At 46.9% G+C, this 288,358-nt stretch overlaps 4 protein-coding genes, 1 long non-coding RNA gene and 1 other non-coding gene across 12 annotated transcripts in view; 4 read left to right on the top strand and 2 right to left on the bottom strand.

The window, feature by feature from the left end:
• The window catches only part of CACNG5 (calcium voltage-gated channel auxiliary subunit gamma 5), a 29,950-nt gene extending 29,622 nt beyond the window's left edge, over positions 1 to 328 (top strand). Inside the window, exon 6 of the mRNA XM_043442823.1 lies at positions 1 to 328. This exon is cut by the window's left edge and continues 2,579 nt beyond it. The gene's annotated coding sequence lies outside the window, so the exon portion shown is untranslated.
• Positions 329 to 41,545: 41,217 nt separating this feature from the next.
• Positions 41,546 to 53,725, bottom strand: LOC122424652. Its single transcript, XR_006264494.1, has 2 exons — positions 53,342 to 53,725; positions 41,546 to 42,442 (listed from the first exon to the last, which is right to left on the bottom strand). It is a non-coding gene; the product is annotated as an uncharacterized LOC122424652 (long non-coding RNA).
• Positions 43,382 to 95,142, top strand: CACNG4 (calcium voltage-gated channel auxiliary subunit gamma 4). Its single transcript, XM_043442611.1, has 4 exons — positions 43,382 to 43,723; positions 84,941 to 85,024; positions 88,901 to 89,041; positions 92,524 to 95,142. The coding sequence occupies exons 1-4, from the start codon at positions 43,504 to 43,506 to the stop codon at positions 93,042 to 93,044; spliced, it is 966 nt and encodes a 321-aa protein (XP_043298546.1). The 5' UTR covers positions 43,382 to 43,503; the 3' UTR covers positions 93,045 to 95,142.
• Positions 95,143 to 105,299: 10,157 nt separating this feature from the next.
• On the top strand, positions 105,300 to 112,754 carry CACNG1 (calcium voltage-gated channel auxiliary subunit gamma 1). The gene is made up of 4 exons (XM_043442475.1): positions 105,300 to 105,699; positions 110,809 to 110,883; positions 111,609 to 111,746; positions 112,100 to 112,754. Exons 1-4 carry the CDS (start codon positions 105,468 to 105,470, stop codon positions 112,324 to 112,326), a joined length of 672 nt encoding a protein of 223 aa, XP_043298410.1. The 5' UTR covers positions 105,300 to 105,467; the 3' UTR covers positions 112,327 to 112,754.
• Positions 112,755 to 125,920: 13,166 nt separating this feature from the next.
• On the bottom strand, positions 125,921 to 269,366 carry HELZ (helicase with zinc finger). Of its 7 annotated transcripts, none has more exons than XM_043442063.1 (34): positions 269,266 to 269,359; positions 267,961 to 268,016; positions 264,007 to 264,063; positions 263,646 to 263,741; positions 245,512 to 245,739; positions 242,697 to 242,733; positions 228,227 to 228,351; positions 226,566 to 226,622; positions 222,227 to 222,278; positions 220,795 to 220,870; positions 218,591 to 218,789; positions 218,017 to 218,124; positions 216,676 to 216,973; positions 211,584 to 211,851; positions 203,601 to 203,934; positions 202,624 to 202,754; positions 196,547 to 196,726; positions 195,913 to 196,017; positions 188,246 to 188,424; positions 185,241 to 185,359; positions 183,938 to 184,083; positions 182,194 to 182,341; positions 177,773 to 177,956; positions 176,388 to 176,616; positions 168,107 to 168,311; positions 162,140 to 162,191; positions 161,036 to 161,226; positions 158,959 to 159,166; positions 150,500 to 150,579; positions 147,924 to 148,473; positions 147,293 to 147,533; positions 145,989 to 146,505; positions 131,932 to 132,184; positions 125,921 to 127,322 (listed from the first exon to the last, which is right to left on the bottom strand). In XM_043442063.1, exons 5-34 carry the CDS (start codon positions 245,719 to 245,721, stop codon positions 126,988 to 126,990), a joined length of 5,817 nt encoding a protein of 1,938 aa, XP_043297998.1. In that variant the 5' UTR covers positions 245,722 to 245,739; positions 263,646 to 263,741; positions 264,007 to 264,063; positions 267,961 to 268,016; positions 269,266 to 269,359; the 3' UTR covers positions 125,921 to 126,987. The 7 variants fall into 7 exon arrangements, with proteins under 7 accessions (XP_043297998.1, XP_043298296.1, XP_043297813.1 ...); XM_043442361.1 differs by lacking the exon at positions 263,646 to 263,741 and having other exon boundaries at positions 131,932 to 132,019; positions 132,107 to 132,184; XM_043441878.1 differs by lacking the exon at positions 263,646 to 263,741.
• On the top strand, positions 159,791 to 159,862 carry TRNAC-GCA. The gene has a single exon. It is a non-coding gene; the product is annotated as a tRNA-Cys (tRNA).
• Positions 269,367 to 288,358: the final 18,992 nt, after the last annotated feature.

The raw sequence follows: 288,358 nt of genomic DNA, 5'->3' as shown, positions 1-288,358 counted from the left end.
CTTGTTTTTGTGCACATGGGGAAAGCAGAAGCCGCTCCTGAGCACACGCCGCAGGCTGACTGCTGGGTCCGATGGGCCTCTCAGCCTGGTCGCTGGGCCGCTGAGTCAGGCCGCTGTCACCCGGACGTGCAACTTCCACGGCTCTTCAGCACGGGTTCTGGGTCCTTGTCTCCCCTCCTGCAGGCTGGGTGAACCTTTCTTTTCTGTCTATAAATTAATCTCAGAACTGGGACCCTTGCAGCCCCTCCAGAATCACAGGATTTTTGTCAAACATTAAAGTGTATATAAACACAGCTCAGAAACCATAAATGATGGGGCCCTTCCCCAATACACTTTCTGACTGTTTGTTTCCTCAAGCACTTATTTAAAAAAGACATATGAGTTTTTACTTTTTCATCCTCAAAATATGGGAGGGGAAGACTAATACAACAAAGTCTGATTCATTATGGAATAAAATCACTCGGTGTTACCAGCCAGGGGTGGGGGACAGTTCTGACTTTTGTTCCTTTTCACATGGAACTCACCAGCGCCCCCCAAGTGCCCCTCACAGGCCCCAGAGATGACCTTCAGAGAAATAGTCTGTCATCAGGGCCACGCGGAGTTGAGGGGGGCTGCTGGGGGCAAGTCCACACGAGCTTCTCAGTGGTGTCCTGAGGACCGCGTGTCAGGGAGCCCCTCCTTCATGTTTGAGTAACTGTTTCCTTCCTAAATGAAAGTGGTGTGGCTAGGGTTCTCCAGAGACACACAGCCAATAGGTGCATACACGCGGGCTTAGTCTTGTGCGACCCAGGGACTGCAGCCCGTCAGACTCCTCAGCCCACGGATTGTCCAGGCAAGAAGACTGGAGTAGGTTGCCACTTCACGCTCCAGAGGTTCTTCCCGGCCCAGGGATTGAACCCGCATCTCAAGTCTCCTTCATTGCAGGCGGTTTCCTGCCCTGCGGGCGGACTCTTTACTGACTGGGCCACCAGGGAAGTGGCAGCATGACACCTGGAACCCGAGCACCCAGGTGGCGCGTGGGCGCAGACCTGGGTGAACGAGCAGGTTCTTCTGAGTTCCCCTGGCAGACAGGCCAGGGCCTGGGGCGTGCGCTCAGCCTGGTGGCTGCCTCCCACTGCCCCCTGCTCCCCCTGGGTCGAGGGTGGTGAGCGGTGGCCCAGCTGCAGCCGCTCCCTCCTGGCAAACATGGTCTCTGGAGCCCTGCACACCCCGCCCGGGGACTTGACTTTTGCTCTGTGACCTTGGGCAGGCCTCTCTCCCCAGAGCCCACCTGGGCTTCTCCTGCCTGGCTCTGCCTGACCCCCCTGTCCCTTCTGGAGCAGGGTCATCTGCCTGGGAAGCGTCTGCCCTACTACTTCCAGGGCAGCTACAGGCCCACCGTCCAGAAGCCTGAGTTACCCCAGACGCTGTTCCACCCTCTGTGTGCTGCCAGCAGCCTGGGGACCTCGGTTTTTTCATTCATACAATAATAGCATTGCATAAAATTGTCTTCATGCTCTGCCCCCAAGCTCCATCTTTGACTCTAAAGGCTTCAGGAGTTAGAGGCAAAACCCAACCAAGCCCACATGATTCCAGTATTCTTCCCCAGCCCCCACCTCCCGCCTGGGGAATGCAAGACAGTGCCCCCAAAGAGTGTGGGATTTTAAGAAATGGTGTGAATCTCAGCCTCTGCCTTGGATCAGCAGACGAGGCATGGCTGGTTCCCCCAGCAGGCTGAGGACTCTAGGGTCCCACCCAGGCTTCCTGCAGGCTGGGGCTGGGCTCCAAGCCTCCATGGCCCCCGCCGGTTCCTCTAGAGCAGCGGGTAGGCTGTGCTTTGGGCAAGAAGCCGAGGCCATGGTCTCAGACCCAGCCTCTGCTCCCTGGCCCTTTCCGGACGAGCTGGTGTTCGCAGAGCTGCAGCGAGAGCCTGCCCTTGAGAAAGAGGACGGCAGAGCCCAGCATTATGGGGGCGAGGCTGTGCATTCACCACACCGCTGTCCAGCCCAGTTGGGCTCCTGGCGCCGAGAAGGTCCAATGGATGCTCAGAAATGACCTTGCCATTTCAGGGCTCCTAGTGCAGAGTTTAAACTGATCTTCACCACTGGTCTTTGAATAATTAATTCCATGCTCAGCATTCATAAGAACAAGGCTCGAGGGCTTGGAGGTTTCTGATGAGGCAAGAAGGAGACCACATAGCTCAGTCTTCTCAGTAGACTGGACTTGGGTCAGTTTTTATTTAAATCCACCCACATTCACACACCAACCTCCCACTGCGTTTCCGATAGAATCCGCATGAAAGTGCTATGGAGTCTCTTTTGTATGTGTAAACCATTTAAACATGTATTTCTTTGTTCAGCACATCTCTGGAAGCACCGTGTGTGAGCCGTTGTCCTCCCGGCAGCTACACGAGGTGCAGAGCAGAAAAGCAGAGTGTGGGTGATCTCCCTTCACCGCCAGGCTTCAGTGCAACAAGCATCACCTGGGTTTCTCTAAATCAGGCCAAGTCAAACTTTGAGCCCCAACTCAGCTGGGTGGTGAGAAAGTCAAAGTGCCCCGGGGCGGCTCAGAAATCCAGTGGGCGGGGGTGCAGAGGTTGCCAGGTGGCTGCAAGTCCCGGCCCCATGCAGGGGAGGTGCCAGGTCCACACGCTCCATGCGGCCAGGGCGCTGTCTTCACGGTACTTCCTGGCTCATTTCCTCCCCAGGCAGGGGGCGCCCCAGAGCTCACTCTCCTCCCACCGTCCCCCACCCCATCATGTCTCCCTGAGCTCTCAAGGACTTCCTTCCAACCTGCCCCTGGGAAGACACTCCACATTCTGCCCCAGTGGGTCCTAAAGACACCATGGAAGATGTTTGCTTCTGTTCCTTCTATCAATACTTTCTGTAAATTGGCAGGAGGAGCCTGAGGTCTGACGGGATGCAGATCCAATAACTCTCCTCCAGGAGGCGTGAAGGGGCTTCCCAGGCGGCACTAGTGGTAACGAACCTGCCCGCAGTGCAGGAGACCTGGGTTTGATCCCTGGTCAGGAAGATCCCCTGGAGGAGGGCATAGCAACTCACTCCAGTCTTCTTGCCTGGAGAATCCCATGGACAGAGGAGCCTGGCGGGCTGCAGTCCATGGGGTGGCAGAGAGGCAGACACGACTGAAGGGACTTGGCACACACAGGAGGCGTGAAAACCCAGCTGTCCTCGTGAAGTTAGTGGTCGACAGCTGTCATGGCCCAGGTCCGTTACCACTATGTTGGTGGCAAAATGCTGACATGCTAACGTCACCCCTTCCTCGGTGATGAGCTGGAAGACAGCCATCCAGAGACACTCCCTCTCCCCCACGCACTGGTTTCCCCACGTCAGTCACCACCCTGCAGCTGCGTGTGCCCCGTTGTATGACACGCCCGTCCTCAGTGGGTGGACATCGAGACACTTCCAGCTGTGAGACCCACCGGCACTGCTTGCCAGCCCGCCCCCAGCAGCCACCCTGTGATCGTGCCAAGTCCCCCAGCCGAGAGCCGCAGCCTGTGCTTCTTCCAGGCCCTGCTCTCCCTCTGCTGCTGCTGCTTAGTCGCTCCGTCGTGTCCGACCCTTTGTGACCTCATAGACTGTAGCCCGCCAGGCTCCTCCGTCCTTCGGATTCTTCAGACTAGAATACTGGAGTGGTTGCCGTTTCCTCCTCCAGGGGACCTTCCTGACCCAGGGATCAAACCCGTGTCTGCTGCATTGGCAGGTGTGTTCTTACCACTGAGCCAGCTTCAAGGGCTTTAAACAACCACATATCCAGCTCTCCCTCTAAGAAGCCTGCCCTGGTTAAAGGGCTCAGGAATGGCCACCTCTTTGTCAGCTTTAGGAGACGCCCAGAGCAAGGAGGTAGGCAGGCGTCAAGGTCACATGTCACAGGATGTTGTCAGCCCCCCCGTCCTGCCACCCCCACCGCTCCCACCCCCGTGTGGAGAGGGGCCTTTCCCAGAGGCCCCTCCAGCTGTGAGTCACCAGCTCCCCAGCCCCGAACCCCACAGGAAAAGTGCAAATAGATTCTGGTGAATAGGGAGCTAACGCCACCTCTGTGTGGGAGAGGATGTTATAATATCAGGCTGTCGCCAAATTAACGTTATTAAACAAATGTGCAAAAAATAGCAGCCATAATTACTCCACACAGTAGCTCAATCTGGACCTCTCAGTGCGGTTGTGTGCCCCTAAACACAGGGCTGTCTCTATTCCCGCTCCTCTGGCCCTTCCTCCTTCCTTCTCGCCAAGATGCTGCAGAAGAAAGAGACCCCAAGCAGGCCCCCAGAACCTCTTTGTTTCCTTGAGAAATGAGAAAAGGATGGGAGCTAAGATTTGTTCAGCAACTACTGTGTGTCAGGCCCTTTTCCCATGGAACCCCGCTGGATTCTCACAACAGTCTAATGAAGGAAGCCCTGTTATCCCCATTGGACAGATCAGTAGACTGAGTCTGGTCATTGGACTTGTAGATATTAAAGCCTGGCTTTGATCAGCCCCCAAACCCATGCCTTTTGCTCTTTGTTTAATTATGAAAGTATGACAACACATAGGAGACTTGGGAAATACAGAACAAGGTGACATATAGTTCCACAGTATATCGGTGCCTGTTGCTCTTTGTCCTGACGCTCCAAACGTTCCTCTGAACCGTATCGCCCCAGCCTCCCCCACCCTTTCGACAGACGCCTCACAGCAAAGCACCTGCCGGGGGCAACGGCTCTCGGACTCGGCTGTGTCCCAGGCAGGCTGCGCTCCAGGCCTGTCTGCTGCTTCAGTTCAGCCCCAGGGCCAGGACCCGTCCCAGGAGAGCAAGGCGGGTGGGGGGGAACCTCAGGGTCACCTGCCCCAGCGCCACCTCCCCCGCTTCAGGTGTGAGGGAGGGACCCCCCCAAAAGGATCTGCCTGCCACGCAGGAGACGCAAGAGACTCCGGTTCCATCCCTGGGTCGGGAAGACCCCCTGGAGCAGGAAATGGAGACTGACTCCAGTGTTCTTGACTGGAGAATCCCAAGGACAGAGGAGCCTGGTGAGCCACAGTCCATGGGATCGCACAGAGTCGGACACTACTGAGCGCACCTGCTCCCCAGCCCCTTCTCCAGCCCCCGGCCCTGCCTCCCAGCCCCTGACCCCGCCTCCCCGCGCCCCCTCCAGTCCCCCTGGCCCCGTCCTCTCTCCAGCCCCGGGCCCGGCCTCCCCGCCCCTGGGTCTCAGGATGTCCTGGCTTCTGAGGAGCCCTCCCTCTGCGCCCCGCTCAGCAGAGGCGGCTCGGGGTGGACACTCAGGAGCCGATGCTCTGGGCTGCCTACGATTGTGTCCCGCCTCGAGTTACTGCAATCTGCTGGCTCCGCTCCGCCCTCGGGGATGCGCCAGACAAGCCTGCTTTGCTGAATTGCAGCAGAGAATAGTCTCTGGTCCTCAGTGACTGATCACCTCTTCTTCAGCAGGTGAACTAAGTCCCATCCCAGGCTGTAGGTGCCGTGGTTCTGGGTATTTCCTCATCCTGGTGACTACCCTCATAGACTCTCTAGGTTGCAATGTCTCTTTTAAATGTGATTTCTGCAATTGATCCAGACTCTGGCCATCATTGCTCTTGGGATGGGCCTTGTGCATTTGTTTGGCTTGTCAGGAAGATGACACAAACCGGCAACCTAAGGTGACTGCTAGGCCTTAAGCTGCGCTTTAGCAGCCTACACCTAGAGCGTCAGTTTTGGGGTTAAAAGTCTGAAACATTAATTACTAAACACTAACTTCTTCTTACAGAGAAACTAAAGAGGTTTTGGACTATTAATAAATATGCTCCGTGCCACCCTGAGATGTTCTCTATAAGAAAGCAAATGCTTTTAGAAATTATCACTGGTATTTATGTTCACCAATCTACAGAATGCTAATATAAAGGACAGTTCATGTTTGCTTAAGGAAAGTAGGATGTATGGCTTTAGTTAAAAAAAAAAAGTATGAGAAATGAAATTACATTTTATTAATAAAAAGAAAGTCAGTCTGATTTATAGGTGGCTGTTTCTAAATGAACAAAGTGATTAAAAGAGAAAAAATAAAAGGTCTATGGAAAGTGGACCCCAAGAAAAGAGTTTTGTGCATAATACAAGTTTTCTTGTGATGTTGAGCTGCCCTTGAAAATGGGTTTTAAGTTTCTTTATCTCTAAAGTGCTTTGCTGTGGCTCAGACAGTGAAGAATCCGCCTGCAGGGCAGGGGATGTGGGTTCGATCTCTGGATCGGAAAGAGGAGGGCATGGCTACCCCTTCAGTATTCTTGACTGGAGAATGCTGCGGACAGGAGCCTGGTGGTCTACAGTCCATGCAGTCGCAAACAGTCCGACATGACTGGGTGACTAACACTGGCACTTACCTCCTCCCGTATCAGATTATTCACTTGTCCATTCAACCTGGAACTTGCAGCCACAAAGAAGCAGTTGTTATGTTTTTGCAAATTTCAAGTGCTTCTTCTATAAGGAAAAAAGCGAACAATTCTGCCCTCTTATGGCCAATTCACTGATTCCCTTCTCTTTAGTATATCGCCCTGGGATAGAAAGGAGCAGGCAGAGTCCCTTCCTGGCCTTGACACTGCTGTACGTGCACGTTCTTCTAACATTCGTGCACTTGTGGAAACACAGACGGACCTGTGGACATTTGGGCTGATTCCAACAGAATCATCTACTGCCCGCCCTCCTCCATTTTCGTTTTCTTATCTTTGAACCTATCCTCATTCTCAAGACCTATGAATATCAATGTTGTGATTTTTCTGGCCCTGTGCTTTTCCTCTGCTCCAAGGGCAGTAAACAACCACGTCGCAAGCTTCCTCTGAGAAGCCTGCCCTGGTTAAATGGCTCAGGAATGGCCACCTCTTTATCAGCCTCGGAGACACCCAGAGCAAAGGCAGAAGGCCATTTCCAGGGAGGCGTCATTGCAGCAAGACAGATGCTGCTGTGTTTCCCTTAGAATCCTGTGGCACTCTGAGGGTGCCCAACCGGGGAGCCGTGGTCCCAGGCCAGCAAGTTGCTGACAATGGCCATCACACTTGAATTCTTGCTGTGCCTTCCCTCAGAGGGGACCCATCCCTGCTCGGCCCCGTGCCCTCACCACCACATGGCATTCTCAGCGACAATCACTACCACCCACCGTGGAAGCCAGTGCAAGGGGCCTCGGTGCACTAAGGGCAGAGTGGCCAGGAGGGTTGCTGGACTTAGGTGGGACCAGAAAGTAAAGAAGCGTGACCTCCAGACTAAGGATTTCGGACTTCCTTTTCGAGGCAATGGGGAACCAGAGATTTCAGGGAGGGATGAGTTAGGCTGGACTCATTTTCATTGAGGTATGACTAATGAAATGTTATATTAGTTTCAGGTGTGCAATGTTATGATTCGATGTTTGTATACATTGCAGATGACCTCCACAGTAAGTCCAGTGACCACCCATCACCACACACGGTTACAAACATGTTCTTTTCTTGAAATGAGAACGTTGAAGACCCACTCTCCTAGCTACTTCCAAATATGCAGGCAGCAGGGTGGACTCCCAGCCGTGGGGTGGGGAGCTGAGGGGCAGAAGATCCCAGAAGGGAGGCTGAGGTCCTGGACCTGGCACAGTGGTCAACAGATGCTTTGACTCGAGGGGCCAGGCTGAGAGGCAGAGCCGAGGGGCGGTGGCTGGACCAGGGGGTCCCAGACAGGAGGGGCAGGGGCGGGGGCGGGGTCCGAGAGGCTGGCAGGCTCTCCTGGGGGAGGAAGGGGCGGGGTGAGGCCGTCACAGCCTCCATCCACTCCAAGCACAGAAGGCCTGCTGGCTGACTCCTCGAGTCCGCAGAGGGGAAGGACTCACCGCCTGGGGTTCAGGCTCAGGGGAACCCACCCCTTAGGAGCCTGAGGGAGGGGGAAACAACAGTCCCAGTGAGATCTCAGCTCCCAGGAAGTCTGCGAGACAAAAAGGAAGCCAAGCCTACAGCCTCTCCTGCTACAATCTTTGGCACACATGCCTTGCAAGAAAAAAGACTTTCCTTTGGGACAGCAGTCCAGAGATGATTCAAAATTGTTTCTTTAAACGAAGCACCTAAAGTCCACCAGAGTTCAAATGCATTTACCTGAAGAGACAGACAAATTTTAGCAGGGAATAAAAGATAGCTGCCCGCCCCACCCCGCCCCCCCCCCCGCCCCCCTCCACACACACACAAAGTTGGAAGCTTCCCAAGGCAGAGCAGGTGTGTCCCCCTGGGAGAACTCTGCAATCAGGAGGCTGTTAATTAAGCTGCAAATATGTGCAGAGACACGTCTTTGGCCAGAGAACACTGCAGATTGCTCTGAAATCCCATCATCTCTAGAAAGAAGAAAAATACGAAGAATCTAGCAATTACCTCCAAAAGCTCACCAGGCGACGGGCTCTGAGAATGAGGAAGAGGGCAGGGCGGGGCAGGGCGGAGGCAGGGGCCAGAGAGGGCAGCCATGGGCGCAGGGCGGGTGTCAGAGGCGGTGGGAGGGGGCTGAGCGCGAGGGCTGCGGGCTGTCCCCGGGGGCTCACGACGGGCGGATCGGGGCGCCCCGCCCCTCCCGCAGTCCTGACTCTGAGAGGGAGTTTCTCAACAGCAGAGGTCCAGCCTTATGAATTCATAAACCACGACTTCACAGTAAGTCCCCTGCCTTCACTGAGGCACATCTGCGATTAACTCCGGGGCCCAATTAGAGAAACAAATGCTCCGCACCAGGGCCCCGCTGGTTGCCATGGAAACGCGGGTGCACAGATGTAGGTTCTGGCAGCATGACCAGCTTGCTGTTCTTTTTTTTTTTTTTTCAGCTTGCTGTTCTGATGCAGCCGTGGCGGTGCCGCAGACACTCGGACTGTGCAGAACCGACCACGTCAACTCTCAGACGCTGTCCACTAGCAAGTGATGGGCAACAGACAGTGGGAAAGCTGAACGTTGAGGAAGTAAATTCAGATTCCACAGCTGAGCCTAAAGAGGCAGCTGAATGAGTGGGGTCAGCTATCAGGGAAGGCTTCCCTGAAGAAAGCATTTTTAAGCCCAGTCCTGCTAAATAAGGGGCTTTGCTGATGGCTCAGTGGGTAAAGAACCTGCCGGCAGTGCAGGAGACACAGGAGACGTGGGTCGGGAAGATCTCTGGGAGGAGGAAAATGGCAACTCACTCCAGTATTCCTGCCTGAAAAATCCCATGGACAGAGGAGCCTGGTGGGCTACAGTCCATGGGGTCACAAAGAGTCGGACACGACTAAGCGACTGAGCCCAACCCTGGTGAATAAGAGTCCCTGGGGAAAGGCCAGGACAGATGCTTCCAGGCTGGACTGGCAGGTGCAAAGCTCTGAGGTGGGTTTGAGAAGCTGGAGGAAGCCCGGGACAGTGAGAAGGAGGGTGGGGGGTCTGAAGTGGAGGTTAGGGATGGAGCGAGGATCCAGGTGGGAGAAATTGGGCAAGTAACTTGGTATTTTTTGAGAGGAATTAAAAGCATTTTACAGAACCAATTTTCATAAAAATGGTCAAGTGAAAACTGCCCAAATCGGACAGACAAGTTCACAAAGGCCTGTGTCTGTCCTTCTCCACTGGGTGTTCTAAGTTAATTGTCTATCTCTGGACACCCTGCAAGGGAACTCAGCAGAGAACAGTGTTGTCACACTTGTAGTGTGAACTTTGGGCTTATTCTGAATCGTTTCCCCAGAAGAGGGTGGAGACTCACTCACGAGTAAGCGGTCAACCACCGGCCAGAGGCTGGAGGGGCCGCTTGAGGTATGTGGTCTCCAACCTCCCCCATCCATGGGGTTCTCCAGGCAGGAATACTGGAGTGGGCTGCCGTCATGCCCTCCTCCAGAGGATCTCCCCGACCCAGAGACAGCACCCTCACCTCCTGCGTGTTGTGCATCGGCAGACCGGTTCTTTACCACTAGTGCCACCTGGGAAGCCCAGTTAAGTTTTTACCGAATTGAAAAGATACTTATTGAGTGCCAGTGTGGATGTGATTGGTGATGGAAGTAAAGTCCAATGCAGCAAAGAGCAGTAATGCATAAAAACCTGGAATGTTAGGTCCATGAATCAAGGCAAATTGGAGTTGGTCAAACAGGAGATGGCAAGAGAGAACATCAACATTTTAGGAATCAGTGAACTAAGATGGACTGGAATGGGTGAATTTAACTACTGTGGGCAAGAATCCCTTAGAAGAAATGGAGTAGTCTACGGCCATACCACCCTGAACGCGCCCAATCTCATCTGATCTCGGAAGCTAAGCAGGGTCAGGCCTGGTTAATATTTAGATGGGAGAAGAAATGGAGTAGCCCTCATAGTCAACAAAAGAGTCTGAAATGCAGTACTTGGATGCAGTCTCAAAAACGACAGAATGATCTCTGTTCATTTCCAAGGCAAACCATTCAATATCACAGTAATCCAAGTCTATGTCCTGACCAGTAATGCTGAAGAAGCTGAAGTTGAACCGTTCTATGAAGAACTACTTCTAGAACTAACACCCAAAAAAGAGGTCTTTTTCATTATAGGTGACTGGAATGCAAAAGTAGGAAGTCAAGAGATATCTGGAGTAATAGACAAATTTGGCCTTGGAGTACAGAATGAAGCAGGGCAAAGGCTACTAGAGTTTTGCCAAGAGAACGCACTGGTCATAGCAAACACCCTCTTCCAACAACTCAAGACTTTACACATGGACATCACCAGATGGTCAATACCGAAATCAGATTGATTCTATTCTTTGCAGCCAAAGCTGGAGAAGCTCTATACAGTCAGCAAAACAAGACTGGGAGCTGACTGTGGCTCAGATCATGAACTCCTTATTGCCAAATTCAGGCTTAAATTGAAGAAAGTAGGGAAAACCACTAGATCATTCAGGTATGATCTAAATCAAATCCCTTACAATTATACAGTGGAAGTGACAAATAGATTCAAGGGATTAGATTTGATAGAGTGCCTGAAGAACTATGGATGGAGGTTCGTGACAGTGTACAGGAGGCAGTGATCAGGACTATCCCCAAGAAAAAGAAAAGCAAAACAGCAAAATGGCTGTCTGAGGAGGTCTTACAAATACCTGTGAAAAGAAGAGAAGTGAAAGGCAAAGGAGAAAATGAAAGATATTCCCATCTGAATGCAGAGTTCCAAAGAATAACAAGGAGAGATAAGAAAGCCTTCCTCAGTGATCAAAGCAAAGAAATAGAGGAAAACAATAGAATGGGAAAGACTAGAGATCTCTTCAAGAAAATTAGCGATACCAAGGGAATATTTCATGTAAAGATGGGCACAATAAAGGCCAGAAATGGTATGGACCTAACAGAAGCAGACGATATTAAGAAGAGATGGCAAGAATACACAGAAGAACTATACAAAAAATGTCTTCATGACCCAGATAACCGTGATGGTGTGATCACCCACCTAGAGCCAGACATCCTGGAACGCAAAGTCAAGGGGGCCTTAGGAAGCATCACTACAAACAAAGCTAGTGGAGGTGATGGAATTCCAGTTGAGCTAGTTCAAATCCTAAAAGATGATGCTGTGAAAGTGCCGCACTCAATATGCCACCAAATCTGGAAAACGCAGCAGTGGCCTCAGGACTGGAAAAGGTGAGTTTTCATTCCAATTCCAAAGAAAGGCAATGCCAAAGAATGCTCAAACTACTGCACAACTGCATTCATCTCACATGCTAATAAAGCAATGCTCAAAATTCTCCAAGCCAGGCTTCAACAGCAAGTGAACCGAGAACTTCCAGATATTCAAGCTGGATTTAGAAAAGGCAGAGGAACCAGAGATCAAATTGCCAACATCCCTTGGATCATCGAAAAAGCAAGCGAGTTCCAGAAAAACATCTACTGCTTTGTTGACCACGTTCCCAGAGGGCGGGGCTGGAGCCCGGAAACACACCTGAGGCAGGTTTAGGTCCGGGGAGGCCGCTGAAACAGGGGCCGGGCAGGAGAGCGGGGGCGGCCTGGCTGCGCTGAGCCTGAGCGGCCGGGACGTCCGTGGGATGGGATGTGTTAGCCCAAGCGGCTTGGGTGGAGTTCAGGAGGTGGAGCCCGGCCGCCCGCTCGGCACGGCGGCGGCGCCATCTGGTGTCCGGAGCCGGCACCTGCAGGCTCTGTTCACTCTGCGTCCGCAGGGGCAAGCCAGCCAGTGCTTCCCACGCCCCTGCCATTCCCAGGGCTCGGCAGGTATGCGCAACTCCTCAGTCAGTCAGGAAAGAACCCCCAAATAAGCAAATAGATAAATATCTCCCAGCCTCACGTGTATCTGTATGTGTGTGCACATGTTTTTTGCTACATCCCGGTACTTCTTGTAATATTAATATTTAATTTTTTTCCTGTAAATCAACTTCCTTATCTACTGAAGTGCATTTCATTTAAAACAAGAATCTTAGTCAACTTCACACAGTACATGGAAATCCAGTATCAGGCACAAAAGAAGTCGAAAGGTACGGCCAAGGTGAAGCCATGGAGCATGGAGCCTGTGGCTGAGTCTGGTCATGTCCAGCCGCCTCCTGAGGACTCTGGATGCCTAGCCTTTCTCTGCTAAGGGGGCAGGTTAGCAAGTGTGGCTGGGACGTCAGAGCTCCAGAAGCACATGCCTGTGTGTGTGCTTCTCCAGGCCTGGCATCTTCAGAACAAACACTGGAAACGGCTTTGGTGACCATAAACAAACCCCTGGCCTGAGGCCCTAGGAGGTCAATTGAGTGAAGCGGAACCAGAAACTAGATCTCCTTTTCTGCACCCGGGGATGCCAAGGGACAGAATCCTCCTTTAATACGACTGTTCCATCCACTGAAAGCAGCTTTAAAACATGTCCAAATGATATGTATGACTTTTTGGGTGCTTTTTACTAAATTTGTGCTTTATGATTTGGTGGTCAAGGGGAAAATAAAGGAGACTTTATGATCCCAGTATAATTTTTTGCATTTATACATTTTTCATTTCTTCTTAGTAGCAATTTTCTTAGAGCAGTTTAGGCTGACATATATAAATAAATTTCAAAGTAAAATTTTCAGGAACGTTGTCAAAAGCAGTTCTTTCGGATTCTTCTCTCATCCTCATTCCTGGTCAGTCTATAGTAGTAGAGTCTTTCTGATCCTCTTGGGGATTGTGGATAGGGTAGCTGGGTGAGGCTGCCAGGGTCAGATGTCGTCCTAACTAGTCACCAGCCAGCTCCCATTCCTGGCCCAGTTGCTCCATTTCCAAAAGCAAAGGATCTGCTCACTAAAGTCTGACTGGGAATAAGATCAGGAAACACTGACCCGGCCTACAAGGTCAGGAAGCTGAAGCTGAGATTCGGAAGGCTGAAGGAAGCCAGCGGTAACTTATCTGAGCTTGCATGGTGAGGGGTGCACATCCAGACCAAGACTGGCTCGTTCCACTTCCTCTGGGGTTCTCCACAGAGGACCACAGACCCTGTGATCTTCAGCCCGGAAACGAGATTTCTGTCCGCTCCTCTGTCTGCCCAACTCTGTTCTGAAAACACAGAATCTAAAAGGACTGTGGCCTTGACTTCTCGGTGGGGGAGGCGAGAATCAAGGTCTGCCTGTGTACAGACACTTGTTCTGTGAAATTGCGTAGATGCTGCTGTGATGAATCAGCCACAGGTATGTTCCAAAACACTGCAGAATTTGTAGTAAGTCTTGGTGGGTTCTGTGCATTCTCCATTGGCGTGAATTTCACAGAACAAGTGTCTGTACACAGGCAGACCTTGATTCGTTGCACTTCACTTTTTTGTGCTTCTCAGACATTCCGGGTTTTTGTTTTGTTTTGTTTTATACAAACTGAAGGTTTGTGGCAACGCTGCTTCGAGCAAGTCTATAGACAATTTTCCACCAGCGTTTGTTCACCTCGTGTCTCTGTGTCACATTTTGGTGAGTCTCCCCATGTTTCAAACATTTTCATTATTATTTTACTTGTTTTCTGTGAGCACTGATAATTGATGTTACCATTGCAAAAAGATTAATCTCTGCAGAAGGCTCAGATGATGGTTAGCATTTTTCGGCAACGAAGTATTTTTAAATTAAGGTATGCAAGTCTTTTTTAGACATAAAGCTATTGCACACTTAACAGACTACAGGATAATGAAGACACGACTTTTTTATGTATTGGGAAACCAAAGCCTCGTGTGAGTTGCTTTATTGTGATGTTTATCCTGCTGGTCTGGAACTGACCCATGGTTTGTCTCTGAACTCTGCCTGTTTGTGTGGACACGGCATTTCCTCTGCAGGGCTCGGTTCCCCAGGCTGTGCCCAGGCACACAAGCCCGGGTCTGGATGGGACATGGGCAAAGAGAGGAGCCGGCCCTGAGGCGCCCCTGCCCGTCTGGCTTCCTGCGCTGGTGCCCTCCCCCGACCCCAGTTAGTCCTCCCGGCCTCCCTGCCCCAGGGTCTTCTCTCCGGCTGCTTCCTCTCCGCACACTCTTCCCACCGGTGTCCACCAGGCTTACCCTGCTCTCTCCTCCTTCCAGCTCTCCTCACCCACTGGGCCAGCTGCTCTTCTGGCCCCTTCGAGCTCAGATGCCCTCCCCCCTGGTGGAATCTCCTCCATCCAACACCCCACACTCTGCTTCCTAACTTTCCATGTTGAGTGTCTCTGCACAAGGCTGGGTTTCCTCTGCTCTGCTCCCTAAAGACTCCCCAGGGCCTGGGGACATCTGTGTGTGTGGTTGATCGTTCAGTCGTGCCCGACTCTGCAACCCCATGGACTGCAGCCTGCCAGGCTCCTCTGTACATGGCAGGAGTACTCGAGTGGGTTGCTATTTCCTCCTCCAGGGAATCTTCCCTACCCAGGGATCAAACCCACGTCTCCTGTACTGCAGGTTGATTTTTTACCCACTGAGCCACCTGGGTGGACATCTAGTGCTCCAGAAACCCTCAGGGGATGAAGGAGTGAGTGGAACCATGGGCAGGTGACCCCACCCCTCTCTGTTTCCTGAGGCCAGCTGGGACAGTGCTTCACAACCCATCAGGAGTTAGAATACCCCTGGAGAGCTGGTAAGCAGACTGCTGGACCCCCACTGACTCTGATTCAGGAGGCAGGGAGGAGGCTTAGCAACCCCTTGGAAGCCCCCGGGTGTGGCTGGGCCAATATTTCACTACCTCCCATAAAGAAGGCTGAGTGCCAAAGAATGATGCTTTCAAACTGTGGTGCTGGAGAAGATGCTTGAGAGTCCCTTGAACTGCAAGGAGATCCAACCAGTCCATCCCAAAGGAAATCAACGCTGAGTATTCATTGGAAGGACTGATGCTGAAGGTGAAACTCCCAGACTTTGGCCACCTGATGCAAAGGGCTGACTCACTGGAAAAGACAGAATACTGGGAAAGATTGAGAGCAAAAAGGAAAGGGGGTGGGAGAGGATGAGATGGTCAGATAGCATCACAGACTCAATTGAGTCAATATATGTGAACTTGAGCAAACTCTGGGAGACAGTGGAGGACAGAGGAGCCTGGCATGCTACAGTCCACAGGGTCACAAAGAGTTAACAGTGCTGCTGGCGTGAGAGGTCAAAGAGCAGCCTGAGGTGGAAGCAGCGCTGGGAAGAGCCTTCTCCAAGCATCCTAGTTTCCAGTGCCCGGGGCTAAATGAGCCCTGGGAACCGGGGCAGGGGAGGGAGGCTGGCATAGAGCCCCCTTCTCCCTGCAGAGGCCATCTTCGCGGCCTTGACTCCGCTCTCTCCTGGGCTGGGAGAGGGAGCCTCTCCCCGTGCTGAGCTCCAGGAGATAGAGAAGCGGGAAGAATGGATGGGTGGGAGGAGGAGAGGGAGGAGCAGGAGGAGCGGGGAGGAGGAGCGGTAGGAGGAGCAGGGGGAGGAGCGGGAGGAGTAGGAGGGGCGGGAGGAGTGGGAGGAGCAAAGGGGCGGAGCGGAGGAGCAGGGGGAGGAGCGAGAGGAGTGGGAGGGGCGGGAGGAGCGGGAGGAGTGCGAGGAGGAGCGGGAGGAGGAGCGGGAGGGGCGGGAGCGGCGGCAGCGGCTGGAGGCCTCCAGGAGAGACTAGAACGATGCGTAGCCCGTCTCGCATCTCCGGGTCGCCGACTCCGGAAACTGCCCGGCAGCCAGACAGACTCCGCTCTGGAGAAGTGCCCTTTGTGCACAAATGGCTGGTCCAGGTAACCGATGAATTCACCTCTGGAAACAAGGTGCTCGCCCACATCCACACGTGACCCCTGAAACCTAGTGGGTCTCACGTTAGAAAGGTCACGGAGGTTCCCTACAGACGCCGAGTCACTGTGCAGGCCCAGCCCTCCGTAAGCCCCCGGTCCAGGGCGGGTGACGGGGGTGCCCTTCTGCGTGGAGAAGCTCTAACCCCGTTAGTGCACGTGGGCACATCGGAGATGCCGGGGCGGTTGGGTCGCAGAAGAGCAGACGCCTGGGCTGGACCAAAGAGAACGGGCAGCCACTTGGCCAGGCAGGCAGAGTGGCTGAGACGTCAGGCGGCAGAGAGAGGATGGAGAGCTAGGTGCAGCCCGGGTCGGGGCATGTGCAAAAGCCGTTCCCTAGCCCTCCCCCAAACACCCTGTGCCTCCCGTCCTTGCAGCGGGTCTTCCTCAGTTCAGTTCGCCAGAGTCATTTTTGTTGTCTCTCCTCACAGTACCTTCCGTTTAACTGTGAACCTGAAACTTTCTTTTAAAATGTCTTTAAAAACAAAACATCTCAAAAAAAAGAAAAGAATGAAAAATCTCTTGCCCACCTCCTCTCTGTCAATAGGACGTGCAGTTGCGAGCAAGATGAGAGCTCAAGAGTGCCTCCTGTCTATCTCCAGCCCCCGCGGTGCCCAGCTCAGGATGGGAGGAGGAAGACAGATTCCATGGCCCAGCTCCCGTGGAGAGGACATCAGCTGTGGGAGGAAGGTGAGTGCATTCGCATGGTCGAGGTGATGGACTCCACTCCCAGTTACAGTCAGCTCTTCCATGGTCAAGGGCCCCTGATGTTTGGCTGGACATGTGGCTGCCATGAATAAAGACATGTCCCAGCCACTCTTAAATGTTGGCTTAAAACTCAACATTCAAAAAACTAAGATCATGGTATCCAGTCCCATCACTTCATGGCAAAGAGATGGGGAAACAATGGAAACAGCGACAGACTTTATTTTCTTGGGCTCCAAAATCACTGTGGATGGTGACTGCAGCCCTGAAATTAAGAGAAGCTTGCTCCTTGGAAGAAAAGCTATGACAAGCCTGGACAGTGTATTAGAAAGCAAAGACTTTGCCAACAGATACTCGTGTAGTCAAAGCTATGGCTTTCACAGTAGTCATGTATGGATGTGAGAGTTGGACCATAAAAAAGGCTGAGAGCTGAAGAATTGATGCTTTCAAACTATGGTGTTGGAGAAGACTCTTGAGAGTCCCTTGGACAGCAAGGTGATCAAACCAGTCAATCCTAAAGGAAATCAACCCTGAATATTCATTGGAAGGACTGATGCTGAGGCTGAAGCTCCAATACTTTGGCTACCTGATGCAAAGAGCCAGCTCATTGGAAATGACCCTGATGCTGGGAAAGATTGAAGGCAGGAGGAGAAGGGAACAACAGAGGATGAGATGGTTGGATGACATGGATCTACGGATGAGCTGGACTTGAGGGACATGAGTTTGAGCAAACTCTGGGTGATGGTGAAGGACAGGGAAGACTGGCATGCTGCAGTCCATGGGATTGCAAAGAGTTGGACATGACTGAGTGAACAACAACAACCCAGCCTCTCTTGACAGCAAGGGAACACATGTGACTAAGCTCCACCTAAAACAGAAGTGGCATATGCAACTTTCACCTTCAGGAATTGTTCTTAAATGAACAACATGTGTTTCCTTTTCCCTTTCCCTTCTTCCTTCTAACTGGAATGTAGATGTGATGCCTGGAGCTCCAGCAGCCATCTTGGATCACAAGATGACTATGTGACTGGAAGCCATTATGGAAAAACAACTAACTAGATGGAGTCAGGTCCCTGACACCAAGAAAACTGCACTAGCCATACCTCCATATTTCTTGACTATGAAAGAGAAATATAATTTTACTTTGTTAAACTATTGTTCTGCCTATTTTCCCCCTTTGATCTTACAGTCAAATCTGATCCTATGATATTTCCATGGGTGCCTCTGAGCCTTTCTGTTTCTAGTTGTGTCCCATTCAGTCTTTTTTTCTTGACTCCATCAGTGTGAGCCCCTCATGACATACATCTAATGATGTCCAGTGGCTCTCCATCACCCTTAGGACAAGAAATAAACAGATTAGCCATTCAGAGTCTTGGCTTGGAGAAAGCCAGTTTAATTCCTCCTCCTTGCCTGATGCCTGGGCTGTGACATTTAAAAGAGATGTTGGTGAAGGTGGCAGGGCTGTGAACAGAGCCTGGGGGTGAAGGCCCCTAGCCAATCGGGGGAGGAAGATGGAAGATGAGCCCATGTGTAACCAGGGAGAAAGGTAAGTCCCGTGGATGACTCCTGGAACCTTGGCCCTGACAGGTAATATGGTGCAGAGGAAGCCCAGCCCATCGCTGGGGAGTTGGTGAGGACCTGCTTCCTTGTGCTGCAAGAAAGAATGGTTCCTAAACTGAGATGAAAATAACTGCTTGTTAGATTCCTGAGAAAGGAAATCACGTGACCCGTTCAGTCTCCATCTCCTTTACTCTGGCACTTTAATTGGCTATTTGTGTGTCTAGAATGAATACCTAGGAGATTGCAGCCACCACCCCAAGGGAGTGGACTTTCTGTGCTCATCCCTCATTCAGGGCGCTGGTTCTCCACCTGCCTGATGAAAGGGGCCCGGAGGACCACTGATCGTCCTCTGTTTCTCCATGGTCACTGCACAGAATGCCATCTGTTTCCAAAGGCAGCTTAACCAGTCTGGCTGAGGCAGAGATCCATTCTATTTACTGTCCCAGAAGCCACAGTGGAACCGATAAACATCTGATTAACAAGTCCGGCTTTTCACAAGTGGAGATGCAAGTTTGGAGGGAGGAGAAACCTTCTCCGCTAGCTTGCACAGAGCTGCTCTTTGGGAAGGAGGCTTGACCAAACGATCACTTCTCAAGGCTGGGGTTCCGAGAACAGGGGCCACACGGTGGGTTCCAGGGGCACTCTCTTCCCGGGTTCCACTAGGGGCGCTGTCTTCCCGGGTTCCACTAGGGGCGCTGTCTTCCCGGGTTCCACTAGGGGCGCTGTCTTCCCGGGTTCCTCTAGGGGCGCTCTCTTCCCGGGTTCCACTAGGGGCGCTGTCTTCCCGGGTTCCACTAGGGGCGCTGTCTTCCCGGGTTCCACTAGGGGCGCTGTCTTCCCGGGTTCCACTAGGGGCGCTGTCTTCCCGGGTTCCACTAGGGGAGCTGTCTTCCCGGGTTCCACTAGGGGCGCTGTCTTCCTGGGTTCCTCTAGGGGCGCTGTCTTCCTGGGTTCCACTAGGGGCGCTGTCTTCCTGGGTTCCACTAGGGGCGCTGTCTTCCTGGGTTCCACTAGGGGAGCCCTCTCCCCAGGTTCCGCTAGGGGTGCTCTCTTCCCGGGTTCCACGCCTGGGGGTGGCAGAGTGCTCACTCGGCATCGATCCCGTCATGGCGGCCCCACCCTGATTTCCACACCCAAATTTAATTACTTCCCAAAGGCCTCACCTGCACATTCTGTCACATCGGGGGTTAAGACTTCAACACATGAATTTTGAGGGGACACAAACATGCAGACAACAGCAAGGCTCTTTATTGAGCACTTGGTATGTGCTAACAGTTTAAATAATTATTATATGCTAAATATACAATTAAGAAGCCCCTGGTGGCTCAGACGGTAAAGAATCTGCCTTCAGTGCAGGAGATCCAGGTTCGATCCCTGGGGTGGGGAAGATCTCCTGGAGAAGGGCGTGGCAACCCACTCCTGTATTCTTGCCCAGAGAATCCCATAGACAGAGGAGCCTGGTGGACTACAGTCCATGGGGGCAACAAAGAGTCGGATCGGACATGACTGAGCCATAAAACAACAAAATTTACAATTATTATATGCTGAATAGACACAATCACCCTTTCCATTTGACCAATGAGGAACGGAGGCTGGCATGATGTAGTAACTTGCTTGAAGTTTACCCGGTGAGGAAGACGGAGAGCTTTTAGGGTCTCAGGACCACACACACTGGACCATGATCTGCCTGGTACCTAGTTGGCCTGCAACCCCTGAACTCTTCCCCACCAGCCTCCTCCTCCCTGTCTTGCAAGACACGCAGCGTGTCTGCACTCCTGGGCCACAAGAGGACCAGGACAGGGTGGGATCATCGCTGGGCGTCCCTCTGTGCATCCCAGAAGACACTGGGAGCTGTTCAGACAGAGGCAGGGTCCGGTTTCTGGGTGAAACAAACTGTGGTCTCGCCTCCACCAGCAGCCACCTCGAAGGCACAGGGCAGGGAGGCAGATGCAGACAGTGGGTCAGGGAGCAGCTGCTCCAAACATCTCTTCCCTGGAAAAGAGGAAGTCATCAATTTTTTAAAAATAAACACCCAAAGCAAACCAACATCTTCAGAGGCATTCTGTGTGCTTTTCTGTAAAGATTTGAAGCTTTCCACTTCTTTCCTCTCTCCCTCCCTCCCTCCCTCTCTCTCTTTCTCTCTCTCTCTCTCTCTCTCTCACACACACACACATTCCCCAGCCTCCTCCACTCTCTGAGTCCTGTTTGTGAATCTCAACCCAGCAAGCTGCCTTCTGGGTTGTCTAGAGTTGGTACTAGTGGCAATACCAAAGAAATGTATTCTTTCCCTATGCTTGTCTGCTTGTGTCTAAACCCAGAGTAATGATTCCTCCTAAATGAATAGGCGGTCACTTTTTTCTCTCCTGTATAAAGTGGAGCTGATGGCAGTCTCCTTGTCCTGGATTGGGCTGCACCCCCGACAACTCAGCATTCTGTTTGTTCATCTTAGAGGAAGCCCTTCTTTGCTTTCATGCGCGTCTGTGTTGGAATGGTTCACTTGTGCTGCGTGGCCTCTCACCTGGGGAGTAACAGCGAGGCTTCTTAGAGGCTTCTCAATGTCTTGGCAGGAGATGCCGAGGCTGAGCCCGTGCCCTCCCTCCTTCCACAAAGATTCCCTGAGCAGCTGCTGTGTGCTCAGCGCTCGGTAGGGTGAAGCTCTCCAGTGAAATGGGTGTCTCTCCCCACGGAAGGGCCATGCGCCCAGTACAGAGCATGGCAGATGGTAAACATGTGTCAGGTAAGTGACTGTTTGGCACTACTGCACGGCAGATCGCACGAAGCACAACGGCTGTCTGCAGCTCACTCATCACCAAGAGGCAAGGTCATCAGTCTCACTGCCCCTGGACCTGAGCTCAACTCGTCTTTCTTTGCCAATGGAATATGGTGAAGACGACATGCGATTTCCAGGCTTAAACTTCCAGAGGCCCAGCTCCAGCGAATCCTTCCATTCTTGCAACTGTGGAGCCCTAAGCCATCATGTGAAGGAGTCTAGACAAGCCCGCTGTGTGATGGGAGACACGTGCTACCTGTCGTCCCAACCAGATGCCAGCTGGCTTCCCAAGGGAGCACCCCCTCACTGCTCGGCAGTTCAGTGTGCGTGTGTGCCTGCTCAGTTGCTCAGTTGTGTCCAATTATATGTGACCCCATGGACTGTAGCCCACTTTCCATGGGATTCTCCAGGCAAGAATACCGGAGTGGGCTGCCGTGCCCTCCTGCAGGGGATCTTCCCGACCCAGGGCTCAAACCCGTGTCTCCTGCACTGATAGGTGGGTTCTTCCCCCTGAGCCACCTGGGAAGCCCTGGCAGCTCAGTAAAAACACCTGAATCAGCTCAGCCAACCTGACCAGACCAAGGCCAGCCACATCTGACCCAGCTGATTTGAGAACTGCTGAGATAAGCTGACTCTGTGGCCTAAAGAAATGATGATTGTTTTCTAATCTTTAATAACGTTTTTCTCCCAGCTTTTCAATTAAAAAAGCAGTACATGCTTTTATAGAACGCTTTGAAAATACATAACACTACTGTTGTCAGGTTGTATTCTTGAGACTTCCCTGGTGGTCAAGTGGTTAAGACTTTCCTTCCAATGCAGGGGTTGCAGGTTTGATCCCTGGGTAGGGAAATAAGATTCTTTGTAATTAACTGTATATGCTCTATTATATTGATGTAAGGGCTTCCCCAGTAACACAGACAGTAAAGACTCTGCCTGCAATGCAGGAGACTTGGGTTCGATCCCTGGGTTGGGATGATCCCAACCCAGAAGGAACGGCTATTCCTTCAGTGAAGAAGGGAATGGCTATTCACTCCAGTATTTGCGTTGATGTAATTTCCTGAAACAGTCCCCTGTGGATGGACATTTGTATTGTTTTACATTTTCCTATCTGAACTAGCATTGTGATGGATATACTTGCAGAAATAGTTTGAGATAGACTTCCTTAGGACAAATTATTTTAAAATGGAAATGCTGAATTAAAGGAAAGCTCTATTTTCAAGGCACTGGACCGCATTGTCTTCTGGTTACATCACAGTGTCTCCATTCATATTCTCAGCAAGTGAGCAAACGCCCACAGTGGTGAGGTCCCTCAGACACACAGCTGTCTGAGTCAGGCCAGTGCTGAGACAGGCCCCAGCGTCAGACACAACCTCACTGCCTTCAGGAAGCAGTCGTGTCTCAGGGAGGCCCTCTGGCTATGTGATCCAGCCCGTACTATGTGTGGGGCCACTCGGCCTCATCCCACAATCACTGAACGCACAGTCCCAGCCTCCTCCTCCAGGAAGCCCTCCTTCACCTGCTCAGCCTGCAGCCATCGCCTCACACCAGCTGCCCCTTTAACCAGCATTTACCGGCTCCGCGTGAGCTCAGTCATGCTTGACCTCGGAAACCAGAGACACTTGACATATTCACAGGTGCCAGGATGACTAGGAGAGGGACCTAGACAAGTGCATGAAGGCAGGACTGTGCTCTGCTCCCAAATGTCTGAAATCTCTCCCCAGAGGAGATGCTGTTGAGTTGGGATGTGAGGGATGGAGGGAGGTTCCTTGGCAGACAGAGAGAGCGGCCGCATAGGGCAGAGTGGGGACGGCCTTCAACCCCACGCTGCCCTCTGACCTTCAGGCAGACACCGTCCAGGGTGGGCATGTTTCTCCAGACCCCGGGGGTGTGGGTGCCCCCTCTACTCACGCCTGGGCTTTGTTCTGTTCCCCCAGCCTCTCCCCGCAAAACGCCCATGGGCTCCCTGACCTCTGCTCGTGTCCGCATGGAGACGATCCAGCTCTGGGCAAGGGGTGCGCTCCTTTCCTCCCCTTTCACGTAACACCTGTCACCACATTCCTGCAGCCCCAGTTGCTCTCTGGTGAAAATAATAGATAAATAAATAATTCTTCACAAAGCTAATTAGCAGAGAGGAAGATGCTAATGTGTTTTGCCAACTGTGTCTCCCCAGCTCGCTGCCGGCAGGCCTGGGGAGGGGGTGGGGGTGGAGGGGCTGGGCTGTCGGGGGGTGGGGTGGCCGTTCCCCCACCGGTCAGCCGCCCCCCTGCCGGCCACGTGGACTCTGCGTTCACAACGCACAACGCACGACACCTTCAGGGGGTGGGCAAGCCTTCGCTGGGACAGAGCCCAGGTCCTGGAGCCACAGACCTGGCGGGTTTCGGCCTCTGCTGTTTCCAGGCCAGGGGACTTCCGAGGCCTCAGTCTTCTCCTCTGCGAGATGGGGTTGCTGAGGATGCTAGTCTCCCCGGGCTGTGGCAAGGCCCGAGGGTGCCAGGTGGTGCGATCTCCATCTTACAGTTGAGAACCCCGAAGCTCATGGGGGTGAAGTGACCTGCCCATGGTCAGCATGCAGGGAGCTAGGATGCCTGGTCCAGTCTTCACAATCTCACGTCGAGCAGTCCTCCAGCCTGACGGGGAGCCACGGCCGCCCCTGCAATAGCCCAGAATCTCAGATCCCACCTCTGACGTGGGACAGCCGAGCCAAACCTCTCCCTCCAGGGCGGACCGCGCATCCTGACCGAGAGAGTTCTGCGTCCAGGAAGCCTATTTCGATCAGCACTGGGGTCTGACAGTGGGGCCCACCACCAGCATCGGGAGGTTCTGGGGGACCCCTGGGTGGGCGATCTTGGCAGGAGGGCGAGGTGGGCTGGTCCCGGCAAGTGGCCTGCAGACCACCATCAGCCTTTCTTCTCCGCCGCCAGGGTTTTATTATCTGGCCGGATGAGCTGGTTCCAGATGTTGCAGCAGGTTCCTAGAGATTTCCTTTGAACATCGTTGTGCACACCTGACACTTCAGTGACTGCTGTGGAATCAGGAATAGCCTGGTGTCTCACGCAGGACCAGGAGGAAACCAAGGCCCAGAGACACAGGCCCTCAATCTTTCACAGCATCAGGGTCTTCTCCAATGCGTCGGCTCTTCTCATCAAATGGCCAAAGTACTGGAACTTCAGCTTCAGTCCTTCCAAAGAATATTCAGGGTTGACCTCCTTTAGGACTGCCTGTTTTGATCTCCTTGCTGTCCAAGGGACTCTCAAGAGTCTTTTCTTGTGTTGAGGTTGCTTTTTTCCCACATCCCACTCCTCCCCAGGCATGGGGCTAAGCTGCCTTTTCCTCCAAAGCTTTTCATCTTGGTTGGTGACACTGCTAACTCAAGGCCTGTTCCCAGACCCTCTCTTTCTTACGTGCCTCCACTATTGGTGCCGGAAATTTAAAAACTCACTTTCCCAGTTTTCTTCAAGCTAAGGATGGCCATTGACTTATAGGTGGAATCTCTGGAAGCTTTGTTTTTCTTGATTTAAGGGAACAGATGTGGCTATGACCACCTCTTCTTCCTGCCATGAAAATGTCTGGAGCTACAGCAGCCATCTTGCAACCATGAAGTTAATGAGCAAATACATTGAGGATGGGGGAGCAAAAAGAAAGAAAGATCCTAGATCTTTAATGACACTCTTGAGATGTTAAACCAGCCCTAGATGGCTCACCTCCAGACTTATCAGGATGTGGGATAATTAAAAACTTTTTTTTATTGTTTAAGTCACTGTTAGGTTTCTACATCTTGCTGCTGAAAGTGTTCCTGAAACAGATAAGGGCAGCCTTTACCACTCCAGTTCCCCAGGCCACGGTCCTAGGAATAAAATCCACCCACTGCCTCACCCTCGACGTCTCACAATCCACCTGGGGATTCCACCTCCTCGATGTCTCTCCTTGTCCTCTCCAAGCTCACTGTTCACAGGTCAGGTTCTCATGCTGCCTGTCTCCTCTCCAGAGACTCGCCCCATGGCAGCCAGAGGGATTGTCCTAAAATGCAGACACTGCACAGAGACTAGTGTCCCTTTTGGCTTCAGAACTTGTCCTGGCTCCCCCTTGCCTCCAGAATAAAACCGAAACTGCTTAGCAAGGTGAACACAGCCCTCACGACTTGGCTCACAAAGTCAGCCATCCCTCACCTTGAGCTTCTTTTAACATTTCCCAAAAGTTACCATCTGGCCATGCACCCCAGGCTCAGCCTCCTCTTTTGTCCCGGCCACAGCCCAGAGACCGGCCCAGACCCGTGGGTCCTTCACACCCTCCACTGGGCCTGCTTCTTTGGCTGTTCACACCATTCTCTCTATTGCTCTTTTATTGACTTGCTTTTTCCTTCCTCCCTTACCAGAAACTCAGTTCCTTGACAACAGGGCTGCATGCTTGGTTCATCCTGTACCCTGGTGCCTGACACGCTGCAGGGCTGTGATAAATGTGTGTGGAGTAAGGAAGTGAATGAGTGAGTGAATGAATGGGGCCAGGCATTCAGGAATCTGGGGAGCTGGCTGCTGGGAGGAGCTGACGTCTGGGGTTTTTGCAGGGAGGAGAGAACAGCAATGACCTCAGACTTTGAAAACCTGCTTAATAACCCGGCTTCCTGGAACCCTGCCCGGTGGCTCTGGGGAGCGGAACACACTCCCACGTGCAGACAGAGCTGAGTCCTTCCTCCCGAAATAAACTGTCTCAAGACACCTGCCACTGGGGAACCATCTTGTCTGGGAATGCTGGAGGAGGTGGCCACCAGTTCGGAGTCCCTTCTGAGGTCCCTCCGAGGCATCCCGCCAGCTTTCTTTCCTCGGGAGGGGAGAACGTCTCAGGGGCTCCCAGGCTGGCACACCAGCCTCCCGTGGGGCGAGGGGGGGGTGTCTCGGTGACGCAAGGCTCTGTCCATCCTGCTGGTGAACACAAGGTGGTCGTGCGGGTTACACAGCCCTCTGTGACACAGCTGCTTGGCCCCCAAGGCTCCCGCGGCGTAAAGAAGGCAAAACAGGGAGTTATGAGACCTGGGGAAATGCAAATTGGAGTCAATTAGCTCTCTTCAGATGAGAGCTGCTCATAGAACATTAACTGTCCTAGCCCTGGCGTGTGTGTGTGTGTGTGTGTGTGAGAGAGAGAGAGAGAGAGAGAGAATGTGTGTGAGAATGTGCATAAGTGTGTGTGTGTGAGAGTATGTGTGTGAGCATGTGTGTGTGAGTTAGCTGTGTATGTGTGAATGTGTATAAGTGTGTGTGTGAGTGTGCGTGAGTGTGTGCACATTCTTGTGTGTATGCATATGCATGTGTGAGTGTATGTCAGTGTGTGTACATGTGTGTATGAGTTTGTGTATGTGTGCATGTGTATGCATGAGTGTGTGCATGAGCATGTGTGTGTGTGTGCATGTGTATGTGTGTGAGCATCTGTGTGTGAGTGTGCATGTGTATGTCAGTGTGTGTGCATGTGTGTATGAGTTTGTGTATGTGTGTGTGCATGTGTATGCATGAGCATGTGTGTGCATGAGCATGTGTGTGTGTGCATGTGTATGTGTGTGAGCATCTGTGTGTGAGTGTGCATGTGTATGCATGTGGTGTGGGTGTGTGCACACTCATGTGTATATGCACATGCATGTGAGTGTATGTCAGTGTGTGCATGTGTGTTTGAGTTTGTATATGTGAGAGTGTGTGAGTGTATGCGTGTGTGTGTGCATGAGCGTGTGTGTGCATGAGTGTTTATGTGCATGAGCATGTGAGTGTGTGTGTATATGTGTGTGTGTGTGTGTGTGTGTGTGTGTTGGGGGTACCTGCTTTCTTACAAGTGGCCGTCTCCCCGTCTAAACAGCCCCCTGGCAGCTCACTGCTTCCCCCTGGGTCCGCACCTCCCTGGGGAGGGGCAGGCCATACCGCATGGTGGGCATGGGAGGAACTCCAGCCATGGCCCAGCAAGCCCAGCACGGCCTCTGTGGGAGCATCGGCGGGGCTGGAGTCCTTCCAGCTGCAGCCGCAGAGGCAATGTGATTTTAGGTTTCATTCAGGAAGCCGCAGTTCCTGAGCTGATGTCTTCAATCAAGTAGATGCCAGTGGCCGCAGAGGCCACGCTGGCTTCCCAGGTGCTGGGCACAGGGACTGTGAGTCACACAAGTGTCAGGATGGTGCTGCCCCCTCGGCTCCCAGCAGCGGGTCCTGAGAGCTGGGGCTGGGCACGGCAGCAGACACGGTGCGTGTCCTGGCACCGGGCAGGACTGGGACGGGTCTGGGAGGTGAGTGGCTGCCATCCCGCTGCTGTTTCCTTCTCAGCTCCATTTATGGAGACCTCTGTCAAGGCCACCCCCACCCCGTCCGGCTCAGGTCTCTCCCCGCCTGCCTCGAGGCCCCTCCTGGCCTGAGCCAGCTCCCTCTCCTGCCCAGACACCAAGCCTCCCTCTTGGGGTCCCCTGACACCCTCTGCTCTCTGCTCCACACTGATGCTAGTCTCTGGAAGGTTTGTGCATGTCACTCGATTTCTAGCTTCTGAATTCTCTCAATGACATCCCACCATTTCAAGAAAAAAAGCCACATCCTTTGCGACCCAGCTCTTGGGTCCGTGCCAGCCTTGGCTCCTGCCCCTCCTGCCGGCCTGCCCCCCAGACCCCCAGACACTCCCGCTCCCATGGGTGGGCCTGTGCGCCCAGCCTGGAGGACTGTCCTGCACTCTTCTCACCATCTGTGACTTTGTGCAAATGTCCGCAGCTTCCTACGCCTCCACCCAGCCTGGACGTCCTCAGCCCGTCTTGCCTGAAGCAGCTCCTGGACGTAGAATCCACCCCACCCATCTGCTGCCTGGCTCCCCTCCTGGCTGGGAGCTTCCTAAAGGCAAACTCCAGCCTTTGGTATCTGTTGATCAGCTTAACTGCTGGAGTGTGCCTTTAGGAAGCACGCACGCGTGTGTGTGTGTGTGTGTGAGTGAGCGGCAAAGGACAGCCTGTGTCTCCCGGGCCCGGTGCTGGAGGCACGGGTGGGAGACAGTGTGGGCCGGGTGGGCAGGAGAGGAGGCCCCAGCATTGGACTGACAGCAGCACTCTCACCCGCGTTTTGCTGTTTGGTTCGGCAACTACACGATGACTTGGAAGTGGGTCTGGTTGGGAGAGGACCCAGCTCTGAAGGCAGCAGGAAACACCACTCTTGCAAGTGCTGGCTCCCCAAAGCGGCTGCCCCAAGCTGCAGAAGTGCCCCCTCTCCCGCCAGAGCAAGCCCGCCCTGGGGCCTGTCTAAGGGGGGCCCTCGGGGGTTGGGGTGGTAGAGGGTTGGGACAGTGGCCAGCGGCATGGAGGGGAGAGGCTGGCTCAGGAATTGACAGAGACCTGGGTGTGAATCCGGACTCCGCCACTAACAAGGTGTATGTAGGTGGAAAACCATGTAACCCTTTGAGCCTCAAGCTTCTGTGTAAAATCAGGCAACGCGGCCGGCGGGGGTTGAGGGATTTAAGGAGGTCAGGGCACAGAGCACCTGCCGTGACGGTCCCTGGGCTGTGGGGGGGTTCGAATCACACAGTGTTGTCACCATGGCGACCCAGGGACTGGACAAATTGGAAGAGGAACAAGAAGACAGGACCCCACTGTGGCAGAGCCACAGGGAAAGCAGGGACTGAGGGTCTCCAGGCTCAGTCACAGGAGGAGGGAATTCCAGTCCTCCTCGAAGCGCCCCCCGCGGGCCCCAGGGCTTCGGCCACGGACAAGAAACCGAGTCTGCACTTGACCCCAGCCTCCCAGGTCCTCCGCTGACCTCACTCTTGCCCTTCTGGCTGCCACGTGGGACCAGAGCCCAGCCCACCCCCCAAGCAGCTGGGGCTGCCACCCGCCCAGCCGGCAGAGGGCAGAGTCGGGCCCCCAGCAGCCCCCAGCCCGGGGGCATGCCCCCCCCCCCAGAGCCAGTGCAGCCTGGCGTGGCCCAAGGCAGCCCTCATGGGGACTGCTTTGTCAGCAGCTCCAGGAATGAATTGAATGCCTCTCTTCGTTCTGGCTGGCATCCATTTCAGTGTTCATCCCTGCTTTTTCATATTAGAAAATAATGGCAATTATGCCCTAAATAATCAATCGTTACAGTTTACGTTTAATTTATGGAGGGCTGGCAGGCCCAGCTCAGCCTGTAACCACAGCTCCATCTCCACCGCCTTCCTCCTCGGGGCCCTCGAGCAGAGGACCATGTGGGGAGGAGAGGGGAGCGGGCCACCCGAGGGGCTCCAGGACTCACCTGAGACGGGTCAGGGACCCAGGCCAGCTGGGAAGAGCAAGGGAGGCAGGGCCTTGCTCAGCCTCCCCCGCCTGCGAGCTGGACTGCCTGCTGGGCCCAGAACCTTGACGAGCTTTGTTTTTGATCCACTTTCTGATTTTGACTCGTTTTTGCTTCTGCCTGATTTCTCTGATCAGGTTCATCAAAACCCGTCCATTTCCCACTCAAAACCTTCCCAGACTCCCCTGCAGCTTCCGGGAGGAGACTCAAGCCTCTGTGCTGAGGTCACCGGGCCATCGCTACTGGGCCAGTGCATGTGTCCGGGGCCTCCCCAGCCCCCACCCTGCTGGCTCATCCCCTCCCAGGTCCGGGCTGCCAACCTCTCTCCCACCAGCCCGTCCTTCCGTCCACGCCCCCTCTGGACTGTGACTGGTGGGGAACATGCCTCCCTGGTCCCCAGAACCCAGTGCAGGCCTGGGCCTTAGCACACCTCAGGGCTGCTGTAAACAGATCACCATCTAAGGCTTGAAACAGCACGGATTTCCTGTCTTACAGTTGTGGGGGCTCCCTGGGCTAGAGTCAAGGTGTGGGCAGGACTGCGGTCCTCTCCAGACACCCTGGGCGGGTACCGCTCCTCACCCTTGCCAGCTTCTGGAGTCGCCTCCCCCGTGCTCACACCCCTTCCTTCATCTTCAGAGTCAGCGGCGGGTCCGCCCTTCACAGCACGTTGCTCTGACCTCCTCTCTGCCTCCCTCTTATGCTTTCAAGAACGCTTGTGATTGCATTGGGCCCCCCCCCAATAATCCAGGACCACCCCCTGCGTGAGGGTGTCTGTGGAGCAACCTTAATGCCACCTGCAGCCTTAACCCCCTCATGCAGTGAGGTGTGTGCTTACTTACAGTTCCAGAGATGAGGACGTGGGCTTTCCTTTCATATGGTAACCTGTGCATTTACTCACAGGTTGCAGAGACGAGGACGTGGGCTCCTCTGTGGAGCCTCTCACAGAGGGACTTCGACAAACGCACGTGGAGCAAAGACAGAGAGTGAAATGAACCTGCAAGCTTCATGGACCACCACCACCCACCGGCAGACGGAGCAGGAGCATGATCCGGGCCTGTTTGTCACTGAAAAGTGCTTCTTTGGGCTCACATGCTCAACAGGTGATCTGCTCAGAGGAGACCGCCGAGGCCGGCTGCCCACTCACAGGGACCGCTGCGCCCTGCCGTCTGCGCCCCAGCATCCACGCCCCAGCGTCTGCACCCCGCCGTCCGCGTGGCCACAGAGGGCGCCTGCCTGCCCGCTTCAGCCCCGCCGCCCACCGCTGCCCCTCCCCACGCACCCCGAACGCACGCGGAGAATCACCTCTCCACTCCCTTCTCTGACACTTTCGATGAACTCTCCCCGTGCAAGTGGGTGGATTCCACCCTGGGAAACCATATATAGACAAACCCGAATTCACCGGGAGAGCCTTCTAGAAGGTGATTACTCGTTGCCAAAGGGCCTGGCACAGGGTATCTTCAGAGAGTGGGTTTCAGGGAGCATTTTAATGCAGGAAGTGTGCTAAACTGCACCCCCCTGAGAGGGTCAGAAGCCGTGCCGGGCGGGCGCTGAACATTCTGCTGTCCACAGGAGCCAACCAGGGAAGCAAGGGGCCTGACGGGCCAGGCCGGGAAGGCGTGCAAACATCATTTTATGCTGGCGACACAAGACGCTTTGCAGCACAGTCCCCAGATCTGTTGGGATGGCTCCTTCTCTCAAGCTGAGACCAAAGTTAAGTTAGTTGACTCCCTGCCACCTCTACGTTTTTCTTCTGAGGGAGAACCCGGGACCTGTTGCTATAGCAACCAACTTATTTTCTGCAAGTGCATTTTAATTTTCATCCAATGTTCCATTGGACAGGAAGTTTCTCCTTCTGGGTGTCTGACTTCCGCAAGCTTGCTCTAAGCCCACAAACCCTTCTTCTCTTCTGCTGCCATAAGGGTTAATGCACATACTTACTCCACAAGGAAAATAGTTTAAAAACAAGGCTTTGGGAGGAGAGAAAAACAAAGTAATTCATTTCCAAGTCTGCTGTTGTGAGATAACAAACTCGTAGGGTTCCGGGAAAAGCTTGTCCGGTAACTGCGGGCTCCTTTTTGCTCCTCCCCTCCCCATATGGCTCAGGGAAGCTAGTCCTTTACCTTTTCTCTCAGTAAATAATCAGCTTTTCTCCTGTGTTTGTGGTGGAGAGTCAGATCTGAACAAAGGAAAGGTGGCCACATGCCACCTGGGGTTGGCTGTGTGTGTGTGTGTGCACGTGTGCACGTGTGGAAAGAACAGAGGTGAAGTGTCACTAGTGAGCTGGGGACAGGAGCCGAGAAGAAGATGCACAAGGAAGGAGAAAGTGCTCAATCGCAGGTGGAGGGTCTGGACAGGCGTTGCCGAGAAGCTGACCCCGAAGTTGAGACCAAGAGTCGATACCCACCAGGAGAAGAAAGAACTTTCTAGACAGAGGTCAAGCCAGGTGTGTGTCGGCGTTGAGCTGGACAAGAGCTTGCTGAGGCCGAGGCAGGAAGGAGACCTGGGCGAGACACAGGGCAGTGGGCAGGCCGTGGTGATGGGGGGGCCTGGCCGGTGTTAGCATCGACCCCAGGCTTGGAAACCTGGGCCTCGGTGTCCAGCAGAGGCACGAGGGCATTGGCAATGTCCAGACCCCTCTGGCTGCCCCACTGTCTGTCTCCCCCTGTCCTCCGGTAAGGACACTTGACTTGAACCAAGGCCTGCCCCTCTCTGGGACCGTCTCATCTCAGATCCTTGGTTGCATCTGCAAAGACCCCTTCTCCTCATAAGGTTGTTAGTTGCCCTCATGGGTCCTAGGGGTGAGAACACAGATGTGCCTTTTTGGGGGGTGGTCACCATTCAACCCACTGGGTCTGTCACCTGAGTCAAGGAGTTAGTACATCACGTTCACTCTGCTTAATCACTCATCTGATACCACCAGTCCAGGGCCAGACACCAGGAAGACCTGGGGAATGCAGTTGGCTGATAGAAGAACCAAGAACCAAAGCCTTTGCTTCTCAACCAGCCTCATTTTCAGTTGGCTTTTAATTCTCCGTCAGTTTCTCTAAAGCGATATTTTGAAACATGTGCAGAACCCAGCATTTCTGTCTGGTAGGACTGACTTGCAGTCAATACACCAGAGAGAATTTGACCAATCAGGGAGACTTCATGTTCACCCGGTTGTTGGAGCCACTCTTCCGCCAGCTCTGAGCCCAGCCTCCAGGCCTCCGGGTCCCACGTCCTTCAGGAAGTGGCTAATCCTTCCGATACCTGCAGTCTAAGGAAGAGACAGGCTGTGGTGGTGAGTTCTCTGCTTCACCTTGGCTGGGCCGAGAGACGGCGGGCCAGCTAGCTGGTGATGGTCTCGGGCTGTCTGGGAGGGCGTTTTCCCAGAGAGGAACGCTCTTGTCAGGAGGTGAGTGGAGACCCGAACTCGTCAGAGCGAGGGGCACCGTCCAATCCGCCGAGGGTCCGAGTAGAACAGGAGGTGGAAAAGGATGAGTCCTCTTTCTCTCTTCCTGATCTGGCACCGTCTCCCACCCTCAGACATCAGAGCTCCTGCTTCTTGGACCTTTGGGCTCAGACAGGTTTTCATCACCAGCTTTCCTGGTTCTCAGCTTCTGGAAGGTGCATGGTGGGTCTGTCTGGCCTCTGTGTTTGTGGGCCAGTTCCCACAGGGCATCTCCTCTGGGACGTATACACGTCTACATCCTCTGTACCCTGCCGCATATACACGTCTGCGTCCTCCGTATCTGCTGCGTATACACGTCTGCGTCCTCCATACCCTGCTGTGTATACATGTCTACGTCCTCCGTATCTGCCGCGTATACACGTCTACGTCCTCCGTATCTGCTGCATATTTATGTCTACGTCCTCGGCATCTGCCGCGTGTACACGTCTGCGTCCTCTGCATCTGCCGCGTATACACATCTACGTCCTCCGTACCTGCCACGTATACATGTCTACATCCTGGGGACAGACCTCTTGTCCCACCTGCCCTGTCCTCTGCAGCCTCCTCCCTCCTCTCCCGACATGCGCAAGGTCCTCACCTGTTGTGACGGCACCAACCATGAACTTAAAGAACATCAGCCACTATGGGGGGATAGTGTCTGCCCAGCCTCCAGGCAGAGGACCCCATGCACATCCAAGTTAATTACAGGCACCAACACTTAGACTTAGAGGATGAGATGGCTGGATGGCATCACCAAGTCAATGGAAATGAGTTTGAGCAAACTCCAGGAGATGGTGAAGGACAGGGAAGCCTGGCATGCTGCAACCCATGGAATCGCAAAAAGTTGGACATGACTGAGCAACTGAACAACACACTTACATTTAGGAACCCACCTGCTCCCAAGAACCTTCTCCCAGCATTTTGTCTTCCAGGGACCCTGCCCAGCCCGGTGGCCGCCCCCTCAGACCGTCCTTCCCTCCAGTGTGAAGAGTCCATCCCCTGTGATCTGAGACAAAGGGAGCCACGCCTCTGCAGTGGGCAAGCGACGCTGCCGGAGGGCAGCAAGAGGGCGTGCGAGGAGCCCAAGGACAAGCGGACCTGAGCAGCAGCTTCTGTTTCCAGGGGCACACGGGGCGGTGTGGCTGGAACCGGGGCGGTGCAGGAGTGAAGCCAAGGGGATCTCCAGACCCGGGAAGGGCCCCTGTCACTGGGGAGGCGTGGCCTGCGGAGGACGCTGCCCGCTCTGGTCCCTCAGCTGAGCCTTCCGGGCGGCGGAGCCCATCCCGGGGCCGCTCCGCCGTGCTGCCCCTCCTCTGCTCCGGCGCCAGCTCCGCCCTCAGTGCCTCGGTCCCCGGGGCCTCTCCACTCTCCTCCCAGGGGCGCCCCGAAGCCACTGCAGCCTGCGCTCCACCTGTAGCGAAGTCCCAAGGCTGAGTTTAGAGGCACGATTATGCGTTATGGAGACGTGGCAGCTTGGCGCTGCCTGTGTTCCGTGGCTTCTGCTGGTGACCCAGGCAGGCCTGGCCCCTCCCCGGAGCCGCAGCCCCGCGGTGCCCGCAGCCCGAACCAGGCCCGGCCCTGGCGGCTCCCGCTGGGGCCTCGGACAAGGTGAGGAATGTTGGTGACCTGCCTCCCCCATCTGTCTGTGGCCGGCACCAAGATGCCCCCAAGGCATCCCAGACAGTGAGTTCCTCTCTCCTTTTTCCCTTTTGCTTTTTTCCAAATATTTATGAAGAGATTTTCCATTTATCCTGACACATCTTCTCCACCGTGGGTGTCGGCTGGGAGGGCTCAGACAACAAACTCCAGAAGGTATTTTCCCCAAAGCAGCATCTGGCTCCATTGGCAAGTGCAGCGGGCAGCCTGCTGGGAACTGGCCTAGGCAGACGGAGGAGGAGCCCAGGGCAGGCGCGGTGGGGCCAGGCTCCTGAGAGCAGGGCCGTCCACTTCCTGATTCCCACAGCACTGAGCCCCCTGTGGGAGCGCCGAGGCATCGTGGGGTCCCCAGCCCCTGTGGGAGCACCCCCTCCTTCCTCTCACTCTTCAAGCCCTCTGCCTTCTGGCAGAGCCCCTCCTCTCTCCCAGGTAAACCATGCAGGTCGGGTGGGGACTGGCAGGATGCTGGAGGGGAGGGAGCTGGCTCGGTCCCCATGTCCCCAGGCCCTCCCATCGCAGGGCCTTCTGGAGTCAGAGCCACGGCTCCCTTGTTCTCCCACCTGCCAGGTGGAAAGGCAGGAAAAGGGCAGGGCAGCGTGACCCACCCCAGGCGAAGGACAGCCTCCTAGAATCTCTCAGATCACACCTGACTGACAGCTGCCTGCCCCGCTGACCCCAGGGCACAGCCGGCCCAGCTGATGACAGGACCGCCCCCCGCCCCCCTTAATTCCCTGTGAGTTACCAGAGACCGAGCCAGGCTGCAGGCGCCAGCGGCGAATTCAGCTGGGAATCAAGCGCTTTCCAGGAGGACTTGGGTCCAAAGCCATCCTGGCCCTGTGCCCTGATCCTTTGCCCGCCTGTGTATTAGGAATCCCTTGGTAGCTCAAAAAATAAGGTGCCCGGAGTGCATCCAGTGGGGTCAGGGCCTCTGGGAATGAGGCCTTCCTTTCTAAAGTCCCCCTAGGCCATTGTCAAGGGTGTTTAGAGCTGAAAAGTACTGCGCTGCAGGAAGAACAAGTTCCTTGGACAGCCAATCCTAGACCAGGACTCAGCTCTCCTATCTGCTAGCTTTGACCGTGAATAAGTTGCCTGAAGCCTCAGTTCATCTCTATAGAATGGGGATGACAATGTCTTTCCTATTACAAAGTGCCCGGCTCAGTAAGTGAGAGCTTGTGTTCACCCTGGCCCATCATGAACCCGCCTTGTGGGATAGAGACTGTTGAACACACAGAGGAGCCCAGCAAGGCAGCAGGTCAGGGGTGAGATGCACAGGGCATCTTCCTGCAGACCTGCCCTGGGCCCGAGGCCGTGAGTGGGCAACTCTGCCACCCGGCAGCACCGCCCCCAAGGTGACCCAGGTGATAGCACTCCCTGCAGGCACAGCACAAGCCCAAAGAAGATGTCTCCCTGAATTGTAAAAGCTCCAGAGCATTCAAAATAGCCCTTCTAGGAAGTCCACTCATTTTCCATCCTGTGTTTGTGTGGAAACGGTCTGGTATCAGATCCACTGGGTAAGGAGGCAGAAGAGAGCACCTGCGAATTCCATCTACTGCCAGGGCGGTTCGGAAGGGGTCCTGAGGGCACAACCCTCAAGCCAAGGAGCAGCTACTGCTGGGCAGACACACCCAAGACCCCAGAGAGTCTTCAGACCACTTCCAGAGGACCCCAGAGGCCTGGCAGCCTCGTGCACCCACACGACAAATGTTACTTCTTAGCTCATGTCATGTGCATCTAGCAGTGACTCTGCTGAGGTCATCCCTGCCCGGCCTGGGTAAGCGGGGCCCCTGACTCGTCTCTGGCGGCAGCTGCACGAGGAGGAGCCGCTCTGTCGCTCGGCAGCGGAGGAGCACTAACCCCGGGGCTGTTCCGGCACCAGCCCGGCACTCTGGCCATGAGATCTTGAAGGGTTCTGGCAAAGGACAGCAAGGACCGTTTTTGGCCGCACAACACAGCATTCCAGACCTCCCAGGACCAGGGATCAAACCCGTGTCCCCTGAATTAGGAGCACAGAGTCTTAACCACTGGACCACCAGGAAAGTCCAGGACAGCAGCGATTTTAACGATGTCTTTGTCACCAGGGAGATCCACGTGCAGAGGTTCCTATGGGGACAGAATCCACATTCAGAGGTTCCTGCAGAGTCCTGCTGAGGAACCCCCAGCATTTCTGGGTTGGGCACATTCACGGGTGATGGTCTACGCCACAAAGAGCATGTAAGTCTGGTGAGGTCTGCGATTGTTGATGCTGCTATGGAGGGACTTAAACCAGATTTTTAGGGAGTACTGACAAACATGATAAAGTCACCACCTAAAGTACATATTTGGGTCAAAATTATCAGTGCAGGTTTTGGAGCCTGACTGCAAGGGACAGCAAAGGGCTCCATCCTGCACAGCCCAGACAGGGTGATCTGCTCCTACGAACCTCTGTCACCGCTTTGGTGAGATGAGACCCACCACAACCTATTGCAAAGTGTTCTGGAGAAGGTCAGATGCATTAATACAAGCTAAGGGCCATGCCTGGTGCTTAGGAAGCTGAGGAATGCTTAGCCTCTGGCCGCATTGTGTCAATGCCGTGTTCTGGCTTCTTTAATCCGAGCAACAACTCCGCGAGGCAGAGGCCTGGTTCCCCATTTTACCAAGGCCCAGAGAGGGACGGCCACCAGCCCCAGGCCATGCAGCTGCAGATGGCAGAGCAGGACTGGAAACCTCCAGTGACCCAACTCCAACAACTTCCCCTTCCCTCTTCAGAGGAAAAGGCCTTGGAGAAAAAGACAGCAGAGACCCATAACAAAGAGAGTGAGAATCGCCAACAGGAGGCAGAGTGCAACATTCAATTGATTTCCATGATTCACAAAGACGTCTGCAGGATAAAACGAGCTCATCCACACGGCGGCAAGCGCAGCTCCAAGGGGGCCAAAGGCAGCCACAGCTCCCAGCCAGCGGGCAGCCTGGAGCTGCAGGGTGCAGGAAATGAAAGCGAGGTGGTGTCAGGAGCCGGAAGCAGCTTGACCGACTCTGAACCACAGTTTCCATTCCACTGCAGCGCTCGACAGCAAAGTTCTGCAGGGAAAGCTGCCTTTCCTTCAAGCTCCCGCACAAGGCTGTTATATTTTAGGAATTAAAAGCTCCACTTTGATAAAAGCACAAATGATCCATGTTCGAAGCAAAATTCACTGTCACTGACCATCTTCCCCACCCACACTGACAAAGGCTTCCGCCTCCTGCTCCTCCTCGCACACTCTCCTTGGAGCTCTTCTCAACCCTTTGAGCTTCGGCTCAGTTTCAGAGGCTGGCTGTGGACAAAGGAACCTCTCAGCCTGTTTGTCGAGTGTTTTGAAAAGAATGTTCTCAGAATAACTGGCTAACTGTCAGCGTGCTGGGCTGGAAGCTTTGGCCAAGTCAGCTTGTTAGTGTCGACGTGCTGACCCATGGGGCTGGTTCCCAAACAGATTCTGGTTGTTAGTGTCAACATGCTGGTCTATGGAGCTGGTTCCTGAACAGGTTCTGGTTGTTAGTATCAATATGCTGATCCATGGGGCTGGCTCCCGAATAGATTCTGGTGAGAAGAGACTGCCTGATGGTATCTAGTTTGAAGACACACAGGTTTGAATAAGCCTGAATGCCCAGGAGGGCAGCAGCCCAGCGCAGGAGCTGGCTCAGAGAAGCCACGGGCCCCACACCAGGGGTGGCCCCTGCCCTCCGCTCTGGCCAGCACCAGCAAGCGTTCGGTGCCGGGGGCAGCAGCGGGAAGGAAGGGGAGGACGGGGGGCCCCTGGGGCTGGTGGCTTCCATCACCTGCCGTCAGCCCAGCTCACCGCCCACCTTCCCGGGAACTGCGGAGTTGTCTTCGCCCCACCTGGGATGCAAGGGGCAGGCCTTTCTTCACCACTCCACGCTGTTGTGACTTTGAACTTGATTTCACCTGGATAACGACAGGAAGGAGGCGGGGAGGAAGCAGATGTACCTAGAGGGCTTTGGAGATCCCGGGGGCTGGGGTGCAGTAAGTAGCTGACAGAGCCTGGCCACACCCCAGGTGGAGCCGGTTCAAAGCGCAGCTGGTTTGCTGACTCTCTGCTTAGCTGGAGGCTTATCTTCTGCATAATTGGGTAAAGATCCGCCTTCCACAGTTGCTGTGATTAAGTGAACTGATGCTCGAATTGAACTGGCACATGGGGGGGAGGGGGCAGCTTCCCACCCTCTGCACTCCTGGGGCCAGCTAGTGTGGAGACAGCGACACGGCTACCTCTCCACTGCCAACCGGAGGCGTCCGGCTCCAGTCACCATGCCTGGGATGGACGCGATCAGCAGATGAAGTGGAATAAACCTAAATACATAAAGCCAAGTACCATTTTCTCCTCTGCCCTCTCTCTCAAAGGATCTTGCTGAAATACTGAAGAAAAAGAAAACGGCACTCTTGCCGAGCACCTAATCTGATGGTGGGGAGGCTGTGGGACACGGATCTGGAGGGATTCTTCTCTGATCCCAGCAGATTGGACGGGCTACCAATAAGCCTCCACACTGAGCCGAGCCCGGGAACCTTCTAAGACTCCTTCCCGACCCTTTGCTAAGAAAACACAAAACCACTCTTTATGTCTATTCATTCACGGTATCTCCCAGGCTCCCCACATCCCCCCATTAAGCTTTGGGAAATCAGCTGAACCATTGCTTGGGGCATGGAAATGAGATATTACAAAAAGCTGCCACACAAGGTCATTATTTCTGGAGGACAGAGGGGAGAACAAAGCTTTTAAGTAAGGCTTTCAGAGCCACTTCTGCAGACCAGCCAGCCGAGGGCACCTCCTTTCCTGCTGCCTGTCCCCTGCCTACAGCCTCCTCCAGCTTAGACGGGCACCTCACACGCAGGGAGCTGCCTACTACTGTATTATTCCTCTCCCAGGGCCGCTGGCTGGCTGCATCACCCTGGAGGTGGGGTTATCAGCCGGTTCTGAGCTCAGTAAAGCTTTGTCTTCATGGCCAAAGTACAGTGAAGAATTGTGTGGTTGTTTTTCAGTCGCTAAGTCATGTCCAACTCTTTGCGACCCCATGGACCACAGCACACCAGGCTTCCCTGTCCTTCGCCATCTCCCGGAGTTTATTCAAACTCATGTCCGTTGAGTTGGTGATGCCATCCAACTATCTCATCCTCTGTTGCCCCCTTCTCCTCCCACCTTCAGTCTTTCCCGGCATCAGGATCTTTTCCAATGAGTCAGTTCTTCTAGTCATGTGGCCAGAGTATTGGCGCTTCAGTTTCAGCATCAGTCCTTCCAATGAATATTAAGGGTTGATTTTCTGAAGACTTGAAGAATTGTGGGGACTACCCAAATGATCTGCTAAGGGGAAAGGCATCACTCTGTTGGAAAAGACAGCTTTGGAGTGGGGTCTACACACCCCTCCACCTGCTCAGCTGTCCAGAGAAGTCACGACGGGTATGATGACTTGTTCCCCCTCCCCCACAGGAAAAGGCATCCCACACAGCTCCGCTGGGAAGACACCAAGCACCCAGCCTCTCTAGAACAAGGTCGGTCCAGAGCCTCCTCCCCAGCAAGTGGAGGACATGCCCCCCTCAGATCTGGAAATGTCACTTGGGAGAAGCTCCAGGGACCGCAGGCAGGAGTTAAATACTGCCATTTAGAGCTCTCTAATCCGGCTGAGCAGAAATTTCCAGATTTAAATTGTGCTCACCCAGGCATGATGAACGGTCTCAGACAGTCTTGAGTTTGCTCCCGTTCCCTTTGCCGGCGGTCAAGTCCTTATTTGACTCCACAGTCTACACTCTTACAATCTCTGGACAAAGCAGGCTTGACAATTGGGTGTCCATGGATAGAAAGGCAAACTGCCAAGCCCCCGCTGGAGTCCACATCCCTCAAGTGAATTAACAGGTAAAAATAACAGTCAAGCAACTCTGGACAAGAACAAAGAGGCCACTTAATGTCCTTGGGAAACTCTGGCCTTGAGGCCATCAGGGTCTGAGCCGGATGTTCCAAGGCATGAACCTCGAGGAGGTCACCGTCTAGAGCTGCAGTTTACATTTGCTGTTATTCTTGCTATTATCCACCACATGGCACTGTGGGAATTTGAGACACAGAGGAGTTAGGTAATTTCCTTGGTGGTCACAAAGAAAGATAGAGAGGGGAACACCCACTACTCAGGCTGTGAGGGTCGCTAAGTGGATGCGATGTACGAGGCTCTTTATTTGACCCTAAAACAACTCTGAAAGGAGGACTGGAGACATGCCTTCCTCCCCCGTGGTTCCAGCTGGTCCAAGGTACCCAGCGAGTCCGTCGTGGAGCCAGGGCGACCTGGCGACAGTCTTGGCTCCTAGACCAGCGCTTTCTCATGTCTTCACACACTCCTCTGAGGGTGGCGGGGTAGGAGCTGGTGTGTCAGGGCTCCAGGGGACTAACCCAGAGGTCGCTGGGTTGGAGGAGGCCCCCATCCATCCCCCCACCTCTGACCTAGGGGGACACTGGGGGAAGCGACTCACCCCAGTCACCGCCCCCCACAGGTCAGATCCGTTTCTCTTTCATTCATTCCTCACGAAGTCCCCAGAGGAAGGCTGAAAGAAGAACGGAACACAGGGGCCGAAGCTGAGCGACCCAGCACATGACCAAGGGTGTCAGTTTCCACACCACGTTTCCTGGATGCCTGCATCCACAGGGCTGCTTTGGGGGCTGCAGGGGGCATGGGTGGGTCCCCCATTCAACCACAGCAATGCCAGCTCTTACCTACAGGGCTAACTGGTGGGAGAACTGGCTTGTTTACACTGGGATGGGCTTCCCTGATAGCTCAGCTGGTAATGAATCTGCCTGCAATGCAGGAGACCCCAGTTCAATTCCTGGGTTGCGAATATCCACTGGAGAAGGGATAGGCTACCCACTCCAGTATTCTTGGGTTTCCCTTGTGGCTCAAACAGTAAAGAATCCACCTGCAATGCGGGAGACCTGGGTTCGATCCTGGTTTGGGAAGATCCCCTGGAGAAGGAAACGGCTCCCCATTTCAGTCTTCTGGCCAGGAGAATTCCATGGACTGTATAGTCCGTGGGGTTGCAAAGAGTCAGACACAGCTGAGCGACTTTCACTTTCCTTTACTTTTCTGTTTTAAGATTTAATTTGAAGCAAAGATTTGCTGCTTTAAAAAAAAAAAAAAGAAGAAGAAGAGAAAGAAGAAGAAAAGAGAGTCTTGAGACCCACCTGTCTGGGAACTTCTGAGAAGAGAACCCAACATTTATCCTTGTGGGTATTAGGGACAGGTCAGTAACCCTCTTCTGGCCCAGAGCAAGTTGTCCCACACCTAGTGCACACCTTCAGACACAACCTAGGCACCAGGTGGTAGGTGGGTGAAAGTGAAATACACATGATGATTCTTGTCCTCTGAGACTTGGAAGAAGCAGAACAAACACCCAAAGGCAGAGAAAGGATCGACAAATGGTAATTAATGCAGTCAGTCTCATCTTGGAATTTCCCCCTATTATTTATACGCTCTATTTTCCCCTATCAGAATGTCATTTTCCAGGGGGCAGGAAATATTTCTTGATCAAACACGTCTCATGTACCTCAGACTGGGGAAAGGCTCCCAGTCTCACCGAAGAGAGACCAGTAATTCCAGCATGGGATAATTAATTTTCTTTGGGTCTTAGAGGTCACGGAAAGTGGAAAAAGAGGGTGAAATCTGCATCTTCCAGGAAGAGAGCTGCTCTCTGTAGACCTTCCTGGGGTCCAGGGCTGCTTCCCACAGGATGCTGGGTAGGGAGCGAAGAGAACCGCATGGGCTCTGGGAGGGAAGGGAGCAGAGGCAGGCTGGACATTCAGACGCTGGCCCCCAAGGGCCTCCTGGAGGAAAGAGTTCTGAGCTGGGTCTTAACGGAGGAGGAGCCTGGCGGGTCCTGGAGAAGGGAGCCTGTCCAGGTTGGAATTCTGCCGGCAGCTAAGGCAATTAAGTGAAGTCAGCAGGGCCCGAGGCAGAGTCTGGCAATGAAGGAAGGAGGTGAGGAAAGCCAGTTAAGCTCGAGTAGAGTGAAAGGGAAAAAGAAATAAAGGTATTGAAGGGGGGAGCTGGGGAGAGAGGGAGCCAGCGGTGGGTGGAGATGTTTGAATCTAGCACAAACGGGGCCCTCTGTCAGAAACTAACGTCCACCACGGCCGCCCCATCCGGCCTCAAACAGGGATCTGGTGTTCCTCTGGAAGGACCTCGGCTGCCACCTCCCTTCTGCCTCAGCCCCCGAGTCGGGTCCTCCAGGCCCTGCCCACTGGTGGATGCAGGAGCCAGCTTGGGGGGTGGGGGATGGGGCGGGAGGACTGGCCCGGGCCTGGCTTGGCGTCTCCCGGCCGCGACCCACGTCTGGTGCTTCTGGAAATCTGACCTGAACGCTCCCACTCCAGCGCTCACGCCTGCACATTCATCGCCAGGTAAAGGCGCGGATATGTGTACGCGAATCGAGGGGTACAGGCGCGCGCGCGCACACTCCCCACTATTAAAGAGTCCCCAGGGCCATTTAAGGAAGATGGGGTGTCCTGGGCTGGGAAAGCGGGGAGACTAGCAACGCCGGTTCCCCGCGCTCCTCCTAGGGACCGGACCGTGGCTCCCTTCGCTCTCGGGATGTGAATGAGCCGGGGAGAGAGGCCGGCGCGAGCGCGGAGAGGCGGGGAGGGGGGCGCGCAGAGCCGGGAGCGCACGCCCGGCGGGGCCGAGGCTCGAGGGGCGGCGCCGAGCGGCGGGGCGCGGGCCGGGAGCGCGGCGGCGGCGGCGGCGCGGAGGGCGCGGGGCGGAGGCGCGGGCCGCGCGGGGAGGGCGGGCCGAGAGGGAGGAGCCCCGGTCGCCGCCGCCAGCCCGCCCGGCGGCCCGCGCAGCCCGCACTCGCCGCCGCGCCTCGGAGTTTGAGCCCCGGCGCAGCCGGAGCGCGCGGCGCGGCGCCGCCCCCCGGGCCTCGGCCCCCAGCCCCGGCGCCCCCGGCGCGGCGCGCAGAGGGAGCAGGGCGGGCGGGCGCGGCGGGCCGGGCCGGCGGGCGGCGGGCTATGAGGCGCCCACCATGGTGCGATGCGACCGCGGGCTGCAGACGCTGCTGACCACGGCCGGAGCCTTCGCCGCCTTCTCGCTCATGGCCATCGCCATCGGCACGGACTACTGGCTCTACTCCAGCGCGCACATCTGCAACGGCACCAACCTGACCATGGACGACGGGCCCCCGCCCCGCCGCACCCGCGGCGACCTCACCCACTCGGGGCTGTGGCGCGTGTGCTGCATCGAAGGTACGGCCGGCCCGGCCCCCCCACCCCGCGCGCGCGCCCGGACACACGCGCGCACACACACACCCGGCTCCGGGCGCCGACCGGGAACGGGTGGGCGCGGCACTGGCTCCGCGAGAGACACAAAGGAGCCAGAGCGAGCGGGCGGGTCCCCTCGCGGCCACGGGGGACCCCCCAACACATGGATCCCACAAACTCTCCACCGGCACACGCACACCCCCTCGCACATTGACACAATGAAACACACAGAAACTCACGCGCGCGCGCGCGCAGCCCGAGACCAGAGCGATCCCGAGGGGCCGCGCCGGGGCCCCCAGGGGAGGTGGCGGCTGGCGAGGGGGCGGGAGGAGGCTGAGGCTGGGGGGAGCGGACGCGAGAGGAGGGGAAGGAGGAGGGGGAGAGGTTGCTTGGCAACCGGTGTCTGTGCGATTGCTATGGGAACTGGCCATCCTGGGGCGGGGCCGGCCGGGGGCGGGGAGCGCGAGGGCCGCTCCGAGATCGCTCCGGGCCCCGCCGAGGGGTGGGAGTGGGGGCTGGGCTCCGAGGGGGTCTGGGAGACCCGGGTCGCTCGAGCCTGATGCCTGCCGAGACCTTGCTCCGCCAAGTACTCTTCCTTGGACCGCTGGCCGCTCCTGCCCGCTCGGTGGGGAGGGGAGTGGAGGGGAGCGTCACCTAGCCCCCCGAGCAGGTCCCGAGGCAGGGGTCTGCAAGCACCCGCGCGGACCAGGGGCGGCCTGGAGGGGCGTGGCCGCCGGGCGGGGCCGGAGGGACGCTACGCTGCGCCCCCAGGAGCGCGGCGGGCAGACTAGTGGGTGTCGTAAGGATGGATGGCTCTGGGGGCCGGGGCTGAGTGCCCCCGGGCAGTGGGGACCGCTCCCTCCGGGGACCCCGCCAATGGCGACGTGCGCCGGAGCAGAGCGCCTCCCGCCGGCCCCGCTGCGGAACTTGCACTAACAGGTGGCCGTCGGGCGGCGGGGTCCCAGCCGGGTTGTGGACTGTCCCCGCTCGGTCTGGGCTTTCAGGTCGGAAAAGGGGTGAGGAGCTGGGGGAGGGTTCCTGCCCACGATCCTCGAACACTCTCCTCTTTCTTCCCCGTAACCTTCCCGTGTGTTCGCTCCGTCCTCGGGGGGTCGGGAAGTTCTCCCAAAGCCCGACTTCTGCCCGCGGACCCAGCCCCTCAGCCCCTGGCGCAGAGTCCCGCCTGGCTGGGTCTTCGCGGAGGAGGCGGAGCTCGGGAAGAGGTGGCCCTTCTGGCTTTGGGGTCGTGGTTGCGGAGGCCGTGTAGAGAAGGGTGGCCAGGTGAGGCGGCCTTGCGCCTCCGCATCCTGCCTGTTCTCTTCTGGAATCCCGCCCTCCTCTCCCGCTTCCTCTGCCCCCCACAGCCGCCCCCCGCCCCAACACACACACACCCTTCCAGCCCAGGCTGCTTTGCCCTTTGAGCCTGAAGCTTATTGCCAGGGCAGAGTGGAGTCTTCTGAGAGCCGGAATGTGCAATCAATAGTTTGGGAAACAGCCCCAGAAAAGCCCCGGAAGGATCTATGGGCTCACGATGACGCCCCCTCTTTTCTTTTGAAAAACATCATTCCTGGGGTGCAGTTGCTCAGATCGCAAACACCTACTCCTGTCATCTGGAGGACGCACCCACGTCACTCCCCGCCACAGCACCTGAGTTAGACACAGAAACAAGGCTGCCGGCCCCCGAGCTCTAACTCACAGGCTCTGCTGGGTGCCCTGTATGTACATGGTCCTGTTAAGTCATCCCCCTGTTGTCACCCACACCCACGCATTGACCCCAGGCCTTCCAGTTTCCCTGTTGAAAACTGGAACTTGCTTCTCCGCGCCGGCAAGCGTGGCCTCTGCAGACTGGCTCGCATGCCTCCTTTATTAATTTCTCATCCTAATTAGGATTGATGCTGCACTTAGCATCTTGCCAGCTGCCTTGAGCCGTTTGCACTCGATGTTCATCAAGAGAGCCCCAAGCTGATCTGGGCAGCTGGCTCCACTGGCAGAGGGAGGGTGGGGTGTTGCCATCTGGGGGACTTTACTGAAAGAGCGGGACTGCCTCTGTTACCTCCAGGAGCTCAGGGGTCCTGGGGGCCAAACCAGCCCACCCCCAAGGGCCAGGACATCCTTGGACCCACTCAGGGCTGGAAGGGCTCGCTCAGGATTCCTCCGTGCGCTCGAATCATCCTGACAGTCCGTCAGCCCTGGCGAAAACTGACAGCTTATCTTCTAAAAGCACTTTGTGGAGTCCAACATCCTCCGCCTCCTGTGACCTCCCCAACACCCTGCCAGTGAGCATTCAGGCTGAGACCCCGCCAGCACTCCCTGGGGACATGGTCTCCTCAATATTTGGCTTGTTTGGGTACACTGCATTATTTCCACCTGCTTTCTAGCAAAGTTCCCCAAAGCGTTACATGGGGAAAAATGAAAAGCTCAACGCTCTAAGCTGAAACTGAAGAATGGCTGCAGCAGGTAGCTAATAAAACACCAGTAGTGACTGTGGGGCCCTGAAGGGTTTGCTGCCACCTCCCAAGCAGCAGGTCAGCATCCTGGTTCTTTCCCAGGGAGCATGTTGTGGGCAGGAGAGCCCCGCCCCCCGTTCCTCAGGCATCCTCGCCGTCTGGCAGGACCACGTGCAGAACACTGCTACCCCCACCTCACCACGCAGACATCCCGTCTCCCGCCCCCTAAAGCCTGGGCTCCCCACGGCCCCGGTAGCAGACAAGCGTCACAGTCCTCTCGTGCACCACACAGCATGCTCATCGCTGCCCTGACGGTGCTCTCTGCAGCAGAGGCGAGCGCCCGCCCTGGGCACTGGGTCGTCTCACTGCAAAGCTCTTCCTACCGTGTCATCCTGCCCTTCTCCAAGCTTCTGCTGGGTTCCCATTAAAAACAGAACCAAGTACCTGCCAGGTGGCACAGTGGTAAAGAATCTGCCTGCCACTGCAGGAGTCATAGGAGATGAGGGTTTGATCCCTGGGTTGGGAAGATCCCCTGGAGAAGGAAATGGCAACCCACTCCAGTATTCTCGCCTGGGAAATGCCATGGGCAGAGGATCCTGGTGGGCTACAGTCCATGGGGTCGTGGAGAGTCAGACACGACTGAGCACACACTTACACTTGACTACCCAGTGGAGGAGCCCAGCTCTGAGACTGGCTTGTGGCAGCATGAAAACATTTGGAAGTGAGAATGTTCACTGATACACAAATTGGGTAACACACACATTGTCTCTTCTCTCTCTTCCCACCATGTTGGGGACCAGCCTGTTCCCTGCACAACCAGCCACCCACTCCCTCTGTCCCCTGGACCTCCACCCTCTTCCTTTTTTGTGTCTCTGCTGACTCTCAGCCCAGCGCTGGGGATGTGGGAAAGGAGTAACAAGTCTTTGGGGGCTTTTCCATAAAGCTACCAGCACCCCACATTTGTTCAGTCTCTAGTGCGTCCTACAATCAGACGAGGTGTAGAAGAGAAACAAGCGCTCTGGAGCGTGTGCGATGAGCTTGGGACAGGGGCAGGGGGGAGCCTCACGTAGACTCAGAGAAGAGGAGACTCTGGTTTCCGAGTGTAGCAGCTCATGTTGGCCAAGTGCCCGCGACCATGCTGAGCTGACGGATGCGGGAGGGACCTGGTCACTGTGGTGCCATCAGGGGAGCTCCGGGCCCAGAATAAAGGTTCCGGCAGAGTTCAGCCTCGGGAGCAGCCCCTGCGTCTGCCAGGTCCCTGTAGAAGGACTGCCCAGCACACCCACAGCACACCTCCAGACGGCAGCCTGGGTGCCTGCTTCGTGTCAGCCTGTCCCGGGCACCTGCTGGGGAGGTGGGGAGACCCTGGGCCCTGCACTCCTTCCCACCCCACCACAGGCAGCACCTCTCACACCAGGGACCCAGACCTCACTCAGGACGCACACCGAGGAAGAGGACGTGTCAGCACCACCCCAGGGCAGGGGCGGGGGTGGCCAGCCAGGGAGGACCACCCAGGGATGACTGCCCTGGGCCCACCACCCAGGCCCACTTCCCCAGAGATGCGCTTCTTGCGTCAGGAACCCTCTCTCGGCGCGTCAGCAGGAAGCCCTGCCTTACACCATGCTCCTGACACGGATCTGCTCAGGGAGGTTTGGATCTGAACACCGTCCTTTCCCCACCCTGCTCCAGGCCGGGAAGCGGCCTGGGTGCTTGTCTGGGTTTGTATCCGTCTTCTCTTGCACTGACTCACGGGCAGCCAGTACCGGGGGTGCGGGCAGAGAACAGGCCTGCCCACAGAGCCCAGCTCACCAGCCGGACCCTGGCCCACGGCGCCTCCTGGTCCCCTCAGGGTTGCTTCTAACAGCCATCACACCAGCCTCTGGGATCTGACATTAGTCTGTGTAACTCCCAGAAACTCTGCAGTGTAAGTCTTCAAGATCTGCCTTTGACGGGGCGGAAGAGAGGGTTAAGATGGCCCCAGCCCCTGGGTGTCAGGGTGCCTGCCCACGTACAGATACGGTTGGGGCTGAACAGGCGGGCCCAACTTTCTACCTGCCGGCGGGGCGGGGGGTGGTGGGGGGACCCTGTGCTTGACCCACACAGACGAGGCCGGCGCTGTTTGAGTCAGCTCGGCTGCTGTCACAGAGTGCGGTCAGCCAAACGGCTCAAACCGCAGGCGTTGTTTCTGGAGGCTGAAGCCCAAGACCACGGTGTGGGCAGTTCGGTTCCTGGTGAGAGCTGCTTCCTACCTCGCTAGCGGCCACCCCTTCCTGTGTCCTCAGGACGGGGAGAGCTCTCTGCTCTGCTCCCTTATCCCAAGGACACTGACCCCCTTGTGGGGACCCCACCCTCACGACCTCATGCATCAGCTCACCTCCCAGAGCCCTACCGCCAAGTTCCACTGAGGGCAGAGCGTCAGCATGGGTCTGGGGAGGACGCAGTCTCTGACGGTGTTCTCTCCTTCTCTGACGGTGTTCTTCCTTCTCTCCCTGCTATGTAGCTGGTTGTTCTTGTTCAGTCCTGTCTGACTGAAGTCAGGGCTCTTTGTGACCCCGTGGACTGCAGCACACCAGGCCTCCCTGTCCTTCACCATCTCCCGGAGCTTGCTCAAACTCATGTCCATTGAGTTGGTGATGCCATCCAACCATCTCGTTCTCCATCACCCTCTTCTCCTCCTACCCTCAGTCTTTCCCGGCATGAGGGTATATTCCAGTGAGTCGTCTCCTCCTGTCAGGTGCCTGTTCTCCAGTCACACAGGGGGCCCTGGCAGCCCTTCTCACATCTGCCTTCCCTTCATGCCCTTCTCTCCATCCTCCTCTGTCCTTCACTCCTTTCACTTTTCTGACAAGAAAAGCCCAGCTGGAACGGGCTGACTTAGAGAAGAGAAGCTGGGGTTCCTGGTGGACCCCAGCCTGGCTTAATGGTCTCACCACAGACCTGGCTTTGGAGGCGCTCCCTGACAGGGGCTTCTGAAAGGTTCAGGAGGAAATGAACCACCCTTTAAAATAAATCTCCAGTGTCCATCCGGATGGCCAGGACTCTGGGGGCTTCTAGGACATAGTAACAGAAGCCCAGAGTAGGAAGTGACCTCAGGTCATCAGATCCAGGGTGTCAGAGAGCCTGGCAGCCTCTGTCCCCTCATCTGGAAGTGGGACCTGATTGATCTGGAACATTCCTCCCACCTTTGGCCTTCTGCCACTCGAGCCCCAGAGAGCCCCGCCCACAGCCTGCAGGTGGAACCAGGCTCCGCATGGCCTAGACCTGAGCCCACAAGAAGCTGGTTCTCCAGGTGGAAAGCCTTCGAGATGACTTAGTTCAGTGGCTCTCAGCACACAGAGGCTTCCCTGGCAGCTCAGATGGTAAAGAAGCTGCCCACAGCGCGGGAGACCCAGGTTCTATCCCTGGGTCAGGAAGATGCCCTGGAAAAGGGCATGGCAGCCCACTCCAGTACTCGTGCCTGGAGAACCCCATGGACAGGGGAGCCTGGTGGGCTACAGTCCGTGGGGTCACAGAGAGTCGGACACGACTGAGCGACTGACACTTGCACTTTCACCACACCTAGAAGGGTGTGTCCCCAGCCTGCCGGGCACACCTGTGTCCAGGCCTTCGTCCGCTCACGCCACCCCTGCTCACAAAGCAGCTGCTGTCGGGAGTGGGAGCTGCCATTCTAACGGGCAGCTGACACTTCCAGGGACTGATGACTGTTTGATGTAAACAGTGTGTGTGCGGGGCTGCGTGCTGGAAGAGGCCGAGGAGGGTGGCCGTTGGTCAAGGGGATGGGAAGGAGCTGTCTGAGAAGGGTTGGAGGGGGCGTTTCCAGGAGGAGACGGGCAAGACTGGGGATGGAGGGGCTGGAGGATCCCCTGAGCCGGCTCATTCTTCGCTGTGAGGCCCTGTGAGTGTGGATGGCTCAGCAGCATCTCTGGCTTGACTGACTGGAAGCCACTTACAGCCCCCACCCACCAAGCGTGAGAACCAAACTGTCTGCAGACTTTGCCAGACGCCTCCTGGGTGCTGGGGAGAGGAGCAGGCAGAGCTGCCCCCCTGGAGACCTCTGCTCCAAGGGAGGCGTCATTTAGGTTCAGGGCAGGAGCATACCTGATGCCCAGTACCTGATAGGAACTCCATTATTTCTCTTCTTCGAGAAAACACTTGGAGTGTCAGTGGAGGGCAGAGAGCATCTCTGCGGGGGGACAGCCCAGCATCCGCTTTAGGTGACTGGAGGTGTGAATGGTACCCGGCCCCATTCCCTTTGATGAGTGATGAATTGCAGGTGGGCCAGTCAACTGCCTGGGGGCATGGCTGGTGTGGCCAGATCCCTCCACTCTGCAAGCAAAGGAGAGTGAGGCGGGAGAGGGAGGGGGCCTTGCTTGAGGCCACACAGCTCCTTAGTGACGGAGTGGGAGCAGAAGCAGGTGGGGGCTGCCTGGTCAGGGCTCTGTCTGCTTAGCCTCCCCCGATGGCTGGCCGGCACCTGGCTGGGCATCCAGCAGGATGAAGGGAACTCACTCCCTCTGGGCCTTTCTCTGCCGTCGTGCCCCTTGGCATCTCAAAGGCCCCTGAGGAGTCAGGATGGGGCTGGGGTCCACCTGACCCGGAGCTCCAGGGTCTTTGCAAAGCAGATGGTGTGTGTGTGTGCTCAGTTGTGTCCGACTCTTTACGACCCCATGGACTGTAGCCCCCCAGGCTCCTCTGTCCATGGGATCCTCCAGGAAAGAATACTGGAGTGGGTTGCCATTTCCTCCTCCAGGGGATCTTCCTGACCCAGGGATCGAACCCACATCTCCTGCGTCTCCTACGTGGGCAGGCAGATTCTTTACCACTGCACCACCTTGCCTTCCCCTTATTTCCTTATTTCCTCAAACTTGGAAGTTTTCCCAGAAAAAATAAGTCACCCAGCCTTTGCAGCTGAGCTGAGTTGCAACCTGGGGCCCCAGGTTGGCTCACTGGCCTCCAGGGTCTAGGAATGGAAGAAGCTGAGCATCCCTGGGATGTTCAGGCCCATGTAGAGTGTGGTGCTGTTTCATCCCCTCTCAGAGGCAGAACCACGCTGAATGGCTTCTGTGAACCATAAAATCAGAATCCAAGGGCCCTCAATTAAGAGCTGAAATAGGGTATAGCACCAAGGCCACACCCAGGGGGTGATGGCAGTTACCCAGGCCACATGTCCCCCCTCCTGTTTCCTGGCGGGCACCAAGGCTGCAGCTGGGAACTCCAGTATCATGCAGTAGGGCCTGGACAGAGAAGGACAGGGGACCGGGAGTGGAAACATCAGGGCAGGAGTCAGGAGACCTGCACCTGTTCCTAGTTCTGCCGGTAACATCTGGACAGGCTTATGTATCCTAACCCTAACTTCCTGGAGCCTCTGATAGCTGGGCTGTCAGGTTGGCAAATGATACCTTTCTTTCCCTCCATGCTCCCTCCATCCTGCCTCCATCCTCCCTCCCTCCTCCTCCCTCCCTCCTCCCCTCCATCCTCCCTCCCTCCTTCCCTCCATCCTCCCTCCCTCCCACCTCCATCCTCCTCCATCCTTCCCTCCATCCTCCATCCTCCCTCCATCCTCCTCCCTCCTCCCTTACTCCTCCCTCCCTCTTCCCCTCCATCCTCCCCATCCTCTCCTCCATCTAACCCTAACCCTCTCTCCCTCCCTCCTCCCCATCCTCACCTCCATCCTCGCCTCCATCCTCCTCTCTCCTCCCCTCCATCCTCCCTCCCTCCTCCCTCCTCCCCCTCCTCCCTCCCTCCTCCCCTCCCCTCTTCCATCCTCCTGCATCCTCCCCTCCATTCTCCATTATCCTCCCTCCCTCCTCCCCTCCCTCCCTCCTCCCCTCCATCCTCCTCCCTCCTCCCCTCCATCCTCCCTCCCTCCCTCCTCCTCCTCCTCCATCCTCCCTCCCCTCCTCCTCCTCCTCTCCTCCCTCCCTCGTCCCCTCCATCCTCCCCATCCTCTCCTCGATCTAACCCTAACCCTCCCTCCTCCCCTCCCTCCTCCCCATCCTCGCCTCCATCCTCCTCTCTCCTCCCCTCCCTCCTCCCCTCCAGCCTCCCCTCCATCCTCCCTCCCTCCTCCCCTCCCTCCTCCCTCCCTCCTCCCCCCCCTCTTCCATCCTCCATTATCCTCCCCTCCATTCTCCATTATCCTCCCTCCTCCTCCTTCCTCCCTCCCCTCCACTCCCTCCTCCCCCCCCTCCCCTCTCTCCATCCTCCCTCCATCCCATTATCCTCCCTCCTCCCCCTCCTCCCCTCCCTCCTCCTCCTCCCTCCATCCCCTCCATCCTCCTCTATCTTTCCCCATCCTCCCCTCCATCCTCCATTATCCTCCATCCTCCATTATCCTCCCTCCTCCTCTCCTCCTCCCCTCCCTCCTCCCTCCATCCCCCCTCCATCCTCCATCACCCTCCATCCTCCATTATCCTCCCTCCTCCTCCCTCCTCCCCCCTCCCCCTCCATCCTCCACTTCCTCCTCCCTCCATCCTCTCTCCTCCCTCCATCATCCCATCCTCCATCCTCCCCTCCATCATCCCATCCTCCCTCATCTCTCCCTCCCTCCATCCTCTCCTCCATTCTCCCTCCTCCCTCCATCCTCCCATCCTCCCCTCCCTCCTCCCCCATCTTCCCCTCCATCCTCCCCTCCATTTTTCCTCCATCATCCCTCCCCTACCTTCCCTCCTCTCTACCTCTGTCTCCCTCTTCCCTCCATTCTCCCTCTTTCCTCCCCCCTCCCTCCAACCTTTTCTTCCTCCTCTTCCTTCTATCCTCTCCTGTCCTCCCCTCCACCCCCCAGGTTGTGTGACTTTCCAATGAGAGGTCACTTGAGGACTGCTCTGCTCCACGGAGGCCCTGCAGAGGGTACAGGATTTCAGGCTCATTTTCCTGGAAACACTTGGCTTGGCCTCTTTTCACCCTGACACTCAGCGAGGACCTGCACGCTGGTGGCAGCCTTGCCCTCGGTTGCGCTCCTGCGTGTTCCCACCTCCAGAGTCAGCTGGCCCCTCTCCCACGCACTCAGCCACTGATTCTCAGGAAGCACTGGTGACCTGCTGTGTGCTCAGCCCAGGGCCGGCCACCGCAGAGACGAGGTCAGACCCCTTCCCTCCCACATTCCTGCCGGGTTCCTTACAGCCCCTAGCTGGCTCCCGCCTCTGTCATTTCTCACCTGGGTTCCCCAAGGAGAGTCCTGACCAGCTCGCCTGCCCCCGCACGAGCCCTTCTCCACACGCAGCCAGGAAGACCTTGTAAGAAAGTAAACCAGGTCACGTCACCCCCAGGTCGATGGCTGTCGATGGGACGACGTCAGGCTCGTTCCCCGCCTGCAAAGCCCCAGGCACCTGACAGGTCCCACAGGGGCTTCGCGGTCAGGAAGACTCAGGGCAGGGGTTGACCCAAGTCGGCGCGATGCCCGATAGGAAGGCTGGGGGTGCAGAGGGAGTCAGAGGGAGCTGCGCTGGCACCCTGCTCTGCCATTTCAGCTCTGTGGCCTTGGGCAAGTTGCTTGGCTTCCCTGAGCCTCCGTTTTCTCATCTGTAAAATGGAGTTACAGCAGTCGACACCCCCAGACAGTGGAGCCATTCCCTAAGATGCAGAACCAGGGAGGACTGCCCCGGGGTGGGGGACGGGAGGCTTCCGGTGGGCGGGTCAGAGGGCTGCCCCTCCCCCACCCCGGGCAGAGGGGCGGGGCCAGGGGGCGGGGCTTCCGCCATCCGTCGCCGCCGGGTGCGGCAGGGGCTGCCCTGTGACAGGACGTCAGGCCGTGACTGCGGACCCAGCGCCTCCGGTTCCGCCGTGGGACAGAGAGCAGTGGGATCTGTGTATTTTCTGAACCAAAGTTCTAGATAGAATAGCAGAGCACAGGCTTTCTCATGTGGTTTTATATGTGTGAGGCGGTATACGAAGTGTTCTTAGATCCTGAAACGCTGGCGCTCTTAGCTTAGGGCGGGCAGAGATGGTGGAGTGGGGGGGCATAGCCCAGAATATTTTACATCAAGACTGGCCTGGAAAGACCCCAAGCCCCAGTAACAGGTCGTCGCCAGCAGAACATTCTTGATCATTTTTGAAGAGGAGAACCCAGATTTTCACTTTGCGTTGGACGCCCCCTCCACCCCCGCCCCCCCAGATTACTGGTGGGAGAAGAGGGGACAGGGGAGCTGGGCTCTGAGGCTGCAGGGAGGCGGCGGCTGGCCTGCGGAGCAGGGGAGGCTGGAGCTGCCACTCGTGTTTCTCCCCTGGCCCCACGAATACGGGGCTGGCACTTCCTCAGAGAGTGAAGAGCGCACCCTGGGCCGTCGTGGGCCCCTGCTGAGGCCTGGACTTGTGCTGGGCTCGGTGGGTACCGCACGGCCCCGGGAGCTTGCTGTCTGGTCCTGGGGACCCGCAGGAGGAGAGGAAGCAGTGAGGACAGAGCGTCAGAACACGCCTGCGCTTCTGCAACGGCCTGTCTCAGGGTCGTCAGGAGGATAGATGGGAAACAGACGGGGCTCTGCACGCACCTGCCTCGCAGTGCAGAGATTTCTAGCATCTGGGTGGCTCCTTGGAAGACGTGCTGGTGGAGGTGAGGGGCGGGGCCCAGAGTGAGTCAGGGTTTGAATCCAACTCTGCCTCCCACTGGCAGTGAGCCCTGTGACCAGCCATTGCCTTCTCTCTGAGCCTCAGTTGCTTTCTCTGTAAAATGCGTACATTAATAACACCTACTGGGCAGATCTGCTGGCAGGAGCTGAGCAGAGGTGTTGGTGCTTGGGTGTGGCCCAACGGGGGGCCCCGTGAGGGTGGGTCTCGAGGAGGGAGCCCGGCTCACCTCCAGCCCCTAGACCACACGGCTAGCTGGGAGGAGACCATGGCTCCCCTGAGACTCCCCAGGGACATCTCAGGACACCCAGGCTTCCTTCCAGGGGCCGGGCAGTCCAGCCAAGGCCGTGTCACCAGCTCGTCTGGCCGTGCGGCAGGAGGGGGACACCCCATGCTTGCTTCCGGCCGATAACAAACCCACATTGAGGGCTGGCTCCCCGGGGCGAGTGTGCCGTCCCCGCTCTCATCCGAGCCCTCACCCGAGACATCCTCTCGCTTCAGCAGTTTGGCATGTCATACAAAGGGGCTCTGATTTTTCCTGATGTCCAACTCCTCTTGCATGAAAAATAGCTTTTGTTATCTTTCTGCCCACGGATTCCTGCCTGTGAGTCAAGGCCAGATGCCTGGGGCTGGAGAGTCCCCATGGGCTTAACCATTTGGAGGGTCTTCCCTCTCCCACCTTGGGGGCCCCTTGTCCCTGTGGCCGTGGCCCTGGTGGTCTGCTTCTTGGGGCGTTGCCTGCCCGGCCTGCCCCCCGCTGCCGGCCAGCACCCCCTCCCACTCGGCGTCCATCTGTGATGTGGCCCCAGGTCCTTGTTTGGGCTCCTTCACCCCCACTGTCCCCCCATCACCCCGTCCTCCAAACCCAGCTCCTTGGTTCCTGCCCATCTCCCAGCCCATCCTCCCCCACCCCCACCCGGTTCCCTTTCTTTCTTTCTAACTTGTATTTCTAATTATTTCTCCCTTTCCCTCTCTTGTCTGCCATATTTAAAGCTTACAAGCCCTCTCCCTCTTCCTGTTCAAGGCAGTCTTTTGAAAGTTCTTGAGACATTCACTAGATAAAAATGTATTCTTTTAACTCTGTGATTATTAGGAGGGCTATTAAACATGAGGAGAACTCTATTAAATAGCAAATTGAGTGAGTCAAAAACCCACAGATAGGAGGCCTCTAAAGGTCATCTGTGCAAATAGATGTGAGTGTGGCTCTTGCTGTTCTGTGAGGCCTGAAAAGAATCTTGGGAAAAAATTCATCAGAATTTTTTTTTAATGATGATCATGGAAACTCTGAGTGGTTTATCTTATCTCCTTCTGTCTTTTTCTGATTTTCTACCATGTTGGGAGTGAGGTACATAAACATGACACAATTTTACGAAGCCCCGGGCCAGTCTGCAGCCAGCGGGCAGGTGGACGCCCCGTGGGCTCCCAGACACCCAGGGCATCTGCTTTCTCTCTTCGGAAGTGCATCCAGGAACAGTCCCAGGCGGCGTGCCAGTCACCTTGTGTCAGTGTTTTATCCCAGGTGACCCCTGACTTATAACCAAATTGATTCCTGGATGAAAGCCTTTCTGAGCCATCTACCATCAAATCTTTATTTCCTATAAGCACAATTTGCACACTGGGTTTCCATTCCTAGAAATCCACCTCACATAATAAAAGTGCCCAAAGTGACCACAACAGTAAGTGAAAGGCAAGTAAACCCAGATGGATGCTCGTACAAACTTTTGTTGCATAGGTAAAACCAAGTCCTTAATATAAAACCTCTACCATGAAATCTTCCTTTGGAGGCACTTTCCTGCCTGAGCCAGACTGGCCAAAGTTTCTTTAAATATGAATCCAATGAAGTTTGAACAGAAGATGCTTGCTTTTTGTTTTTCTCCCTGAAAAATCACCCCGTGGCAAGTTTAAGCATGCTTCGTTGCACCAAAAAAAAAAAAAAATCCTCAAATGCTTTAAAATAAAAAATTCTTCTGTCTCAACTTTTTTCCATTGCCAATTCCATTAGTGTAAATTCTTTAGAAAAGGTCTTTGCCTGGGGGTCTTGCAGGGAAGGCGGAGTCCACTCTGACCTGTGCCGCCTCCATTCCACTCCCCCACACCCTGCTCTTTATGTCAGTGCGGCCACCGACCCACCAAATGCCAGTCGATGCTGGGGTATCAGCTTCCAGGGGCCCCCATTGCCAAGTTAATGATCCTCACTGCTCATTAACGGGAGAAGCAGATGGCAACCCACTCCAGTATTCTTACCTGCAGGATCCCATGGACAGAAGAACCTTGCGGCTACAGTCCATGGAATCACAAAGAGTCGGGCATGGAACACACTGCTCATTAACGCGGCTCTTAGCCATGAGCGGCCGTTGTGGTTAGGATAAAAATGCCAGTGGACAGTAGGCAGAGAGTGAGGTGCATGTCCAGCCATCTGCTGGCCGAGATGGCCAGTACTTGAGCTAGTTATTTCTCAAATCTCATCAGCATCTCTGGGCCTTTCATGATGATGCCTGTTCCTCCTTGTTCAGTCTTTCCTGGAGCTGAAAACAAAGCGCTCATCTTCAGTCTTAAAAGCCCTCATCCTCTCAGAAGGCGCGTGTAGGCCCGCCTTCTATCTCCGCATCCCTGGAGGATGGGGAAGGAAATCGACCTGGTTTTCTTGTGTCTTTAAATGGGGTGCTTTCTCTAGCTCATTTCTGGCTATCAATCAACAAGCCTTTGGAATGTGCCCGCCGGTGCAGAGTGCTCTGCGAGGTGCTGGGGCCCAAAGACACGTAGGAGACCCTCCCCTTATGGAGGTAGAATGCCGAGACGCCAGCGAGCAGGACGGCGGCCGGGCCAGCCCTGCTCAGTCCTAACAGCGCACTTGTGCCCCCCGCCCCCCGCGTGTCCATCCCACACCCTCCAGCTCGCTTCTCTGTGTAAGAGCCAAAGCACGAATACTTTCAGATAAGAGCAGAAACCTGCTGGGCACTCACGGTGCCCCGAGCATGCCATGTATCATCTCAAGGACTCTCCGTGTGTTATCTCAGCCTCATCACAGCCATGGTTTCATTCAACTAATTATTTGTCAAGCAGTTATAGCTTGAGCTATTACTTATGTGGCCTTTACTGTGTGCCAGGAACGGTCCCCAGCACGAGATGGACAGATGCACAGACTGGTGTAGTTAGTCCTCGGCACCCATGAGTGAGTTGCTGTCCCTGCTTCCATTGTACTCATGAGGAAACTGAGGAACAGAGAGGTTGAGCAACTGCGTTGAAGCCACAGAGCCAGCAGGTGTTGACATCAGGATTCAGGTCCTGCAGTTTAGCCCCAGGCTCCTCTCCTCATCACTGAGCTGTGACCTCCGATGTCTCTCATGTGTAGGTGGTTCGCGTGGTCCGTTTTGTCCATGTGGCCGCACTCAGATACAGCCCCTTGGGCAGGGGGGAGGCCGAGGTGGGCTTCCCAGGAGGGACACGGCCAGCGCGTGGAGCCCAGGCTCTGCTCCCACCCGTCCCCAGCTTCTTCTCCTGCCTGGAGCTCACAGCCCCATTGCCGCTGCACGTGGGGAGAGACTGCGGGGGGCTTGGGGTCTGGTAAAGACCCCAGACCTGCTGCAGCAACTCTGGGACGCAGGGCCCACGCTGACGCTGCTGGGGCCAGGGGGGTGACAGGTGGGGTGTGAAGGCGGAGTGAGACCATCCCCCCGGTGCAGCCCGTGAGTGCCGGCTGCTGGCTGTGGGCCAGGCTGGCACGGCGGGCTTCTCGGAAGAGGTGGGCACAGCATCGTGACAGAACAGAGCACGATGCTGGGCCCTGGGTCTGACTCATGCAGCCCGGAAAGGAATGATTCAGCTGTCAGACTGAGGGTGGCTCTTAAGATGGGGCGCTCTCCTCAAAGAAGGTGGAAATTGTTCTGCTCAAGACAGCTCCCCGGCGGAGGCAGTAACGTGCACTTCAAACCCTGGAACCCACGTGCGCGGTGGGGGCCTCCTGCCAGCCCGCGTTCACACCCGGATTGCGATGGTTGGCGTTCACGTGGTGACTCCCGGCTCACAAAAGGCAGATGGAGAAGCAGAGTCTGACCCCGTCTGCCTCATTCACGTCAAGATCACGTGCAGGAGAACTCACCCTGGGTGAGCCAGGTCGGCACATGGCTCCCTTTGTGGAGCTGACGGAGGCGGGGAGCCTCCAGGGTGTGGACACAGTCTGCACCTCGGGCTGGGGGTGGTCACACAGGTGTGGACATACACGCCCGTCAGGCTGCTCTTAGTGTTCCTCTCTGTGTTATCCTCAGTAAACACAGAAAGCAGACGGCTTCAGGTCTGGGGTGGCAGGGACCCTCAGGTCCTCACCCTCCCTCTCCTGCCTCCATCGCTCCCCATCTGCTGGCCTGTGTTTTCTTCAGTTCTTGTTCAGCCAGCAAACACTTGTTGGGAATGAGTGTGTTTACAGTGCTCAGCTCAAGGACACGAGGATTCATTCATTCATTCGGCTGTTATTTTGGCACCTGGCCTTGTGGGAATCTGCTCAACCTGCTAAGTGAAAACACCTTCCAATAGAGAGCCAGGTCCTCCCACTGTCCTGCCTGAGGGCACAGCCTCTCCCGGGACCCTCACACGGCTCGGGGACCTCCTCCCTCTCGCCGGCCGCTGTGCCTCTGAGAGGCTGTTTCGCCTCTGCCCGGGGGGCTCTGCCCGGGGGGCCCTACCGAGGTGGGCTCGTGCCTGGGGGTGGTCTGCCAGGGGGACTCTGCCCGAGGGGCTTGTGCCGCCAGCCCTTGTCCTGCCCATCTGCCCCCCGAAGCTCCACCGGTATGTTTTCAAGTTTCTATTCAAATCCAGCAAATGTTCATTGAGAATTGAAAAACCAGCCCCCCAGACTGAGTCATGGGCACACAGAGATTCATTTATTTATTCATTTAACAAACATTTATCGAGTGCCTGCCGCTGACCAGGCAGCCTTCGAGGTGGTGGGGAAACTTTCGTTCCCAGCAGTGAATAAATAAAACAGACAACAACTCACGCGGTGTTTGTACTGTCCCAGGGGAGACACACAGTCATCAGGAAAAACCCGGAGCATCAGGGTGAAGGCTGCGATGACAGTGGCTGCGGGGAGGCCTGGACAAGGCCAGGAGGCCAGTCTCGTGGAGGCCTCGGAGAGCATGTCAGGCAGAGGAAATAGCAGGTGTCAGCCCCTCGAGAGTCTGTCCGGGGCCTGACCGGCTGAGTGGGGAGTGGAAGATGAGGGTGAGAGAGGGGACTGTGGCCACTGGTGAGGACTTGGCCCTCTGCTCTGCGGGAGGAGCCCTGGGCGGCTTGGAGCTTTCACCAGGGTTCCAAAAATGTCCCTCTGGCTACCGTGTTGAAGAGGGCAGAGCCTGCCCTCAGACAGCTCCTAAGTGGGTGGGGCTCTTCTGGGACACCTCAGTTCAGTTCAGTTCAGTCGCTCAGTTGTGTCCAACTCTTTGCCACGCCATGGACTGCAGCACGCCAGGCATCCCTGTCCATCACCAAGTCCCAGAGCTTACTCAAACTCGTGTCCATTGAGTCGGTGATGCCATCCATCCATCTCACCCTCTGTCGTCCCCTTCTCCTCCCACCTTCAATCTTTCCCAGCATCAGGGTCTTTTCCAATGAGTCAGTTCTTCACATCAGGTGACCAAAGTATTGGAGTTTCAGCTTCAGCATCAGTCCCTCTAATGAATATTCAGGACTGATTTCCCTTAGGATTGACTGGTTAGATCTCCTTGCAGTCCAAGGGACTCTCAAGAGTCTTCTCTAACACCACAGTGGAAAAGCATCAATTCTTTGCTGTTCAGCTTTCTATAAAGAAAGCTCTCACATCCATACATGACTACTAGAAAAACTATAGCTTTGACTAGATGGACCTTTGCTGCCAAAAAAAAGTCTCTGCTTTTTAGTATGCTGTCTAGGTTGGTCATAACTTTTCTTCCAAGGAGCAAGTGTCTTTTAATTTCATGGCCACAGTCACCATCCATAGTAATTTTGGAGCCCCTAAAAATAAAGTCTCACTGTTTCCATTGTTTCCCCATCTATTTGCCGTGAAGTGATGGGACCAGAAGACATGATTTTAGTTTTCTGAATGTTGAGTTTTAAGCCAGCTTTTTCACTCTCCTCTTTCACTTTCATCAAGAGGCTCTTTAGTTCTTCTTTGCTTTCTGCCAAAAGGGTGGTGTCATCTGCATATCTGAGGTTATTGATATTTCTCCCAGCAATCTTGATTCCAGCTTGTGCTTCATCCAGCCCAGCATTTTTCATGATGTACTCTGCATAGAAGTTAAATAAGCAGGGTGACAATATACAGCCTTGATGTACTCCTTTCTCTATTTGGAACCAGTCTGTTGTTCCATGTCTAGTTCTAACTATTGCTTCCTGACCTGCATACAGATTTCTCAGGAGGCAGGTCAGGTGGTCTGGTATTCCCATCTCTTTACAAATATTCCACAGTTTGTTGTGATCCACACACTAGTTGACATAGTCAATAAAGCAGAAGTAGATGTTTTTCTGGAACTCTCAATGATCCAGCGAATGTTGGCAATTTGATCTCTGGTTCCTCTGCCTTTTCTAAATCCAACTTGAATATCTGGAAGTTCATGGTTCATGTACTGTTGAAGCCTGGCTTGGAGAATTTTGAGCATTACTTTGCTAGTGTGTGAGATGGGTACAATTGTGCGGTAGTGTGAGCATTCTTTGGCATTGCCTTTGTTTGGGATTGGAATGAAAACTGACCTTTTCCAGTCCTGTAGCCACTGCTGCATTTTCCAAATTTGCTGGCATATTGAGTACAGCACTTTCACAACATCATCTTTTAGGATTTGAAATAGCTCAACTGGAATTCCATCACCTCCACTAGCTTTGTTTGTAGTGATGCTTCCTAAGGCCCACTCAACTTTGAATTCTAGGATGTCTGGCTCTAGGTGAGTGATTACACCATTGTGATTATCCAGGTCGTGAAGATCTTTTTTGTATAGTTCTTCTGTGTATTCTTGCTACCTCTTCTTAATATCTTCTGCTTCTGTTAGGTCCATACCATTTCTGTCCTTTATTGAGCCCATCTTTGCATGAAATGTTCCCTTGGTATCTCTAGTTTCCTTGAAGAGATCTCTAGTCTTGCCCATTCTATTGTTTTCCTCTATTTCTTTGCATTGATCACCGAGGAAGGCTTTATCTCTCCTTGCTATTCTTTGGAACTCTGCATTCAAATGGAAATATCTTTCCTTTTCTCCTTTGCCTTTCACATCTCTTCTTTACACAGCTATTTGTAAGACCTCCTTACACAACCATTTTGCCTTTTTGCATTTCTTTTTCATGAGGATGATCTTGATCACTGCCTCCTGTACAATGTCATGAACCTCCTGTAGTTCTTCAGGCACTACAGATCTAATCAGTAGATCTATCAGATCTAATCCCCTGAATCTATTTGTCACTTCCTCTGTATAATCGTAAGGGATTTGATTTAGGCCATACCTGAATGGTCTAGTGGTTTTCCCTACTTTCTTCAATTTCAGTCTGAGTTTGGCAATAAGGAGTTCATGATCTGAGCCACAGTCAGCTCCCGGTCTTTTTTTTTTTTTTTGCTGACCGTATAGAGCTTCTCCGTCTTTGGCTGCAAAGAATAGAATCAATCTGATTTCGGTATTGACCATCTGGTGATGTCCATCACCAAGAAGACCAACAGTCTTCTTTTTTGTTGTTGGAAGAGGGTGTTTGCTATGACCAGTGCGTTCTCTTGGCAAAACTCTAGTAGCCTTTGCCCTGCTTCATTCTGTACTCCAAGCCCAAATTTGCCTATTACTCCAGGTATCTCTTGACTTCCTGTTTTTGCATTCCAGTCCCCTATAATGAAAAAGACATCTTTTTTGGGTGTTAGTTCTATAAGGTCTTATAGGTCTTCATAGAACCATTTAACTTCAGCTTCTTCAGCATTACTGATCGGGACATAGACTTGGATTACTGTGATATTGAATTGTTTGCCTTGGAAATGAACAGAGATCATTCTGTTGTTTTTAAGATTGCATCCAAGTACTGCATTTAAGACTCTTTTGTTGACTATGATGGCTACTCCACTTCTTCTAAAGGATTCTTGCCCCAGTAGTAGATATACTGCGATCCTTAGTTAAGAGAAACTTGTCATGGTGCTCTTGATTCCACAGAGAAGTCAGGGAAGGCTTCCCAGAGGTGGTGACATTTGCTTTGCATCTTGCAGAACATGCAGGTGTCTCCAGGCAGGGGGTTTGAACATGCAGAGTCACACGTCTTCATTCATTCACATGTTCATTCACTCATCTATTCATTTTTTACTCATTCAGAGGACATTGTATTAAGCACCGGGGTTAAAAAATAGAACCCAGCCCTGATCCTTGAAGAAGTCAGTGTCCAGCAAGGAGAAGGGAGACAGAAGGAAGCCAGATCCATGCCACTTCCCTCAGGAAACGCGACATATGCAGGGCCAAGGAGCTGCCGCTGCCAGGAGCCAGGAGCGGGGTGGGGGGGCCTCCCAGGCACAGGAGTCTTTCTAGACAACAGGTCAGCTGAGCCACTATTGACAGGTGAGCATGAGTCTTTTAAGAAACAGGAGGGAGAAGAGTTCTGGGCAGACAGGGGCCTGGGCACAGGTCTGCGGCCTTGTGCCTCCCACGCCCCTGGTCCCGAGTGGGCACCACGGAGGCACGTGACATAGCGAGTTCTGGAATGCCAAGACATTCGGGTCTGCTGGCACGGGAGGAGGCCCGGGAGCCACAGCGAGGGTCCTTCACACACGCAGGTCAGGGGCTGCACTCAGTCCTCAGCCAGAGTTCCTAGGGCAGGGTTTCACTGTGGGGGAGGCCAGATTCCGCGACTCTACAGCTGAGGACAGGGTGGAGGGAGCCAGGCCGGGGGCCGCAGACCCGTCAGGAAATGCAGGGAGAGGCTAGTCCAGGGGTGAGAAGTCCTGAAGGAGGATGGGGCAGCGGGGGGCAGGTGGGGCCAGGGTAGGGGCAGACAGACCCGTTAATAAACACGGGAAGAGTCCAGACCAGGAGAGCTGAGCCCTGAAGAGGATGGGGTGGAGGAGAGGGCGCAGGTGAGGCCCATCCTGGAGCTGGATGGACGGGGGGGGCCATCACAGGGTGACAGGTGGATGGTGTGTCGCCAAGTGAGAGGGACAGCGGGGCCTGTGAGCTGGACCTTAGGAGCGTGCAGCCTCTTGTACAAAACACCGGCACGTTCACAGAGACAGGAAACCACAGGTCAGTGGTTTCCAGCGGCTGGGAGCAGAGGGGAGTGGATGCGAGGTTTCTGTGCAGAGTGATGGACGTGTTCTGGAATTAGGAGCCAGAGGCTTGGAGAGAGTAGTAACATGCCTGCAGACAGAGCTGAAGTGGGTAAGATGAGATTTGCCCCAAAGCTTGTGTTGTTTCCATGTGGAGTTCACGTGGAGGTTTCTTTCAGACAAGTTATTTAAGATCTCTGAGCCTCATTTTCCTCATCTACAGAATGGACTCAATAATCAACCCCATCTCTACCCTTGTGAGAATTCATGTGACATGTACAAGGGTCGCTGGTACATTCTAAGTGCTTAATTGTCATCTTTCCTCTGCCGGTCACGGCCCAGAACAACAGAAACCACTGTGTCTTTAGAGGAAAAATAGCAGAGGGAGTTGATGTCAGGTGACAGAAGAGCCAAGGCACCAACGAGGACCCCTGGGACACCCCGGGGTGAGAAACTACAGAGAGGCCCAGCCACCCATGCGGTGGAGAGAAAGCCGGAGGGCATGGAGTCACCAGAGGCCAGGCAGAAGCAGACTGGCAACGCCTGAGGCGTGTGCCTCATGGGCGTACCTCCCTACTGTGTGCACGGGGCACTTGCAACTGCACACAGTAGGGCCACAGAGCCACAGGCCAGGCCCGACTGGACACAGCCTGACCATGTGAGTCCCTGCATCCCAGCATCTGGAGCCGTGGGTCAGCGTGTGGACGGCGTCTGCCTGCAGCCCGTCCCGGGCCCTCGCGGCAATGGAAGTGCCACCCTGGGTGCAGGCCCAGGGCTCAGAGCCGCCTTCACAGGCCTGTGACGTGGCCAGGCTGGTCATCTGAGCCGCTGGACGGGTGCGACCTGCTCCTGTGAACTGCCCTCTGGGCAAGAGGACGTGCAGCTGTGGAAAGGGGAGAAGGTGGCTAGAGCCTGCAGCCTGGTTTCCCTTTGAAGTGAGGAGGCAGTCTTTCTGTTTCCCTCAGAAGCCCAGCTCCCCCGGCAGAGATTCTGCCGCAGCCGCCTGTTGACTTCAAAGGTCAGCCGGGCCTCCTGCGAGCCCGCCGCTGGCCCCTGGCCTCCCATCACCGCTGCGACGGGCTCTTCCTCCTGCCGCAGGCAGTACAGGACCGCTCGCGGCCTCCACTGCTCTCCAGGTCCCCAGGGTGGGAGCGGGGGCCTCATGGGGATCTTCAGCTCTCAGGACAGAATGTTCTAGAAAGTCCTGGGTGGAGGCTTCCTGTTTCTGGCTCTGTCTCCTGGAAAGCACTGGCAAGGCAGGAGATGAGAAGAAAAGAGGACGACATTAAGGGATTCTTTTCCTCCCAACACCTGTCAGCCCCGGGCGTGAGATGAGCTAAATTTGTGTCCCCAAAAAATAGATGGAAAGCGTCCTAACCCTGGTACCTGTAGGTGAGTCCTTATTTAGAAATAGGGTCCTTTAAGATGTCATCAAGTTAAGATGAGGTCATAACTGGGATGGGCTTTAAGGTAACAGACTGGATTCTTAGAGGACGAGAAGAGACACACAGGGTGAAGACCGCGTGGTCGGAGGCTGTGGTTGGGGTGACACAGCTGACAGCCCAGGGGCAGAGCAGATTGCTGGCAAACACCGGACGCTACAGAAAGTCATGGAACAGCTTCTTCTCTGATCCTTCAGAGGGCAGGGCCCTGCCAACACTTTGATTTTGGACTTCTAGCTTGTTGTTCAGTCACTCAGTCATGTCCAACTCTTTTTGACCCCATGGACTGCAGCATGCCAGGCTTCCCTGTCCTTCACCATCTCCCGGAGATTGCTCAAACTCATGTCCTTCGAGTCAGTGATGCCATGCAACCATCTCATCCTCCGTTGCCCCCTTCTCCTCCCACCTTCAATTCTGGGCGGGCAGGAGAACACATGTCTGTTGTTTTAATCCCAGCCTGTGGTGCTTTGTTACGCAGCCCTAGGAAATCAACACAGGGAAGATCATGCAGCCCTGCAGATGGCAGATGGCTGTGATACGCTCCCTATGTACAGATGAGCTCCATCCCAAGAGCACGCTTGTAAGTCCAATTTGTTCGTTAGTCCAACAAAGTTTGCTTAGGTACCCAACTCACACAGTCGGCTATATAGTACTGTACTGTAATAGGCTTATAGTACTTCTCTACTACTTAAATAATACACACGTAAAAACAAACACACAAAATAAAAGCATCTCTAATCTTACACAGCACCTTGAGAAGTACAGTCGTGCAGTACGACAGCAGGCTTACAGGGGCTGGCATGCCCATCTGCATCTGTGAAAGTTCACGACTTGAACTTGAAGGTTAGTTTGTAGGGGACGTACGGTACCAAATTAACCAGCCTCCTGAAACGTTGCCCAAGTTACTCACCAAAAGTGGTAACCTCGAATAAAAGACGCAATTTGTTAGCAACTGTGTGTTGAGAGCTCGCCACGTGGGCTGTGGTGTCTCACGGAGCCTTCCACCAGCCCTGCAAGGATGGTACCAGCATGAACCCCATTTGAAACTGAGGAAACGAGTCTCAGGAAATGAGATAATTTCCCCAAGGTGACTGGACTACTGAAAGATGAGACATGTATTTGTCTTCTGTGTGCCAGCATGCATGTGTGCTAAGTCACTCCAGTTGTGTCCAACTCTTTATGACCCCAGGGACTATAGCCCGCCAGGCTCCTCTGTCCATGGGATTCTCCAGGCAAGAACACTGGAGTGGGTTGCTATGCCCTCCTCCAGGAGCTCTTCCCAACCCAGGGACTGAACCCACACCTCTTATCCACACCTCTTGTGTCTCCTGCATATGCAGGCAAGTTCTACCATTAGGGCCACCTGGGAAGCCCTTGTTTCCTCTGCTTCTTAACAAATTAGCATGAGTTCAGCGACTTAAAACAAGCGGACCATCTCACAGTGTCCCTGGACGGGGAGTCTGGCCCGCTCAGCGGGATCCTCCCCTCGGGTCTCCCAAGGTTGTGAGCCAGGTGTCTGCAGGCTGGATGCTTCCCTGGGGCGGGGTCCTCTCCCAGCTCACTGGTTGTTGGCAGAATTTGTGTCTGGCGGGTGTGTGACTGAGGCCGTTCTCTTGCGAGCCATCATCCAGAGACAGCCACCGTTCTTCACCACACAGCCCCATGGCGGCTCACAGGAGGCGGTCGGCTTTCTTCCAGGTCAGCAGGGGTGTCTCCCTGACTTCTCCCCCTCCACCCTGCCCTGGTGCAGTCTTATATAACACAACCCAGCCAGCCTGTTCTCAGGGGCCGCCCACATTCAAGGGGAGCACATCGAGGGTGGGACTCTGCTACCAAGTTCAGGTGAACTTGACTTGGAGACCAACGTGAACTTGGGCCTGGGCTCTGTTCCTGACACGGGGGCAACCGTGGGACATTTCCTCCTGCACCCTTTAAATCTGACCCTCCTCATTTATGATAGCAGGATGGTAATGCTAGACTCCAGGGGTGCTCTGAGGTTTAGATCTGTGGAATCGTCAAGCACACGCAGTTGCTAGGAGCTCGGTGAATGGCAGCTCCCTCCCCCCTCTTCGCCAGGGTGTCTCCTTCACACAGGAAAACACCGGGTTGGGGTGGGCAGAGCACGTGGAAGACTCCTAGCCTTGGAGCAGGAAGGCCCGGGTGTCGCTTGGGTCTGCTGCCCCTCCCCTGCTCCCAGGCCCTAAGACTCCCTCGCGTTTCCTGTGGAAAGAGAAGCTGAAATGAGACCCCAAAAGAAGCCGCCACCTTGGGAAGGCCTTGCTCTCTGCACAGTGTGAGGCCAGATCCCACGGGGATGGGCGTCGGTGGGGTCGGGGGCGGGGAGTGCGGAAGGGGGCGGGGCAGGCAGTGGGGGGCGGGGCAGGCAGTGGGAGGCGGGGCGGGCAGTGGGCGGGGCCGGGGAGGGCAGTGGGCGGGGCGGGCAGTGGGCGGGGCCGTGGAGGGCAGTGGGCGGTGCATGGGCGGGGGCGGGGCGGGCAGTGGGCGGGCACAGGCTGTGCATAAGCCTTTTCTCGTGTGGTCACTCCTGTGCCTTCGGCCCCATCCACGCGTTCTCTGTGCTGACCCCAGGAGAGTCCCATATGGACCAGGGATTTCCTGCCTGGACGGGGCACGGACCCCCCACCCCATGCACCCCCCGGGTATTAGCGCCACAGAGGGACTGGCAGCTCCTGCCCTCGTGTGCGGCGATGGCTCCCGGTAAGGCGTCCTGCCATCTGAGGGCCACAACCGCATCCGTTCGGGGCCCTGTCTGGCCTGAGGTGGACGCGAGGGGTCAGGGGTCAGAGGCGCCGAGGAGGTGCGGTCCCGTCTGCCCTGCGTATCCAGCCTCGCCTCCCTGGATGAGGGTCCTCGCGGGGGGTGGGGGGCGGGGTGGTGAGGACCTGCCGCCTGCCCACCCAGCTCCCTCCCTCCTCCAGACTCGCCTGGGAGCTGCCTCCCCTCCGTGCCTCAGCCCCGTTCGTTCATCCGTTCCTCCAGGCGTTGGACCCAGACTGACCCCCCAGGCACAGGGTCTGTCTCTAAAAAGAATGTCCTCCAGCTGCACGAGGGGCCCAGCACACGTCCACCTTCTCAGGAGCCGCCCTACCGTGGGTGGGCGGGGAGGGTCAGACGAGAAGAGCCTGTCTGCACCCTTTGGGGGCATCCCAAGGCTCCAGGAGCCTGACTTGGAGACCACCGGTCTGGCGGGGTTCCTGGGAGGGGCTGCAGTGTTTGCGCTGCTTTCTCCAGAGGAGATCAGCACGAGGTGGGCTTTTCCTGATGCTGAAGAAGCCCGAGGTTCGTGTGCTCCCTTGCACAGGTCCTTCCCAGGCCGGGATTCTAGCTGTGTGTTTGTAGTTTGTGTTCTTTCTCTTTAAGAGGGCCCATCCAATTGCCCAACAAAACCTGGATCTGTCCCAGGGGGCCGCAGATAGAAACGTGACCCAAGCAAATGAATGTCCTCTGGAAGGTGGAATCCCTGTCGGTGTTGGCGCCAGGGGGCCCCTCTGGGAGTGCCCACTCTCCTCTGGAAGGTCTCCCCAAATCAAGCTACATGGGGGAAGGGAAAGGGGCCTCTGACCCTGTAACCTCACTCCCCCGAAACCCCAGACCACAAGCAGATGTCTCCTCACGTGGATTGTGTGTCCTCCCTCTCCGTTGTCTGGCTGACCTTTCCAACGGCTGCTCTGTCCCCATCAGCAGACAGATAGTCCTCTGAACCTGTCGGCCCCCGCCATCCCCAGGGAAGCCCCCGAGGGGACGCCCACCACCATGAGCATCAGCCCCACGTGTCCACAGCTGGCCGGGGATCGCCAGCCCGGGCTTGCCCTGGTCCAGAGAGCTCTCTGCCTGCCTCACAGCCCGGAGGCTGCCTGGCCTGGCTCATGGGGGCCGCACAGCACGTTTCAGGCTCGACATTTGCTGAGCAGTTTCCATCATTTATTAATGAGCGTTGGCAACAGCCCTGTGAATTAGGGCTCAGCGGGAGAGGCTCTGCGAGGTTGGGCAGGCCTGGCCCCTGGCTTCCGGGGCTCAGCATCTGCTCTGTGCTGCTCCTGCCGGCGGGTCACCCCAAACGCCTCTGCACCCAGAGCGAAGTGCGTGCATTTGGGGGCAGAAGGCAGCTTCTCATACCCACCCCCGGGGCTGGGCTGGGCAGGGCTGGGCAGGGCAGGGGCACACCTGTCCATCCCCCTCCCTATCGCCACCCACACACAGGCAGCTGGGCATGTCCTGTCATTCAAGTACAAAAGCCTTTCGTGGTCGGGGCCTGCATGACAAAGTGCCTCTCCTCTTAGAGCAGGCAGTCGTGGAGAAGGCATGCCAGGCCCTTGCCAAGGTCCTCGCCGCTTCCCCTCATCCTCGCCCTTGGAGGGGGCTGGGGTTATCCTGTCTGTTGGGAGCGGAAAACAAGGCACTGAGGGGAAAGCACCTGGCTGAGTATGAACGGTAACAGACTCAGCCGACTGCCAAGTAGGCGACCTGGTGGCCGGGTCATGGTGACTGTGAGCTGGGTGTCGTGTCAGTAAAAAGTGTCAACTTTGGGGCCGCACGTTTGAGTTGAGGTCCTGGCTCCCTCCTCTTGCTCTTCACAGTGCTTCCGGGAGCCTCAGTTTCCTCCTCTGTGAAATGGGAACAAGTAACAAATAAAACAGCGGGGCAGCTGGCCCTCACACCCCACACTTGGCTCCCCTCCCTGCCTTCCTTCTCAGAGCCCCAGGGACAGAGAGTGAGGGAAAGGGTGCTATTTCAGGAAGGGGCTGCTGACGGACCGGGAGGCAGGGCGTTGATATGTGGAGGGCTGGGACATTCTCCCCGGGTTATCCAGAGATTCACAGCCTCGTGAGCGCTGGCAGTGAGGGCTGCTTGGGCAAGCATCTGAGACTGCATCTAACATCTTTATTTCTCTTTAACAAATGTCCCCTGGGGCCGATTTCAAATCAAGTTTATTCTGGTATCTAAAGGTATAAAGCCCATAACTCAGAGGCATTAGATGTAAAATATTCAGGCCTCCCCGGACAAGGCGCTGGCCGCCGGCCACAGCTGTACTGCTGCCCTGGGTCCCGGCACCTGAACAAGCTTTGTTCTCTGGCTATTACTTGAGGCTGGAGGTGGGTGGCCCGGCTCTGTCCCCAGACGGAGGCGCCAGGGACGTGGTGATCCTGTGTCGGGATCCGGGTCTCACGGGGAGGGATGGCTGAGTGCGTGACCGCAGCCCTGCCACCCGCGGTGTCAGCTGAGAAGTGGGGGCTCTGAGCCCCTGTGCTGGGACCCTGGAGTCCATATCTCTCTGTGGGGGCTGGTGTTGCTTCTGAAACATCGGGACTCTGGCATTTAGGACAGCTGTTGTATGTCGAACGTGGGATCCAGACAGACCTGGGGGGGTTTCCTTTCTCCTGCGGCTCTCACTTCAACCTTTGGTTTTGGAGAGGATTAAAATGGAGCTGGTCTGGCAGCCGGTCACACCGGATCCCAGCCGTGGTTCTCAGAGGGCGGATCTCCAGGCGATTCTCCGCAAGCACAGTTGTATTCATCTCGTTACCTCACGATTCCTGGGGTGACGTGCTGACCATGGGGGTCGGTGACACCAGCGCTGTCACCAACGTCTCGTGAGCAGAGGCCGCGCATGTCCTCTCGGCCTTGTTGTGGGGGTTCTGGGGTCATCGCTGGAGGGGAGGGTGGAGGGCAGTGCAGCCTGGACGCTCTGCCCACCTTCCCTGTGGGCCTGGAACCAGGGGCCAGGAGAGAGCAGTGCCTCCGACCCCCCAACCCCCCAGAAACCCCTCTGGAGACAGAAGTTCATGCAGTCTCACCAACCTGGATCATGGGAGCTGCAGATTAAAAGACAGACAACCCTCAGACCCTCTCTGACTCAGGGACACACAATTAAATACAGGACAGGAAGCCGCACAGGGCATCATGGGTCCTCATGAGGAATGGGAAGCTGGTCCGGGAGGCTTCTTGGAAGGGGTGGCACTGGCCCTGACGATGGGGGGCTCCCTGAAAGCTCCAGGCCGGGGAGGGGCGGGAAGCAGAACATGGTTCGGAAGAGCAGGATGGGAGCCAGGAGCCCAGCTCAGCTCAGCGTCGTTGGGGGACAGCCAGGGTGCAGGGTCTACGGGAAGAGCCCACGGTGGCTGCCAGGCCCAGACCTGGTCCCCGGGGAGGTTGGAAGCCCCATGGCACCCTGGTCAGGGTCCGGAGTCACCAGGTCACCTTCAGGGGAGGCAGCAACAAGGGTGCCAGTTAAGAGAAAGGTCAGATGGGTGCAGAGGGGAGGGTCTGAAGCTCCCTAGGAGGTGAAACTGCTGCAGATCAGCTGACGGAGGAATTACCGGCAGGATGGGGAGGCCAGGAGAGCAGGAACACAGGACAGGCTGGGGGGGGCCGGCGGAGGGGGGTGGAGGGGGGCCCCCGCGGGAGGAGGGCGGGTCCCTGTGGACAGCGGTGTCCACTGCAGCCACAGGCTCAGTCTGCAGTGGAGAAGCTGTGGACCGGCAGTGCTGAGAACCTGGGGAGAGGAGCGCCACCGGGGGCGTTCAGACAGGAAGCGGGACAGCAGTGCCAGTCCCTCCAAGGAGGAGGGGCCCAAGGGAGGGCCCGCAGGGACCGTCTGGGGGTTAGGAACAGGCGGGGCAGGGGAGGCGCAGAAACCAGGAGGACACCACGCGGGGGTGGGGCCACCTCCCTCCACAGTCAGGGCCCAGCGCGCTCCCAGCCGCCCTGCACACAGAGCCACTGCTGGGGACGTCTGTGGGGGCCCCGGGGCGGGGAGTCCTCCCAGCAGGTCTCAGGTGCACCCTCGGGTGCTTTCCTGAGCCCGATGGGCTCTGGGTGTGCGCCCCCACCCCCGCCCCCCAGGCAGCAGCCCGGGGCTGAGCTCACCAGGGGCCAGGCCTGGGGACCCGTCCAGTCCCCTCCCTGCCTCCACTCCGTTTCCAGTTCCTTTCCCTCTCGGGGCTCTGCCTCCCCCACCCCTCCAGAGCCCTCTGCACATGTTTCCAAGAGACACCCCCATCTCCCCCACTTGGGTGCCTGGTCTGGAACAGGCCGGGGAGAAGCAGGTGCTCCTGGAGGCACATCGTTGCCGGGCTGGGCCCCATAGCCCTTGCCTGGGCAGCTGGTTCCTGAGCGTTCGTGTCGTGCAGAGTGTGACGGACGGGGAAGGCTGAGTGGGTTCCGGCTTCGAGAGACGACTGCCAGCTCTGGGCAGCCCTGGGCAAGTCACTAACCACTCAGGGCCTCAGTTTTTCCATCTGTAAAATGGAGCTGACGATAATAGAGCCCCCGCAGGAGAGGGTTTGTAGTGAGGACCAAGTGATAAGTGTTAAGTGATAAGTATTAGCGCTGGTGAGAGCCGCAGTTATCCTGTAACAGGGGCGGTCAGTGTGGGAGCGGCTGCTCATCGACCCTCGAGGGTCACCTCGGCAGACTTTCATCCTTTGGTGTCTCCAAAGTCTGGCAAGAAAGGGGAGCATCTGCAGACTGTCAGGAAGGAGGAGGCTGTGGTTCGAGGCAGTCCAGGGGCGCCCTCCAGGGAGCAGGCTTCAAACAGCTGATCTAGGAAGGGGCTGGTTCCTCCCCTACTCTCAGTGGGCCTGAGACGGAGTGTCGGTGAGAGACTGGAGCCTCCGAGACGAGAGAAGGCTGGGTGATGTCCAGACACTGGCCGCTTCCTCATCAGGTGATGACCAGGGCCGCTTGCCAGCCTCACCCAGCCCCTTGGAGCAGAGTCGCGCTGCGTCCCAGTCTCCAGCCTCTTCTCCTGCTTTGTGTCTCTGCTTCCTGGGGAGGAGCTGCGCTGTGGCTTCCCGGTAACTGTCATCCTCCCCATAAATGGCCTGCTTGGCTCACAAGGAGCACTGCTCCTCTCCGCTCCGTTCCTGGGCTGAGGCTGCAGCATCCCAGCCCACCAAGGCCCCCTTCGCCCCTGCTCCAGCCAGCCCTGCTATGCCCTGGAGGGAGGGAAGCTGGCTTTTACATTTTGTTTTCTTTTTTCTTTTGTATTAAAGCAAAAGCCCTAGGCCTCACTCCAGCCTCCAGGAGGACAGGAAGGGAAGATGAACTGTGCCTGGAATTAAAGGGCCTGGAGCCAGGGAAGGGCATCTGTCCTGGAGCCCAGCTGAGAACAGAGCCGGGCGTGGGCCTAGCCTGTGGAACCAACTGAGGGGACACGGGAGGGCCGCTGAGGGCTAGTGGGCAGGTCCTTGGGGAGTCTGGGCACAGGCCGCCCAGGAAGGCGGCCTGGAGCGGCACATGCGTCCCTAAACCAAGGCTGCTTTCTTGGGGGGGAGGGCTGCAGTCAGTCTGGAGATGGATAAGGTACCCGTGCTCCCCGCGTCACACCAGCATGTGCCCCCAAGTGAGGCTTTCATCCCGGAGCCTAGATTCCAACTGCATCCTGCCCCACTCCAGGGAGGGTCAGCCCTTCCAAAAGCCCATCTGGTGGCTGGCCCAACCCCTCAAGTTCCCCTGACTTGGCGGCCCCACCTCCTGTCTCCTCCCTGCCCTCCACCTCCAGCCACTGCCTGGCGTCGCTGCGCCCCCTGCCCTCTTGCCTCCGAGCCTCCGCTGTGCCATCCGCTCTGCTGGTTCCAGGCTGTGCTCACAACCAACTCCTGCTCATCCTTCGGGGCTCAGCTCGAGTGCCAGCTCCTCGGGCAACTTTCCTGAACAGGTTACAGGCTCCCCCGCACTCGGGTGCCCCGGCAGAGATGCTGGCCCGCTCCCCACCGCAGCCCAGCGCCCGCTGGCCCTCACAGGCCCTCAGAGTGGGGATGCCGCTAGAAGCGAGGGGGCTGGATGGCTGTGGGTCCGGAGATGCTCTGCCAGCACCAGGGCGGGGGTGGGGAGGCTCCTGGGGGTGGGGACTGGTGCTCTCTGGTTCCAAACAGAAAGGAAGTTAACAAAAGTCGAGAAGCTTTTCCTGGAAAGTTGCTGACGTGGACGGGGCACAGGCTGGCCCCGGTGCTCCGGGGGCTGGGGACAGAGGGACAGGGCGCTGCTTAGCCGGGGGCTCAGCATCCCATCTGTGAGCAGCAAATCTACAACTTGGTGTCTCCTGAGTGAGCGCCCTGCCAGCCCCAATTCCAGCAGATGTGGGGGAATTGGAACCTGGAGCTTCATACTACAGGGGCGGGTCTTGAAAACTGAGTTTGAACGCAGTTTCTGGCTGCTGGGAAGAGCTGGTCCCAGCCTGAGGAGACTCAGGGGGTGGACACGCACCCCCTTGGTGTCAGGAGGCCCTGGGGGCCTCCCAGACGCAGGCTGCTCTGCCTCTCTCATCTCCCGTCTCAGAACCGGGAGCGGGCTGGCCCCGAGGGTGGAGCTCTGCTTCTGAGTTGGATCAGACAGGAGCAGGTGGGTGTTCAGTCTTGGGAGCTTACCTGCCTTCTCGAGCCTCAGCTGCCTTGCGTGTAAAATAGGGGCTCCTATTTCAAAGGATAGTTTGAGGTGTAAATGAGACAATGGGGAAGCTTAGCACCGGCTTTGCAGGGAGCCAGCGCCCAGTGGCAGCCAGCCCTTGCCTGTCGGTCCGTCGGTCACGGGACTGAGGGCAGCAGTCATCTGGCCGGGCCTTCTGAGAGTCGGGGCCTTGCGCATTCCAAGCTGCAACGTCGCGGGCACAGGAGGACACAGCGGAGTCCGAGGCCGAGTCCAAGGCCGTCCTGGGAGGGCACGAAGCTGGCCTCCGCCTTCTGATGGGTGGCTGCCAGCACCACAGTTGATTATCGAATCAGCTCACAGGCCACCCCGGGCTCTGGGATGTTTACAGCTGGCATTGCCTCGTGGGAGCCCCTGAACAGCCCTCTGAAGGTTTCCCAGTCACAATCCCCATCCCACAGATGGGGCAAAGGAAGCTCATTGATTACCCAGGACCTGAGACGACGCAGTGAGCGGTGACCTCAGAGCCAGACTCGGCCAGCAGGGTGACTTCAGAGCCTCCCGTCTCTGCGGTGTCTGGCCTCGGGATGATCGAAAGGTCTGGTCTTGACTCATAGCCTCTGTGTGGAGGGCTGCGCTGAGAGGACTTTAGATCGTGATGGGGAGAAAAGCCCGGCGATAGATTCGCAATGTCTGCCGCGGGCTTGGGGGGGGAGGGTTCGGGCACTGTTCACAGCTGGGGTGGTGTCACTGTTGGGGGGATGCTGTCCTCTGTACTGTTTAGCAGCACCCCTGGCCTCCCCCTGCTGCTTGCCAGCAGCACAAGACCCCCTCCCCACCGAGTTCTGACAGGCGAAGCTGTCTCCAGAAAGGCAAACCCTCTCCCGGTTGTGAATGAGCCCCGGAGCGGGCCGCAGGGATGGCCAAACAGCCCTGAACTCGGAGTCCAGAGGCCAGCCGGCCTGTCCCTGCAGAGAGGGGCATCGGGTTCTTCGTGTGGGAAGTTAGCACGAGGTATGGATGGTCCCAAGGGCTCCTCTGGAGGTCGTGACCCTGCCCCCTCACCCCAGCCTTCATTCCCGAGGTCCGTGGAGCCAGACCAACAGGAAAGCCTGGGCTCTGCAGAGAGCCATTTCGCCTCTGGAGTTCCATGTTTGCTCATTAAAGGAAAGAAAGAAACAAAGAAGAAGAGAGCCCTGAAGCCTGGTATGGAGATTTCATCCGAGCAGAGCCATCAGGCAGATTCAAGTGGAGAACTCACAGAGACAATAACTACACGCCTGCTTCCCTGTGCGGAGACCAGCGATGCTCCGTTCAATTATGAATCTCAGCAGGAAGCCTGGAAAACCTGCGCTCTGGAGCCAGGGGCTGGAGGAGGCCAAGGCTGGGGCTGGGTCCCCGGGGCACTTGCCTAAAGAGACAAGGGCGGCGGGTGGCGAGAGTGTGACGCGGGGGTCCCACCCGCACCTGCACCAAGAAGCTGGGCGTGAGGTAGCCGGGCCTCGGGGAGCGGGTGAGCAGGGGCAGCCCTGGGGTCCTGGCTGCTCAGCAGGTCTTCCTTCCAGTGTGTGGGGGGAGCACGAGGTGGGAGGGGACTGGGCCTCGGAAGTCAGAGGGCGCTGTGTGGTGGGGACGGAGGAGCGCCTCCAACAACAGGAACCTTCTCGCTGCGGGGGTCCCCACCTTACAGACGGGAACCGGCCCAGTGAGGGCTTCCCCAGCTGACCGAGACCTCAAGAGGCTGAAGTTCATGGGCCACACAGCTTCCACGCCGGAGCCTTGGGGCTGACGCTCCATGTTCCCGTCCCCAGATATCATGCCTCCTATCCCCCCAGGTCCCGTGGTCTCCCGGGAACCTGCACTCACCTCTATGTCTCAGAAAAGCGTTGCACACCTACCCTGAGGAATGACACGTGACCCAGGCCCCCGAGAGCTGGGTTGGAATCTCTGATGAAGGTGTGGCCGGTTGGGGCAAGAAACCAAATTCTGACTTGACCCCAAAGGAAGATGTTATTGGAAGGATGTGGAGGCTTCCGTGGAATTAAGAGTTTAGCAGCCAAGACCAGGATGGGGAGAGCCCACAGCTTCTGAGGCTGGCCTCCCGAACCCCCGAGAACACTCCATGCTCGAGCTCCCCAAAGTCAGTCGCTTCGCCCTTGGGTGCCCTCTGCTTCTGATCCATAATCCGGACTCTGGAGGGAGCATCTGAGCACCTGCAGGAAGTGGTCCAGCTCGGACCAGACGTGCACCCAGCATCCCTGGCCAGGGCTGTTGAGTCGCTCAGTTGTGCCCGACTCTTTGCGACCCCATGGACTGCAGTATGCCAGGTTTCCCTGTCCTTCACCATCTCCCCGCATTTGCTCAAACTCATGTCCATTGAGTCAATGATGCCATCCAATCATCCCATCCTCTGTTGCCCCCATCCTTGTTCTTGATCTTTCCCTGCATCAGGGTCTTGTCTAATGAGTCATCTCTTCACATCAGGTGGCCAAAGTATTGGAGTTTTAGCTTCAGCATCAGTCCTTCCAATGAATATTCAGGATTGATTTCCTTTAGGATCGAGTGGCTTGATCTCCTTCCTGTCCAAGGAACTCTCAAGAGTCTTCTCCAGCATCACAGTTCAAAAACATCAATTCTTTGACGCTCAGCCTTCCTTATGGTCCAACTCTCACATCAGTACATGATTACTGGGAAAACCATAGATTATTTGACTATACAGAGCTTTATTGGCAAAATGACGTCTCTGCTCTTTAATACACTCCCCTAGCCTGCTGGGGCAGACAAGAAGAATCTCTCAGAGGCTTGTCCACCACCCGCTTACAGGCCAGAGCCGAGGGAGGTCCGGGTGCCAGTAGAACCCATTCTTCTCTTTTGGATCTGAAATGGTTCAAGTTGAGGACCATCCCTGCTCAAGACACTCTCTGCTCATGACTGCCCATGAGCAATGGCTGAGGCCAACTGATCTGCAGTCCCCCAACCTCTCCCCATGCTGCTGACCACCATGGATACTGAGGCTGCGATGGTTGGTCGGTCTGGCAGCTGCAGGAAGCTGCCGACTCTAAGCGCCTCCCTCCTCACAGGGTGCTGCAGCTTGAGGGGAGTGATGAAGGGAGAGCTTGTTAATCCCGGGGGAGCCGTCTCCTGGGCAGCTGGTCTCCTCGGGGACTAAAATAAGATGCCCAAGAGGCCCTGGGGTGAGGCCCTCTCATGTAACAGGTCGAATCTCCACTGAGCCAGGCTGGGAATAGAATCAGTGACACGCCCGGCCATTAGGAGCGAGAAGTCCCTGCATTCATGGGGACATTTCTCCAGCGTTAGAGTCACGGAGGCACCTCGGAGCAGACTGCCTTGAATCCAGGCCACCCTGTGGCGGCTGCATCACCCACTTCTGTCAGCCTAAGTTGTCCATCCTGCCGCCTGCCCTCCTCACACAGCTCTCCTCCAGAGGTGCACCCCAGCCGTGACTCTGGGGCCCCCACCATCACTGCTCAGCTCTGCTGGGCCGCAGCCCTCCCCGAGATGCCCGGCACCGTCCAGCGCTCAGCCCTCATGCCTGACACACCCCGCCGCCGCCGCCTCCCTGGAGCATGAAGTACCCCGACTCCCAGTTCCACGGCAATGTGGACACTCCCCTCCCCAGCTAGTGGTGGGCTCTTGCCAGCTGAACTGAGGCTCTGGACTCCACAGGGCCCAGCATCAACAGATAAACTCTGAACTAAAGGAAAGAGTGGGCAAAGGGCTGAGTGGATAAGCCACTCAACATCAAGGAAGACCGACCCCAAACAGGTCAGGCGCTTCAGTGACCTAAAGGCCTGGGTTGGGAAGAGACAAGATCACGAGGGAATCTTCTTCCGGGCTCGGGCGCCCAGGCTCTGCATCCCAAGCACTAGGCTGTGGGGAAGACATGGAGGGCTCCTCCCCAGACCCCAGTTGGAGCACAGGCTGGGCCGAGGCCGTCTCCAGGAAGTGAGTTTAAAATTACTGATTCACCTTCCACGTCACCAGGGTTGATCCTCTTCAAAATGCTCCGACCACAAGGGCTCCTCAGGCTCCACTTCAGCTCTGAAAGTCTGTAAAGACATTTCCCATCTTCCAGTCAAGGAGAAGCCGTCTGACCTCTGCTCTGTAGCCTCAGATCACATGCTCTTGGAAACTCTGGGCTCCCCGCTCAGACCCCCGTCCTAGTCGTCACTGGATGACTGTGAACCTGGACAGCTCCAGGTCAGCAGAGACCGTGCCTGACTTATTGATTATTGCTGCAACCAAAACACACCAATGAGGACTTACTGCCCACGAGGCAAACGGGGCAGTCCTCTGCGAGGTGGCCTCCTCCACAAGGGATCAGGGATCCAGGCTGGCCCGTCCTGTGGCTCTACCATTCTCTGGGCTGACTGGAGGGGGGAGGAGGCTGTCTGGGGGAGGGTTGCAGCACCTGCCCAGAGCCCTCTCCAGAAGGACGCCCGTCACTCCTGCTCACGTCCTGCTGGAGTGGCCACACGGCCCATCTGACCTGACGCAGAGGTAGCCACGAGGCCCCGAGCAGCCATGAGCCAGGAAGCAGACAGTGAGCTTCCAGGGTTGGTCCTGGGTGGGTCCGCTGCACCCAGCACATGGCAGGGGCTCAGACACGGACGCTGGATGCAAGCGCTGCAGGTCAGAGTGGTTCAACGGGGCCTCATGGAGTCACTCGCGAGCCAGCGAGCTGAGGCTCCCCAGGAAGGTCCAGCCCAGCCATGCCGCCTCTCAAGCTGCTCTGTAGGAGCCAGGTCTGCCCTGTAGGAGCTGGGCCGTGGTTTTCAACAGCCTGCCTCCTCAAGGCTGGAGAGGGGAGGGCCCGCCTGCGCCGACAGGGAGGTCACAGTTACAGGAGGGCGGCCGCTCTGCAAGGATGCCTAGGCCTCTTCTCCAGGACGAGCAAAGACTTTCCTTCTCTCCCAGAGCAGCACTTCCACACTCAGCCCAGAGTCGGGCCCCTGCCCCAGGGCTCGGGAGATCAGGGCTTCCACATCTCTAAGCCTCCTCTTTGCATCCTCAAAGACGTGTTTTTAAAAAGATGAGAAGGGCTGAAGGGCTGGTTTCCATCTAAGCCTGAGCCAGGGCCCGCCTGCAGGTGGAGTGTCCTGGGTGGAAGGGGGGCAGCGGGGTGAAACCCAGGTCAGGGCCCAAAGCGGTATGAGGGGCGGGCCTGAGCTGCCTGCCGCTGGTTTGGTCCTGCAGGGACCCGCCCCCAGAAGCAGGCAAAAGGGGCGCCGAGGGTGGAGGATGGGAACGTCTCCCCAGAGGCTCCCACCGTCCTGCTCAGAGGTCCCCCCAGAGGTGGGGGTCTTGATCCCCAAGCCTCTAGCTCTGCAAGCATGGGACGTATGTGCAGTCCCCCGGGTGACCTTCCCAGGGCCACAGGCCAAAGGCAAGAGCAACAGGTGACACTGTGCAGGGCTGGGGGCCGCTCCGAGGAGCAAAGCGGGCGGAGAGACGAGCGTGGGCATTTGGGCGTCCGCGAGGAGCGCGGGGGTAGCGACCGTGAAGACGCTCCGCAGGCTGAGAGGTCATCACACCGCCTGATGCTCTTTTCTCCAGGGCTCCCCCAGGTACCGCTGACCCCCCGGAGGCTGGTTGTGGAGTGACTCACAAGGTGACCAGCTCTCCCGGCTTTCCCGCAGCGCCCCCAGGCTTAGTGCTGAGTCCTGGGGGCCGGTCACCCACCGTCCACCAGGGCACAGCCGCAGGGTGGGACTGTGACTGCCCAGGGGGAGGAACCGGGAGACGCACCCACACTCGTGACCGCTCCGGGCACAGCCCTTCCAGCCTCCACAGCTGGCCGCCCTGAGGTCAGTGCAGACACAGAGCCCCGCTTTCCTTAGAGTCAAAGACCTGGTTTCCTTTCTCTCTCTCAAGAAACCTCACTGGTTCATTTTCAGACATTGTAGAAAATTTACAAAATACAAACAAAATGTAAAGAGGAAAATCTGAATTCACTCAGAAACAGAACAATGGGCACGTTTTAGGATATTTCTTTCCAGACGTTTCCTGTGCCTGGAGAAATACCTGGGACTTGATGGACGTAGAGAAAGGGTACGTGAGCCGCTGCAGGCATTCTTGAACCTTTTCTCCACAAAATCCTCTTGGAGTCTCAGGGCAGGAGGGCTCCCCAAGACCCGAGTCCTGAGTTTTACCAGATGAAGGAATAACTCATCACAGGCCATATGTCCCACGAGGTCGCTTCACATGCGGGTCTCCTGACCCCCAGAAGGAGAGAACCACTTGTCTCCAGGAGCAGAGACCACGACCCTGGGAGGGCCTTGGTATTCCTGCGGCCTGGCCAATCTAGGACCCCCAAATTAACCTCTGCCCTATGCACCACTTGTAGCCAAGGGGCACACAGACTCTGCAGTGTGACTGTGACTCTGTGACCCCGTGGACTGTAGCCCACCAGGCTCCTCTGTCCATGGGATTTCCCAGGCAAGAATACTGCGGTGGGCGGCCATTTCTTCTAGGGGATCTTTCTGATTCAGGGATCGAACCTGTGTTTCTGATGTCTCCTGCCTTAGCAGGCAGACTCTACCACTGGCGCCACCTGGGAAGCCCACGTCTTAATAGATAACACAGCAAACAGCCTGATTACCGAGAGAGGACACACATGAGGGGAGTCGGGCTGGCATTCTCTCTTCTCACGTCAGCCATTAATTTTCTCCCTGTTAAGTGCCTTGGGGCCGACGCTAACAAAATTGGATCCGACAGGGATAAATGTGAAATCCTTTGGACTAAACACTCCACAGAAACAGGTTGGGGGCAGGGAGGCTGAGAGCCTGAGTCTCAGGGACAGCAGGTCCCAGAGCAGAAGCTCGGCACCCAGAGACGGGCGGGGCAGGGCCCTGGGCTCTGGGTGTCAGACCCAGCCCCGGCGGGGGCTGCTGCGGGGGCTGTGCTTCTGGGTAACCCAGAGCCGGGAGCGAGGCTGGAGACGGGCTGGAACCATTGACAGAGAAACAGCTGAAGGAAATGGGGAGATACGACCTAGGGCACATCCACTAAGGGAAGTGCCCAGGTTCTCGCCTTGGGGGCCTGGGGGCGATCTTGTCAGGCTCCCTGCGTGCTCTCTGCAGCGCCCACTTCTTAGGGCTGGGGTGGGGGGAGTGGGCTGGTGGGAGTGCAGTCGGGCTGCCAGCCTGTGATAAGGTCAAGCTGGGGGACGAGTCTGGTCCCAACTGTGGCAGCTTGCCAACCACTTCCCGTGCATCCTCAAGCCTTGGTCCTTACTTTTCTGCAAATCCCGGATGGCTGGAAAAACAGCTGGTCCTTTGTCCTGTCGGACACAGTTCCTTTCTTTGATGACTTGAAGGGTTGACACATGATAGATGATGGATTCTTTTATTCCCAGAGGTTACATGTAATTCCCACGGATGGAGTTTCACGGAGGCAAGTGACCTCTCGGGAATTTGAAGTTAAAGCTGTTTGGACACAGAATGCCTTGGGAGGGGAGAGGTGCCCGTCACTGGCTGGGGGATCAGGGTTGGGGGGGGCTCCGTGCCAGGGGTTCTGGAAGCCTGAGAGTTTGGGTGTCTCGCCGCATGCCCAGCAGGAAGACCCTTCTGCAGGTGCAGTACATGTGGATCCCTGGACATCGCTCGGGGGCCCCGCAGCTGGCAGAGGAGCAGGAAGGCCCACACGTCTGTCCACCTTCTTGCAAGGCTGGCCTCCGACAGGCGAACCAGGAGTGTTGCACTTCCTCTTACACGGCCACTCACCTATGTTGGTCCCAGGGCTGCCATGATGAACAAAGGGACACTGTCATCTCACAGTCTGGAGCCCCAGGGCCCTGCGCCTCCAAGGTCTGCGTAGGCCCCCTCCCAGCCCCACCCTTGCTGGCGGCGCTGCCCCTCCGTCCCCCCCACCCTTCAGGCTGGATGATGAACCGTAACCACACGTGGTGACACAGACACCTAAGATAATGTGTGAAAAAGTGTGTTAATATGTTGGACAGTGTGATTCCTATTTAAAATTTCTATCAAATAGAAAATAGTACCCTAAATGCAGAGTGGAGGTTAGCGAAATGCACTGGAAAGGCCTCTGGCGCTAACGTGTCTGTACACAAGCTAATGTTTCGAGCCTATTTCCTTTTCAGGTTTATATACATTACATTGAAAATGTAAACATACAGTTTTCTCATTTCTGCCAAAAACAGTGTTAGCATGATCAGTGTGGGAGCAAGTGTCAGTCCTCTAGTCCCTTTGCTGTTTCCTAAGATTTTCAGCAACTTTTGGATTAGTATCAGTTTATTATTTTTTATTAAAAAAAAACCAAGTTTTTAAAAAGTTAAATCTATAGGTATTGACCTTGAGAGGTGTGTCATATGTTATTACATGAAAAGAGTAGGTGACAGAGTGAAGTGTGTTGTATTATCCCTTTTTCAAAATAGGGGACACAGCCATTCTGGAAGCCAGCATGGCGGTCTCTAACAACAAACATGCAGCATCACGCCCCCTGGCGGCTGCACTCCCAGGCATCTAGCCCAGAGAAGGGTGACTTTGATTCACCTCCAAACCTGTTCATAGCAGCGTTAGTAGAAACAGCTGGAAACCACAGGTGTGCTAGTTGGAAATTATCCGGTGTCACAAAGTGTGGTACAGCTATGCCATGGAATCTTGCTCTGCAGTCAGAAGGAGCAAGATGATGATACCACAACTGGTGGATCTCGAATTATGCTGAATGCAAGGGCCAGTCCCCACAGGTTATAGACTGTCTGACTCCGTTTCTAGAAACGGAGGTCATCTCGGTGGTTGCCCTGGGCCAGGGTCAGAGGCTGGGGACAGGGGAGTGGATGTGGCTGTGGGCGGCATGAGGGGTCCTCAGGGTGGTGGGTGTCCCTGACGAGTGTGTCAGGACCCAGGTTGTGACATCATCACTGGAGGAAACTCAGTAACAGGGACACGGAGTCTCCCTGCGTTATTTCTTACAACTGCATGTAAATGTAAATTCCCTCCAAGTAAAAAGATCAATGTTTTAAAAGCAGGGAATCCTCACAGACATGTGCACGGGCTGGGATGCAACACAGAGAATGAGGTGGGAAAATGTATGGCTGACCGCTGACCTCTGCAGAACAGCTGTGAAGGGAGATTGTTGTCAATCTCTTAGTGTTTGACTGTGCTGACAAGCATGGGGGACTTTGTGAATTTTGTTTAGACCCATAAAGTAGACAATGAGTTGGTTGGATGACATCACCGACTCAAAGGACATGAGTTTGAGCAAACTCCTGGTAACAGTGAAGGGCAGGGAAGCCTGGCATGCTATAGTCATGGGGTCACAAAGAGTTGGACACGGCTTAGCGACTGAACAACAACAAAAATAAAGTAGCCCAAAAAATGTGCATGGGAAGGAGGTAAGGGCAGAGAGCGCCACCTCGCCCACCATGCCTGGGAAACACTGGCACGGTATCCCCCCCAGTGTCTGGAACCGGGTGTGGCCCCCTCTGGCCTCCACAGCCCCCACTCTGGCCACCCTGACACCACCTGCCTGGTGCTGTCACAAATGCTCAAGGCTCACCCCCAGCTCAGCCTCTCACCACAGAGGGAGACCCGCAGAGTGGAGGGGGTGATGTCTGGGACCATAGCCGCACTCTCCGCTGAGCCATCGCTGTGGGCCAGGAGGCATCTGCAGGCCTTTCAATGTCAGCTCAGATCCCCAGGAGGAGGCAAGTGGTTGTCCCCATTCTACAGAAGCGATGAGGCAGGTAATTAAGTCGTTCGCACCTGAGTTACACAGAGCGTGCCATCGAACCGTGCCCCACTTAGGGTGCCATCCCTGACACCCTTAGCTGTCCCCCACTGTCCTGACCAAGGCCAGCCTGCCCCACAGGGGCCCTGGAGACCAGCACCCCAGCTCTGAAGGCAGCAGCTCAGGACCCAGTGGAGGGATATGGCCAGCCATGGGCACATTCCCTGCTGAGTGATCCTCCTCTGTGCGCCGACCCCCTTGCTGACCCCCCTGTCATGCCTGGGCTGCCCTTCTGCTCCCCCATGCCCAGGGCCTGCCCAGAGCCGGGCACACACAGCACGCAAGTCTGGGTGAACGGAGGTGGGGGCCCTCGGGACACTCACACGGCTCTTTTCCTCTGCTCCTCCAGGGATCTATAAAGGACACTGCTTTCGGATCAACCATTTCCCAGAGGACAACGATTATGACCATGACAGCTCAGAGTACCTCCTCCGTGAGTGTCAGGACCCTGCCTCCCCGTGTGTGGGATGGGGGACAGTAGGCAGGCAGGCACTGGAGAAAGGATGGGCCCCGTGGGTGCAGAGGGGCCAGCCTCTGGGTGCTCCCGACACTCCCCTCTGACTCAGGATTCTGCGTTCAGGGATGGGGTGCGGTTAGGCCTGCTGCAGCACACCAGTCGCCCCTGTGCAGTTACTGGCTGGGAGGAAACACCAGGCTGGGGCTGGCGTGAGGGGAGGAGGGCGGGGCATCCCGCTGCCTGGGGCTGCTACTGGTGGCTGTCTTCAAAGGAGTTGATCACAACAGCTGGTCCTGAGGCAAGGAGGTTAGAGATGTTGGCTTGCCCAGGCCCAGCATCCCTGGGGGGCTGAGACACCCCAAGGATACTGCCCAGCCAGCACTGGACCTGCCCACCCCTCCCCACCCCCACCCAGCAATCTATTCTTGACAAGTCAGATTAAATCGCACACTGAGACAGCTGGTGGGTGCCAGGCAGCCTGTGGGACCAGCCTCGGGTCCATGGGCTTCAAGTCTCTCCAGCACCAACTGGTGGAGCCCCCAGCTCTACCCCGAGCCCCCTTCCCAGGTCCTGAGACAGCGCTGGCCCCCAAACTGGAACCAGAAGTCAGAGGACAAACCCAGCCCCATGCCCCAAATCCAGATCTCATCCCTGGGCTGTGGCTACCTCCCTGGGAGGAAGGATGGAGCCTCAGCCAGGGGAGGAACCTGGAAACGGAAAAACAGCAAGATTTTGATGTCGTTTTCCCCTTCCACATCAGCCCAGACACACGCAGAGCTGCTCCCATATGCTCCCCCGGGACCTGGGCTGGCTTCATTTATGGAGAATCGATACCAGCGTCCACAGAGGGAACACAATTCACTCTGCACCTGCTTATGGATCGTTTTTTCTAAGAGAAAGGACTCTGGTTCTGAGTCTTCTCGTGAAGCAGAACAGCATGTGGTTCCCATGGAGTCCAGGGCCAGAACCGGAAACAATGTCGCCGGATCTGCCTCCTATCCCTCCCCCTCCCCTTCTCCTCTTCTTCCCGCCTGTCTTCTGTTTCTGCTTTCTGGGGGTCAGTATTGAACTGAGCACATGCTATTCCATGGGGCTGCCACAGATGGTTGTGCAGGTTGCACACTGCACAACTAGGGGACATCACTGGCATAGACTGTGGCATGAATAACACCATGAGCTGCACAGCCATCTGGGGTGGCCACTGGTGCTCAGCCCTGTCTCAGAACCCACCAGGGCAGGCAGACAGTGCTCAAGGCTCTGGGGGCAGATCTGCTGCACTGCCGGGCCTTGGGACTGTGGGGAAGGGAAGCATCCGATCTTGGGACCAGAGAAGCATCTGATCCTTCCCACTTCCCGCTTGAACTTGCCTGAGGGCAACTGGCACTGGCTCTTCCCCTTTACTCCCTGCCCTGCCCCTACCCTGGTCCCTAGAGGGCTGGGGTCTCTGGATGGGCCCCATGACACGTCAGCCCAGACGTCAGACGTGTGGCTTCCTGGGGTCCCCACCAGAAGCAGAGGAGATGCTCAGACAGGAGGAAGGAAGGGCGTTTAGTGAAGGACTAATTACAAAGATGTGCAGGGATGGGGGAGGGGTGGTGAGCACACAGGCAGTAGCAGCAGAAGGACCCCTGGCCCTTGGCCTGAGCGGGCGACTGAGGCAGCTGCGGGTGCCTGGACCAGAGGAGCTGTGAGGCCCGGGCCACCAGGCAGGGTGGCTTGACAGAGGAACACAGCCACCTCACCCCCGTCCTCATCCTCAGGAGGAAGCCAGGGCAGTAACGTCTCCAAAGTGGAGTGAAGGGACCCCAGTGATCTGGTCCCTGGTGTCAGCTGCCCAAGGCCCAGAGCAGGAGGGAGAGAGGTGGCCGAGGACCAGGAGGGGCAAACAGAGCCTGTGCCACCCACTCACTCCCCACTCACTCCCCACTCACTCCCCACTCACTCCCTGGCCTCAGGCTCACTGCCCGCAAGACCCTCGGGGTGCTGGAGCCAGGCTCCCTGCCTGCAAGCCCCTCGGGGTGCTGGAGCCAGGCTCCCTGCCCCCAAGCCCCTTGGGGTGCCCGGGGCCAGGCTCACTGCCCGCAAGGCCCCCAGGGTGCCTGGGGCCAGGCTCACTGCCCGCAAGCCCCTTGGGGTGCCCAGGGCCAGGCTCCCTGCCCGCAAGCCCCTCGGGGTGCTGGAGCCAGGCTCCCTGCCCGCAAGCCCCTCGGGGTGCCTGGGGCCAGGCTCACTGCCCGCAAGCCCCTTGGGGTGCCCGGGCCAGTGATGGAAGCTGACCTGACAAGGAAGTGCTTCCCCCATCATGCGCTGTGGGGTGACGGGCGGGCTCATTAAGGAGCCTGAGGAAGAAAAGGGTGCTGGCTCCAGGACTGTGACTTCGAGTGTTGGTGAAGTGGGGAGGGCAGAGCTGATCTCCATCAAGGGGCTGGTGTTCCCCTCAAAGGCTGCAGAAACAGCGAGAACTGGCCCTGAAGTTGAGCTCCAGAGAGCAGGTACCCGTGAGCTTAGGAAGTAGGCTAAGGAAGAACTAGGCAGAGGAAGTAGGTAATATTCCAGGACAGGCCAAGGTCCTGGGCACTGCAGCCAGCCGATCTGTGTCCCTGTTCCCCTGCCATGTCTCTCCTGACAGCCCCACTGGCCTCTGGAGTCCCTGTCCCCCTTGCCTTTGGCCTGGCCCCCCTTTTCCCAGGTTCCGCATTTCAGGCTCGGTGGGTGGTTTCTGTGCTAACCTCCAAGAGCTGGTGTCAGGGCTGCCGGAGCCCACGGTGTGCCTTTGGCCAGACGCAGATCCTCGCCAGGGCCGGATGTGGCCAGGAGTGGGCTGGACATCAGCGCTGCTCTGTGCAAGACCCAGCCTGCACCTCAGCTGGCACCTGCATGTCCAGCACTCCAGATGAGCCCATGTGGTGAGGGATGGCCCTCACATGACAGGCGGGCGGGGTGCACGACGGCTCTGGGCCCGGCCAACCTCGGCGACATTAGAGGCGCCAGGCTTCCCCGCCTCCAGCCCCTCGGACCCACCGCAGCACCAAGGCCTCAAAAGGGCCCCAGCCGCCGTGCTGGCCAGCGCACAGCAGAGGAGCGTTTCAGAAGCCTGCAGGAAACCTCCCCCAGGGAGAGGGAGTGGGGGCGGTGGCAGAGAGAAGAGCCTCATTTGATGCCCCACACAAACCACTCTCTGTGCCACAGGGCACACACTGATGGGCTTACAAACAGGGAGACAAGCGCTGCCTTCAGAGGCTGAAAGCAGCAAACCCACTCAGCTGGCTTGCGAGGGGCGCCTGCCAGCGCTCCAGTCCCATGGGCCGGCCTTTCCAGGGGGCTGGGAGGCGAGCTCAGGGCTCCTTTTCCCCCACCCCTGCCCTTCCTCCCAGCCAGGCGCTCCAAGAGCGGACGTATCCCCTGGGGCCCTACTAAGTGCTGTGTATCTTATTCCACAGATTCTCACACAACCTTGGCAAGGCAGCGTGTTCTTTTCCTAAGGCCACCATAATAAACTGCCGCTAACGAGGAGGCTGTGAGGGGTAGCTCCACAGCGTTCCCTGTGGCCTCCCTGGGGGCGCTGAGGGGCTCTCCTCCTGTCTGGCTGGCAGAAGTGTGACCCACACCCAGGGAGAGGCTAAGAGACCCAGGCAGAGGTGACTCCAGGCCACTTGGCATGCAGAGGAGTGACCGCAGGCCAGGGCCATCACTTGCTGGTCCAGCCTGCCACCCACCAGTCACTCCCTCCCTACTTTGGGTCTATGGGGCTGGAGGGGAAACTTCAAGGTCAGGGGGCTCCCACGCATCCCCCGGGTGGGCCCGTGAGGAGGGCCAGTCTCATGGCCTCTCTGCTCTGTCTCTGCCGGCCAGGCATCGTGCGTGCCTCCAGCGTCTTCCCCATCCTGAGCACCATCCTGCTCCTGCTCGGCGGGCTCTGCATTGGCGCCGGCAGGTTCTACAGCCGCAAGAACAACATCGTGCTCAGCGCCGGCATCCTCTTCGTGGCCGCAGGTGAGCCGTCTGCTCGGGTCCCCACTGCACACTGCACTCACCCGGGGCTGGGGGGGCAGACAGGCCGATGGTAAAATCCCTGGGGGTAACTCACATCAGCAGTCCAAGAGGCGGGCAGGGAGTGGGGAGCAGAAGCCCAGTGGGTATCAGGCCTCCTTCTGGAGTGATAAAATGATCAGGAACTACATACAGGTGCTGGTTGTACTAAATGACGTTGAAGTGTGCCCTTTAAAGGGTGAGTTTTATGTTCTATGAACTCCACCTCAATTAGAAATAATAATAGCAAGTCCAGGTATGCAAAATGCCACAAAGGGGTGCCTTACAAGCCTGTCTCAGGGGAGCCTGGCTGAGGCGGGGGTCAGGGAGGGACTCAGAGGGACTCTCAGAAGCCAAGCCCTGAAGGAGCTGCCCACGTAAAGACAGGTGAGGGGCACACGGCCAGGGTGGGTGCAGAAGCAGAGAAGCCTAGGGCAGGGTGAGCGAGGAGGCGAGGGGTTAGGGTTAGGGATGAAGCCTCCCCCACCTATCCTGACTGCCTGCATCTCCTGGCCAAGGGACACCACTCCCTTCCCGGCGGCTCCAAAATGGCTTTACACTCGCTCGTCTGAGCCCAGCTGCAGACAGCACACTGCAGTCCTCGCCGCTGCAGACGCGGAGAAGACCCTGTCCAGTGGAGACGGCGGTGGGCCTGAGGCACTGGTGTGGGCGGGGGGGGGGGGCATCTGAGGCGCTCAGCTCGGCCATGACCTCCTCCGGACCCCAAGCGGCCCCCAGGAGTGAGGAGAATGGTCCAGCCAAGGTCCCAGGGCTGCTTGTTGGAACAGGACACCTGATTTCTTGGCCTCGTTCCAGTAGATCGATGCCAGAAATGTAAGGAACTGCGGCAACTCTTCCCTCAATTGTCATCGCAGCTCCCAGCATTGTCCTAACAGTGGTGTTTTCCTCTCAAAGAGCCTTTTCTATTAAAGCAGCCTGGTGATGAGGAGCCGCACAAGGGAGACGTGAGCGCGAGGCCCGGCTCGCCCAGGCCCGTCCGCTCCCTGCACCCGGTCTCTGAACCCTAAGCCAGCCCGGGGTGCCCTGAGGCAGACAGTGAGAACCGGTCACCGGGGCCATGCCTCCCTCACTGCGCACACGGGGCCTTGCCAGGTGCCTGGCCCACACAGGGCCCAGTGGTCATCCTCACCCCCATCTCCTCTCATGGCTTTTCTTGGAGACAGAAGGTGACTTTCGCGTTTTTCATAGAGCTGGGGCCACAGCAGCTCAGGGTCGGGCTCAGAACCTCTTGGCCAGGGCTCCCGGCTGCCATCTCATGCTCTTCCTGCTCCCTACTTCAGGCTCTGTCTCTTTCCAGGGCAGGAAATACGCATGTGTGTATCTGAGTGTGTGTGTGTGTGTGTGTGTGTGTGTCTGAGGGGGAATATGTGTGTGTGTATCTGAGTGTGTGTGTGTGTGTGTCTGAGGGGGAATATGTGTGTGTGTGTGTGTGTGTGTGTGTATCTGAGCAGAGATGTGTATGTGGAGTGTGTGTATGTGTGTTTATTTCTGAGGGGGATGTGTATGTGGGAAGCATGTATATGTGTGTGTGTGTGTATGTGTGTGTCTGAGGGAGAATGTGTGTGTGGGAAGCAAGTGTGTGTGTGTGTGTGTCTGAGGGGAGGTGTGTGTGTGTGTCTGTGTGTGTGTGTCTGAGGGCGGATGTTTGTGTGTGTGTGTCTGAGGGTGTGTGTGTGTGTATCTGAGTGGGGATGTGTGTGTGTGGAGCGTGTGTACGTGTGTTTATTTCTGAGGGGGAATGTGTGTGTGAGAACTGTGTGTGTGTGTGTATCTGAGCAGAGATGTGTGTGTGCGAAGCATGTGTGTGTATCTGAGGAGGAATGTGTGTGTGTGAGGAGTGTGTGTGTGTGTGTATCTGAGCAGGGATGTGTGTGTGTGGAGCATGTCTGTGTGTGTCTGAGGAGGAATATGTGTGTGTGAGGAGCATGTGTATGTATGTGTGTCTGAGGGGGGATGTGTGTGTGTATATGGGTGAGTGTATGAATGTGTGTGTGTGAGAGGAGCATATGTGTGTGTGTATCTGAGTGGGGGGTGTGTGTGGAGCATGTGTATGTGTGTGTATGGGTGCACGTCAGTGTTGGGAAGCAGAGCCTGTGTTTAGGGCCTCCTTAGAAGTCGGCCCCTCCTTCTCCTCACCATGGCCCAGGACAGGGAGGAGGGCATGCACATTCTCTCTCCTCTTTGAAGCAGTCAGGTTTCTCAAAGTGTGGACCCCTAAAGAAGTCCCTGCTGTGCCATTTGAATACTGTCCCCTTTCCTTCGCCGAGGAGTGAAGGAAAGACTTCCACTAACACCAGTGCCAGGTGCTCTGTAGGCCAGCCCATCATCCCAGCTCCTGAGGAGGCAGGTAGGTGGCCAGGTGGCTTTCCTGAAGTCAAACGCTGCCAAAGTCATGGCTGAGCCCAGGGCTGTCGGCCTCAAAAGCAAGGTGCCCTCGACAGCTGCCTGTGCCCCCGGGAGGAACCACTTCAGAGGCATCTCCAGATGCTGCGAGTCACCAGAGGGGCCACAGAGACCGAGTCCCAAGACACTCAGCTGAAAACACAGGTCCTGCCAGAGTGGAGAGGACAGGCAGCCACAAAGAACAAGGGCCATGGCAGGCAAGAAAGGGATTCTCGCCCATTCCCGTTTATTCCCAGGATCATGGGCTCTGACTGTGGGCGCAGAGTCACATGCAGGGGCCAGCAGTGAGGTGAGACAGTCCCATGAATAATTCCAGGTGGACAATGATCCTCAGGACAAGCACGGTCCAAAGGCTGGGAGAGTGAGAAGAGGACTGTCCTGTCAGGGCCCCGCCTCCTGGGTGGACTGTTCAGTGAAAAGGCAAGGGGCCAAAGAGTATTCTGCAAAGAAAAAAATGGAAGAGAGAGACAGAGAGGGAAGAAGGACTGACTGTGGATATAGAAAGGACAGAAGAAACAAGACAATAGCTGCCTTCAGGGGAGGAACTGGGTAGCTCAGAGCCTATGTTTTATTTTATTATTCACCAAAACTCTGTACTTTATTACTCATTCAAAATTAACTACTTTTACTTAAAAGTTAGCAACCAGAACAAAGACATATCACACAGGGGAGCGGCCACCTATGCCCTGCTCCGCCCACCAGACCCTGCTCCGCTCACTAGCCCTTACCCCGCCCACCAGCCCCTGCCCCGCCCACCTATCCCTGCTCCACCCACCTATCCCTGCCCCGCCCACCAGCCCTTACCCCGCCCACCTATCCCTGCTCCGCCCACCAACCCCTGCCCGGCCCACAAGTCCCTGCCCCGCCCACCTCCCTGCCCCGCCCGCCTGACCTGCTCCGCCCACCAGTCCCTTCCCCACCCACCTCCCTGCTCTGCCCACTAGCCCCGCCCTCTTCCCTCACCCCGCCCCCGTTGAGGGTCTAAACTCTCCCTCCCGCCCCCTTTCCGGATCCGCTTTCAGGCCTCAGTAATATCATCGGCATCATCGTCTACATTTCCAGCAACACGGGCGACCCCAGTGACAAGCGCGACGAAGACAAAAAAAACCATTACAACTATGGCTGGTCTTTTTACTTCGGAGCCCTGTCGTTCATTGTGGCCGAGACGGTGGGTGTCTTGGCGGTAAACATTTACATTGAGAAGAACAAGGAGCTGCGGTTTAAGACCAGACGTGAGTTCCTCAAGGCCCCCTCCTCGTCGCCCTACGCCAGGATGCCAAGCTACCGGTACCGGCGCCGACGATCGCGGTCCAGCTCCAGGTCAACCGAGGCCTCGCCTTCCAGGGACGCGTCGCCGGTGGGGCTGAAGATCACTGGGGCCATCCCCATGGGCGAGCTGTCCATGTACACACTGTCCAGGGAGCCCCTCAAGGTGACCACGGCCGCCAGCTACAGCCCGGACCAGGACGCTGGCTTCCTGCAGGTGCACGGCTTCTTCCAGCAGGACCTCAGCATGCTGAGCCGGAGGACCACGCCCGTGTGACCCCGCCCGGCCTGTCCGCGCCAGCCTCTCCCCAGATCGGCTGCCTGGACCCCACGGGGCCTCTGACCCCTAGGATGGACTGAGGACAGACTAAAGCCAAACCCCACCCTCCCAGGTCCCCAAATGCGAGGAGGGCTGGCTTGGAGCGAAGCCCGGGGGAGACAGGAACTGGAAGCGAGATGGCTGACTTTATCCCCAAATGTGGCTTTTGATGCTGGGGGGGCGGTCCCGAAAGCTCCCAGGAGGCCCCAGAGCCCTCCGGAGGCAGCATGGCCTGACCCATCTGGGAAACAAAACCGAGCCATTATCTCCTCTTGGGAACAAATCCTGCCTGAAGAGCAGCGTTCCAGGGACCCCTCCCTGCCTGGCTTCCTGGGCCCCTGGAGCCTTTGGTCGCTGGTCAGCTGCTTTTGGACACGAGGTTCCCGTGTCTGTGAGCCAGAGGCCAGGAAGCCGAGGCTCGTCCCTGCCTCTCTGTGTGTCTGTCTGTCTGTCCTGTCTGGCAGCGCCGGTTGCTGAGATGGCTGCGACCAGGAGGACAGAGCCTGTGACCACCTGGTGCTCTCGCTCTTGTGCCGTCCTGGGCCGCTGCCCTCGGCCTGGGGTCACCAAGGCCTGTGGCGGTATCTGAAGGTGGGGGCTGGGCGTAAGTCAAAGGCTTTCCTCTTCACTTCTGGAAGTTTCTGCTCACAGAAAGGGCAGAATACACTGACTGATTCTACGGTCAGAGGAAAGGTGGCCGAGTGGCCTCTTACTGTGTCCCTTCCACCCCTGCCCACTGGCCTGAGGAGCAGCACTGTCCCTCCTGGGGGTTCATGGGGATAGACCCTCCTCCCAGAGGGTGGCAACAGGAGCCTGGACTTTGTGCAAGAAAGGGAGACCCAAGGGTGAACAGCGAGGAAAAGCCCCATTTCCCGGGTGGTCACTCATCAGAAAAGCCAGGACGCTCGTTCCCTCTTGAAAAGCAGCGCCAGCCCCTGCCCCGCCCCAGTGGCTGTCGTCTATGCTGCCACCACCCAAGAGCAGCAGCTGAGTGGGCGTCCCAGCCCCGGGGAGGGAGGCCTCAGCTTCCACAGGTGGTGTTTTTCTGGCTGTTTCTGCCCCAGAAGCGAGCAGAGAAACTGGAAGCCTGTCGGTCTCAGAGGATCGCTTTCTGGAGCCGACCCTCTTTTATATAAATGCGGGCTTTCTAACGACAAACCCTTTCTTACTTTTTGAAACTTGGCGATGGCTCTAGAGCAGTTGTCTGTGATCCCAGTAGCTGTCATACTTAGAAGTGACAAGCAAACTCTTACCTCAGCCACCTGCTCACGGACCCCCCGGGGCGGACTTGGCCCCAGGAGGTCAGTCCGGTCATGGTCACTGCTCTCCTCCGCCGCCCCCAGAGGGTGCCCCTGCCTGTCCCGCCCCGGTGACTGTGTGCCCCGGTGACCGCGTGCCAGGGCCCTTCTGCTTGCTCGAAACCCTTCCCCCCGTCGAGGTTGGCTTTGTGTGCTCCGTCCAAGCATGTGCAGCCACGAGTGCTGGAGCGTCCAGGCGCGGCCCGCCCCCGCCCTGTCCCCCTTCCCTCTCCAGGCCCTGACGCCACCTCACCAGGCTGGAAGGACGGGGCGAGATCTGGGGGCCCATCCCCCAGCAAGGTCACCTCGAAAAGCAGGCAGCCTTGTCCTTCCTTCCATGTCGGCCACTTCCTCCTGCCTCCCCGGGAGCGTCTCTCGTCTCATGGAGAAAGCTGTGTTCCAATGAATCCTACCTCTCGCCCAGTCCCAGCAGAGAATGCGGGGCCCACTCTCGGGACCAGGAAAGGGATGGGAGGGACGGAGAGCAGGGAGCAGAACACCTCAGCGCCTCTGGTCGTCACAGCCTTTCTCTCCCACCCCCCTGCCTGGGCGCCAGTCGCCCCCTGTCGAAGCCCGCCCGTCCCTGCACCCCAGGGGCACTGGGAGGCCCGTGCCTGTCCCCCCCACGCCCCCATGCCCTCCACCCTTCCATCCTGCCCTTGTGTCTCGCCAGTTACACACCTGTGACTCCTGTACTTACTACTGGTTTGGGGTTGTTAGTTCCGTCTTTTTTTTAATTAAATAAAAACATTTTTAAAGCATTCTCCTCTTGATGTTGGGCAGGGAGGGGGAGAGCTCCCTTCAAGTCCTTGTGGGCAGTCCGTGTCCTTGGGTCCGGGAGACCCCTGAGAAGAAGGGGAGAGGAGGGTGGATCCTGTACTGGCCAAGGCCGGTTCTCTGCTTCTTGTCTGGGCCACTGGCTGCCTCCCTGTCCCCACCAGCTGGGTTTAGGCTCCTCGGTGGGTCCACAGAGCTGCCTGTTCACAGAAGAGGGGCAGGCCACCCCTGTGTGGTGCGGACATCTGAGCAAGCCAGGTCTGTCTTCAGAACCTGCAGGATGCGTCCGGCCAGACAGAGCCACAGGCTCAGGGGTGCTAAGCTGCCCGGTGGGCTTCTGACAAGTCCAGTAACCAGCCTCCTTCTCCTCCAGATTCCTGAATGAATGAGAAATAGAGGATTCCTGTCCCCAGGTGTGAGATTTATGCCTGGAGGAGCTGGACGGGAGGATGTGGCTCCAACCACAGGCCAAATGGGAAGAGGGACCCCGCAGCAGCACCTCCCCCCACCACCACCGGAGCCCTGGTGCCCCTGCTTCCAGTCACACCCCCCTTTCTGGACGGATTCTATGAGTCTCCCTCCCAGGAGCCCTGGACTTCTCTGGTCTCTCGGAGCAGAGATGCACAAGCCTCTCAAGCCCCCTTCACGAGAAGGCTGGTGGTGTGACTCCCGCAGGGAGGCTGGGGGCCCGGCGTCCCCGCATCCCAGCCCATACGGCCACAGGAACCTCCCCTGGCCTGTCTGAACGTTCGGCCCTGGCCTTTTAACCCTCCTTCCTCCCGCCTGAGGCGGGCCACCGGAGAAACTGATGTTCCCAGATGCGCGGAGCCGCTGGGTCCTGGGGCGGGAGACCCACCCCTCCACTGACCCCGGCTGAGCTCCGGACTCGCGGCTCCACGCGGGAGCCAAGCCACCCCGCGTCAGCGCCAGGTGCCGACAGTTCTGTTTATTCTTAGCCCCGAGGAAGCTCTGGCTCAGCACAAGCTCTGCGGCCGCCCTGGGCAGATGCCCGTGCAGTCTGCATTTAGTGATACGCTATGGCCTCCGTCCAATGTGGGGCTCTCACGGTCATGTGTTTCTGTTCAGCTACAAATTCTGCCTCAATAACCTGCAGGGTAAAATCTGAGGGAACTGACTAGAGGCGGATGTTCTAGGGCCCCAATCAAGAACCCCCAGACCCCTCCTCCAGCCCCACCTCACCCTGCACCCATATCACTCAGACAGATGACACAGCCAGCCACCCCGAATGCAGAATGGCTTAATCAATGCAAGTGTATCTCTCACTCGTGAAGTCCCATCAGTGGGGTGGGTGGGAGATGCTCTGCTCCCCATGGTCAATCACAGGTTCAGAGCCCCACGCCGTGCAGGCTCTGCCGTCTTCCAACACAAGCGTCTAAGTTCCCTTGGCATTGACCGCCAGTGGGCAGATGAAGGGAAAGAGCAGGTGAGCTTGAGTAGAGGGTGTTGTGAGAAGTTTTAATGGACCAGGAAGCTGTGGCTCCACCTTCCACCCACGTGCCACTGCCCACAGCTCAGGGCCACGGTCACACCTGACAGCCAGAGCAGAGGGGATGTGCAGTCTAGCCCCAGCGGGAAGGAATGTCGTTTGGGGCACGGCTGGTCACTCTCAGCTCTGGGTCTGTGTCTGGGCACCTCCCTCTTTTGCCTCCCCCTCCCCAATCTTCCTAGGAGTGCCTGCTTGGAGCCGACCCCTTTGCTGGGACTGCATTCACCGCTGTGTGTCCTGAGCCCCTCCCTCAGCTCCAGAGTTGAAGTCTGGCCTCTGCTCTGCTCTGGATGTCACATCTGTAAAATGGGTCCAGCAACCTTCTATCTGGGTTAGAGGAACAGGCTCAAGCTCAAGTCTTGACCCGAACAAGAACCGCAGAATTAGTGGATGCCAGGACCAGCATGTGAAAGTGAAAGTCACTCAGTCGTGTCCGACACTTTGCAACCCCATGAATTATGGCCTGCCAGGCTCCTCTGTCCATGGGATTCTCCAGGCAAGAATACTAGAGAGGGTTGCCATTCCCTTTTCCAGGGGATCGTCCCAACTCAGGGGTCCAATCCAGGTCTCCCACTTTGCAGGTAGATTCTTCACCATCTGAGCCACCAGGGAAGCCCAAGGATACTGGAGTGGGTAGCTTATCCCTTCTCCAGGGGATCCTCTCGACCCAGGGATGGAACTGGGGTCTCCTGCATTGCGGTGGACTCTTTACCAAGTTGAGCCACCAGGGAAGCCCAGGACTAGCATGGGCGGCAGGTACTCAAGAGTTCCTTCATCCAGTGTCTCGTCACAGAAGAGAAATCAAGTCCAAAGAAGGAGGTGAGGGTGGTGGAAGGGATAATGAAAGGAAAGAAGGGATGTTTTTGAGGATTTTCATAACAAAACCCAAAAGTAGACAGCACTCGCCTGGCAGTTCTCGAGTGGGGCGTCTTTACTTCTGGGACAAGTGTCTGGAGACATTCCTAGTTGTCAGGACTGGGAAGATGTGCTGCTGGCATCTGCTGCTGGGGAGACGGGCAGAGGCCAAGGATGGTTCAGTCGCTCAGTCGTGTCCGACTCTTGCAACCCCATGGACTAGAGCCTGCCAGGCTTCTCTGTGGGATTTCCCAGGCAAGAATACTGCAGTGGGTTGCCATTTCCCTTCTCCAGGCTAAGGATGCTGCTGCTAAATATCCTACAGGGCACAGCCCCTCCCCTACTCCCAAGAATGATCTGGTCCAAAATGTCAGTGATTCCCAGGCTGGGTTTTTCAGGGAGGGAAACTGAGACCCAGAAAGTGTGAAGATCACACAGAGGATTTTGGTACTTGCAAATAGGCTGTGGGCGTACTAGGAACCTCACTCATTTATTCTTAGTGTTTCCTTCCCTGCAGCGAGTCAACAGTTTTGAAAACAGAAGTCAGGGGATTGAAGAAGGAAATGGAAAAAGGCCTACCCTGGGGCGGGGTAGGTGTGCCTGATCCCTGAGTTTGGGGACAAAGGGCTGATGGAATCGAACCCAATGGCAGTGGGAGAACAAGCCCGGAATCCTGGCCCAGCTGGACGCCCGGCCTCCCAGCTCTGCAGTGAGCTCCCCCACCCACACCCCGCTACAGCAAGAGTTAGAAGGCCTGGGGTCACATCCTCCAGGCAGCCTCAGGCATTCACCCCGCTCTCCCAGAGCCCAGTTCCTCCCGGATCAGGGGAGGAAGGAAAGGCTTCCCTCTGGGGCTGTTGGGAGAAGGGACAGATTTGACCTTCTGCAAACATCCGTAAAGTCCCCCTTGAAGGGAGCTTTCAGGAGTGTCTGTTGACTAAGGAAACAACACTCAAGGAATTCCCCAGAAGGAACTGGTCCATGAGAGTTCTGGGAGGCAATGCTCTGACAGCCCGGCCACAGCGGGTCTCTGTCCAGCACACTCTGGTTTGGGAGAAACCTGTCATCCGGCCCATGCAGGCGCCGGGTGCGCCCCCAGAAGAGGGCTGCCCTCCCACCAGCTTCTCCAGCTGGTGCCGTCTCCCCTGCCTCAGTGGTCCCTGGGAAGATGTTCTCTCTGCAGACCCTGTGACCCGCCAGCCCCATGAGGACTTCCCAGTTCCACACAGGTGATAACTGCAAGGGAAGTGACCCCCCAGCCCCACGAGGACGTCCCAGTTCCACACAGGTGATAACTGCAAGGGAAGAAGGGTCCTGGGCTGGGTCCCCAGCATGGAGTTGGAAAGAAGGCAGGCCTGTGGAAAGGAGACGCTGGGGGCAGGGGTGGGGCCTCCCTGCAGGGAACTCAGAACCCCTGTGCCACGTGACCCCCTGTGCTGGTTCCCAATATAGCACAGGCCACCTGCCTGGCCATCCGCCCCGCCCTGGAGCTGGGTGGGGGAGCAGGGACTGAGGAGGCCTCTGAAGCCAGAGCGGGAGAGGGGCAGATACACCTGATACAGATATTTTTAAACTTGCAGCTTCCAATAAAACTGCCTCAGGAGCAGAGGTCTGCAATCAAAGAGGGTGATGGACCCACCTGCTCACACTCACAACTGCAAGAGACTGGGGCTGGAGGGACCTGGGGTCCTGACCTTTGTCCCTTGACAAGAGTCCGCAGAGATACATTAACCCCCATGAGATCTCCCCTGATGCCGGGAAAGATTGAAGGCTGGAGGAAAAGGGAATGACGGCAGATGAGATGGTTGGATGGTGTCACTGGCTCAGTGGACATGAATTTGAGTAAACTCCGGGAGATACTGAAGGACAGGGGGACCCTGGTGTGCTGCAGTCTGGGGGGCCACAAAGAACCAGACACGACTGAGCAACTGAACAACAACAAGGAGATCTCCAGAATCCATTCATTAAATTGCAAATAATCAGGTGCTTTTTAAAACAAACAATACTTATATTTTTCTCATTCTAGGAGTATTATACTTTACCTTTTAAAAATCTGCAAAACACAGAAAAGTTAAAAAAGGAAACAGTACCAACCAAAAGCCCGCCACCTGAGAGGTCAGCACTGAGGGGTCAGCACGGAGGGGTCACACTGAGAGGTCAGCACTGGGAGGTCAGCACTGAGGGGTCAGCACGGAGGGGTCAGCACTGGGGTCAGCACTGAGGGGTCACACTGAGGGGTCAGCACTGGGAGGTCAGCACGGAGGGGTCAGCACTGGGACGTCAGCACCACTGTGAGGTCGCTGCCCCCCAGTGTGTGTGGGTTGGTTCCCCGTTCACTGTCGCCATGAGCATCTTCCCACATCTTTAATTTAGATTATTCCTCGAAAACATAACCTCTCATGGCCAAATCACCCAGACATCCCACCTCTTCCCTAACTGATGCCGGATTCGGTCCCTGAATCCTGAACAGCATCTGGATGGAAGCGAAGTGCTGGGATGGTCAGGCTGCCTTTGGTTAGGATCTGGTGGCTTCTCTGGAATTCCCCGAGCAGGAAGGAAAGCGGGGGTCCCGGAGGTAGCAGAGTATCACCCCCACAGCTCTTCAGGCACCCAGCTGGAAGCCTGCCTGAGGTCAAGGGGAGAGGAGGCTGATTGAACTTACTTGTTGATGGGGGACGACTGGTCCCGGAGGCCGAGGGGGCAGGATCAGGCTGTGGCATCTGGGGAAGACACTGTGGCCCCGGCCTCTCCAGGACGACCCCCCCGCCACCGCTTCCAGCCTTCATCACCCACCAGCCCCCTCCCATCCTCCGTCTCCGCTGAGCCCTCTGGAACTACCTACATCTTGAAAGCTCCTCATTGAGGTCTCTGTCCACCTCCTCAGGCAGATGGAACCTTCTCCTCCCCCAAGGACTCCCGTTTCCCCAGCCCTCCTGGTAGGAGTCGTCCATCTTCCTGCTGGGGTCCCTGCCAGACTGCCCGGCCCCTCCTCAGTCCCAGGAGATGTGGGGCTAGAAAGGGTGAGAGGGGGCCTGACGGGCTTCAGGGTCCAGAGGAAGCCAGGGCAGAGATACCTGATTCAGCTGTTTTAAAGTTTGCAGCTCCTGACAAAACCCAGGAGCAGAAGCGACCAGAGGCGGTTCTGCACTCATGTCCCTGGACCCGTGACCGCAGGAGGGCGGCGGTGACTCCCCACTCCCCGCCCTCCTGGGGAAGAGCCTTTTCCGAGGCCTGGGGAGGCCCTCCTGAGCCCTTCCTCAGCACTGACACCCCCTGAAAGCCCTCCTGCACACCCCTTCATGCCGTCCGAGGCTTCTCCTCGGGCGAGAAGCCCTCCTCCACACCCCAAGTCCTGCCAGGTCAGCATCCACGGCCGACCATAGACTCCTGGTCTCACGGCTCCCCTGCAGTGACCTTCTCATGTCCAAGCACCTCCCCTCCGTCACGGCTGACTGTCCACCGCCGTGGTCTTCAGAGCCATCTGCCTCTCTGGGCACAGCTTCCAGGGCCCCCAGTGCCTCCCCCTCCCCTCAGAATGCCTGCCCGGCAACCTCATCCAGCCCTCCAGGGCCGTGACCTCATCATCGTGACCTTGCTGTGTCCCAGGGCGACCCAAACCATGAGCTAGCTGCCCCAAGCAGCCCAGACCCGCACACCGTCCGCTCTTGCCCTCAGCCCCTCGGCCTCGACCTTCCAGTTTCCCTCTTTCCATCTCACACGCATCCCCACACGCGAACTGCTAGGTGAAGCCAGAGAAAATCAAATTCCAAGTCAGGGCCTGCAGCGGGCAGAACAGTGGCCCCATAGACATCCAAGCCTAACGCCCAGAGCCTGAGACTCTCACTGTTCGTGGCAAAAGGGACCATGCAGTGTGATTAAATCGCAGATCATGAGATGGGGAGATGGTCCTGGAGGATCTGGGCGGACCCACTGTAACCACAAGGGTCTACTTAAGGGCAAGAGGGCAGCAGGAGAGTCAGAGAAGAGGGGCAGGCTGATGGAAACAGGTCAGGTGACGGGCTCTCTGCCTGAAGTGGGGGACACCAGGGCCTCTGGACGGAGGGAGGCCATCTGTGACTCCCAGGCTGGACCGGGGACAGCATGCCCGCGGCTGCAGAAGGTCCTGGCCGCACGGTGCAGGGAGGCAAAGGACGCAGCAAAAAGAGGTTGAGACCAGCTGGGCGACACACACCTAAGGCCATCTCTCGGCCTGATTAAGACTTAGCTCAAAATCAGATCGACACGTTTCTGAGGAAGGTTCGCTTGGCCCCACATAGGAGTTCCTCAGCCCCGGCTCCACACAAGGCCCTCCTCCCAGAGGCGTCTTCCTTGCTGTAACTAGTCTGGTTCTTCTTGGGACAAGTGGATGCTGGTTCATTTGGACGCTGGTTCATGTGGACGAGTCAAACATGGACAACTCCTGGTGAGCTGAGCAGGGCATCTCCACCTTGAAGACTGTAGAAAATGTCGGTCTTCCTTGTGGACTATATCACAGAGGTGGTGATGGTGCCTCCCTCCCTCCTGGGGAACCCCTCAGCACCTGGAAGCAAGTTAGCTGCCGGCCCAAGCCGTGCAGGGCCTGCCCGTGTCCTCTGGAGCGTCTAGTGGAGTCAGTTATTTGAGTTCTGGCCCCTTCTTTCAGTCCATCTGTCCATCCGCTCAGCCATCCATCCTTTAGCAAACATTTATTATGGAGCCCAACTCTGAGCTCCACTCAGGGAGTTCTCTGAGGGAGCCCAGAGTGAGCACAGAAGACGGTTCTATATCTCTACCCTCTAGAAGCTCACGGTTCATCAGAGAAAGCTGACCCACCGGCACTCTGCAGATGATGACAATAACAAAACCGTCCTGAACCCGGTGTCTAATGTCGACATATTCGCTCGGGCTGCCATGAGAGAAAGGGCTTCCCTCGTGGCTCAGACAGTAAGGAATCTGCCTACAATGCAGGAGACCTGGATTCAATCCCTGGGTCGGGAAGAAAGACCACAGACAGGGTAACTTGAACAACAGCGTGTCTTCTCTCACAGTTCTGGGGGCCGGAAGCCTAGATCACAGTGCCAGCACGGTGTGTTCTGAGATGCGCTCTCCTTCTCATCGTTTCGTAATGTCCTCCCGTGGCCGAGAGGAAGGCAGAGGAAGCTCTCCGTCTCTCCTGGTAACTGAACCTACTCAGCTCCTGAGGCCCGGCTCTGAACGCGGTCACGGCAGGGGTCGGGCCTCATCACCGGCATTTAAGGGGACCTAATTTGGTCCATAGCACCTCCCTCGGGCTGAGCTGGTGAAGTGCGTTATCTCAAACCCTAGAGGAGAGGCAGTCAGAGAGGTCAACCTGCTGGACACCACGCAGCTGCAGGCAGGGCTCCCAGCGGTCCCAGGAGGGGCAGGGCTGAGCGGAGGACGGCAGCCCTGGCTCCACGGGCAGAGCGGACCGCCGGGCACGGCCCCCAGAGCAGAGGTGGTCTGTCTGAAGGAACATTTAGAAAACGGAGGAGAGAAAGTAGATCTGCCTGCTGCCCTGGGTGGCCAGCCTCAAGCCAGAGGATACAAAGACCTCTGTCTCCAGGCTGCAATTCCCTTAACCAGTCGGAGGGGCTCAGCACACTCTGGCTCAGGGTACGGTAGCTTGGCATGCTGCATATTTTAAGTTGAAGGGATCTGAGACACAGCTCACCCAGAAAGGCCTCTCTGCCGCTCCCATGAAGCAGGTCCCAGGACGCTCACGTGCGACCTGCTCTTCTTGTCCTAGAAGGAAGGAGCAAACGCCCCACAGATGCAGACAGCACCTGAATGAACAGACCTTGCTTCCCCTGGTTTCCTGCCCTTCACTTGGACCCTTCCGACCTGTCGTGTTTTCCACTCTTCATCACACACAGCGACTCTAGAATACTCAGGTGTAAACTGTGAAGACCGTTTCTCTCTGGATAAGGAAGGGGATATTACATACAAAAAGAGCAGAAAGTCACGTTCTTTCTCCATATACATGTATGTGGTTGCATTTGTTATAACGAACATGCTTTCATTTAGGAAAAAAATTAAATTATTACAATAAACTATTTAAAAAAAGACTCAAATTTGTTTCTTTGGGTCTTCATCTTTTTATGAAGGCTCCGGTGCCATATAAAACTTATATTAATCTCTATGCTTTTCTTTTGTCAACTTGTCTGCTCTTAGAGGAGCCTCAGATGAGAACTTAAAGTGAAAGTGCAAGTCGCTCAGTTGTGTCCGACTCTTTGAGACCTCATGTTCTATACAGTCCATGGAATTCTCTAGGCCAGAATATTGCAGTGGGTAGCCTTTCCCTTCTCTAGGGGATCATCCCAACCCAGGAATTGAACCCAGGTCTCCCACATTGCAGGCAGATTCTTTACCAGCTGAGCCACCGGGGAAGCCGAAGAATACTGGAGTGGGCAGCCTGTCCCTTCTCCAGGGGATCTTCCTGACCCAGGAATCAAACTGGAGTCTCCTGTATTGTGGGCAGATTCTTTACCAACTGACTTATCAGGGAAGCCAGAGAACTTAAAAGGTAGCAGACAAATATATGTTTCCTCCTCACAGTGACCTTGAGAGCTCTTCCCAGCTCCAACCGTTGATCAGGAGTCAAGGTCCTGAAACCTGGTGTCCTTATCTGCACTGGTACACAGAGGCTTCCTTAGCACAGTGCCTGGTAGAGAGCAAGTGCGCACTGCGGCTGAGCTATCACCACGGTCAGCATCATAATTAACTGTCCGAATTCCACGGCTAGATGCCCAAATCACTCTCCTCATGCAGAGTCTTTTGTAAGCCGTGTCAGCCTGAGGCCAGGATTTCAGAAGTCAAACCCCTACCCGGCTCAGGGGTCTCCTCCTGGCCATGCATCAGCCCCTTGACTACACCCCAAAATAGGCTCCTGGTGACTTGAGGAAGGAGACACAGACCCGGGAGGGTGTAGGGGTTCCAGCCTGGAGGACCAGCCTACGGCCAGGGGATGGGGTGGGTGGACATGAAGTGGGACTCAGGACCCTCGCTTGGCAGTCCCAAACCCCACGTGTCCTCTGCTGAATCCATACACCTAGCAGCCACTTAATAGTCACCTGTAAATCAATCTACTTTTGTTCTTCTTCACTGAAGTATAGTTACTTTGTGAAGGACAATATAACTGGAAAATCCTTATTACCTGCCATTAATAGAAGGTAAACCTAAAACTAAAAGCCTGGTGTTCCACAGTCCTTGGGGTCACAAAGAGTTGGACATGACTTGGCGACAAACAGCAACAAAACTAAAACGACAGTGACACGGCGCCACAGTCGAGTCCAGTGGGTTTTTGTTCTCCCTACACTATTCTCAGAAATGTGTGAAAGACTGACTATCCCCAAAAGAGCTTTTCTTCTGGACCCAGCTGGAGGGAAGGAAAGAGAACTGACAAGGCAATAGTGCAGGAGCGACCTGGGGTGGTTGGGGTGTGGGGGTTCAGGTCTAGAGTGCGCTCCCCTAGGCCGTGGGTCCCCCAGGCCCCAGGACGGAGCTCCACTCACCTGGTCCCAGGCGAGGACACAAGCCTCCCCCGACAGCTCACTCCTCCTTCAGCCCCAGCAGGAAGAGGCCCCTCTGCCTGCTCAGGCCCTCTGAGCCGGCTCTAAGGGTGGCAAGTCTGCAGCCCGCCTGAGCCTTCCTTCCTGCCTCACCCTGCTGTGCTCCTGGCCCTAGGGAGGGGAGCCAGCCCTGAAACCCAAGGAGCAGCCGTCCTCGGCGAGGCGCCGGGGTGCGCATTAATAGAAGCTTCCTCAGGCCTCTGACACGCCTGGGCAGCTGCTGAGCCCGTCCAGTGGCCTCGCCCACGGCCAGCCCACCCTGGCTCAGCCCAGCACACTAAACTTAGCTTCCATCCCCGGCGGGAGTCACTGCCGCCGCCCCAGCCCGGAAGGACACGGCCGCCGGCCCCCAGGCGCCCACTGCCCCGGGACCACCATGTCCCCGACCAAAACCCTGAAGGTCCGAGTGGCCCTCCTCTGCATCCTGGTGGGCACTGTGCTGGCCCTGGTGGGCGTGGTGACGGACCACTGGGCCGTGCTGAGCCCCCACGTGGAGCACCACAACACCACCTGCGAGGCGGCCCACTTCGGCCTCTGGCGGATCTGCACGAAGCGGATCTTCGTGGGCGACAAGGAGAGGAGCTGCGGCCCCATCACCCTGCCCGGGGGTAACGTACCCGCCCCGCCCGGCCCTGTGGGAGGACGGGGCTCCCCAGACCGGATCAGAGCTGCACCGGCTGGTGGGCCAGCCGCGCGCCTGGGCGGGGGCGGTGGGCCGGCCGCGGTGGGGCTGGCGGAGGCGGAGCCGGCCTGCGAGGCGCAGGCGCTCGTCTCCAGCTATTCCCGCGCTGGGGCTCAGGGCTGGTCAGGGGCAGGGGTCTGGGTGGGCGGACAGACCGCGGGTCAGGAAAGAGAACGCGGATCTACAGACTCAGCCTGGACGCACCCCCCAGCCAAACGCAGCCCTCAGGTGGAAGGGCCGCCTCGGTGGGAGTCCATTCCAGGCTGAAGTGGGGACACACTCCTAAAGGGTTACTGGGCCCTGGGCAAAAGGAGAATGCAGGACTCCTCCTCGTGATTATCAGGAGTCTGAAGGCGGCAGCAGGAAACCCAGTGGGCGTCCCTCCTGGGTGCCGGCCCTGAGCGCCCACACAGGTGACTTGCCTGTGAGGCAGGACTGCTTTGTGCGAGGACTGTGTGTCCTGCGCCCCCTCCTGGACCCAGCCCCCCTCAGACTTAGGAAATGCTTCCTCTTGCTGCGATTTAAAAGCCTGCCTCACTCTCCTAGTGGTGAGCGAGCCACACTTGAAGGAGCTCTTTGTGGAGCACACCCGGTGTGAGGATGGCCAGGCTGCTCTGCAGGCGTGGAGCCCGCCACATTCTCAGTGGACGGAGCACCTGCTGCGGAAAGAGCCTGCTGGCGGCACTGGAGTCTGAGCTCTGTGCAGGCCCTACCCACCACCCCCTAGAGGGCCGGGCGAGACTCCACGTCTTCCTTTAACACACGGGCTCAGGTCCAGCAACCCAAAGTCCCCTCCAGCGTTCCTTCCAATGTCACCCCAAGGTGGCCGGCGACCAGGGTGAGTGCAGGCTCCCACCTGGTTTTCAGAATTAGTCTGTTATCAGGCTGGGTGTTCCTTGAACCCTGCCCTTCAAGAAAGGCACTGCTAAGTCCCCAAAGACCCTGCGGTCTCTGGGGGGGATGAAGGAGTCCAAACCCCACCCCTCCACTCCTCGCCTTCCTTGCCCTTCCCCCCGCTGACCCCAGGAAAGCCCTGCCCTGCTCACTCCCATCAGACACCTGGAAGACACAGCAAGTCCCAAGCCTGAGGGCTCTCACAGGCACGGACATGTGCTCGAAGGGTATCATGTAGCCCAGATGCCCACGCCCCGCGGCCACTGCCGAGCACACCCATAAACAGATGCACCATCCCGCCAGCCCTCCTGGGCAGGGCAGATTCTCCAGGGGCCGTGCATGGGAACGCACTGTTATGGCCCACCTGTCCTTGGCCCTTTAAAGCCTGGTGAATTTACACAGCAGATGGGCAGGGTGGTGAGGGGAGTCTATGCAAGGAGAGACAACTGGTGGGATGTGCCCAGACCGGCCACAGGGGACGAGCCGACTTGGCCTGGCCGCAAGCCTGAGTCGAGTCGACCTCTAGGCCGTCTTCTCCTGGTCCAGAGTGAATCGCACCTTCTGAGCCTGTGAGCACTGCCTTGGCCTGATGAGCTGTCCAAGTGCACTCCTGCCTTCTCCTCTCTCCTTTCTCTGCAAGGGGACGTCGTTTTCCTTCCCCACCCATCCTGCCTGTGCTCTGCTGGATCACTGTTTCTTGGAGGAATAGAGTTCATATGCCTTCTCTCATTAGTTAACAACAACATCTACAAATACAAGTATAGCACTGTCTGCCAAACATATATATTACATATGTTAGCTTTGGATGACATCAGAAAAAATGACAGGGTAAGAACCTCCAAAAATTCTTTTCTCCATAAAAACAATAAGAAAGTTGGCTAACACGATCGGAATAAACTTTTTCAGAACTCTAGAAGTTAATCAGTCTTGCAGCAATAAGCAAGTGCTTATTCAAGAAAGAGGGGTGAATCTCAGTAGGAACAATGAGGTTTGTGGTATCTTAAGCTGCTATTCCAGTTCTTTCCTCCCTGACTCTGTCACAGCCTCAAAAACCAACAGCCTGCCATCAGAGTGAAGCCAGCTGCCTAGAAGTCACCAGAAAGGACAGACTAGGGCTGGATCCCTTTCAAGGCCTCATTCCCAGAGTGCTGTCATTATCTGATCTGTCTGGTGGTTCCCTAGAAGTCCCCACTTGCAACGCTGTCTTTATTTGACCTGACTCTGAGCTCATCCAGTGGAAAAAGTCTTTTACCCAGGAGGCATTTGTCAAAAACAATTAGAGACAGTTGTTTAATACCATAACTGCCTAAGGGAGCAGATAACAGAGCAAACAATAGGCTAACCAGAAAACTGGAGAATAAGATGGGTGGCTTTGAAAAGCTCCAACATATTCCTGGGAATTTAGGAGGTCACGTGGGTCCACAGTGCAACAAGTATGCACAGGAAAGATCTGAGAAGGCCATAAGCTCTCACCTCTGGCTTATGTGGAGCTTCGTGAAGAAAGAGAGAGAAAGAAAGAGAGGAGGGAGAGAGTACGAGGAAGGGAGAAAGAGAGACGGAGAAGGAAAGGGAGAGAGCAATCACGGAGCAGGGGAGGGAGGGGAAAGAGAAAGGGAGAAAAAGGCGAAGGCAGAAACGTAGGCTACTTCGCTGAGTGCTTGGCTGTCTGCTAGCACAGAGCTCCTCAGCAAAGCCTGGGAGAGGCATGGCTTCCAAGCGTTCTAGGAAATCTCTGTGAGCTGACCACCAAACTAACTGAGCAGAAATTTCAGTGGCCATACATGAACAGACTTCACATATTTAATTCAGAGATGTAATTTGACAAGCAACAATAACAAACAGCCACAGAAACAAACCCTGGGGAAGAGTGGACATCTAACTTCCAAAGTTATAGTTTAAAATGTCAAGTTTTAAATTTTAAATCAAAAAAGGTTACAAGACACAAAGGGGCTGTGGTCTCCGATGGGCATCCACAGGGCCCCCTGCAGCGGAGCTTCTGGTTCAGCACAGGGGACACTGGTCATCCTCAAGTACTGAGTCAGGAGGGGACGGGCGGGCAGGCCCATCCGCTCACCGGAAGACCTGCCACGGAGGAAGGGAGCCGGGACCTCCAGACGCCCTCTGGAAGCGCTTAGTGGGGTGGGGGGTTGCCTGGACTTGTCCTCACACAATCTGCAGCACCAGACTTCCCCAGAGCCTGGTGCTGGTCTGGGGGTGCTGACACCCCAACTGCCACCTGAGCAGGAGGACCTTTGGCAACGTGGACGTGCCTGCCTTGGCCGGGTCCTCGATGGGCCTTATGTCCAGGCCACTCGTGCTGAAGGCTTCTAACTCAGGGTCTGCAAATTGTCATGGAGGCAGCCAATTGTGAAACACGCTGGAATTCAGTCAATTCCCTTCAGAGGGTTTTCAATGGGAACAAAAATTGGCCCTTAAAGAATGAGACAGAAATTATTCCTCTGTCCAGAGGGAGACCCTGGGGGACCGGTCACCTCTCACGAGCCGTTAGAGCAGGGCTGCTAGAGAGTCTACAGCTGATAACCTGATACACGCGCGAGAGCTCCATTAAGCCTGAAAATAGCACCAGAAGCGCCTGACATCACCAGCGGCAGCCACACACCCCAGGTAACTCAGCTCAAAGGAGAGTGATTTAAATATAGAAGCTCAAAGAAAAGGCTGTTTACTTCACGGAACATTTGCTGCTGCTAAACCAGGCTCTATATCCCGGGGTCATTCTCTTCCTCCACCGCGGAGCAGCAGTAACCCTGACATTGGGGGGTCAGGGGGCCAGAGGTTTCAGTGGGAGATGATACATCTCAGGCAGACGGAAGCCTGGACCCCAGTGAAAGCTATGACTGGAAGGTTTTTTCCCCAAAAGCAACGAGGCACCAACACCTGGTGGTCATTAAACTGTGGCCTGAAGATAAAAAGAAAAGGAAAGCACAAAGCAGATGCTTCTGAACCAGGAGCAGAGTTTCCTACTGAGGTTCAAGGACACACAGGAAAACAGTTAAGTGCAGCGCCTCACACAAATAAAAAGCAACATAATTCAGTTTTTTAAGAAACAAAATAGTGTAAAATAACCCATTCATCTACTTCCTAAATCAGCAGTAAAGAACATTAAGCCATGCAATAAGCAATAGTCTTTTAATTTTACAGTATATTTAGTTGTAAGAGAGATTAAAAGAGAAAAATGGAGGAGAAATTATATTGAAAATCAGTGTGAATTTCTTTGTTCTGAGTTCCTCCTCTGCCCCCTACCAAATCCAGATTTTTGGCCTTGTGGCCAATACACATCTTCCATGGCTTTCCCAGCGCTAATCAAGTGGGCCGAGCAGCTCACCCGGGAGGTCTCAGCTGCGCTGCCTCTGTGCTCACAGGCATGGAGGGCCTAATGCTTGAGATGATGGTCACCCGTGGCCCTTCATTCAAGTCCACACAATGGCCCACTCAGCAAAGCCCTTCAGGCGGCATTTTAAGGGGCTTGGAGCCAGGTTTCTAAACCTGGCTGAACATCAGAATCTCTGGGAAAGTTCTTGAAAAAGACTTTGTTTCCCAGGTCACACCCAAGGCCTCAGGATGGGCCTGGATGCTGATTGGAAACCAGTGCTGGGTTGTGTGTGACCCAGGGTCTGGCAACCCCAGCGCCTCTGGCATCTGAGGGCTGCTAGTTCTGTGCCCTGCAGGCTGTCCAGCACATCCCAGGCCACCTCCCGCCAGGTGCCAGTAGCCGTCTGCCCAGCGGGGACACAGAGATGTCTCCAGACACTGCCTGGGGTCCCCTGGGGACAGAAGCAGCCCCAGCTGAGAACCACTGTCTGGCCCTGATTGACCATGTGTCCTGCAGTTCCAAACAGACTTGAACTCTAGGCTTCAGTTACCTCATCTGCCAAATGGGCTCAGTACCCAGTGCTCTGTGCCTGGACTGAGTCAGCCTCAGCTCCCTGAAGATCCTCAGGCTCTTATACAGCCCCTTTCCCACCAAACTTTTGGTCTAAGGGTGGAAGAAAGATGCTTGTTTCAGCCCAGAGTCAGGGTTTAGAGAGCAAGCCAGAAGCCCCAGGAGGACTGGCCCGCCCCCTCCTTGCCAGCTCCCACCCCAGCTGCAGCCCTTTCTCTCAACTGTCTCCCTCCTTTGCAGAGAAAAACTGTTCCTACTTCAGGCATTTTAACCCAGGCGAGAGCTCGGAGATCTTCGAAGTCACTACTCAGAAAGGTGAGCCTGGGTGGAGGGTAGGGAGGGGGAGGAAAAGTGGATTCCACTACTCCCTGCTGAGCTGGAAAATCCCTGGCATGAAAGCCCCAGGCTCCTGCTTGATGACAAGCAGCCCCTCCTGAAGTCTGTCAGCGGCAGCCTGGCCAACCTCTGTGCCCAGAGACGGCAGCTCCCACCTCCAGGCGTCTCAGGTCTCTCCATCAGAGCTCCCACGCACACATACGCATGCCCAGGTACACACATGCACACAAATGCACACCCTGGCACACACTGGCACACACACACAGATCCTCTCCGGCACTGAGCTCTGTAACAAGCCGCACTCTGTCATCCTTCCAGAGGCTGCTTGTCAGTCCCAGGACAGACCACCCTGAGCCTGGGTGTCACCTTCAGCCCTGACTCTGGGAGGGAGGTTTCTGCTTCAGGCAGGTCTCCAGCCACAAATCTCCGACCACCTTCCGAGGCCTCTGCCCCTGGAAGGAGGACCTTCATTTTGGTGCATGGACGACCTGGAGAAGGAATTAGGTCTTGTGGACATCCTGGCCCCATCCTTTACTCATGTGCCACTCGGAAGGAATGATTTCTTCTCTGGCCCTCAGTGTTCTCACCTGGGAAACAGGGACGGCAGAATGCAGAGCAGTCGCTAACCTGGGGGCAGGAACAATAGGTGAGGGGACGCCGAGCCCCTCCTGAGGCCCCGGCGTCCCTGCGCTCGTGTGCCGCAGAGTATAGCATCTCGGCCGCCGCCATCGCCATCTTCAGCCTGGGCTTCATCATCGTGGGCACCCTCTGTGCACTCCTGTCCTTCCGGAAGAAGCGGGACTACCTGCTGAGGCCGGCCTCCATGTTCTACATCTTCGCAGGTAGGATGGGGCTCCCGTGGGTGCGGGGCCGAGGGATGCTCTCGCCTCCCTCCCCAGCCCGCTGGGGTGGGGGCTGGGTTTGGACAAGGCCCGGCTCCACACCCCTGCTCCCCATGCCCCCGTGACCCCGCCCCCCGTGACCCCCCCCCTCCGCTCCCCCACCTGAACCCGCCCTCACCTTCCCCTCCGGACCCCCGCACCCCCCCGCCCCGGCTGTGCCCGCAGGCCTCTGACTCCCGGCCCCCACCCCCTGCCCCCATTCCCGGACCCCCGCCCCCCACCTGCCCCCCAGCGCCGCCCCGCCCCGGGCCTGCCCCTCGAGGCCTGCGGCTTGAGCCCGGCTGTGCCCGCAGGCCTCTGCCTCTCCGTGTCGGCGGAGGTCACGCGGCAGTCGGTGCAGCGCATGGTAGACAGCGAGCACACGGCCTGGATCGCGCACTCGCTCGCCTGGTCCTTCGTCTGCGCCTGCGTCGCCGCAGCCCTGCTCCTGGTCGGCGGCCTCGCGCTGCTGCTCCTCGCGCTGCCGCGGATGCCCCGCGACCCCTGGGAGTCCTGCATGGACGCCGAGCCCGAGCACTAGCCCTGGGCCCGGGCGCGGGGCCCGCCTCGGGAGGCCGAGCCCAGGACAGGCTGGAGGCGGCAGCGTGACTTCTCCGCGTCCCCACTGGGCGCACGCGGCGCGTCGCTTCTCCCGGGCCAGCCAGTGACACGCAGCACTTCTCCGCGGCCGGCCAGTGGACACTTGGCGCGGCCCGCCTGGCCAGTGGACTCGGCCCGGCCGGCCAGGAGGGGCGGGGCGGCCGGTGCGGGGGTCCTCGGGGGTCCTCGACCTGCCTCCCCGAGGTTCCTCCGCGGCTCGCCAGACGCCCTGGGTGCTCAGCTGTACGAGGCGCCAGCGCCTCTCTGCTTCCTGGTCACCCGACATCCCCTCCTTGGCTTCTGGGAGACCCGACAAGCACTTTTTAACTGGTCTGACTGCAATTTGAAATAAAAACTCTTTGAAACTTGTCTTTCCTTGGCCTTGCGTAGAGATCACTTGGGTTCCTGACCACACAGCCTAAGGGCCCCCTTGACCCAGAGGAGAAATGAAGGCATAGGCCACGGATGGTGAGGACTTCTGTGGGGACACGGGGACAGAGGGTCTGTTTACCGGTGAGATTTAGAGGCTCTGAATTCCAACTTCTAACTCTGGGCCCTGGGTTGTCTTCAGCAGAAACCAGAGGCCATCTGAATTGGCAAGCGCGTGAAAAACAAGGAGTGTTATTTCCAGAGCTCCCAGTGCCAGAGGCATCCCAGCGCTGACACAGGGCTCCAGCCGCCCTGCCACGAGGGTCTGGTTTCAGACGCTGGATTTTTGTGGCAGAGAACATTAGGTAGCGGGCTTAGCACCTAGACACGAAGGGCCACCTGGAGAGTCACAATTTACACTCTTTTGCCTTTGAATCCCCTGCATTCAGCTAGTCCTTGGGGATGGAAAGCCAGACTCTTGAGCAGAAAGGACCCTGTGCCCCTTACCTTGATCTGTTCCAGAGGCCGTGGCCAACCCCCTCTTGCAGGGATGGGTCTCTTGCTAAGAATGGTTTTTATACTTTTAAATGGTAAAGAAACATCAAAGAGGAAAAAGATTTCATGATGTGAAAATTTCATAAAATTCAGATTTCAGTGTCCATAAATAAAGTTTTATCAGAACTGCCAGAGATAAACAAAGCCACAGGTATCCTGGTCAGAACAGATTTTAATCAGTAACTCACTATCACAGCAGGAACAGAACTCCACTGTATGCCCAGAGGAGATCAGGTTTCTAGGGTGGGTAGGCTCTGTAGAGTTAGAGAAGCAAAGGGCTGCCCAGCGGTGGAAGGGGGTGGGCCTGGGAACCCGTCTGGGTTGGCTAACAGGAGGTGATCCAGTTAGGTGCCAACCCTTACACAGAGGCTGGGAGACCAGGGCCTGTGGCAGGTTTTGGCTGGACAAACAGCAGTCTTTAGGCAGCCTTGAATTTTCTCAGGCAGACAGTTTAAGAGGGGCTGGGGTCATCCTCAGGATGTGGCCTTGAGCGGTTAGAAACTATGTTAGTGTTTGTTTGCATCTTTCGAGGCCAACGGTGAGTGCAGAGAGGGCTGGGGGCGCCAGGCTGGAGTCTGGTCCCTGTGGCTCTAGTTCCTACTGGACTGGTGTGAACTGAACGGTCGTCAAACCATAACGTGTTCACTTTCTTAACTTTTTAAAATTCGTCAGATCGCACGAGGTAAGGGAGGTGGCAGAGCCAGGACTAGCAACCCAGTTAGATAAATAACATTTAAGTATGAGATCTTTTAAAAAATGTGGTAAAATATACACAGCATGAAATTTACCACCTTTATTTCTACGTGTCCAGCTCCGCCATGTTACCCACTGTCCATGGCGCTTTTCATCTTGCCAAACAGAAGCTCTGCCCTCTTTAAAAGACTCCCCGCCCCCCACCCCTCCAACCATACACTTTCTGTCTCTGTGAACTTGACTGTTCAGGTGCCTCATACGAGTGAGAGCAAACAGTATTTGCTCCTCTATGTCTGCCTCACTTCACATAGCGCTAGTTTGTCTTCTTGGGGCTTTGCTCCTGACAAGTTTCTGGCCTGAATGTGAAAGCCCAGCCTCCTGGAGATACTTGCCGATTCGGCTTTAAGCCTGCCTCTGTCTTCGCCCACAGAGCAGTCCTGGTAGAACCAGGGAGAAACAGGTGGTGGCGGGGCGGGGCGGGGTGGGGGGGGCGGTGTTTGCAGCCACAGTCTGAGGTCTTCAGCTCTGAGCTTGAGGAGCTCACACCACCACCCAACTCACTGATGCAAACAGCCCCGCCCCGCGCCCCGCGCCCCGCCCCGCCCCGCGCCAGTCGGAAGCCCATCCATGCTGCGTGTACAACAAAGGGGCGACCCAGCATGTGCCTCATGGGCCGAAGGACGTCCGGAAAAACAGGGATACAGTCCGGATACGTCCCAGAGGCAGGGAGGTGGCAATGTACAACCCGCTCCACCTAATGGGAAGGAAAATGAGAAAAGGAGCCGACGCCAAGGCCGCCCCCACCTCAGCGAGAGGCTGCCCCCAGTCACTGAGGCCAGGAGGTCCTACCTGCCAGCTCCAGAAATCCAGGTGTGAGCCCTTAGCAGAGAGACCGATTCCCGGAACAGAGAGCCATGCTCTGTGGGTATCGCAGAAGTGAAGTGCTCTCTGCAGAGGACCGGACCGCCTGGCTGGAAGAAGCGTCGTTTTCCTCCCACCTTCTCCAAGGATTTGGACGGTGTCTCAAGCCCGAAGCGGTGGCCTTCGGGGTGCGCACAGACTCGCTCCAGCCCGTGGCCCCAGGACGGCACGGGCTCAGGGGGACATTCTTCGGTCTGGTCCTTTCTTCTTCCTGGGCCCACTTCCAGCCCCCCGGCGGAAAGCCTTAAAATGACATTTCCGTTGCTTTTCTTACGGATGGCCAGGAAAGGTTTGAGAGAGGAAGCGGTGTATGATGAAGGTAAACAAACGAGCTGCAGAGGAGAGGAGATGCCGTGCTCCCTAACCCGTCTCTGCTTGCGGCCTCATAGCTCCCTCGTGGAAGGACCTCTGCTCACCAGACCATCCAAGCTAAGCGCCACCGCTTCCCGGCCCCCTCCGCCGCCAAGGCCCTTGGCTCAGTCACGTGTTCAGCGTCCCTTTTTCATACAAAGTATGGTTCCCCCGGTCAGGATGTGGACGTCTTTGGGGACCATTGTCCTGTCTCATCCCCTGACTACAGCATATGTGCTGAGCCAGGACAGGACCTGCTTCTGGACAAAACCAGGGATGGGTAGTGGACCTGCCCCTCACGACCTAGAGTTAAATATAGTCAGTGACTTTAAAATAAAGCTAAGTGCCATGCGATTTAGGTTCCTTGGCCGCGGGTGGCCTGCCCCCTTTCAGAAGCTGCTGGAGTCCTCCTGACTCCCCAGGGCCCAGCGTGGACATGCCTTTAACCCCTCTGTGCAAAATCCATGCTTTCTTCCTTGTGTGCCCTTGACACTGGGCTCATATTCCCAGTTTCTACCCCGTTCTGCATGGTTCCCTGCACCTGCCTTGCTGGGTGATGTTTTTCTGAGTCACCCTGGCAGCTAGAACCTTCCCCACCCAGTCAGACACTCCACACGGTGCCCCCGGGGGGCACTGGCACATCAGACAGGTGTGTGAGCTAGAAGAGGGCAGGGGTGCTCCAGAGAAGCAGCAGGACGCACAGGGAGAGGACCACCAGAGCTCACTGGGGACCTGGGTCATGCCCTCAGGGGCCCACAGCCCTGTGGCTCGCCCTGCGCTGGGCCTGGGCCCCTGCCTCCACCTCAGCGGAGCTCACAGCTGCGGGTCCAGATAAGATGGGTTTTCTCAGCTGGAACACGTCAGCCGGCAATCTTTAAGAACAGAGAGGTTTCTGCTGAACACCTGAAACTAACACAGCTTCAATTAAAAGAAAAAAAGTAACAGATAGGTTTCTACAAGGCCTTTGCTGGATGATTCAAAACTATCTTTAATGACACTAGAGCACACTTTTTTTTTTTTCCAAATGCTGTCTCTTCCACTCTTTAGCACAACCAGCAGGAATGATCTAGGTCTTAGAAGGCCTATAGCAGGGTCCCCAACCTCGGAGACCTAGTGCCTGATGATCTGAGATGGAGTGGGTGTAATAATAATAAAGTGCACAATAAATCTGATGCACTTGAATCATCCAGAAGCCACCCCCCCACCCAGTCCTTGGAGGCCAAAAAGGTCCATGGTGCCCAAAAGGTTGGGAGCTGCTGGCCTGCAGGGTCACAGGGAGGAGAGTTGATCTGTCTGGTAAAGCCTGATTGCTTACACAGCTGTTACTTTGGTCCCAGGTCACACTGCTCGCTTTATGCCCAATCGCCAAGTTAAAAGAGGACTGACTCCTCAAAACTTTGAATAGGAGACTCAGCCAAGAGTGTCCACTTCTGCTCAGTTTGTAGAAACCCGTGCCTCTTTAGATACCAAGCCGACAGAAGACCTAACAGCAGGTGCGTTTGAAGAGCAGGCCCAGAGACAAGCCACCTACCACCGGACTTCAGGCCCATCCCTTTTGGCTTCTGTTCATGTCTAGAGGGCTTGTCAGAGATGCCTCAGATTACATTTCTGTCCAACCCGTGGGCAAAACAGCATCAAACCCATTCTCCTCTAGTTTGTTTGCAGGGGAGCCCAGAGGGCAAGCCACGTGACCAGCCAGCCGAGACCACCTTCCAGAACCTTGGCTGGTTCACCCCATTGTCACACTAGTGTCCTCTCTTCTCAGGAATTAGCCCCATGGTCTCCCAAAACAATGGTTTAAATCAATTTGCAGAGCATCCGCTTTAATGAGCTAAGAGCGGGCTAACACCACATTCTGCAAGCTGCAGCTCCCATTCTATTTAATCACCTCCCTCTGTGGATTTAAAATCCACCAGAGCTTCAGAGCAATGGGAATTTCATCACTTTCCCAAAAGCCTGTATGGTAAGTTTATGCCTACAGACCAGGAGATGCTAAGGTAGGCAGCGTCCATCAAAGTTGACGTAACCATGGTGAAGCTGTTAAATCAAGGGTTCCCACAGTGACACCTGGGAAGACACAAAAGGTGACTGTTAAAGCTAAGTGAGCGGGGATGTGGCTGCACCCGGGCCATCACTGCCAGCAGCAGTCGGCATCTGGCAGAATCTCACTGGCAAAGGGCATCTGTGGGGAGGGGAGAGGGTCCTTAAGCTCTTCTCTGAATCCACCCCTCTGAGCTGCTTCCGCCGGCATTTCAGGGTGTGCTCTGTAGAAGGTGCAGAGCCTATGCTGTAGGTCTGGGGCCTCGGGACCAGATCTCTGTCACCGAGAAGCTCACCAGCTCCCAACTCAAACACAAAAACTGTGGTAACGCGAGTATAAGGCCCTTAGAGGAGAAGGGAGCTAATTCCAACTGGGGAGTGTGGGAGGTGAATTTACAGAATCCTGAGTGATAAGCAGCACTCGCCAGAGCAGGCCTGGGTGTCCTGGTGCTGAAGGGTGAGCTGAGAAGCCAGGAAGGGCGAGGGTTCATCTAGGGAAGGAAGGGGAAGCAGTCTGACTTAGGGCACTGTGTGCAGCGCTCCAGAGTCCAGCTAAGAAGTTGAAGGTGCGACAGGAAACCACGGAGGGCTTCCCGGCAAGAGTGGCACCATCAGATCCACTTCAGAAAGGTAAGTCAGCCGCAGTCGGTAGGGTGAACGGGAACTGAGGCCATGCGATCAGGATGGGTCCTCACATCTGAAGAGAGGGTCTCCATCCTTGTGGGAAGTGGTTTGTTAGGACAACACCGCTGTGTGCATCGGGCGTCAGAGCCCATTACAGACCCTGCCTCAGCTCCAAGGCACAGGGACGTGGGCGTGTTCCAGTTTAGCCAAGCTCCATTTCAGCGCTCCCCAAGGCGACTCTCCATTCTCCAGCTCAACCCATGCTCCATACAGAATGATCCCGCCTTGCAGTTTTGATGAAATCACATTCTTCTACTTTCATTCTCAGAAAAGTGCTTCAAAGAGCACCAGTAATGCACTGGAATTAACACCTGTGAGTCTTATTTGTATGTTTTCCATTGAAAATTGGTCTTGGTTACGTCCTCTAGAGCAGATAGCAGCCCAAGGGCTTCTCCACAGCCGTTTGATTTATATGTAAAGAAGTGTGTTTCTTTGCAAAACCCAGAGATGATTTATGTCGGATCAGATCAACTCAAAGAAAGCAGGATACCCATCTTGAATATGATTCACTGCGCTAAGAATTGTAACTTGTCCTTAAGAAAGGCCGACTGTCCCATCTCCCCACATTTGCAAACCTGAAGCACAGCATACTCGTTTGATTCATGGTGCCACATTAATGGGAGGTTAAAATAAGACCGCCACGGCACACAAAGCCTCTGTGACCGGCTAATGCTTCTTGAAGTCATATCATGGCACATGCGAAGAATTATTTCCCCAACAAAAATGAGACCCTGACTCAGGCCAATTTTGTGCCCAGCCAGCATTTGGAGGGGAGGGGAGGCAGTGTGATTAAATGCTTGGCACACCCCCTAATATGTTGATGTTGATGTCAACTAGGTTTACAATGTCTGAAATAAATTCTGGGTTGCACAAGCCCGGCATTAATAAGGGACTTGTTAAGAGCAATTCATGATTGTCTCTTCTCTGTCAGCTCAGTCGTGTCTCTTTTCGACTCTTTGGATTGCATCCTACCAGGCTCCCCTGTCCATGGGATTCTCTAGGCAAGAAAAGTGGAGTGGGTTGCCATTTCCTCCTCCAGGGGATCTTCCTGACCCAGGGATCAAACTCACGTCTCCTGCATTGGCAGGAGAATTCTTTACCAGTGAGCCATCTGGCTTACTTTTTTAATTTGAAAAGGGCTGATGATCTTTAAACTTTTAGGTAACTAACACCCGAAGCCTTCAGGCCTTTACTACCGCTGAAGTTTAGAGATTTAAGTTGCAAATTTCTGAAAACTAGAGTCACAATTTTACAAATTAATATTTAGTTCTGTTACTTTAGCTGGTTTTACTGATTAATATCATGAATAAAATCAAAGTACTGTGCTTAACTTCTGTCAGACCTTGGATCTTGAAAGGAAGCAGAGGATAGTGTTTCACAGATAATAAACAGATCTCCAAATTATTAAAAAGGCATTTTATTATAAATACATTTTAGTTGTAGCAGTAAAATACATTTTGTGTTACCATGAATCTTTTAAAACAAAAGAATTTCACTGAGACAATGATCACAATGTAGGAATTGTAGAACTCCGAACTGAAACCTTGTTCTAAGGAACCAATGTGGCCAAAGTAATTCCAAAACTAAGTTTTAAAAGAAAATGACAAAAAAGAGAAGGAAATAAAAACCCTAGAGAGTGGCTTTGGGGTTATTTTATGGTACAAAGTCATTTTTACTTTTAAGGATAAACTCTTTAGGCATTAGAATTCTCAGATGAGGTATCATTAACCACAAAGAAAAAAATAATAATTTTGCCAAAAATTATGATTATTAGATAGATGGCTGTACAGCTGGTACTCTTTGAAGAGATGGAAACGGATCAAATCAGTTTTATGTAACCTCCCTTGGGAAGGCTTGCCAAACTAAGACCCTGTATGAATTTGCAACTGTATGAAGTTAGCTGAATAAGTTTAGGTAAGAACTGTATTCCTGAAGCATTTTAAAAAAACACTGTGTCACTAATGAAGCCTTCAATAAAATGCAAAACCCATTACCTTTATAATTTAGAGGAGAGGTATTTTATTCACCCTATTTACCTAGGATACAACTACCACATTTAACCAGTACCTTCATGGGTTTCAAAGAATCAGACTGGATGACTGGCACAGAAAGCGGATACAGTACTTGTCATACACACGGGTTATGAGAAGCTGGCATGGTCTGGATACATAAAAACCTGACTCGTCCTCTGTGGGGGGTGGGGGCTGAGAAACATTCTCAGGTGTAGCTGACCTGTCAGGACTTCAACCTGGACAGAGCCCCCCGACCAGCTGGACGACAGAGCAAGGTCTCTGCATCCAAGGCATCGTGCAAGGCAAAGGGCAAATAAACTGAAGCTCCCTGTGAGCTGCAACTGAATACAGTGACCTGTGCCGAACATACAAGCAGTCCCACCAAAGATTATCAAGGCTTTCAAGGAGGAAGTACTGTGTTTTAAGAATTCCAAAGCTGTGTGTTCTAGGTTGCTTATCATATGGTCTACGTCTAAGTCATTCTATAATCTACTACCTTAAAAATAATTTTTTCTCTCTTTCTAGTCTCAGTAAATTCAAAGCCAAACAAAAAACCAGAGGCAGAGACCAATACCTCTCAAGCTGCACTCCAGGGGAAATATTAACGACAATAACACACAAATTTTAAAATATCCATAGACCTGTAGGTTTATTATATTGTAGGCAGTTTCTCTCAAAAATAACTTGCTCATACATGTGCACCTATAGTTTATGAATAACTCATGCTGTGTAGGTGGAAGATTCCTCTAGACTGTTTCTTGCAAACATATATAAATTTTTTTAAAGGTAGTAAAGAAAAAAAAAAAAAGGTAGCAAAGAAATCAGAGACAATTGTCAATTTTCTTCCCTAAACAATACTGCAGGCTCCCCTAACACCTATTGGCAAAGAATCCAAAATAAGTTTAACCTGAGAAACACATAATTTGAAAAGCAAATCCTTTGCCCTCACCTCTCTCATCCCCCAAAACATGAAAACCACAAAGACATCATTTGGGGATTATCTATCATTTTCCACGCTCAATGTCACTGCCGTCTTAGTCTGGGGCTTCTGACACCGAGGGCCTCCATAAACTCAAAGGGCATTCCCGTGCCAGTCCGATGGCTTCCTACCACAATGCTCATCTCTGTGTGCGGAGCATCAAGACTGACTCGAAGCTCTCCAAACAAATGCTCAGCTTCTAGACAAAAGCCCAGGCTGCAGTGTACAGGAAGCCAAACTCACGCTAGAAGTGACAGCACTCCTACCCTGACTTGGAAGAGCAGCCCAGACCTCAGAGGGTGAATGCTGGAGGCGAGAGGTGGCGGCCCCCACCCAGAGGGCTCTTTGCTCCCGCGGTCTTTCTCTGTGAACGTCCCGAATTATAACAGTGTCTCAAGAGATCAGTTCTGCACACTGAATAAATACATGCATGATTAAAAAGACCCTCGGACTTTCTCTAGACCAGTGGTTCTCAAGGTGTGTTGCCTGGACAGCAGCCTGAGCCTCGTCTGAATCTTTTTGGAAATGCAGACGACGAGGCTCCAGCCTGGAGTCAGAGATGGCGGGAGTGGGTCCAGCAGCCTGTACTTGACAAGGCTCCCGGGCAATTCTGACGCAGGCGCTCTACTCTGAGACCCACTGCTCTGTCCTACTCAGACAGGACAGACGTGTAAACAGATACTCCTTCTATTCTGTGTGGAAACCTATGGAATTCACCCCTTCCCCTCCACTGCTCAGACATAAAAAAAAAAAAAAAAGCTAATGACAAAATTTATTTCAAAAAATCAAAAAAAATTTAATATTGGTTTCCCCTCCTATACATAGTTCTAAGGCAGGCAGTCACATGCTAGTATGCAAAATAAAATACAAAAGACACCTCATATGAGGTGTAGAAACAGCTAAAAGACTCCCAAAGAATATAATGAAAAGTCCATAATATTGTTTAATGAACTTATAGAATTATATAAAACTTACTATGCATTATGCTTAATATTCGTATCAAAATAAAATCTCTGTTGAACAAATTGCAAATAAAGTCTGGTCTAATACATTACTGGAACTATATGAATGTCTCTGGGTTTTCTCAACACTCCAGTTTTAGAAGCTTTAGGCTAACACTGTAAAACTGAGTTTAGGATTTAACCACGGTTCACGTTACTAAGTCTAGATTCTTCTGTTAGGTGCCTCCTTTCAAAGAAATTTAGAAACTCCTGTGACTATTTCCTTAACGTTTATTCCAAAGTAGATGATTTTCAAACATTTCAAAAAATTTAAATACATTAAAAATTTTGTAATTCTGTTTAATCTGATATTCTAATTTAAAGGAATAACAATGCCATTTCTTGAATGTGTTTTATAAAAATGTTAGTAAGATTCATTCCTTGTAACAATGGTCTTGAAATTGCTTATTAAATAGGTATGAAAGTAGTTAAGTGTGAATTTAGCAGCTTGACAGTGAAATCTCACCACATAAATATCCAACCTCAAGTAGAGGGAGAATATGAGAAACCTAATACAAGGAGTACTTTGAAGACTGAAATGCCGCTTACTATTTCCTGATGTCTTTATAATACGTGACGGACATCACTAAGTGATATTCTGAACAAGAAATCATAAGTAGAACATTATCCACTATTTCTAAGTGCTAAATAGTTGTGGATCAGGTGGCAAAGAGTGGAGCAAACCATCAGATCCACTCAAACATTTACTTTGAGATTTAGGAACACATAGGGTCATGCTAGAAATTGAGGGTTCTCCTACTTTAAAGGGATGGTTAGCAAGAAACATGTCTGGTAAATCTTACAAAAGACAAATTACTACCTTTGTGGAGCTACAAGAAAAACCACATAGCCTAAGTAACATTTAAGGTAGCAATTTGTATCTTTCAATATATTTAAAGTTTTAATCTTGTATTTTTATAGGCTTTTTCTGGATTCTCTTTTTAAAAACAACTCCAGTTTGAAAAAATGGTATCTAAGGATAACAGGTGTCTCTTCTTAAAATGGTGATTTCAGTAAATCTAATCTTCTTCATAACAGTAGTTGAAATCTAAAATTGATCTTGAAATTGGTTTTCACACCCTGGCTCTTTTTAGGCAAAGTGGCTCTCTCTAGTCAAGATGGCTGGAGATAAATTCTTACATGTTTATAGCTTTGCTCTCAGATGTGTACACATGGAAAATATGAAACATGTAAAATCGACTACATGAGAGCAAGATAACACTATATATTAATTATTTCAATTTAGGAAATTAGGTTAACTTTCTCAGCAATTTCAATGCCTCCATAAACATGGAAACTATTTTCACAAATAGGTCTTGGAGACTGCTATGTTTAATTAGGTAATGCTTATTCAGTGGGAATTCTGCTTGTTTTACTTATTCTGAAATTCTTTGAACTGAAAAGACCAATTGATGTTTACATCAAACCCAAACTTATTCTACAATCTTTGATGAATAAACCACACAAGGCAGTTTGTTATTTCATACATACAAAATGACCCGGATAGAAAGAAAGCCTGCCTGTCTCTGAGGAAAGGAAAATGAAGGTTATGTTGTTTAAACGGTCAATAATTAACTGCTGGTTAATCAAAAACAAAGCTCTGCTACAACAATCTGGCAAAGCACAAGCCAAAATGCCAAAATAGCAACCAAAACCCCCTTTAAAACACACCAGAAATATCCATGTTACATTGAATGAAGCTCTTCAAATCTTAATAGAAATTCATTTTTAGATCAGGAAAAAAAAATTAGCATGAAAACTCTACAAATTCTATCACCCAAAAGAACTTTAATGTAAAAAACAAAATCTCAGTAGCACTGAAATTAAAAAGTAAAATGAATAAAAAATAGTTCTGGCAAAAAAAAAAAGGAAACTTCAGAGTGATACAGAGAACAAAGAAGCAGAAAGACATCATGTGAACAATTGACTTCACTTGGAAGAAATCTGTATTGCAAGAAAAGGAAGTTGGTAACACTTGGCATTATCCCAGAGGTAATATCAAGCTTTAAAAATAAGGACGTTCCATCTGAACTAAGGTTGAACCTTTATATAAGGTCATCCCTTGGTATCTGCAGGGGCTGGAGTTCAAGTCCCTTCTATAAAATGACACAGTATTTGCATGTAACTCACACACTCTCCCATATACTTTAAATCATTCTCTAGATTACTTTTAATACCTGATGCAATATAAATGCTATGTAAATGGTTGCCAGTGCATGGCAAATTCAAGTTCTCCTTTCTGGAACATTCTGGAATCTTTTTTAGTATCTCTGATCTGCACTCGGTTGACTCTGTGACCATGGCCCCTGCAGACAAGGGAGCCGACCATCAACTGCTACATCAGTCTGATCCGTGGGCGCCTGCTCATGCTGCCCAAGTCAGATCCAGGAGCAGGAATGGTACTCTGAAGCCACGCTTCACTGCAATTGAAACTTGCAATGATTCTTGCAGTTACGATTTCCTCAAAACTGTCACAAGATATTACGCATACATAATACTCAAAGCACAGCTGGAAATATGGCATTAAGGAAAGCTGAGGACCAAGCCTGGAGGTTGGAGTACACGTTTGAAACCGAATCTAAGAGCGTACTGATGGGAACAACATTATGATTCCGAATGACTGGCTACAGGAACAACAAAGAAATGAGGATCACTCAGACATGCTCAGCACAGCAGTGGACTAGGAAGTAGCTATTATTTTTAGTTATTCAGAAATAACTGCTTAGAACATTGAAGTCACAACGACCCAACAGCTTCCTTATGCGAAGCTTCCATCATCAACATACTTATATAAGGTGGTGGGGTGGGCACATTTAAATAATTTTAAAACTAGTATTTCTTAAAGGTTCAGGTACGGAAAACAGGTAATTAGGCAATTACTTCATGACACAGGCTTAGTTGACAGGCCTGAGGTGACAGTTCAGTCTTCACCAACATACTTTCGGCCGTTCACCTAGCTGTGTCGTAGTCCTGGATGTGGGGGGGAGGAGGGTCCTCACTGACAAGAACGCTATTTTTCACAGACACCCTCACATCAGGGGGATCTCATTTTCATTTGGGCTCTATCTTGAGTTTTGTCACCAAGTTGGAAATACGCAGCTATATAGCAAAATTTTTTCTTCTTTTTTCATGACTAAAGTTATGTTGAGTAAAATCCAACACCGCTGAATGTGGTGATCTGATATCGTACAGAGAAACCAAGGTGCTGTGCAATTGCTGGCTCCGTTTTCCAACTGTGACTTGTACTAACCGTGACCACATGTGCAGTCGACACATCGACACCTGCCGCTGCACACAGCACCCGGCCTCGGCGGTGCAGCCACCTGCCAGCCGGCTGCACTCGGGACAGAAGGGGCTCTCCCCGTGCGCCCTGCGGCTCGGCCGCCTCCAACCAGAGGCCCTCCCCTCTCTTCTCCCGAGCCCCCAGGGCTGCAGGGGGCTGCTGCTGCAGCCAGGCTCCTGCTGTCCAAGTTTTCCTTTATCCCTCGCTTTTCAACTGTTTTAAAGTGGACTGCAAATATATGATGGCCTACTCAAAAGGAGTCTTCCAAAAAGCTATTTCTGAACGGATCATCAGGATCCATTCAGGATTTGCAATGTTTCCCAACCTTATCCTATTATTTTTTAAAAAAGGTTATATTGTAGTTTCAAGACACCTCTGAAATATAAAAGTAGTACTACTAGGTCAGGAAAACAATACGGACATGCTTTGCTTCAAAAGTGTCACAAGACCACACGTTTGAAGAGGGTCAATGCTTTTCTTTGGATTTTACCAAAGTTCACTCAAAACAATGTCTAGACTGTAGAATATTTAGGAGAGCTGTTTAAATTTATATTTTTGTACAAGTTCAGTGGGGTTCTTTCAGAAGAATCGAAAGACGAAAAACAAGGGTAGTTTTTGCCCCAGATTTTGATGAATTTTGATACATCTTTGATAAACATTATATTTCTTCTTTAATGATATTCCTTAAACAAAACAGTTAGCAAAATATTTGAATTTGCCATGTATAATGTCACATTTTAATGTAAACATCAAAAAAGGTACCAAAATTTTTACTGGAGGGAAAAGAAACCTTAAAGCGGCACAATTCTTTATACCACTGGAGAGAGGGGAAGCCAGATTACAAACATTTACACATGCATAGTGAGGAAAAAAAGATTTTTACTAAATTCACGCATTTTTAAAATAGTTATCAAGTCTACTAAGCACCAACAATCCTAAAAATTTTTCAGCTTCATGATTTGTTTAAAAAAAACCACACTATCAAATTAACATTAAAAACAAGCTTGAAGAGTAGCTTGTTCAAAAAATAACTAAGTATGCCCATGTTTTTTTCAGGTTACAAAAAACAGTGGCATAGGAAATACACCTGCAAAGAATGCCTTTAACTCTGTCCTACAGTGGATGGAGAGGACAACAGCACATCATACAGCCTAAAACTATAAAAGTTTTAGAGAGCAGCATCTTGCCACCAAAAAAAGCTGATGAAACTTAAAAGTGTTCAGAAGATGCTGCCCCTTTATTTTAAAAAATTTTCAATGAATTTAAGCAAAAATAACATACATTTGTACATCAACTGGCCATTTCTGGTACAGAAACCCAGCATATGGTAATATTATTGAATAAATGTAAATGCTACTTACAATTTTTTTTCTCTTTAAATACATTTTAGACAAATTTTTTTCTTTTTTTTTTTTAATAGTTGCACAATTAACTTCTTAGCTGCTAGCTTGATGCAAACATATATAACAATACACAAATTTAAAAATATTTTTTTTATTCCACATAAAAGCTGTCAAAATTCTGACTCACGTCAAAAATGCAAATAATGGAATATACTTTTAAAAAATTAGTTGCAAGTCTAGCAGCAAAGCAATTAAGTGAGAACATATTTAACATGAAAACAAAGCAAACTGTGCAGCTATAGGTGAAGGCTGGCTACCTTAGTTCTACTGATACAGAAATTAGAACATTCTCCCTGGAGGAAAAAAAGTGATTATTTAAAATAGGAGTAAAAGCCATTGCTGCCGGCTGAGCTCCCCAGGCTGAGTTCTTGAAACAGAGACAGAGGGTCGCTGCTCTTCTTGGCCTGCTCAGGTGGGGGCCTGGGCTTGGGAGGGGCCCGCAGCGCGCTGGCGTAGGACATGGCAGGCTTGCCGGCCCCGGAGCTCTGCGGGCTGCTGCTGCTGGCCGACTCGGCGATCTGCTTGTTGGGCATGAGCGGGGGGAACTGGCCGAGATGCTGCAGCACGCTGTAGTTGAAGGAACTGGACCCCTCAAGGCTCTCAGGCTTCAGATGTTCCTCGGGGGCTTTGACGGTCTTGGGCGGAGCTAGAAGCAGAGAACAGTAACACTGATTTAAGGGCAAGCCCAGCAACACCCAGGCACCTCATTAATATTCCGCGTCTCTACTGGTTTTCATCTCCAGGAACTCAGGGACAGACGGCTTCTGCCACAGAACCCTGAAATCACAACATATCTAACCAAACTTCTCCATCTCAGAAACACTTGAAAAAAAAATTAACTATGTGAGCTGCAATAACTAGACATATTAAAAACTGAAGGTCAAATCCGAAGGTCTGCTTCAAAAAACTAATTTGTTTAATTGTACACTTTGATATTTATTAACTACTCATAGTCTGAAAATGGGAGCAAATATGTTCTTTCTTAAATAAAAATGAGCTCTTCAACCAGTTGTCTGGTTAAGATAGCTTCTATTATTAACCGAAGAACAGTAGCATCAGATTCTGTTTCTTAAAAACGCTACCTTTTCTTGTAATATGTAAGTAAAAATGGAATAAAGTGAGAGAAGAACAGTAAACTTCACTTCACACTTCCTGTAATCTGCCTGATTTTAATATTGACTCCATTCTTCCTAACTCATTTCATGGCCCACTACATCATAACTTGCTTTAAACACTGATTTTGTTTCCAATGTTTTAAAATTTAAACATTATACTGAGTGATAATCATAATACATATTCATTGAGGATAACTTGAAACTACACAAAAGCCAAAGAAGAAAATAAGCCATTCAGATTTCCAAATACCAGAGCTAAGCCTTAACCTGTTGGTGCATTTTCCCTAAGGACGTCAAACAATGCAGACATTTCGTAAATTTTTAAAGGAACCTCTCATTTTTAGAAATCTGGATAGCAGTCAATTTTTCACTTTTCAAATGTTATAAAAGATAAAGTTTCCTAAATATTCATCACGTTTCCTTGAGATAAATTCCTAAAAGTACCATACAGTGCATGTGTGTGTGAACATTGCTCGGTCGTGTCCGACTCTTTGTGACAGTCCATAGGATTCTCCAGGCCAGAATACTGGAGTGGGTTGCCATTCCCTTCTCCAGGGGGTCTTCCCAACCCTTGGATCCAACCCGGATCTCCTGCACTGCAGGCAGACACTCTACCAGCTGGGCCACCAGGGAAGCCACATCTATTGAGACCCCACTGAGCAGTCATCAGAACGGCCCACATCAGGACACTGACGTCGCCAAGTGCTGGCGAAACCTGGAGCCACAGGAACTCTTGTTCTCTGCTGGTGGGAAGGCAGAATGGTGCACAAGTTTGCTGGTTTCTTACAAAGCTAAACATACCCTAACCATCAGAGTGAAAGTTAAAGTCACTCTGCCATGTCCAACTCTGCGGCCCCAGGGACTGTATATTCCCTGGAATTGTCCAGGCCAGAATACTGGAGTGGGTAGCTGTTCCATCCCCAGGGGATCTTTCCAAACAAGGGATCAAACTCAGGTCTCCTGCGTTGCAGGCGGATTCTCCACCTGCCAGCTGAGCCACGAGGGATCCACAGGGCTAACTATGGTAACTGTGGCCAAACCACCCCGTGGGAAAACACTGCCCGATTGCACTCCGGCAACAAACGTGCCCGTTTCTGTACTATATCACAACACTCACGTTACTACTTAACTTTAGCCTATTTTATAAGTAAACAATTGTCTTACAGTTCTACTTTGCATGTCTTTGATTACTGATATTTATGGACATTTCCCCCTATGTTTATTACCTATTCATGGATTGGAAAGTTTAGTTTTAGTATTTCATTGACTCAGTATGCTAATTTCATATTACTATTTTAAAACTTTAAAAAATTCACAAATTTTTCAAAATTATTTTAAGCCATTTAACAGCTTTCTGGAACATTTATCACCTTTCCTGTCTAAACGTCATTTTGTGAATGAAAACAATTGCTTTTAAGAGCATTAGTTTAACAAACATTTCAATATAAAAGGGTCTTGCACTGCCTAATACACAAAATAAGTATTTTATTGGTTGTTCAAAACTATTTTTATTTACCAAGTCTTCTTACTTAACCATGCTCTCATTTTCATGACAATTAAGAGTTTAGAATGTTTTTAATTAAATAATACATACAAAATAATATTTTAGAGGCAGTTTAACCTAATGCCTACATGCTTATCTACCCATGAAAGTAAAGATCTCTGTCAATCTGATTTACCACATATACTCCAGATAAGACAAATTATTCTTTAAAACTGAATTTTACTAATCTGGCAGCCAATGCTTTTTTTCAAAATACATTTTTCTACCTAATCTTTAATTTTCACCTGTTTATGAAAAGAAGATGCTTGGTAAGGCATGCTTTGCCACCAGGACGAGGGACAGAGCTGGGACACCCGGGCTCGGGGGTGAGCCCCACCCTCACTGTCGGCGCCGCCGGCACCAGGCCCCACACTGAGACCGGTCACCCCTCCATCGCACGGGATCTGTTTCCATGCTCTCCTCACTCAGCGGTCACGCGTTCACCAAGAGCTGGAAGTGTGACCAGTGCCAAAACGGGAATCCAAAGCTCAAAAAGGCCAGAAACATGACCTTTGCTCTCAGGCTTGCAAATGTAGAGAAATACAGCCATGTCATGACCGCCTTTAAATTCCAAACCAATATAATACAAACAGTTTCCTTCAACTCAAGAAGTAAGTCTCAAACTTTAGAAAGAACTTTCCCAAGTGGTGATAATTTTCCTTCTGAGTTACTACTGGCAATTGCTACATTCCTCTACAAGTAAAATAAGACAAAATAAAATGAATACATATACACATATATACACACACATACAAACTGTGAGACTAGCAGGTGTGCTTCAGGATATTGGTGACTTCTGAATTCGTTTTTAAACATTTAGCTAAGTGGTGTGTGTGTGTGTGCCCTGTCATGTCTGACTCTGTGTGGCCCCGTGGACTGTAGCCCACCAGGCTCCTCTGTCCATGGGATTCTCCATGGGAGAATACTGGCGTGGGTAGCCATGTCCTTCTCCAGGTGATCTTCCTGACCCAGGTTTTGAAACTCCATCTCTTGTGTCTCCTGCACTGGCAGGCAAATTCTTTACCACTAGTGCCACCTGGGAATCCCTTAGTTAAGTGTTTACTATTTGTCTTCTAGCAATGAGGAAAACTGGCTTCCCCAGTGGCTCAGTTGTTAATGCAGGAGACCCAGGTTTGATCCCTGGGTCAGGAAGATCCCCTGGAGAAGGACACGGCAACTCACTCCAGTGTTCCTGCTGAGGAAATCTCATGGACATAGGAGCCTGGCGGGCTATAAGTCCCTGGGATCACAAACAGTAAGACACGACTTACTGACTAAACAACACATGACTTAGTGACTAAATAGCACAATGAGAAAAATAACAATTTTATATTTGTGGAAAAGACACCATAAATGACATATGTGTTGGGCACTTATTCAGGAAATTTCTACCTTATCAATTTTTTATTGATTTTGGCCAAAAGCTATCTTAAAGTTTAGGTTGGAAAAAAAATGAGAAATGATGTTGTCTTTAAAATAAATTATCATAAACAAAACAACTAAAAAGGAACAAATTTTCACCACTTATTTGTAATTTATATGTTTCTCAGGAAATCCAAATATGATGAGTGTGTTTTTGCTAGACCTCTAAAATGACAAAGCAATCCCAGGTGAAATACAGCAGCTTACACACAGAAGGTACTAATGAGTGTTTAAAGATTAAACACTCTTGCTGGGAATGAAACTAATACCTATTTAATGCTTTCTGATCTACCATGTCTCTTGTTCTAAAAATACGCTTGTATGCATATTCTCCAAAATGGGTCAGTTACAGAAACAATGGATTCACATTCTAACGAGGAATAAAATAAACAAAATACAAAGGTTGATGCTACCAAGGCAGAAATTCACCAACGATTATAGACTTGTTCACAAAGATCAACATCTACAGCCTACAAAGAGAAGGCTATAGATCGGAGAATCAAATAGTATCATTGTTTACATTTAACGTTTCTTTACAGTCAACATAAAAAAATAAGGAGACAAAGGACAGACAATGGTTGTTAGGCTGGAGGGGAGACGTCAGACTTCTCACCACACGAGTGCAAAGCTGTGTCCGTTCCAGCGCCTTCCTATGTCTTCTTTTTCTCTTTTTCTTCTTTGGACTTGGATTTCTTACTTCATCAGAATACAAGAAATAAACTCTGGATTTCTAAATCTCAAAATATTAGACCCTATTGGTTTTTCTTATGGTCAAACTCTACTGTGTAGGTGTCTGTCACAACTTGATTGACAATAAAGCTACTGAAAACTGAAATTGACCTAACCAATTCCCACCCTTAACTGGAAAAAAAAAAAAAAAGAGAGACAAAAATCCCGAAAGCAAGCTCTTCCCAAGAAAAGGTGATTCTATTTAGAAATGTATTTTAGTTTCCCTTACTTCTTTTACCCATTCACAGGTTACAATCATCAAAATAATCAGTTCCTAAATACTGACAGATTACTTACCTTCCTGAGGCACAGCTGTGAGCAGTGACCATTAACTACTGTTCAAAGACAATCATGCAAACGGAAGAAATGGGAGCAGGAAAACCCCATAAACAGCGGGAGCTGACCAGTGAGCACTGAAGCTGTGACCACCACCAGCCCGGTCTTACCTGCCAACTCTCTGGGCTGGGCTGGCCTGCTGGATCCATTGCACGGAATGTTCTGATAGGGGGTGGATGAGGTGGCGTTTACCCAGGACTCCGGGGAGGAAAAGGTGAAAGAAGACTGGTTATTATGGTCCTGAAGCTCTTTACACTGAGCAAGACTGTCTTGAGGAGTGCTTACTTCTTCAGAACAAGGCTGCACTGAGCTAGATGAGATTCTTCTTTGGTACAAGGGCCGACCAGGTCCTCTGGGTTCATACTACACGAAGAAAAAGGACATTTCATAAATCTGTGACATTTACATCCTACTCTCTTATGGACACAGCAATCTCACTGATTAAGCAGAAATTCTCCACACCACTCTCTTCTGTGACTGTGAAACACCCCACAGCAGCCTGAGTGGTGGGCAGGGGGTCTGGAGACCTGGATTCAAACGCAGCTCTGGCCCTGGGCAGGCAGGCCTAGCACACGACGCATCTGATTTCTGACTCTGCTTTCTTGTTTGTAAGTTATGGACTGAACCACCTGTCTTCAGTTCTGAAGTTCCATCAATGTTTTAGGTAACATTAAATTAAGCATGAAGAAACATATCTGCTCAAAATTAAAAGGGGATATTACAGTCACAATCAATTGAACCACAATGTCTTGAACACACTTATCCATTTGAGGCTCGTCTGTGGGCCCTTCACAACCTCCCGGTTTATTATTCCTTAGACGTGATGGCAAGACAGGGTTCCCCACCCCCAACAGAAGTGCACCTGATTGGCCCCACTGCAGTCTTCCTTTAAATTGTCTTCAACTAAAACGGAACATTCATTATTCTTCATCCAATCCTTTGTATGTTTGAAACTCAATTATTTTTCTCCTCCCTAACTTGCACCAAAATTTCTTTAGCCCTCTGTCAGGACGTATTTGCCAGAAATTCCTTAAGTGCCCTCCAAGTTTCCTGGCCTGACTTTTATGACCATGGCTCAATCTCAGTCCTAACAGCAAGGCAGGATGTAGCAGAGTGAGTTGTCCAGCCCCGGTCTATGGCCAGACTCTCTGGGTAGACTTCAGGCTGCTTTTACTGGGAACATCACCCTGGGCAACTGACTTCACCTCTTGGGAACTTCAACCGTACATGTATCTTCATAACCCACAGTACGCAGCTCTTAGAACTGTGAGAATCGAATGAGTTCAGCACACAACCGTTAGAACACAGGAAGGGTCTGCTGTTAACCTAACAGAAAAGATAAACTTCCATGCTAGATCTTAAATGACAGGATGGGACTGGCTTTTTATTTCCCCCTCTCCCTCTCCCAGTAATAACAGACTTGCTATTCAGTTTCCAATCATTATTGTTAGGGGAAGCACACTGATTGAAACTGCCCACCCTGGCCAGGCACCATAGCAACCACTTGCGTGAGCTGTTTTATGACAGGAGGGCCTGGTACAGAACACGGAACTAATAAGCCACCATCAACTGGAAGAGTTCAGGAAGTCAAAAAGAGACTCCGCACGTCCGACCACCTCCCAGAATCCTCCTCACAGGCATCCATCTTGGCTGAACAAGGCGTGCACCACCAGGAAGGACTGAGTCAGAATGACTGGCTAAAGACAACCCGGAAACTAATCCCATCACCATAAAAGCCGAGACTGGGAGCCACTGGCAGAGCTGTTCTCCTGGGTTCCCTTACCCTCCTGCTCTCCACCCGGGTGCCCTTCCCAATAAATCTCTTGCTTTGCCAGCACATGTGTCCCCCCAGACAATTCATTTCCGAGAATTAGACAAGAGCCCAGTTTCGGCCCTGGAAGGGAATCCCCCTTCCTGCAACAATTATGACTGGGAGAGAACTTCCTTTTACCTTTTTTGTTACAAATAACTGGAAATCAGGAACTGGAGGTTAGATTACAAAGAAGAGAGAGAGATAAATGGGCACAGAAATAGCAGGATTTGGGGGGGATAAAATATAAGATAGCACAAGCAGATGTTGTCAGGTCAATCAAATGGGGAAAACTGTAGGGTCAGCATGTGAGAGTGATCACCACAGATGGAACCACAAGGATATCAACTGGGGAAGGGAATGGGCCTGGACTGGCTGCCCTTGAAGCAGAAAGGATGGGAGGAGAGGGAGGCGAGACTCTCACTGTCAAATGAGGAATGTCCGGGTCACTTCTGCATTTCCAAAGTTTTAGCTACTGGATGAGTAAAGTGACAACACTTCTGTCTCATCAATTCCTTTCTCATATATTTTTACTATTCTTTTGTCTTTATGTATAGTATCTAAATTCACTTTAGTTTTACTCTGCTTTAAAGGTATTTTTCTCCCAGTGGTTAAGATCATTCTGAATTTCCTATTTTCTAGAATATTAACCATTCTAACTACTGTCAACTGTGAATTTAATCAGTACATTCAAAATTTCTTTGTTGAAATGATTACTTTATGGCATTGGGTAGAACAACCCACCTTCTAAACTGCTCTCCTCTCTTTGGCCAGGCAGTGCATAAATGAATGGTCACAGCAGCTTGTCCAGTGTGGCTTTCTTACCGAGGTTTGTTAACAAGAAGATTAGCTCTCAGAATCAAAACGAAGTGCTTCTTTTCATTACCATGCCCTGAGTGTTCAGCACAATCAAAAACTGTAGGGGATCACATTCTAAAGGCTTTATGTGTGAACGGTGGTGGCTGTTCTACTCAAGTACAAAACTAATGTCTGTTAGTTTTGTACTTAGAAGAAAGAGGTAGAATAAATGATCTTCAAGGCCTCGGCTAATTCCAGTGTTCTAGTTTTACTTTAAAGTCTTCAATAAATCAAAGTCCTAATCAATGACAATATATTTAAACTTTTTATTATTAAAATATCCAAACATAATCCATCAACTTTAACAATCATCAACAATTTGATGTATCTGCTAAAATAAAGTGTTATGCCATCAAAAGCCTATTTAAGTTACTTAAATTTGAAAAAAAAAACAAACAAACTATTGAGAGCATGCTAATTGATTACAATTGTTGGGCAGTTAGAATAGGAACAAGGAGTCCAAAAGGCAGTGGCTAAAAGACAAAGGGAAAAGTCCGCGAGAAGGGAACAAAGGAAAAATATACGGACCTGAATGAGAACCTCAAGTGAAACAAACATGCCCCCTTCCAGGCTAGCCCTAATTTGCACAGGGCAGGCTCTGGGGAAGAGACAAAACCTATAAAAAGAGAAAGCAAGCCAACCTCTCCTTTGGGGTTGCTGGCCCTCACGCCTCAAGGGTGCACCATCCTTTGCTTGCCAAATAGAACTCTGAGGTAGAACCGCACTGGTCCCCTGGTCCCCCGTTGCAAGACAGAACTGAGGAAATTACACTCTCCCAACACAAGGAAATCCATTACGTGCAATGAGTTCAAAATTTCAGATGTTTTCCCCCCAGAGAGAAATTCCTATGAAGTACATTGAAAAAGGAGGGCCCACTAACAAAAATTTGAGAAAAAGATCCCTTACCTATAAAAAATTTATGTATTTTTGACAGAGAATGTTCTTTTATTTCCACCTACACTTAGGACCCTTAGGTTGTTTAAATATATATATATATAAGCTCTACTTTCCATTGTTTATTTCATTTCTTCTTTTATTTCCTGACCATTTTTTGCTTCCTGTTGTTTTTGCCCAGCTCTCATTTTTTCCCCAAAGAGACTCCTCTTTCTACGTACATCTCCTGCCAATCTGAAAATTCGGTTACTTATAGATGGCAACTCTACCAATGACTGGCATGCAGATTTAACTTTAGAGTCTTCAGGTCTGAAATAATTTCACTGTTACTCCTTAAAGTCTTATTTTCCTGTCAGAGATCCTTACACCTGGGTTCAGTATCAGCTTCACACATATTGTGTGTTTACAAACATTTTTCGTGTTTAAACTGTGATTCGTTATGTTGCTAAACATATGATCATTATTTTCTAAGTCTACTGCTAATATTTCCTTCTAAAAATCAAAGTATAATGCTAAAGTTCCAAAAGCTGTTTAAGAAGAAAAAGCTGAATGACTAACTTCATGTATGAGTTTCTATTTTTAAAGACTGCTGTCAGTTTAAGTAAAAATTCATAGTCTGCTTACCACTGTCTTAAAAGGTCCATCTCTAACATACCAGGTTAGCAGGCCATTTCACATATATATGCATAAATAAAAACTGGGGGAGAGGTTAGCAACTTAATGAATCAGGGCTCTACTTACAATTATACTGTCAAAGCTGATCATTAAGGAAGAGCTAAATGCTCTGGTGGAAATTCCAAGTCTCATTAACTATGGTGCCAGAAACCTTAATTAAAATAGAACATCTCATTTAAATGATTAGCTTTGATAATTTAAGTATGAATAGAGGTCTAATTTATTAATTTGTCCATCACTGTCTCTGTTATACACATCAGATGTTTGAGAGACCATGCAGTGACGGTCTCTCTGAGAAGACAGCACCACCTGGTTACGCAACATCAGTCACGCGCTCTCGTCATCCACCTTTGAAGTCAGGACAGGCAGAATACGTCAATCAGCCAAGAATACAACCTTCCAGCTCCGTCTGTACAGTAACACCATGTTCCACAGAAGGAGACCTGGCTGGACAGCTGGGGTAGGGGGATGGGAGGGTGAGCAGACACCAGTACTGAAATCGAGTACTGAAGGACAAGTACTTCCTGAAAACAGTACTGCCAACTAAGCTCAACACTAGAGCTGATTCAAAGAAAAAATGAAAATAAACAGATAGGTCAAAAAGTGTCTTTGTTCAAAAGCCTACATATAGGACAGAATTATTTCAAAGCAAATAACGTCATACAGACTTACACGTCATCTCTAAGATGGTGTAAGTAAATGTTGATTTATAGGAAGCTGATCAAAATTGGCGACTTACAAGAATTCTGTTTTCTTTAGCAGGCCACTACAATACCACCACTGCAGCGTGAACATGTGCAGCTGCATAAACATTTGGAGACTTCTATAATGACATTTTAAAAAGAATTTTCCACTTATTACTAATTGAGCACTTTTAATCAAACTGTCTCACGGTAAAGCACACCTTAAATGACGAGACCGTGGCCCTGCACCAGCGTCTGCAGTGGGGCTCTGTGTCAGACAGGAGTCCTCACCTGACAGAACTGTCTCCACTTAAGGAGAGTGAGGGTTTGTCTCTCAAGATAAAATGACTAGAAAGTATAACGGGGGAAAAAGGTCCTATTCATAACAAACAGCAAGAAAAAACCAATCTAAGGATAAATTCAACCAGAAATGAAAATATTACAGAATTTTACAGAGGAACACTCAGAAAACAAAGAAAAAAGGAAGGAGGGAAGGAAGAAGGAAAAAAGAATTAAAATATTGAAGACTGTACCAGTTCCTAAATCAGAGGTTTAAAATATTTTTAAAGACAAAATTTCCTCCAATGTAAGCTACCCAACTCAATGTAACTAAAATTAAAACCTCAGAAAGGTTTTTGTTTCTGTCTCAGGGGGAGGCGTTCATACAGGTATTCTAAGTTTCTAGTACAAAAACCAGAGAATAACCTCCTCTGTCCCGCACCCTTGAATAGTGACTGAAAGAAAAAAAAGAAGTAATAAGGGAGACACTTCACACCATCCAATCAGAAGACCAGAAAGCCTCAAAAATTAAAACAGTGTAATTCTGGTACAGAAACACATAGACAGATAAGGCAAAAAGCTAAAGTCCAGAAACACTGCGGTATATACTGAAGAATTACATCTCAGAGATTAGCCTCTAAAGTTATCATGCAAAGTGAAAACCTCACTCGGATCAAAATCACCCCTGAAAAAATCCTGAGTCACACCAAAATACCAGAAACTGAATCCTTGGAAGCTTAGAAGTCAGAGTTAACTTCTATTGTTTCTCTTTGCATTTCAGTACTGTTATAAAGAATTTAGTATTTGACAAGAAAGCTACTATTCTATTCAGTGAAAAGCAATAATTTAATAAAGAACATGAAAACAACTGGCTAAATATTTGGAGAAAACGGAATCATAACCTCAAGCTTGCACTGAAATTTGAAATCAAACTGGAGCCAATCAAGAATGGTCTGTAACCTGGGCCAGGTAAGGAAGACCTGTTGCCCTTTGTTCTCCTCACTCCATCACAGTGGCAAAGAATTAGACGTGGGAGAGGGTGCACACACCTCTGCCAGACCCAGGGCCCCAGCCTCATCCAGGCAGCTGAGGACCCGGTAAAGCAGGTAAGGGAAGCCCATGGAGTAAAGCTTTAAGCACCTAGAAATACTAAATGTTCTATCAGTTTTTTTAAGTTGCAAAGAGTGTCACAGAACAGGATAAAGGTCGCCTTTAGGGATCTTGACCTGGTGGGGAGAAAGGTCTGACGGGGTGACGTAACTGAGCAGAGTAGCCAGGGGAAAAGCTTGTCTCCAACAAGCAATCCCCCTCCACTCATCAGCGGTGCGCTCTCACCTGTGAGCGCTAGGAATACCACCTGTCACTGCAGGGGAACAAAACTGGCCGCCCCAAAACCGTCTCTCTGGCCTGAGGATTCATTTAGGCTGATTGTCTGTAAGGCCTGAAAGACTCAGGAAGAACCTCCCTCCCCCTTAACCGTCTAAGAGAATGCAGCTAGAGGACCTGAGACAAATACAGTGCAAACTAGGGGTCCAGCCAGGGAAGAAGCCAGCAAAGCCTGTCTGTTAAGATTCCTCCCTAGTTCCCCTGCCTCGGCCCTGTGGGCAAACACCACACCACACCTGTGCTTTTTCCTTCTCCATGTCAGTTGCCTCCCTCCATTCTGAACACCCAGCCACTACCCCACATCCTTTAGTCTTCAGTTGAAGACGGTACTTAAGGCAAGGGCTTCAACCATTTTGGTGAGTTACTCAGTTTTCTTGGATCTCACCCATGTATAGACAGTAATTAAACCTGGTTTGATGTTTCTCCTATTCATCTGTTTCATCATGTCAATTTAATTCTTAGGCCAGCCGGAAGAACCTAGAAGGGCAGAGGAAATTTCCTCCTTCCTGGCATTACAGTAGCTATCTTGGTATGACAAAATTAGGAATAATTGCTCTAGCTTCCACACTTTCCATGCTGAATAGGTGCATCTTTTGTCAAAACAAAATCAAAATTATTATCAAAAAGAAAAAACAAATGAAACACAGTATGAAAAACCATCTGCTCAAGTTAACTGTTCACATCTAGATATTTTCATCCTGTTTAAGTTTAATCTCTCAAGGCTTCTAGCAGTAAAGGGATTCACAGTGGGTAAGGAAGTAAAATGTTTTTCTGTTGTTAATGTTAAATAAATTATTTTAAAAGGTTAGAAATAAACAACAAACACACAAACCATTCATTCTGTGAGATGATTCATGCAAAATCACCTTTACAACACAACGCACACAAGTTATCCTAGTGTACTGAAAACATCGAAACCTGCAAATGTGGTAAAAATAATATTTTTCTTTGTCAAGGTATTTTCTTCAGTGTTGCAAGTTAGTCATCATTCGTGAATCTCATGCATCAAAATACAGATGACCAAATGTTTTTGCAAAAGTAATTTCACTCTGAGAACCCGATGACAACTGAAAGCGCTTATTCACACCCTCACAGCTGGACAGTGAGAACAAGCGTCAGGGGCTTGAAGGTGTGAAGAGCTTTAATTCCAAAACTGAGAAACATTTAAATAGATCAATGATTATAAGTACACTATTCAGTATTCAGCATTATTTACCAAAGTATGACACTTCATAAAACCTTATAAAAACTTTGGCATGTTACTTCCCCCACACATTATGAATTCATTTGATTAGTTAAAGTATCACAAGTGTTATCAGTAAAAATGGTGGAATAAGGAACACCATAAAAGCAATGAAAAAAACTGACAAAACCTGTCACAATCAACTTTCTTGGAATTCAGAAAATTAAAGCTTGAAGCAACCAGGGGAGCACTTACTCAAGAAAAACCAGGAAAACTTAGTAAGAACAGCAAGATTTGTGGCACTTTAACTTACCCTAGTCCCATTCTCCTGGTAGCCTTAAAAATAAGACCCTCCGTTTTCCAGCACCAGTATCAGAGCAGAAGGGCCTCACTGTCACAGAGCTGTAATTATTTATTTCGGCCTTTCTGGTACAAAACAACACTTGCTTTATCTTATCTCCCCTGGAACCCAGCCAGTGCCGAAGGGGCCGTATTGAAAATACTGACAAGGCAAATGCTTTAGCTGCTGCTGCCTGAAGCAACGGGCTGCGGCTGGACTGAAAGCTGGGCTCCAAAGCCAGAAAGCTTGAGAGGAAAGGCCGAGGTGTAAGATACTTCCGGGAAGAAAGACCTTGACAAGCTCTGACCTATTCCTTCCTGGGAATGCAGAAGACCACAAACACGCTGTGCCCGCGCTAGGACAGGCCTGAAGAGTCCTCCCCTCCGGCTGAGCCAGAGCCTGGAGAGGCAGGAAGTGAAAGCTAAAGCAGACACGTGAGCTGCCGGCTCAGTGAGGAAAGTGCACATGTGTGCGCACACACACACACACACCCCTCTGCAAAACTGGACAATGTCTTTGGTCCTGAGCCTTTAAGCAGATCTCTTGGCAATGACTATAGTCAATTACTCAGCCCTTCGAAGGAAAACATCAAGAGGCCACACAAAACAATTACAGGCTTTAAAAAATTACTTCAAAATTTAAAATAAAAAAATTAGTTCAGAAATGTTGCTAGACAAACAAATGACAACAAAATAAAAAAACAAAAAGATGAAAAAAAGACATTCCATGCAAACAATAACCAAAAGTGAGCTGGAGTGGCCATACAAATGTCAGAAAAAAGCACACTCAGAGACAAAAACTGTTATGAGAGACAAAGGACACCATATAATGATGAAAGGCCAACCTATCAAGATGATACAACAACTGTAAATATATGAAAGCTAAGGACAGAACTCCAAAATAACATGATGAAGCATAAACTGACAGAATTAAAAGGAGAAATAGACAATTCAACAATAACAGCTGGAGACTCCAACATTCTCCTTTCGATAATAGATATAAGACCTGAACAACAGACCCAAGGGAAAGAGAAATTGTGAACAATTTTAACCAAAAAGACCTAACAAGTTCACAGAACCCTCCATCCAACAAGAGCAAGTACACATTCTTCTCCAGTGCACCAGTGTTTCAGGCGCATCAAACAAGTCTCAACAATTTTTTAAATAATAGAATTATACAAAGTATGTTCTCCAACCACACGGGATTAAATCAGAAGAAATCAATAACAGCAGGGAATCTGGGAAACAGACCCCAGCAATATCTGTTTTCTCTAATTTTGCCAAATATATACCTTAGACATTAAACTAGAAGTTCTGGCCAGGGAAATTAAGCAAGCAAAAGAAATAAAAAAAATCTACGTTAGACAGAAAGAACAAAATTATATTTGTAGATGACATTATCTTCTATACAAAAAATCCAAATTATCCACAAAAAAATCTATTAGAGCTGACAAAGAGTTCTGCAAATCTGAAGATGCACAACCAACACACAGTCAACAGTATTTCTAAACTAGTAGTGAACAACCAAAAAAATGAAACTAAGAAAACATTTACAATAGCACAAAAAATATACTTGGAATAAATTTAACAAAAGAAGTATAAGAAATAATTGGAAAATTACAAAACACTACTGAAAGAAATTTTCAAAGACATCTCATGTTCAGGTACCAGAAGACTTTATATTGTTAAGATGTCAATACTTCCCAAGTTAATCTACAAATTTAAAGCAATCCCTTTTAAAATCCCAGCTCACTCTTTTTTTTGCAGAAACTGACAAACTAACCCTAAGTTCCATATGGTAATTCAAAGAACCCAGAATAGCCAAAACTATCTTGAAACAGAAGAACAAAGTACAAAGACTCATACTTCCAAACAGGAAACTCAGGACAAAGCTACAGTATACAAGCCAGTGGTCAGCATAAGGACATAACAGATCCAGGAACAGAACTTAAGAGTCAAGATGTAAACCCAAAGGTCTATGGTCAATTGATTTTTGACAAGGTTGCTAAGACCATAAACTGGAGAAAGAACAGTCTTTCCAACAAATGGTGCAAATAAAACTCAACGACCACATGCAAAATAATGAATTAAGACACCTACCTCACAAAATGCACAAAAATTATTTCAGAATGGATCAGAGAATTAAACGTAAGAACTAAAACTATAAAACTAGGGAAGGTAGATGTAATTCTCTGTGACCTTGGCCTATGCAATCGTTTCTTAGACATGACACCAGAAGCATGATGAACAAAGAAAAACCAGACGAATTGGACCTTATCTAAATTAAAGCCTTTGCTGCATCAAAGGATACTCTCAAGAGGGTGAAAAGACAGTCCACAAAATGGGAGAAAATACTGCAAATTATATGTGATAAGAACCTATATCCAAGATATACACAAAAACTCTTATGGCTCCACAACACAAAGACAATTGTTTTTCAAAGCAAAGGATCTGCATAGACATTTCTCCAAAGAAGATGTACGAATGGCCAACACACATATTAGAAGACGCCCAGCATCATTAGTTTAGGGAAATGCAAATCAAAATGAAATACTGTTTCACACCCACTAGGATGGCTATAATTTTTTTTAAAAAAGGACAAATTAGAATATAAATGATGCAAGACACTGTGGAAAACGGTTCGGCTGCCTCTCAAAAACAGTTACCATATGACCCAAGAATTTCAGGTACAAGAGAACTGAAAATATACTTTCACACAAAATTTGTTCATGAATGCACATAGACACATTATTCATAATAGCAAAAGAAAAAAAAGAAACAACCCAAATGTCCATCAAATGATGAACATATAAACAAATGGCAGTATATCCATACAACAGAATATCACTCAGCCATGAAAAATTATGAGGTATTGATACACGCTACAAAGTGGATGAGCTTCAAAAGCATGATGCTAAATGAAAGAAGACACGAAAGACCACATGAATGATTCCATTTATACCAAAAGTCTCTACAGGGACAGAAAACAGATTATTAGTTGTTGGGGACTAGAGGCAGGGAAGGCTGGGGAGTAACTGCTCAATGGTGATGGTGTTTCTCTGAGGGTGGCAAAAATGTTCTAACATTAGACAGTGGTGGTTGCTGCATGATATTGTGCATATACGAAAATCCATTAAATTTTACTCTAAAACGGACACTTTCAAATGGATAAAATAGTGAATTGCAACAAATTACCTCCAAAACAGACAAATAAGATATATAGAAATGTCCCTATGAAACTTAACTTTTTAATCAGCATCTATAGCAGAATATTTGCAAAATATGAATTATTTCTAAAGCCTTTAGAAATCACTAAGGAACCACCAAAATGAAGTCAAAAAAATATTTTTCACATCCCAAAAGTCTAAATGTTTACCCTGTTTTAAGACATTTGGGATTGATAATGATCACACAAACTTTACACATTCTTATTTCTAATAGCTGAGCTTAAAAGGAATAGCTAGACAACATTTCTATAGTCCAAACAGTATCATTTTTGAAGTTTTTTTTTTTTTTGAAGTTTTATAATCTAGAATTACTATGATCTTTAATCAGTGAAGGTCCATAAAGATGCTCTTTGGCAACACCAATATATTTTAAGAAAAATTCCATTTACCTTAAAATGCTTAGCTTAGCATTGCCATTTCTACGTTAAGCACTGCGCATTCTGACGTCTGGGAGTCAGATGTTAACTGCCCCAGGCTAAGAAAGCAGGGATGGGTGAGAGGAGAAACCACGGCTGGCTGAGAAAGCCAGCACTGGTCACGGAGTCTAATGAACAAACTTGTAATCAACAAAAATAAAGTAAGTAAAAAGATGAGACACTAAAATCCATTTCCCCAGATTAGACAGGACAAAGCTTCTTAAGTGAATAGCCTCCTCAAGTCAGTCAGATGTTAAATGCTCTAAAACAGTTACAATAAAAGGCTCTGACAGGCTTCATGTTTTAACACTGACCCTTCTACAAGGTCTGAAATATGAAATAGCACAGTAACAGGGGAAAAATGAAAATAAATTCCAAGAACATGCAGGTAAATCAATGAAATTAGAACACTCCCTCATCTCACATAAAAAATATACTGGATAGTTTAAAGACCTAAATATAAGACATGACAACAAAAAGCTTCTAGAAGAGAACACAGCCAACATTTATGGACGTAACGCACGGCAGTATTTTCTTACGTCAGTCTCTCATGGCAAAAGAAACAGAAGCAAAAATAAACACAGGGGACCTAACCAAACTTAAAAGCTTTTGCATAGCAAAGGAAACCATCAACAAAATGAAAAGACAACCTAAGGAATGGAAAAAAATATTTGTAAATGACCTCACCATCAAAGGGTTAATTTCCAAAGTACACAAATAACTCATACAACTCAAGGTCAAGAAAGCAAACAACCCAATCAAAAAATGGGCAGGAGACCTAACAGACATTTCTCCAAAGACATACAGATGGCCAAAAAGCACATGAAAAGATGCTCAACATCGCTAATTATTAGAGAAATACAAATTAAAACCACAATAAGGTACCACCTCACACTGGTCAGACTGGCTATCATTAAAACGTCTACAAATAATGAAAGCTAAAGAGGGTGTGCAGAAAAGGGCACCCTCCTGCACTGTCTGGGGGAAGCAAGTGGCGCCGCCGCCGCCGTGGGAAATGGCGTGGAGGCTCTGTAACAGCTAAAACCAGAGCCACCATGCGACTTGGCAATTTCACTCCTGGGCACACATCTGGAAAAGACAAAAATTCTACCTTGAAAAGATACATGTGCCCCACTGTTCATAGCAGCACTGTTTAGAATAGCCAAGACATGGAAAACAAACTCAGTGTCCATCGACAGATGAATGGATAAAGAAAATGTGTGTGTATATATATGCATGGGCTTTCCTGATGGCGCAGATAGTAAAGAATCTGCCCACAATGCAGAAGACCCAGGTTCGATTCCTGGGTTGGGAAGATCCCCTGGAGAAGGAAATGGCAAAACACTCCAGTACTCTTACCTGGGAAATCCCATGGACAGAGGCGCCTGGTGGGCTACAGTCTGTGGGGTCATAAAGTGTTGGACATGACTGAGCAACTAACACACACACACACACACACACACACACACAGTGGAATATATTTATATGTATGTGTGTGTGTGTGTATGTTTGTGTGTGTGTATGTATGTGTGTGTGTGTATAAAACAGAATACTACTCAGCTACAAAAAAAATGAATTTTGCCATTTGCAGCAACATGGATGGGCCTGGAGATTATCACACCAAGTGAAGTCAAAGTATTATATGATACCATTTATATGCAGAATCTGTAAAATAACACAAATGAATCTATATACAAAACAGAAAGAGGCACACAGACATAGAAAACTCATGGCTATTAACTTATGGCTATCAAAAGTGGGGGAAGGGGGTGAACTGGGAGTACGGGATGAACGAACACAAACTGCTGTGAATTAAGCAGACGGGCAACACAGATTGCTGTGTGACACAGGGGACAGTGCTCAGTACCTCACAACAGCCCGCCGTGGGAAACAGAGTGATACATACGTGTGTATGCATATGACTAGACCGCTGTGCCCGCCGTGGGAGACAGAGTGATACATATGTGTGTATGCATATGACTAGACCGCTTTGCCCGCCGTGGGAACAGAGTGATACACACGCATGTATGCATGTGACTAGACCGCTTTGCCCGCCGTGGGAGACAGAGTGATACACACGCATGTATGCATGTGACTAGACCGCTTTGCCCGCCGTGGGAACAGAGTGATACACACGCATGTATGCATATGACTAGACCGCTTTGCTGTACAGCTGAAACTAACACAATACTGTAAAGCAGCTATGCTTCAATAAAAAAACAGAGCTTTAAAATGAAGCTGAAAAACAAGTTGCAAGAAAAGATTGTCTTTACTTAAGATCATCTTTTCAGTTGCAAGAATTTAAGACTATTAAATTCAATAAGATCTGTCCACTAACATTATCAAACCAATAAACATTGATTTTTTTCACAATCAACTGATGGCTGAAAGGAGAAATGGAGAAGACAGAAACGTACCTCTTCTAAGCTGGGGAGCGAAGAGGACGACACCGTCCGGGAGGACAGCGGGTGGAGCGGCTCCTGACCGACAGCCGGCGGGTGGCTCTGCATTTGCACAAAAGGGGTCTGCGGGGGCCTGTGCGGCAGTGGAGGTAGGCCGTAGGGAAAGCCCGGCCCCATCAGGTGGTTCTGCTGTAAGTTAGCGAAAGTCCACGCTCCATCAGGGGCCAGGTACTTCAGAGGAGGAGGGGTGAGGTGCTCCGACGGCAACGAGAAAGGAGAGCTGAACATCGGGGGTGGCAGGCGCTGTGGGAACGCAGGGCTGTTGGCCGCCTCAAGGTCTCTGCTGCTGTCAGTGAAGTTCGGAAAGTGGGTGCTGTGGTCTGCGCCGGACGGGGGCGAGGAGGCTGCTGGTGGGCTCCTAGTCTGAATTTGTCTATACTGCAAAAGTCTTGATTGAGGTGGTGGCATTTCAGCTAGTTCCCGTGTTTCACTTTGCTCACGATTAGACAGTTCTCTGAGTAAGTCTTGAAACCTATGTAAGGATGATGAAATACGAGGAGAGCTTAGTCAACTACATGTGTAATTTTTACAAACAAAAGCATAATAACTAGAACTAACATTAATTCATCTCAAAAGCAAGCATTAATGCTCACAGATGTTGAACTGAAGACACTAACTATACCCAAGTATCTGACTTCTTTCTTCCCCTTTTGGATTTAAAAGCAACTGTCCTTGTCTTTCCATGCCTTTGGTAGCTGGCAGTTACAGAAGGTCACCGTAACAGTGGATCTTACTCAGAAGGGATTGGGAAATGCTTCACTGCAGTCAAATGACACACCATAAAAACAAATTTAGAATGAGCACTGAAGACTCAAACATCTGACTTAAAAGAGGGTAGAATTTTGTGCAAAAAATATATTGGTAGTAAATGCATAATTTTTAACTTTTAACCTCTAATTTAATTCTGTTCTCTTTGCATTCTTTGCATTATGACTGAATACGGAAAAAACACCCACAGTGATGGTACATGTCTCTTTCACAAGAGACTGCAAAGCTAGAGGCCACATAAATGCACGGTCCACAGCAGACCTTCCACACCTAGGTTTTCACAAGTTACTTCTAAAAAGATGTTCTACATTTTAGAGTCAATCGACAGAACTGCATAGCAGTTGCCTAGAAGGCTGGCATCCAGTTTCTTTGGGGCAGTGTTCCAGTATGAGGCTAACAGGACAACATTCAAGAAAGAAAACAGTACGGAGGCCACGTCTCAGGGGCCCTGTTCAGTCTGCTGAAACGAGTGTGAGGCAGTTGTTTCTGACCGTGAGTCAGTCGTTTCTGCTTCATCTTCGGCACTGCTGGGGAGCTTCCAGTCTGCTCTCACTGGGGGCTGATGCAATCCAACGGGCGGCTGGGGAAGGTGCTGGAGGTGCGGGTGAGGGTGGTGATGGTGCGGGTACGGGAGGCTGCCCTGACTGAGATAGGCGTGGTGCTCGCTCCACTGCTGTAGCCGCACATGCTGCTGCCTCAGGGTTTCCAGAGCTACACTCCCATGCATACGATCTGTAATCACATTTGTAGCAAGTTTAAGTTATCAGCGTTTAGGGTTTCAAGTTAATGTCTTCAAGAATTTTTACAATCAGATATTCTCCACAAAGACACGGCTACCATATGAGTTTGGAGAGAGCAGGACTTCTAATTTCCCAGTAACTAAATCACGGTAATGATGGGGATTCCTCCTCACCTACAGCATGACGTAACCTGACACCAACTGTACGCTTAGTTCTATATAGCATTTGGAACTAGATTCTGATTATTACACTAAGTTTTTTTTTGGCCAGCGTTATGTGAAGAAATGAATCAATCCTGATTCAAATGAATACTGTATAGCACACGTCACTCAAGTAAACACTCCCAGACGCTGTCCCGTCCTGCAGCGACAGGAGAACTCACCCAAAGCCTCCCCCATCGGCAGGCCCGGGGGGCTCTCGTCCGGGAAGCTGTTCAGAGGTGAAGGCAGGATGGGGCCGGGCTGCGTGAGGGCCCGCAGGGGACTGTGGCCCTCCTGCAGCACGGGTGGAGGCTGCTGCTCGGGAACCACAGCCTCCGCGGGCGGGGACTGTGGTCGGTGGGGAACCGTGTTACTGAAAAAAGCACTGCCGGGGCCGGCCGGGTAGGCAGGGGAGAGCTGAGGCGGCGGCGGGCCCAGCTGAGGGGCCACCTGACTGGGCTGGGTTGGCACCGGGCTCGGCTGTTCAGGCAAGTTACTCTGCTGCTGATTCAGCAAGGCGTGCTGCTGCGGAATTGGGAAGGGTGGTCTCGGGAGCTGGGGAAGGGGATGAAAATGACGACCGGGGATGGCATACTGTGCATGGGGGGCAGGGAGAGGAAGGTTTATGTGTCTTGGGGTGAGATTATCTTTGCGATGAAATTTGGGATTGGGATAAACAATGCCAGGACGTGATTCAGGACTTCTGTTCTGCGGGTTTGATTCCAAATCAATCTAAAAAAAAAAAAAAAGGAGAAATATTTTTTAGCTGCAGAAGATCTAAGTCCTGTGGCTTCCCACCTTTCCTCCCCTCAGCAATTCTAAAGGATATGATCCACTCTTATCAGTAGGAGCAAGAGCATTGCGTGCCTAGTAAATCACTTTCTGACAATCAAGTAAAAGAATATTCTTTAAATCAGGAAACATGAAACAGAAAAAACAGCATATTAAATCTGAGTCATAAGGAGAGATACTACTATTTTAATAGCATATCCATTTTAAAAACATTATTATTTTTTTTTTTACATTTCCTTCTTGGAAAGATAACCAATTATTTCCTTCTGATATAAATCACTGAAATGTGTTCTTTCTTTCTGATTTTATTGCTTTTATACATCTCTTCCCTCAAACATATCTACATTAAAAAACTTGTCTCAACTTAAATAACTCTGAAGTGAACAAAAAAATAAGTACTATATCATCTCTGAATAATCTGTTTGGCTGTCAATTTTTGCCATCATTCCTTCAACAAACACTTATTGAGGGCGTATCAAGGACACTGTGCCTGATGTGAGAGATTAAAGGCACAATAAGACTGCATCTGTACCATCAAGACTGCAGAGCGAGGGCTGGCAAAGCCTGGCCCCCAGGCCATTTCCAGTCCACTATATTTTTGTCCACGAAGTTTTACTGGAACACAGCCACACTCATTCATTTACATGCTGTGTCTCTTTTCTCACAACGATGGCAGAGGTGAGCAGTTGCAACAGAAGCCACATGGCCCACAAAGTCTGAGAATTTACTATCTTACAGAAAGTTTTCTAAAATCTGGCTCAGAGTCCAGTAGAGGACATCACACATAAACGTAAAATTAGAGGTGTTTTAAGAGGGTGTGACATGAGATCCCACAGCCTGAGAAAATCAAGGGTGACTTCACAGAGATGATGACACTTGGGCTGAATCTTTACAAGAGGTTGGAGTTTTGCAGTGAGGGAAAGACATACTAGAAAAAGGTAGCAGCTTACACACCGAGAGAGGAGAGCAGACGAAAAGCACGGTGGCTACGAGGGGATGAGAAGTTTTGTGTACACAGAGCTACAACTAGGCTTGCATGCTAATTTCCTCCTCCTTGACATCAAATAAAACTTCAACAGCCCAATTACACAAGACCCTGAATGATTCAATTCTGAATGTAAACATTTTCCTTTTAATCTCAAAGACTGTGGTAAGCTACTGAAGGTTTTTAAGCTACAGCATGCTGTCTTCCTTCTGAAACACAAGAAGGGAAGGGACTGGAAGAGGACAGATTAGTTTTCACGGAAACTCCCTCTGAGGCTGGTGATGAAGAAGTAAGGGTGTCTGAGGACAAAAAGTGTCAAGTCCAAAGTTGTCAGCTAGCAGGGTGGAATCCTGAGTGTTTAATCTCTAAGGCGAGGTCATCCTCTGATCATGAGAATAATGGCGGAAGGTACCCAGTCATCCAAAGAGCCGCTGAGTAAACGGGCAAAGGGAGCCTGGTACACAGAGGAAACACAGGCAGGTGCCCCACGGGTGCCCTGAGGCCAGAAAACATGGGTCTCCAGTAACACTAATCCAACCAACGATTTGATTTTTGCCTAACTGGCTCATGAGTACAGACGCAGATGAACAAATGGGTTAAGAGTTAAGGATGGGTACAGCAGGCGTGATGAGAGAGGGCTTGAGAATGTGAAGTCTTCCTTCTTCACTGTAACAGCTCTTCCCAATCTGAGATAATGTTGAATGACACAACTATAGCTGTGTCTTCACTTACTACTTTATCATAAGAAGTCTCTAAATTTAAGTCTATCACTGAATAACATAATTTGAGAAAGTACTCTGAAAAATAAAATAATGTAGCAAAGAAACAGCAGAGGGAGAGAGTGCAATGTGCCCACTAGATCCTCATCAAACAACAAAACGTAAAAGGGGAGATAATTTTCTATAAAACACCAGGATTCTAAGATGATCAATTAAACTAAATCCATGAGAACAATGCATTCACTAAAGGTAAATAACCTACCTGCTTTGCTTCTGTAGGTTTTTTCTCTGGTGTTCGAATCTTATTAATTTCAGGTCCAGGATTATTCGTATCACTTTTACCTAAGGAAATATTTTAAAGTTATCATACACTGTCTCCAGTAGATGTCACAAATTCCAATGACTATTCAATATTAGACAAAAAGTAGGATATTTTAAACATTTTTTCACCCATTATTGATTATTACTACTTTGGTTTTGTTCTTAAAATTTTGTAGTTGCAATTTCTCTGCAAGAAAGAAAATTGATAAATGAAGCAAATTTCTTTGACAAGACAAAAACTCAGTAAGGGATAACCTTAAAACAGCAAATAATTTGAAAGATAACTGCCCATTCCCCAGGAGTTTACAGTCTCATTTTTGTAGACTAGACAAAAAAAAAAGGCCTTGGTGTTCCTGGCTATGTATGGCTTAATATTTTGGCCACTTACAAATGCAATTAAGGAAAAATCCAAATAATCTGTCAATTTTATTTAGTAAAGGAATCTAAGATCCCCTGGAGGAAGGCATGCCAACCCACTCCAGTATTCTTGCCTGGAGAATCCCATGCAGAGAGGAGCCTGGCAGGGTACAGTCCATGCGGTCGCAAAGAGTTGGAAATGACTGAAACAACTCAGCACACACGCACACAAAGGAATCTAAACTAAATAAAGATATTCTGAAAAGAATGCAGTTATATTTTCAAAAGTACTAGATATCAAACTAAATATAAGTGGATGATAAATAATAAAGGAAGCAGTATTAAGGTTAAAAAATCACAATTATAACAGACAAATAATGCCAGTTCATGCATGTGAAAGGCTTTTAATCTATAAGAACTAACTACTGGATGTTCTAAATCTCTTCAAAGAATCCTTAATTTGAGTTCTTCCTTGAAAACAATCTTTTAAGAATGCCACTGGGACTCTGTGCCAAAACAGCCTTACCACCAAACCTCAGAAACGAAAACTACAACGCCCAAGATGAAAAATACAGTTAGCAGAGTAGACACTGCAGAAGAAAAACAGTGAACCTGAAGGCATTAGCAGCAGAAACAATGCTTGATGAAACACAAAAAGAAAAAAAGAATTTTTTTTAAAAATGAAAAGGGCATGCACGAACTGTGGGAAAATTTTAGTTCAGTTCAGTCACTCAGTCATGTCCGACTCTTTGCAACCCCATGAACCTCAGCACACCAGGCCTCCCTGTCCATCACCAACTCCCGGAGTTTACCCAAACTCACGTCCATCAGTCAGTGATGCCATCCAACCATCTCATCCTCTGTCGTCCCCTTCTCCTCCTGCCCTCAATCTTTCCCAGCATCAGGGTCTTTTCAAATGAGTCAGCTCTTTGCATCAGGTGGCCAAAGTATTGGAGTTTCAGCTTCAACATCAGTTCTTCAAGAAGCCTAATAAATCTATGCCCCGACCAGTAATGCTGAAGAAGCTGAGGTTGAATGGTTCTATGAAGACCTATAAGACCTTCTAGAACTAAAACCCCAAAAAAAAGATGTCCTTTTCATTATAGGTGACTGGAATGCAAAAGTAGGAAGTCAAGAAATACCTGGAGTAACAGGCAAATTGGCCTTGGAGTACAGAATGAAGCAGGGCAAAGATTAACAGAGTTTTGCTAAGAGAACACAACGGTCATAGCAAATACACTCTTCCAACAAACACAAGAGAAGACTCCACACATGGACATCACCAGATGGTCAATACCGAAATCAGATTGATTGTATTCTTTGCAGCCAAAGATGGAGAAGCTTTATACAGTCAGAAAAAGCAAGACCGGGAGCTGACTGTGGCTCAGATCATGAACTCCTTACTGCCAAATTCAGGCTTAAATTGAAGAAAGTAGGGAAAACCACTAGACCATTCCAAATCAAATCCCTTATGATTAGTACAGCAGAAGTGACGAACAGATTCAAAGGATTAGATCTGACAGAGTGCTTGAAGAACTATGGATGGAAGTTCATGATATTGTACAGGGGGCAGGGATCAAGACCATCCCCAGGAAAAAGAAATGCAAGAAGGCAAAATGGTTGTCTGAGGAGGCCTTAGAAATAGCTATGAAAAGAAGATATGTGAAAGGCAAAGGAGAAAAGGAAAGACATACCCATTTGAATGCAGAGTTTCAAAGAATAGCAAGGAGAGATAAAAAAGCCTTCCTCAGCGATCAATGCAAAGAAATAGAGGAAAACAATAGAATGGGAAAGACTAGAGATCTCTTCATGAAAATCAGGGATACCAAGGGAACATTCACGCAAAGATGGGCTCAATAAAGGACAGAAATGGTATGGACCTAACAGAAGATATTAAGATGAGGTGGCAAGAATACACAGAAGAACTATACAAAAAACCCAGATAATCACAATGGTGTGATCACTCACCTAGAGCCAGACATCCTGGAATGCGAAGTCAAGTGGGCCTTAGGAAGCATCACTAAGAACAAAGCTAATGCAGGTGATGGAATTCCAGTTGAGCTATTTCAAATCCTGAAAGATGATGCTGTGAAAGTCCTGCACTCAATATGCCAGCAAATTTGGAAAACTCAGCAGTGGTCACTAGACTGGAAAAGGTCAGTTTTCATTCCAATCCCAAAGAAAGGAATTGCCAAAGAATGCTCAAACTACCTCACAATTGCACTCATCTCACACACTAGCAAAGTAATGCTCAAAATTCTCCAAGCCAGGTTTTAACAGTACATGAACCATGAACTTCCAGATGTTCAAGCTGGTTTTAGAAAAGGCAGAGGAACCAGAGATCAAACTGCCAACATCCGTTGGATCATCAAAAAACCAAGAGAGTTCCAGAAAAACATCTACTTCTGCTTTACTGACTATGCCAAAGTCTTTAACTGTGTGGATCACAACAAACTGTAGAAAATTATTTAAGAGATGCGAATACCAGACCACCTGACCTGCCTCCTGAGAAGTGTGTATGCAGGACAAGAAGCAACAGTTAGAACTGGACATGGAACAACACACTGGTTCCAAATCGGGAAAGGAGTACGTCAAGGCTGTATATTGTCACCCTGCTTATTTAACTTATATGCGGAGTACATCATGAGAAATGCTGGGCTGGAGGAAGCACAAGCTGGAATCAAGATTGCCGGGAGAAATATCAATAACCTCAGATATGCAGATGACACCACCCTTATGGCAGAAAGCAAAGAAGAACTAAAGAGCCTCTTGATGAAAGTGAAAGAGGAGAGTGAAAAAGTTGGCTTCAAGCTCAACATTCAGAAAACTAAGACCATGGCATCCGGTCCCATCACTTCATGGCAAATAGATGTGGAAACAGTGGAAACAGTAACAGACTTCATTTTGGGGGGCTCCAAAATCACTGCAGATGGTGACTGCAGGCATGAAATAAAAAGCCACTTACTCCTTGGAAGAAAAGTTATGACCAACCCAGACAGCACATTACTTTGCCAACAAAGGTCCGACTAAGTCAAGGCTGTGGTTTTTCCAGTAGTCATGTATGGATGTGAGAATTGGACTATAAAGAAAGCTGAGCGTCAAAGAATTGATGCTTTTGAACTGTGGTGTTGGAGAAGACTCTTGAGAGTCCCCTGGACTGCAAGGATCTCCAACCAGTCCATCCTAAAGGAGATCAGTCCTGGGTGTTCATTGGAAGGACTGATGTTGAAGCTGAGACTCCAATACTTTGGCCACCTGATGCGAAGAGCTGACTTATTTGAAAAGACCCTGATACTGGGATTGATTGAAGAAGGGGATGACAGATGATGACATGGTTGGATGGCATCACTGACTCAATGGACATGAGTTGGAGTAAACTCCAGGAGTTGGTGATGGACAGGGAGGCCTGGCGTGCTGCAGTCTATGGGGTCGCAGAGAGTCGGACATGACTGATTGACTGAACTGAACTGAAATGGGTAGCTGAAACTCCAGAAGAGAAAAAGAGGTGAGGCAGAAACAAATTCTAACAAAATAGAAGTCAAAGGTTTCCTTATTTGATGAAAACTGTAAACCCACATATCCAAGAAGCTCAACAAACCCCAAACCCAAGAAGCATGAATAAAACTACTCCAAGGAATATTATCATAATCAAACTACTAAAACTAGTATAAAAAGAAACTCTTAAAAGTAGCTAGAGAAAAAAAGACATGTTATATACAGAAAAACAAAGATAAAGATGACATCAGATTTCTCACTGGAAACAATGTAAGCAAGAAAACTAAAAGATAAAGACTATCAACCAAGATTCTATACCCTGTAAAAAATCTTTCAAAATTGCTAGTGAAATAAAAAATTTTCAGACATATAAATGCTGAAAGAATTCATCACCAACAGGCTCGTAGTACAAGGTGTGTTAAAAGAAGTCCTTCAGGCAGAAGAAAACTTATTCAAATAGAAACATGAATATCAAGACTATCAGAAATACTAACTACATGGAGATACAAAAGGTTATTTGTCTTATTATTTAAAACACTTTAAAAAGATACTTGGCTATTTCAATGAAAATAATAACAATGTTTGGGGCTTATAACATAGGTAACAGTAAAATGCATGATAACAACACTTAAAGGCCAGAAGAGGAAAAACTGAAATATTGTAATGTTCTTTTGCTATACCTGATACCTGAAGTGATAAAACATAAAATGGAAAGTAAACTGTGGTAAATTAAGGATGAATGCTATTAACCTTAAAGCAAATACTAAAATAATAAAAAGAGCTACAGCTAATAATCCAGCAAAGGAGATAAAATGGAAGCATAAAAAATATGCATCTAATTCAAAAGAAGGCAGAATCAAAGGAAAAAGGGAACGAAACCAGACTGGACAAATTTGAAACAGATAGGAAGATGATAAAATAACTCTATCAATAATCACATCAAGTATAAATGTTCTAGACCTCCCAACTAAATGGCAGAGATTGTCACATTAGATTTTTTGTAAACTAAAAGAAATACAGTTTAAGTATAAAGACAAAACAGATTAAAAATAGAAGTTAAAACAAATACTGTGCTATCACTTGCCAAAAGAAAGGTGAAGTGTCTGCACTGAAGTTCAACAAAGTAGAGCACAGAGCAAAGAATATCATCAGAGATAAAGAAGTTCATTCCATAATGAAAAATGAGCTACTTAATCAAGAGTTGTTGTTGTTCAGTCACTAAGTCGTGTCTGACTCTTTGCGACCCCATGAACTGTGGCACGCCAGGCTTTCCTGTCCTTCACTATCTCCCTGAGTTTGCTTAAACTTATGTCCAAGAGTTATAATCCTAAATGTTTATGTACCTAACATCAGAAACTTCAAAAATCATCAAGCAAAAGTCAAAGGAAAAATAGATAAACACCAATGATATTTGGAGAATTCAATATTCCTTTCTCAATATTCATTTTTTAAAAGGTAGACAGAAAATCAGCAAAGACAAAGCAGACTTGAACAGTCCTATCAAGCAACCCGACCTGCAGCCACTGGAGTGCTCCACTCTTATTCAATGTGCATGGAGCATGAGAAAGACAGACCACATCCTGAGCCGTAAAACAAATCTCAATAAGTTCAAAGGATTCAAGTCATGCAAAGTGTGTTCCCTTATCACAACTGAATTAAAACTAGAAAGCAGTAAGAGAAAAATACTTAGAAAATCTCTAATAACTCACCTAAATTCACCTTTGTAAATAATCCATGGGTCTAATTTTAAGAGAAATCAGAAAGTGTACTGGACTGAATGAAATAAAAATATAATACTGGGATTCTGTGGGATGCACTACTGGGGAGATACCTATATCAACCTAGGCCTTCAACCTTAACAAAATACGTGCAAGACCTGTAGTTTGAAAAAAAAATTTTTAAGGCAGAAAGTGAAGACCTTAAAGAAGGGACACTCTGTTCATATATCAGAAAATTAAATATTAAGATGTCAGTTCTCCCCCAAAACTGACCCACAGATTCAGCACAATTCTAATCAAAATCCCAGCAGGCTTTTTTGTAGAAACTGACAAGCTGATTCTAAAATGTAGGTGAAAATGCAAAGGACCTGGAATAGAATCTTCTGAAAAAGAAGAATAAAGTTGGAGGACTCATACTACCTGATTTCACAATTTTCATAAAGCTACTGTGCTCAAGACAGCATGCTAGGCAAAAATAAGCACACGCACCAGCAGAAAACAACACGGCCTTCACACACGTGGCAAACGATGTTCACAGAGGCACCAGGTGATTTTAACAGAGGAAAGGAGGCTGTTTTCAAAAAATGGTGTTAGCCTTTTACAACAGCCAGGACATGGAAGCAACCTAGATGTCCATCAGCAGATGAATGGATAAGAAAGCTGTGGTACATATACACAATCGAATATTACTCAGTTATTAAAAATAATGCATTTGAATCAGTTCTAATGAGGTGGATGAAGCTGGAGCCTATCATACAGAGTGAAGTAAGTCAGAAAGAAAAACACCAATACAGTATATTAAGGCATATATATGGAATTTAGAAAGATGGTAACAATGACCCTATATACAAGACAGCAAAAGAGACACAGATGTAAAGAACAGACTTTTGGACTCTGTGGGAGAAGGCGAGGGTGGGATGATTTGAGAGAATAGCACTGAAACATGTATATTATCATTTGTGAAACAGATCGCCAGTCCAAGTTCGATGCATGAGACAGGGTGCTCAGGGCTGGTGCACTGGGATGACCCAGAGGGATGGGATGGGGAGGGAGGTGGGAGGGGGGTTCAGGATGGGGAACACATGTACACCCATGGTGGATTCATGTGAATGTATGGCAGAAACCACTACAATATTGTAAAGTGATTAGCCCCCACTTAAAATAAATTAATTAAAAATAAATAAATAACAAAAATGGTATTAGAACAACTGAGCATACATATATGCAAAAACAAAACAAAATGATCATAAAGAAAATTTTCAATTCTTACCTCATACCATATATAAAAATTAACTCAAAGGAGACCCTAATATAAAAGCTGAAACTATTAAACTTCTAGAAAAAAAACACAGAAGGCAAAAAAACTTAAGATATTATGCCAAAAGCATGACACATAGAAGAAAAATAAATAAACTGGACTTCATCAAAAATGAAAACTTCTATTCTTTGAAAGATACTGTTAAGAAAATTAAAAGGCAAGAGACAACCTAGAAGAAAATATTTTCAAAATGCACATCTAATTAAAGATTTTTATCCAGAATGTATAAAGAATTCATAACTTAGTAAGACAAGCCATAAAAAAGTGGACAAAAGATACGAATAGACACTGCATCAAAGATGTATACATAACAAACAAACCCAACGAAAAGGTACTCAGCATCATTGGTCACCAGGAACATGCAAAACAATACAGTAAGTGGATATTATCAGATATCCATGAGCAAGGGGGAAACTTAAAAGGCTGATGGCACCAAGAACTAATGAAAGCTACGGAGCAACTAAAAATCTCACACAGTAGAAATTAAAAACGGTTTTGGTCACTTTGGAGAACAGTATGGCAGTTTCTTACAAAGCTAACAAAAGTGCCAACATAACAGCTCAGTCCTGGGTATTTACCCAAGAGAAACGAAAATATGTTTGACACATGTTCATAGCAGCTTTACCCATGACAGCCAAAAATCAGAAATAATTAAGGACAGATAAAAACAATTAATGGATAAAGACAGTGTAGTACATCCATGCAAGGGACTACTAATCAACAGCAGAAAGGAACAAACAACTGATACAGACAACACAAATTAATCTCGAAAGTTTAAAATAAGCTAAGTGAACGAGCCCAGACACTATGACTTCATCTACGTGACAGACTAAAGATAAAAGTACACGGACGTAAGCCAGAGGAGCAGGCGCCAGAGGAGCTGGAGGAGGAGACTGACTGCAAGGGAATATGAGGGTGTCTCTAGGGTAATGTAAAAACTCTGAAGCTCGATACTGGTGGTGGTGAACACCTCTCTGTATGCGTCAAGACACATCAAACTACATTTTAAAAGGCTGAACTTCACCATGTATAAATTATACCCCAATAAACTAGACTGTAAAAAATATAGAGGGTAATTTTTCCTTATTTATAAATTCTAGTAGACAAGAGACTAGGATTTGCACAAGAAATAACTACTTTAAATCAATTATTGCCAGAGTAGCATTCATGTTTAGTATGCTACACAAATATTTTGCATCAACAAAAATGTTTAACGGGAGAGGGCTTGCTGTCTCAGTTTTAAATGATTCTCATTTAAAATAATCTAAATACTAACATTTTTTCAGGAAATGGATAGTATCAATCATAAGTGACAGGCTGCATGCAAATTATGTATATCTGTGCACTTATCTGTGTCTTCTGGAGAGAGGACCCAGGGTTTTTACATCGGATTCTTTCTCAAAGAGGTCTTCTATGAACGAGTTAACAATCATCCAGCTGGAGGAACTTTACATGGTGATACCACTTGGCATGTCATCCACTTACGAGCGTGAGAACAGCAAAGCAGCTCACCGTTTCGACTCTGCTCGTGCGGCTCCTTCTCCGGGTGCTGACTCTGCGGCTGCCCCAGGCTGGCGGGGGCGTGGTGCCCGAGGCCGTAAGGGACGGGGGACCCGCGTCCGTGCGTCTGCAGGAGGTTCATGTTGTAGGCCACGGCGGCCTGGTGCGTGATGATGCGAGGATCGACCGCAAACCGGCCCTGGTATCCTGTCCACGGCACCTAGGTTATTACAAGAAACAGAATAATTGCTTTAAGGACACTGTGGCAGTCAAACTGCTACAGTGCTATCAATTAGGAAAGAGCAAACACACAGAGATGTTAATTCTACTAAACTGAATAACTACAAAATGAATGCTGGTAGTAACAATTGGTAGAATGATGGTTATATCTTAATTGGCTCTTTGAATCTTTAGTGTGGAAGGGAAAATTGATCATTTCCTGTACACACTAGGTTAGGAAGAAATCAACAACTTAAAATAGGTATTAACAATTATTTTTTGAGGCATCAAATCATTTTATAGACTTGAATCATCTTCCTTCAATATGAATGTACATATGTAACAGGTTACCATGAAAATTGCCTTTTAAAGTCATAACTGTATATATATATGGTTTAATAAACTTGAATAAAAGAACAGGGAAAAACTTTAAGAAAGAATTCAGTCTAAAGAGTCTCAACTCAAAAAAATATGTATTACTACTCTTTTATATGAATAATCAAATCATTTAAGGTTCATTTACTGTCAGCAAAATTCAAACAGGTCACTAATTTAACTAATGCTTCTGATTAATTAAACTACAGAAACAGAAAATTTCTTTCAAATTTTCGAATATCGAGGGACTTCCCTGGTGGCTCAGATGGTAAAGCGTCTGTCTGCAATGCAGAAGACCCGGGTTCGATCCCTGGGTTGGGAAGATCCCCTGGAGAAGGAAATGGCAGCCCACTCCAGTATTCTTGCCTAATGCTTCTGATTAATTAAACTAAAGAAACAGAAAATTTCTTTAGGTGTGTCTAAATATATAATTGCTGCATATTAATGTATAAGGAATAAATACAATTACATCTGAGCTACCATCTCTATTATTTTAATATAACTGTTAAATGCAGACTCTTAGAAATCTTATATAATAAAAGCCTCTGTGACCTAGTGAAATGAAATCTAGATCCTAAGCGACTTACTATTTAAAGCAGATGATGTATAATGTTGCCAGGCTGTCTGGGAAGAAACAACTCAGCTAAAATTGAAAGTCTATGGGGAGTTGACATAAATGAGATACTTCTTATTGACAGTTATCCTCACTGGCTGCCGTGATTGTGAACTATCATGACCAATATGGCTGAAAAAATGTCAGCAGATATGCATTTTTGCATTTTGGGCATGTGGACAGGGGTGTCCAAGATACTTGACAATGATCATCTCTATCTGAAATTGTAGTACTTGTCTTAAATGAAAGAAATATTTTCCAGGCTAAAAACTCCTGATTTGGAAATATTTGTATAACAGTAAATTTTTCACTTACCAAAATATTCAAAAATCTTAAAGAAAATAAAAATGAGTTTTACATAAGATGGAAGCCCTCTAAAAATCTAGGCAGTCTTAGAAATGATTTAATAATGTTTTTAAGTAGAGGCAGGATTTCAGAAGGAAGGCGTGGAATTCCTCAGATATGTTTAGATCCAAGGGAGCTAGGCTACTCTACGCCTTTCTGTCTCCTTCTTAGGAAGCGTTAGTAAATTATATAAGAATGAAAAAGCAAAAGATAAAATAAAAACATCACTTTACAAAACAAGAGTCCAATTTACTAGCTCTTGTTAACTTTTAGCCCAACTTTTCCCAGTAAAAATATTTAAAACAATACAAAGGCTTCTCAAAACATCCAATCTACAGATTTCTTGACAGCCACTGACAATCCAATAACAATCTGTATGCAACAATTCACATTTTTGGGGTCATAAGGGCTGTTTTTAAAGAAGTTTACAGGCATTGAAGAGCCGAAAAAAAAGACTGGTAGGACACTATTTGGGTAGTAATTTAGTGAAGCCTATTTTATCTCATTCGACAGAGAGTATCTTAAACAGCTACTTACAGGTAAAGGCACGGACATAACGACATTCCCTCCATAGACAGCAGGTACATAAAGAATACTCGTCCCAGTGTGAGGATCGATTCTTTGAACAGGGCTTGGAGATTTCCCCAAATTTGGGTGAGGTCCAAGAGGAGGTGGAGGAGTATATGCTCTGATAGGATTGCCAATAAGCACAGAGGGATTGGGCTGAACTGAAAAACAAATAGAAAAAGGACATAATAGCTCTACATATTCACATAGACAAAAATAATTAAAGTCATCCCACAGCAAAATACATTTCCCAGGTTTGCCATAAGGTATCTTATAATCAAAGAGTTATCAGTGTGGAAGAGTAAAGCATATTAAAAAAAATAATCATTTTACCACATTCACTGAAATTATTTGACTTGAGAGGTACAATGTATCCCTTTTATAAACTTCCCCACAAGGGAAGCCCAAGAACACTGGAGTGGATAGCCTAACCCTTCTCCAGCGGATCTTCCAGACCCAGGAATCCAACCGGGGTCTCCTGCATTGCAGGTGGATTCTTTACCAACTGATCTATCAGGGAAGCCCTTTTATAAACTAGCATAATTTTAAATGTCTTGCAGGGAGCTGGAGATGTGGCTTTCAAGAGGGACAACCATACATACAACACATAAACATGCATATACAGTAAACATTCTTCTAAGAGTAGAACACATACACAATTCTTCAGAATAAAGTTCTGACCTGCAACTGTTACACAGTCACATACAAAATGGTTAAGCAATATTGTTTTAAAAGCATAATTCTGCAATATTTTGAATCAAATAAACTTTATCTTAAAATGTATAAACAAACACTTGTAAGATATCAATGATATATCAATATTATATCCAAAACCTTATACTGCACAGGAGGCTTAAATGTTCATCCTCACAATTTCTATATTATGTACACTGGTGCCCATAAAACCACCCCTTGACAGAAACGACACATCAGAGCATTCACAAGAACAGTTGTGTTGAATAAAGCTGGCTGAGTTCCAAAGTGTCTGTGTGTGTGTCCCTCTCCCCATGAAATCTGGGATAAATGTCTTGCATCACAAAAACAAGTTTTCATAGGACTAATTCTTCCACTTACCAATTCCATCATTCTGGAAATGATCATTCTGGGTATGATGGAGGCTTTTCCCCTTTATAGAAAAACACAAATAATAATTTAAACATACCTAATATGAAAGAACAATAACCATTTTCCTAGTCCCATGCAAATGAAATGTATATAACAACAATTAGAATTTAAATATTGTGAGTCTGTAATTAATAACCATTAGATGCCTCTGAGCTGAGTTTCTGTTTTAAACACTAAGTCATGGTGCTAGGCCTCAAGTTTCCTCAATTCAAATTAATACTTAAGTATTAATTAATTAATTAAATACTCAATTTAATACTTAAAATTCCTTTTTCTTTTTAAATGAATTTTTATGTTAAAAGAAATATTCACCAACATGACTGATACTTAAATTCTATTCCTTTGCAGCTTCTCTATCAATTCTCTATGAATTAGATGATGATGTAAAAGCTCTTTTCAAGGGAAACATATCAGTCTTCAACTCTTGAAGATAAGAACCTTTAAAATAATGACATGGACGTAAACATGCTTTGGGTGTACGATATTTTGAGTATGATTCATGTGGTCTTACACTGTAAAATTTACTGAGTGAACAGGAAAATACACAGTTATAATCTGCTTAAGATAATGTACAAATTTTCTAGAATGCAATGTGGCAGTGAACGTCAAAAGCACCAGAAATGTACATACACTTTAACACAGTAATCACACTTGTAGGGATCTAAATGTCCACCAATAGAAAATTTATTAAAATAAGCAATGGCAGATTCATACAGTGGCATTAAAAATGACTCTGGGGCAGAAGTAACATTTGAAGAAACAATGGCTGTGCATGTCTAGACTTTAAAACATTTTTTTTTCTCTTTTCATGGGCTGAACTGAAGACACTAAGCCACCGTATAGCACAAGTGAGCACACTACACAACTCACCCTTCAGCCACACGAATTTTTTGTTTCGTGCATTACACCTGAAAACTCAAGTAGGGGTAATGTCTGCAGCAAGAAGAAAAGTTCATTCTTGACCAGAGCAAAGGTCAGTGATGCCTCATTTATCTCCCTATCAGTCAGCATTTTAAATACCCGGATCATCCAGCTGGTTAGAGATGGGTATGCAAGGGCAGCTCAGCTCTAACTCTTAAAAAGTTAAAAGAAAACAGTCCAGGAAGAATCATAGTTGGTTCATTAACCAGAGAAGGTTCACAGTGACTGTCATTAGCTATTAAAAAAAAAAAGGAGCTTCTGAGGAAGAGAGAAGTGAAAAGAAAAGCAGGCAGAAGAAAGGAGAGAAAGTAAGAAGGAGCGCTCGGCAGAGACAGCAGTACAGCAGGAAGATGAGAAGCACAAGCAGTTAGAATTGATAACAGGAGCAGCCGCAGGCAGACGCTCAGCAGAAGAAAGGACAGCCAGTGGCACAGAGATAACGTCAGTCCAAGAGGTTAACAAACTGTTCAGATTTCTTAGCCGGTAAACCCATCAACCAGGGGCAACTGTGTAGCACGTGGAGAAAACACAGCAGTGTAGTCAGTGTCGGAGGCAGAACAGCCCCCCCCCCCAGAGACATGTCCACCCCAATCCCTGGCCACATGTTATGGGGCAAAGGGGACTCTGCAGATCTAACTAAAGACAATACAGGAAGATTATCCTGGATTATCTGGGTGGATCCAATCTAATCACATGAGCCCTAAAACCAGAGCAATCTCTCCAGCTGGAGTCAGAGATACAGTAGAAAAGGCAGCAAGGGATGTGGCAGAAGGGGAAGCCAGAGACGCCAAGATACAGAAGGTTGCATGCACCGCTGACAGCTCTGAGACGTGGGGCCACAGGGGGAACTGGAGAGAAGTCAGCAGAGGCTAAAAACGGCTCCCAGGTGACAGCCAGCAAGGAGACTGGAACCCCAGTCCTTACAGCCACAAAGACTGGGTTCTGCCAACAGCCTGCATGACCCGAGATAAGAGCCCAGCTGACCAACACCTTGATCCTGGCCTCCTGAGACGCAGAGCCAAGAGACCAACCAAAACAGCCTGGACATCTGACTCAAAGAAACATGAGATAGTAGATGTGTACTGTTTGAAGTCACTTAGTGTGTGCTAACTTGTTACAGCAGCAATAGGAAACCAATACAGAGAGTAATCACAGTCTACAGGAGACAATATACCTCAGCACTGTGGGTGCTACGTTCATCACCCGAGTGAAAAAGAAACTTGGAAAGATAACATCCACATCTCAGTGCTGTTGTGATGACTCTGTTGATGGAGACGACGCATGTCAAGTATGAAAGGACCTAACGATCTGGGGCTTCATCTGTTTATGTCCTAATGGTTCCCTGAACCTACAACATCTCCTGGCCCAATGAATATTGCTGAATAAATGAGGGAAAAAAGCAACCTGGGGACTCTCACATTAAAAGACAGTATACTATCTTCAAGCGCAACCAGCACCGGTATGGTTCATTGCGGTTCAATGTGGTTCAGTGCAGGAAAACTCATCCAGTGTATTTAGACCTAGTGTGCAATGGCAGGGCAGTAAGTGTGCGTGGTCTATGCAAAATACACACTGTTTGGTAACATGCGAACAAAACAATGATGCAGCAGTAAGCTGGGACTAACTGTAAAAGTCATTCCATGATGATAATTCCAAACTTTTGCCAATAAATCTCAGAAAGTACGCATACCTTTGGTAGAAAGCTCATAAGTAAATGCAGTCCACATCATCTATTTTTTGAGGATTTTTTTTAACTCAACCATTTATTCCTTCAATCAATTATTTTTTATTCACTCGTTCTTTCATCACTTTCTGTTTATTCATTCAACAAATGTCTGTGAGGGCCCACGACATGTTCACCCTGGCTAGGCTGAGGCTAATGTAAGACTAAGACACACCACCAGTGGAAACAGTGAGGAATGACCCACAGACTACAATCCAGAAAACAATGCTACAGTCTTCTCAAAAGATCCATTTCTGAATACTATCTATCCTCTGAATACCTTTCAGAGGGGTACAAATGAACCCTTTCCATTTTAGCAGCTTCTCAACACTGCTCCAGCATGGAGCCTAGGAGTAAGCAGACAGAATACAGGCAAATCACGTCCTCCATACGCACTCTGCAGGCACCTATGAAACAGATGCTTTCCAATAAATACATGATGCCGGGAGACAGTGAGCCAACGAAAGCTTAGCTAGGACTGCCCGCTGCTCCTCGTGTCTGTAATATTTTGCACCTTCACTAAACCACAGGACCGACATCTCAGTGAGGAGAAGAAAGCTGCTTGATTGATAAACAGCTAGAGGCATGCTTTGCTGCCAAACATGGTCCTGAGGAAGCAGGTCCCAGAGCATGTTCAAGCATCACCCAGCCCTGGATGACTTTATCTACATTACATCTTGCTGTGACTTTAAGTCTTAGCCCAACATTAACAACACTAAACTTTAACATTTCTTATGCACAGAATTGTATTAAAGGTTAAACATTAAGGAAACTTAGGGGGGAAATAACATGGCTTAATGTCATGTTTTCAGAAATAGCATTTTTATTGCAATGAAGTAAATTCCCCTTCATCAAAAGATTCTAGCATATGAAATAAATTATCCAAAATTTGTTTCAAAATTCTCCAATGTGTATATGCGGTGGTAGTAGAGTGAGAGAACTGGGCTGTAGGTGAAACAAAATTAAAGATAAATTGATAGTTAAATGAAGCCAAATGATCGGGACTTCCTTATACTATTCTACTTATGTATACATTTGAAATTTTCTACAATAGAAAGCTATATTTAAAAAAATGATTCCAGTACAAATTCAATCCTCAAAACAATTTAACAGAAATAAAATAAAGTACTGGGGAGTGCAGGGAGAGATGGTGACAAAAATAACCTTTGGCTCACTGCACCTTAGTTATCTAAAGTCACCATGGTTACACGTGAGCAAATAATGACGTTAAACAGCCAGGTGTGCAAGCAACTTAGTGAACCGCTCTGTTAGTGACAGCAAAATAACAGATGGCATCCACTGGGTCAATGAAGAACATTTCCCAAAAAGTTAAAAAGAAAAAACTCGGAAAACAGCTACTGTGGCCTTTAATTACACAATCTTCCTGTTGAAAGTAGAAAGCCACATGGCACTCTCCTGGACGCATCACAATCTTTATTTACTTATCAGATCCTTACTGAGCACCCACTCTGTGCAGAGAAGGGCGAGGCGCTAGGGGCCATAAGGAGTACACAGACCAGGATTTTTGGCTTCAGGGAGCTTATAGTTTTAGAAAAGCAAGTGGATTCAATACATATTTTCTTCACCTTTAAGATAAAAACAAAAGCAAACTTCAGGATCTTGCTTAGGGTCAGTACACATCTAGTATCATGGCTTAAATATAGCTACATCTATCATACATCGATTAATGCTAACACTGGTCAATTAAAAGAGTTTATTGTAGTTATGGTATTTTAAGAATGTGCAAAAGGTATAATGTCTTTGTAACATTTTAAATAAAAAACAATAAAGTCTAAGAGTTTGTAACTGGGTTCCCACTCTTCACACACTTTAAGCTACTTGCGGCTCCCTGAGAGTGCGCTCTCTCTCATGACTCTTGCTTTTTGCCTAAGCTCCTTACTGGGCATCACTCACTCATCTTCTAAGCACCTATGATAAGCCAGACGCTGTTCTGGGCACAGAGGCTGGAGCAGGAACTAATACAGGCAAAAACTTCTGCCCCAAGGGAGCTTCTACTCTAAGCTTCTGACACACCTCCTCACTCTTACCCTCACTCCATTCACTTGGGGCTCTCCTAAGCAGTATCTCCATAGTGGAAACCACCTTAAACTTCCACAGTTGCGGACTGTACTTCCGCTGACCAGCATCCCTCCAACATCTACCGCAACAAGACTGGAGCTAATTTGCTTCTCTAGCACACACTGTAATGGCTGTCACATAGAAGAAACTTAGCTATTTGATAAATAAGTTGATTATTAATTTGTTCATAGTTTAAACTTTAGAAATCTAGAGGATTCAGTTATGCAAAATGCTTAATCTCCTAGTAATCCCAAATCACTGAAGCATTACTGCACATCAGGTCCATTTCTATTAAACTCAGACAACAGTATATTAACACAGGAAAATCCGTTCTCATCTCAGTTTAATACCTACTCAGCTAAAAGATTCAAGATATTAAACCAGTAATTACTTCTTACACCTTATGTTTCACGTTTTTAAAATGAAGCCAAAAACTGGCATACTCTCTCAATTCATGTCAGTAAGTTTAATATCATGCTGATGACTATAAATACACCCCAACAACCAGAGTAAATACTAAACAGGCCACTCTCATAGCTTTCTTTTCTAGATGGTAAATGCAAGCATTTCTTTTTTTTCAGGCAATCTAGCAAATAAACAGCTGTTTCTGCCCAAAATAACTATAGTTCAAAAGTAGAAATGGCCTTGATTCCCCCACATCCAATCCCAGTGCCTGGACTATTTCTTACAACAAATACTTAACAACAAACAACTCAAGTTATCTTCAGGAAGTTGGCCAATTTCCTCACTGTGTCAAATATCACTTGAAACTAGCTGGTCATCAACAAGAGATGAGAACTATTTCCTTTATACAAATATTGTTATAATAATATTATTTCTTGTAAAAATAATAGGCTGTGAAAGCATGGTTTTAATGCGTGTGACGGTCTTTTAAGCTGCTTTGTTTTATTCATGTCTTGCTAAAGTACGTCCATCAGTAGAGAGGACTGGGAGATTACATTAAACAAAGGACCCAGTCAGGTCCTTGAAAACGTTTTGAGGATGATAATGCCATCAAGTAGCATGGCTGAACAACACACCGTATTTTCACTTACATGCCCACACTGGACAAGCTCCTTGCAGAAACTGCGGGTCGTCAACCCCAATACTTAAAGCAGCTTGAGGCTCAGAACAGCTCTGACGCCTCAGCGCGCTCTCGCTTTGACCTCTTCAGTTTCACTAAAGGGCTTTACCTTGGGGGGCGACTGCTGCGGTTTGTTGGTGTTTGCTGTGTGCTGTACTCTCAGAGCCCGGGGTATAAATTCAGGTGCCAGTGGATTCAACACGTACGTCTTCTTTAGTTCTAAAGCCTCTAGCTGAGCTTTGATCTGTTCAAAAGTGATTCCATGCAGGCTATTATTTTCATGACACAGGGCAATAAACCGCTCCCAAAATTTCCTACAGAAAAGATTTAGAAGATCAGTTTGCAGTTAAAGTGGACAAGATCACAGAAATGACTGAAAGCAACTAAAGATAATCCCCTCTCCCACTCCAACCCCGAACCCTTAGGTCCAATATTCATCTATGATTCAGGTATAATCTTCCCACCAGATCACAGGACTTTGGAAGTGTGGTTCTGAAGCTCAGTCACGTCTAGTACTGTGGGACACACAAATTCTCAATTCATCCTCATTGACCACACAGTCAGTGCTCGACTATGCATACAAAAAGGTTTGTTATCCACACAATAAGCAAGGATTTCAGAACTGATAAGAAGTAACTAGTTACTACCATACTTTTCTTTTAATTAACTGATGCCTGTCACAGCACAGCTTATAACATTAATTGACTAAGACAGGTAAATTATGAAAAAATACAGGAAGTTGGAATGCTAATTTTAATGATTATGTCCTAATCAAATTAAAAAATACTAATGGAAACAAATACATTCAAAATTGTTCCAGTCGTACACTGTTGTTCCTAAAGTTTTGAAAACTGATCTCCAAATAGTAAACATATTACACATCTATTATAAAAGACAACATATAAAAAGTTTAAAGATTTTAAATGATTATTATAAATATGCATCAGTTCAATTCAGTTCAGTCACTCAGTTGTGTCTGACTCTTTGTGACCCCATGGACTGCAGCACGCCAGGCCTCCCTGTCCATCACTAACTCCGGGGATTTACTCAAACTCATGCCCATTGAGTCGGTGATGCCATCCAACCATTTCATCCTCTGTTGTCCCCTTCTCCTCCTGCCTTCAATCTTTCCCAGCATCAGGGTCCTTTCAAGTGAGTCAGCTCTTCGCATCAGGTGGCCAAAGTACTAGAGTTTCAGCTTCAACATCAGTCCTTCCAATGAACATTCAGGACTGATTTCCTTTAGGATGGACTGGTTGGATCTCCTTGCAGTCCAAGGGACTCTCAAGAGTCTTCTCCAACATCACAGTTCAAAAGCATCAATGCTTTGGTGCTCAGCTTTCTTTAAATATGCATACCTATCTTTAACATGAGGTTCAAATAATGTTTTATTATGTTATAAAAGCTATGTGATATGATTTCTTCCCAAGTTGGTATCCATGTGTCCAGGTGGACAGCAAGTAATCAAAATGGCTTCAAGAAGCATAAATACAAAGCTGTATGTTACAAAAGTCAGTATACGAATAGGAATGGAGTTAAAGTATTTATAAAACTGCAGATATTAATTTCAAACTATGTTTCTCTTACGTATGCTTTCTACCATCTTTTCTAGTTTTTTAAAGATGAGTTTAAGAAATAAGTACAGAAAAAAATTCAGGCCTCCATGTCAACAGGAAAAGTAAAAATGCTACAAGATAATAAATACGTTGAAGAAAACTCTTGAGAACCCTTGGACTGCAAGATCAAACCAGTTGATCCTAAAGGAAATCAGTCCTGAATAGTCATTGGAAGGACTGATGATGAAGCTCCAATACTTTGGCCACCTGATGCGAAGAACTTACTCATTAGAAAAGACCCTGATGCTGGGAAAGATTGAGGGCGGGAGGAGACGGGAACGACAGAAGATGAGATGGTTGGATGGCATCACCATCCGACCACTGACGGACATGAGCTTCAGCAAACTCCGGGATTTGGTGACAGACAGGAAAGCCTGGTATGCTGCTGTCCACAGGGTCACAAAGAGTTGAACACAACTGAGCAACTGAACTGAACTGAGTAAATGTGCATTTCTGACAATAAGACACAAAGGCTAACAAGTGTGTGTCACTAAGAAATGCTCTTTTATTCTTAAGAACCTTTCCACAGGAATCAATTTTTAATCTTCATAGTCTGATAGCTAAGGAAAGACAGTTGTCAACACAGCACTCAGGATCTAAAAATCCATAAACTCTCTACCCTTTTGATAAAACCCCATAATGTTCAACTGCATTAACATTTATCAACATATTCTACTACATGTTGTATTAAAAAGGAAGTTCTTTTGGTCTAATTGATAAAGTAACAATTTCATAGAGTGACATTTCATATTCATGTGAACCTAAAGACACAGCAAAACAAGGAGAGAGTGGACTGACTTTACTATAGCCCAGGTTTTAATATTAAATTCTTGTAGTGTATTTCATTCCCAGCTTACATAGCCAAAATGCTAGAACTTGCTCTATTTCAAGCTCCTTTATAAACTCCATAGCCTGCCCCTATACCCCTCTCACCGACCTCAATGCACTGAGTAATGTCAAGTGGAGCAGAACTGTGAACCAGCCTCACGCGTCACAGGAAGCTGGTAGCTTGCCGACAAGGCTCCGTCTGTAACAGAGGTTCCCAACCTTTTGGGCACCAAGGGCCAGTTTCATGGAAGACAAATTTTCCACTGACAGAGACGGGGGAAGGGGATGGTTGAGGGATGATTCAAGCCCAGGGCTGAGCTCCTTTGAGAATCCAAAGCTGCTGCTGATCTGACAGCATGCAGCGCTCAGAGGGTAACGTGAGCACAGGGAAGGCTGTCCCCAGGCACGAAGCTTGCCCGCCTTGCTCTCCTCCTGGGGTGCCGCCTGCTCTGTGGCCCGGGGGCTGAGAAACCCTGGTCTATACGACCCCAGGGATCTCAAGGAACAGACTTCAAGTTAAAGGACACCATTTCAGAAGTAACAGTGACCACTGGCTATAAGCTCATCAAGCTAAAACAACTCCAAAAGTAGCCTGGAATCTCCCTCTTAAGTACAAGGACTCCAGATCTAGGCTGCCCGGGCCTCAGTCAAGGCTCAGTCAGCCGGGCAAGTTATTTAACCTCTCCTCCTACCTCAGTCCCATCAGGTGGGAAACAGGGCACCAACAGTATTATTATTATACTTTATCACTTAACAAAAATGCTTTATTCCTCCACTTTTAAACCTTGAGAGAAATGTAATTTTTCCTTCAAAAGTTCTTACAGCCAGAAAGATTCCTCTCTCTCTGTGAAGGCTCTTTCAGACTATTTCACGCTGTTCTTGAACTCAGAACTTTAATGAAATACTACACATGGTATCATGAGGCATTTCAGAACACTTAATTGGAAGACCACTTGAGAATTTCAACACTCAGACTGAAAAATTTACCACTAAGGTTATTTAAATGCTTCACCAATTCTCAGCTGCTCCCTAAACTGTTAACATGTTATGTAATGCTGGTTAGAGAACACAAGTGTGTCTCTATGTGGTAATGGAAGTATTACTTTGAGAAAACAAAACGTTACTTTCACCCAGTACATGAACAGAAAGTCTGGTTTTATTTTCATGCCAACCTTGCTTCTAGGATCACGGATAAAACACTGAAAATTCATTTGGTGTCCTTATTTCACACAGAGAGAGGGTATGTGTGCACATACACATATACACACATCTCCGCATCTGTGAAATATGTTTATACCTTATAGAGGAGATAGAATTCACTAATAAATTCACTTCAAAAGAAGATCTTTTCCAAACATGCTTGTTTGGAGAAAATGTATGATTCCCCCCATCCCACCCCTGCCCACTCCCTCCCCACAACTGCCTCCTCCGCCTCTCCCTCTTCAGGGCTTATTTATTCACACATGCACCACTCCCTGGGAGAGGCAAGGTAACTCAGCAAGAAGAGTGTGGGTTTTGAAGTCAATGTGACATCTGTTTGAATGAGTCTCTTAATAGCTAGGTGGCCCTGGGTAGAAATTGAAGCTCTACTTCAGGCTGCCCATTTAAAATGCAAATAAAACCCCCACATCGCAGGGTTATTGGTCTGACTGAACAGGCTGAGTGTGCAAAGCACCTGACCCAGCACTGAACAGCAGTTACGACATCAATACTCACTGGTTTGGTGAGGAGGAGAAGGGAAAGTTCCCCATGTTCATTTAGAGTTAACAGGAAAATTCTCTTTAAAAGTACTTTACAACAAAAAAAGATTATATAACTGGCTGCCTTCCAAACGGATATACCATACACAGTAATTATTCCTAAAAGCGTGGTCAGCATTTGGAGGATCACATTAGTTTTGTATAAATATCGCATGAGGGACGAGTGACACAGCCTGACCACCTCAGACCACAGAGAGCCCACACCCTCATCACGGCAGCACCCGGAACCACGCTCGGTCCTTCAGGGTCGTCTGGATTCCGAGATTAACCTAATTCCTACTGAAGCTGGTAAGAGTGAAGCGTAAGTATCCATACGCCTCAACCATCAGCACTCGGGTTACACAGCTCATTAAACGCTCAAATAACACAGACAACCAGCACTCCCGTTCAGCTACAGGGCGTGTCATTTTCTCTCCCTACACAGTGTACTGACTTCTTTGAAAATATTTCAGCCAGCTTATAAATTAATGCGAGGTCCTTGACACACTGCAACTGAGTAGTAAGAAATAAAACAACCAGTAGACCTGGCTCCAAGTTAAAAATGAGCCTGACAGCATGGCCTCAGAAAGAATTCCTCCACCTCTCTGCTCAGAGAAGGGGTGAACAATGCTAATCCCACATAATTCACAGTATAGTGTGACTCTATGGGAAGGGTAATGGTTTTAAAAAAATATGCATGTTGGTAAATGTCTGGGGTTATTTATAAAGAACATCCAAAGGTAATGTCACTCAAGACCACTGTTATACCTATTTATTCCCACAAAAGTTTTCAGTTGATTTTTAATGTATGTCAACTGGTTTTTTTTTTGTTTGTTTTAATCTATTAAATTCTAATCCAATTGTATGTGTTCTCTCATTTATCAAATGATAAATATAAACAAAAATGGAAAACTATCACAGCAATATTCTAACCAAATATATTTTCAATGAACAGTAAAATAACCAAAGTAAACATCTCAGAGGGAAGCCAAATTAATACACTTAACTTTATTCAGTTGTATCTTATAATTAACATATTCCCTTCCCCACTTTTTGTCATTAGTGGCTAAAAATTAATGGAAATTATTTTTTAAATGTGAAATTTAACATATTTTACAACAGAACTGTTTAGCTATATAAAACAATCCGTGGACCATTCAAATTTTATTTCGTTAAAAATAAAAGGTCATTGTTCACAATGTAACCATAAATTAAACTCTACCTGACTCCACTGTTAATGGCTTTCCCCTATAAAGTATGTTAACTTCTTTTGGAGTCTAATATACACAGCTTACTCTTAAATTAAAGGTCCCAACTGTCTCCCTTCCCAAAGAATACTTTTTTCCTGCTGAGACAGGAAAGCAGATAATAAACTGCTGCTCCATCTGTCCTCCAACAGAAGACTTGGTCTAAAAGAGCCACTTGCTAACAGCTTTGTCTACTCCAACATATTAAGAAGTAACTACCCAAGGTGCATTTGAGGTCATTCTACTTTTCTGAACTCACTTTGACAGGTATTAGAATACTTTAAAAATTCTAAGTAATCTCTAGTACATTTTGTTCTTTTTCATCAAGAGTCGTCTAAATTTCTGTTCAATTTTTTTTTTTTTTTTTGCTAACACAGTCTTTCAACACTGCATAGGCAAAGTCTCACATTACTGGCTTCATAGAGTTAAAATTCCTATTACCTAGTATAAAACATAAGTGTACAAAGAGAAAGTTTTTATCAGTTCAGTTCAGTCGCTCAGTCATGTCCAACTCTTTGCGACCCCAGGGACTGCAGCACGCCAGGCCTCCCTGTCCATCACCAACTCCCGGAATTCACCCAAACTCATGTCCATTGAGTCGGTGATGCCATCCAACCATCTCATCCTCTGTCGTGCCCTTCTCCTCTCACCTTCAATCTTTCCCAGCATCAGGGTCTTTTCAAATAAGTCAGCTCTTCACATCAGGTGGCCAAAGTATTGGAGTCTCAGCTTCAACATCAGTCCTTCCAATGAACATTCAGGACTGATCTCCTTTAGGATGGACTGGTTGGATCTCCGTGCAGTCCAAGGGACTCTCAAAAGTCTTCTCCAACACCACAGTTCAAAAGCATCAATTCTTTGACGCTCAGCTTTCTTTATAGTCCAACTCTCACATCCATACATGACTACTGGAAAAACCACAGCCTTGACTTAGTCGGACCTTTGTTGGCAAAGTAATGTGCTGTCTGGGTTGGTCATAACTTTTCTTCCAAGGAGTAAGTGGCTTTTTATTTCATGCCTGCAGTCACCATCTGCAGTGATTTTGGAGCCCCCCAAAATGAAGTCTGTTACTGTTTCCACTGTTTCCACATCTATTTGCCATGAAGTGATGGGACCGGATGCCATGATCTTAGTTTTCTGAATGTTGAGCTCGAAGCCAACTTTTTCACTCTCCTCTTTCACTTTCATCAAGAGGCTCTTTAGTTCCTCTTCACTTTCTGCCATAAGGGTGGTGTCATCTGCATATCTGAGGTTATTGATATTTCTCCCAGCAATCTTGATTCCAGCTTGTGCTTCCTCCAGCCCAGCATTTCTCATGATGTACTCCGCATATAAGTTAAATAAGCAGGGTGACAATATACAGCCTTGACGTACTCCTTTTCCTATTTGGAGACAGTCTGTTTTTCCACGTCCAGTTCTAACTGTTGTTTCCTGACCTTCAAACAGATTTCTCAAGAGGCAGGTCAGGTGGTCTGGTATTCCCATCTCTCTCAGAATTTTCCACAGTTTATTGTGATCCACACAGTCAAAGGCTTTGGCATAGTCAATAAAGCAGAAATAAATGTTTTTCTGGAACTCTCTTGCTTTTCTGAGGATCCAGCAGATGTTAGCAATTTGATCTCTGGTTCCTCTGCCTTTTCTAAAACCAGCTTGAACATCTGGAAGTTCATGGTTCACGTACTGTTGAAGTCTGGCTTAGAGAATTTTGAGCATTACTTTGCTAGCATGTGAGATGAGTGCAATTGTGCAGTAGTTTGAGCATTCTTTGGGATTGCCTTTCTTAGGGATTGGAATGAAAACTGACCTTTTCCAGTCCTGTGGCCACTGCTGAGTTTTCCAAATTTTCTGGCATATTGAATCACAGCATCATCTTGTAGGATCTGACATAATTCAACAGTAATTCCATCACCTCCACTAGCTTTGTTCGTAGTGATGCTTCCTAAGGCCCACTCGACTTCACATTCCAGGATATGTCTGGCTCTAGGTGAGTGATCACACCATCGTGATTATCTGGGTTGTGAACATCTTTTCTGTACAGTTCTTCTGTGTATTCTTGCCACCTCTTCTTAACATCTTCTGCTTCTGTTAGGTCCATACCATTTCTGTTCTTTATTGACCCCATCTTTGTATATATGCTGATATTTTAACATTCCTTATGACTACAATCTAAGGAATATTATCAGTTTTTCCTAAAGCCAAGTAAAAACTCTTCTTAACCCCCTAATTTTAAGGTTCTCTGAATTAACCAGACACAAAGAATTATTTACACTGTGAAGCCTTGAGAAAAAATGAGAAGGAAATTCATCAAAAACAAGCTAAAGCAATACTGAAGGAGAACAAAGGGAACTAAGTGTACAAAATTCAGTCTCCATCAAAGATAATGCGTGTCCACAAAGCCACCTTCAGGACCCCACTGGGTGCCCACTTGTTCCACAGCACGTTCACCCCAGACACCTGCAAAGCACACACCCCACCTCCAAGGTGAACTTCTCCAAGAGGCGACTCCAACCGCACAGAACAATCACAGGCTGGTCCACCTACCCTAGCCCTTTTAATCCCTTCACGTTCTATTTCTCTTCCACTGAACTTATCACAGAAAATGTTACAAAGTGTTTTTACTTTCTTTATTGTTGGTATTCCTTTCCTCCCCAATAAAATGTTAAGCCCCCAAAAGGCAGAGATTTTTGTCTGTTTGTTCACTGATACATCCTCAGTGGCTAGAAGAGTGCTTGGAACATAGCAAGCACTCAGAAAATATCGAATGAATGACGATGAACAATGAGTACACAAGTGTATATATACAATGAACACACTCAAAGCAATATATTTTTGTGTTCCCACTGGATATCAGGTAAGACTAAAGTTTAATTAGCGAAGAGGTCATGTAAATAAACATGTACACAGGGATACAGATCACTACATTTCTCCATTCAGTGTCTCCAACACTAACACATAATTACCTGCATCTTCCAATGGAGCACAGAGCAATGGGATCGCCCACCACGGCAACCAGGGATTGTGCTCTTGTGATGGCAGTGTTGAGAAGCTTGTAGTTAGACAAAAAACCATAATCCAAGTCCTCTGTGGAATCTTCTAGCAGCTGCTCTTTCTTTTTAATTGGTGTCTGTTTATGTTTACAAGTATGCCTTGTACGTACTGTGCTAAGAAACAAAACTCTGAACTGCTTTCCTACAACAAAATAAAAGAGGATTGTTATTCAAACCAGTGATCTAATAAGAGAATTTCATTTTTAAAATGTTACTGCTAAATAACAGGTGTCATTAAGGATGTGGAGAAATTGGAACTCTTGTTCACCGTAGGTAGAAATGTAAAATGGAATGTAAAGAGGTGCAGAGAACAGTACGGCAGTTTCTGAAAATTAAACCTAGAATTAACACGTGATGCAGAAATTCTGCTTCTGGAAATAATTTCCAAAATAACGGAAAGAACTGACATCAGGAGGAAGCCTTGAGAGCCCAGTTTATACACTTTACCCCAGATTCTTTCTTACATTAACATATCTATCCCTCATTCTGTGACAAGCCTCCACATATCTGAGTACAGTTTTAGTGTCAATTCTTAGTCCTCTCTTCTCCAGGCCAAGCAGTCATTGTTCTTTCAAGCATTTCTGCTTGAACCACATGCAGGCTCCAGACCACTAACTGTGCTAGGTCTTCCCTGGATGCTTCCTGGTTTACTAGCAGTAGTCTTCCTAAAACGCACACCCGAATTCTGCATGATCTGAATGCACAGTACAGTGGAGCTATTCCCCCCATCCCCACCATAATTTAGAAATTATTATTGGATATTCCCATGGAACCTCACACTGTACTTGGCTTCTCTGGCCCTCACACTATAGTGCTGCTTTACTTACTTAAATGCACAAATTTTGTAGCAACTAATCACATGAAAATTTTTAAAAGTTGCTTTATTCACTTAGGAATTTAGATAAAGAACAAACTATGCCTTTAATAAGCTATGCCTATTCCTGGCTTGACAGGTGCAAGTTAAAAATCTTTATGAAGAGATAAAATCTTTAGTTCTTGGATACATTATAATGACAATAAGTGTTGGATGCCACTGTGACCGTAACTACAGCACACACATTCACACAGTTATAGTCATAGAAGAAGTCAATTTGTTCATACTTCTTTTATTCGGATACAAAAAATTAATAAGCATGTAAATGAGCTCAACATTTAATTGCCAATGTCGGCGTTAAAGAACTTGATGTGAAACGAATACACAAATGCTTGTTCAGAAATCTTGAATTCTAAATATCAGAAGTGCACATACTTTGAAATTTAAGCATTTGAATAACCAATTCATTTCAATTCATAGTTACCTTGAACATTGAGCACCCTTTCTACGTTAACATCAGATAACCTCTTTTTCCGAAGTTCGGCACGTATCCTGAACACCTGGTCTGCGTAAGGAGTCACCACACCAATACTGCCGTCATCCAGTTTGCCCCACGCTACCGGCCACTTCCTTCTCAGCTCCTCCACACGCTCCACCACTTCAAATACCTTTAAATAAGCACACACGTAGACATATTAAAGGCATCAGAAAAATTTATGGTAACTGAAATAGATGTACAAATGATCCCATATTAGCAAATGTCAGTTTAAAACAACCTCTAGATAGGAGTACTGCTTTGCTGATATGAACACAGAGAGAATAAAAAATTTTTATTTACATTTCAAGCAGTAAATTTCTACAGTAGTGCACCCAGTGAAAACATGGGAATCAGAGAAAATGTAACTGGCAGTTGGCCCCCACCCTCTGCCTCACCTCCATTCCTACATGAGGACAGGTTTGAGTTCCTACCTGGAGAAAAGGGCATGAAGCTGGCAACCCCACTGGGGAAACAGGGAAGCAGGTTCCCACATCACCAGCATTTCTCAGTCCATCTCCGCAGAGCAAGCCAATGAAACCACGAGACTCCCAGAGTCAGGGCCTCCCATCAGGTCTCGGCAGTACAAGGGCTAACGCCACCTCCATCCCCACTGACAGCTCAACAGAGCAGCCGAGAGCCGGGGCTGCCAAACCGCAGCTGGGACGAGCGCACACCTGGGCTCCACGGAGGGGCTGGCGTGCGGCGGTCAGTGCCTTCCAGCAGCTCAACTCCACCCAGGCCACTGCAGGACCCGCACAACCAAGCCACACCACATTTCACCCAGCTGAACTCTTCGGACCCCACTTACTAAATCATAACATGGTTTTTAGTGTAGTTCAATCTACTTTAACTCAATGAATTGATCAGTTTCAATGCTTGGCACAGTAGGTGATAAAATGGTTAATAAAACAGGTTCCTTGTCTGCTAAAAGATTACTGTATATTTAGAAAATAGTGTCCTAATTTAAAATGGATATATAAGACAAGCTCAATGGAGGGTCAGGCAAGAGCCTAAGGGCAGAGAGAGGAAGGAGACAATTTTTAATATATTTAAAATACATTATTTATTCACTATTTGTCAGTAATATCTATTCAAATTTATAACAGTGACTATACAAAAATTTATAGTTTTATTCCTTTTAAGAACTTGAGGATTACTGGCCAGGATGCAGCTCCCACTTGCAGATATAAATTCAAATGAATGACAAAGGAATAGACTCCAGTTGTCCTATTGTTATAATAAAATAGCAGCAAGTGAAACAAAGACTGTCTAAGGACTCTGGTGAGCCCACTGGATTGGAAACAGTGTACTCTCAACATAAGCATGAGAAAGGCAGGTCTGAGTCTCCACAACAAGGAACAGGGCAAGCTCTCTCGCCCACTGCATTAGATGTGGTGGTGTGTGAACAGCAGGGCCACATCTCTGCTGCCCACCTCTACACACTGTCCTTCCACTAAGCCACACAACCACTTCCCCACTTCGTCTCTCCCCTGCCCTTTACATCGTAAGCAGCAGAAAACTAGTCAAAATACACAGACTTGGAATGCTCTGAGGAGTTCGGGGAGCCTCTCTCCTAGACAAACTCTACCGAGCTCGTCAAGCTTAACAGATAATCATCCAAAGTCTCTGGAGATTAATCAAAGCGTTTGCGAGAAACTGAGAAGCACTGCTTCAACAAAACCTACACAAGTCAGAGCACAAAGTGGAAGGCTGGGCACTCAGGCCCGGGACTGCACCCACTCTCCACAGCAGAGTCTCAAGGACCACATCAGTGGCTGAGGGGCAGCCCCCATCTACTCGCGCTCCCTGGGGTGCAAAAGCTACTCCAGGTGGTTTTGGCAGCAGCTGAACATCAGAGATCTCCTTTTCCCAGCAACATGCGGCAGAAGGCCCGTGAGCAGTCGGCAGCACTTGGGCAGCACCTCCCCTTCCCGAGTCCTGGTCTGCAGCGAGGACCTGAGTGGACGCTGGGCGAGGCTGGCGGCCTTCTCTGCTCAGACAGGGTGTGCCACAGGAGAGCCGATCAGGTGAGCCCGGCAGCCAGGTGGCAGCTGCCACCTCCCACAGCTTCCGAGGACAGAAGACCCACTCTGTAGATTCAGCAGCCAGTGGACAATAGCAGACCTCGCCTCCCAGCTCTGGGCTGCAGAGGGTCCACTCTCTGGGGTACAGCAGCTTCTGGACAGCAGCACAGATTCTACACACTTGACATTCAAGGCTCCTTCTGCAGGACAGTGCAGTGAGACAGCCGGTGAAGAGCAAGTCCACACCCTTCTGCAGCAACTGTGCCCTGAGTTCTGCCCTGGAGATCAGAGCAAACTTCACAAGGCGGCACCCCTCTGTTCCTGCCAAGGGCCCAACTTCAGCTGGACTGCACCGTGGAGTGATTGATGCCGCGGGGAAATGAAAAGTGAACTAGTGGAGATGAAAAGTTCACCAGAGGGCCCCAACAACAGATCTGAGCTGGTAGAAAAACAAACTAGCAAACAAAAATATTCAGATAGAGATCACGTGATTTGAAGACGGAGCGGGGATGGAAAAAAAGACAAAATCCTCAGAGAAACATGGAACACCATTAAGCCCACCAACATACTGGGAGACCCAGAAGAGATAGAAAAGAGCAGAAAAAAAATTCAAATAAATAATCGCTAAAATTTTTCCAAATTTGATGAAAAACTATAATCAACACATCAAGTTCAGTGAACTTCAAGTAAGATAAATGCAAAGAGATCCACACCCAGACATACCATCGTCAACATGGTGGAAGTCACAGACAAAAACAAGTCCTTGAAAACAGCAACAAAAAAACAACTCATCATCTACAAAGAACACCAACAAGATTAACAGAAGACTTCTCATCAGAAACAATGCTGGCAATAAAGCAGTAGGAAAGCATATTTCAGTGTGCTGAAAGAACTCAAACTATAATCTAATATCCAACAAAACTACTTTCCAAAGTGAAGTGAAGTCGCTCAGTCGTGTCTGACTCTTTGCGACCCCATGGACTGTAGCCCACTAGGCTCCTCGGTCCATGGAATTCTCCAGACAAGAATACTGGAGTGGGTTGCCATTTCCTTCTCCAGGGGATCTTCCCGACACAGGGATTGAACCTGGGTCTCCTGCATTGTAGGCAGACGCTTTACTATCTGACCTACCAGGGAAGCCCACTTTCCAAAAATGAAGGCAAAATAAAGACATTCCCAGAAAAACAAAAACTGAAAGATTTCCTTACTAGCAGACGTGCCCTAAAAGAAATACTAAAATTTCTTCAGGCTGAAAGCAAGTGACTCTAGACAGTAATTCGAATCAACACAAACAAAGCATACTGCTAAACACAATTACATGGTTAATTATAAAAGATGGTAAAACAGCATATTTATTCTCCTTTCTCATCTTAACTGACTTTCCAGCCAGCATTTTCCAACCTGAGTGCAAAAGTAATAAAGGAAACCCTTAGAGTTATCTGTCAATATTTCAAATGTAAAGAAAAGTTTACCTTTTCCTAAAATTAACTGGCACAGACAAATTAAAATGCCAAGTTGCTTTGCTTCTGGCTAGGATTTTACCAAATGGGTACCGTCAATTTTCTTGTACTGACTTCTAACTCCAGGCCTCTGATCAATTTTAAAAGGGGAAGATGAATTATTGTTACATAATAAAAGCCATTTCTTTGTAAATAAAATGAGTAAAGCATGGGACTCAAGGGAGGAGAGGGAGACAGATACCACAGATCAAGAATCATTCCCCTAATGACCAACCAGGCACACCGCCTCCCCTGGGCTTCCTGAAGTCCAGAACTCCACTCCCACGTGACAGCCAGAAACAAACCTCAGGGTCTCTGGTCTGAGACCCTGAAGACACAGAGGTTTTTGTCTGCTGCCTGATCTGACCCCTCACACTATCCACATTTTCTCTAAACTTAAAAAGTCAGAAACTGTAAGAGAACCATACAAGTTGTAGCACATAATGGACTAGCAACGTCGTCATCCATGTGACCTCTTGGAGGACAGGACTCTTGTCAAGTCTTACACGTTTAAAGCTGACACCTGATTCAAGCATGCACTATAAAATGTGATCATAGTCCTTTTAAGATGGCTAACAATAATAACCTATATGAAAACACCGACTTTTAAATTAAGCTCTGTACTTTGGCATAAGACAGAATGTAAACCAAAATTTTTGTTTCCCACGGGAGATTTATCTTAACAAATCAATGTTACACAAAAAAGAATAAACCTTCATACCATTTTTATGTAAATCAAGTCAACACATGACAAAATATCAACCCAAATTTTAAATAAAAGCTTAATAAGACCAGACTTTCTGACTGCAAAAATGTTGACAATTTGCAAGAAGAACTAAGGTACCTCTGCATTATTATAAAAAGCGGTGCTGTTTTTCTCCTGCACATCCTCCCCTCGTGCTGTAAAGAAGGTCAGTGGGTAGAACTCCTTGTGTGCTGGCTGCTTTCCACTGGCCATCAGCTTGCCCTCATAGAAGAGCTCAGAGGTGTAACTGCAGAAAAAGACCAAAATACATAAATAAATAAGTAAAAAGTAACTGAGCTCCAAAATTAATTTTACCCATGAGAAACAAAAATTACCCGTCAAATCTAAAGTTGCTGTATGCCCATGATTAATTTTAATCCAAACATCTAATATCCATGCTGCCAAGATCTCCTCCAAAATTAACCACAGCAATACAAACACTGCAGGGCCCTGGCACACCTCTGCTACATGAACTGACCCGGGGAAGGTGTGGAGCCGGAACACAGAAAGCAAAGGGAGAAACAGTGATGCTCAATTCTAAATGAGAATCCTGCTCTATAAGGAAATTTGCTAGCTGTTATGGTTCTCTACACTAAAATTATTTTAAATGTGTATTTTGATTTACATAGATCATATACTTTTGCAAACAAAGATCTATAGACATTGAAACAACACACATAACTGAGGGTCATTCCAGTCTTCAACTGTAAAATGATTACTCTTCACTAAGGAAGATACTACCTAGTACTCCATTCATCACTGACTGCAGAAAATGACTGGCAACAATAAAAGGAACCACATGTTGAGATAATGATAAAAGCCATAGTTAAATCTAAATTTACTTTTCTCTCTCCTGTTGCTTTCACAGAAACCTAAAAATGATTTTCCCACAACTGCCATAATCAATATTATTAAATTACACTAAATTTGAAAAAGTCTTAAGTTTTGGTGGTGATAGTGACTGAACGCAGCACACAGGGCTCCCCGGGGTTGGTCTGGATGAGGCTGAAGGGTACTCTGGCCTGTGGCTCTTCAGTGAGCTACTGCTCAAGATACTTTCAATGATGCGCACTCTATTTAATAGAAACCTTTTAAAACTTTTATTACTAAATTTCATGGTTTTCCTTCCTTCCTTCCTCCCATCCTTCCTTTCTTCAAAACAGATTCCTTGTGTAACACAACCAGACACATATTCATAAACCGTTATGCAATTTGTCAATATATTTGCTTATTTTATATATATATGTCAATATATTTGCTTATTATATATATATATATATCACGTAGTTTTACAGACACATTATGTATTCGGTCACAGAAAAAGGTGTTATAGCTAGTAGAAACTGAAGATTTGTCTGCAGAACGGCCCTGCTATAGAAAATTACAGCTAATTCTTGCTGCTGCTGCTGCTAAGTTGATTCAGTCGTGTCCGACTCTGTGCGACCTCACAGACGGCAGCCCACCAGTCTCCGCCATCCCTGGGATTCTCCAGGCAAGAACACTGGAGTGGGTTGCCATCCCTTCTCCAATGCATGAAAGTGAAAAGTGAAAGTGAAGTCGCTCAGTCGTGTCCGACTCTTCGAGACCCCATGGGCTGCGGCCTACCAGGCTCCTCCGACCATGGGATTTTCCAGGCAAGAGTACTGGAGTGGGTTGCCATTGCCTTCTCCGCACTAACTCTTGAGGTGTAACTTTTACAGACATAAAATTTAATATAATTTGCGACACTAGGGACACCGTGTAACTCTGCGGGGAATAATCTGTCCCTAGGATCAGTGGTGTGCTCAGTCCCCTCCCCCAGACCACAGATGACAGCGTGGCAGAGCGGGCAGCTCACACCTACTTGATGATAGCTTCGTGGGAGCGGTAGTTCTCGCACAGGAGGATCCTACAGGGAAACTCGGCAGGGTAGTGCTCATAGAGCCGGTCAAGTAACGACACGTGGAGGTTCCTCTCCCTGGCAAACTCGCTGTAAACAAAAGGACTGAGCTGTAACAGACAAACACACAGGGGAAAATTTAACTAAATATACAAATAGTATTCTTATTAACATACTTATAAAAAAAAATCCACCATGCTGGAACTTCTGATATACTAAATCTCAGCATGCTGAATGTTGCAATAAGCAGAGTCAAACATATATTCTAGGAAAAACTTCACTACTATAAAGCTTTTTACTACTATAAAGTTTTAGCTAAGTTTTCCAACTTTTCCTTTCAGTATGTCAACACTAACCTAGAGTGTCTGTATCCAGGTTAATAAAGGACTTCTCTGACTTAATAATAAATAGCTACTACCTTAGTAATTTTAGGAATGTGACCCACTGTATCACTGGTGGAGTCAATCTACTGTTTCACTAAAATTAATCAACTATTTCAAATGGTAAGCTGGCAACATATACAACCTATGACTAAAAAACTTCTTTTTAATAATTAGCACAAAGCCATATTTATCTCGTAAAGTGTAACAAACCATTCTTGACTATAACTTAGACACTAAGAACAAAAACTAAACTACTTCTGGCAAAGCAATAAAAATAGAATTTGTTCCTCTACATTCAACTCTTTCCTAAAGGTCTGGACAACTACAATACTCTATACGTTCAATCAGTCAACGGTGACAAAAGAGAAAGAACCTTAATTTGCAGCTCTGTAAAACTGATATTTTATTAGAAAAACTGTAATTCTCTTTCATACATAGGTATTAATAAGATCAGACAAGTTCCTTGAGATTTTGACTCATTTTTTATTTTAACTTCCCACGATGGTGAAAAATTTAATGCTTCAGGAAAACAAATGTTGGGGACAGGAACTGAGGAATCATAGGGAGGATAATTTAAATTTATTCAATAAAGAAAAGAATCAAATATTCCTACTGTAGAGAACTGAACTTCAAATTAACAAACATGAAAATGGTAACACTGATAACTTTATTCATTCTGCTCTCTATCCAAAGGAAATAAAGTGGTAGGGTAGCAATTTTCCTTCAGAAATACCAACATTTTTCACTATTAGTACAGAAACATTTAAAGTACTTGAACTGAAATGCATGGCACAATTTCACAGGGCGCTTTAGGAAACAAACCGACACTAAACATCAAAACATAACACAAGCTCCTTTCGACAGGCTGACTCGAGGGCACCTACCTGCATGTGGTCACCGGCTAGGACAACCCGCGTGTGTTTAGTTGCTAGCGCCAGAGGCATGATGGTTTCACACTCCATGGCCTGGGCAGCCTCGTCTAACAAAATGTGAGTGAAAAACCCTACAAGGCACGGGGCAAACACAGGACAGTACATTACAGCAGTGATAAAGGGAGGAAGTCCTCTCTTCTCTGTTAAGGAAAGAATTCAGAGGCCTAACTTAAAGACTTCTGAGTGCTTTAATACCAATCCTCAATTTAGAAAACCGCATGTACATTTCAGTCATTATTTAGAAAACAGAAGTTGAAATGAATAACTATTTTACTCAATAATAGACAATAAATGGCACCTGGACCTCCCAGTCCCCAGACTAACAAGTTCCATCCGTGCATGCGAAAGAGACTTTAAAGTTCAAGATAGCAGCTCTCACCACAAAGAAAAGCTGGCAATGAAACAGTGATAGGCCCAAAGTCCTTTCACTGTTTATTTGCTAAAACACCAAAAACAAAACAATGGTAGTTCATGAGTAACTTTAGCTTAAACATACATATTAGACATTAAGATAAAGAATATCATACCCAAAATCTAATATAAAAGAGAAAGTTATAATCCATCTTTGACCAAAAACAAAGGTTATCTATTAGCAAATTCACTAATTTGATTATTTAGGTTTATTTTGTGTGTGTGTGTGTGTGCGCGCGCGCGCATGTGAGTGTGTGTATAGACAGATTATATATAATTTTTTACTCTAAGAACCTATCCTGGTTGAAAAAAAAAATCACCAGTCTGAAAAAAAAAGATACAACAAGCATCAAAAATGTACATTATCAAATATTCCTCAGATGCAAACATCCCATGTCTGGCTCACTGCTGTTGCTCACACTGAGCACAGAAATCTGTGGACAGGATGAAGAGCCCGCGCCCTTTCCTGAGGGGGAACAGAGCGGGAATCTCCCTGCTGTCTCGACACGCAGGAGTAAATGCTGCCCCCACCACCAGCTCCCTGAGTGGGGGGTGGGGGGGCCTGCTTTCACGCCACAGCAGAGAACACAGTTTCTTAACAGAACGGCTAGCTATAAACCCTCTAGGTTATTCAGCCTCCTGTGAGTTGACCCAAGAACCTAACCTCTATTTCTCTGAATGGCAACGAGTTCCAAATAGTCTGTTTATACAGCTTTCTAATGCAACCTGTTTCTAGGTTGGAGACTTTCTAAATCTTACTGACTGACAGGAATAACCACCACCACTACCTTCATCATGGTCCATTCAAATAAACGGCTGTGCTGACAGTACAAGTATCAGTAACCGTTGTCTGTTTGATGACAGTGGCCCAAGCATGATGTGGACACGTGCAATTTTCTCCCTGTTTAGGAGAACTTGTGCTTTTTATTCTACAAGAATAATTAAAAGATGACTATATAATTACAGGGTCGAATTGGAAAAACTGAAACTAGTGGAAAAAAAATGTACTGTTTCTGTTAGATAACATTTTAATTAAATACAGTTAGGTTTAAATCAGGAATTGAATAAATCCTGAAATTGTTAGACTACAGCTTAAGCTAGTAAAAGAAACCTAAATTAGTCAAACTGATTTAGCCTGAGCCTTGGTTGTCTAGCCTGTAAAATAACCCTCCATGAGATGACATGAGAATTAAAGTATAAACAATGCCAAAAATGAAGCAGGTAGCTGACTTCCATAAGTCATTTCAGTCTTATAAATGTACTACTCTCTTGCTCTTCAAAGCCATTCTTTGCTCTTCCTCACAAAACTATACTGTTTAGGAGGTTTGGGTATTTAATTTACGTGGCAAATATGCAGAGTATAATCATAAAGTAATGAGACTGATTGTTAAATAAACATACCAAAATTTACATTGCAAATAAGTGCTGTTCCATCAAAGAAGTCAGTTGAGAGGAAATATAACTCATTCCAAAGGATGCAGCCACTGTTCAAAACATTTTTGAAACTCTGCTTTTGTAACTGCCCTCACCAGCCAGCTATGAGCTGCGTGCACAAGAAAAATAAGTCTCATTACATGAGAGGCACGTCTCTCTTTTTTTTCAATGCCCCTAATGGTATCACTCAGTTTGATAACCTACCTTATTTACCAGACATGTCTCCGAAAGATTTTGAAGCTTTTCTAAAATTAAATCTACCTTCAAAAAAGAAAGTTTGGCCATTGTTCATTTTTTAAGATAAACAGAGGTTTATCAAGGGCCTCCAGGTGTCTATGCCCTGGGCCAGGTGCCAGGAATACAAGGTGAAGGGAACTGTCTCTACCTTTCAGAAATGGGAAAGAACTTGGTACTGGCTCTGAAAGCAATTCCAAAAGGAGAGAGCAAAAATGCGTTGAGCAATGTCAACAATTGTAATATAAGAACAATAAATGAATGTCCTTCCAAAGCAACTACCTTAAAGTGACACCACATTTTGATGGTTAAGCTTTGCCATATTTATCAGAACTTTTTGTTACCTTATATCTGTACTTTCTATATTTGATTTTACATAGTTCCTATAATTAAATATAATAATAGTATGTCAAAAAAACTATAATTGTTGTCTCTACACTGTATTAATGCACAAGTATTTTAAAATTATATACTTGAGAAAACTGTAAAAAAAAAAAACAACAAAACTGTCCAATTTGAATTTCTCACATGATCAATATTAAGTAAACACCATCTGATCAATCAGAGAACAAGACAGAGTAACAGTCACTAAAATGTCTAAACTAGGGATAGATAATTTTTTCTGTGTGAAGGGCCAAACAGTGACATTCTAGGTTTTTTTCTAGCCACGCAATCTGTTGAAACTACTCAACTCAGCTGCTGTAGCACAAAAGCATCCATAGAGAATATAGGGAGTAAACGGGCATGACTGTGTTCCATCCAATAAAACTTTATTTACAAAGACAGTTGGCCGGATATGGCCCACAGGCCAACGCCTGGTCTAAACTGAACGTAGAAGCCCTGTGCATTCACTTTTTCTGTGTCTTGAGTCAGCATACCAGGTTCAAGGTCCAACTGACAGAGGTACTGGGAAGTGTTCAATGTAACAACCACCACTCTGTGTTTAAGAATATCTTCTTTCTGTGGCATCTGAAAGGTGGAATGTGCGCTTGAGATCAAACAGTACTGATGCACAACTGGGTGGACAGTCTTCACCCAGCGGTTTCTGAAATATACCCTATAAAAGAAGACAACATGTCCTGTTTATACTTATTAACATCTTATTGTATCTGATTATCAAAACACTGACAGTATAATTTTAAGACTACAATACCTGGAATTTAACAAATAAATTTGATAACTGTTAACAGTCTACTGGATTAGAATATAACATACAATGTTGACTTCCCCCAGAATCAAGCAGAAAGTACATACACTATGATAAGAAAAATATCAAATTATTTTAAGTGTTCAGATTAATTTTACAACAGAATGACACAAAGGGTTTTATGAGCATTGGTTTTCTTTTTAATTGAAAACATTTCCAATTACTTTTTTCCCTGGAATATCTTACAAAAATAACATTTTAATTATCTATGCTAATAAAAAACAATGAATTGCATACTTACAAGAGATTTCAAAAGTTACTTGCATTTTCACTTTAGAATACAGTCTTACACCTATATTTAAGCAGATCTTTATCTAAAGTTCTGGAGATTTAAAAATAAATTTAAATTCTGGACAACCAGAAAATCTTAAACGCATCTCTTCTATTAATTGCAAAAGAAAAATATAAATAGGACTCATGCAACAGATTACTAAGATGGTATACAAACATGTCATCCACCTTCCTCCCATCTCCAACTCACCCCATCACAAAGATCCACTGGGTACCTATCCACTACAGCCCAGTACAGAGGCAAATCACAGGGCTTGCAGGCTGTCATAAAGACTTTGGGTTTACTGTGATTTTAACAGAGAGCCATCGGAGAGTTGTAACAAGGCACATGTCATGTGACATGACTTATGTTGTTAAAGGGCCAGTCTGTTTCTGTAGACAGAATACATAGTTCCGGAGGCAGGGGAGACGGCTGGACACTGGGGTACTGGTAAATGCTGAACAATCAGCTTTCAGGAGCAGAGGGCATGGCCTGATCTGTAGTATGTGCTGGTCTTTGTGCTATAAAACTTGCTATCATGGCCCATTTCAAGCTACCAACATGATGTTACTAAACATGAACCTGGGAGGACATGCACATGATTGGCTCTCACAAACCAGTACAAGCTGCTCCATCACACCACAGACTATGAGAGGCAGGGGCAGGGACAACAGCAGGGAGACCAGTTAGGAGGCTACTGTAAGGATCTGGATAAGAGAAACCAAATGTGTGGACTAGGTGGTAACAGCAGAGATGTGAAAGTGGTCAGATACACTATACACTTTGAGAGGAACACTAACAGGATTTACTGATATACTAGATGTGGAATTTAAGAGAAAGGATGATTCCATGGCTTTGAAACTAGATGAATGGCAGTGGTGGTGATATGGAAGAACAAGTTTGGGGTGGGAATTGAGAATTCAGTCTTGAATATATTTAGTAGCAGACACCCACATAGAGATATCCAGTAAGCAAAGGCATTTGTAAACGTGGAGAATGCCCAAGATGAGAAAATACAATAGAGATAAACCTGAAGGCTAGTAGAGTTCACCTGGAGAACAGAGTAGTTAGCAAACTAGCTGGAAGAATGGTCAAGGGATCACCTCAACACGCACAGACTGGGAAACAGAGAGGCTCAGGAGAGAGACTGGGAAACGGAGAGGTGCGGGGGGGACACCGGGAAATGGAGAGACGCAGGGGGGACACCGGGAAACGGAGAGACGCAGGAGAGAGACTGGGAAACAGAGAGGTGCAGGGGGGACACCGGGAAACGGAGAGGCGCAGGGGGGACACCGGGAAACGCGGAGTAATGTGTGCGTCAAGGAAAGAGAGAGCTGGGAAAGACGCGGAGAGGCCGCCGGGGGGGGGAGGGGGGGGTGGGACACCGGCGAAATGGAGAAGGGCGCGGAAGGGGGACACCGGGAACGGAGAGGCAGCTGTGGGGGGGACACCGTGAATGCTGGAGAGGCTGCGGTGGGGGACACCCTGGGGGCCAAAGTCGGAGAGGCTCAGGGAGAGACTGGGGGAAGCGGGGGAGGGCGCGGGGGGTGACACCGGGAAACGGAAGAGGCGCAGGGGGGACACCCGGGAAACGGAGCAGGCTCAAGGAGAGGAGACCTGGGAACGGAGAGGCGCGGGGGGGAACAACCGGGGAAACGGAGCAGGCGCAGGGGGGACACCGGGAAGACGGAGAGGCTCAGGAAGAGACTGGGAAAACGGAGAGGCGCGGGGGGGGGTCCGGAGGGGGGGACACCGGGAAATGGGAGAGGCCCGGGGGGGACAACCGGGGGAAAACGGGAGGAGACGCAGGAGAGGAGGCGGCTGAGGAACAGGCAGAGGCGGCAAGCGAGGGACGACTGGGAACGGAGAGCTGCAGGGGGGACAAGCGGTAAACGGAGAGGCGCAGGGGGGACACCGGGAAAAGGGAAGGCTCAGGGGAGGAGAGAACTGGGAAACGGAGAAGGCGCGGGGGGGAACAGCGGGAAACGGAGAAGGCGGAAGTCGCCTATTGTTGGTAGGGGGGGCACACCAGTGGGAAACGGAGAGGCTCAGGAGAAGACTGGGAAAATCGGGAAGAGGCGTCGGGGGTGGGGTGTGGGGGGAACACCTGGGAAAATTTGGGAGGCGCCGGGGGGGACACGCGCGGAAACGGAGGCCGCGGATGGGGGACACGGGAGAACGGAGAGGCTCAAGGAGAGGACTGGGAGAAACGGAGAGGTGCCGCGGTTGGGGGGGGGGGGACACCGGGAAATGGAGAGGCGCGGGGGGGACACCGGGAAACGGAGAGGCGCGGGGGGGACACCGGGAAACGGAGAGGCTCAGGAGACAGACTGGGAAACGGAGAGGCGCGGGGGGGACACCGGGAAACGGAGAGGCGCAGGGGGGACACCGGGAAACGGAGAGGCGCAGGGGGGACACCGGGAAACGGAGAGGCTCAGGAGACAGACTGGGAAACGGAGAGGCGCGGGGGGGACACCGGGAAACGGAGAGGCGCGGGGGGGACACTGGGAAACAGCAGTCAATGAAGCAGGAGGGAACTCAGGAGATGTTGGGGCCCGGTTAGGGGACGTAAACTGCCATGGCAGTAAATCGTGCAGGCATTTTCCGGGCCGTCAAGTCACTTGCAGCAGCACCTCACTCTCTGGCTGTGTCCTTCCTGAAACGCCCTCTTCTCCGGGCTGCCAGGACTCAGCCTCCCCCGCTCTCCTTCCTCCTGCTCCTTGCCAGGCGGGGGTTTCTCAAGGCTGAGTCTTTAGCGCTCTCCCCTCTCATCCCAGGCCCAAGCCTTCAATTACTACCAGTGACCACCCTGATGACCCCTCTGTTCAGCCAAGACCTCACCTCAGCCCCAGGATGCATATCCAACTAATTGACAACTGTCTCTTCTAGAATGCTTCAAAGGCAGTTCAAATGTAATATGCACAAACACTAATCTCATGATCTTCTAAAATGTGTTCTAACCCTCCTTGAAACAATTAAAACTGGTTGTCCTTTTTTTTAAGCAAAGAAAGCATTTAATAAATGCCCCTAATTTATAATTATAATAGAGGAAAGTAATGTATTTTAAAAACATTACTATGATAGGAAGGGCTGTGAAAGTAACCAATACTATTCCTAAAAGATGTAAAAATCTTAAACATGTTTTAGGCTTTAATACAAAATATTTAAGCAGACCAGCAAATCAGAATTTACTTTTAAATATACGAAAAACCTAATTTTACAAATTATCTGGAAAAAAAAACAATTACAAATTATGATTCCATTAATATTAACTTCAGTGTGTGTATTTAAGTATATAAATTACCAGAAATTAAACTCGAAAATATTAGTATTTATCTCTGACTGCTAAGATTACAGATAATCTTTACTTTCTTCTTTATGTTTTTCTATATCCTCTTAAATGAACATTTCATTATAAAATTAAAAAAGTAGTTTTCAAATTATTCATCCAATGTAACTCCAGGCACAGCTTCTTTCCCAAAGACAGAACAAAAATAGAAGCTCTGAGCCTCAACAATGACTTTCTGTAGATACCCCAGAAAGCTTCCTCAAGTTGAAGCTAGTGAGAATACAAAGTTTGATCATTAGGCCTCTTTCCTGAAAAATACAAGTTAGTCTAGGGCTAACTTCAAAAAGACTTAAATCTTTTCTCAGTACTTTCATTTTGTGAAACATCTAAGGTAGACACCATCTATAAGATCAGGTAGGTAGACACCATCTAGAAGATCATTTAAAACACATCCAATAACATTTTTCAAAACTGGAGAACTGACACTTTCAAGTTCATAGTATAAAATGTAAAAGTGACACCAACTAAGTAATTTACATATTTCTAGAAACAAACTGTCTGTATAACCCACAAGAATTACAATGAAATTTAAAACAAAAGACTGGTAATATATCATTTCAATTCACTGAAATTTATGTATTGAATTCATATGTAATGAATACCCCAAAAATATTATTACTTAAGATACCATAGAATCAGAAAGATCTATTTATTTAAAAATCTTTATAAAATAATATTTTATATCTGTCCAGGAAACACTACACTTTCTCCACAGATAGCCTTTATCTAATAGGTAAGAACTTGGCCAGAATCAGATACTGACCCTCAGAACCATACACAGAAAGAAGCTATGTTTTCCTCTCTATTCCATTTTAAAATCTTCTAACAAAGTAGTAGGTAAAAACTGAAACTTAATGTTATTAAAGTGGATTGTAAAACCTCCATTCCTAAATAATTTAAATTTAAGGTCGTGCTGCTGCTGCTGCTAAGTCGCTTCAGTCGTGTCCGACTCTGTGCGACCCCATAGAAGGCAGCCCGCCAGGCTCCCACGTCCCTGGGATTCTCCAGGCAAGAACACTGGAGTGGGCTGCCATCTCCTTCTCCAATGCCTGAAAGTGAAAAGTGAAAGTGAAGTCGCTCAGTCGTGTCTGACTCTTCGTGACCCCATGGACTGCAGCCTACCAGGCTCCTCCGTCCATGGGATTTTCCAGGCAAGAGTACTGGAGTGGGGTGCCATTGCCTTCTCCAATTTAAGGTCATGAGTGCGTACTAAGTCATTTCAGTTGTGTCTGACACTGTGACATCATAAACTGTGGCCTGCCAAGCTCCTCCGTCCATGGGATTCTCCAGGCAAGAATACTGGGGCAGGTTGCCTTGCCCTCCTCTAGGGCATTTTCGTGACCCAGGGAGCGAACCCGTATGGCTCCTGCATTGGCAGGCGGGTTTTTTACCACTAGCGCCACCTGGGAAGCCCAATTTAAGCTCAACTCCTGATAACTATAGAATTTTATATGTTTTAACTCTAAGTGTGCGTATTTAAACATATTTACTGTTTTAACTGTTTCTTCTTTATGGCTATTCTCCTCTTTTATCACATTTGCTAGGGCCCACTCTAAACCACAGGGTGAGAAGGTAGTCATTGTCACTTTTACTCCACAGACAACAAATCTTCAAGGTCATATGTGAACAATTAGTGCCCCCTGGTGTCCTCTCCCCTGAATCCTGGGACAACTCAGATAAAGCTGATCTCCCCAGAGTGTTCAGCCATTCTAATTCTCTCTATTCCAGCTCCCACACCTCTCATATTTGTTGTCCATTAGGAATATCATTAATTAATCTCAGTTAATATAATTATTGGGCTTCCCAGGTGGCTCAGACAGTAAAGAATCTGCCTGCAATACAGGAGACCCAGGTTCAATCCCTGGATCGAGAAGATCCCCTGGAGGAGGAAATGGCAACCAACTCCAATATTCTTGCCTGGAGAATTCCATGGCGGGAACTGAGAATTTCTGGTGGGCTACAGTCCATGGAGTCGCAAAGAGTTGGACGTGACTGAACAACTAAAACTCAATACAGTAGATGGTACTAATAAACTCTAACATTTCAATGCACTAGCTTTTCTAGGAAATACATTCACAAGTCAACACCTTTCCTCAACAGAAAACTGGTGAAAATACAGGGCCACATAAAGAAAATAAATGGGGAAGCCAAGCCTTTTCTTATTTTATTCCAGTTACTAAATGAAATAACATGAAATTTTTATTTAAATAAATTTAAGCATCTTTTGCCAGAGGGCAAGTTTCTGTACTTGGGCCACCCTACTGGAATATGTTGGATTATAACTCCCCAAACACAATTTTACACAGGAAAAGCCAAACACAATGCTAGTCAATTAATGGATTTCAGTGTTTATCAACAACAGCTCTCATGCCTCAATGTCAAATGACCTATGGTGGGTCAGCCAAGAGTTGAGGGACCTTCACCCCACTGTTTCCAAGCCAAGCACAATAATAAATGAGACTGTCACATTTCCTACATAACACACATACACAAACACACAAACATAAGCACACACACAAGCTCTACCAACAATAAAACATCTTATCTCCACCGAAGTAAGAACACACACAGCAAAAATGCTATTGCTAACTCAATTTCACTTATGAGCTAAAAAAGGTAAGAATATGAAGCAAACTAGTTACTGATGAATTTATCCACTAGTAAATACCACATTTTCATTTATAGTGACTGCATTGTTCTTATCAAATAAAACTGGATTCTACTTAAAAATAATTATCTCTTCTCTCGTCTGTCTTCAGAGTAGAAACAGCACAGCAGAAACACCTGTGCTAACAGCCATGCCACTTTCTTCTCTTTTGTTTGTTTTCATGGAATTGCTACATCATTCAAATGGCTTTGCTTATGGTTATTAAAGAATTAAATAGTGTAACCTCATTTTTCCATGCCTAGGCTCAGCTAGAAATAAAAAGTTAGTGAATTATGATTCAAAAGTGTGGTTAGAAATTAATTTTTAAACAATAATTGTATTTGAACAACATAGGGCATGACATATTAGTTTGTAAAATGGCAAAACTAAATATTAATTCATATAACAATGAAAGCAAATGGTATAGTAAATAACCATTTAATGACTCTTTATTGTTTTCTGAAGAAAAGGATTTTATTCCCCCACAATCCTGTATTTAAGAACATTTCATATCCATATACACTTAGAGGACCTACATTAACCTAGAATTTTCTTTGACACTTTATCTCTTAAATGATAGCAGAGAGTTGTAAATACCAATTACATTTTGTTGCAGAAATCACTTCAATTTCACGCTTCTCTAATGTACAGTGCCTATTAAATTACCAGCATGATCACAGTCAAAATTTTATTTCCACATTGAACTATCACTGCATGACTACTCTGCCATGCAAAATATACCACAAATTTAATTAAAATTGGTATAATCATAAATTTATTATTTTGTCATATTAGTTTTTAGAGGAACACATCAAAACTGGCTTAGATTGTAACAACATTTTTTTACATACAAAACTTAAAAAAGGATGTCTTTCTCTTAATGTTTAAGAAATGAATGGTCAAAGATTTTTAAATTTTGCCTTAAATAGTTTCTTCAAAAGGCATAACCTCCAAATGCCAAAGCACAGTTAAAGATCTTGGTTTTCTCAATGTTACTGAAATCTTGATAGACACCTTTTCTTAAGAATAATAAAGTATGATACAGATACATAATAAGCCTTAAAAAAATACCTGAGAGGTCTTGCCTGGGGATTGCCTGCTTCTACATATGGATGTAAATAATCCTTTATGTAGAGATCAGCAGCACTATTAGAATGGGTGCAAATGAGAATCCTGCTGAAATAAATGGTGCAAATAAAAAGAATGATACAACACAAAACTGTTCAAGCAGTATAACACCAAAAAAAAAGCAGTGGCCATTTTAACATAACACATTTCCCTCAACCTACTCAGTAACATCTAACACATTCAATTATGCTTTTAGGCAATTATTCTTAAAGCTTAATTACTCTCTAAGCTGTAAAGGAGACAACTTCCCCCAAATTATTTTTTAAATCATATAAAATTATTTTTAAAAAACCCCACCCTTTTGACTCTAATATTTATCACAACTCTTAGCAGACTCAGCGTTTTGATGACATATTTAAAAGCTACCATTCTGTATGTTACCAATTTTTAAAAATAGTATGTTTTCAGAAAATTCAAATGTTAGTGCTTTGGGGTCTGAGTGTGACTCTTTTTAAATTTTATGTTTAAAATCTTTACAAGCAAGATGAAAATTGTCTTGCTAGCCCTTGCTCTGTTTCCACAAGGACACAAGCTGGGCCCTACTGATGAGATCAGAGCACACGCACCACCACCTTACCTGGTCTCCTGTTGCTGGAGAATGTGCTTGACGGCCTGAGCTAGAGTGAATGTTTTGCCTGTCCCATACGGGCCAATGATGAGGACAGGGGGCAACTGTATTGAAAGTGGGGTTGTAATGGCCAGAACAGCCTCTTTCTGTTTTGCATTTAGCCGAGGATCCAACTGCTCGTCCCACTGCCTAAAGAAAATTAAAATGTAAGTTATTTTAAACATAACCTGACATACAGGTATCCTGAATTTCAACGAACCATTAAAAATGCTGAAATAACAGAGCACCTATAACAACAAATGCTCATTCTAAAACTACATGTTAAAAATTCCCAAAACAGAGTCAGTGTAGGGTGTTTTACTATGATGATCAGAATTCACTGTGATCATCTTGTCCTTTCCAAGTGCACAAGACTCTGGTAACTAAGCTAAAGACATCACAACACACTTCTAGTCGAGCTGCTGCCATGTCTATAAACAGTAACAGCAATGTCTCCAAAATGTAATTTCCCTCTTACATAAAAGCACCAGAAAACTTTTTTCTGGTGATAATGTATTAGCAGTTTCTTTGCATAGCAAATTAAATGCCAAAGGGAAACTAACTAATTTTCAAACACTAAACCACTGAAAGATTTTTCAGTAAAATCTCAAACAAACAAAAAATAAAAACCTCTGTGTGTCACTGATTAAGAGATATCAAACTTTTATAAAGATCTTAATTTAGAAAATAAGGTTTTGTTCACGGTGCTTTTCAGGTCTACCATATCCTTTAACTTTTCTATTCATTCTATTAATTTTTGAGAGTTTGATACTGAAACTCCAACTAAAAATCTTAATTCATCTACCCCAAAAATAATTTAATATATAGTAGAACTTTATGTAACTTTGTTCTGTATTCTCCAAGTTTCCTATAAATGTACTATCATACTTTCATAATTTAAAAAAGAAAATAGTTTAAGGCCAAACAAGATGAAATGTTTTCTAATATTTCCACACAAGTAAGACAGGTGTGTCACAGTCTTCAGGGCAGAGACACCTGTCACGGCAGCACAAACGGCTCTGTAAGGAGGTCTATCTTATTAGTGTCACTTCTCCGACTTGGCTAATTTTGAAGATTTAAATGGACAGCAGAGGCTGAAAGGGATCAAACTAAGTGGAGAATCAACAGCATTCCTTCTCACAACTACAATTATAGTACTAAAGATTGCAACAACTATGGTAAAAATGATAGAGATGTGAACCAAAATAGGAAGGGTGTGTGTAATTGGAAATTTTGCAAAATGCCTACAAAACAATCCTGAAATAGGAGAACATGGTTTAGACAGAACAATTTCCACTCTATGAGGCTACACTGTACTTAAAACAGAAGCTAGTTATTTATGGAAAATCTTAACTCTTTCAGTTTTAAAAAAGTATAACAAATGCTATGTATTATGATAGAAAATTTCAAACAATTCTACTAATGTAAAACCTTATAAAACAAATTTTAACCATATAAGCATGTCATTACTTATTTTTCTGATATTTACATTTTTTTAAAGCAAAAACCAAAAGGACTCTGACCAGTGACACTAGATTTCCTAGAAGCAATTCACTAAAAATTCAAGGACTCCCTCATCCAATTTACTTACTCACAATTCTGCCAGTACCCAGCAACGCTCCATCTTCTGGAAGTAAGGAAATTGCTTTAGCTGAGTACTGAGTCCAGATCTAATCTATGTGGCAGACACTGTGGAGTGGGTCCCCCTCAAACCATCCCCAGCACCCTTCTCTGCCTCCTCGATCAGTGAACAGCCAGCAGTAATACTCCCTTCTCCGGTCTCTGGAGACCCGACTTTGTTCTAAGTGGAGAGGAAAGGGAGACCCTGTCTTCAGTAGCACTGCCGGGCCTGCACCACCCTGGACCGCTGAGCGCTGGGTCCCAGTGACTACTTGCTTAAGGCACAGTGAGTTCAGCAAACTGCTACCTGCGTCCATACTGACCACTGTGATTCTATGATGCCTCACCCCAAGAGCTCCCTCATCTGTACGTAGAGATAATCGCATTCCATCAGATAGATATTTTAAAGATCAAATAAGATAATGCATGCAAGCTGTTAAAAAAATAGTTGAGCAACAAGCGCAAAATTAATGTTGACTTCTATTACTATAATATTTTCTAAGGATTTCAGAAAAATAAGATAGTATTATAGTATTCGACCAGGGTACACTTTTGAAAATAAAAGAATGTTCTTGAAATATCCTCTAATTTCTCAAATTTGGGAACTTTAATGAGACATATTAGATTACTGATACACAGCTAAGTAAAATCTAAGAGATTAATGATAGATTTACAGGTGTAATTCTAAAATATGTTGGTATCTCTTTGTTTTATCTATATTGACCATTCTATTTGTCAACTGTTTCAGTGTAAATAAATGCTTCAGAGCAGATCAGAAACTTTATCATGTGTTGTCTCTATAGTTTCTGGTTATGAATAATGAACACTTATAGAAAGCCAATAAGCAAAATAAACTGTCTTTATGTATTGTACCACCTGCTTAATAAAGATGAAGATTTACAATAAACATGCTGGTAAAACTTCTCTCTGATTTTCACAATTTTAAAAATGTAAAGTCTCTCCATTTACTCTTCATTTAAAGGTTATTTTATTTCCTGAACCAATTTAATACTAAGTTCTTTTTTTTCCTGGTCTAATGCATCATTATTATTAATTTATAGGCTACATCTTCAAGAATAATTTCTCAATTTCATTTATCTTTCCATATTTCACCTTATTCCAGAAAAGATTTTAAATAGCTAACAGTTTCTTAAAACTCCTAGACTCAGATACATTTTAATTGCTATTTAAATTATAGTGGTATGAAATCTCTTTCTGCTTGAAAGTTTTCTGCTACTTGACATTTCCTTACTGTTGCAGTTAACACCATCAGTGGTATCTGAACATACTGCTATATACAAAATACTTTTCAGAAGTGAGTTTATCAAGGAAACATTTGAAAGTTTACTGGTAAGGCTTCACATTTAAAACCCTAATTTTCTTCTTTAAACATGATATTCTTATCAACTTAAATGCATCATATATTAACAATGTGCAAAGCCATGTTGGAGATTCAAAGAGAAATAAGATATGGTTGCCGGGAGCCAGCACACGAGATCCCACCCATGACAAGGTCATGAGGAGAAGACCTGACAAGCAAGGCAGATCAGGACATCAGGGATTTCGAAAAGCTGCCCCAGCGCTCACCTTAAAGATGATCTCTGTCTTTCTGATGCTTGCTATATTAGACTACACCCTAATTTCTGTGAATCAATATGTCCCCCGGACGGTGGTATCCTATAAGGTTATCCAGGATGAAAGGAGTGTTTCAATTTAGACCCCTTTGCTGGCATTCTAGCCTGCTTGCCAAATGCGTACTACTGCACATGACTGCTCACAGCACCTTAATCATGAACAGCATAAAGAGCCTGATCACATAAAGGCCCTGATAGGCACAGAGCCCTTCGAGAGGTAAGGAAGCCCTATTAGAGAACAAAAAATGTTATTCTAAAAGTGGTTATAGTTAAAGATTTAGAAAAATAAGAGTTTTGAATCATTAATTTTAACCAGGAATGCTAAACAGGGGCTACCCCACCAGAGCTGCGGAGTCTGTGTGGTAAACCTTTTAGATAAATTTAACTGATAACTTCTGCAAAAGGACTGACCTTTGTGTCCATTAAAGAATAGATTACGGAAAACAGCTTTGCATTCACCTAGGTCATAAAATGTCAATAGGCCCCAAGGCCAGAAGATAATGTACAAGACTCTCACAAAGAAGTATGCAGAAAATACCCTGGTTTCATGTAGGACAAGCTGATGTAATATTAAACTATCTTTCCCTTAAAAATGTACCAACTTACACTATAAAAGCTATGTTAAAAAATAAAGATTTGCCAGACTCTACTGCACACCCCCAGTCTGGTCTCTCTCTGCCTCTGTCTCTGTCTCTGTCTCTCTCTCTCGCTGACGCCGCTCATCCTGAGGGCACCCCTGGATCCTACTGAGGCTGGACCCCGGCATATGGTCTCTTCTAAAAAGCTCAGAGTCTAATGAGAGCAGAAATGTATACAACTGAGAAAAATTAACTTTGGAGAAATTATGCTTTAAAGTACAAAACTGACTGAACCGAGCATGTAGTAGGCATCAGTAAGTATTTGCTGAAATAATGAAATGGAAAGGTCAGGTTCATTTTATTTAGGAGAGAGTACTTAAGCTGAACTAAATCTTAAACGACAGACAGATTCTCCAATAGATCAATACTGGGCAAAGATGGTTTCAGGGAGAAAAAAAACAGAGCTAGAACACAGGGCTGGGGAGAGGGAAATGCAGAGTTTAATGAGTATGAAGTTTCCGTTTTACAAGATGAGAAATTTCTGGAGATTATACAATACTGTGAATATAGTTAGCCCTCTTGAACAATACACTTAAAAATGGTTAAGATGGTAAGTCTTAGGTAGATTTTACTAGTTTTTTTTTTTTTTTTAAAGGTCTTTTTTTAAAGATAAGGAAGCAAGTGCAGGGTAAATTGAACAAACATCAAGGTAATTCAATATGGCTAGTACATGAAGATTTAGAGGAAGAAAGTAGGAGAGTAAAGTAGGAAAAACTAAAAGAAATCTGAAAAGATACTGTTGGAAAGCACTGTCAATGAAACACATAATGAGAGTTTTGTACTAGGATGTTCAGATTTTATCTACATATGAAAGAGACACCCTTCAGAGATTTGTACGCAATGAAATGAAATGATTATTTTAGCAAAACAACTTTGGAAGAAATATGTGGGTTAGCCCACAGAACTAGTGGGCCAGAACTAGGCTCGAAGGCTACCAAAATAGTGCACCTGTAAATATGCACTGGTCTACGGACAGAGAGAAGGAAGGACGCAGAGAAGCTGATCAAATGAGGGCTAGACAGGTAAGAAGATGTCACGGGGCTTTTACAACTGGTAGATCTCTGACTGCTCTCAGGAGAGCGAGAAAGTAGAGAGCAGGGATTACAGGACGAGTAAATAAGGATGCCAGAACCAGGTCGATTATTTCCACTCAAGAATTTTGGCAATAAAAAGAAAAACAGGGAAGGGGTAGTAGGAGTAAGTGAAAACAGGGAGAAATGACGTGGATTTTGTGTTGTAAGGTGTATTTTGCTTTGTTTTTAGGACCAGAAGAGATGAATGTGAGGGGAAATGATGTAAGTCACTTCTAGGCCTGGCCCATAAAAACCTCCCCCGTGATCCTCTTTGCTCATGTTGCCCTGTCTGCCAGCTCCTGTCAACACCAAGGATGACCTTGGAAATCACTCATTAAAGATACCACAGCCTCTGTCAGAGAGGGAGCAGGGACCCCTACCATGGCTGGATTGACACAAGTGATTAAAAAAATAATCCATTTTGTACAGCCACTGAGATTTTAAAGAAAGGTGGAGTGCCTGGGCGGGGGCTCAGAGGATAAACCAGTGAGAGAATGAAAAGAAGGATGCAGGCTAGGGCATCCACTGCAGCTAGTCTGGAGACAAACAGAAGGATCATATTTAATTACATGTAACAATGTGTAAAGAGAATTAAGCAGAAAAATATTTACACAATGATTAATTGTACAGCATCTTCTATAATACATCTTCCATTTTTTCTTAAATTACAAAAATGTGTTTCATATTCAAAAATCATTTTAAATTAAGTCTTTGAACCATTTTTAAAAAGGCCCTGGATTTCCTATTCAACTTCTACTCAGAAATATTCCTAAATTGTGTGGCATCAATCGATCAAATTACATGTTGAGAAAAGCAAAAGAACTCATTCAGACTCTGAGGGAAAGTGAAGAGAACAGATGAGGAACTTCAATTCTAACTTTATTCTAAGAATAATGTTCAATTCTATTCTAACTTTATTCTAGAACTTTATTCTAAGTGTTCCTGCACTCTCTTTTCTTAACCAAGAACATGTCTCTTGAAGAATATACGGCAATTTTCTTACAAACATGCTTGAGTTACTTGATACAGATATTCAGTTTAATATTAACATAACCTCCTGAATGAGGTATCTCTTTCTATACCTGTTGGGACTCCAAGGTATGGTTGGAGCCATAGTGATGTCTGGAAACAAAACCCCATTCTCCTTGACCCTGTCTAGCGCATAATGCATTTCACAGAGGGGTAATCGATTTAATTGAAACTGGAGTTCAACCTGAAATACAAACAAACAAACAAAAAAGGTTCTTTAAAAAGCATTACGGTAAACACTGATATTATTCAGTTTGCTAGAATGCTCTGTGGAGATAACCTTTATAGGAGTCAAGTTTAGAGATGGCTTTAAAGTGTCATCATAGTCTAATCATAATTATTTATGTGTAATATTTGCTTTATTTAGTACCAGGCACTGTTATATTCACTTCACATAGCACCAATGACGTGTATACTATGATTAATCTCATTTGTCAGCTGAAGAAACTGAGGCACTTAATTACTTAATCATTAAATAAAGGTTATCTGATTCCACCATTCCTATGAAGAATATATTTGGTAAAATTAGTAGAACATCTCTGAAATACCATCTCTCAAGGATTAAAACCAAGCCTATGACACTGTATTGATTTACTATGAATGAATAATATCACCAAATGCTATATTTAGATATAAAAAAAGAGCAGCTTTCCACTTAAATATGGCGGACAGGCTGAGCAGAGTTCACGCAAAAACCCATGAGGACAGAAGCACAGGAGCAGGTTCAGCTTCAGAGGAGAACGGCCGCAGGACCTAGCTCAGTTTCTTTTTAAACTGTTTTTCCATTGCTGATTTAAAACAGAAATCAGAAAGCTTGACCATGTATAAAAATGGAACATTTTAGGTTTTACTTAAAGAGAATCTATTTTCTCTGAAAGTCACCAAAGGTCTGATTCTCCAACCACCAGAATTAATACTCCAAGCCAATTGCACTTCTCGCTGCAGCAGAGGAAGGGAAATCAAACCAGAAGAAGAGGATCAGCTAACAAGGAGACCAACCACAGCGAAGTCGCCACTCTTCGAAACATACCTGTGTGTCGTAATCAGGCCGAAGATTAAGTTCTTCACAGCATTCCCTGGATATCCTTAAAAATATATATTCTTTTGTTTTTTCTTCAATAGTAGCTTCATAAACCTTCTCTTTGGTTCCCTGGGTCTGCACTGACTTCTCTTTCGGGACTGGTAATAAATACACAGCATTGACTTTGGTCATCACCAGCCGTCCCGCCAAAGTGTCTTCAGAAAGTGTTTCAGTAAGCTTAAAGCGACCAAAAAGTTGTCCATTCTGAGCATACTTTGCACCTCCAGAAACTCCAGTGAGCATGAAGCTTGCTAGAATCTGCAACTGCACTTTAAGATTGAACCTGAATCAGAAGTAGAAAAATGAGTTTGAATTTTTTACATTCAAACATTTTTACATTCAAAGCATTAAAACTAAATAAAGCAATAAAACAAAATAAAAATAAACAGAAAAATTAAAACTTAATTATCCATTCCACTTTGCTGAGCTACAAATGATAAACTATTTTTCTGTCTTTAATCCAACCTGGAAACAGCAAACTTTAAGTGAATGAATAAACTCTGAATGTTTACAAAAATGCATGCTTACTTGTATTGAAGAATACACACGTTGTTAAGTCTGAGCATTTAAAATGAAGCCAAGAATGATTTTTTTAAAAATAAAATGAAATGTCATGTACTATTTAATGTGAAAGCCTGTTTGAATACACCAGTAAGACAATCAAGACTTTAAAATCGCCTAAGCCTGAATGAAATGTATGTGTTGAAACTACAACAGATTTTGATTAAACTGATGCTGTCTAAGTAGTTCTTACCAAAAGAGTCTAACCATAAAATTCCTCTTCCAGAACTGTTAATGAATAACATCCAGAACACATTTCTGTTCACACCTACACCTAGGCAGATCTCATGCCCAAATTACAGGAGGAGGAGTGAAGGGCGATCCTATCAGACAGTGGCTGTGCCCTCACCCCCACTCCATGCACACGTGAGCATGGAAGAAGCACACGGGGTCAAGAAAGACGAAGTGAAAGAAAGACCTAAATTAATTAACAGCTCTTCTCTGCCGTTCTGAAATGATGCCATGAGAGAGAAGACAAAGTGGTAACAACAGGAACATTTTCTCCTTTTTCTTAATAAGGTTTAAAAATTTCCAAGAAAAAATTTACTTTTTTTATAGTCTATACACCCATTTGTGGAAAGGCTACTTTTTAGTGGTAGTATGGAACTGTTTTCTATTCAGGTCTTCTTTTGGATACATGGTGTCCAGAATGTCTCACAAATTCTTAAAGAAAAAGAAGGAAATATCCTTTTCCAAAACATTATACATTTCATTATACAAAAACATCTGTATTGTTTACAATATTAGGAAATCAATTCTAATTAAAATGTTATATTAAAATTTTGAATTTCCATTTATATACTTTAAAGTTAGAAAACTGTAAGGTTAGAGAAGTATTTAAACAGCAATAATAAAATATTTAAGAAAAATAGCAGCTATTTATGCACATAGTAAGTCACAGTATTTATAAGCTCCACTATAAGTTATTTTAAAATACACTTACGATATACTCAAAGCTACAAAAAATACATAAAAATGTTTTACTATAAATATAAATTTAATATTTAATAACATGGCTTTCGTGAGGATCAGTTCAATTCTAGGAGTACTTGCTGAGCGTGTGTATCATATATATGTAATACATGGAATTACTGAAAGCCATATTCTATTTCTCTCATTCTCTATGCACCATTCCACTAGATCCAAACTAGAAATGTAGGATATAATTTAAAGAAATAGACTGCATGTTATCTAGTTATATTTTATTCTTTGAAGACTGGAATGTGCACTAAAGATTCATATAAATATAAGTCATAAAATGAAAGTGAAACAAAAGTGTACAGTTTACATATAACCTCTGTTGACCTTCCTTTAAAAAAAAAAAAAGGAAAAACAGAACACAAGCTTTATAAAAGAACAGGAAACCTTAGGTTATTCATGTTTTTTCATATAAAATTAAATTTTTACTTTGCTTTTATCATCCATACACCTGAGATGTGTGGTCATTAGAAGAGATTCCTTACAGCCCATTCTTCACTCACAAATGACCTCTATGTTGCCAAAGTTGATGAACAGATTTCTGACTTTGTTTTTCATTATTATTACTTTGCAACCACTTTCCATTTCTTTCAAACTCCTTCTCCCACTGGCTTCTGTCCAGTCACACTCTCCAGAGTTCCCTTCCTGCCCTTCCACCTGATCCTCGATCTCCCAGCTAGGCACCACCCACCCCGCCCTCTTCTTGTGTCAGCCGAGGTCACCCTCTCACCAACCAAGGTCACCCTCTCCAAGATGTCTCAGCTCAGGGCTGTAAACCCAACTGCCAAAAATGAACCCTGGATTACGTGCTCTGCAAACTCAGTGCAAACAGAAGAGACTCTGCACCCAACCTCCCTCCACGCTCCCATACACCAACCCTCCCGTGTGTCACACGGCCCATATAAGGGCACTGTTTACCTAGGGGTCCCAGTCAAAAGTTGTCTTTGACTTTGTCTCTCTCACCAACCTTAAATCCCCACCACATAACCACCAGGCCCTGTTAGTTCCTCTTTTTCCTAATCATCTGCATCTCAGCATTGCTAACCTGGACGACTGTTAACAAACTCCTTCTATAACTTTTGGCTTCAAATCTATTCTCTAAACCACCACTGGAGAATCTCTGTAAAATGCGAGTCTGATGATACACAGCTCTGTGGGTAAAGTTTAAACAGGTTTCTATCTCACCAACCCCACTCCACCACATAGCACCCTCCATTAAAATGATGATGACCAACTTGCCGTTTCCCCCAAAACTCTATGCTCTAATTCTCATATCCTGTTTCTTCAAACTAAGTACCTTTGTCCTATTTTGCCACCTGACAATTCTGCTTTTCAAAATTCAGCTTAAATGCCAACTAGTCCAGAAAGCAGACTTGAAAGGCCATTCAAGCTTTGGGAGGACAAGGAAACATAACTTGTTTGCATTAGAATCGGCAAAGACCAGCCTAGAACCTGACACTTTGAATACTCAGTAATTTTGTTCACTGAATTAATAGTACATGTTTGTAATAATCTGACTTTTTCCAAGGCACCATATTCCCATTTCAACTACTTTATATTATTCCCTAACAAATTCTTACAACCCTATAATATTTTCTCAACTAACTTGGGTAATATTTAAAGTCTTACTGTTACACCTGTTTTAGAATCTGCCATCCCCAAACACTTGGTCACAACTTAGGCATGAAACCTTAATCTCACAGTTTTAAAGCAGTAAGAGGATTCTTTTATGACACTCAGTTGTGCCCTGCAACAAAACTCATAAGGCAGAGGCACTGGAAAATAAAAGCACTAAGAAATATAGCTTCTCCCACAAAAGATTCATTGTTATGTTCAAGAAGCAAACATCAGAGACCTTCTGAAAGTAACAGTTACCAATATTTAATTTTTCTAAAAGATTAAAAGGCTGAAACTAAAAAGACATTAGTAAGTTTTAAGTATTTTAAATAATATGCATTTTTGAGATTTAATAACTCAAATACCTACAGTATAAAATACATCCTGTAATTAGCAGAGATATTTCCATTGTTACACGCCACACTTTGAAATCAACTTTAAAGCTTACAGAATTTCTAACATTTTTGGAAGTGGCAGAAGAGTAGCCCATGGAAGTAAATTAACCCAGAATATTCACTGGAAGGACTGATGGTGAAGCTGAAGCTCTAATACTTTCTTTCGCCTGATGAGAAGAACCGACTCATTAGAAAAGACCCTAAGGCTGGGAAAGACTGAAGGCAAAAGGAGAAGGGGGTGACAGAGGATGAGACGGATGGATGGGATCACTGACTCAATGGACATGAGTTTGAGCAAACTCCAGGAGACAGTGAAACCTGGTGTGCTGGGGTAGCAAAGAGTCAGATACAACTTAGCAACTAAACAAGAAGATAAAAGATATATGGTTCCATCAGAAATAGTTATTTCCATTAGAAATGGTTAAACCTCTTGAAAAAGTCACTCAGTCGTGTCTGACTCTTTGTGACCCCATGGACTATACAGTCCATGGAATTCTCCGGGCCAGAATACTGGAGTGTGTAGCTGTTCCCTTCTCCAAGTGATGTTCCCAATCCAGGGATTGAATACAGGTCTCCCGCATTTCAGGCAGATTCTTTACCGTCTGAACCACCAGGGAAGACCTCTTGAGTATAACTTTAAAAAAAACTTCAAAGCTATAGAGTGAATTTCCTTTTGTGCAATTTCTGACTAAATAAATGACAACAAAAGTCAACCAAGGTCATAAGCCAAAAACACCTGGGTCTCCTGAGGCCAACAGTAGAGGCCTGAGCCACTGCAACACAATGCCCAGACGAGCAACCACACAGCAGGCCTGCTCTGCCAGCTGTCACGTCCCCGACGCCCCGATCCAGCAGGCCACGACACACTCTGATGCACATACACACAGCAGCTTCAGCCAAAGCCAACTGCTTTTGAAAATGTTTATCTTACAATGAAACTGTTTCACTTCAAGGTGGAATCATTATTGAATGCAGAGCAGTATGTAGCTGAGGACAAGAGAAGTTGAAAAAAAAATCTGGAAAGAACTCAGAAGCATATTTTAAAACTTAAATGAAAGGCAGCATTATTCTTATCAACTCCAAATGTCTCACACTAAAACTTAACATAAAAAGAAATCTTAATATCTGGACTGCTTTGAAAAAAAATCATCTCTTAAAAAAATAAAATATATATATATATGTACCTATCAAATTCAGCCTCAAGTCAAAATACATTTTGTCTAATTTTGAGAGGTTTCATTCAATCTATTTTCAAAAAGGGAATTCTAAGGCGATCATGTAAAAGCACAGGCATAGCTCGTCTTATTGTACTTTATGGTCCTTTGCAGATACTGCTTTTGTTTAGTTGTTTGTTCTGTTTTTTTTTTTTTTAACAAATTGAATGTCTAGGGCAACCCTAAGTCAAGCAAGGCTATAGGCACCATTTTTTCCAACAACTGTTTATTACACATCTCTGTGTAACATTTTGGTAGCTGTCACAGTATTTCAAGCTTTTCCACTATAATTACATGTGTGGTGGTGATCTTTGATGTTACCACTTTAACTGTTTTGGGATGCCACGAAATGCAACCATTCAAGACAGCAGTCGACAAATGCGTGTGTTCTGACCGCTCCACACCTGGCCATTCCCCCATCTCTCTTGCTCTCCTCAGGCTCCCTATTCCCTGACACACAACAATAATGAAATTAGGCCAATTAATAACCCTATAATCAGCCTCAAGTGAAAGGAAGAGTCACGCCTCTCACTTTAAACCAAAAGCTAGAAATGATTCATAAGCTTACTGAAGAAAGCCTGTTGAAGCTAAGAGAGGCCAAAAGTTAGGCCTTTTGCACCAGTTAGCCAAAGTTGTGAAAGTGGAGGAAAAGTTCTTGAAGGAAATTAGAAGTTGTATTTCAGTGAACACACAAATGGTAAGAATGAAAAACAGCTTTACTGCTGATATGGAGAAAATGCTAGTTGTTTGGATACGTGATACCAGCCACAACACTCCCTTCAACCAAAGCCTCATCCAGAATAAGCCCTGACAATTCTACACAGGCTGAGGGAGGGAGTCCCATGGGCAGCAAGGAGATCCAACCAGTCCACCCTAAAGGAAATCAGTCCTGAATATTCATTGGAAGGACTGATGCTGATGCTGAAACTCCAATACTCTGGCCACCTGATGCAAAGAACTGACTCACTGGAAAAGACCCTGATGCTGGGAAAGATTGAAGGCAGGAGGAGAAGGGGACGAGAGGATGAGATGGTTGGATGGCATCACCGACTCAACAGACATGAGTTTGAGTAAACTCCAGGAGTTGGTGATGGACAAGGAGGCCTGGCATGCTGCAGTCCGCGGGGTCACAAAGAGTTGGGCATGACTGAACAACTGAACTGAACTGAATTGAGAGAGGGAGAAAGCCACAGAAGGAAAACTGGAAGCTAGCAGAGTTTGGTTCATGAGGTTAAGAAAGAAACCATCTCCATAACGTGAAAGTGCAAGGTGAAGCAGCAAACTCTGATATAAAGGCTGTTAACAAGTCACCCAGAAGATGGAGCTCAGATAATTAATGAAGGTGGCTGCACTAACCAGCAGACTCTCAGTGTAGACGAAACAGCCTTCTATCGGAAGAAGACTCTACCTGGGACTTTACAGTCAGAGAGAAGTCAATGCCTGGCTTCAAAGAACAGGCTGAATCTCATTATGGGCTAACGCACTTGATGGCTTTAAGTTGAAGCCAATGTTCACTTATCATTCCAAAAACCCTAAGGCCCTTAAGAATTATGCTAAATCTACTCCATCTATGCTCTATAAATGGGGCGACAAAGCCTGAATGATGGCACATCTGTTTACAATATAGTTTACTAAATATTGTAAGCCCACTGTTGACATCTGCTCAGCAAACAGGATTCCTTTTAAATCACTACTGCTCACTGACAATGCACCTGGTCACCCAAGAGGTCTGATGGAGATGAACAACATGACTAATGCTGATCCATTCTGCTAACACAGATCCATTCTAAAGCTCATGGATCAAGGAGTAATTTAGACTTCCAAGTCTTATTATTTAAGAAATAATAAGGCTGCCATAGACAGTGATTCCTCTGACAGACCTCAGCAAAGTAAACTGGAAACCTTCTGTCAAGGATTCACAATCCTGGATGCCATTAAGAACATGCATGAACCATGGGAAGAGGTCAAAATATCAACATCAATCACAGTCTTGTTGGAATGATGACTTGGAGGGGTTCAAGACTTCAGTGGAGGAAGGAGCTGCAGATGTGGTAGTAACAGCAAGGAAAGTAGAAGTGGAGCCTGAAGACATGACTGAACTGCTGCAAACTGTGATAAAACTCGAACAGCTGGGAGTTGCTTTTTATGGATGAGCAAAGAAAGTGGTTTAAGATGGAATCTACACCTGGTGAAGAGGCTGTGAAGACTGCTGAAATGACAACAGAGGATTTAGAATATGACATAAACCTAGTTGATAAAGCAGTGGCAGGGTTTGAGAGGACTGACTCTAATTTTGAAAGAAGTTCTAACTGTGGATAAAATGCTCTCACAAAGCACCGCATGCTCCAGAAAAATTGTTCATGAAAGGAAGAGTTAATTGATGCAGCAAACTTCATTGCTGCCTTTTAAGAAATTGCCACAGCCACCCCAACCTTCAGCAACCACCACCCTGATCAGTCAGCAGCCATCAACACTTGACACAAGACCCTCCAGCAGCAAAAAGATGACGATCTGCCAGATGATGGTCAGCAATTTTTAGCAATAAAGTATTTTTATTTATGATATGTACATTGTTTTAGACATAATGCTATTTCACTTAATAGCCTACAGCATAGTGTAACCCTAACTCATATGTGCACCGGGAAACCAACAAATTCATGTGACCTGCGTTACTGCATTATTCACTTTACTGCCGAGGCCTGGAACTGAACCTACACTATCTCTGAGGTGTTCCTATACAGTCCAATCCTTATAATTAAAATGTAAGAAACCAGTATGAATTCCCTCAATACGACTCTCATGATTACTTTTCAAAATATGTAGTCTCTGCCACTTTTTGTACATTTTTTCAAAAAAAATCATTGAGTGCTTGCTCTACCACTGAGAGAAACCTCCCGAAGAGCAAGGACCATGCGTGTGCTCATGTCCCAGAACATGGCAGAGAGTCACGTGGGGCTGACGGAGGTACTAAAGATGAGAGACGCCAAGGTGAGCACAGTTCTTGCCTGGAGAAGCTCAGGCACCAGCGCTGAGAAACAGCTACTGAGTAACAACCAGTTCACTACCTGACTTCACTAAGGCACCCCTCCTTAGTTTAAATATGAACAATACCATCCAAAGGGTAGATTTTTAAAAAGAAAGAAAGAAGTGTTTCTAAAGTAACTTACTTGCTGACTTCCTTATACTGGGCTATCTCCTCAATATAAAGAAGGTCATGCAACCGTGACTGATAGTTGGTCTTGGTCAATGATTTGTCTAACACGGACTGGGTAAACAGCTGGTCAGCAGAGAGAGGAATTTGGTATCTGATAAGAAGGCTCTTCTCCAAATCAGTAGTTTCATTAGGTTCAAAATCTATAATAGTCTTAGAAGAAGAATCCCAACGTTTAGCTGTAGTTACTAGCTGTTGTTTTGCATGCATCAGGTACTCAAGATCTAAATGGAAACAAAAAACACATTTATAAAGGAACACAACATTAAAATTCTCAAGTAATACATTATGCATTTTGGTATGAGAATTTTGTATGCTAGAGCTAAAGTTCTTAAAAATGAAATAGTACAAAACCCCATTTGACAGAGTATTTTTCCCACATCAGAAATCTTTTTTTTTTGGTCTAGATTAACAAAATAACATAAATAGGAATACATGTAAAAAATATTCTTTTCTACCTCAGGCTGGGACACACCAGAAATAGTTATTAACATTTTAAAAATACAGAAGAGAATTTAGAATTTAACTCTTCAGTCAAGAGAAATCTGATCTGCAGAAAGTATGGTAAATCTTTCATAAGACAAATTTTTATTAGGTGATAATCACTTTTCTCCTCCTACCAGCAATACCTGCCCCATTATAGAAAAAGATTAGAAAACTGTGAGAGGTTAAATCTTGTGTGGTAAAGCACAGTGAAACCCTCTGAAAATCAAACTACAACAAACAAAAACCTTTTGTGTCTTTTTCCCACATTAAACTGCACATTAAAACATGGTACAATGTACTATTCAAATGCCATTTCAGATAAATCCAGTTTAGCCTCAGTTAAATTGCATGGTGAGTAGGGCACAATGTCAAAATGAACGGCTGTTTGAGCTCGCCAGCTCTAGGGAAAATGCGGCACAGGGCAAAACGTGTCGCGACGAAAACTCTGAGCGTAACAGGCTCACTGTGCGCAGTGCGCCTCAGCCTTCTGCTGGATGGAACACAGACACCTTCGATGTGAAACCTGACCAACTCACTAGGCTAAGACCCAGTTTTTATTTAACATAATTGGAAAGATGGTCTTATAACTTATTAAAATTTCAGGAAGAAATAATAACAAGTTTAAACAGCGATTAGTCTACAAAGTACAAAGTTAAACTGTGCTATCTATGAAATTAGAGCAGATTGTATAATTGTCTTGTCTTGCTTAGTGACAGCTTTTACTATATTAAAATGCTATATATAAATTATAAACATATAAGTATAGTCATCCTCCAAGAGAAATTTCTTAATATTAGAAAATAGTTCATCCTAATTATCTTTAAATATTAAAATGGAAAAGTCCTGATTTCTAGTCTTTGTTCCTTGCAAAGGAACCAAGTTTTATTATTCATCAAACAGCTATATAAACAGTAGTATAACCATCAAGATACAAAGATGGTTTTCTCATTGAAATTTTGCATTTTAAAAATACTCTGGAAGAGACAATGATGGTTGGTTTTTGCAACAGCCTCAAAAGCAGAAGTTTCATAAAGTAAACTAACTGCATTTTCGTCCTAAATCACTCTAATATTGGACCTTTCCTACTCATTCATTAGAGCATAGCTATAAAAGATATTTAAATTATACAAACGCCAACATTCCTAAAACAAAACTATACCGTCACTAAAGATCAGATACTATTAACAAAATAGTAAGAATGTACTTACTTTTCTTCCTTAATTCAAAAGTCAAAAGAAGAAATACAAATGGTACAGTGACAACCCAAATAACCAGCCCTTTAAAATAAAAAACTAAACTCTGCATAGTACTGAACAATATATAATAAAAGGATGTGTATTCTTTGGGCATAGGGAAATAATACTTCATACATTTATCTTAAATAAGGAATGGATTCAGACTATGCCTACATCAATATTATATTCCCATTCTTTAAAAAGTCACTAGTTATTCTTGACATTTAAGTAACTGGGATAAAAACAAAACTAAAATGGTACAACTTTCCTCTAAAAAGAACTTTTTGTATTACCTATTTAATATATAAGGCAAATTATACAGAAAATCATTCCACCCTGGGCTAAAAGTATTCAGGCTTTTTGGTAAAAGTGCCTTGAGAAACAGTATTTGTTTTTCTCATTTCATCTATTTAGTGCCATGATTTTATGAAATTTTTAAAACGAGTGTCTTCAGCAGGAAGCACAAGAATTTCAAAACAAATCCAAAACAATGTTAACTTTTATTCCCTCTTTTTACTAACTGCAAATACAATAACAGAAGAGAGGAGAGCTAGGGGAGCAGAAAGAACAATCTTGAGAAAATCCTTGCGTGCCGGCATCAGAAAGTCTACAAACTACGGATCTCGGCCATTAACTCAGGTGTCCAATATGAGCCGGGCCAGCGACTACTGAGGAATGTCCCGCAAGAACCACTTCTGTTTCCCTAGTCATGCTGGTCTTGAAACAAAATTCTGCCTCCCGTCCTCTCAGCAGTAAAAAGCTTCTTTAAATTAAACTTGTTTAATTCCCATTCAATGACCTTTAAAGGTCATTAGGTCCTAAGAGCTCCTCTTCAAACAGAGGAGGAAGCTGAGGCTCCCCCTGGGGACACTGGACACAGCCACTCTTGGGGCTCATTTCATCCCACGTGCACACACATGCACACCTGCCAACATCTAACCCAGATGTGTGCACCACTCAGGGTGGCCTGAACCAGTTCATTCTTGGTAATTAAGTACTTTTCTTCAATCTAGATTGGGCTAAAAAAAAAAATTCTGGGAAGATGAAACGTGAACAGGTTAGAATCAATATTCATAAAATCACTTAGGAAGAGTTTAACGCTGCTTTATTAACTAACTTCTATAATAAAAAATCTGAAATCTGACAAATTATAAACGTATGGAATTTGTTATCCTGAGATATGATGGGTAGAAGCTACACAAGTATTTTAAGAGAAATTCATAAGAAAAACTTAAAGATAGTTAGAACATGCCTAATTTCCTGAAGATAACATACGGGAAGAACTGCTACTATCAAAAATAGAATTCAAGGCTGGAGTCAACCCGTGGGACACAAGATTTGCTGCCCAACTTCCCTCACCCCTCTGATTACTATGAACAGCAAATGCTCTCGTTTCAGCCATATAATTACTATTCTAATAAAGTATCCAAAGGGTTGGTCCATTTTCTCCTGAAGTATGTAGTACAGCAGACTTGAAAATTATCCTTAAGAAAACCTGGACAGTGGGTAAAATAAGAAGCAAGGAGGAAAAAATCCAGTGTTCTTTGCACTTAGCACAAGGGGTGAAGAGGTATGCCATAAATGCATGTTAAATGTGGAATTTATTAAAAACAGGTATATTTATCTAGTTCTTAAATAGAATGAGATGAAATGATTCCTAATTCCAAAACTGGACACAACACTCTTCCTTAGAAAACATCTGGGTCTGTGGCTTTAATAAAACAAAATTCGAAAGGAAACCCACACTAGGATTTCAGTTATCCTTTTCAACATCGTTCCTTTCACTAAGACAGCTATACAGAGGTGAGATGAACATCTCTTAGCTTATCCATGCTGTCTGTTCTCTTAATGAGGCTAATAAAAAGTTTAAACAGTGGAGTAACAACAAAGGACTACCTCACACTGTTTACGTGCTTCTACTCAGTTATACTTAGTATTTATTAACAAATGATTTTAAAATCTATTTTTCTATTAATTTTCTGACCCTGTAATAATAAATATTATATATATTTATATATGTATAATTGTGTGTGTATATATATGTCCTTAATTTACCAACAACTTTGACAGCTGGAAATAATTTTTAAGACATACTAACTTTTAGTGCTAAGTTAACATATATTGCTAACATATTTAATGCTGAGTTAACATATATTGCTAGACCAAAAGTAATGAATAACATCAAGTTTTCAAATTTAAATATATGAATTAATTTCCAACATATAGCTTCTAGATATTCAAAGCAGAATTCCAAATCAGTTTTGTCAAGCAAAAATCTTCCATTACTCAAAGTTGAGGTATAAAGTTTATTAAAACAGTTTGTGTTCTAAGCAAGGGGAAAAGTCACTAACTTTCTTTTTCTGTAAATGTCCTTTGCCACAAATTTGTGAGAAGCACATCTTGAACCCCCCCCCCAAAATTTTTTTTTAATTCATATGGGGCTTCCCTGGTGGCTCAGCAGTAAAGAGTCCACCTGCAATGCAGAAGATGTAAGTTCAACCCCTGGGTCAGGAAGATCCCCTGGAGAAGGCAATGGCAACCCACTCCAGTATTCATGCCTGGGAAATCCCCCGAACAGAGGTGCCTGGGGGCGCTACAGTCCACAGGATCTCAAAGAGTCAGACACCACCAAAAGTCAGTAAACCACCACCAAATCCAACCAAGAGTCAAAGAAATGCAGGCTAACATGCCCCTCCCTTAACCAGCTGGATCTTGGTATAAAATTTAAGTTGAGGCAGTAATAGATAATTCACACAGTAATTCATCATCTCCACAGGTGCCTACATGTTGAAACCAGGACCTCTTCCCAAGACCATGAAGCAGATCCTAGTAAAGGCACCTTGGTCTCCTTTATACTAGTGAAATCAACTTATGAAAGCTAGTATTTAGGACTTTTCTTTCAGAGGTGATGTACTAATAAGAACAAAGTTAACTTGACCGTCAGTAGAACATGGAAACAGACACTGTAGGTGTATTCACAATTACCATTAAAATTATATTCTACCCAAATTAATACTGAAAGGTTTTACTGTGCTGAATAAAATCAACCAATGAAGTTGGCAGACCAAAAAGAGACCTGATCACCTACTCATACCAGTCTGGGGAACCTCAAAGCGAGCTTTGCCTGATGACTGTATAAAGTGACCAGGGTATAATGCAAACATTCTAATTCCATCATACAGTAAATGAGTCAAAAAACTTGGGATGTTTTTCCTTACTGTTCCCTCCCTAACCATGGAATATTTAGAGGCCAATACATATCTTTTAATGTTGCTGTTATAGTGCCTTTTAATACATCGTATCAGGGGGAAAAAGTCTAAATATTACCTTCTGTAGAAGCTGCATCAATCATTACTCTTTGCATGAGTACTGGTTCCAATCCAAAGTCGAAAACTATGGTTTGGCGAAAAGTTCCAAATATTTCTGTGTTAAATGCTATCCCGACTTTATACACGTAATGATCTAATCCATTTGGGGCCATCTTCCCTCCTATCCATTCTTGACAGTTTTCTGGGACTTCTTGTGATACCTGGGTGGTACTATCTCCGGCAGATATTGCAACGATACTAAAGTGAGGACGATGAGCGTCGTAAAGCAACGCTACGCGACACAGCATTCTTGCAGGCTACAAGGAAGTTAAAATAGTTCATTGAGTACAAGTGGGTAAAAGATCCAGTTGTAATTGGGCTCTTCAATGAAAATATTTCCGTAAGGGACTTACTTTCCCATGCTTCTAAGATACTATATTAAAAATACAAATTGTACTCATAAGCCACTTAAGAAAAAAAAATCAGAAAGGTTAAAAAAAATCATTTGTTAAAATGATATATTTATGATGTTAATTATATTTCAATAAGGTTGCCATTTCCAAAAACAATATATTTACACTTCTAGCCTCCCTGCTCTTTCTGTGATACATTCATCGTTCACTGTGGCAAACGCTTTTACCCTGTACCACCATCACCTCCAATTTGCCATCCCTTGGCCTCAAGTAGGAAGTCTTCACAGGAGAGCAGTTACTTCTGAAAGCACTGGATTGGGTTCAAGGCTGAAGCCAAATAAATGTTCCCGGATTTTTCATCCCAAGATGCAGATGGTACAGTGGAGGAAACATTACAAAAAAGTACACAAAACTTTTCCACTGCACATATTAACAGAAATTGTTTACTTTGCTTCATTCTTAAACTTTAAACATTATAATTCAAGATAGGAAGCACTGCAGAAAATGCCTCAAATTAAAAATCTGTTATCACAGAATTTGTGATTTCATGAAATCAAAAATAAAAACAAGTTGTTGTTTCAATAGTTTAGAACTGCCAGATTAAACAATTCACCTTTTAAATAGTTAACTATAAGCCATGAACCCCATCCTACGTTTCAAGTTTGGAAGACAACATGTCAAATATGTCAAACATAGCTTCACCAAATAAATAAATAAGCAAGTATCTCGGTATCTACACAGATATTATCTCAAAAATCTAAAAAACAAAAAACAAAAAACTATACCCTTGATGATCAAAATATATCAAGAAATACACTTTACACTTTATTATAATATAGAACCTACATAATTTTCAATGCTCTTTCAATATACAGATTTAAAGGTCCAATAAAACTCTAAGAAAATGGAAAGAAATTCACATTGTTTAATTATCACAAAACTCATACCTTACAGGTGAGAGCGAAGGTCCAGGTCTGGTGGGACTTTTTGGTGTTGACGGTGACGGACAGACCGGGGTCATGCTCTACCTTCACTCCTTCCACACACTCACTGAGCTGAAAACAGAGAGCAGGTCCCATTATGCTCTCATTCCTGAGAACACAGACGCTTTGGCATGGTAAATAAATGTCAACGGTAAAGATGCTGATGGAACTGCCTACAAAGTAAGGTACTTTATACACTAATTCTCAGTTATTTTTATAAGTACAAAATATAATAAAGCTAAACTAAGAGACGTAAGAAAACTAACAATAACAACAACAAAATGGCAGCAAAAACCCCCTGAATGAAGACAAGTTAATGTAGTTCCTGCAAGTCTCCAAACAAATGGCTTAGTTCTGCTCTTTATTTTAGTAAATGGGTCTACTTTTGCTACCAAAACACTTTATCAAGAATCAAGTGTTTCACAGAGGATAGGGATATAAACCAAAACACAGCACAAAATAAAGTCAAGATTCAAACAAGGTCACTGTTTAAAACAAACAAACAAACAAACAAAAAAATGCAGTTTATTTTCCTCACCACTTTCTCAGGAGATAATGAATTCATCCACTTTTCTATCAAGGTTTCCATGTAACTGCCTGAGAGCTGTTTATTCTCATTTTGCTGTTTCAATTTTATCAACCGTGAAGCATATCTTTTCTGCCATTCTGCTAGTTCTTCCTGGGAATGTGCTGAAGTACACTGCGCACCATACCTACAGATTCCTTGCTCTAAAAATCTAAGTAGAATAGGAAAGACTGTTTTATCATATACTTTGTTGGACCATTTAAAAGATAAACTTCCAGCATTTGCCCTCCGTCTCTTCAATAACAAAAACAAAACTTCATCTCCTGAAAGGGTTTGTTTATCACAGAGGAGGAAGATGAGGTTAGAGAACATTCACAACAGTTAATAAAGCAGCAACCCCTCTCCCCCCACATGCACTGACCTCTTTCTCTGGAATAAGGGGTGACAAAGCAGAACATATTCATAACCATCCCCACCCACAGAAATGGGCATCGAAAAGGTAGTTTCCTTCGTGATGAAACAACTCTCTTAGACAATTCTTCCTAGAGCAGTTTCTCTAAAGCAACACTGACATCAAGTGCATTAGTTCGTCAAGCACAGGTATGCCCTACTTCCCAAACTGAAAGGACCTACGGAAAATTCTTCACATCCTAGGAATTTTGTTCTGAAAAAATGTGACATGTCACTGAATTAGCACTAAGACTCCCCTTTTCACCTTCAAACGTAGTGCCTTCACTCTTCCCCACATGACCATCACCTCTGTTTCACTGAGAGCACTGGGCTATACTAATTTGCTTCAAGCTTTAAATAAATTAGGAATAAAAGTTTTATATAAGAATCTTAATTATTTCAATAGATTAAGTTCTTCAATGGGTAAATTCACAAATGTTCATTTTAAAGGATATATAGTTAATGATTTCTCAACATTTATGACTCAGAAAATTCAACTGACAATGCGATAGTCAAAACAGATAAAAATGCATGACTGATCAGTAACCTTAAGTTTTAAATACTCTATGAAGTAAGAGATCCAGTCAGTTTTTAAACAACTGAAACATTAAAAAATTAATGAAAGATCTTCTGAGAGGGAAAAAAATGAAAATCAAGTTATAAATAGCAAATGGGTTAAGAAGGATGCTATGTTTTAGGTGATTTTCAATTGGAAAAATATGGACAGTAAGAAATACAAAATGAATCATCAAGTGGCTCATCCTACTTGAAATGACAAGTGTGTTTAAAGCTTTTTTTTGACGATACACGAAGTATTTGAACTTAAATTACGCTATTAAGTTCTCATATGCTTCATAGAAGACATTTAAAATCATCCATTTTTTTTCTCTTTAGTATATCTTAATGAGCCAAATATTTGTTTTCCTGTTGCTTTAAATTATTTCCCTAAAAATGGAAGGCTTGATAGTCTATCTGGACTACAAAATTTCTTATACGTCCTTTGCATAAGATTGCATCCTACCTCTCTGCCACCAGAATCTTCAGATTTACCTCTCAGTTTCTTTATTTCTACTATAAAATCAAAACTGACCTCTTGACAATTCAATCAAAACTACATATCAAATTTCCTTCATTATCAAAAGCAATCTAGAGTAACTAGAACTTGTATCTAAAAAACCACTAGTTACTAGTTCTTATAAAGAGAACCTTCTGATGTGACTTTAATCATTCTTTCTACCTTAACATATAATCACTAAATTGTGACAGGTTAGCCCTTCAAATATAAACTGCTCATAAATTCTATATAAGATTATGTGAAGGTAATAGATTTTCTTTTTTCTTAGAAAAGTTATCAAAATAATTCAACATCTCTTTATCTATTTTATGCTCTATATCAGTTTATATAAGGTAACTTCAGTTTAAATCATCATAATTTAGGTAGGCAAATTTCACATAAACAAGAGACCAGTAATTAAGTCATATTATTCCAACTGGTATGACAAAAGTCTTAACAATTTCCATTTAGATCATTGTTCTTTATAATTAAAAGAAGGATCATCAATATGGTTTTGATTTTTATTATTTAATGATAATGACCATTATGGCTTCTGTTTCAAACTGAAAATAAACCATTTTACTCAATCATTATACTTCTTCCTTCACTTCCTTTATCTTCTTTAATTTGAATTATTTTCAAAAAGTGAAGGAAAATTAACTATCCTTTGAATAAAGATATGTCATTGGTTTAAAAAAAAAATTCACGTTACCTTTTACACAAAGTATATTCCTCGCTGCTTGTGATTCCCCTAGGTGGTGGGCGGAAATGCCAACCATTACAAGATCCTAGAGAGTAATCAGGATATAGTCTTATCATTTGAGGCTTGCTGATATTTAATGTGTAAGAAATACTATTAACCCTCCATACACATCATCTCAGATGATGTAAAATGAACATGACATGCTTGTCTCTACCAAAAAAAGTAATTCACCAATCAAATGGATTAGTTAGCCACATGAAACTTAGAAATCACTGAAGAAGCAGTTTACACAACCGCTAAAACAAGTGAACGACCCTTACTCTATCCCAGCAACTGGTGGACATACTCCAAGTGCAGTCTCTCCCCTGGCACCTAAAGGGGGATGTGTTGGCATGCTTGTCATGTCTTAGGTATGAGTTGCATCTCTATTAGGAACTACTTCCGGAATCAGAAAATTATGGTCTCCTGGGAAGAGGAAATTTTGTAAAACAAATTCCAGTCCTGTATATGGAGTAAGTTCCACATTGCCATCCATGTTCCTTAGGGGGTGTCTGACACATGTCATAGCATAAAGTAATCCTTTTTTTAACAATTAAAGTTCATAAAGGTGAATTCTGAGATAGGAGCTAAAAATAACATGTGTTTATTTCTGAAAACAGTGAATTTTGATGCATTCAGATAAAAGGTTACATAATCCAAGGGAAACAAAGTGTCCAAGAAAAAAGGCTGGAGCCATCAAGGCTCAGCAGCAGCAAGCCTCCAGGACCTTGAGGCCGTTTCCTGCCTCCTCACAAGTCACGGTGCCCAGCCAATACCTCCCGACAAAATCCACTGAGCCAGACTGACCTTAAAGCTATGATTCATCCCTTTACTGTATGTGTGACTGGGAAATTACTGAACCTTAACAAACATCAGTTTCATCACTTATCAAAAAGACAGAGAAGGGCTCTAAGAACTCAGTACTTGTTTTGTGAAGGCCACTAAACAGGAGACATCACCGAGCAAACACTCAGTGGGTGCTGGTCTCTCTTCACCTTCCTCTGGGAAGAGAACAGGAGCCCACAGACCTTAATACTGGCAGGACAATCTCCAAAAAGTAATAACTGTACCAGCATGTGATAGAGCGTGAGAAAGGAGAAAAGATCTCCCTCCACAGATTGCTAAGAATGAGGTTTAAATTTAGAACTACATATATGGAGGAAAAGAGATGAAACAGATGACTTCTGCAATTACCTCCCAACTCCATTCCTCTATTATTCTATGAATAGGGGCTAGGGAAAAAATTGCTTTCATCCACACTACTTCTTAAATGAATTTTTTATATTATCTTCTATGCTTCCACTAACCTATACTATAACTCAGAAATTTCCTCCCATTAATCAACAAAAAGCAATGCCCAAATGTAATTACAGCTACAGAAGTTGCACAGTTTAGTACTTACCCTCCTCTAAGTCTTCCACATGATATCCAGAGAGGACGTTACTAGTTGCTGTCTGCAATTTTTCAAATGAAAGAAATTTTTATATAAGAAATAACTAGCTGATTTGATTAAACTTGGAAAATTTTAACATTTTTTAAAAAGCTTGAGATGGAGTATTTAGAAACTTAATAAACACTAAGATTGCAAGTGGTCTTTTTTGCTCTTTGCTCTATGGTTCCATATTTAAATATGGAAAAGAAGTAATTGTGTGGCCCTCATTAAGGAAACTGACAAAAATTCCCTACATAAAAATTACCTGTGGGCAAAAGCAGTCTCGGCCCCCAGCCCTGAGCCCCAGGGAGCAGCGCCCTCCCCCGCTGAGTGTCTGTCTCTCCTCTTCTAACACCGGGAGCAGGGCCAGCTGGGGCAGCATCACCCCCTCCCCACCCCGCCTCCACCAAGTGCAGCGCCACCGCTCACCACCTGGGATGAGCCCTTCTCCCACGGTGGAGACCGTGGCTGAGGACCCACTCACTCTGACTTCCTCTAATACAGACAAGTCCTCCATCCGCCCCTTTGGCTCTTACTTTACTCTAAGTAAGCTTCACATCCCCAATTTCAACTGAGTGCCAGCTAGAGCATTTTCACTTAACGACTCTGTAGTATTTTACCTGCTGGGGCCCTGTCAGCCATGTACAGATCCTCTGTTAACAGCCTACAACTGACTGCCTGACTGCATTCCTATGCCTCAGAGGATCTGGCATGTAATGAATGCCCAGTAAATCTGGATGGATGGATGGATGGATGGATGGGTGGGTGGGTGGATGGATGAGTGGGTAGATGGGTGGGTGGGTGGATGGCTGGCTGGCTTGCTGGCTGGATGGAAGGGTGGGTAGATGGCTGGATGGATGGATGAGTGGGTAGATGGGTGGATGGCTGGCTGGATGGAAGGGTGGGTGGGTGGGTAGGTGGATGGATGGAAGGGTAGATGGATGGATGGGTGGGTGGATGGATGGAAGGATGGGTGGGTGGGTGGATGGATGGATGGATGGGTGGGTGGGTGGGGTGGGTGAGTGGATGGGTGGATGGATGGATGGATGGATGGATGGGTGGGTGGGCGGGTGGATGACCACCCAAGCACTTCAAACATAGTATGTCTAAAATAAAATTCATCAACTTTAATTTCAAATCTCATCTTCCTTCAGTGCTCCTTGTCTCAAGTTAATGGATTCGCCTTCCCCAAAAAGAGCCAGACTGAAATCCTAAAAGACATCTTGAACCCTCCCTTTTCTGTTCTGCTGAGTAGTTTCCGAATCTTGCCCAGCGAGGTCTAGAATGCCTCTTGTGTCTATCTCACACTCAACCCCACTGCCACTGCCCTGTAAGTGTCTCATTCTACTTGTCTTATCTGCCCCAAAGCCAACCAACTGCCACCTTACTGTACACCAAGTCACTTTTGGTTCTGCCCTCAGCTGCCTCCGTCCTTTAACCGCAATTCTCACACTCTAGCCTCCCTGGTTTCCCACAGGGTGTCTGTCTCCCCTCTCCCTGCCTGTTCTTCTGTTACAGCACTTACTGACCATAGGCAGCCCTGTGGGTACATTAGCTATGCACATCCTGGGTTGGCCCTTCAGACTGTTTTCCATGGCTCTCTCAGCTTTCCAAAACCCACAGACCCGTGAACAGCATAGCCCTCAGTAAACGCTGAACTGAATAACAAGGAGGAAACAGTACCCCAAGACAAAATTTGGAATGTTTTGTACCATAGAAAGAATGTTGTAAATGTTAATTGGATATAGCTGAAACAATATCACCATAATTTACATGTCACTGACTAAATTGGACCCTTTTGAGGTTGGGCTGGAACTAAACCAGGAAAAAGCTTTCAGATTCTCCAACTACTTACTAAATAGTTTTTGAAGACAACTCAATTTTTTTTTTTGTAAAACGAGGACCAAGTTTAAGACTATGTATAAGCTAGCAAATAAATCAGGACGTAACTATTCACATTATGAAGACTCTATACCCACCAAAAAGATGTATTAAACAATCCTTTAAAATGCTATAAGCAAGATCTAAATGGTATAGTCCCAAACTAGCCCTTAAAATATGATTCCAATTACACGGAATTTATAAATGTAAGAGCTAAAAATTCACTTCAAGTATGAATTGAAAGTATCTCTTCTAAAAAAATTTATCAAAATAAATTTACCAAATATGCAAGAAAAAATGCGGGAAGATGTTTTAGTGATGAAAGAAAGCTTAAAGCATTTGTAACTGCTAAAAGGGAAAGACACATGGTGTGTTTTTGAGTCCGCATCTACAACAGTCTGCAGTGGCAGGGTGCGTCTGTGCTGACACTGTAGCTCTCAGCTTGGAAGGGGGTGCGGGCGGGGGGCACTGGTGAACTGCCTACCCTCATCAGAAGAGCTGGTAAGAATAAGAAAATTGGCCACTGTGGCTTTTAGGTTCCAACGTATTGTATTTTTTAAAATACCCTTTTCATATGCTCAGAGCCCAAGACAGAAAGGCAACATCAACAAGCTTCTGATCGTCAATCTTTACTGAGACCTTCAGGGAAAGCAGACATTTCACATTGCTAGAATTCTTATAAACTTACAATCAAATACTGATTTGATATTGAAATTTCTCTCAAGAATATGTATTGTCTCTCTGTTTTCATTAGTCCGTCTTTAGTTTCATGTCTTTATTCTAATCCACTAGCACTTACAGGTTAAACATCAGCTCAGTTCAATTTTTAAATAGCAAATTGTTGCTATTTTTAAATACATCAAGTATAATTATAAATAAGAGTAACACTGTCTGTTAGCTTTTTCTAAATGGCTTTTTTTTTTATTAGTACCAGTTCACTAATCAAAAATACTACTACTCTGGTTAAATAGAAATTATAAACAAAACTTAAGTCACTTATTCCAAAAGTATGGTAACAAAATGAGAGTTAAGTGATATTTTTAACCTTATACAGAACAGGATTATAAATATCAAAGATAAAACTCTACATATATTTGTGTATGATTATCAGATGTAAAGCTGCGAATTCAATTAAGGTAATAAGAGAGATGAACAAGGCCAAAAATCTTAAAACGAAAATCATCTTATTTTATGTTTTCATTTTAAAAGTCTAGAACATTTATAATTGTCTTCTTTTACTTCTTAGAAATTAAAAAGACTACATATATACCAGAGGGAAATGGCCCTGAAGTTAGAGCTTATTGATTTTCAGTTAACTCATAATAAGACTAAGAAAATAATATATTTCAAAAGACTATTGAATTGTAGCAAAACAGTAACTTTATCCAGCTTATGTAACTCATAATGACTGTCTTCTTTGCATACTTATTTGTTGCTATGAACTGTAATGCATTATGAGATTTGAAGTGTGACCTACAGGAGGTCAAGGTTTACACCTGGGTGCTCTTCTCATCCTCTCAGCCTGATGGGAACGCCCTTCACCTCACTCTCCACGACACAGCACTTTCTCAACTCTCAATTCATCTTAAGTGTCTCATCCCCTCACTACCATTCCAGTTATTTTTCCATCACAGAAAGCTCATCCCACTTACCTCAATGTGAATTACACCTATACCTGTGTTTAATTAATTAATTCATTGTCTATTTCCTCCCCAAGACTTTAACCTCCCCCAGGACTAGGACCACGAGTATCTTGTTCAGGGCTGTATCCACAGCACCAAGCATAACACCTGGCATATAGTAGGTGCCAGTTTTTAAATAAATAAGCCAATCAGTCAGTCAGTTTACATGGATTTCCATTTATGATAAAAACTGACAAAAACACCTATTTTTTAAAAAAAAGAAAAAATAAAATGAGACAGCTAAATAAAAATACATTTACATGACTGTATGAGGAACAGAAATTTGAGACTTACAAATCCATGGGCCTTTTACATGCCCTGCTGTCCCTGGCCTTCAACTCATCACCAGAGCATATTTTTGTTCACCATTTACCCTGTTACACATTATTTCCATCACCTAAACTCATTCCATAAAAACATCACAGACTTTTATTAGTTACTTAGAAAATATTTTCTAATAGCCAGATGTAGTTGAAAACCGAAATTTCCCAATCACCTTTCCATTTATTGAACAGAGACGGCTAAAAAGAATTAGGGACAAAACAGAAGGCCTGGGATACACAGACACCCTGAGAGGAAGCAAAGCTCCCAGAATGGGAGCAAGCCTGGCTACAGGAAGTCTAACAGCTTCCCTACCCACTGTTAAAGCCTCTGATGCCCAGTGACCATCCACGTCTTAATACTGAACACGAGCCACTCAGAATAAGTCAAACTCTGCCCAAAGAGATTGGCTGAAATAGTCTTACCTCTGTTTCTGTAAGAAGTGTTTTCAGCCTTGTCAAATCTTTTGTTACCATCCCATTCTGAAAGGGCAAATAAAAAAGGGGGAAACCAAGCAGCATATTAGTTTTTTACTCTGAACTTGACTCTTTGGCTATTTCTTTTTTTTTTTTTTCACTCTTTGGCTATTTCTAAGGTTTACCCATAAAAAGAAAACTAATGCTATGCTCCTCTCCTATCCTCATTACCATTAGAGGTGATAACAAAGTCAACCTTCTATGTGGGAAGTTAAAAAGATGAACCGGACAAAATACACAGTATGCCCTAAAACACTGTATTCATCTTGCATAAGAATTTAAAATTAATTCAATAGCATATTCACAATGAGTATCACTCAAAGTAGGATAAGTAAAAAAGAAAAATAAACTTCAACTTTTTAAAACTCCGTTCCTAAAACAAATAGGTGAACTCAGTTACTTAAGATTCAGATTCACATACAATGATCACACCACCTAAAGATGGTTCATTAAAGCTGTTGAAGGAAAACATAAAACATTAGCTCTTGAGAAATTCAAATTTCACTTGAGATTTGAAAGAAAATTGCTTCTTAATTTTAATTTAAAAATTCAACAGGTAAAACTGTGTAATATGCTCAATTTAAATAGAAAAGATCCTTAAAGATAGAATTATCTAAATAATAAAGAGAAATATTCTTTATCATCTATTTAGAACGAAATACCCATACAATTTGGCCATATTAATAAAATACCTTAGCTTTTATATTCATTTGTTAAGATGGTGAAATAAGAAGATACTATTAAGCCAACTAAACAATTCGCTGCACAATAATTCCTTAGAAAATAACTAAATTACCCTCTGAGATGGGTCATTATATTACACTCAACAATATACAAAGCACTTTCCTAATTTCCTTTTTTCACCAGATATATATTTATCTGCAGTGAAGACACAACTTTGCTCCAGCTCCACAGTTCATGATGATTCAGAAGCACAGAGAACTCATGCAGTAATACAACAAAGTTACATGTATTTTTTTACTTTCATTCTGACTCAAAAAGTATCAGTTTTGTAACAGCTACCAACTGGTGAAAAAAAGTTGTAACATCTCTTTTCTTCCAATTTCTACAGATTGTCAATTCAAGTTCAAAAAAGGAAGCCTTTCCATTAAGTCATCCAAAAACAGACAAAAACTCTAGAAAATTAAATGGTGCATACAAAAATTTATCCCAAGGTCTGAATAGAATGAGATAACTTCATCAGAGCAGTCATGAATATTAACACTGTCAGAAAGAAAAGTAATTATTACTTAGTTTAGATAAATTTAAGCATTTTATACAATAAATGACTAAATTTAAGAAACCTATAAGATCATATATCCACAGAAACATTTTAAAACTCAAAAATACCTTCAGGTTCTATTAAATTATACCTCTAAAGAAAATCACTTTTAGTTATTCTATACTTTCAAAGTTTTAAAAATTATCTCTTAATCACAAACTACATTAATACAAGAATCCAATGCTTAAATATGAGCATGTTGAAAGGAAGTAAGTAGCTACTCATAAACTTTGATTTCTGACAGGACCTACAGGACACAGGTAATACACCTAAGAAGCCCCATGTGAACCCATTTTTGGACACTCAAATTTAGAACCGGTCAACATACCAGGGACTCTCCTGTCAGTGACTTGGCAAGAATGTGGGACACAGGCTGGAGCTTCCCTTTAAGCTGCATGCAGCAAAGCACTGCCTGAAAGGCACCGTCTCCCTTGGCCAGTCCTTCTCCCAGCACTGTCATGAAAGAACAGCCATCGTTAACCACGTGACACTCAAAGCACATGTTTCTCTGTTTTATCATTAGCGCACTATCCCAGGCATGACTATTTCTTTTTTAACTGGACTCTGGTTACTTTACTCTGCTGTGTCAGTTTCTGCTCCACAGGAAGTAAACCAACCATCCATCAACACAGATCTGCTTTTTGGATTTCCTTCCCATCCAGGTCACCACACAGCACCCAGCAGTGTCCCGTGCTGTAGAGTAGCTTCTCATTAGGTATCTGTTTTACACACAGTAGTGTATACGTCAAACTCCACTCTTCCAATTCATCCCCTCCCTTTCCCTCCTGGTATCCATTACATTTGTTCTCTACATCTGTGCCTTTATTTCTGTTTTGCAATAAGATCATCTTTACCATTTTTCTAGATTCCACAAATAAGTGTTAACATGTATTTTTCTCTTTCTGACTTACTTCACTCTGTATTGACAGACACTAGGTTCATCCACCTCTCTACAAATGACATAGTTTTGTTTCTTTTTATGGCTGAGTAATATTTCATGTGTGGGCTTCCTTCATAGCTCAGTGGTAAAGAACTTGCCTGCCAGTACAGGAGATACAGATTTGATCCCTGGGTTGGGAAGATCTCCTGGAGAAGGAAATGGCAACCCACTCCAGTATTCTTGCCTGGGAAATCCCATGGACAGAGGAGCCTGGGAGCTATAGTCTATGGGACTACAAAGAGTAGGGACACAACCTGGCAACTAAACAACAAATGTTCCATTGCAATACGTACCACTTATCCATCCCTCTGCTGATTTGCGTTGCTTCCATGTCCCAGCTACTGTAAATAGAGCTGGGGTTCATGTAATTTTTGAATTATGCTTTCCACTGGGCAATATGCTCAACAGGGGGCATATGCTCAGTCATATGGCCATTCTGTTTTTAGTTTTTTAAGGAACCTCCATACTGTTCTTCATAGTGGCTACACGAGCTTACATTCCCACCAACAGTGTAAGAGGGTTCCCTTTTCTCCACGCTCTCTCCAGCATTTATTGTTTGTAAATTTTTTTGATGATGGCCATTCAGACCTGTGTGAGGTGATACCTCATTGCAGTTTTTATTTGCATTTCTCTAAAAATTAGTGGTGTTGAGCATCTTTTCATGTGTTCGTTGGCAGTCTGTATGTCTTCTCTGAGAAATGTGTATTTAGGGCTTATACCCATTTTTTGATTGAGTTGCTTGCTTCCTAAGAATTTGTCCATTTCTTCCAGGTTTTCCATTTTATTGGCATATAGTTGCTTGTAGTAGTCTTTATGATCCTTTGTATTTCTGCAGGGTCAGTTGTAACTTCTTCTTTTTCATTTCTAACTTTATTGAGTGCTCCCCCCTTTTTTCATAATGAGTCTGGCTAAAGGTTTATGCATTTTAATAATCTTTTTCAAAAAAAATCAGCTTTTAGTTTCACTTATCTTTTCTATTGTTTTTTTGTTTCTATTTCTTTTATTTCTGCTCCAATTTTTATGATTTCTTTTCTTCCACTAACTTAGGGGTTTTTTTTTGTTGTTGTTGACTCTAGTTGCTTTAGGTGTAGGTTAGGCTGTTTATTTGAAATTGCTTGTTTCTTGGGGTAGAATTGTATTGTTATAAACTTCCATCTTAGAACTGCTTTTGCTGCATTCCATAGATTCCGGGTCATCGTATTTTCGTTGTCTTTTGTTTCTGGATATTTTTTAAATTCTTCTTGGATTTCTTCAGTGACCTCTTGGTTATGAAGTAGCATACTGTGTAGTGTCCATGTGTTTGTGTTTTTTACAATTTTTCTTCTTATAATCAATTTCTAATCTCATAGTATTGTGGTCAGAGAAGATACCTGATATGATTTCAAGGTTCTTAAATTTACCAAGGTTTCATTTGTGACCCAAGATGTGCTCTATCCTGGAGAATGTTCCATGTGCACTTGAGAAGAAAGTATATTCTGATGTTTTAGGATGGATGTTTTAGTATATTTATACTATAAATATAAATATCAATTAAATCTATTTGACCCAATGGGTCATTTAAGGCCTGTGTTTCTTTATTAATTTTCAGTGTAGATGATCTGTCCATTGGTGTAAGTGGAGTGCTGAAGCCCCCCACCATTACTGTGTTACTTTCAATTTCCTCTTTTGTGACCTAGCATTTACCTTTTGTATTGAGGTGCTCCTGTGTTGGGCCCATAGATATGTATAACTGTTCTATCTTCTTCAGCTGATCCCTTGATCACTATGTAGCGTCATTCCTTATCCCTTCTGTTGTTGCTGTTCAGTCGCTCAGTCGTGTCCAACCCTTTGCAACCCAGTGGACGGCAGCACACCAGCCTTCCCTGTCCTTTCCTGTCTCCCAGAGTTTGCTCAAACTCACGTCCATTGAGTCAGAGATGCCATCATCTCTGTCACCCCCTTCTTCTCCTGCGCTCAACCTTTCCCAGCATCAGGGTCTTTACCAATAAGTCAGCTCTTCACATCAGGTGAACACTGAACATTTCAGTGTTGATTTTCTTTAGGATGGACTGGTTTGATCTCCTTACTGTCCAAGGGACTCTCAAGAGTCTTCTGCAACACCACAGTTTGAAAGCATCAATTCTTCAGCACTCAGCCTTCTTTATGGTGTAACATTCATGCATGACTACTGGAAAAACCATAGCTTTGACTATATAGACCTTTGTTGGCAAAGTGATGTCTGCTTTTTAATACACTGTCTAGGTTTGTCATAGCTTTTCTTCCAAGGAGCAAGCATCTTATAATTTCATGGCTGCAGTCACAATCCACAGCGATTTTTCAGCCCAAGAAAATAAAGCCTAACCCGTTTCCATTTTTTCCCCATCTATTTGCCATGAAGTGATGGGACGAGATGCCATGGTCCTACTTTTTTGAAGTTGAGTTTCCCTTTATTGAATCAGTTTTACTAAAAACTGATTTTTGCAACTGCAACTGATTTGAAAGTTGCAGTCTCTATATTCAAGAAGGTTTTGTTCAATTACTTTCAGTTTAGACCAACCTGCTCTCACTCCATCCATGTTACAGATCACTCATGTCTTCAACTGACAATTCCAATACATGAGTAACATATCCTTAAGATTGTCTTGAGCACCTTAGAAAACTCCACAGTAAGCCCACATCTCCCTCAGATCTTACTATTCCTGAAACTATTCAAATATGACCTTTGGCAACTCATTTTATCTCTCTGGCCCTCAGCATGGTCATCTGTAGAAGTGAAACATGAAAACTGTGTTGCAAGAATCAAATGATACAATGTCAGGAAAATGTTTTTAAGAAAAACAATAGTTCTGCCAAAGTCTGGATCATTCACATTCTCTAAGCCTGCTTCCTTCCCTGTAAAATGGAGGTGACAATAGCTACCTAATAAGGTTGTGGTAAAGATTAACTATGTTAACTATATGAAATATCTAGCACAATCTCCTCATAAGAGTTCCCTAGATGTTACCTAACCCTCTAAAAATTATAAAATAGTATTGAAAACTTGAGGAAACATCTGAGCTCCTTTTGAGTAACTGGGATATTAAGAAATTAGTTATCAAGAGCTGAGGAATGTTTCAGGAAAATGAAAAAAAAATTTAAGAATATTTCAGTCTCAGATGATTATGTCACTTTGTTTAAAAAGTATTAAACAACATATTTTGCAAACACTTGTCAAAGGTCTTTGGTTTTGTACAAAGTATTAGCTGAATTTTATTTTACAAAAGTTCTGCCATTCTATTGACGTTTGAATGTCTCCATATTAGTCTTTTCCTTTTCCTCTCTCTAAACATTTCAGACAAGAAACACTACTGATGTACTTTCTTTTAATTGTTGTCTTTAAGTACAATTCAGTTTATGTCTTGTAGGATCCCACATGAAGAACTGTGGCAAAGAAACAGTCAACTGTTACAGGTAAAAAGCTATCCTGCTATTGTGTCATATAAAATCAAATTGCAATGCTGCCACTCTGGTACTGTATTATCTTTAACATTTTGAAAAAGCCTGAAAGAATACAAAGTATGGCCTAGTGTACAATAAAATTTGCCTCAGCTATTGAACCTGCCAAAAGAGATGCCATTAAAACATAATCTAATCTTGGGCAACTGTAAAAAAGTTATGTTTCCTTACAAATAAATTCTCTCCCCACCAGCTATCTGTGGAACTTTGTGAGCACACAACTCCTTCCTACCCTCTGAGTTACAAAGGAGAAATCTGAGCACCTTAGCTGTGATGTGAAATTCAAGGCTCTATCCCTTTTCATTCTTAAGTTTTTCTAAGATTTTCTAAGACCTAAAGTGTCTCTTACTTGGAATGTTCTGGACCAGAAAATGAGTAATATTAAAGAAGTATTCATTCAACTGGGCTTCCCTGGTAGCTCAGCTGGTAAAGAATACACCTGCAATGCAGGAAAACCTAGTTTGATTCCTGGGTTGGGAAGGTCCTCTGGAGAAGGAATAGGCTACCCACTCCAGTATTCTTGGGCTTCCCTGGTGGCTCAGATAGTAAGGAATCTGCCTGCAATGCAGGAGACCTGGGTTGAATCCCTGACAGGAAGATCCCCTGGAGGAGGGCATGGCAACCCACTTCAGTATTTTTGCCTGGAGAATCCCCATGGACAGAGGAGCCTGGCAGGCTGCAGTCCATGAGGTCGCAAAGAGTTGGACACAACTGAATGACTAAGCACACACACATGCATTCATTCAACTGCTTCGACCAAAACAGTCTCTGTAAGGTAGCCCCTGGCTACCAAAAACAGAGGATAAACAATTAAAATGTAATTCCCCTTGCCTGTAAAGTATTGCCTGCCATAAGTAAGATCACTTAAAACAAGTTTAAAGTTCAGTAAATGCTGAGTATTAGTCTTGTATTTTTTCAGTAACATGACCATTTTACATTATTTCTCTTATCAAGTCCTTAGTTATTTCTAAAATCTTGTACTGAAGACCATAGCCTAATCAAGGTGGTATTTTTCCAATAGTCTCAAAAGAAATTTTTAAATTACCACTAAACTAAATCTTTGAGTCATTAACAAAATGAACTTACTCACCACTTGGATATGATCACATTCTCCAAACCAACCCATCAGGAACTGAATCAAAAATAAAAATGATGGGGGGGGGGGGTGTGGTGGGAGGGAGGCTCAAGAGGAAGGGGACACACGCACTTATGGCAGATTCACACTGCTGTATGGCAGAAATGAACACAACACTGCAAAGCAATTATCCCCCAATTTAAAATAAATTTTAAATAAAAATAAAAATAGATCCATTTAATAAATACATTAAAAACTTGTCATTTATAAATAAATTCCTTCCTAAATATCAGACATTTAATCTCTGGCCAAAAACTTGTAGCTGAATATATCCTAGGGATGGGGGAGGAGTATATAAACAGACTCCAAATGGTGGAAGACTTAAGTCACCCCAAAATGTCCATTTATAACAAGTATCAGAAAACATGACATAAATCAAAATAACAGTTCTGTGGCAGATCTCTCACCAGTGTCCATGTTTCCAGTTTTTTTCCCCACTCTCCTTCTCCTGTCTCTACCCTTCTCACCCTTGCTCTCTCTTTCCTTCCAACTGTAATACATAATACTTTAAGGCATGTGGGCTGCAGCTTTAGTGGCACTTTATGTCCTTACTACCAAAGTCTTTGCAGATAAAATATTTCCTTAATAAAATGCTTTTGGAAAATGAAAAGCCCTAACAAAATTCAATGCTTGGTATCATTAGACCTCTTCTAAATATTTCACCTTTAGGTTTAAATTCTATAATATACCTTCTCTCATTCTCTTGCTTTCTCTTTTTGTCCCCACATCCCTGCTACCTTGCTTTTACTGCTTTCAGTATTTGGTGCTTCAACCCAGTCACAACAATCTTTGTTATCTCTTTTACAAACTAACCCTTGTGTATACAGTAAACTTTAAAGCTGAGATCTTATTGTATATTCTTTAAAGTACCCTTTCCTTCAACTGCAGTTCAGTGTAAAGGCTCTTGGACTACTTTCTTCTGGGTATTTTCATACTATAGAAAAATAGGTTATTTCTCCTGGCTTATTTTCAGCATTCCAGCTTAAATTTTAGAGCTAATTCAATAACATGGGGCTTCCCAGGTGGCACGAGTGGTTAAGAACCCTCCTGCCAAAGCAGGAGAAGCAAAGGGGTTCAATCCTTGGGGTTGAGAAGACCCTCTGGAGGAGAGCATGGCAATGCACCACAATATTCTTGCCTGGAGAACCCCATGGACAGAGGAGCCTGGTGGGCTACAGTCCCTGGGGTTGCAAAGAGTTGGACACGACTGAGCGACTTCAGTTCAGTTCAGTTTAGTCGCTCAGTTATGTCCGACTCTTTGCGACCCCAGGGACTGCAGCAAGCGAGGCCTCCCTGTCCATCACCAACTCCCGGAGCTTGCTCAAACTCATGTCCATTGAGTCGGTGATGCCATCCAACCATCTCATCCTCTGTCGTCCCCTTCTCCTCCCTCCTTCAATCCTTCCCAGCATCTATCTGGGTCTCTTCCAATGAGTCAGTTCTTCCCATCAGGTTGCCAAAGTATTGGAGTTTCAGCTTCAGCATCAGTCCTTCCAATGAACACACAGGACTGATCGCCTTTAGGATGGACTGGTTCAAACTCCTCGCAGTCCAGGGAACTCTCAACAGTCTTCTCCAACACCACAGTTCAAAAGCATCAATTCTTTGGTGCTCAGCTTTCTTTATGGTCCAAGCCTCACATCCATACATGACTACTGGAAAAACCATAGCTTTGACTAGATAGAACTTTGTTGGCAAAGTAATGTCTCTGCTTTTTAATACGCTGTCTAGGTTGGTCATAACTTTTCTTCTAAGGAGCAAGCGACACACAATGAATATACCTCAACTTCCTCACCACTATACAAATACAAAATTATACACAGTAAAAAGCTGACAACACACATAAGCACAGAAACAAACCTGAAACTTCGTTCCCCAGCATATCATAAAAGGTTTTTATTTCATCTACATGCTTGAATGAACTTTTCACATAAGGCACTGTTAAAACAGTATTTGCAAAAGTACCTGTCATACTGTGTGTGCATTAGAAAGAGAGAGAGAATATGCTGCTTGCAGAGACTTCAACTTCCTCTTCATAAAGAATTCTGATTTTCACGATGCATTTGCTATATAGTTACTGGAAAGTTCATCTGTGTTAACTGTTCAAAAACTGGAAGAAGCTTTTTCTACTTAAAAAGATCAATTTAACTGTATTTTTTTAAATCTAAAACTCTTTCACAGCCTTCACTTCAATGTCAAAAGCCAACATCTTGCAATCTCCACTGTTAAGCACTCTGAAGAAATCCTGACTGTGGGAAATTCTGTGCTAAGACCCTCCCTTACTTCACTGTTTCCACGTCTGATTTGCTTATTTTTCTTAAAAAAAAAAAAAGAAAAAAAAAACTTGCTTACTGAGAAACACCGGCACTTTGCCACTCTTTTGTTTTCTGTGCCCTGTGGGAGACACTGTGCTTTCAGGGGTTCACAATCATCTTGATTTCAGTGTCCTCTTGGTATAGTTTTAACTGAGATTTTTAAAGGGCAAGCTACCACTCATTTTAAATCTTCTCTTTTTATGTATAAATATAATTTTAGCTAATATAAAATTAATGCTAGTATTTATCCCATGAGTGAAAAACAACATGAAATAAATTTATGATGTCACTTCTGACTATAACTGACACCCTGCATAGATAAGAAAAGGCACAGAACAGTCATACGACCATGATGAGCCTCTTGCAATTGAGTTCAAAGGACCTAAGTTCAAAGACTACTGCTTTCTCAAACATCTACACATAGGAAAAAGGGAGTTTCCACACTTGAAAGATAACAGTCCTCAAACTTAACTCAAATACTAAATATTCACTCACTTTCCTGATATTCATTCTATTCCAAACTTAGCATTTTATAATTTAACTTGCTAATCCCTATCAACTTAAATATAAGAACTTAACTTAAAAGAGTTGATAGGCATTAAGGGCAATGAAGAGTGAGAGTGGAGATCCTATTCCACAAAGCCTTGGATTCCTGCTGGAGAACCAACTGTGGTACAGCCATGCTGCAGAACACTTTGTTATTGTTTTCAGTCACTAAGTAGTGTCTGACTCTTTGTGACCCCATGAACTGCAACACACCAGGCTCCTCTGTCCTCCACTACCTCCCAGAGTTTGCTCAAATTCATGTCCATTGAGTCAGTGATGAAGTATCTCATCCTCTGCTGTCCCCTTCTTTTGCCTTCAAGCTTTCCAAGCATCAGGGTCTTTCCAAAGAGTCAACTCTTTGCAGTAGGTAGCCAAAGTATTGGAGCTTTAGCTTCACCACCAGTCTATCCAATGAATATCTGGAATTGATTTCCTTTCGATCTCCTTGCTGTCCAAGGGACTCTCAAGAGTCTTCTTTACCACCAAAATTTGAAAGAAGACTATTTGATTTTGGTATTGACCATCTGGTGATTCCCATGTGTAGGGTCATCTCTTGGGTTGTTGGAAAAGGGTGTTTGGTGTGACCAGTGTGTTCTCTTGACAAAACTCTGTTGGCTCTGCTTTATTTTGTACTCCAAGGGCAATTGTGCCTGTTATTCTGGGTATCTCCTGACTTTCTACTTTTGCATTCCAATTCCCTGTGATGAAAAGAACATCTTTCGGTGTTAGTTCTCAAAGGTGTTGTAGGTCTTCATAGAACTGGTCAACTTTGGCTTCTTCAGCATCATCTATGCTGGGGCACAGACTTGGATCACTGTAATGTTGAATAGTTTGCCTTGGAAAAGATTCAAGATCATTCTGTCATTTTTGAGGTTGCACCCAATACTGCATTTCAGACTCTCTTGTTGACTATGAGGGCTACTCCATTTCTTCTACGGGATTCTTGCCAACAGTAGATATAATGGTCCTTGGAATTAAATTCACTCATTCCCATCCATTCTAGTTCACTGATTCCTAAGATGTCAATATTCACTGCTGCCATTTCCTGCTTGACCATGTCCAATGATTTATGAACCTAACATTCAAGGTTCTTATATAATACTGTTCTTTACAGCATCTAGCTTTACTTTCACCACCAGACACATCCACAACTGAGCATCATTTCCACTTTGGCTCAACTGCTTTGTTCTTTCTAGAGCTATTGCCCTCCACTCTTCCCCAGTAGCAGAATGGACAAGTTTTCGACCTAGGGGGCTCATCTTCTGGTGTCCTATCTTTTTCCTTTTCATACTGTTCGTGGGGTTCTCATGGCAAGAATACTGGAGTGGGTTGCCACTTCCTCCTCCGTAGACCACATTTTGTAACAACTCTTCACCATGACCCGTCTGTCTTGGGTGGCTCATAGCCTCATTGGGTTACGCAAGCCCCTTCACCACAACAAGGCTATGATCAATGAAGGGGCTGCGGAATACTACTCAGCCATAAAAATGGATGGACTATTCATACAGTCAAAAACTTGGATGGATCTCAAATACACGGTGAGAGGGAAAAAGTTATCTTAAAAAGGTCACAAACAATATGGTTCTATTGTGTGTTCTTTTCAAAAGGACAAAACTATAGAGATGGAGAACAGATTAGTGGTTGCCAGGGTTACACAGGGAGGTAGGACCATGAGTGTAACTATACAAGGTAGCACAAAAAAAGGTCTTCACGTGATGGAACAGTTCTGTATCTCGACTGTGCTGGTGGTTTCATGAATCCACACACAGTAAAATGACATAGAATTACACATAGTCATTGAACCAAAGTCAACTTCCTAGTTTTGATATTATACTATGGTTACATAAGATGTAACCAGTGGGGGGGAACAGTACATGGGATCACTCTGCACTATCTTTGCAACTTCCAGTGACTCTGCAGCAACTGGATCTAAAGAATAAGAAATATTACTGGAACAATTCTACTATTCAAAAGTCTTAGCAATAGGAAAACCTGGCTTAAAGATCCAAATTCTTGTCCAACTCTACTAATGATTATCAATGTCACCCTAAGCCTCAGTTTGTTTTTTTTTTTAATCCTTTCTAGAATATAAAATACCCATATACCTTTCCTCCCCCAAATTTATTATACTAAACAGAATAATGTCTATAAAACTCCAAAGAATACACAGATTATAGCTTAGGACAGATAAAAGAGAAGGAGCACGGCCTTTCAGATCAGAAAGACTTCACTTCAAAACCACAGTCCAGTTCTAGACAGTCTCTGTGCTCTTAAGCAAGTTACTTAATCTCACTCATCACCTGTAAAATTGGAATAGTATTACAGTATGATTAAACAAACTATTTCAGAGGGTCTGACTCAGAGAAAATCCTGAATAAATATTATTACCCTTATTAACTATTTTTCAAAAAAAAATGTTTAATTACCATAAAATCTATTTAATGAAAACTCTTCAGAGAAAAAGAAAAGTGCAGAAGGTTCAATCAATCACGTATCAATTTGCCTTTTTTAGGTCAGTCAGCATCTATTCAACAGGGCTTTTTGGTTACTGAATCACTTCACAGGGGAAGTATTAATATAATAAATATCAATAGATGCCCCAAACTCCTGTTTGTATTAATTTCTTAAATTAATGACACTCTCAGCTAGGGCTTAAGAATCTTGCAGCTGTATGAAAAATATCCAGTTATAATGATTGAGCTTGACTTACATATTACATGTAGCACAAATCTCTTTCAGTTGCTAAGACAACCGTTTGATTTCATTTTCTCCATTTACCTCATCCTATTTTGTTAGTGTAAAAAACGTGAGTTTCCTATATGATGAATATTTCAAAAGCACAAGAAAAATCTTTATTTTATGGAAGTTTTCATGTTATGCCAAATACAGCTTATGTTCAGGTAATGAAACAGATTTACTCAGACTTACTCATTGCCACTGGCTTGACAATCCTCACTATCCAGAACACACCACCAACCTCAGAACTAACCTCTCTGAACTTAAAGTCTCTGTAGTTTATTTTCAAGATGCCCTTGAGTCCTCACTCAGAATCTATTTATTTAAGCAGAACTCCAACTTTCAAATCTTATGACTTTGATTAGTTCCTGCCTTAAACAAATCAGCCATTAAAAAAAAAAAAAAACACATTTTGGGGACAATCAGGTAAATCTGACTATGGATTGGGTTTTGGATATTAGGGAATTATGGTCACTTTTATTAGGTTAGTAATAAGACTGTGGTTATACAGTTATGATCTTATTTATTACAGATGCATACTGAAGTATTTAGGAATAAATATCATGGTATCTATAAATATTTTTAAATAGTTCAGAAAAAAATTAGTGAAGTAAATATGGCAAAAGATGACAACCTAAGTTTCAAGAATATGAATGCTTATTATACTATTTCCCCTAGTTTCTACTTGTAAGTTTTTCATAATAAAAAAGAATTTAAATTTTTTAACTCCATGACAAAGACTGTCTGTCTGGTTTCCCATCCCTGTGTGAGAAAGCAAAATTAGGGTCAGAAGCAGCGAGTGGAGGGAGAAGCGGGGAGGGTAGCTGCAATGAGGCCTGTTGAGAGCTGCAAGGAATGCAAGCTGATCCTGACAGCAAGGGATCCTGCAGTACCTCAAATGCAAACAAGGTCTAGGGCCTGCAGAGGGAACCGCTCGGGCACCCAGCACACTAACCAGGATAATAATTAACAGAGGCCAAGACTCTGGTCTTGTTTTTTATTACTAACTGACTGCCTAACCGTGGTATTTTATCTTATATAAAAATAACCTCGCTGTACACCTGAAACTACAGTAATACTGTAAATCAACTATTCTTCAAAAAAAAGTTACCAACAGGGGAGAGAAAAAAATTATATATAATATAAAAGCAGAACTCTACAACTAGCAATATATACACAAAAACTTTTGACAATATTTCCAAATGTCTACTTCAAATGAACAACTTTACATTAAGTAAGCATTTCCATGTTCTTACTTATCACATAAATGGTAACAAGGAATGCACAGAATGTAATCATTGAACCATTATTGCAAGCTAACCAATTTCCCCCTTTTCCACACAGCACTGCAATGAACACCATTCCACAGACAATTTTTTCCTTGTTTTGAAATATTTACTTGGGACAGTGTCCCAGAACTGAGATTAGTGGGTCAAAGGTATGAACATATTACCAAGCTGTATTCTGCTTCATACCGCGCCCCCGCCCCCCCGACCACCACCACAAGCATACACTCATTTCACTGCAACCTTATCTGAGACAGTGGTTTTCTCCCTACATTACAGAAACAGAATCAGTACACAAAAACTGCACGTAACTAATGTATACAATCTAATGAGTTTGGACATACATATACTTTCTTTTTTTTTTAATTTTTTTTTATTTTTATTTTTTCATACATATACTTTCATGTTACTATGATCACAATCCAGGTAACAGACCTATCCTTCATCTCCAAGGTTTCCAGGTTAAATTTTTATATTGTTAATTCAGCAGTTGTAAAATAATAGCTAACTTAAAAATGCTCAGTAAAACAATTAACAAAAAATGCAACACTCTTCCATGTGCTCCTGCACGAACAACATTTACTCTTCCACAACTTTTTGCAAGTCATTTAATCTCCTGGGACTTTGTACGTCTCCAAAAAATGAAAAGTATAAACCTCGTTAGTACTCAAGGAAGCGAAAATTAAAGAGGTCATTTCTCACACATGAGATTGTCACAATGTCAAGACTGAGAGGTTCCAGTTACTGAGATCACAGGAAACAGGCATTCTCACATATTGCTGATATGTGAGACTGTGAAATGAGATATGAGAATTTTTCATAATTTTCTAAATTATGAAAAATTTAGGATGAGAAACTAGGGGAAATAGTATAATAAGCATTCATATTGTTGAAACTCGGGTTGTCATCTTTTGCCATATTTACTTCATTTTTTCTGAACTATTTAAAAATGTGTGCATTTGAAACTAATCTGAAAGTGTCTATTAAAATTATATGTATATTTTAACCCAGACAATCAACTTTTAAAGCTTCTTCATCCAGGTATCTAACTGTTAAGACCACCACACAGAAACAAAGGCAGCAGTAAGAAACAATGTGTGGTTATCACAGGACGAGCCGCCTGAACGCCCACCACCATGGGGCAGCTGAATAAATGAAGGCTACCTACACCGTGCACTACGGTGCCGGAGCTGGGGTAAGATATCCATCATCTATGCTGCTATGGAAGAAAGCAAACAATTCTGTTATGATCACATAATTTTTTAATTTTTAAAGAAAAAACCCTAGGTATGTATGTAATGTATTACAAGCATTTTTGCTCACTGTAGAGAAAGGTGAAGAAGATGCAGCACTAATGACACGACTTCCTCATAGGGGAAGAAGGGGTAGTGGGCCCGTCTGTGTTATTTGACTTATTATCTGGCTTGTTAGTAACTTTTAAACGTCTACAGGGAGTAAAGATTGTACTCAGTATCTCTCAAACGCCAGTCATCTCCCAAAGTGCACAATTCTATGAAGCAAGGTTTACAGAGAGGTCACTGAATCGTCAATGTATGGTTCAATGTGTCCAATATGCCACAGAAGTAGGTAAGATTTACATTCTGTAAGGTTTACAACAAAAATACCTAGTACTTTGAAAAAGTTTTGACACAAAAGAGCAAATAGGAAAAGAACTTTAGTTTACGTTAAACACCTCAGTCCTCCTCCCAATTTAGATAATTGAAATATTCCATTACCCAAATCACTGAGCTATGCAGAACTCCCACCAAGAGTGTGTGAGAACACACTCTGAGCCCCTCTCCCACTCACTCCTAGACTCGCTCTAGAGAATGGCAGCAATCTTGAAGAAAAGGATTTCTAGTTTATGAGCACCCAAAGAGCAAGAATCTTATTAATCAATTTCCTGACCAAAAGAAAACAGGAAAAAGCACTAAAGAGCATTCTAGTCAGTCTCTTCTCTCTAAGGAAAATCTTCTAATGAAGGGGGAAAAAAAAACATCGTAGGAGACAGAGGTCCAGCTTTCCAATTTATCCAAGCCTAACATTTTAATCAATGTGTGTTATGTGTTATAGTTCTTAAAATATAGCTCTTTGTTGACTGAAAATACTCACACAAACTTCCAAAAGGCATTGTCAATGTTCCCCAGGGAGTGACAGCAATGCCACCACGTGTGTCAGGAACCACGCTCCTGTGCACACCCACCACACCAGAAAAGCCGTCCAGATTAGTCATCACCACAAAGGGGGGTTTTTTCATATTAAAATCACTACTGAAATCAGTATATGAAAAAATCAAATCTTAAACACTGCTCAATGAAATAATTCAAAATCTTCAAAGCAGAAGAGAATCTTGTTTTTAAACATACCATGCCTACAATCTTCATCAGCTTGCCCATAGTTTTTCTGCAAAATAAAAGATACAAGATAAAGTTAAGTAGTTCAAGGCCTCTTAAAACAGAGATTTTATCAAAAGGCTGCAGCTTTGTTTCAAAGTTTAATCATTAATGTTGCAAACTTACTACTCACAGACCAAGGCTAACTCGTGTGCTGAGGATTACACAATCCTCTCCAAGTAAACCTCACCGCACACTTCCCTAGCCATTTACTCCCTCCTTCTCACCTCCTCTAACCTCGAGTCACCAGAACCCTCTAGCCCATCCTCATTCTCAGCTACTCACTCACTGTGCTGAGTGAACGGCTGTCCTGCAAAGAGACTGTCCCTGAGGGTCAGCACCCTGCCTGCCTACTTCCTGCCTGCCCTCTGCCTCCCGCCTGTCCCAGACAGAGCCACGCCTACCACCCGTGCAGACACGCCCCACGGCCTACTCAGGAACATCACTCTGGCAAGCCTCTTCCACTTCTCATACATCATTAACTTTTTGTTTTCTTTCAGTTTAGTCCTATAAACAAACAAGCTCTTATTTCTCTCATCTGAAAAAATTCTTTTCTTGACTTCACTTCTCCCACTAGTTTCCATTCCTTTGTGTGTGTGTGTGTGCTTCAATGGGGCAAAGCTCCTCAAGAATTGTCTGTATCATGTATTCAAATTCCTTCCATATGACTTTCTCTTTTTTTTCTGACTTTCTCTTAAACTCTCTTTTATCCGGCTTTCACTCCCCACTCCATGTAAATCACCAGTGGCTGCCACCAGTCAGATATATTTACATGCACCCATTTAGATATACTGTCATTTTTGGTCGATTCTCAATTCTCCACGTCTATTCCAGCAATGGACATGCTGAACATCTGCTCAGTTGGACAGGTTCTCCTCCTTTGGCGCCCAGGACACCCTACTCTCATGGTTTTCCTTAGCCTCATGGGTTGCTCTTCAGGATGCTTTGCTTCTTCTCTCCAACTCTTAAACCAGTGCCGTAAGACCAAGTCCTCAGTCATCTCCTCCTCTCTGTCTACACTCATTCCCTAGTGATCTCACCCAGGCCTGAGGCTCTTATCATCCACAGACCACAGACTCTGAAAGCAACACCTGCAGCCCAGACCTCACACACGCACACCCAGCTGCTTACTCCGCATCTCTGGCGGGCATCTAAGTGTCACCTCAAACTGAGTGTGTCAAAAATGAACTCTTTCCCATAAGACCTGCTCCCCATCCACAGACCCTCATCTCAGTGGGAGGTAACTCCACTCTGCCAACCGCTCAGACATAAAAAGTCAAAGTAAGTGAGCTATGACTGCTCTAGATCTCTCACTCTCTGCCTTCCATACACTAGGAAATCTGCTTCATTCTACCTTCAAAATACAGCCAGAACCAAACCACTTCTCACAAACCTCCATGGTTACCATTTTGATCTAATCCACTTCATCTCTGGCCTCAGTTCAGTTCAGTTCAGTCGCTCAGTCGTGCCCGACCCTTTGCGACTCCACGAACCGCAGCACGCCAGGCCTCCCTGTCCATCACCAACTCCCGGAGTCCACCCAAACCCATGTCCATTGAGTCGATGATGCCATCCAACCATCTCACCCTCTGTCATCCCGTTCTCCTCCTGTCCTCAATCTTTCCCAGCATCAGGGTCTTTTCCAATGAGTCAGCTCTTCGAATCAGGTGGCCAAAGTATTGGAGTTTCAGCTTCAACATCAGTCCTTCCAATGAACGCCCAGGACTGATCTCCTTTAGGATGGACTGGTTGGATCTCCTTGCAGTCCAAGGGACTCTCAAGAGTTTTCTCCAACACCACAGTTCAAAAGCATCAATTCTTCGGCGCTCAGCTTTCTTTATAGTCCAACTCTCACATCCATACATGACCACTGGGAAAACCCTAGCCTTGACTAGACGGACCTTTGTTGACAAAGTAATGTCTCTGCTTTTTAATATGCTGTCTAGGTTGGTCATAACTTTTCTTCCAAGGAGTAAGCGTCTTTTAATCTCTGGCCTAGATTATTCTAATAGCTTCCGAACTAGCCTCCCTGTGTCTACTCTTAACCCTTACACTTTAAACTCTATTCTCAACACAGAGACCAAACGATTCCTATTATATCAGATCACGCCAATGCCCTGCTCAAAATCCCACAAGAGTGCTCTGCCTCAAGCAGAACAGAAACCAGACCTCACAGTGACCTGGAGACCCCATAGGGTCTAGCCAGGTTGCACTCCCTCACTGTGTGCGTTACTCCCACACACTGGACTCCAGAGCTGTCCCTCAAATGCGGCAGGCATGCTCCTGCCTGAGGAAGTCTGCACTGACAGTTCCCTCTGCCTGTAACTTAAAAATTGCAATCCTATCCCTAACCCTAGAAACCCTCTATTTTATGTCTTTCATGCAAACTGTTACTTTCTAACAATCCAAAGTGTTTACTTACTTATAATGCCTATTCTTTATTGCCTGCCCCTTCACAATACTAGAAAAAGTACTATGAAGGAGGGATCTTTCTTTTTCACCAATATAAAACAAATACCTAGAACAGTGTCCACCACATAGTATGCACTCAATAAACATTTGTTGAATTGAGTGAACAGTCAAAAATGCTATACAACAGTAAAACTTTCAGGTCTTAAAAACACAGTTGCTTGTCAGCAAAGATGTTCAGCAATCCCTAGCCACTTCACACAACTCCTCAGCCCAGAATTTGATGATCTGCAGAGGGAATGACCATCAACACTCCCCACTCAAAGAAAAAGGTCATTTAACATGGTCCACCACTGGCTCACTGACAGTGTCGACTCACCAGCTGCAAAAAGGAGGCAATTCTATAAAGAAGACTCTCAATCTTGATGCTCTCTATCTCCAGCGGACAGGGCCCTGTAAAGTCAGCCACGGAGTATTGGCCAAGAGAAAGGAGGGCCTCTGTGCAGTGCTTGAGGGCCATCTCATAGTCCTGCCTCTTCAGTGATTCACACGCTTGTTCACATGACTTCTCAGCTCTTCTGTCTTCCATGACTCAGGGACAAAAATCCTAAAGACATGGAGAAAGAACAAGAGAAGGTTTCAAAAACCTATTAATTATAAATTCTAGCCCCACTCCTATCTCAGCTGGCTTAATTATCTATCTGAATAGCTACTCTCAACCAGCCTTTTGATCAAGGTCACAGCTGAGCAGCAGCTACTGATGCTACAAAATCGATACTTCTCAAGTCAGGATCACACTACCAACAATACATCAAATTTATAAATGAGACAAATTTATAAATGAAACATGATGCTGAGTATTACAAAATATAGCAAGCCATGAGGCTTCTCTTTTCTTTTATAACCAGAAGGTGGAGAAATGCTTCCTATGCAACCTCCAACTTTCAGTCTAATAATTCTGCAACTAAGGCTACAGAGAATCAAAGTCCGTATCGTGTGGGATTTTTGATCACCAATACAAAAAACTTCACAGACAAAAAAGCTGGAATCAGAAACCAAACTTCTAATCCAAATCTACTGACTCCTGTGATCTGCTTCTGATCTACAAAAAGAGCCTAACATCATATTAAGCTGTTTGACCACCCAGTATCCATCTATCCCCTTATCTGGTAATAAAAGCCCATGATTCCCCTCTGAGTCATTACCTCTCCCCCACTCTGAGGAAATGTAGCCCCTGAAGAGAGGGCTCCACCAAAAAAAAAAAAAAAAAAGAAAATCAAGGGGTGTCATGTGACCAGAACTCGCCAATCCGAGTTTCATAGCCCTAAACTCAGGGACCGATTGGCTCAAGGTCAGATATGTGACCCCATAAGAACCAATGAGACATCACGAGACTTTTGCTGAGCCTTCTGGGAAAGGGTCTGGTGCTCTTTCCCTCTGAATCTAAACTCTGAGAGGCTACAGGGGGGTGGATATGCTGCAGCCGTTTTTCTATATGCAACGCCCAACAACCGAAGTCCATCCAGGAAAAGGCAGAGCTGAGTCAGGGGGAGAACCTGAGCCCCCGACAACTTGACCTGAGTCCTAAATCCAGCTTGCTGTGCCTGGACTTTGTAGTTAGGTGAGCCTAATTCAAATTTCTTTCTGGCTTAAACCAGTTTTGGTGCTATTTCAGGCAGCGGGAAGCTAATTGATGTGTATGTGCATATCTGATTAGTACCTCACAGGATGTGAAAAACAAACTGACAGTTCTCTTACAAAACAGTGTATATATACATGATAATTAGTAACAATTAGGCCACAATTACTTATTAATAATAAAAGGCATAAAGAGAAAAATGTGGGCATTTTAATAATAAGTATAAAGAGAAAAAATGGAAGAGAAATGACTTAGTGTGATATGCGGTTATCTTGACTATTGAAAATATTCCAAAACATTTGTTTAGATAATTTTATCATAAAGCTATTTCAGCAACAATAATAATAAAAGTAATAGCAAGAGCCATTTGCTCAAAGCATACTGTGCCAGACGCTGCTGAGATATATAATGTATATTGTGTCATCTCATTTCCTCATAATGACCTTACAAAGTGGGTGGTGTTATCATTCCCACTTACAGATAAGGAAACTGAAGCACAGAGAAGTTGCTCACCCACAGTTATGTCACTCGAGTGTATGTTCCTCGGTTCTTTGTCTCGTCACAACAAAAATTTGGAGTGACGGACATTAAAGCCCCCTGGCGGGTCACAGCTCTCGGAGGACAGACCGTGTTATAGCTCTCAGGTCTCGAACGGACCGTGTTATAGCTCTTAAATAAATCAGTGTTACAGGTCAGTGTTACAGCTCTATTTATTTAGATGACAGCGGGAAAATCCATCTTCGAAGTGTGAGGGCACGTCGAGCCAAAGACCGAAGAGAAGATCGCCCCATTGGGCGGGAGAGAGAGGGAGCAAAAAAGGAGAGAAGAGGGCTTTGGCTCCTCTTTTTATACGTTTCTCTGTCCCTGGGCCTGTCTTATGTAAATTGGGCCGGCCAGGAGTGTTGTTGGTTTTACCTGAGGTTCTCACTTCGGTCCTTGGACCTTCCTTTGTTCTATTTTCGCCGGCTTTCCCTTCCAGGTCTTTTAGCCACCACCATTTTGGACTCTTTTTCCCTATTCTAACTACCTAACAGTTATAATGTACATAAAGGGCAGGATTCAAACCCAGACGTTCTGATGTAGCTCACACTTTTAGCCAGGACACTGACTGAGTTCTAATGATGTTCCAGTGGAGTGGAAACTGAAGACACTCCCAAAAGCATCAATTGTGAATATAATATATCACTACTTTAACCCTGGAACAGTCTTAAGGACTAATTCCTACATAGTTCTGCATTATGAAAGTATACCTATCTGACCAGCTAGTGATTACCATTTTTTATAAAAAGTATAAACCTAAACCAATCACATCCTTTCATTAAGCAAAAGTTCTAGATGGTCTCAAAACTAAGGAGTATATTAATCAGCACCACTTTTCCAGAAAATGATAAAATTCACACCTTTCCCATAAGTCAACTTTATGAGAACATTCCCATCACTAAGTTGCTTTTTACCACTTTTATAGAATAGAAATTTATTTAAAAAAATTTCCATCTCAGTATAATACAAAAAAAGAAAAAAAGCATGAAATGGACTTTATCAAAATTAAACATTTTTGCTCTTTGAAAAATGCTATTAAAAGAATGAAAAAGAATGAAAAGCAAAGCTAAAGACTGAGAGAAAACCAACTGCAAATCACTGCAACTGCAGAGAAAACCAATTGCAAATATCTGAAAAAGGATCTGTATCCAAATATACAAAGAGTTCTCAAAAGTCAAGAGTAAGAAAATAACCCAATAAAAAGCTGGGCAAAAGATTTCAAAAGATACTCCACTAAGAAGATATAATGACGGCAAATAAGCACATGAAAAGATGTTCAATGGCATCAGTCATCAGAAAAACACAAATTAAAACCATGATTAGCTATTACTTTATTAGAATGGCCAAATGAAAAATAATGGTAATGTCAGTGATGCAGAATAGCTGGAACTTTCATACATTGCTAGTAGGAATATAAAATGGTACAGCCACTCTGGGAAGAGGGTTGACAGTTTCTTATAAAATTAAAAATATACTCAGTATATCATCCAGCAACCCCCTCTCCCCACAGGCAGCTACCTTAGAGAAATGAAATCTATGTTTGCACAAAAATCTGTACAGAAATGTTTACAGCAGCTCTATTCAAAAACATTAAAAAAAACTGGCAACAACCCAAATGTCCTTTAATTAGTGACAACAGAAAACTACTCAGTAATAAAAAGGAACACGCTTTCAATATATGCCATAACTTAGATGAAGCTCAATGAGTAAAAGAACCCAGTCTAGAAGTTTACATACTGCATGATTCTATTTATATGACATCCTCAAAAAGATAAAACTAAAGGGGTGGAGAAAACATCAATGGATGCAGAGATTATACAATGGGGACAGTTAACTTAAAGGATAGCATTACGGAATTTTAGGGGGTGATAATATTCTGTATTCTGATTGTACTGATGGCTGCACAATTACACATGTTATATTAATAGAACTGTATTACTAAAGGAAAAAGTCTATTTTACTGTTTGATTATTTTAAGAAAAAAATGTTAATCATTTTTAAAATATAAATATCAATGTCACAATGGACATGGGTTTTAAAAACTGCAAAGAGATAAAGAAGGGTAAGTTTGTTAATAAATGGAAAACCTGTACTTTTCCCTTCCAGTGAATGTACATTTCAGAGGCAAGAGCGTAGCCTCAGAAAGAATTTCTCCAAACAGATGAATGAGTAGTTCACTACGTAAAAAACATATGATACTTTTGAAGAATTTCATCATAGCTAGAAAACTGGTCCAGGACCAAAAGTAAATACTGGAAGAAAAATGAAATCGACAGTTCACCACAGAGGTGGTAGGCAGACTGGCCTGGACTACAACATATTCAGTGACAGCTGATAAGAAGGGTGGTGGTTTATAAGCATCATTCTCGTACCAATGCGGACTTCCTTCTGCGACAGTACAAGGAAAACCAACAGATCACCTTGAAATCAAGTCATGAAATGTATTAATACTGTTATATTTTTTGAATTTTTCAATTATCCTTAAATTTACTTTTCTTATTAGTCATGGTCCTCTTTTATTTCTAAAAAATTAAATCTTACTTCATTAGAGACAGACTTCAAAAAACAAAAATGAACTATGATCAAACAGTAGGAACCGATAGCAGTAACTAAAATTTCTTCAACCTAAATTGAAAATTATTTCTGTATCTCTGTCTTTTACATTTGTCTCCATTAGGGGAAAAAATTATCTACCTCATAATTAACTTGGCTGGAATGAATCAGATTGCATTCGTAAAAGTTTTAGAAGACCAATGAGTTGTACTAAACATTACCATTATTTCCACCTGAACAGAAATTACTAACATCCATGATCAGTCCTTCATTAGACCCCACCTTCTCTTTAATTATTAAACTATATAAATAATAAAAACCATATGAAACCTGAAGAAAAATACAATAAAATACATGTTTTTTACATAACTAAAAGTTTAAATAAAAGAAATACTATAAAAAAATTAGAGATTCATTTTTTTAAGTCAGTAATTTGCGTTTTGTCTGCCTCACACATTATTATTTTTCCTGTGGAAACCCAATTATCATCCTGAAAACAAGACTGTTTTAGAAAGTAATTGTACTGTGACAAAAGAAAAGCCAGACTGATATGGTATTAAGGAACCCAACTGCAGAACGTGCCTCCTTCTCCCCGCTGGACAGCACAGCTGTGGGAGACCCTGCGGCCAGTAAAGTGTGTCCTGCTTCCTCAGGGATGAGACAGTCAGGAGTCACTCTTGAGACGGCATCCTATAAAATAATACCCAAGCTCATCACCAAATAACCAGGCCACCCACAGTCTGACTACAACAGAACCTTCCCACCGTTCTCCACACAGGCCCCAAGCACAGTCCGGCCGGAGTCTCTGCCAACGCCTTTGCTCTACACAAACACCCTCCTCTCTTGTGGACCTAACTCCTGCCCAGCTTTAAATGCACACTTCAAGGTCTATTTCCCTAAGGATGCTCCTCCCCAAACCAAAATTACTTCCACAGGATGGTCTTCCTAAAAGGAGTACGTCAAGGCTGTATATTGTCACCCTGCTTATTTAACTGATATGCAGAGTACATCATGAGAAACACTGGGCTGGATGAAGCACAAGCTGGAATCAAGATTGCCGGGAGAAATATCAATAACCTCAGATATGCAGATGACATCACCCTTATGGCAGAAAGTGAAGAACTAAAGAGCCTCTTGATGAAAGTGAAAGAGCAGAGTGAAAAAGTTGGCTTCAAGCTCAACATTCAGAAAACTAAGATCATGGCATCCGGTCCCATCACTTCATGGCAAATAGATGGGGAAACAGTGGAAACAGTGACAGACTTTATTTTTTTGGGGCTCCAAAATCACTGCAGATGGTGACTGCAGCCATGAAATTACAAGAAGCTTACTCCTTGGAAGGAAGGTTATGACCAACCTAGACAGCATATTAAAAAGCAGAGACATTACTTTGCCAACAAAGGTCCATCTAGTCAAGGCTATGGTTTTTCCAGTAGTCATGTATGGATGTGAGAGTTGGACTATAAAGAAAGCTGAGTGCCGAAGAACTGATGCTTTTGAACTGTAGTGTTGGAGAAGACTCTTGAGAGTCCCCTGGACTGCAAGGAGATCCAACCAGTCCATCCTAAAGGAGATCAGTCCTGGGTGTTCATTGGAAGGACTGATGTTGAAGCTGAAACTCCAATACTTTGGCCACCTGATTCGAAGAGCTGACTCATTGGAAAAGACCCTGATGCTGGGAAAGACTGAAGGAGGGAGAAGAAGAGGACAACAGAGGATGAGATGGTTGGATGGCATCACCGAGTCAACGGGCATGAGTGTGAGTAAACTCCGGGAAGTTGGTGATGGACAGGGAGGCCTGGCATGCTGCAGTCCATGGCAAAGAGTCGGATGCAACTGAACTGAACTGAACTGATAGGATGGTCTGCCTCTTACTCATCATTATCTTGGATGCCTTATCTGACGAACACAACTATCTTAGAAATAGGAGTCCTGTTTTATATCATCTATATTCCCATGACAACCATCCCATTCACTAAAACCATTCAATAAATACTTTAATTGAATTTCCAAAAGAGTTGACCTAAGGTAACCTAAATGCCAAGCATTCCAAGAACTGTCCTGAACCAAATTCAATTCTCATTCAAATGGCAATGTCATAGAGAGGTGTGCTGTATTCTCTTTAAGTGCATTTGCTTTTATCCAAAACTAGAATCTGTGATGAATCTATGGGATACACAGACAGAATATTCTGTGAAGTAAAAAAGCTTTATTTATTGTACTGTGCTTAATATTCAGCCAGACTTGCATTATTCTCTAAAACTTATAAAATCACTGAGTATGCAAGAAGCATTAGAAGACAGAGTACGCCTCCTGAGAAGAAAACTGAAAGCTAAGATCATCAATCATATTCTACTTTGAATAATCTCTTTCATAAAGAGGTAAATTCTCCTGATTTCCAGAATGAATGAAATTCAATATAGCAAAGCAAAATGCTTTAAATACATAAAATAATACCCTGATGGACCGTCCACTATCTGTTTTAGTAATTTACATTATAAAAAAAAGAAACTCTAAGAAAAGTTACATCACGAGCTAAAATTAAGACTTTTTCCATCCATCACTTTGACTTTTCCTAACCCATTTTTGAGAATTGTCAGCAGTTCTGGATCAGTAATTCCAAACTATTTCTTGAAGACTTTGAGCCTCCTCCCAAATCATTTAGCATGCTTACTAATCAATAAAGATTTGAAAAAACAAAAACACATATTTATAAAGCAAGTAAATTATATTAAAAGGCTGACTTTGCTAAAAGGGTGCTGCTTGCCAAGAGAATTTTATTATAAAACATTTTCTGTCATTTGTATCTCTTCATTTTCCATTCCAGATTATCTGTGTAGCCTTGCAAACACATAATGATCCAAAACAGCCGAGCTTTAGTAGTAAAACACAAACCAGCATGAGAGAGCCAACTGCACAGTTAAAACAAAAGGGCGCCAGGACAGCCACCACTGTCACCCCTCTCGGAGGCGGTCTTCACATCAGCAACAGCCTGTGTTCTAGAACTACATTTTCATGCTTGAAATTCAGAACAGTGTTTTATGGAGACTGAGACCAGGGGCCACTTGGAAGACGTGAAAGAACAAAAGCAGGTCATAAACAGTGTCCACAGTGCAGTCCCATTCTGTAAGTAAAAGACAGGCAGATTATAAAGTGACAGGCTATATCTTGGGCCTGGGTACCTATGTATCTATATATAGAGAGATAATATATACAGAGAGAATATATATCTATATATAGGAGAGATATAATATCTATATAGACAATATTTTATATAAAAAGTCCAGAGAGAGAGAGATGAAACAAAATATTAAAAGTAAATTTCTCCTTCCCCAAAGTCTTAACTCCAGTCTAATCATGGGGAGAACATCAGATAAATGCAAATTGAGGGACATTCTATGAAATACCTGAACCAGGACTCTTCAAAATTGTCATTAAAAAAAAAGAAAAATTTGGAAAACTGTCAAGAGTCCAGAGGACATGACAATAGCATTCAGTGTGGATCCTGAACAGGAAAAGGGCTTTTTGGGAAAATGAGAAATTCAAATAAAATCTGGAAATTAGCTAATACTAATTTTCCAATGATGATTTCTTAAGATTTGACAAATGTATCTTAAAAATGTAAGATATTAACAACAGCAGGTTAAGAATATATGAGAACTCTTGACCTCCATTTACAACTTTCTCTAAGTCTACAATTATTCCAGTATTAAAAGTAGGTTTCTCTGAGTGGTAGATGACAGAGTTTTAAAAATTCACTTGCATTTTCTAATTTTTTAACAAGCAACATGCTTAATTCCCTCATAGCTCAGTTGGTAAAGAATCTGCCTGCAATGCAGGAGACCCTGGTTCAACTCCTGGGTTGGGAAGATCTGCTGGAGAAGGGATAGGCTACCCACTTCAGTATTCTTGGGCTTCCCTTGTGGCTCAGCTGGTAAAGAATCCGCCCGCAATGCAGGAGACCTGGGTTCAATCCCTAGGTTGGGAAGATCCCTTGGAGAAGGGAACGGCTACCCACTCCAGTATTCTGGCCTGGAGAATTCCATGGACTATACAGTCCATGGGGTCACAAAGACTCTTACACAACTAAGCGACTTTTGCTTTCGATGCTTAATTATCTGAAAAACAAAAGGGGGAGAAGGTAACTATTCTAGATCAAAAGAAATTAAAGAGATAAAAATAAAGAAATAAAATATATTTGGGGAAAATGGGAAAAATTATATATGAACTTGATATCTGGCAGTATAACCATTAGTATTACTGAATTATTTTCTAAGGTGTGATAATAGTATTATATCTATAAAGAAAAATGTCCTCTTTCTTAGGAGACACGTGTTGAAGTGTGAATGAAATGCCATCTAAGATGTCTGCCACTTACCTTCAGCTGGCTCAGAAAAAAAAAATTCAATTCGACAGAGAAAGAGAGAGGCAAATCTTGATATAAGGCAAAGAATTGGGTATTGATTATACTATTCTTATAACTTTGCTCTAGGCCTAAAGATTGTCATAATATAAATTGAACTAAATTTTCTTTAACTTAAAAAAATGATCCAAAACCCAAACTAGGCCAGAAGTTATAATATTATCATAAATATAAGATATACTGTATTTTATGCTGTTTAATTCATCTTTTCCAAATTAAAAAAAAAAAGATCAAAAAGGGATGGCTTATCTTACATATTAAGAAATTATAGCTAACACCCAGGAATAATATTTACATTTCCTACCAATTAATACTGAATATAGTCTTTTTATCATTGGAGCAGTTTATATCGATCTTGGGCTCATTAATTTCTAACTTATCTAGTTTTTTTTTAAATAAATCTGTTTACTTGAATACCATTACCTCATCCCTCCCCAGGTCGGTAGGTGCCCAAAATGCTACTGGAGATCAGTGGAGAAATAACTCCAGAAAGAGTGAAGGCATGGAGCCAAAGCAAAAACAATACCCAGTTGTGGATGTGACTAGTGATAGAAGCAAGGTCCGATGCTGTAAAGACCAATATTGCATAGGAACCTGGAATGTTAGGTCCATGAATCAAGGCAAATTGGAAGTGGTCAAACAGGAGATGGCAAGAGTGAATGTCGACATTCTAGGAATCAGTGAACTAAAATGGACTGGAATGGGTGAATTTAACTCAGATGACCATTATATCTACTACTGTGGGCAGGAATCCCTTAGAAGAAGTGGAATAGCCATCACAGTCAACAAGAGAGTCCAAAATGCAGTACTTGGATGCAATCTCAAAAACGACAGAATGATCTCTGTTTGTTTCCAAGGCAAACCATTCAATATCACGGTAATCCAAGCCTATGCCCCAACAGTAATGCTGAAGAAGCTGAAGTTGAACAGTTCTATGAAGACCTACAAGACCTTTTAGAACTAACACCCAAAAAAGATGTCCTTTTCATTATAGGGGACTGGAATGCAAAAGTAGGAAGACAAGAAACTCCTGGAGTCACAGGCAAATTTGGCCTTGGAGTACGGAATGAAGCAGGGCAAAGGCTAATAGAGTTTTGCCAAGAGAACGCACTGGTCACAGCAAACACCCTCTTCCAACAACACAAGAGAAGACTCTACACATGGACATCAGCAGATGGTCAACACTGAAATCAGATTGATTATATTCTTTGCAGCCAAAGATGGAGAAGCTCTATACAGTCAGCAAAAACAAGACCAGGAGCTCACTGTGGCTCAGATCGTGAACTCCTTATTGCCAAATTCAGACTTAAACTGAAGAAAGTAGGGATAACCACCAGACCATTCAGGTATGACGTAAACCCAATCCGTTATGACTATACAGTGGAAGTGAGAAATAGATTTAAGGGACAAGATCTGATAGACAGAGAGTCTGATGAACTATGGATGGAGGTTCGTGACACTGTACAGGAGACAGGGATCAAGACCATCGCCATGGAAAAGAAAAGCAAAAAGGCAAAATGGTTGTCTGAGGAGGCCTTACAAATAGCTGTGAAACAAAGAGAAGCGAAAAGCAAAGGAGAAAAGGAAAGATATTCCCATTTGAATGCAGAGTTCCAAAGAATAGCAAGGAGAGATAAGAAAGCCTTCCTCAGCGATCAATGCAAAGAAATAGAGGAAAACAACAGAATGGGAAAGACTAGAGATCTCTTCAAGAAAATTAGAGATACCAAGGGAACATTTCACGCAAAGATGGGTTCGATAAAGGACAGAAATGGTAGGGACCTAACAGAAGCAGAAGGTATTAAGAAGAGATGGCAAGAATACACAGAACAACTGTACAAAAAAGATCTTCACGACCCAGATAATCACGGTGGTGTGATCACTCACCTAGAGCCAGACATCCTGGAATGTGAAGTCAAGTGGGCCTTAGAAAGCATCACTATGAACAAAGCTAGTGGATGTGATGGAATTCTAGTTGAGCTATTTAAAATCCTGAAAGATGATGCTGTGAAAGTGCTGCACTCAATATGCCAGCAAATTTGGAAAACTCAGCAGTGGCCACAGGGCTGGAAAAGGTCAGTTTTCATTCCAATCCCTAAGAAAGGCAATACCAAAGAATGCTCGAACTACCGCACAACTGCACTCATCTCACACGCTAGTAAAGTAATGCTCAAAATTCTCCAAGCCAGGCTTCAGCAATACGTGAACCGAGAACTTCCAGATGTTCAAGCTGGTTTTAGAAAAGGCAGAGGAACCAGAGATCAAATTGCCAACATCCTATGGATCATAGAAAAAGCAAGAGAGTTCCAGAAAAACATCTATTTCTGCTTTCTTGACTACGCGAAAGCCTTCGACTGTGTGGATCACAATAAACTGTGGAAAATTCTGAAAGAGATGGGAACACCAGACCACCTGACCTGCCTCTGGAGAAACCTGTATGCAGGTCAGGAAGCAACAGTTAGAACCGGACATGGAACAACAGCCTGGTTCCAAATAGGAAAAGGAGTACGTCAAGGCTGTATATTGTCACCCTGCTTATTTAACTCATATGCAGAGTACATCATGAGAAACGCTGGGCTGGAAGAAGCACAAGCTGGAATCAAGATTGCCGGGAGAAATATCCATAACCTCAGATATGCAGATGACACCACCCTTATGGCAGAAAGTGAAGAGGAACTAAAGAGCCTCTTGATGAAAGTGAAAGAGGAGAGTGAAAAAATTGGCTTAAAGCTTAACATTCAGAAAACTAAGATCATGGCATCTGGTCCCATCTCTTCATGGGAAATAGATGGGGAGAGAGTGGAAACAGTGTCAGACTTTATTTTTCTGGGCTCCAAAATCACTGCAGATGGTAACTGCAGCCATGAAATTAAAAGACGCTTACTCCCTGAAAGGAAAGTTATGACCAACCTGGATAGCATATTAAAAAGCAGAGACATTACTTTGCCAACAAAGATCCGTCTAGTCAAGGCTATGGTTTTTCCAGTGGTCATGTATGGATGTGAGAGTTGGACTGTGAAGAAAGCTGAGTGCCGAAAAACTGATGCTTTTGAACTATGGTGTTGGAGAAGACTCTTGAGAGTCCCTTGGACTGCAAGGAGATCCAACCAGTCCATCCTAGAGGAGATCAGTCCTGGGTGTTCACTGGAAGGACTGATGCTGAAGCTGAAACTCCAGTACTTTGGCCACCTCATGAGAAGAGTTGATTCATTGGAAAAGACCCTGATGCTGGGAGGGATTGGGGGCAGGAGGAGAAGGGGACGACAGAGGATGAGATGGTTAGATGGCATCACCGACTCGATGGGCATGAGTTTGAGTAAACTCCGGGAGTTGCTGATGGACAGGGAGGCCTGGTGTGCTGCGATTGATGGGGTCGCAAAGAGTCAGACACGACTGAGCGACTGAACGGAACTGAACCTCTTCCCTTAAAGAAGCTGGAAAGATGATAAAATAACTCAGAAGACACAGTTGGAAACTGTACAGAAGCCTAAGAAATAGTCACTGGCTGAACAGAAGAGCAGATCTCTTACAAAGCTGTATTCCATGAACCTTGGGTCAGACATAGTTCGTTTTGACCCTAAGATCCAGTAAAGACCCTTCTGCCCAAAATGCCTTTCACAAATGGGAAAGAGGTGGAAATGCTAAGACACAGGAGAACATTCTTTCTTGTCTACAGCTAACTGAATTAGAAATCTTTAACATCATTTCTAGTCCTAAAATTCTGCAATTCTACATGTTGCTGTTGTTTAGTTGCTCAGTCTAAACTCTTGTGTTCAACTCTTTGCAACCCCATGGACTGCAGCCTGCCAGGCTCCTCTGGCCATGCAACAATACTGGAGTGGGGTGCCATTTCCTACTCCAGGGGATTCCCCAGGGACCGAACCCAAGTCTGTTGTGTCTCCTGCACTGGCAGGCAGATTCTTTTACCACTGAGCCATGAGGAAAGCCCATAATTCTACATAAAACACCTTTAAAACAAGTATACATTATCATTTCACATCCATTAGGAAGGCTACTATCAAAAAAACAGAAAGCAAGTGCTAACAAGCAAGTGGAGAAATTAGAACGCTTGTACACTGCTAGTGGACATAAAATGGTGTTACTGCTATAGAAAACAGTTAAGGGGGTTCCTCAAAACATTAAACACAGAATTACCAATTCCACTTCTGGGTATTTCCTAAAGAACTGAAAGTAGGGATTTGAACAGATATGTATATACCCATGTTCACAGCAGCATTATTCACAATAAGCCAGAAGGTAGAAGCAATCCAAGTGTCTATCAAAAGTTGGATGGATTTTAAAAAATGTATTTACATACAATAGTATTGCATGTGTGCATGCTAAGTCACTTCAGTTGTGTCCGACTCTATGCAACCCTATGGACCATAGCCCACAAGGCTCCTCCGTCCATGGGATTCTCCAGGCAAGAATACCAGAGTGTAGGTTGCCGTGTCTTCTTCCAGGGGATCTTTCCAACCCAAGGATCGAACCCACATCTCTTAGGTCTCCTGCATTGGCAGGTGGGTTCTTTACCACCAGCGCCACCTGGGAAGCAAGTAATACAACAGTATTACTTAGTCTTAAAAAGTAAGGAAGTCCTGCCACATGCTACAACATGGATGAACCTTGAAGACGTACTAAGTGAAATAAGCCATTCACAAGAAGACAAATACTATATAAGTGTACTTATAGGAGATACCTATGGTATGAATGGACCTTACTTAAATTCATCACAGAGACAGAAAGTAAAATGATGTCTGCCAGGAGGCAGCAAGGAATGGAGAGTTAGTTTAATGAGTAGAGAACTTCAAGTTAGGACGATGACAAAGTTCTGAGATGGAAAGGATGGTGGTGATGGTTGCACAACAAGGTGAAAGCACTTAATGCCACTGAATTGCATGCTAAAATGGTCTAAAATAAATGTTATGTATATTTTACCAGAATTAAAAAAAAAAAAAAAAAACACCTCAAGTATACAGGTCATAATATCCTCCTGCCCTCCTTAAAAGCAGTGAGGCCCATGTCCTAATCCTGGTGCAAACTGAAGGAATGCGCACTGCCCATTTCCCAACCTCCCCTGCCCACAGAGGAGAACTGAGAGCTGGCAGAGCCATGGCTAGAGACGGGAAACAGGTCCTGATATTACTCCCGCTGAACAAACTTGGGAAAATCAAAACACAGGGCAGAGACCAGGATGGCCGACAGAGGCAGACTAGGGAGGAGAAGGCAAAGGCAGAAGCAGGAAATCCTTCAGAACGCGGGCAGCTGATGAGACTGGGAAGGGAGACAGTGAGGAAAAGGAGGGTCAGAGAACAGGGCAAGTCAGAGAAGGGAATTTCCTCAAGATAAGGAAAGAGAGAGGAGTAAGAGAAAAAAGGAAGAAGAACTGTAAACAAGGAGATTCATTCAAGAAGAGATTCTCCCCAAGTACCAGCAGAAAAATGATTTCCTTCCACTGACTTGGCCATCTGTATCTGAAGAATCCAAGAAAGCTGGTGAAGTTTATAAAAAGTTAGGGAGAAAACTACTTCCCTATGTAAGAATACTAATATACCCCCATCTACAGAGAACTATATACTGCCATTTTCTTCATCTGTGTTTGTGTTTCCATTTCAATTTCAATCTTGGCCTACCTTTTTATTTGTGTCAAACACTAGTACGCCGTGAATGAGCTGAAGAGTTCTAAAGCAGGGGGGTAAGAGTAAAGGCTTGAAGCCAGATCTGCCAGCATTTGAATCACGGCATTGTGACCTGAGGCTACCTGCCTAAAAATCTGCTTCCATCTCCAAATCTGCAAAATGGGAATAATAACAGTCTACACCTCACAGCTGCTGCAAGAATAAAATAGGGTGAAATATGAAAGCACTTAGAACAGTGTCTGGCCCACCCTAAGCACTATTAAGGTATGAGCTTCCTATTATCCTCCAGGCCTAGAACATGAGCTCCAGGAGAGCTGCAATTTTGTCTGTTTTGTTCACTGTTGAGGCCTCAGGTGCTTCACATAAGTATTTGTTGAATAAAAATGTATTGAATAATATAAATTTCATGCCAGCAACATAGAAGCCCAAAGGAATAGCACTACCTTTTTGTTATTATGGACAACTAAATCTGTATCACACTTGAGCCTCAAAGTTCACAGATGGTTTTTATATACCTCATCTCAAGTGATTCTGTGAAGCTGGCATTATTATCTCCATCTCACAGAGAAAGTAAAACTCAGAAGATGTAAGTGATTTGCTCAAGGAATTCTGGCAATTAATCCCACTTCTGTTCACTACAGACCCCCACCCAGAAAGCTCAGCACATACCCTACTAAACTGTTCAACTCTCCTTACCTGCAAATACACAAAATCTAAGTTCACCAAACACTCTATCCCATTTGCTTCGATATTAACTGATGGAAACAGATGAAACACGATTAATAACTACTGAAGCCGAATAATAGGTACAGTGAGATTGATTATACCGTACTTCTGTGTGTCTGAAATTTTCCATAGTAAAAAAAAAAAGTAAATAAAAAATAAACTCTTTACTCTCAACATAAACTCTGCCACTTATAACTTTCTATTGAGCATACCACAGCAGAGAACCTTCTCTGTATGAGGCAGTGAGGAGAAAGCTAGACTGGGAATCAGGACACTTCAGTCTTTTTCTGCTTTATTTAACTATGAGGCCTCACTGATTCCTCTAACTCCTGTGGACCCTAAACTCATCTGTTCCTTCCAGGGTTAAAATACTCATTTCGGCTTCCTACTAGTTCCTTAAACTCAACACACAAAATGAAACTTGTCTTTTCTCTATTCTGAACCCCTAAGACCTATTCTTTCATATTCCTGATGTCTTCCAGCTATTCAGCCATAAAAACCTCAGCCTCATCTCTAACTTGAGACACAGAACTGATGGTTCCCTTCCCTCCTACCTAATCAGCACCACATCTCTCTGCTTAACCTCCAAGATGTCTCTTGACCCCGTCACCTCTTTTCATTCTCAGGGACACCAATTCAGGCAGTCACCCCCGTCTTGGGCTATCACCATGGACCCAACTAAAAGCCCCATCTCGAGTCTCTCCTCACTGCCAATCCCTCACGTTCATTCTTCTAAACCCAGTCACGACCTCTCAATAGCCTCACCTTCCACATACTCCTTCAGGTAACCAGAGTCCAGGAAACCTGGATAACGCGGTCTCCGGATGAGGCCTCACTTCCGGCCCCACGGCTCCGAGGCTGCTCAGGCTGCCCGTCCCTCCGGAACGCCCTCCTCTTTCCACTGCCTCTCGTGTTCACGCGGGTGCAGTTTAAAGGCCCCTCTTCAGCTGAAGTGCTCCCCGATAGCCCCAGGGGGGCAGTATGATCCCTCCACTGAACCGCTCTTACGGCACCCTTCTAATTCCTATTAGTCCTTTCTGGTGCCCCTACTCTCTCCACTAGGGGATTCGTTCCTTGTCAGAAGAAACGATGCTTTGTTCATGTTTGTGTCCCTCTGAACTGAGCTTCCGAAGCACAGCGGCATGCCACCACGAGCTCACGAGGCTCGGGAAAGCGCTCCCCTCAGCCCTCCAGAGCGACTTCAGCAGCCAGCGCCCCCAGCTGGTCAGGCCCTGAGCAGCCTCCTCCTCCACCCGGGATGTACCCTGATAACCTGAGCGGGCCTTGCGTGGTCGCCTAACCGTAACTGAGGAACTGAACTGTTGAAATAACTCAACTGTTCCCCTTCACCACTCCTGTCAAGAAAACTCAACATTCAGACCGGGCTCTCTTTGAATATTCTCACTGAACTTGTTCCGATCATGTTTTTAACAACTACCTGTTTATTAGCTGGTTATATTTGCCTTACCAACCAAAGCCCACATCAATAGTTTATTGATTAAAACTGCAAAGGATATGAACAAACAATTCACCATGAAGAGACTCAAAGAGAAAAATTCAACATTATAGAACTAAGAAGTGCAAGGGCCACTTTACACTATGAAACAAGGAAGGACTTATAAAGAAAAAATGTATTTCTGTCCAGTTTTGGTAATAGAGGTCAATCTGTGTATCTGTTAGTAGTACAAACTGGTATAACACTCTTGAAAAACAGTACCACGATATATACTGGGTTGGCCTAAACGTTTGCTTGGGTTTTTCCATAGCATCCAGAACGAACTTTATTGCCAACCCAATATCAAAAGCCATAAAATCATTCATATCATTTAACACAATAATACATTCTGAAATTTATCCTAGAGATATAATTAGCTAGAAAAAAATACAATATCTACAACAATGTAGATTAAAGTATTAACTGAAAACCAGCAAGCAAAACAAATATCTAACATAAAAAGATTAATGTAAATTATTGACAGTGTGATTTGATAAAATATTTTGCAGCTTCTCACAGTGTAATCATGTAAATTAAAATTGTGACACCGATAATATTGAAATGTTTCATCATCTAGTATATGGGTAAAATACAAATTATGTGCATCATAATTAAAAATGAGTACAGTAAATATATATATGTATATTTAATGGAATGCCAAAAGGAAAATCAACTGTTTGAGGGTGGTAACTCAAATATTTAACAATTTACTTAATATCAATTCTTAAATTACTTCGTAAGACAAAATTTTACCATACTGAGGAAATGAGGGGCTCCAGGATACAAATTTGACACGGTCTCAAGAAGAGGTCCATGTCTCTATTCTGCCACTCATTTTGACCTTAACTGAGAGCCCTCATGTACTTGTTTTATCACAACAACCCAGACTCCAGCTTTCCAAGAACTAACAAACTAGCTCAACTAGTCTTCTGATCATCCCCAAGAACCTGTGGACAATGAATCGTGCAAAATTACAGCAACTCAAGAAACAAAGAACCCTACAACTATGTTTCACTTTAGCCACCAACAAGCAGCCAAGCCAGAGTTTAATTACAAACCTTAAAAATATATAATAGCACTGTCACATTCAAGTCTCTGCAGCTAGCATTGAAAAAAACATCAAAAACTAATTTTAGCACTGATGTCCCAGAAGTACAATATTAAAGCAGTCTTCTAATTGTTTTTCTGTAGTACAATCATTTTCTAAGTTTACTACTGAATGGCCAAGATACTATAACAGACTAAGAATACTAATTACTGTGAAATAATACTCAAGACTAAATTGTCTTTCTTAGGGCATTTCAGCAAAAATTAAATAATCTGAAAGACTAAAACCACCATTGTATGGAGGGAACACAACCATTAGAAAAAAAGTTGAACCTGTGTTCCACTGATCTGTTCTCAGTACCTAGATCCTCAAAAATGCAGACATGTACAGTCATTCATGACAACACGCACATAGCAGGTAACGAGAAAAACAAACAATTTAATACTTAACCAGTTCATCAGAGCACAGGTGATCACCACTCAAGAATGTTGACACGAAATCTGAAGCACCTGTTAAGATCCAATCTCATGCAGATAGGTTGAACTCCTGTGCGGTTACTCATTCAAAACAGAAGTGTAAGATTAACCTACCCTCACTTCTCTTCAAACACACTGACGAAGTGTCAGGCGGTCTGTTCACCATCATCCCATCAGGACCCGAAGTTCCAGGTCCAACTGCTGCACCAGAGCCCTGCTCACTCCACTCTGTCCCACCTCACCCCTCCTGAGCAGACACTCCTCTAGTTTAAGACTCTTCTCATGCACCACCAAGTTTCTTCTTTCTAAACCAGGTTCTCCCAAGCCTTACTCACCTGCAGTTCACTGCACTGGGTATTACCCAAATAGCCCATCAGAGCTCTTTATAATTTCTGAAAGAGAGAGAAGGAATCTTTTAATACAGAGTAGAAAACAGGATTGCTGACGTATCAGTTCTGAAGCATTTGTATCCAGTAGTCACAGAAGATGGTCTTTTGGTCCATAGTATTTCAGTAAAATGTAGCATAACCAGCCAGGACCAAGAGTCCTGAGATAAGGGTCCAGAGATAAAAGCTTGGTTGAATGTTGCTACTGATTAGCTGTGTGACCTTGGGCAAGTCACTTGCCTCCTCCAGGCCTCAATTTCCTCATGCAGAAAATAAGAGAGACTAGACACAAACAGCAGAGCACATTACACGGAAAGAGCACGCCCCTTCCAAGGCACAATGCCAGCACCACTACTTACTAGTCTTCTGACATTATGTGAGTAAATTCACATTTAGCCTAAATTTCCTCTGCAAAGCGGAAATAACTATCTTGAAATTGTTCTGAAAACTAAAGGAAAGATAATGAGTTGTAACAAGTCTATAGTGAATATACTGTGCATCTCACCATAAAATTCCACAGATGGTAATTACCAACATTACTCCCAGCCCTAAGGTTACATGAATTCAATTTCCAAATATTTATTTTCTTAGAAGATCAACAAATCAAAACTGTACCAACCTGACAATTACCAGTTTCAGTGTTTCACTAACAACTCAATTTCAGTTATCTTACAGTGATGGAAGTTTAAGATTATCAATATTACTTAACATCACAGGAAATAAGAGCGGACTCGTCCCTGCACAACATGTAAGCGGGTTCAGTTGCCATGCCTTCCTCATCGTCTCCCTCTGCCCCCACTGCTGCCAGGGCACCTCAGCAAAGAGCTCCTCCAGAAGCCAAGTGACACCAACTGCTTCTGCATCAGATCAGGGGAGCAGGACCGCAGGTGGAGGAAAGAGAAGAGGCTTTTTTCTTCATCTTTTTTACTTTATACACTTAAGCATGGCTCAGGTTTGTTTACCATGGCATGCATCAGTTTTACATAAAAATAAGTAATTTTTAAAACCTATATTATTTACACATATTGCCCACTGATAGGAAGCTTGCCTCACAGGAATATTTTCATACAAGGAGAATATCCACAGAAGAAAGCAAAAAGGCAAATTCAGATGTGCAGAGAACACCTAAAATATGGCATAGAAATGACAAAAATCACAAACATTCACACTTCAGAATGGTTCAGTCAAAAAATATGCCATGCATTCTTTGAAGAACCTAATGATGAATCAGGGGTTTCTGGGGTCAAAACAAGTTGAAAGCACCAACTCTGGTTTTACCAGACAACTTCCTGCTCTTGGAGAAACTGACCCAGTACCACTTACATGAGCAAACCAGTTAGTGTGATTGTTTAGTAGTATGTTGAAAAGCTTTCAATGTGCTTTAGACAACAGGTAGCTTAAAAAAAAAAAAAAAGATATATGCACACATATGTATACATATACAGATATATAGAAATTAAAAATCTTCATGTTACATCTACTATTTATTACTGAAAGAGGAATATTAATTCTGTTAAATTCAGGTTAACTCAGAGGTATTATCCCAGCCACCTCAGAGGTGACAGACCACTAAGTTTTATGCTGCTCCTAGCCAGCGTTATAGAAATCACGCTGACTATACCCAGTAACTTAAATGAATGTAAACTGATGGAGCCACACTCTCCACACATATCATAGTTCCCTCCTAGAAAACATTTCAAAATATTACTCAGAAATCAAATTATATTTGCGTGTACACTTCTCTAAGTTGATGGAAATAAACAACCATAACAATCTGTTTATAATTTTTAAGTAGCTCCTCCGCCTCTCTTGTTTGCCAAGTTGATAAACTTGGCCCCAAATTTTCTATGCATTTAAAACAACAGGCAAAAGACCTTATTTCTTGAGCTGGGCATGTATTTGGAGTCTTAAAAATAGAGTCTGACAGATAATGAGAGGCTAATTTGCATTTGATATCAATGCTATGCCTGCTTCTCAAACAGAGAACAAAACTGCATGTGTAAGGTCTGGTCTATCTATTTGTAGGGCCCTCCTCAACATTCTTAGCCTTTCATGAGTGTGCTCCATATTCTTAAACTCCACAAGGCACTTTGCAAGCAGGAATGATTTCTCCTGTTATTTTGGCATCACTCCCTTCTCCAGTAAAACACTGGACTGTCCATAAATTGTCTACAGACTTTAAAACAATCCAGACTGAGTATTTATGGTATCAGAAATCAAACTTCTTGGTAACAATGGCAAAATCCAAGTGTACCAGCTGATAGAGAGGTGCTTACTAACTCCTTCCCTAAAAACCACAGCCTTCCCTAAAATAGTGCCCTACTCCCCAGCCAAAAGGACAGACTGAAAAAGCTGGGTCTTTATTCGTGTCAGACACAGACTCTCACTTCACCCAAACTTCTACACTATGGCACTTCCCATCTGAGAATGCTTTGTGTAAAAACCTGCTTGGTGGCCAAACACCAACTTCACTTTGAAGTGAATACTAACACTTCACAGGATCTACAGGTGTGAAAAAAAAAAATTGTGGAAAACGTCTTTGTGGAAAATGTCTTAACACAGTTCAGGCCAAACACTAACCATATAAGATTACCTATTTCTAAATATTCCCTTTTGGATTATAAACAAACACCTACATAGGCCAAAAAGTAGATTAGTGATTCTTTCCACAAAGTAATATGTAAATTAAAAAAAAAAAAAAGGTACAGATTGGGAGATCTAAGCCATGAATATGCCTCCATCAGTAAGCTGAAAATAAATTTTTAAATCCATATTTGCTATAAGAATAAAAATAAAAAATATACGTGATACACACAAGCACTATTGAGTTTCAAAACACAACCAAATGTGGTATGTGCACTTACAAAAGGATCTCAGTTTATGTCCACCTTCCTCACCCAAGTTTTTTTTTAAGGCAAAAATATGAATTGTATGCCTCAATCTGGAAAAAAATAAACCACAGCTTATTCTTCTAGACATGTGATAGAGAGGATTTCAAAATACAAAGGCTATCCAGATGTATTAAAGGAAAACAAAAAAAACTGCAGTAACCAATCTACCAAAACTTACATGTTCTCAATAAACCATAGTATTTTTACAGACACACACACTTACACACACTGTATAGTACATCTACAATGCCTAAAATTTTTTTTAAAAAAGATATATTTTTCAAGTTGAGAAAAATGCTTGTGAAGAATGTAAAATTAGCAAACCACTCTCCTTCTCCCCAGTACTGTTCATTGACACCATATCAGTGCTGTTCTATAAATCCAAAGCCTTACAACTTGGCTTAAATAAAGCAACACTTTTGACTTCACATATTACATGTGACCAGAAAATAATGAAAAGCCAGTCTTCTCCATAATAAGTTAACCAAAACAACACTATCATAATTCAAAATAATTATGAGAGACCAGCATTATTCCATTTTTCCGAAAATAAAAGCAGGATTTGCCTAAAATAATTCTTTCCAGTGGAAAGGGTGTACTTGACACAAGACACACAAAATCTACATACCCAATCACTGACACTCAATGTACAGTGAGTGATAAACACCAAGACACAGATAAAATTAAGACATTCAGTTAAAGTTACACAAGGAAATTTAAATAGGCAAACTATAATTACCCCTGGAAAAGACACTCATCAAGGATGGCTGCAAATAACATTTGGCTCTGGATAAGCTCCACTACCGTTGTGTGTGCTGGAGTCCCTGAAAAGTTTGTACACTTGACACAGTCTTCTTTTCCAAATCCAGCCCAGGCTCTACCCCCATCAGACAGAGGGACTCATTTGGAAATAAAGATTGTCCCATCCCATTACTTAGCTTCAGTGTCAGCCTTATGACTCGATTAAGACAAAGAAGGAGAAAGGGTAAATCATTTTTAACTGCAGTCTCACCTTACACATCTCACCAGCACTGTAGTTCTTTAGTGATCAATTACTTCATCCAATTCCTGAGGCAAATAGAAAAGTAAAATGTGTCTATACAACACCAGTAAAAGACAAGATCAGTAGTAGCAAACGTTCTATCAGCGTGAAGTGAAAAGGCACCTAAATTTCAAATGGAAAAAGGCTACCAAAATGGTACAGTATGCAGCTTTTAAATGAGTCTGTTTGTTTTACTTTAAAATAAAAACATTTCCTCTCTGTGTGATAAAAGAATAGATTATAAAACGCTCTTAAAATCCAAAACATAAAAAAGTCATCTCTTACAGACTGGACTTTCAAAAAGAATTAAAAAGAAGAGATGAAGGGGACGAAATCCTTTCATATGAGTTTAAGGGAGTGCAAAATTCAGAACAAGCGAGCCAGGACAACTCTTCACTCCCCAACCCCCTCCCCCACACCCAACTCTAGGAATCCACTGTGTCTGGAGTCATACATTATTATACTAATGGTGAAGGAACAACAATTTTGAATTTCAAACAAAACCTGAGGATCTCAATCCAAGAAGAATCCTAAAACCGTGATTTCCAAACCGGGCTGGAGGAGCCTCAGCAAAGGAAAGGGTGCAGAAAGCTCAAATAATTTGGGGAGAGAGGAATCAAAGTTCCTTAGATGAAACTGCAGTCCTTCAGCTCTAGAAAAGGGGAGTCTTAGAGGAATCTCCGGAAAGGATCGTCTGTTTTTATTTTTGTTGATGTGCTCGTGGGCCAATGAGAATTTCCGAGGAGGGGGCGGAGAAAGGGGGGGTAAGAAAGTGAAGCTCAGGAAACAGCCCCCGGCTGGGGAGGGAGGGGCCCCCGGCCCACTTTTCCCGGCCCCCGCCCCCACGCGGGCAGAAGTCCGATCCCCGAGGGGCAATAGAGCGGGCCGTGGGAGGCCCGCGCGCTCCCCGCCCCCAGCGGCGACCCAGCCGAGGGGCGCGAGCCTCCCGGGAGCCTGGCGCGGACTAGCCTGCCGCGGGCCCGCGGCGGGGTCCGCGAGGCCTGCTCCGAGGCCTGGGCGGAGGGCGGCGCGGCCCCCGGCGGAGGGGAAGGGGATCGGGAGGGGAAGCGGCTGTAAACAGCCCCAGCGTCCGGGCCTCGCCTCGACGAGCCCCGCTTCCCAGGCCCCGCCGCGGGCCGCCCGGGCCCCCGGTCCGCGCCAGGGCCGCCCCTGCCGGGGCCCGAGGGGCCGGAGGGGAGCCCAGCGCCTTCCCGGAAGGCGCCGGCAGCTCGTGGAGCGGTCCCGGCGGCGGCGAAGGGGGAAGTCAGGACTTACCTGTCATTACTTTCTACGCCATCTTGGATCCACTTGTCAACGTCCCCACAAAGCATTGTGGGTAAGAAAGAGCCTTTAAAGTGACTCCCCTCGGCCCCCGACTCCCGCCTCCGCCGGCGCCGCCCCTCCGGCCGCACCTCCGGCGCGGAAAGTTGCCCGCCGCCCGCCGCGCGGCCCCTCCCCTCCGCCGGCTGTTTGCGTTTAAAATCCGCCCCCATCTTTAAAACGGGGCTCCGGGTCTCTGCGGCCGCCGCCGCTCCCGGCCTCCCTTCCCCCTCCCCTCGCGTCCACGCGGGCCCCGGCGCCCCCCGGGGCGGGCGGACACCCCAAGTCTGCGTCTGATCGGCCGCGGGCTCCCCGCGCCGGCGGCGAGGAGCCGCTCAGATTAGTCTGTGCGCGCTGCTGCGTCGGTTTCGGCCCCGGACCCTCGGCGCCCGCGGGCCGGCTTCTGCTCCCCGGGCCGGGGCCCGAGCGCCGGCGCTGGGCCGCCGCGTCCGCGGACGGACGGTGTGTCCGCTCGCCCAACGGCCCGGGACCCGGCGGAGGCCGGCTTCGCGGCGCGGGCAGGGGTAGGGGGCACGAGGCGAAAAGCAACTTTTACCCGCTTGCCGCTCCCTTCCGCGGGCTCCTCCCGGTCCGGCACCGCGATCCGCGACCCTCAGACGGAGACCCCTCCCCTAGGAATGTGGCCTCGCTCGGCCGAGTCCGCCCTTCTGCAGTCCGCGCCGCGCGCGAGCTACGACTTCCCCGGGCAGGTAACGGGGGCGCCGCCTGCGCGCTCGGGCCGGGGCTCAGGGGCGCGAAGGGCTCGGGGGAGGGTCCCGGCGCCGGGCCGGGGCGAGAGGGGGAGCGCGCGCCGCGGTCCACCTGCCGGGTCATGGGGAGCTGGGGGGTGGGGGGGCGCTCTGAGTCGCCCGGGCGAACGACCCCGCCGCCCACGCCCGCACCCCGCCTGCTGCCCGAGGGCCCCTCGCGGGGCGGCGAGGCTGTCCCCCGCGCCCTCCGCCCGCATTCCGTGGCGCGGGTGAGCCAAGCACCGGCCGGCACCCTCGCGCAGCGGGCCCCTTGCCCCGGGGAGCGTAGGTCAGTCTGCGGAGCTCTCACTCGTTGCTTCTCGGCTGTGCTTTGCAGACTTTGGGGACTCAGAGTGCTCCTCCCCACCCCCAAGCAGATTTTTACAAAGAGGTGTCCAAGGGAAAATCCTCCAGGACAGCGAGACTTGCGAAATTGTGTTCTGTGTGAATGCTGTTGAAAGGCTCTGAAATTAGAAGAACGCAAAGGCATTAAACGCCCCGTTCCGTGCACGGGGAGGGCCTGGGGCCTTGGGGTCCACCCAACTTTTCCGCTACTCCAGACCCTAGGAGAAGCCTCTCTCGAGGAACCTGGACGGTTGCTGACAGAAGCCCTGCCCCCGGGGAGTTAAAAACTCCACCTGGCAACCGTCCGGGCCAAAAGAGAAGAGTGGGGTGTAGACTCATTAAGAGATTGGCCCGGGGTCAGCAGTGAGGGAGGGAGCGAGGTATTGAGTCACTCCAGGCCGGCCTCCCCTGAGTCACCGCTTCTCTGAGCTCCGAACGAGTTGGGAAACTGGAGCCTGGAGCCAGGTTCTTAGACAATGCAACTCCCACCGTCCCTGCTGCCGCGAGGGGCATTGACCCGGGGCGGGGAGGCCGCGCTGCTCACGACCCTCTAGCCCCTGCCCGCTGGAAAATGGACCGCCTCTCTGGGCTAGAGAGAATGTTTCAAAGACTCCTCTCCACAGGGTAGCCAGTCACTCTGTTTCCAGTCCCACTTCTGCACCTGGCTACCCACTCCTGTGCACTGATTTATTGCTTGCCCTGTGTTTACCCAGGACGTTTATATATGTGGTCTGAGTTTCCTATAATTCAACACTCAGAAAGCCGAGGGCAACAACTGTGCCTGAACCGACATCTCTTTAGTAGGTACTTTTCTTGGCCCTGTGTGGGCCTGGACCCAGAGAAGAGCTTGATGTTGGTGACTGTTGCACCCATTCATCCAATCCAAGGTGCATGCTGCCGGTCCTCCTCAAAGACTGTGACCTGAACTAGAAAACCCTACAAACTCCTCTCCCTGCCTCTACTCTGCCCCTGACAGTCTCTTCTCCATCTGACCAACCAACCCAGTGAGGTCTGTGCAATGTTAATTGTATTACCTGACTCCTCAACAGCAGGGAAGGTGTCCCCAGCACCTTAGAATAAAATCAGATTTCTAACAGTAGCCTACGAGCTCCTGGGACTGCCCCCTCACCACGACAGCACGCTGTCCTTCTGTGTCCCCTGCAGACCTCTCTCCAGCTGGATCCTTGTCCCCCAGATGTGACGATCGTCATCTGTTCAGCACTCAGGGCACAACTCAGATGGCACCTCGTGGAAGGGACTTTTCATGATCCCCTTGACCAGAGCAGGGTTAGAAATGTTCTTGTCTGTCTTGTCTGTTGGTTGGTTGTTTATCTGCCCACAGCCTTGGAGAATGAGCTGCATAGGGGCACAGGCCTGGTCCAGCTTGTTCACTCAGTGCCTCCACCGGGGCCTGGAGCATACAAAAACATTTCAGCAAACATTTGTTGAATGAATGACCAAACCTTTATGAGAGTGAGGGGTGGTGGTGAGAGTGCAGAAGCATGAAATGAGCAGCTGAAGGCGGGGCTCACCAGAAGACTCAGATGATACAGGGCTGGAGGCAGGCAGGCAGGATTGGAGTTGAGGAACACAGACTCCTTGACCACCATTAATGGGACTCCATTCTGATTCTAATCTGATGAACTACAGCTTCAAATAATTCCCCAGTCACCCCTGTTTGCTTCCTACATGTTTTTAGCCCCACCCCTGCAAAGGCTGCATCTTCTTCCTTGCAGCCCTGCAGCTCAGCCCTTGGCTCTCTCTTACTCAGCTGCACTTCCTCCCTTTCTCTTCCAGTTTGTGCCGTGCTACGTCGCTTCAGTCATGTCCGCCTCTTTGCGACCCCATGGGCTGTACCCCTGAGGCTCCTCTGTCCATGGAATTCTCTAGGCAAGAATGCTGGAGTGGGTTGCCATGCCCTCCTCCAGATGATATTCCTGACCCAGGGATCAAACCCATGTCTTTTATGTCTCCTGCATTGGCAGGTGGGTTCTTTACTATTAGCTCCACCTGGGAAGCCCTTCTTCCAGGCTTGAGGCTTTAAATACCATCTTTACCCTGAGAAAGAACTCTAAACCTATAGCTCAAGTCCAGAGCTCTCTCCTGGACCTGAGCTTCAGACTCTTAGCCAACAACTTCTTAGCATCCCCACTTGAATCTCTGATAGACTCACACTCACATGTCCAGAGGGGGATTCTTGACCTCCCCCCACAAATGTGTTCCACCACGGTCTTTCCCCAGCTCCACTATTGTAACGCTATCCTTTATTTGTTCAGGCCACAATCATTCCTCTCTTTCAAACTCCATCTTTAATCAGCCTTCTTTATGGTCCAACTTTCACATCCATACATGACTACTGGAGAAACCATGCATTTGAGTAGACAGACCTTTGTTGGTAAAGTGATGTCTCAGCTTTTTAATACACTGTCTAGATTTGCCATACCCTTGGAGGAGGGCACGGCAATCCACTGCAGTATTCTTGCCAGGAGAATCCCCATGGACCGAGGAGTCTTGGCAGGCTACAGTCCATGGGGTCGCAAAGAGTCGGACACGACTGAGCAACTAAAGCACAGCACAGATTTGCCATAGCTTTTCTTCCAAGGAGCAAGGGTCTTTTAATTTATTTATCTTAAAGTCTGTTTTGTCTGATGTGAGTACTGCTACTCCAGCTTTCTTTTGATTTCCATTCGCATGGAATATTTTTTCTAGCCCCTCACTTTAAGTCTGTATGTGCCCTGGGAAAGATTGAAGGCAGGAGGAGAAGGAGATGACACAGGATGAGATAGTTGGATGGCATGAGTCTGAGCAAACTCCAGGAGATAGTGAAGGACAGAGAAGCCTGGTGTGCTGCAGTCTAGGGGGTCACAAAGAGTTGGACACAACTTAGTGACTGAACAACAACAACCTATAGTAGTCAGGTTCTTAAATAGAAAGCAGAAAGGGTGATTGCCAAGGGGTAAGGGGAAAGAAGAATGGGGATTTGTTAACTGGATATACAGTAGAGTTTTCAGTTTGGTGAGATGAAAAGACTTCTGGAGATTACAGAACAATGTAAATGGACTAAACATTACTGAGCTGCACAACTGTAAAATGGTAAATTTGTTACATAGTATTTAGCACAACTTTAAAAATTTTTGATGGTTAAGATGGTAAATTCTCTGTGCATTTTACCACAATTTTTAAAAGAAAAACAAAAATGTAAAAAGACAAACCATGCAAAAACTACCAAAAGAAAGTAGGTTTTATGGCCAAAAAAAAAGCATTGCTAGAAATGAGGAGGGACACTCCGTGATAAAGGCATTCATTCACCAAGAGGACGAAGCAGTTTGGTATTTGTGTGTTCTAGCACACACAGCCTCACCACGTGTGAGACGAAGGAGAAAGCACAGGCAGAGTTACAAGGAGGCAGAGACAAACCTACAAATGTCTGCAAGACCTGTATATCGGTAACTGTTCAGAGGAGAGTGGTAAGAAGCAGATTTGAACAATTGGATAAGCAAACTTGACCTAAAAGATACATATTATAGATAGATAAATACAGAATACTACACCCGCAACCGATAGATACAGAATACTACACCTGCAACTGCAGATCACAGAGTTTTCCCGAGTGTACATGGAATGTTTGTGAATATGCTGGGCCATATAGCAAGTCTCAACAAGTTTCAGATGCTCTAAGTCATATAGAGTACATTCTCAGACAGTGATGCAGTTAAGCCAGAAAACAAGAGAAAAAGTAAGTAGAAAATATCTACATATTTGAAGTCTATATATACTCCTGAATAACTGATGGATTTGGAAAATCACAGTGGGAACTAGAAAATATGCTGAAAGTTTTGAAACTTACATCCCATAATTAAGATGTCGTTAGGGCCATGCTAACTTGGGAAGTTTCTAAAGCATATATTAAAAAATAAGCTTGAAATACAAATAAAGTATTTTTCATGAGAAATTAGAGAAACAGCTAATTAAGCACAAAGAACTGTGCAAATAAATGGAAATAGTCAAAAGTTAATTGAAGAATGATAAAATGAATAAACCCCTCATGGGGGACTAATTAATGCACAAATAATAGCAAAAAAAAGAAAATATTTCTATAGATTTTTCAATCATTAAACAGATAATGAGAATATTATGAACAGCTTTATGACAATAAGTATGAAAATTTGATTGAAATAAACAAGTTTCTTGAAAATGCAGTTTTTCCAAACTGGCACAATCAGTCCTACATCTGACTGGTCTTAAATCCTCTATTTTAAATTAAAATAATAAATAAATTAAGTCTATAATTTTAAATCTTCCTACAAAGAGAACTCCAGGCCCAGAGTGCTTCATCAGTGAGTTCAGTGAGTTATGTTTAAAGAAAATACAGCACCAATCTTGTTTTCAAAGAATAGAAAAAGGAAATAATCCCTAACCATTCTATGACGGCCACACAGACTTGATACTAAAACCTAGCAAAGACATTACAAAAATATAACAAGCTAATCTCACTCATAAACTTTAAACAAGTGATCAGCAGAATGAATCCAGCAATGTGTAAAGCTGATGTATATCTCAACCAAGGTGGAGTTTTCGATGAATGTCAGTTTGGTTTGATAGTCAAAAATCAGAAAAAGATGTTGAATAAAGTTCAGCACTACTTATGATTTTTTTGATGTAAGTACTATCAAAGTAGGAATAAAGAGGAATTTTCTGAACTTGATAAATGGCGCACACACTCTTCAACAAACACACGAAGTAGTGTACAGACATATAAGTATCTTACCAAGTAGTGAAATATTAAATGCTGTCTCTTTGGCTTGACAGCAGGGATGCCTACCCTGACCACTCCCACTCACTATCACAATGGAGCACCAAACCTGTGCAATAAATAATCCACCCCCCAAAAAAGAAAGTGTAGGTCTGAAAAGGAAGAAACGCTGTTAACAAGATAACCTGATATATGTGTTTCAAAATCCACAGATGCGCAATTAGAATTAACAAGTGAGGTTAGCAAGGTTGTTAATATCAATATTAAATGTATTTCTACATACTAATGTATCCTACGTAAAGCAGTAGTCAGGTAGAATATAAGAAGTTTAAAAAGAAATCTTAAACACTTACAGCAATGTTTGTAGCAGCGCTGTTTGCAGTAACCAAGGCATGGAAGATTCCTCAGCCGTTGAAAACAATGAAATGCTGCCGTTTGCAGCAACATGGATGGACCTTGAGGTGATCATGCTGTGTGCGGTGAGTCAGACAGAGACAATCAGCGTATGATGCCATGCACACGTGGAGTCTAAAAGACAACACAAATGAGCTTACTTACAAAACAGAAATAGACTCACAGTCATAGAAAGCAGTTACCAAAGGGGAAAGTGGGGAGGGATAAATTAGGGGTCTGGGATTAATAGATACACACCTCTATATGTAAAACAGATGAACAGGTATTCACTGTGTAGCGCAGGGAACTGTATTTACTATAACAACCTGTAGTGGAAAAAGAGTCTGAAAAAGTGTGTATGTGTGTGTATATATGTATATACACACACACACACATATATGCATGCATCACTTTGCTGTACACCTAAAACACGATATTGTAAATCAGCTATAGTTCAATTTTTTAAATTTAAATAAAGGTGATCACACAAAAAAAGATAGCCTACAACAGCGGCAGAATATTGACTACATAAGAATATATCAGTTGAAACATATACCAGAATTCTGTGCAAAATGAAACATTCTGGAAGGGGGTGAAGGAAAGCCTAAATAAATGAGAGGGCACCATGTGTGGCAGACAGGGAACTGCCCTCTAGTTGCCCTTCAGGAAGGAACTTTCCGTTCAGCCGTGCAGGTGTGGCCTGCACGAAGCCTCCAGCTGCAGAGAGCTCCCTTCCCTGAGGTGACACGGGTCCCAGAGCTGCATACAACCAGTGGAAGCAAGACAGGGACATACTTAGGGCCATTTGTACCAAATACAGGACACCCCAAAATCCTGGGCAACTCCCTGCTGCCTTGACTGGAGCTCTGTGGGCCCGGCATTGCTCTCTGGCCCCTTCCTAAGCCTGATCTTGCTACCTTCACTTCCTCCCACAAGTGTTGATCCTCATAAACATTGTGCACCTCAACTCAGCCTCTGAAGACTAACCTGTGACAGCTGACTCAGGAGAGGTCTCAGAAAGCAAGTAATGAGATGGGTTCAGAGGAGTACCCCGCCCCCCGGTGGAGGCAGGTGGGTCTCAGGCAGCACTCTGCACAGGGTGCTGGTTCAGTTGTTCACACTCTGTTGGTACATAAGAGGGGGTGTGCTGGTCAAAGTGGAAGCACTGGCAGATATAGTGGAGGAAGTAGTTGCTATAGAAATGATTGATTTGGATAGCCATTGATGTGCATCGTCAGTGTTCGCCAGAAAGATGCCAAAGAGATGAGAGTAATGAGCAACTGAAAGCCAGGTGTGAAAATTAGAGGCCTTCCTGGTTGCATGAAGCTCTCATCTCCTACAGTGAGAAGGCAGAGAAAGCTGAGGACCTAGACCATGAGGATTAAGCACCCAGCAAAGGCAGGTCTCTCATGCCAAGGTCAGGCCCTGAATGGGATGGAGGCAGATAGGCAATGATGAAGATTTTGACTCCCCAGCTTCCTGTGGACCTTCCGAGCTTGGAGAAGTGGCCCATCTCCAAACCCACTGGAAGAGCCAACACTCCCAACCTTCTGGAACACCGTGCAGAAGCCTGCCCCTGAGAAGAGCATGGATTCCCTCCTGGGTCACTATGCCTATCACTGGCTGAACTCTCAGTACGTAGGGTTAGGGATGCTAAGGGATTACATCCCGCAGAAGACCTGCAGGCCCTCGCCAGCATCCAGGAACTGAACTCTTAAGTGTGCTTGATCAAGGGGCCAGAATATAAAACTGGGTGAAGAAGAGTCTGTTGGCTTGGGAGGGATTCTGGGTCAAACTCAGTATTAGAAAAGTGGAAGTTGGAGGATCGCCAGGATAGGAGGTGGGGAAGCAAAAGGCTTTAGGATGAACTGTGCAGACCTGAAAATACCAGATACATCCCACCTCTTTTTGGGAGAGACACACTGCCCAGCCGTTGGGAGTGACAGCTTTGAGCCAGCAGCGCCTCGGGGCCTGGCTGGGCTGCCAGGTGCTGCTTTGCCTGGGGTCATACTCTGCCCACCCTGCCCAGGGCAACCTGCGCTGTGACTTAGCATGGACACGCAGCCCAACACGGGACACTCTGACAACAGTAAATGCCCCAGAGCAACGCGTTAGGGCAGCCAGCGCTCTGTCGGGTCTGGGTCAGACTGCTTCCTCTGCCCTATTCTGGTGCTTGCCTTTTCCCTCGTAAACTTTTGCCATCCAAATTCCATTAAGCATCTGTTTCTGCACCATGACCTGCATACCATACTCCTGGTTTTTAAAGACTCGGAATCTTCAAGAGATCAGTACACTACTAAATGCTCTATAGATTATATGCAACCATATCAAAATCCCCAAATATTGATCTTTATGCAATATTTTTTGCACGTATAACACATTTTTCCCAAAGAGTATTTCCCATAGTAAGTTTTTGAAAGTAGGAAGTTAACAAATGTTCTGTGGGGCTATATTCAAGGATTGACAGATTTGGAGGAGAAACGCTTTATATACTATGCAATATGTGTGTGTGTGTGTGTGTGTATATATATATATATATATATATTCAGGACAAATGCAAACATTATTTAAAAAAGAATAAACAAAAAGATACAAACCCCATAGAATGGTAAAGCAATTCTAAATTTATTAGGAAATGCAGAGGGTGAGGAATTATCAGGACACTCTTTGAAGAAACAGGAGGTAGGTGGGCTTGCTCTACCAGATGTGAAAACTTAGTGTAAAGCTGCGGAAATGAAGACAGTGTGGTTTGGATACAAATACATAAAAATAATAGAGAACACAGACACAGTTCCTATTTGAGTGTTTGATTTCTGTGAAAGATGGAACTTCAGACCTGTGGAGGACGTCTTTGTCATTATATGGTGCTAGGACAGTTGGATATCCTTACAGAAAATGGAACCTGACCACCCCACACCATAAACAAAAATTAGTATCAGGTGATTTTAGATCTGACTGTGAAAGACAAAACACTAAAAGCTTCTAGAACAGTGCAGATGAAGAGAAAATGGAAATATTCTATGACCTGTACTGTCTAATACAGGCAACTGAAGGACTGAATTTTATTTCATTTTAATTAATTTTCACTTATATAGCCCCAAGTGGCTGCCAACAGTTCAGAATTAGAAGATAATATTGAAGACTGTCTTCATGACCTAAGGATATGAAAGACTTCTTCAACAGGATACAAAAACCACTAACCAAAAAGAAAGAGAAAAAAAACCAATTGTATTAAAATTAAGAATTTCTATACATTTAAAGATACCATGATATACGTCAATAGAAAGAGGCACAAAGGCACATTACAGTAGGAAGAGAGATTTGCAGCACAAAGGGCTCATCTCCAGAGTATATAAACAACTCTCAGATCAAAAAGAAAAACACCCCGAAGAAAAGTAGGTAAAAGACTTCAACAGGCACTACACCAAAGAGAATATCCAAATGACCAATTAGCATGTTTAAAAATGTTCAACCACACCAATAATCAGGGATAGACAAACTGAAATCATAATGAATTATCACAGCACACCCAGCAAAATGGTTAAAATCCAATAAAAAATTGACAAGACTAATGATAAGACTGGAACAAGAGAATCTCTCAAGTGGAGTTAGGGAGAGTTTAAATTGGTATGACAACTTTGAAAATCTGTTTAGCAGCATCTGCTAAATGAACCTGCACTGTAATCCACCGTCTCACATTAGGAATATGCCAAGTTATATGTGGACTTGTACATCAAAAGACATGTACAAGAGCGCTCATAGTCGCATTACTTGTAACAACCAGGAGTTGGGTAAAACCTGTTAGCCACAGAAGGAAAATAAGCAAATCATCATAGTGTACAGCTTAAATATATACAGTTTTATCTGTCAATTATAACTATAAAAGCTGGGAAAAGAAGCTTCATAAAACTGTATCCATACGAAAATAAGTAAATAAAGTACTGTAAGTTATACAATGGCATGCCACATAGCCATGAAAAAGAATGAACAACTGTTACATTCAACAGCATGAACAAATCTCACAAAGGATGCTAAGCCTAACACACTTCATTACAAAAGAGTCCATGCCTTGTAAATCCATTTATACAAAGTTCAAAATGCAAGTGAAATTAAGCTATAGTGTTGAAAGATACACATTTAGCAAGGAGACGATTGCCATAAAATTCATGCTTGAGATCACCTTCACAGGGAGGTAGAAAGCACATGGGAATGTTCTGAGTTGCCTGAGGTGACGTTTTATAACATGGATCTATAACATGGACTGTTGTCTTAGTTTTTTTAAGCCTCAGTGATGGTGGCAGGCTAGTGCCTGCCAATGGAGGAGACGTAAAAGATGTGGGTTCGATCCCTGGGTCAGGAAGAGTCCCTTGGAGGAGGAAATAACAGCCCACTTCAGTATTCTTGCCTGGAGAATCCCATGGACAGAGGAGCCTGGCAGGCTACAGTCCATGGGGTTGCAAAGAGTCAGACACAACTGAGACTACTTAGCGCACGCACATGATACTCTCTGAAGGGTCCTAACACTTACCTGCTGGTCCCTGGCCAGACTGGTATCAAGGACAATAATCTGGGGGGTGGGGGGAGTAGTGTCTGGGGGACAAGAGACAGTGAGAGTGGGCACAGGGCGCCAGTCTGCCCTGGGGCAGCAGAAGCAGCCGTGTAGCACAAGCAGCTCTGGGCTTTTCCTTCCAGCCCCAGTGAAGGCAGATGGAAGGTGTGATCATTTACTCTAGTTTCATGGTCCTGTTAGGGGAAGCACACTGATTGAAACCACCCACCCTGGCCAGGCACCATAGTAACCATTTGCATGAGTTGTTTTACGACAGGAGGTCCTGGTAAGGAACGTGGAACTAATAAGCCACCACCAACCAGAAGAGTTCGGGAAAGGTCAAAAGGAGACACCACATGTCCAACCACCTCCCAGAATCATCCTCTCTGGCATCCATCTTGGCTGAACAAGGTGTGCACCACTAGGAAGGACTCTTGAGTCAGAATGATTGGCTAAAGACATCCCGGAAACTAATCCCATCACCATAAAACCCGAGAGTGCAAGCCATGTGACAGAGCTGTTCTCCTGGGTCCCCTTACCCTCCTGCTCTCCCCCGGGCGCCCTTTCCAATAAAATCTCTTGCTTTGTCAGCACGTGTGTCTCCTCGGACAATTCATTTCTGAGTGTTAGACAAGAGCCCAGTTTCGGGCCCTGGAAGGGGTCCCCCTTCCTGCAACAGTCTTGTCCCTCTTCCCAGCCATTTGTGGGTGCAGCCCCTCAGCTCCTGAAGCAGCTGTGTAAGCAAGGGCTGGGGCAGGAAGGAGGGGCAGTGACTGGTGGGTGTGGAGGTTTCTTCTGGAGTGCCGGAAATGTTTGAAACCAGACTTGGGGCTGCACGTCACGAAGGCATACTAACTTTGATTAATTTTATGTGAATTTCACCCCAATTAAAAAACAAATAATTTAAAACTCATTGGATAGATTTAACAAACAAAAAAACTATATTTTTCTCCTTAACAAAGGCATATATTTCTTTCTGAAAGGAAATAGATTTTTTAAGAATTTCTGGCATCCTCAAAGTTGCCTACTTGCTTTTCTCAGCTGTTTTTTTTTTTTTTTAGGTTGTACAAAGCAAGTTTTTTAAGGTGTACCACATGACGACTTACCGTGCATACACATTGTGAGATGGTTACAATTAATACGCTCATCACTTTACCTCTTGGGGGAGGAGTGAGGAGTGAGGACACCAAGGATCCACTCTCTTAGCCGATTTCGAGTGCTCAGTGCAGAGTTGTTAACTGGAGTTAACATGCTGTAGTTAGATCTTTACAACTTCATCATCTTACAACTGAAAGTTTGTGCCCTTTGATCAACCTTTCCCCATTTCCCCACTCCCCAGCCCCCGACAACCATCATTCCACTCTCTGGTTCTAGGAATTTGACTTCTTTAGGTTCCATATGCAAGTGAGATCACAGCTTGGTTGTCTTTCTGTGTCCGGCTAGTTTCTCTTCGCATCGTGTCCTCTGGGTGCATCCGTGCTGTCTTGCCTTTCAGCCCTTTCTCACATCTGCCCTTCCCATCTCCCCTGGCCGATGATGTGTATGAGCTGTGCTCAGGCACCTCCGGGGGTCTGCCTTTGCCTCTGGCTTTCTGACCTCCTGCAGCCTCTCCCGGAGGCAAGTGCTGCTTTGCTGAGTCTGCGTCTCTGCTGGCGGTCCTCACACTGATCTTGACGGGAAGCTAGGCTTCCTGGGTCCTGAGTCAGCAGAGTGGAAAGGAAATGAAGGCCACACAGCAGTCGGAGAGGAAGCTGCCAACCTACAGGCAGAATCGACACTTCTCTGTAGGTCTGGAGGAGAGTCCAGTCCTCTGATTCCAGAACATGGCTCCCGAAACACTGGCTCCTGGGTCAGCCAACCCTAAGCAAGTTTTCTGCCTTTCTCTGCAGTCATTTGCCCAGATATAAAGTGGGAATGGCTGTGTGAGGATCACAGGCGTCAACAGCCATGGCCTAGATAGAAAAAGTCTGCACAAGAGCTAGAGCTTACTCCTTTCAAAGATTTCTAAGTGGAGAGTTAAAAAAATACCCATCTATTTTCTTCCTGCCTTTCCTCTCCCCTGTTCCAGTTAAGAACTGATATCAAAAGAGCAAACAAAACAAACCTGAAACACCCTAGTAACCTATATTTTGGCATTTTGCAGTTGAACCAAGATTTCTTTCACAGGAAAGGGGCACTTAAATAGGATAATGTGTTTAAGGACATTTTCTTCCTAGACCTGATTGTAACTGGCAATTGTATTTAGGGCCCACAAGTCTAACTCCCCTATTTCTAGTCATTGAAGGTTCAAAGTGGAACTTTTTCATACGCACATTCAGCAGGAAGTACCCAGTTCAGTGATGAATTCTCATGTGGCAGCCTGGTCTTTAGAAGCGTTAGGATGTACTGGGAAAAGCTTGAACTGAAAGGTGGGTGACCCAGGCTTCAGTTTGGATGAGACCCTGGGCTGATTACCTCACTTTCCTGGGCTTTCCTGCCTATTAGATAAGGGCATTAGATTAAATGGTGTTTAAAGTTCCTTCAGTTCAATAATTAAGGATTCCTAATGTCACCCCCACCCCCCCAAAATAAAAAGGAGTCATGAGGGTTTGGGCTAAGAACCAGCCAGGGGAAAAAATAGGCCCCTAAGTTCCTTTTTTTTAAAGTGTATTTTAATTACAAGTCAAATTTCACTTTCAGGGGAAAAAACAACCCTTAGGCATTTTCTGTTCTGTTTAGTTTAACTTTAATCTTTCTCCCCAGCAGATAGCTCTTCAGTCGAAGGGCTTGGGGGAGGTTTCTCACACTTTCCACCTACAGGCCAGTTTACATACCAGAAAGGACTCCCTGGATTTTACTGAAGGTTGTTGCCAAGAGAGAAGGCGTCACTTTAAAGGGACTTGCGTGGATCCCTGGCGCCCCTTCTGACACCGCAGGGCTGGTCCAGCATGAGGACGGCGACACGCGCAGGGCTGAAATGGGTTTCACGCTCACGACCAAGGACTTGGCCTCCTGCCCTGTCATATGTTACGAAACAAGCATGTGTTGCTTTCAGTGTGTTTGTGCTGGACCAGGCAGAGTGCAGTGCTTGGGTCTAGACTCAGAGACCCCGGGACCCTCCCGCTGCCTTGTCACTTCTTTGAGTGGTATCTCGCCCACCGCCTCCCCCCCACCCCGCCCCCACTGTGTTTCTAGAGAACAGATGAGGCCACACATCCTGGGAGCAGGCGAGGTCCTCGACTGCGGCCTAAACTCTTCAAAGGGCTTCGAGTTCAGATCTAATTGCTGCTGCTAAGTCGCTTCAGTCGTGTCCGACTCTGTGCGACCCCATAGACGGCAGCCCACCAGGCTCCCCCGTCCCAGGATTCTCCAAAACACTGGAGTGGGTTGCCATTTCCTTCTCCAATGCATGAAAGTGAAAAGTGAAAGTGAAGTTGCTCAGTCATGTCTGACTTCTAGCGACCCCATGGACTGCAGCCTACCAGGCTCCTCCGTCCATGGGATTTTCCAGGCAAGAATACTGGAGTGGGGTGCCACTGGTGTTCTGCAAAACCTGCAAACGCGCACCAGTTTTAGATTTGGGAATTATCGGCACAGGCAAGGTCCTCCATCGTGAAATTCTCCAGAGTAGGGTGGAGCAGACTTCCATAAAGCAAACTCCAGTCTCCCCAGCCTTCTGTGAAAACATTTGTACCCAAAGAGGAGTCCCTTCCAGCTCTCAGATGTGGTAATGGAACCATTTTTCTCTAAATGAAGTGCTTTGTGAACCAGCTTGCCTATACCTTCGGAAACTTCAAGTGCATAATTTGACCTCAGTTCATCTTTTTGCCCCGTAGGCTTGGTTGAAAGGTCAATATCCCCGCTGACTCTCCTCATAAGGAAGAAGCCTTCCAGTCATCTTGGTGTCCCTGAAGACGGTAGCACAGCCATGGATCAAGTTATCAGGAGTTATTAGAATTCCTACTTGCACAGAGTTGGATCTCTTTTCGGTGCAGCCTGTTTTATTTTTCTGGCCCCTGTGCTGTGTTCACTCACACAACTTAGTTGTATAAAGGCTTCTTTGAAGTCAGGAGCACCTCCAGCACTACAGATGACCACTGGAGGTGGACGATGGTTCCTGACCCCAGACCCACTCTGCTTCCCGGAACTCTGCTTACAGATGAAGAAGAGGCCTCAGCCCCAGGGACCGCAGAGCCAGCCGCCAGTGGCTCCAACAGCTGGACATCACCCTCCTGCTCTTCCTGCCCACCCCCCGCCCTTGTTCAAGCCCTCTTGTCCTTTCCTCCCCGTCTTTCCCTTTTCCCTGTTTCCCGTATCTTCCCTTTCTCCCTATTCAGATGGAGTCGTACTCAATTAAGCAGAGGCCGTAGCTGTATTTCCCCTCACGTCCTGGTGTCCACGTGGTCGTTTTCATTTTCCTCTTGTCTTTGCCAGCAGCGCTGGTCTCCACTTCCACGTCCTCGACCACCGGCCCCAAACGGACTGTCCTTTATGCCACCGGGCGGCACCAGCACTGTCACTGGAGTCATGGTTGCAGGACTTTCCTTATAGAGGACATATCTCATCTGAGAACACAGGCTTGTTACATGCCCCGATTACCATTCTCTTCCTCCCTAATTTTTGGATGGAATTTGACGGCCCAGACTGCAATGCACAGCCTCTCCCGAAGCTAGAAGTTGCCTTGGAACAAAGGATGTTACTGAAACTGTTGTGCAGTGTACAGAAAGTGTCCCTAAATGGGGGTCGCGGATGTCCTTCTTTGTTCCTTCCCAGTTTCTGCTGATTAGAATGGAGATGTGCTGTGTGGAGCTTGAGTCTCCAGCTCAGATCGTGAGACCCCAGGCTGCACACATGGGAGGGGTGTAGCAAGACTCGGTCTGAACCTCCCTCCAGACCAGCCCTGGACTGACCGCCTGCCCAGTTCTGTTACTCGAGGGAGAAACTCAACTTCTATCACATTTGAGCCACTATTATTTTAAAAAGACACATATCCAGAGGTACATTCTAACATACGGAATTTATAAATTCATATTGCACATGTCACATTTATCTGTACACAGCAGAGGATGGGCCTTGCCAAGAGAACAAGTAAAAAGGTAAGAAATTCTAATGACTCCAAGCTGTTTTGACAAGTTTCCATCTTTATTAGACTCCTTCGGGGCCACAAATTATATCCAATAATGGCTTTAATGACGAAAGACAGAAGATATTTTAACTTTGCTAATCTTTTTCTGGGGGTGGGGGGCTGGTAACTACAGACTTAGCAGCAAATTGCAAACATAGTACAAGGAGTTCCATCTAACCTTTACCCACATTCCCCAAATGTTAACACTAGCACATCCACATTATCATACTTTGTATATCAATTCTTGTCTGAAACGTTAGAGTGAGTTGCAAAGACACTGCCCCTCTACCCATGAACACTTTAAGTGGGTATTTCCTAAAAACAAGGGCTTATGTGCCAAGTAACCACAGGAAGACAAGCAAAACCAGAAAATTCACCCTAATTCAACACTATTAGCTAACCTATAGGCTTTCTTCAGATTTTACCAATTGGCCCAATTATGTCCTTTAATACCCCAAAAGACAGACAAGGGAAAACCCCAAATTATATGTTGCAATCAGTTCTAGTGTCTTCCTAGTCCTTTTCAACCTGCAGAAATTTCTGTCTTGCCCTGTTTTTCCTAGCCTTGACATTTTTGAGGAGTCTGTTATTTTATGAAACATCCCTCCATTTGGGTACTTCTGATGCTTTTCTCACAATATTAGATTAGTTTTTTGTATTTTTGCACTGGAATCTTCCAGAAGTACTGCTGTGTGTCTCAGCGTGTCATCTCATGAGGCGTATATAGAGGCCACTGTCTCATTACTGGGGATGTTGATGGTGATTGTGGGTTGGAATGGTGTCTGCTCTGAAAAGTTATTCTCTTTGTAAAATTAATAAGTACCTTGAAAAAGGGCCCTAGGACCCAATTCCAGTATGTGTGTGTGTATTTAGGCTTCCCACACCAACAAGCAATTCTTAGACACCAGTGGGGTGTCCAAGAATTCAACTCAACTCTGACACTTACTTGGAAATAGAATCAGGCTCATCCCACAAGACGGGCCTCCACTTCAGATGCCAGTCACAAGCCCAGGTTATTTTTACCTGTGCTTCTGACCAACTGACTACAAATTAGAGGCTCCCACGACCCCTCCTTGGGTTTGATTAAGTTTTTAGAATGGCTCACAGAACTCAGGAAAACTTGTTTGCTCACCAGACTACAAAAAGGGTATTAAAGGATATGAACCAACCACTAGATGAGATATACAGCATGAGGTATGGTAAGGGGTTCACCAGCCCAGAAGCTCCCCAAACCCTCTCCTGTGGGGTTTTTTGGAGGCTTCCTTAGACATGATTGGTTAAATCGTTGGCCATTGGTGATTCATTCCACCTGCAGCCCCCTACCACTGAGACAGGGGTGATACTGAAGTTCCAACCCTCTAATATCATGGTTGGTTTTCCTGGCAACTGATGCCCACTCTTGGGTGGGATCCAAGAGTCACTTTCCCCAAAGTGTTTTCAGGAGCTGACGAAAGACCAAACATCATCCCACTGCTCTTATAGCTCAAGAAATCCCAAATATTTGGGGAGTGGGGAGCCAGAACTGTAGATGAAGTCCAAATATATGAGAAATAAATATTTTAGTCATCTGAATGATCAAATACTTATCTCTTTTAAATCATGATGTCACAATCTTGTGGAAAGACACTTTGAGACTGCGTACTTGTTGTTTAGTCACTAAGTCATGTCCGACTCTGTGACCCCCATGGACTGTAGCCTGCCAAGCTCCTCTGTCTGTGGAATTCTCCAGACTAGAATACTGGAGTGGGTTGCCATTTCCTTCACCAGGGGATCTTCCTGGCCCAGGGTTAAACTTGTGTCTTCTGCCCTGCAGGTGGATTCCTTACCATTGAGCCACCTGGGAAACCTGAGATTGGGTAGATATCCTGCTAATTCTTCAACTTTCACCCACTAACTTGAGCTTCCAAGCTTCCATTTCTTGCATGAAGGAAAAATTACTTTAATGGCTGCCCAATAGTGATATGATAACACTTTTTCTCTCATATTCTTTCCCAAAGAGGATTGAAATTATTTATTTTAAAAGTTTTTAGTTTATTTAACATGGGTTCGATTCCTGGGTCAGGAGGATCCCCTGAAGAAGGGCATGGCAACCCACTCCTGTATTCTTGCCTGGAGAATCCCATGGGCAGAGAAACATGGCGGGCTACAGTCTATGGAGTCGCAAAGAGTTGGACACGACTGAAACGACTTAGCAGGAGCTGCTTTATTGGCATGTGAGGGTTGAAATTTATAAGATGAAAGCAAGAACCCAGGTCATTGTCACAGTGAACACTATAAATAAAAATAGCTTACCATTAAGTAATCTCTTTGTGGGTCCAGAGCATGTATGTGGCACCATGCCAGGCCATGGATTCAAAAGTAAACGAGACGCACCCGGATCCTCAGGAAGCACGCTGTTTTCGGCATGTGGCAGAAATGTGAGCGTGTATTTTCTGCAGCGCAGTGAAGGCCGTTGCAGCTGCAGAAGCAGGTTCCCTGCGTGGCAGGGCTGGGTTCCTCCTGAGGGACTTGGAGTGGAATGAGAGCACTTGATTTGCCCTGTCATAAAGCCACGTGGCACACACTGATTTTTCTGTAGGATAATAAACTCTCTGGAAGGCAAAAACTTGAGCCCTGACTATCATTGTGTTGCCTGAGGAACATGGGAGCGCAGACAGGGCAAGACTACCGCAGAGGATTATGGGAGCCTTAGGAAAGGAAGAACCGGCGACGAGAGGCGGCCTCCCTGTCCTAAGACCCTCGTGGCCCTACCCCCCTGCTCGTGGGGGTCTCAGCCCTTTGTATGTCAGACGTGAATACACCCACATTCCCATATTCCATCAGTTGGTGTGTATGCGTGTTAGTTTCAGATGAGTTGGTTTTCATTGTCTCGACATAATATTATATTTTGTCAGCTTTTGATTTATTTCAAATCTCTACAGTTTAAAGCCAATACATTTTTTTAGGTCTCAAAAAAATCTTTTTGTAGATTCTCACAAAACTCCTAGGCCCTAGGAACTGCATCTGAAGTAACTGGTGAATTATTTTTAAGTTGAAGGAAGTTTTATTTGTCTCGGAGACAGATATCTCTGAATTAATCAAACTTCTTTTCAAAAAAACTTTATCAAGATATAGTTTACATACAATAAAATTCACCCATTTAAAGTATACGATTC

This window comes from Cervus canadensis, chromosome 1 (genome assembly GCF_019320065.1).
Source record: "Cervus canadensis isolate Bull #8, Minnesota chromosome 1, ASM1932006v1, whole genome shotgun sequence".
NCBI lineage: Eukaryota > Metazoa > Chordata > Mammalia > Artiodactyla > Cervidae > Cervus > Cervus canadensis.
Note: the sequence above shows the minus strand (reverse complement) of the source record. Positions and strands in the feature narration are given on the sequence as shown.

Excerpts from the sequence above, each read along its gene's own strand:
- CACNG4 (XM_043442611.1), top strand. The coding sequence starts at position 43,504 with ATGGTGCGATGCGACCGCGGGCTGCAGACGCTGCTGACCACGGCCGGA. Across the intron at positions 43,724-84,940 it reads GCGCGTGTGCTGCATCGAAG|GGATCTATAAAGGACACTGC; the intron begins GTACGGCCGGCC and ends CTGCTCCTCCAG. Across the intron at positions 85,025-88,900 it reads CAGCTCAGAGTACCTCCTCC|GCATCGTGCGTGCCTCCAGC; the intron begins GTGAGTGTCAGG and ends TCTGCCGGCCAG.
- CACNG1 (XM_043442475.1), top strand. The coding sequence starts at position 105,468 with ATGTCCCCGACCAAAACCCTGAAGGTCCGAGTGGCCCTCCTCTGCATC. Across the intron at positions 105,700-110,808 it reads CCCCATCACCCTGCCCGGGG|AGAAAAACTGTTCCTACTTC; the intron begins GTAACGTACCCG and ends CCTCCTTTGCAG. Across the intron at positions 110,884-111,608 it reads CGAAGTCACTACTCAGAAAG|AGTATAGCATCTCGGCCGCC; the intron begins GTGAGCCTGGGT and ends CGTGTGCCGCAG.
- HELZ (XM_043442183.1), bottom strand. The coding sequence starts at position 245,721 with ATGGAAGACAGAAGAGCTGAGAAGTCATGTGAACAAGCGTGTGAATCA. Across the intron at positions 196,727-202,623 it reads ATACCTTGGAGTCCCAACAG|GCAGTGGGACGAGCAGTTGG; the intron begins GTATAGAAAGAG and ends AATTTTCTTTAG. Across the intron at positions 161,227-162,139 it reads TTTCCAGAATGATGGAATTG|TTCAGCCCAATCCCTCTGTG; the intron begins GTAAGTGGAAGA and ends TTTGTTTTTCAG.